Consider the following 206302-nt stretch of genomic DNA (forward strand, 5'->3'; position numbering starts at 1 on the left):
AGACCTGTCCTGGCACAGAAGGACATATGGTCTTATCACAGAAAAGGAAAGAGGTTCAGGGAGTGAGAAGCCAGCTTAAGAGGAGGGTCAGACTGCAAACTACGAAAGAAAACCGAGGCAGAAATGTCCCTCAGCCTCTCAGCAGGGGCCTGGAAAAGCAAACACGCTTGTACACAATCTCCAAACACCTGTCAATCTCGTCTGATTGCCTCATGAACTCCAGCACTCAGACCGCAGTCTCCAGCTAGCTCACGCAACAGCAGAGGGCCCTACGCCTGGGCACTGAGCAGTCTGTGGTCCCTGCTCTGGTTGCCCTGCCAGATCTGGCCGAACTAGACGTTTTCCTCCCTCCCCCCGGTCCCAGAGTGCGGGTGGTGCCTTTGCAACCCAGAGGCCTTCCAGTCCAAGAAGGTTCTGGCGGTCAGCCCCAGTAAAGAACCCTGGGACATGGGGAAAATGAAGGGATCCAAATCAGACCCTGGAAGTGGTGACAGGGGCGCCTCCATGACTGTGCTCTCACAAAGGGCCAGGCTCCGTGTGGAAGTCTTCTGTAGAGGCCCCAGCGGGATCCTGGGACGACCCGGTAGCCCCTGCCCCCCACCTCCCTTCGTCAGAGCCTATCAGTGACGCAGCGTGACCTTGTTCATCCCTTCCCGACTCTGGGCCCGGTTCCCCCTCTTCTAAAGGTGAGGCTCCGGGCTGCTCCGAAGACGCTTTCCCGAGCGGCGCCGGCTGGTGACTGAGTCCAGCCCTCCTGGGACGGGTGGGGAGTGAGCGCCCTGGCGCCCGGGGCCAGCCGCTCGCGCCCGCGTGCGTGCCAGCGCAGACGTCGCACTCCCGTCACCCCTGCGCCCGCAGAGGCTTCCGCGGAGCACCGACTCCACGGACTCGCACGCCAGCGCTCCGCCCGAGGCCGCCTGAACTCAGACTCCGGATTGGGAGGGCCAGGGAGAAACCCCTGTCCCGGGCGAGGCCTGGGGCGGCGCTCTCCCCTGTGGGACTCAACACCGCGGCTTCGGGCCGGGAGCGCAGCATTTGGAGTCGCGGGCGACGCGGGGTGCGCGGGAGCGGCGCTTTCTCAACCGCAGGCGGGCTACTCCCAGAGCCGGGTAAGGCTCTGCCATGGGGTCGCGGGGGCATGGGGGCGGAGCACGAGGCGGAGCCGGCCGGGAGCCCCACCCTGGCCGCGCGGCCGCCCTCCCCTCCCCGCCCCAGCCGGGATGGGGGTGTGGTCCCGAGTGCCCACTGTGGCTTCCCGCTTTGCGACCCGCTCCCTGGCGCGTTCCAACGCCCGCAGCCTGCTTCCTGGGAAAGCTTACGCGGCCCAGTTTCCCGCAGGCTGCCTGGCCGCCGAGAACGTTCTGACCCCTTCGGGGAACGCCCTCGACCACGCGACTCTGGCCGAGGACCGCTCTCAGGACCGTTGCAGCCGCGGAGCAGCGGTGAGTAGCATGCGGGACTACGACGAGGTGACCAGCTTCCTGGGCGAGTGGGGGCCCTTCCAGCGCCTCATCTTCTTCCTGCTCAGCGCCAGCATCATCCCCAACGGCTTCAATGGAATGTCAGTCGTGTTCCTGGCCGCCACCCCGGAGCACCGCTGCCGGGTGCCGGACACGGCGAACCTAAGCCGCGCGTGGCGCAACCACAGTGTCCCGCTGCGGCTGCAGGACGGCCGCGAGGTGCCTCACAGCTGCCGGCGCTACCGGCTCGCGGCGATCGCCAACTTCTCGGCGCTCGGGCTGGAGCCGGGGCGCGATGTGGACCTGGAGCAGCTGGAGCAGGAGGGCTGCGTGGATGGCTGGGAGTTCAGCCAGGACATCTACCTGTCCACCATCGTGACCGAGGTGGGTGTGTGAATGACCCTCCATCTGCTTCAGGCCCCTTGAGACTCCCTGGCAGTCCCTGGATGAGCGATCCCCGCCCCGCGTCAAACCCAAGTGGCGAGCAATTTGGGTTATGCGTCTAACACGTGCGGGCCACCCAGAAGAGCAGGACTTCTGTGAGGCTTATTCAGGATGAGTTCTGTCTAGTATGGAGGGGATGAAGCAGGGACTGTTGTCACCAACTGTCTTTTCCTTTGCGAGTTTTGCAACAGATGAAATTGTTCCCCAAGAGGCCCGTCCCAGGCTGCTCAGAGGTACAGTCTGAGTCAAGTTCCTGCTACCCGCATGAGGAGGGGTGTGTGGATCTCTGCTGAGCCCAAGTGCAGACACGGGGAAGAGCCTTGCTGTCTGGTGGGCCATGGGCAGGTCTGACCTGTTCCCTGGCCACAGACTTCTGAAGCAGCAGGGGGTCTACTGCTCTGCCATCCACCTTTTGGTGAGGCTTGAGGTCCTGTCTTGAGGCTCCAATTTCTCTGAAAAGGAGCAGAAGGCCTCCTGATGCTGACTGGGTGCAGGGGACCATAGAAGCCATAACCTTGGCCCCAATGTACTAATGAAGAGACCAACTCACACAGACCCATTTGAGCATAGGATCCAGTGGTGGACAGGGGTTCCAGCTTATGCCATCAGCCCCTCAGGATCCTTAGTGGTTTGGTGGCAGATTTTCTAAGTTTCAGGAGTCAGGCTACACACATACTTCGTCCCCTATACTTCTTGCTTTGCATCTGGTAAGGGCCATGAGATGTTAGGTCCATCTGAGGAGGGTATACCTAGACTAGTTTTCTGCTGTAGATCAGGCAGGTAGAATCTCCCAGCTTCTGGCCCTTCCCCCACTCTATGTTCCTCCCAAGAAAAACCTGAGTGTGACCCCTGCTAGTCCTTAATTCTCTTCCCTCAGTGTAATGTGGCAATCATCAGAACCACAAGTGGCCTTGTGCTGGACACTAGGCTGTAGACATCTGAGGTTTGGGGCCTGCTCTCAAAGCTCAGATGCCCATGGGGCACAGTGCCATGTTATAGAGAGGGCTAACATCAGCCCTGGTTACTAGTAGAGTTCTGGAGCCTGAATTCAAATTCTGGCTGGCTCGCTGTGTGACCTGGGACAATATATTACCCTCTCTGTAGGGATAACAGGGTGAGGAAATACTCCAAGAAGAAGTGATAAAATTTGACCTGAGTCTGAAAATATGAGTAGACCTTGTCCAAGCAAAGAACATGGCAGATTCTGTGGATGGAATTCCCATAGATCCAGGTAGCTGATGTTCAGGGAATGGCAGGTGTGGCTAGAAATGCCTACAAAGATCATGTCACAGTGGGCATTGTAGGAATGTTGAGGAATTGACTTCATTCTGAGGACAGTGAGGAAATAAGGAAATAATAAAGGTTATAAGCAAGGGGTAGCATGGCCATATTTGGCAGAGGCTCACTCTAGCTGCTGTGAAAAGCAAGACCAGTGAGGAATCCGCAGGAGTTTCCTTGGCAAGAGCCTGGTGGCCAGCTAGGGGTGGTGACTGTATAGTCTGTAGGACCTGTGAAGAGTGGGCTCAGCCTGTGGACCACCTCTGGATCCCCCCAGCATTAGCACCACACCTTCCTTGGGCACTGAGTTGACTGTGATTCTCTGGCATTGATTGCTTAGCTGGGGCTCCTGGTGTGTGCCCATCCCTTGCCCCATAGCCTGTTCCTGGGGCATCTAATAGTGGGGGTCAGCTCCCTCCAACTCAGTTCCTGGAAGTATCATCAGAACTTGAACTGGAGCTGGCCCCAGTAGGCACAGCACCCCCCGACAACTGGTTTGACCTGTCTCTTTTCCCCTCCTTGCTGGTGTCATTCACCTCCGGGGAAGAGTGGGTAGCTGTTGGCCTCCAAGGCCATAGCTCCCCCTGTTGTGCCCTGCTCATAGCATCCTGGGAGCACCTCTGGGGACTCATATCATCACATGCTCACACTCATGCAAAAGGGTTTGCTTTTTTCAGCAGCCTTTCCCTTCCTTGCTGCTTTTTTGGGTTGTGGAGTAAAGTGTGGGTGCTGGTGTTGGGAGGAAGGAGGAGAGAAGCACAAGGGTGAGTAGGGGGAGGTGGCTCTCCCCAAAGAGATGGTGGCCCAAGGAGAAGTTCTGGAGTCAGCCTGGAGGGCCAGTTCTGACCCCACCCCTAGCCACTTGGTTCACTTCAGCAGGTTACATCACCGCTCAAAGCCTCAGTTTCCTTAACTGTAAGAGGGGATACAAGTGTATGAAAACAGGCTCAACATTACTAATCATTAAGGAAATGTAAATCAAAACCACAATGAGATATCACCTCATATCCATTAGGATGACTGCTATTAAAAAAAAATACAGAAAATAACAAGTGTTGGCAAGGATGTGGAGAAATGGGAATCCCTCTGTGTGCTGTTGGTAGGAATGTAAAAAGGTGTAGCCACTATGAAAAACAGTATGGCAGTTCCTCAAAAAATTAAGAGTAGAATTGCCATTGAATCCAGCAATATCACTTACAGGCATAGATACACAAAAATTGAAAGCAGGGTCTCAAAGAAATATTTGTACACTTATGTTCATAGCAACATCATACACAACAGCCAAAAGGTAAAAGCATCCCAAATGTCCATCAGTGGATTAATGGATAAAGAAAATGTGACATATAGATACAATGGAATATTATTCACCCTTAAAAAGGAAGGAAATTCTGACACATTCTACAATACAGATGAACTTTGAGGACATTATACTAAGTGAAATAAACCAGTCACAGAAAGACCCAAAAAATGTGTGATTTTGCTTGTACAAGATATGAAGAGTAGTCAAACTCATAGAAACAGAAAGAAGTAGTTAGTAGGGGGTGCCTGGGTGGCTCAGTTGGTTAAGCGACTGCCTTCGGCTCAGGTCATGATCCTGGAGTCCCGGGATCGAGTCCCACATCGGGCTCCCTGCTCAGCGGGGAGTCTGCTTCTCCCTCTGACCCTCTTCCCTCTCGTGCTCTCCATCTCTCATTCTCTCTCTCAAATAAATAAATAAAATCTTTAAAAAAAAAAGTAGTTAGTAGGGGCTAGGGCGGGGGGGGAACCCTAATAAGTTTTATATCTGACTTCTCATTGGAAACAATGGAGGCCAGAAGGCAGTGGAATAACATATTCAAAATGCTGAAAGATAAAAAGATGTCAACCAAGAATCTTATTTCTCGCAAAATTATCTTTCAAAAATGAAGTAAAGACATTCCCAGATACAAAAACAAACAAACAAAAAACATGGGGAGAAATTTGGGTAGCCGTGCTGCCTTACAAGAAATACTTAAAGAAGTTCTTCAGGAGTTAAATTTTTTTTAAATGCATGACTTAAGCTCTGAAAACTAGAAAACATCTTTGAAAGAAATTAAAGGAGACCTAAATAAATGGAAACGTGTGTCATGTTCTGTTCATGAAGCAGAAGGCATAATATTGTTAAGATGGGAGCACTCCTCAAATTGATCTGTAGATTCAACACAAAAGGGGTTCAGCATCATTAATCATTAGGGAAATGAAAATTGACACCACAATGAGACACTCCTTAACACATGCTGGGATGGTTAAAATTAAAATGACATACAATAACAACTATGGGTAGGAATATGGAGAATTGATACCCTCACTCAGTACTGCTGGGATTACAAAACTGTGCAGCCACTTTCGAAAACAGGGCATTTCTCAAAATTTAGCAGTTCCACTCCTACGGATATACCAAAGAAGAATGAAAACATACATCCATGCAAAATCTTGTACACAAAAGTTCATAGCATCATTATGCGTAAGAGCTAAAAAGTAGAAACAACCCCATTGTCTAGCAACTGATGACTGGCTAAGTACGATGTGGTCCTACCCATACAATGATATATTATTCAACCATAAAAATCAGGGAAGTAGTGATACATGCTAAAACCAGATGAATGAACCTTGGAAACATTATGCTAAGTGAAAGAAGCCAATCACAAAATACTACATGTTGTATATGTTCCCTTCTGTTAAATGTCCAGAATAGGCAAATCCTTAGAGACGGCAAGTATATTAGTGGTTGCCAGGGGCTAGGGGAAGAGAGTGGGAAGGAACTGCTCATAGGTATGGGGTTTCTTTCAGAGGTGCTGAAAATGTTGTAAAATTGGATAGTGCTGATGGTTGCACAACTCTTTGAATATACTGAAAACTACTGAATTGTCCACATTACAAGAGTGAATTTTAGAGCATGTAAATTGTATTTCAATGAAGCTATTATAAACAAAAAGAATAAAAATGCCAGCTTCCCCCTCCCCACTCATCCCCCTGTCCGCCCTACCACCACGGTGGCCAGTCAGTGTCTGCTTGGTCACAACAAAGTTATGAAAAAGAAATTGGAGTGGATGTGTGTTCTATTATTAACTACTCCCTAGTGTTCCCCTGGAAAGAAAAAAAAGTGTAAGATGACACAATAGAAACTTATTTTTCTTAAATAGGCTTCTGCTAACTTTTCCTTCACAATCACCTCTGAAATTAATATCTATTTATAAAAGGTGTTTACACTTTGTGTCAAAAGCTTTTTCAGTTTTTTTGTCTTTGACCAGGAAGTTCTTATTTCTAAGAATTGCTGTTGCCTGGTCAGGTTTAAGTGTAACCTGCTTCCCTTACTTATTCATGCTGTTTGTTCTAAGTCATGGTTTTGCTATGAGGACAAAGGCATGAACTCCGTGGAAAGGGGACTACCATTTCATGAGGCCTGAAATGTGTTAGACGCTGTGTCAAACACTCCACTTATATTTCCTGTCCTGTGCTCACAACCCCAGGAGGGGCTTTTTTTTTTTTTTTAAGATTTTATTTATTTATTTGACAGAGAGAGAGAGAGCACAAGCAGGGGAAACAGCAGGCAGAGGGAGAGGGAGAAGCAGGCTCCCCATGGATCAGGGAGCCCGAAGTGAGGCTCAATCCCAGGACCCCAGGATCATGACCTGAGCCACCATGCCACCCAGGCGCCCCACCCAGGAGGGGGTCTTATTGTCCCATCTTTGAAGATGAAAAAGGAGGCCGATTCAGGTGGATGAGTGCCTAAAGTCACACAGCCAGAAAGTGGCAGAGCCCAAAAGAACCTCTGTTCTTTATTCAACAATAGGCTGCCTTCTGGAGGTCTCAGTTCTAAGGAGATCACAGGGATGATCTTATCGTTATGGTCCTTCGATGGCTTTGGTAAAGACTAAAACTGCTAGACTGGCTACTTGGAGAGTTCAAGGTCGTGGGTGATTTTCAAAGGACAGTATGTGATACCTCGCATTTCCCAAACTCATTTTCCATTACACCTAATCGTTCAGCATTCAGCACTCATGCATCAACAATTTGTGAAGAATCCACCACGCACCTAGCCTTGTGCAAGCATTAGTTATCTAAAATGAGTTCAGGTTTTAGAATTCTGTCCATGTGGAAGACGATGAGGAGGGGGTGCCTCTTTTCCTCTCTAGCCAGAGAGCAAGGGCACAGTGGCCTAGAACAGAGCCCGCTCCGCCCAGGACAGCTGGGCTCATGCATGCACATATGCACACCTGATCTGTCCTGTAAAGTATGCTTGACCTTGAGCTTTGTAGAGATAGCAACCATGTCTGTTTTGTGCCCCACACAGAGTCTGGCCCAGAGCAGGTGCTCAATGATGGTTGAATAAATAAGCATTCCTTTTACCAATCCACTAGAACTTGGGCTGGTTGCTTCACTTCCTCATTTGTGAAATAGGGATAGAGTACCCATTTCACGTGGCAACCTTGAGATCCCATGAGATAATACAAGGCACACAGTAAGCACCCAACATTCTATAGTTATCATTTCTGTTATTACTGCTAAGTGGCATGAGATGCATTCTCTTCTGTGCTGAGGGTGACCTCCCGTCTTCTATTACCTTGTGACCTGGATTTTTGTTTCTTAAAGCGAAGCCGAAGGCCAGGTGGCCCTTGTGCAATTTTTGTTGCACAAAGAGCTCCCTCTGCTGTGTTATGGAATGTTGGTCTAAGACCCTGAGGATAAGACAGACACAGTAACCCTGGGAAGGCATATCCAGTGCTCCCACTCTGCACAGCTTGGGGCCAATTAGTTCCCACAATCCACTCTCCCAGTGTGGGGGGGGGGCGGGGGGATGAGGTTTTAGAAATGTTAGCACTTGATCTGAAAGCACAGCTGCAGAGCAATACCAGCCAGCTCATCACCAGACTGTCCACCACAAGCCTCTGAGCAAGCCACATGCACGGATGTTTTGCGTACATGTGTGTACACGTATATGCAGAGACCCAAGGGACACTTCTGTCTTATAAAAAAGACTGTCTTCTACTGGGTCTACAATGTCATTGTGAGCCACAGGGAGTTCTCTGGGCTCTGGCTAGTGGGGCCCCAAGACACACCCCTCAAATCCCAAGGGGCAGGTCACAGGTAGGGCCTGGCCTTTACTAGAATAACCCCATGGAGGAAAGGGCCCTTCTTCAGGCTGGCAGCTGATTTATCAGACTCCAGTCCCATGAATTACGGCTGGAATTTTGTCTGCCAATCCTGTGTCCTATCCCTAGGCCCTTTGCAGCTTTCCAACAAGATTCTTTGGGCACAGTAATTCCTCAAGAGAGGGCCCAACCTTGGAACCAACCATGGGTAGCCATGCCGTCAGCTGCCTTCCCTTGTTGGGTATGAGCAGGATTTCCAAAACCGGACAGCACCCTACATGGGCCTAGGATAGGTGACTTCACATGGCTATCTCCTGTGCCACATGATGCTGATAGGGGCCTTCTGGGGCCCACTTCAGGGAGGAAGAGGGACATAGAGCTATGGCTGCATAGGCTCCAGCAGGGGAGCGATGGGGAGCTGGCCCACACCTCATCCTTCCCAGCATCCCGCTCCAGAACTTGCCCTGCTCCGTTCTCCAAAGACACCATGCTCGATCCACTACCGGGCCATCTCTATGGGAATGCAAACTGTGCAGCCACACAGGCCCTCACACTTGGTTGTAATGCTCTGCTATTGATGTCCTGAAATTCTTCATAATTTTTGAACGAGGGGTCTTGCATTTTCACATCGCACTGGGCCTGCAAATTAAGTAGCCAGTCTTGCTCACTACCCTTGCCATGTAATCCCTGCCTCCACATCTGACAGTCTTCCTCTTTCCTTTCTGTCTTTAAGTCTTATTTATCCTACTCTAAGGCAAAATCCTGACAGAAGAAAATACTCAAAAAAAACACAAAGGAAAACACATTCTCTTTGAAAGAACTTTTCTGCTTGACTGCAGATGGAATGGTGATAGTGGATTTTAGACACATGGATACCCCTCCCACGTGTGAGATTTTCTCAGCTCTGTCCAGTGCTAAAGGCTGTGGAAAAGGTTTTTCACCCCTAGTCCTAGCATCTTCCTTGTAGCGGATGGTATTTAATAAGCTCATTTGTCTGACTTTTAGAGTTCTTGCCCAAAGCATTATATGGGTAAAGATTGAGTTCTGACGCCTGAGTTGGTACCTAGCAAGCCTATGTACTTGCTATGACTTCAAACAATCACTAGTCTCAGAGCCTCAGTTTACTCTTTTTTTTTTTTAAGATTTATTTATTTATTTGAGAGAGAGAGAACATGAGTGCGGGGGGTAGGGGCAGAGGGAGAGGGAGAGAAAATCCCAAGCAGGCTCCATGCGCAGCACAGAGCCTGATGCAGGGCTCCAGTCCCACAACCCTGAGATCATGACCTGAGCCAAAACGAAGAGTCCAGTGCTCAATCAACTGAGCTGCCCGAGTGCCTGAGCCTCAGTTTACTCATACAAAACAGGCAAAACAACATGTTATGAGGCTTTGGAGTCTCAGTTGCTAACCTCTGTGTGCTGGTGCAGATTCCAAGCTCTTTTCTGACACTTTGGCCAGTGATTTTTGGAAGTGGGTGTGGCCATTAGTTCAGGCGCATGTCCTGTCTATGCCTTCTGACCCATGTGCGGCAGGGCACATGAATCCGGGCATACAGTTTTGGAGGGTTTGTGCCCTTTCTCCCGAAGCCCATTCAGGAACCCCAGTTGAAGCAACTGTACTCCGGGCATGGTCTCAGATGCATCCTGATTGTGTCTGAGGAGCAGAGAGCAGAGTTCCTGGCCGGCTTTGTTTTTCCTCTGCAGAGCTGTGCTTCAGCATTCTGCCTGTAGCCAGCGTGGTGGGTGTCAGGAGAGGCAGCCTCATGAATCTTGTTATTGTCTTTCAGACAGGGGTTTTCTCAAGGACATTATCCTCAACATCATGGCGTGACCCCTTTGTGGAAGGAACTATGCAGGAGAGATTTCTCTCAGGTCCGAGTACTTAGAAAAACTAGCTTCTGCAGAACAGTTTAACACTTTGCATAAAACAGGGATGGTGCGCGCTGAGCTGCTGGAATCCTGGGAGCCTGGCAAGCAGGCAGGCCCCTAGGCAGGACGACTGGTTGTCAGTTTTACCCTTGGCTCACTTATTTTGCGATCCCTCCTCCCCAATGCTGTTTGCCCTCATTCCTTAGCGTTTTGTTTTATACTTTTCTCTGGTCTGTGTCCTTACAAACAGCTCTCTCTGCGAGAGTGAGGTGTGATATGAACATGCGGATTCATTTTTAAATCTATTTCAGGGAAGTTGTGAGGATTAAGGACTGAATTGCTTCATGAATGTCATAGAAGCAGCACCGCACCACTGCTCAGTGCAGGTGGGACTGGGCAGAAGGCAGGGGCTTTTTCCTCTAGACTGGATCATCTCGCTACACACAGCAATCTCCTGATCCGCAGCCCCCAGAATATTTATTGGTACCTGTATATATATTATATATATACATATATAATATATGTATAATATATACCTGCATATATTATATATATATATATATAATGAAAGCTCACTGAACACACTTTGAAATTTTTGCAACCTCCCTTGAGATTTTGCTGACTCTACTTAATTGAAGAGCTGAGAACTGAAGTTTTTGCTGAAGCCCTCATTTTATGGATCCACCAGCAGGGACTTGTTAGGGCCACCACAACCCACAGGCCTTGGGCAACAGGAGGAACCACCCTTCTGGGAAGGCTGGGTGGGAAGGAGTGTGGAGGCAGATAAAGAGTGCTAGAAAGGTCTAGATAGCCCACCCCCGCCACACAGTGGGCCCTGAATTCAGGTCCTAGGCTTGGCCTACGGTATGAATAGAGCAGGGAGAAGAGTTTTTTTCTGGAGACGTCTGCTCAGAAGATACCATCACAGACCACTTGCACTTTTCACCAAGGCAGAGGAAACTTCTATGCCTGGACCAAGTGACTAGGCCTCCTGCCCTGCCCCTGGGGAATTTCAAACACCTTCCCTCCATGCTCGGATGCCTTCTGAAGCAGAAATACTACCTTGGCTCATACTGCTTCACAGCTAAGGGGTCACCAGTCACAGCCATGGCCCCAGCTAGCTTCTCAATATGTGATGCAAGCAGAGAGCTGAGGTATCACTCTCCCTTTCCCTCAGAAGAGGAGGGTGGGTCTCAGGGAGGACAGTGACTTGCCCCAGTAAGTGGCAGAGTGAGGAGCCAACGCCAGGGCTGTGAGGTCTATGCTCTTAGCATCAAGTCAACAGCCTGTCACAGGGAGGAGAGAGCCTGTTCCAGCTGCCATGCGAATACTCCCTCAGCGCTGGCCTGGGGCTGGGTCTCCAGGAGGGCCGGGCTCACACTTCATGTTGTCTTCTCTGGCAGTGGAGTCTAGTGTGTGAGGATGATTGGAAGACGCCCCTCACCTCCTCCCTGTTCTTTGTGGGCGTGCTCCTTGGCTCCTTCGTGTCTGGGCAGCTGTCTGACAGGTAAGGAGGCTGGGAGGGAGAAGAAGTGCAACAGGGACCCTTGTCAATTCACTGCCTATCTTGGGGTTGGACTGAATTGAAGGTATATCTACCCAGAGAAAGAGAGACCCCTCATACCAACAAGTCAATGAAACGAGGAGCCATGATGGCTCATGGTTTCTGTTCCCTCAACCCTTTGCTGGAACCCTCTTTTGTTCAGTTCTCCCAGCCTTGCACTGTCAGGGCTTAGGCAGAGGGTTGGGGGGGAGGCTATGGCCCCACTGGAAACTGGTCCTTATAGCACCAAACCTCTCAAAAGAACATCGCCACTGCCTCCCCATCCTACCCCCTAACTCTTAGATGATGGGGGAATCTGTCCACAAACAGCCATCAGACAGAGTAAGGGCCAGACAGCAAGCACCCACATCGCTGCTGGGGGTTGGGCCCCTGGCCGGACACCAGGGCCACAGAGCTGACCCATGTTGGTTGTGGGCCTCCTAGAATGCAGAGTCTCTAGAAGAGACAGCACCACAACTCCAGGAGAAGCGCCCTTCTGGCCCCCGAATGTTCTAAGGGGACCAGAGCAGAAAGGTGGAAGTGCTAAATAGCAGTGTTAGGAAGCCTTCCCAGAGGAGTGCCTGTCCCTCCTTCCGTTACAAAGTCCCAAGGGACCGCAAGCCCAACAGCCTGAGACTTGATTTTGGAAAATGGGGTAGGAGACTGTTTTGCTCACCCCTGTGCTCCATTCTACCCACTGGTCACTATCAGAAAGTGAAATGAAGTCTTAGGCCAACTGCCATGTCATGGGTACTACATAGAGCTACACTTCCTATAGAGGACTTGCTTGCAATTTTGGTTGCATGTTAGACTCACCTGGGAAAACTGTTTAAATCTACCCAAACTGCATCCCAGAAAATGAGAACCTCAGGAGGTGGGGTGCTGGCCCCAGCATTTTTTGGCACCAGGGGATTTCAAGCGCAGCTAAGGTTGAATACCACTGCCACAGAGGGGATCTTTGTTCTGGACTGACAGAATTCCCATACTGCTGATATTAGATGTCTCTGCAATCTGTACTTACCCATTTTCCAGAAATGTGGTGGCAGCTTCTACCTGTGGCTTGTTCCTAGGAGCAGGTTTCTATAGGGACCTTGCATGAGCTGCTTTGAGCTTTCGAGATATGGGTCCTCTACAGAAATTTTAGAATCTCAAAAAGCACCCCCTGGGCCGATGGACATCTGAGACATCACCAAGGAAGAGCTCAGGAGGATGAGACAGGGAGAAAAATCTGTCACAGCTCTGAAAACAGAATAAAACAAAGTCTACAGTGATGCATGACTCGGGGCTTGCCACATGCCCTGAGTTACAGCTGCTGTGGCCTGCATGTACCGTGTGTTGTGCTATGTTCTACAGGTTTGGCAGGAAGAGCATCCTCTTCGCAACCATGGCTGTGCAGACTGGCTTCAGCTTCCTGCAGATTTTCTCCATCAACTGGGAGATGTTTACCGTATTATTTGTCATCGTTGGCATGGGCCAGATCTCCAACTATGTGGTGGCCTTCATCCTAGGTAGGAATGGTCTCTGACCCTCAGAGCTTCTCCTTCCAACCCTCTGAGAGGCCCAGAAAGAGGGGGCCTCTGAAGAGGGCCTAGGGAGTGCTCTTCACACGGAAGGAAGCACCACAACCCCAGGCTGTGCTTCTAAAACAGGGTCAGCCTTGGATATACCTGTGTCGGGGAGGGGCTGTGACCTCCGGTTCTTTGATCTGGTCACGGGCAAGGCAGTTGCTCACAGGGAGCCCATTCTGTGCTGGGCTCGGAAGTGTGGTGAAGAGAAGCTGGAGCTAATCAGAACCACCCACACAATAACTGAGACACATTTCAGGAGCCCAGGGCTTAGGAAAGGCACAAAGTTGGGGTGTCGGGGGAGGAACCACCTAGATAGCTCTTTGATCTGAGTTGTGAAAGGCTGGGACTTCGGCCCGGACCTGGGCAAGTGTTCCTGGCAGCCGTGCATGGCCCATGGAAGGATTCAGGGCAGCTCGTGTGGCCAGTACACAGGTGGAGGAGGCAGGTGCTGATAGGAGTTCAGTGCCAGGTCCACCATCACCGGGCAGGGCCGGCCTCACCCTGAGTCACAGTGCACCCCAGAGCCTATCAGCTGCATGCAGGACAACGTGCTCTGTTGGTAGGAGTCCTGTCTCCTAGCTGTGACCTTGCTTCTGGAGGATCAGGCAGCATGAAGGGGACGCACAAGTTAAAGGTCATGAGGAGGCCCCCAGGCCCCTCACCAGCGCTTCCTGGGAGGAAATGAGGTGAGCTCCAAGCAGGGGTCACCCACGGGAGCAAGCGTCCCCAGCATGCTCTCTGTCCGTCCCCAGCTGGGGGGATGGGGGAAATGAGGGCCACCTCTGAGACTGCAGACACCAGTTCCCATAATCTCTTGTGTGATGGTATATCCCTGTTGGCTCAGTGCTGGCCTAGTTTGTCCCTATTGTCACAGTGTAATTATTAATAGTGTCCTTTTATTGTCAGTCTAACAATTCTTCCTGTCTCGGAAGTCTAAATCCGTTAAGATGGATTCTGATTGCTTTTAGAATTTGGAATGACTCACTAGCTTTGGAGATGCTGTGTTCTCTTAGCTGAGGAGGTCTGCACTCTCTGTGAGGTTGCCAACATGAGATTGCTCACATTCCACTCCTTTAATCATTTGTGAAGAGCTCCTTGCCAGAGCCAAGGTGTCTGCAGGGGGTGGGGGGAGGGGAGAGCATGCTGAAGCCACAGGGGTGCGGCAGTTAGCACCCTCTTTAGCCGGCCCCAACAGGAAGGTGGCCTCTCTCCTCCCTGCGGGGAAGGAGGGGAGCCAGATGTTCTTAAAGAAGGTCCTTTGTGTAGACGACACAGAGCTTCAGGCCAGTCGTGCGAGAAACTAGGGATTAGAGGAATTTAGGATGGTAACTGCAAACTCCTCATGCCTGATGGCCCCAAGGACACAGGGCTCTTGAGTAGAGCCTATTTGTTCTCATGGGCAAAATCTCCCAGAATCCATCTTCCTAGTGGTAATCCTCTCTAAACCCCAAAAGTCTAATCTGTGGCTCTGCTTGGGACGGACACATACCAACATACAGACACATAGAGACTGAACTGTTTTGAGGAGGCCTGTTCAGGATTCTGCCTGAGGCTGGCAGACCCCTTTAAGGAGGACCTAAAGGACCACTGAAATGGAAGGGCAGAAAATCAGAGAAACCCCATCATTAGGATTGGAAGCCAGAAGAGGTTTGTGCCAGGCATGGCATCCCCCAGGTTCTACGGAATGGCAAGGATTGAACCTTTCCTTTCCAGGGGCACAGGATACTTCTGGGGCCTTGGAACCTCCCGTCTGGGAGGGCCCAACCCAGGCCTCCTGCAGGGAGGTCCTGCGCCGCTGGTGCTGACACTACAACCTGCCCCCCCTGCTCCTCATGCCAAGAAGAATGATAGGGCCAAGGGGAAAGTAAGATCTTGTAAGATCCGTCAGAGCCCAGATTTACAAGCCAGCCGTCAGTGAGCTGGATGCTGGGTGCAACCGGCTCCCCAACGGCCTGGGTCCCGGAGCCTCCCTGGCTGTCGTTTTACTCCACTGTGCTCTAGGAAACTGCTGACTTGTGAGACTCTTTGTGTTGGGTTCTCAGGTTTGGGCATTTAAAAATGTCACTGAAAACCTATCCGTCCCCCCCCCCCCCCCCCGCCCCCCGCTTTGGACTCTGGAGTCAGGGCCTGGGGCGGGACCATAACGTGCGAGCGCTGGGCGGGGCGGGGTGGCGGCCGCAACCTGGGAGCGCTGGGCAGCGCCCGGCTTTTCCGCAGCGCCGCAGCGCTCTCTGGCGTCCCAGGGCCAAAATAGTGAATTCTGGGTTCTGAGTAAAATAAACGAAAGCTTGGGGTCTAGGCCTCTTTTGCCCTCTGGCTCTAGGGAAGGGTTGGCAAGACTCTGTGATAATAATCTCATTTTAAGGGACTTCCCATTAATTCGGGAAGCTGAATTACTCCCATTCTCAAAACGACGCAGAAACGGATCCTTTCCTTGTTCTACTTTTTAAAAATTGTAAAGCTTGCCAGAGGCATAGGAGACAGGAAAAGGGAGGGAAGCAACAGTGCTAGCCAAAGGAACATAAAGTGGATTCACCTGGTAGTGAGGACCCTGCCAAAAAGATGCTGGTTTAGGAGGAAATGACCACTCAGGACCAATGACACTGACCCTGCCTGTACTCCAGCTCCTCCTCACCGTCTCCTACTGTTTCCCAGGAATAGTGCCTCCAAGCTGTCCACCGCCTTCTGGGTAAGATGCCAGGGACCTTTATCCCTTGTAACTACCTACTCAAATTTATTTTGCACAGTTAACTGCCTTCCTGTCTTGACCCATCCACTAATTCAGTATTTTCCTAGTACTACTAACATCAACCTCCTGTACAGTATTTGTGCCAACATGCTGACCTGTTTAAAACTCTGCTTCCTCTGGTGTCTAGATGTGTGCTTCCCTTCTAGAAGTATGTAACTGATGGCATCCTCCTTTATAATTCTGGCTACCAAAAGAAGACTCAGGCAAAATTGAAATTTAACTCTGTCAATCATGCATTCTTTATCTGCCACATATTTTTAAAGTGTTTTTAAATTGAGATACAATTTGCATACCATACTATACACTCTTTTAAAATGTGTAGTTTAGTGGTTATTAGTATATTCACAAAGTTGTACAACCATCAACTCTTTCTAACTGCAGAACATTTCCATCACCTCCCCGAAAACCCGGTACCCGTTAGCAGTGCCTCTCGGTTCTCCTCTTTTCCTAACCCCTGGCAACCACTATGGTTTTATCTATTCTGGACATTTCGGATAAGTGGAAACATGCAAGCTGTGGCCTTTGTGACTGACTTCCTTCGCTTGATGTTTTCAAGGTTGGTCCATGCTATAGTGTGAATCACTACTCCACTGAATGGATTTACTACATCTTCCTCATCCATACATCAGTTGATGGACATCTGGGTTGTGCCCACTTTTTGGCTATCAAAAATAATGCTACTATCAGCATTCGAGGACAGGTGTTTTGTGGATATGTGTTTTCAGGTCTCTTGGATATGTACCTAGGAGTGGAGTTGCTGGGTCATATGGTAATTTTATATTTAACCATTTAAGGAACTGCCAAACTGTTTTTCAAGGGGATAAGTTGCATATTTTTTGTTCTTTCCTCCAAAGCAGGACTTTTGCCTTTCTTTGTACTTTACTTTAATGTTACCGTTATCTTATTGTGTTCAAATTATAAGGTACCTCAGACTTCAAGGGATGAGATGGAATATAAATACATTAAGAGGATGCAGACATTTACTGGCACCCCTTGTTTGCACTGTAGTGTGTGAAGAAAGACATTTTGGGATATATGTAGAGATAGCAAGGGTTGCTTTTAACTAAAATGATCTCTTTAGGTTCATGAGAGGAGAGAGGAAGGCCTGAGTAGGGGAATATCTGTTAATTTGGAGAGTTCTGAGTATTTCCAGGGAGCCAAGAGAGGTTCTACTGTCTTCCATTGGGTCTTTTGGTCAAAAGACTTTGACCTGTCAAAGTCTTGCACTGTACTTTCTTCATTCCTCTGATATTCAGCACATTTCAACTGTTTGACCGGGATAAGAGAATTAGCTCTTCCTGAGCACCTACCAATGCCAGATACTCTACTAGGCTCTTTCCATATGGTATCTCAGTCCTCATCATAAAGACTGCCATGAAGTAGGACTTATCAAAGTCACTTTAGTAGCAAATGAGTGTTGAGGAGCCCAGGCTCTCTGCAGACGCCTTTTTGCCCATGGCCTCTCTACTCAAAACCCGGGGGGCCCTGGATCCTATCCCATAGCCTGGCAACTGTACCATCTTCTTATTTCTTGAGCTGGGGTCTGCTAGGGTCTGCTGCAGGCTTCTGTTGGTCATTCATGGAGGAGCAGATCCTGCCTTCAATGTGGAGTGGATTCAGTGGTTCCTGGGATGATGACCAGAGAAGGGCCTTGATCATTGTGGAAGTGAGCCTAGCCCTCTCTGCGTCACTCCCTCTTGGAGACAGTACTTTGACTGGGGTGGTAGTGACAGGCAATGAGCAAACACTGTTGATCAGGACATGCCGTCCTGCTTAGATGACAGAGTTCACTCCCAAGAGACACTCTGCGGCCCAACCAGACCAAGACCAACTAGGAGCAAAACCCTAGAGGATAAACTAGCCCAGGACAGGCATCCCCAGTCAGCAGAGCCAGAAGTCACTGCTGTCATCTGTTCGGCAGCTGCAGGCCATGGAAGGTTTGCAGGAATCAGGACCCCTCTCCTAGTGTTCCTCAGAGACGGCTGGTCGGCTATCAGTTGGTTCAAGTACCAGCCCAGGAAGGGAACAAGCAAATCCTCACTTCTTGAAAGGAGGGCATGTCCTGACCCATCTCCCATCAGCGTCTCCCTTCGGAATCTCAGTTGAAGGACTTCTTATAAGGCCCAGGTTTTGCCTCCAGGTGATTTTTTTTCTGATGGTATCCATAGTTCAAACAGATCAGGCTTAAATCCTTGCTGCCCCACCTACTACCTATGTGTAAATTGAGGCAATTTGCTTCAACTCTTTAAGTCTCAGCTGATTATGCGTAAAACAGAAGTAATATTCGTTCTTTTTTTTTTTAAGATTTATTTATTTATTTTAGAGGGAGAGAGAGCAAGGGGGAGGAGCAGAGGGAGAGAGAGAAACTCAAGCAGACTCCCTAGTGAGCACAGAGCCCAACATGGGGCTCCATCTCACGACACTGAGATCACGACCTGAGCCGAAAACCAAGAGTAAGACGCTTAGCCGACTGTGCCACCCAGGTGCCCCAGAAGTAATATTAGTTCTTGCATAATTACTGTGAAGCTTCAAAGAGATCATGTATGTAAATACTTAGCTTAGGACCTGGCTCGAAGTGCCCGCTCAGAAACGGATGTTAGCTGGGAAGATGATAATGATGTGTCAGGAGGGGTGGCTGTCTAAAAGTCAGAGGGCAGGAAGTCGTGCTAACAAGGAACTCTTCAGGGTCGTGCCATCCATGTTGCTGCTCCCTGGAAAGGCAGAGGGATAGATTTAAAACTCTCTGTCCCCCATGGGTACTGTGCAAAGTCAGAACAACTCTGTTCTGGCCTGAGACCCAAGCTTAGAGACAGAGGTTATCCAGAAATCCAGTGGTGTCTCTTCTCTCTCTTCTCTTATCAGGGTCATGGAAGCATGGGGGAGCCCCCTTGGCCTCACGACTCTACAAGATTCTCACTTAGTCCTGTACACTTGCTCTTTTCCGCAACCAAATCCTCTGCTGCTTCACTTCTGAAACTCGGCTTAGGAACAAAAGGGCCCCTATTCATTCCCACCCACATCATGATAATGACCGCCAAAGTGTTTAGAAACGTGGCATGGTGAGTCTGCCTGTGGAGTGGTAGGAGGGTCATTACTGAGGTAAGAAAAGATTTGGAACTAACACTCGTGATCCTCAAAGAAGTCAGGCCCTGTCTTTGGAAATTAGTGGAGAGGCTGAAAAGTGCCCTAGGTGGTTAGGCCTATTGCCCCTAGTCTGAAATGAGAGAAGCACACATCATTATTGGCTATTTCTATCAGTCTGGTTTTTAGAAATGGCTGTTCAAGAGAAAACCCCTGAGGCACACCTCTCAGTTATGTTGAGCAAGGAAGAAATGGGCTGGGGATAAAGAACAAGTAGGAGGTGAGAATGGGAAACTAGCCAAATATAACTGACCCATGAACAATGGGGGCTTGGGGCACTGACCACCCTTCACCCACACAGTTGTAATCCACATACAACTTTTGACTCCCCCAGAACTTAACTACTAATATGACCTACTGTTGATCAGAAGCCTTACTGATAATGATGTGGGAAACAAAGGCAGAAAAAAAATTATTAAATTTCCTTACTACCTACAGCCCATTGACAAGTCCTTGAAACAGGCAGAGTGACATTACTCTAGGGACTCAACTGCCTCGATGTTAGTACTTTGCTAAGGGCAAAAGACAATCCTAGCCCGAGTCCCCCCTCCCCCCTGCCCCAGGATCCTGTAAGTCTACTTTAACATTTAAAAATTCCTTTAGAAATTTCCTTTATTGGGCCAGCCGAGAAGACCTGAAGTCCATGGCACTGTGGTGATAAGGAAACTGAGGCACAGACAGTTTAAGTGGCTTGCCCAAGGTCACACAGCTTTTTTTCTTATAAGGCTAATTATTACAAGGCGCATGTCAGTGAATCAGCAAGATCTAGATCCAGACAGTACTACAGTTATGGAAGATGTTACAAATGCTGAAGAAGAACTTATTAAAGAGTGTGAAGAAATGTGGAAAGATATGGAAGAATTTCAGAAAAATCACTCGTTGGAACTGAGACACTCACTGATTCAAATGCTCAGCTGTCATTATTAATTATGCAAGCGAAATGTTTGACTGCTGAACTCAATCAATGGCAGAAAGAAAATCCTGGAATAATTCCACTGAATGAAGAAGTTCTTGTAACGTTAGGAAAGGAAGAGTTCCAAAAACTGAGACATGATCTTGAATTGGTACTCTCTACTATGCAAAGAATGAAAAGCTAAAGGAAGACTTGGAAAGGGAGCAACAGTGGTTAGATGAACAACAACAGATACTGGAATCTCTTAATGTACTACACAATGAATTGAAACGTCAGGTTGTGACATTTTCTGAATCAGGAATCTTTGATGAGCTGAAAACTAAAATGCATGATATAAAAGAATATAAAGAGAAACTCTTGATTACCTTGGGTGAGTTTCTGGAAGATCATTTTCCTCTGCCTGATGGAAATGTGAAAAAGAAAAAGAAAAAGAAAAACATTCAAGAATCAACTGCACAGCTGATAACACTGCATGAAATGTTAGAGATTCTTTTAAATAGATTATTTGATGTTCCACATGATCCATATGTCAAAATTAGTGATTCTTTTTGGCCACCTTATATTGAGCTGCTCCTTCATGATGGAATTGCCTTGAGACATCCAGAAGATCCGACGGGAGTAAGATTAGAAGCCTTCCATCAGTAAAAGGATGGTCTCTTTTTTTCACACAGTACTTAATGAATCTTGTCATTCAAGGATAATAGAAACACTGAGGATTTACTTGGATAAAGAACGTTATTTGCAAATCAAAGTACATAGTCCCTCTTCCTTTTATCCATAAAATGACCTGTACCATCTACTATTCATTTATAAATGGTTCTTTCAATTCATTCAGTGCTTTGGTGTGTTCAGCTGGATGGAAAAGAATGCAAGTAAAAATATTCTAGACTTAATCATTATAAAAGTTTTGATATACCTTCTGCAGTATTCTTTGGAAAATTCTTTGTTAATTTATAATATTGCTTATGTAATTTTTTCTTTTTGAAATTTATGACAGTTTATGCATTTTGAGTTCCATTTGGTGCTTATGTCTTTAAATTTAGGAATTATAATGGAAAGGCCATTTAATTTGCAGGTGGTTTTTAAATTGACAGTATCTGATGTAGATGGAATACATAATTTAAAAGTATGTAGTGGGCGCCTGGGTGGCTCAGTTGGTTAAGCGACTGCCTTCGGCTCAGGTCACGCACAATCCTGGAGTCCCGGGATTGAGTCCCACATCGGACTCCCTGCTCAGCAGGGAGTCTGCTTCTCCCTCTGACCCTCTTCCCTCTCGTGCTCTCTATCTCTCATTCTCTCTCTCTCTCAAATAAATAAATAAAATCTTAAAAAAAAAATTCTTCAAAAAAAATAAAAGTATGTAGTAAATCTGTTCCATGTATACTGCCTTATTTCTAGATTTGTTAAACATTGGAACAGAAACTAATGGATAAAGGTGGCATGAAAACTATATTTTAGTATGTATTATGTACCAAGTGATATTATATATTAAACCATTCTTGATTGTTAGTTATTGTTAACAAAATTGTGTTCATAAAATTTTGTTAATTCTCCATGACCTTTCTGTAAATAAAATTCTCTTATCTAAAAGAAAGAAAGAAAGAAATTTCCTTTATCTCTAAACCCCCCAGGATACGTGTTGGTAATCATCCCTCAAGCATATGGCTCACGGGGGTCTCGTGACTAAGGTTTTATTAGACGGTAATAAATGACCTTTTCCCAACAATAGCTAGCCCCCTCAAGGTCCTGGAAACCTTGCTTCCCACTTCCTTAGAGATTTACACTATCCCTAACCCCCTTGCAACTTGAAAGTATATAATGGGCCGCTCCTCATGATCCTGGTGCAGCTCTTTCTGCCCATGGGTCTTGTCCAAGTGCTTTAATAAAACCACCCTTTTGCACCAAAGACCTCTCAAGAATTCTTTCTTGGCCATCGGCTTCGAACCCTAACGCTCTTTCATACATCAATAACATACACAGTCGATGAACACATATTTTGTATGTTATATGTATTCTATACTGTATTTGTAAAATAAAGTAAGCTAGAGAACGAAAACCATAAGGAAGAGAGACACATTTACAGTACCGTACTGTATTTATTGAAAAAAAATCCTTGCAGATGTGGACCCTGTAGTAATCATACTGCTCCTCTGGAATTAGCCCTTAATTCCTTAGCCTGTGCTAGGGCATACAAATACAACTGAGAAAATATCTCCTGAAAGACAAGGCTGAATGGTCCTTTGAATGCTCTGTTTTGTGTTTCCTGGGCTACTCTTTTGTAGCGGTGGGCGGATCACAAACAAAAAGAGCTGTTGCCATTGGCCAGATCTCTGCCCCGGGGGCAGACGACCAAGAGCGGATTCTGGAAAGGAGCTCTGTGCCAACAGAGGAGCTTGTTCTTGGACGCCCCCATTGCAACCGGGAGCTCTAAGAGGCAGGCATATCTCTAGAAGACTTGGAGCACTGAGCAGAGCAAGAGCCAACAGCCACCTGTGTGTCCTCTTCCAAAACAGGGCCCAACACCAAGCAGTCCTGGGCCTTTGCGGTGTTCTGGGAAAGCTCTGTGAATTTCCCTGGGTGTGCGGCCAACTCGAGAGCCGCCACCTGCTGGGCCAGCAAAATGGCTCCCTCTTTCTTTCCTTGGTCTGAATAGACTGTGTCTGCCTGGGGCTGATCCCTGAGTACAATGTGGCTGCAGGGAATTCAGCCCTGGGTGTCTGCGGAGAGGCGGGGGTAGGGGGCTGCTCTGTGTACCCCCAGAGTCAGCTGGATCCTATTTATCAACTCTCAGGGCTCAAGGGTGGCTAATGGTGTCCTAACACGACTCTGTTAACTCTGAGCTGTCCACTGTTTCCTGAGACCCCGTGTCTGTTTGTTTATAGTGGGCAAATGTGGGAAAGGCTACATGCATCGTGACCCCACAGAGCCCTTCAGAAGACCCCCCCCCCCACGCCACTGTCTCCCAGGGGAGAGTGTCTGCTCTTCACCTTGGGCACTTATTTTGGAAACAGGGCATTCTCAGAAAGATGACCTCTCAGGGCTGGGCATGAGACAGCCATAAAAAGATAAATCTGTGGCTCCTTTAAAATCTCATGAAAACTCATCCTTCTCTAAGGTGACAAGTCTTGGGTCACTTCCCACTTTCCTTCACCCTGATCACGCCTCCTCTGGGCCATAAGGCAAACGCTTTTCCCTTTTCCTCGTAATTGTAGCTCGAACTCCAACTGCCAGGTAATGATGTAAAACGGCAAATATTAAAGTGAGTTAAAATGCTAATACTCCTCCCTTGTTTTGAACAGGAACTGAAATTCTTGGCAAGTCAGTTCGTATTCTATTCTCTACGTTAGGAGTGTGCACATTTTTTGCAGTAGGCTACATGTTGCTGCCGCTGTTTGCTTACTTCATCCGAGACTGGCGGATGCTGCTGCTGGCGCTGACGGTGCCCGGGGTGCTGTGCATCCCGCTGTGGTGGTGAGTGTGGCTCGGTCCCAGACAGCCCCCCTCCGAGGGCCGGCATGCCTGGTGCTGACCCTCGCGCGGGCTGCGTGGTCCCCGTGGAGCTGGCCCTCAAGCCCGGGGCGTGTTGACCTCACTGCGGGTGGGCCTGTGTGCCACGCACAGTCTGATTCTCCACGGTCCCACAGAGCCCCGCTCTCAGGAAACCCGGCCCCACTGAGGCCCCACCCCCCCCCACCCCCACCCCCCCCCCCCCCCGGCCCCGCTCTCCTCCGCCGTTGGTTGTTGACGTTGTTTGTGGACATGGTACCCATGGGTTTTGTTGTTTCCAATTCTGCCCCACCCTGCTCTGTTGACAACTTTCTCTCTCCAGGAAATCTCTTTCTCCTTCTGGATTCAATTCATGTAATTTCCTCAAGCTTCCCTATCACGGGGTGATTAACATCTAGGATGTGCCTGTTTATCTGCTTTGTCTTTTTTTTTTTTTAAGACTTTATTTATTTGTCAGAGAGGGAGAGAGAGAGAGCACAAGCAGGGGGAGCGGCACACAGAGGGAGAAGCAGGCTTCCTGCTAAGCAGGGAGCCCGATGCGGGGGCTCGATCCCAGGACCCTGGGACCATGACCTGAGCCAAAGGCAGACGCTTCATGACTGAGCCACCCAGGCACCCCGAGGGACCCAGATTCTGACCATAACTTAAGTGAGCCACCCAGGCATCCCTCTGCTTTGTCTTGAAGGGCGAGAGAATTCTTTTCATTTAATGAGTTGTTAAGAGAAATGTTCTCTCCTTCCTCAATCCTGCCACCCAATTTTGACATATCAGTGTGGGATTAACCAAGTTTGGAGATACTCGCCCCAGTTTCACCCAATATGATTATGTGGGAAATTTCAGGTGAGAGAAGAGATTAGAATAATGGAATAAGGTCCCAGCTGCACCTTCTTTTTGGATTCCCCATTTCTTTGGTTTTGGTTTTGGTTTCTCCCATATTTAAGCAAGAGGAAAGGGGATTTCTTCTATTGGTGGGTCTCTCTCTCTCTCTCTCTCTTGCTTTTTCTCTCTCATTAATTCTTCTTGATTTGTTTTCATATCAATATCAAATCTCCCAACAGTATAGGTTTTACCGAACTGCTTGATCTCTACCTGCTTACACACAATGAAAGTTTCTTTGACCATTGTTTAAAAACTCATGGTTTAGACTAGCCCTCGTGGTTCCCTGTCCTTTGTACACAGCCTAGGAATTTTCCAGAAGGTCCTTTATCTTGCTGCAACTGTTAGGCAGCCTTAGAGACTGACAGGTAGCACATTTTGTCCTTGTTGGACCAGTTAGCTCGGGTTGGACCACTCCCAGTTACTGTCTTTTTATCATGTCTAAGACTGCTATCATTTTTCAGTGTAAATTCTTGGCATGGATGTGCCTGAGAGGAGAAAGCAATTTTTCCCTCAGTTGCCTGGGATTTGAGAGACAGTGTGTTAAAGGTTAGATAACTGTTCTGATTTGGAGATCTCCTCTGCAACACAGTCTGAAGGTCAGGAAAACTTATGGTAAATGAGGACAGGTCATTAACTACAGAGCTCTGACTCCAAGGAAGCACCCCAGATTTATAAGAGCAGGGCAATTTTCGGGAATGAGAGCCATCATGATCATCATCATAATCACCAACATCAGCTTTGTCACATCTTCTGACCCTCTTTCCATAATTCCCTTGCTGAGTAAATTTATTGTGAAAGGTGTTGGTGACCAGAGTTTCTCTCAAGACACAAGACAAGACTATTCAAAGGTTATTTTCTGCCTCTGCAGATGAATGATGTTAATTAATAATCTGTGATCCCTGGCTCTAGCTGTCATTTTGGACTAAGAGACCAGTACTTCTAAAATATGTCATAAGCAACCTTATTACTGTGTGATTCTATCAGAGGGAGGGAAAGAGAGAAGGAGAATAAAAATAAAAGGGCCCTGACTGACTATAAGAGATTAGTAGGGATTCTAATTTCTAGGGCTTGGACCTTTGCTTCAGGTTCCGATATTACAGCAAGGAACAACCCTGATAGGTCAGCCCCTGTGGTTTCCAGTAAAGACAGACCATCCCATGAGGCTCTGCCTTACCCTGGCCCTAAGGAGAGTTCTTTCTGTTGCCCCCGAGCTGGCTCGTGAGCGCTCCAGGCTGTGGGCACGCTGTACCAGGGACGGGACTGCCCCGGACAGAGGACAGCCCGGAACCAGCACTACAAAGCCGTGTGCTCGTCCTAAAAGTTTAACGACAGTCTTATCATAAAACAAAATCGCTTTCTTACAAACACCTCGTTCTTGAGGGTGGGACTTCCTGAAGCCATGCTCATCAGTGTAGGTGGGCTGGGGTCATGCAGGGTTGGCTTGGGGCTGCTGGGCTCCCTGCTGCCTTCTCAGTGTGTGATAGAGACTCTCCAGCAATGCCCTTCCCCCTGTTCTAGTTGCATTCAATCTACAAAGAAGCTATAGTGTACAACCTCGTTTGGTGCTCCCCTAACTTCTGCAGTGATCAGCTAGACTTGATACTCTGTGCAGCACAAAAGCTGTAGCCGAAGTAGAGATCGCAGCACCCTGAGCATCACGGGCGGCAAATGGGAGTAAACCAGAGCCCTGCAGGTGGTTTGGGGATGTTTTTTATGACTCAAATTCCCTTATAAGGTTTGGCAAGAACGGACCACAAGTATGAACAGGGTACGTGTGTAGGGGCTGGGGAGGGAGCCCATAGACGCAACACAGGGGAAGCTTTGCACTATCTAGCTGACTAAACATTAAGGTCCATGAGGGCCCTTAGAGCCTGTGGGAAGAAAGGTTGGGTATTTCTCAGAACAACCTTGTGGGGGAAAAGCATTGCTCAGAATTAGAAGGGAGTATACGTGTACATAGGCATGAAGTATACAGTGGCTGGGAAGTAGGAGCTCTAATTCTGCACTATAGCAGTAGCCTCTAGCCACACGCACATACTTAGATAAAATAAAACATTCACACCACATTCACATTCATTCACACCAGTTACACAGGCTCAATAGCCACATGCCGTTACCAGCTACGATATTTGGCAACACAGCTACAGCGCAGTGCAGAGCAGTGCAGAAAGCTGCCTTCTTGAACAGTGCGGCTCTACTTACTCAAGATCACGGACCCAACATCATCAGAGTTACCCGAGGGACCAACTAAAGGCACCTTCCAAAATGACATAACCTGGGTTCGTGTTTCAACCCACGCGCTGGTAGGCTGGGGAAGGGAGCTGAGGCTTGACCATTTGATAAGTTGTGTTTTGCTCTGAGGTTAATTGCTGTTGAGGCTTTGGAGGGGCCCGATTAATGATAGGAGGTCTCTGTACCTGCTACGTGTCGTGTATTTTTCTAGGATCACTGAGCACTGACCAATAGGTAAGGAAAGAAAGAGCTGGCAGAAGAATGGCTAAGAGATACTGAGAAATAAAAAGTAGGAAAGAATAGAAAAATATAAATAAATGCAAGTATGAAAAGAAGAAATAAGAATAGAAAAAATAGACAAATTAGGAAAGAATAGAAGTGAACGGTGTGTAATAAAAAAAATTAAGTTTCTAGACATTAAAAAAAAAAAAAGACAACATTATCTCCCAAAGCCTCGTTTGGTTACTCACTGCCCTGGGAATCTGAGAGCCACAGGGACAGCCCACAGAGGGGTGTCCATGTATCCACCTTCTCCTCTGCCCACGAGAAAAGCCCAAAGAGCATGGATGTCTTGGCCACCTTTACCTGGTTAACTTCTGACCATCGTCAGCTGGGACACTAGGAATTCTCTAAGGGATGGACGCACTGAAAAGATACTAGATTGTGTTTCTTTAAGAGCCACAATGGTTATTAAGTTTGAAATCACTTTCTCCCACTGCCTGGTTTACAGCACCCACAGTTAATGTTACCCTTTATGATCTGGTCCTGCCTTCAAGTACAACTGATGATCAGTCAGCCCTGTGATTTGATCAGAACTTTGAAACTTGGACGTGCTTTTATTTATTCCTATTATCAATGGAAATTTTATGAGGCCTCCTTCCTGATTTTTTTTAAATAGACAAACTACAATCTTACAAAATAAAAATTATTTGGGGGCAACTTACACTGAATAGTATTAAACCTCGTTATTGTGAAAAATTATAAACCATGAAAAATTTATTCCAGGTTTATTCCTGAATCGCCCCGGTGGTTGATATCCCAAAGAAGATTTAGAGAGGCTGAAAGTATCATCCAAAAAGCTGCAAAAATGAACAACATAGCTGCCCCAACGGTGATTTTTGATCCTATGGAGGTAAACATTTGCAGATGTGTCCTCTTAAAGTCAGCTATTCATTCTTGACTTAATATAACCCAGCGTGTGCCCACTATGTACCAGGCTCTGTGTGAGTCCTTGAGACACCGTGATGATTAAGTGCTGAGGTAAAGTCCCCCTCAGAGGGCTGCGTCGGAATTAGGTGCAGTCATATATGTAAACTGCTTAGCCTATAGCAAGTGTTGATTAAATACTAGTCCCCCTTGCCTTTGACAAGTTTTATCTGCAACTCTTTATTGGTACTGCGCCATACCACTGGTGCAGTTACATACCAGTGATCTTTGAAGGTCCAGATGAAGTGGAAAAACTGTGGTTGGGGGTATTCCATCCATGGATTTCCCCCACTGTACCCTGAATCAGGCCACAGCTGCTGAGGAAGCTGTGTATGCCTCTAGTCTTGCTGGGTCGTGTCTACAACTTAAAGGCGTGAAGGCACAGGCTCGAGGGGTCATCGCTGAAGGCAGGAGGCCACAAGGGAAAGATGATATCCTGTGGAAGCAGCCCTACTTCCTGACAGTCAGTGAGGACCTCAGTGTCCCTGTCCATGCCCTGTGCTGGGTCCTGGAGAAAGTGAGAAAAGTTAGATACAGTTCCTATGCTTAGGGAACATAGCATGTAGCTAAGAGGGTCGGGAGGATTAGATGTGACATAAATGATGCCGGGGGAGGAAGTGCTAAGTACCCAAGGTGTGGATGCTGTATACCAGCAGAGAAAGGGAACGGACGGACTCTGGGCTGAAGAGGCAGGTCCAAACCGGGGGGTGGGGGCTGAGATGAATGGAGGGGATGGGGGCAGGGCATTCCTGCCTAGGAGAAGGGTAAGGGTCTGCTCAGGATACCCCAAGAAGATGGGGACAGCTGCAGCGACTGTATGCCTGCCCCACACTCAAGTCTGCACAGACTCAAGTCTGGCTCCCCCGGAAAGCAGGACTCTGCGGAGGGTGGTGGGCATTCCTCGGCTCCATCCCTGGCCTTTGGGACCTCTGACAGAAGCAGATATCCTGGCAATAGCTGAAGGATTAATTACAGGGCCATGAACCCAAGCTCTCAGAGGGCTGCCAGGGCAAATATCTCTTAATCCTTTGCTCTTCAGATCAAGAATTCCATTCCCAGCCTTAGATAATTTATTGGACATCAGGAGTGTCCAGTGGACCCTTCTGAATCTCAGGGTGGTGCTGGTTGTTGATTGATGTTTATTGCGTCTGTGATCTGATTCCTGTCTTTCAGGAACTTACAGTTTAGTGGTGGAGATCAGACCTACGTGGTTGAAAGCAGTCATAAAACATAAAAGAGATAGTTATGGGCAAATAAGAGTAAAGTTCAGTGTCAAAACACATGCTTCTGAAAGCACCTCATTTCTTCCTACCATCAGGCACGTGGAGCCTGAGCTGGATGAGCCCGCTGAAGGAAAGGGAGCTTGTGCTCATCTCTGATGCTTACCTCCTGGCAAGGCGGGGCAGTGGAGGGGGGGGTTCCTCTTCAAAGCCCTGGGCCAGCACATACAGCCTGCTCAGAACGACGATGGAGAGTCTACCAGATGTCAGGCACAGTGTTGAGCTTATTTGATGTTCACGCAAGGCATAGCTAATGGGTACTACTCTAGGCCCTTTTTTTCAGGAGAGGAAATCGAAGTACAGAGAAGTTAAGGAATTTGCCCACAATCCCATAGCTAGAAATCTCGCTAGGTCTCTCTGGTGCCAAAGGACGTGCGCTTAACAGCATGTGATTTCTTATCTCATGTTAGAGGCAGTGGACAGAAAAAAATATAGAGTAGGGTCATCTTGGAAAGCTGTCTTGGGCTTCTCTGGCTTTCCTTCTGAAGCACCTTTAGCCTGCTCATGGAGTTTGGTCCAAAGGTATTTTGGTGATCCATACAGTCACAAGTATTGGATACAAGATTATTCTTGTCCTGAGTTTTCTAAAACTGGCTGTTATCAAAATCACCCAGGGGGGAAAAAAATCACCCAAGTAACTTTAAAAATATGGAGTCGTAGGCTTCAGGGCCCCAGGAAGGATTCAGATTCAGCAGGCCCCAGGTGGGACCTGGCGAGCTGCATTTTCATAAGGGCCCCGTGGAAGCACCAAGTGTTAGCGTTGGCCTGAGGCACAGGTCCTATCCATGCATGGCACCACTTCCAGAACCCTCCATGAAGACTTCTAGTTCCCACTAGTTTATTCAGGGGCTTTACTTTGGTTGTGATAAGAGGGTTATGCTGCCAGGGGCATGTTCTGGGGCTGTACACTCCAAATCATGTAGAAGAAGAAAGGTAATATGTCTGTGAGCAGCAAGAGGGAGTGTCTGATTATTCTTAGAAAGAAGGAGGCTCATATCTGGGGAGCACCTGCTATAAAGGCAGGTCCATCAGTCTCATTCCTTCACCGTAGACCCTCCTTCCTAAGCCTCCTATTGCACACACACCATATCCCAAAGAGATTCCACACCTCAGAGCCTTGTAATTTTTTTTTTACAAGTTCCAATAAGCTTGATTATCTAGATTCCTACCACATGGCAAGTTAAATTTAGTGAATTAAAAGTAAAGGAGGGAAACCCATTGACAATAGTAAGAAACTGGCACTAGCCAGATAGTTAGCATATTTTCCTCAATGGTGCAGTCATAGTAATAATTATAGTTAAAACGGGATTGGGCATCTACCATGGTTCAAGTACTATGCTAAGTTTTATATATATATATATATATATACACACACACATATATATATATACACACACACACATATATAACCTCATTTAATTTTCTCAACTCCCAATTATTATACATTTTAACAGAGAAGTAAACTGATGCTCAGAACTCTTACCCAAGGTCCCTCAGTGAACCCAAATCTGTTCTGACACTGAGACAACAACAAGAAAAATACAAAACCGGACATGGACCTGAAGGCATTTGGGGCGTTTGGCCCTGCCCATTCCACGAGTCCTATGGGTCACAGCTCAGTGTGATTCGTGTCACCACAGTGATGACCATGAGTCAAGAAAAGGCTGTTAGCAGTCAGGCTTTATATAAAGAGGCACTGAAGCCAATTCTAAGGCTCTGTCTAAAATGGGCCACAAGTATTTTAAAGTGTTAGAATAAGCATCATATACGTGGATGCCCTTATTCCCCTCCAGTTCCAGACTTCTGAGCATATTCAAGGTGAAGGAGCGTTATATGCATAATAGGTCTTTCCCACATTGCCATGGTTGAAGATACCTCCTCATTACCTCTTAATCTCATGGTTGTTTGCATTATTTTAGCTACAGGAACTAAAACTCCCAAGTCAGCAGAAAGTTTTCATTCTGGACCTGTTCAGGACACGAAATATTGCCACAATAACCATCATGTCCTTGCTGCTCTGGTAAGTAATAAGTGATCTATGAATGTGACACGTAGCACCCAAGTATGCAACCGATTTTCTCTAATTCACAGCAACGTCAGGGTAAGGACTGAGTCTTCCTGAAACAAAATAAAAATTATAGAATTCTAAGTTATTTGGAAATGCCTCCATTCAATTCATGGAACATGGATGGTGAAAAAAAAGTCACAGGGAACAATATTTAAGCCTGCAGTACTGTGGCCCACAGGGAAAGGGTCCCTCCCCTCCTAAAGTAATTGGGATTAATAGTAATAATGTTGCTGGTGGCTGAAACTGAAAGGCTAATGCAACTCCTGCTTCCTGACGCTGTATTAGCAACAGAGCAGTGACATTAGAACAACAATGTTCCTGAAAACATTTTCCGGATATCCTCTGCTTTTTGGTCATGTTAATCATAAGCAAATTTCTGCACAGAGGAGTCTGCAAGATGCAGTCATTTTTATACAGAACAGCTTTGTGGTTCTGTGGAAGTGGACTGTAATGACAGGATATGCAGTGTGTACTCTGTGAGACTTTGAACCACTATGGGACTTTCATTCTCTCCCCTAAAGTGAGTTTTAATAAATCGATTGGAATTCACCAAAAGTGAATCCCACAGTATTGACTATGTGTCCTTGTTTTTCTTTTCGGTAAGAATAAAATCTGGATTTTGTGTACACTGACATGACTGATGGTTTTTCTTCAAATAATAGTTGTAAGGGAATGAGGATGTTCAAACTGTTCAGGAAATACTGAAATATGAAATTAACTAGACCAGAATACTGAAATCTGAAATGAACTAGACCAGGTGTTGTTGAATGTTGGTATAACTAGACTAGTGCTGTCCAGTAGAACTCTCCACAACAATGAAAATATTTTATGTCTGAGTTTTCCATTGTAGTAGCCACTAGCCACATGTAGCTATCAAGGTAAAGTGTGGCTAGTGTGACTAAAGAACTGAATTTTTAGTTTCATTTCATTTAAATTGATTTACTTTTATATAGCCATATGTGACTAGCAGCTACTTATAGGACAGAAAGATGGAGACAATTTCTTGACCATCATGGAATTATGGAGTGGTTCAAGCTATCCTCTTGTCATTTTTGCCTTTTTTCTTTTGTCTTTCAGGATGCTAACCTCAGTGGGTTACTTTGCTCTGTCTCTCAACGCTCCTAATTTACACGGAGATGCCTATCTGAACTGTTTCCTTTCTGCCTTGATCGAAGTTCCAGCTTACATTGTAGCCTGGTTGCTGCTTCGAACCCTGCCTCGGCGTTACATCATAGCCGGAGTACTGTTCTTAGGAGGAGGCGTGCTTCTCTTAATTCAGCTCGTACCTGCAGGTAAGAAGTTAACCAATATTAACAGCTTACCAGAAAAGATCCACACCTTGACTGGACTAATCATTAGTCACTGCACCCTGTTTGTGACGCCCTTACATCATAAGCTCTTCGTAAGTCCACCGGACAAGCGACAGCTAACTACATAATTTCCTGTGTTCGTAACAACTCCCCTGAAATGGGGGTCAGCCTCAGAGCATCAGACATCACTGCCTGGGAGGAAGACTAATGCCATCAGTCATCCCCTTGGTGCTTTCAAACCTCTTCCCTGAGGAGCATTTTCCAGTTTGCAGCACGTAGGACACACCAGTTCCGATATAAGTCAGTGATTTTTAGGGTCTGTAATCCTGAAGTAGTTAAAGAGCACACTGAATACGTTTGCTTCTTTTTTCTCCTTATGCCTAACTTTCTCATATTATTAAAATGTTGACAATAGATCATTGATAACATAGTATTAGACATAGAAACATATATTTCTTTACTAAGAATAAACGGGATAGAGGGCGCCTGGGTGGCTCAGTTGGTTAAGCGACTGCCTTTGGCTCAGGTCATGATCCTGGAGTCCCGGGATCGAGTCCCGCATCGGGCTCCCTGCTCAGCAGGGAGTCTGCTTCTCCCTCTGACCCTCTTCCCTCTCGTGCTCTCTCTCTCTCATTCTCTCTCTCTCTCAAATAAATAAATAAAATCTTTAAAAAAAAAAGAATAAACGGGATAGAAAGGATTGGTCCTTCTCTTTGAAGATTAAACTTAACTATATTAACATGCTAACAATTTACCATGAAACTGTTGTAACAAAAGTGGACAAAGGTCACTGACTGCCTAAATGATCTAGAGTAACAGTTGAGCAAAACAGAAAGCAACCCCCCCCATCTTTACTTGTGTCTGATTATCAAGATATTTGAAGAGAAAGTGTTACTTGGGAATATCTTTCTTCCTTTCTTTCTTTCTTTCTTTCTTTCTTTCTTTCTTTTTAAGAAAGAGAGATGGGGGAAGGAGAAGGGCGGAGGGAAAGGGAGAGAGAGAATCTTAAGCAGGTTCCACACTCAGTGCAGAGCTGGCGTGCAGGGTTTGATCGTATGATCCTGAGATCGTGACCTGAGCTGAAATCAAGAGTCGGAACCTTAACCGACTGAGTCATCCAGGTGCTCCAGGAATACGTTTATATTATAAAAACATTGCTGTGCAGGCAAAAAGGACAATGAAAAAACTGAGTTACAAATTCTTACTTCTAAAAGCACCTCTGTTTACACTGGGTCTCTTTTCCAGATTACAACTTCTTGTCCATTGGTCTGGTGATGTTAGGAAAGTTCGGGATCACCTCTGCTTTCTCCATGCTGTATGTCTTCACTGCAGAGCTTTACCCCACCCTGGTCAGGAACATGGCTGTGGGCGTCACATCCATGGCCTCCAGAGTGGGCAGCATCATTGCTCCCTACTTTGTTTACCTCGGTGAGATGCATCTTGTCAATTTGTTCTTTTTTTTTTAATATAAAGGAATAGATTTTTTCATTGTGAAAAAATGCAAACAGCACAGAAAGTACTGGAAAAATTACAAAGCTTACCTCTTCTCTCCCGGGTCCCCAGACTGCAGCCCTAGAAGTAGCTAATATTAACATTTTGGTGAGTAGCCCTTCAGACATTTTGTTTTGCAAAACATATATATATATACACAATAAAATTAAACACATAAACAAAATTATATATATTGTTTCACAACTTTCTTAACATTGTATCATATATAGCTTTTACCTTCTTTTTAGTTAGTATATATTCTTCCAATGTATGTATATACATAGTTTGTATGTATACATATTTAGGCTCATTGGATGGACATTTAGGCCATTTCCAGGTTTTTGTTATTACACATAACACTGTAATGAACATTCCTCTATCCCCCTAAGACCCTTTGTTCATGTAATTACACACACTTGGATTCATGGATTGTTGGAGCAATTTAAAATTTTCATAGATATTGCCAAACTGGCCTCTAGGTATTGTACTAATTTACAATCCAACTATCAATATATGAGAGTGCCTATTTCTCCATATCCTAACAAGGGGATGATCCAATTTTTTAATCATCGGTAATCTGTTATCTGAAAAATGGATATCATTATTGCTTTCATTTCTAATTCTTTAATTATAAATAAAGTTGAGCATTTTTTTAAGATTTATTTATTTATTTGCGAGACAGAGGGAGCGCAGGAGCGCATGCTCATGTGAGCTGGGGGAGGGATAGAGGGAGAGAATCTTCAAGCAGAAGCCCTGCTGAGCACAGAGTCTGATGCGGGGCTCGATCTCAAAACCCATGAGATCATGACCTGAGCTGAAATCAAGAGTCAGACACTTAACCGACTCAGCCACCCAGGCGCCCCTGATTTGTGAGAGTCCTTTGTAATCGAAAGAAACTAGCCCTTTGCGTATATGTTGTAAATATTTTTCCTAGTTCATCATTTACTTTTGATTTTATGATATTTTAGGAAGTTTTAGTTTTTATATAGTCAGATTTCTCAATCTGGAATAACATCACAGGAGGGCTTCAGTGGGTTGCTCAATGGATGTGGGATCTCACACTCCAAGCCTAAGCCCCCTTAAGGACTCTGCCAGTGAGAGATGCTGATAACGCATCCTTATTCTTCCTAGTCATCCGTTGGTTCAAATACGCTGGTTCTGACTGGTTCAAACACGCACACAAACAAATACTCTATCTAAATCCTCAGCAGAGGTACACCCTAATCTTTGCAGATGAAGTGAAATATTTTCTTATCTTAAACATACTCTGCACGGCTACCCTGAACAAGCCCTAAAAAAACACATTATAATATAGAATGGTGTTGTTTTCCCTTTGTTCTTCCCTCTACTTTCAAGCCACACTCACTTGGTCTAAGGGTGGACCACTGGGTACGGAAGGAATGGAAGAGTCTGAGACAGATCTTTCTGTTCCGCAACAGCTACTCCTATTAGTGACGTAGATGCCTCAGAGAAGCTTCCAGATTAATGTTTTCTGACAAAGAAAATCCTTGGGTGTGCTATTCCTCTGTAATCTCTGTTTGCAGAAAGGAAGCAAAATGAGGCTCTATTATTCTCCTGTCCAAGTGCCTACTTACTAGCGCAGGCAAAAGCAATGGTCACACCAGTCATCATGGCCAGTACCTGTCCCTGCGATATTCTTTTTCTCCTTGATACCTGCTCATCCCCCATCTCTAATTCCACCTTGAGAGGGAAAAGTTGGTAGGTGAAGACTTCCATCAAAGGAACATCTGTCACACATGGTTAAAGAGTGGCTTGGAGAATGCCACCCGGCATGAAAGACCTTATGATAATGCAAAATCACGTAGGGAAATGATTATGGGAATCTCAGAGGTAATGGCTTCTACCAAAAAGAAACTGTGATCCTCTGCATACCTTTTTCCTTCTGACAATGTTCAGGTTTAAAACTGCTCTCAAGGGCGCCTGGGTGGCTCAGTCGGTTGAGCGACTGCCTCCGGCTCAGGTCGTGATCCTGGAGTCCCTGGATCGAGTCCCGCATCGGGCTCCCTGCTCAGTGGGGAGTCTGCTTCTCCCTCTGACCCTCCCCCGTCTCATGCTCTCTCTCTCTCTCATTCTCTCTCTCTCAAATAAATAAATAAAATCTTTAAAAAAAAAAAACTGCTCTCAAATAGTGTTTGCCATGATTACAAAATATGGAGAATCCATATTTTGGGACATCTGGAGAATCCCCGTATCTAACTGGTGTTCTTGTGCCTTCCAGGTGCTTACGACAGAGTTCTGCCCTACATCGTCATGGGTAGCCTGACTGTCTTCATTGGAATCATCACCCTTTTCTTCCCTGAAAGTTTTGGAATGACTCTACCAGAGACCTTAGAGCAGATGCAGAAAGTGAAAGGGTAAGTGGAACTTTAAAAACTGGTAGCAAAATTCCTCAAAATTCCTCAGAATTAACATGCAAGAATAGCCAGGAAATTTCTGAAAAAGCAGAATAGTAAGTAGAGAGTAGCTCTATCAGATAATAAAGCATATTACTAAGCAGAGGTAATTAAAACCGTTATCATAAGGGTGTAGGAATCGAAATCACAGGAATAGAATAGAGTTCAGAATTAAATCCAAGAAACTATGAGAACTCAGTCTATGCTAAAAAGTTGCAATTCAAAATCAGTGAGAAAAATTAGATTATTCAGTAAAGGGTGTTAGAGAATTCAGCTAGCCACGTTGGATAAATAGAAAACTTGCATCCTACTCCAGAATAAATACATCAAGATAAATTGCAAAGTGATTAAAAATGGAGGCCTAAAAATGTAAAATCATAAATGTATCAGAAGAAAAGATACGTTATTTTTGTAACCTCAGAGAAGGCCTTTCTGAGCGTGATATGAAACGCAAAGAGATGTAAAGGAAAAGATTGCTACGTCTGATTATGAAACTTCAGAAATTCTTGGCACAGCAGGTAAGGAGACCATAAATAAAAACAAAGGTCAAAAAGCCAGGGGAGAAAATATTTGCAACACAGAATATACACCTGGGGCTAATACAGCTAATATACATGAAACTCTCAGCAGTCAGTGGGAAAAAGACAGACAACTCAGTAGGAAAACTGGCAAAGGTCATCAACAAGTGGTTAACAGAAAAGGACGTTTCAGTGGCAGGGATATACATGAAAAACAATACTTGTCCACATTAATAAAGAAATATGAAATAAAACAATTTAATCTTTTTTTGGCCTATGAGATTGTATGAGAGTTTTCCCTCCTGATACCCACCACTTCTGACACCAACTTGTGCCTTACAATTTCATTCAATTCCAACACTAACCACCAGAGTTTGCATCAGAATCCGTAAGTTTTAGAGCTTAGTCCCACAAGACTGCCCTCCCTTCAGATGTCAGTGGTAAATATCAGGTCCCCAGGTTATCCACACTTCTATCCAGTGTGGTTTCAAAGTCTGGTGTTTCCACAACCCCCTTCCTCCCACTCAAGTTCAGTAATTTGCCGGAATAACTCACAGAACTCGGATAATACTTTCCTTACCATTTCAGGTTTATTATAAAGGATACATACAAACAGCCAGATGAAGAGAGACAAAGACTGAGGTCCAGAAGGGTCCAGAGTGCAGGAGCTTCTGTCCCTGTGCAGTTGGGGAACGCCACCATCCTCACACGTGGATGTGTTCACCAATTCAGAAGCTCTCTGAACTTCAGTGTTCAGGGGGTTTTATGGAGGTTTTATCACCGAGGCATGATCAATAACTAATCCAACCTCTAGCCCCTCACCCCTCCTTGGAGGTTGGAAGGTGGGGCTGAAAGTTCCAGGCTTCTAATCAACGCCTGATCTTTCTGGTGACCAGCCTCCATCCTGAAACTATCGAGGGGCCCCCCAAGAGTTGCCTCATTAAAATAAAAGACAAGATGATCCCTATCACTCAGGAAATGACAAAGGATTTAGGAGCTCTGAGTCGGGAACCGGGGACAAAAATCGAATATCTTTCTACAGTATCACGGATTGGCAAACAATTAAAGATGAGTGGATTTGTAGGAGAAGTTAAGATTCTATAGTGAAACTGCCTGGCTTCAAATCCCAAATCTAGTGAATGAATTTGGGAAAATTGCTTAATTTTCACTAACCCTCGGGATTCACATCTGGGAATAGTTCATATGGGGAAACAGTTCATACGGCTATCATGAGGTTCTGTAAGATAATGGGTCTTTAGTGCCTGGCCATGAAGAACATAAATCTATATATGAGTGGATGATTCTGATTCCTGACAGAACATATATAGCAAAGTGTGCGCCAAAAGTTGTGTTCTTCTAATGATATGACTATTCCAATATCAACTTTAGCTTGCTGAGAACTTCATGTTTACCACTCCACCCTTTCCTCAGGGAAACTGTAGAATTAGAGAATACAAGCTCTAGACTCCTGAACTATTATTAGAGTTATGTTCATTAACTGGATAAATGTTTTGCAGTGTCAGTCTGGCATTCTGAGGAGGAGAGTCTTGAATATTTAATTTTCTTTAGCACTTACTTTATTTTCAGGTTCGGGTTTAGGAAAAAACCGAGAGATTCAGTAGAGAAGGAAGAAAATCCCAAAGTTCTAATAACTTCATTCTGATAAGATCTCCACCCCATTTGGTGACCTGAAAACCAGCTGCATCAGACTCTACAAGGAAACCAAAGCCTTTCCTGAGGAACTGGACCAAGCCTGATGATGAACACTCAGATGACTCTGCTGTTGAGAAACGCTTGTCATAGAGCACACTCCGGGCCACTCTTCCAGATCATCTCCTTAATTTTAAAAACCATTTCTAGAGAGTCCACCTTCTTAACGAATTCGATGAAATGGGTTCATACGATTTTTTTGAAAATGTGTGGGTCAAGGAACGGTAAATCCATACAAAGATTAACACTCATTTCCAAACATACAAATTCTATTCAAATAAAAAGAATGTCATTGTATTAACACAACTATCAGGTGACAACAGTATGTGTGTGTGTATGTGTGTAAGTGAACCAGCACATTCAAAATTATAGTCGTGTTTGAAGTGAACTCAAATACTGCTGTAACTAAATGATTAGATGAGTATTCCTATCCAGAAAATTTTATACAATCCTTTGAGGGGAACTGATGGCAGATATTAATAGTGTTTTACAAGTGAAATGCCACAGGAGATCAAGTAGCTTGGGTCACATGACCTGCTGGCCTTGAAGAAGGGAACCCAGGCAGTTCCCTGCTACGATTTCAGTGGCTATGACTTAAGGCCTTTTGAAGGGTCCGCATTCGTTGGGATCTTTTTGAGCACGTGTTTAAACTTTGTTTCTTTAGAGCGGCTGAAGAGGTATTTTGCTAGTAAACAGAATCAGGAGAGCCACGAACCAGTTAGGTTGGTAAAGATGGTTTGTATGCCCTGCAGCCAGGAGCTACCGGCCCCCAGGAAGGAGGCTGTCCACGCCAACAATCTGGAGAGACTTTTAAAACAGTTCTTTCCATTAACAGATTCCTTCCTAAGCGTGGTCTGCAGCTGCTGGTCTCTCCAACCAGGGGTGCATCTGGTTTCAGTTCCACGAGTGAGCAGGGGGGAAGAAATAAAGGCCACCGCTGGGGTCATGTGTTATCATAAGCTCAGGAGAGACATGTCAGGTCTCTGTCTCAGCACGTTTTAGGCATGCTGAGATGGCAACAGAGCAGGAGGTTACTCCTGGACACCTGGGCAACATGCTTTCGCTGAAAGTGGCCTCTGACCACAGCACAGTTGTAAGCTCCGGACCCTTCCCTATACCCAGCGCTATACTGTGCGCGTGGAAACAGGTAGCCACTGGTTTTCATAGATACCTGATGGCATCAGCTCCGAAAAACAATTATCCCCAAATGTAAATTTTCACTAACTGTTTTTTAGAGGAAACTTGGATGTAACATTTTTGATAAGTAGTCCTTATTATTTCAAGTTCCTTATCTTGAACTTTTCTAATTAACCCTCAATTTTTTTTCTCTCTATAGCCATCTTTCTAACATATATTTTATATCCTCCTGACGCACTGATGCTACCTTTTGACTGTTACTTTAAAATCCGCCAGAGGGGTGCCTGGGTGGCTCAGTCGATTAAGTGTCTGCCTTCAGCTCAGGTCATGATCCCAGGGTCCTGGGATCGAGTCCCACGTTGGGCTCCCTGCTCAGCGGGGAGCCTGCTTCTCCCCTGCCTGCCACTCCCCCGGCTTGTGCTTGCTCCCTCTCTCTCTCTCAAATAAATAAAATTTAAAAAAAATAATAAAGGGGCGCCTGGGTGGCTCAGTTCGTTGAGCGACTGCCTTCGGCTCGGGTCATGATCTCAAGGTCCTGGGGTGGAGCCTCACATCAGGCTCCCAGCTCAGCAGAAGGCCTGCTTCTCCCTCTCCCACTCCCCCTGCTTGTGTTCGCTGTCTCGCTGTCTCTCTCTCTCTGTCAAATAAATAAAAAAAATCTTCAAAAAATTTTTAAAATATTAAATAAAAATAAATAAATAAAATCCACCAGACTATCCTAGAATAATTTATGTTTTGTCATTGGCGACACAGGTGCATAGCTTCATCCACCCAGTGCTTTTATCTCCCCCATGGATGCAGCCTGTCTGGGTCACCTTTCCATCGACCTTGCTAAGCACTGGGCAGCCCATCCCACAGACAGCAGGTCATGCTGCCTCCCAACAAGCTCTTCTCGAACTTCCTCCCTCCCCCCCACCCGCCCCGTGTTCTTCAGGTTCTTGTTAACCCTCACTGAGCTGGGCTCTTGTCTTGTTGCCCCCACACCCCCCTAAGTTCTGGGATGCAAAATGCTCTTAAAACTTTTTCTAGATATAAAAAGTAAGGATGTGATAATTACCTTTCACTGCTGTTTGTACTGGCATTTTATATTTTAAAATATTAAGAGATGACTTTTTAAAATCTGTTTCTGTAAAGGCAACAAATACACAGATGATTATCTCTTTGGTAGTTCAAAGACCAAGTAGATCAACACATGTCAAAAGAGCATTTGATTAAATTCAAGGTACATTCCTGAGTTTTAAAAACTGCTTTTAAAGTTAGGTCAACAAGGCAACATCCTGCACTCGCTTAAGAATAGCAGTCTCCGGCTGGCAGCCAATCTGACACTGCACGTTCTAGAATCTAGTGTCTTGCATGGATTCTGTTAGCATCTGAACCAGTCCCTCCTCCTAATTCGGCTCCTTCCCTGCCCTGAGTCTATCCTCAGCACAGCCGCCTGGTTATCTAAATGAGACCATGTCACTTTTCCACTCAAAACCTTCCCATAGCCCCCCATCTCAGGTGTGCTTCTTCCCCCTTTCTGGTCCCACAGCATGTGCTTTCACTTACATGAGTTTCATCCCACTTCAGTCAGGTTTTTGAAAGTTAAAGTCTTTACAATAGTCTATGCATAGGATGATCACATGCCCCGGTTTTCCCAGAACAGTCACAGTTTCTATCTATGAGCCTAGGGTGATTATTAATCCCCCCAACGATAACTTTTCACTCTAAAAATGTCCCAATTTGGATGACGAGTTATATACGCTCACCAATTATAGGGTCCTGCTCTGTGTCCCCAAATGTCCTTGCTCAAATGTCACCTGCTTGATAAATACTTACCTGACCACCCAATTTTAAACTGTATCTTGTTCTCTCTGTCCTAAATTCACCTGTCCCTGGTTCATTTTTCTCCATAGTTTTTATTACCCTCTAACATCCCAGCTAACTTACCTCTTCATTTTTTTTTTAACGTCCTTCTTCCTCATGGAGTTTACATTCCATCCCCAGCAGTTAGAAGTGTGTTTGGCACATAGTCGATACTTGATAAATATTTGTTTAAAAATGGATAAATATATTATTATAATCATTATTATAGTTAAATTGGCAAAAGTAATTTTTAGCTTTCAAACAAGAAAACATTGGCCAATAAACATACCAAAAAAGTGTTCTGGGTCACCTGGATGGCTCAATTGGTTAAGTGTCCGACTCTTCTTCTTTTTTTTTTTATTTTAGAGAGAGAGAGTGCCACGCAACTTGGGGGACAGACAGAGGGAGAAAATCTTCAAGCCAACTCCCTGCTGAGCAGGGAGCTTGATGCAGGCTTGATCTTAGGACCCCTGAGATCATGACTTGAGCTGAAAGCAAGAGTCAAAAGCTTAAAGACTGATTGAGCCACCCAGGGGCCCCAAGTGTCCGATTCTTCGTCCCAGCTCAGGTCTTTTTTTTTTTTTTTAATTTTTTATTGTTATGTTAATCACCATACATTACATCATTAGTTCTTGATGTAGTGTTCCATGATTCATTGTTTGTGCATAACACCCAGTTCAGCTCAGGTCTTGATCTCAGGGTCGTAAGTTCAAGCCCCACATTGGGCTCCAAGCTAGGCGTGGAGCCTACTTAAAAAAAAAAAAAAATGTTCTGCTTCACAAGCAATTGAAAAAAATACTAATTGGTGTGACAATGTGGTGCCATTTTCCAATTAACACATTAGCAAAGATTACAAAATGATGGTATTCAGTAATAATGAGATATGATGAGATACATTTTCATATTCTTCTGATGGGATTGTAAATTGGATTATTTTTTCTGGAAAAGAAAATGGCAGTGTTTCCAGGGCCTTAAAACGCTTAGATCTTTTTTCTTTTCTCTTTTCTTTCTTTCTTTCTCTCTTTCTTTCTTTCTTTCTTTCTTTCTTTCTTTCTTTCTTTCTTTCTTTTTTTCTTTCTTTCCTTCTTTCTTTTTTTTAGAGAGAGAGTGTGCACATGCGAGCAGGAGTGGGGATGGGGTAGGAAGGAGGGGTAGAGGGAGAGGAAGAGAGAGATTCTTAAGCAGGCTCCATGCCCAGCACAGAGCCTGATGCAGGGCTCAGTCTCACAACTCTGAGAACATGAGCTGAGCTGAAATCAAGAGTCGGACGCTTAACCGACTGAGTCACTCAGGTGCTCCACAAATAGTCTGATTTAAAAATGGGCCAAAGGAGGGTGCTGGGTGGCTCAGTTGGTTAAGCGGCTGCCTTCAGCTCAGGTCATGATCCCAGGGTCCTGGGATTGAGCCCCGCGTCGGGCTCCCTGCTCAGCCGAGATCCTCCCTCTCCCTCTGCCTGCCGCTCTGCCTGCTTGTGCTTTCTCTCTCTCTGTCAAATAAATAAATAAAATCTTTAATAAATAAATAAAAAATAAATAAATAAAAATGGGCAAAAGATTTGAATAGAAAGTTCTCCAAAGAAGATATACAAATGGCCAGCAAACATATGAAATGATGCTCAACATCACTAATCATTAGAGAAGCTCAAACCAAAACCACGAGACACCACCTCACACCCATTAGGATGGCTGCTCTAAAAAGAGCAGAAAACAAGTGTTGACAAGGATGTGGAGAAATAGGAATACTTATGCACTGTTGGTGGGTATGTGAAATGGTGCAGTCACTATGGAAAACAATATGGAGATTCCTCAAAAAAATTAAAAATAGAATTACAGTATGATTCAGCAGTCCCGCTTCTGGGTATATATCCAAAATAGTTCAAAGCAGTATCTCAAAGAGCTATTTGCACACTCATGTTCATCACAGCATTATTAACAATAGCTAAGAGCTGGAAGCAACCCAAATGTTCATCAACAGACGAATGGATAAAGAAAATGTGGTGTACATGTACAATGCAACATTATGTAGCCTTAAAAAAAAAAAAAAAGAAATCCTGTTGCGTGTTCTAACATGGATGAGCCTCAAGGACACTATGCTAAGTGAAATAAGCCAGTCACCAAAGGACAAACACTGTATGATTCCATTCACTTGAAGTATTTAAGATTAGTGTGGTTAGTGGGTTTCAGTTTTACAAGATGAAGAAGTTCTAGAGATCTGTGCATAGCAATGTGAATACTACTGAATAACATGTCATATTATTAAACTGTACACTTCCAAGTGGTTAAGATGGCAAAATTTAATGTTACATTTTTTTTACCACAATAAAAAAAAGCTGTGTGGAAATAGTTAAATAAATAATAGTGTGCTCTTCTGAAGGAATATTATTCAGCCTTTAAAAATGGTATTTAAGAATTTTTTTTAAGTTTTTTTTTTTTAAGTAATCTCTACAACCAGTTATGGGGCTTGAACTCATGACCTCGAGATCAAGAGTCATATGCTCTCACCGGAGCCAGCCAGGTGCTTCTAACAATTATTTTTGATAACATGATAAAATACTTATGATATAATGCAAGTATTAAAAAACAGTATATAATAGTATTAACTAAATAATGAATGCATGCCTGAATAAACTCTGTTTGAAACATATGAAAAAACAACTAGAAGGAAAGATCTCAAGGTATTAACGGTAGGTATGTTTGGATGGCGGATGATGGATAACTTCTGTTTTAGGTCCTTTTTCGTAGTTTTCCATACTTCACAAATGTTCCCAAAATATATTACTTTTATAATCGTAAAGAAGTTTAAAAAATAAAAACTTTTATTAAGTGTCAACTAAGTGTGGGGTCTCAGGAAGCAAAGCTGAAGAACATGAAGAATGCAAAATTCTTGCTTGCAGCAGGCTCAATGTAACCAGATGATAAATTCCTGTTCGTGTGGCCTCGGCAGCGAGCCCAGTGCCTCGACCTGGGGTTGAGCTCTGTGGAGCTGAAACCCCGGTCAAAGTCATTTTCTCCCATCTAGACCTGGGCATTTTCAGATCTCTCCTCTCTGCTTGAGCACCAGTCACGTCTCCCCTGACTTGGTTTTACCACACTACGCTCACTCTTCTGAAGCAAATTTCCTTATCACAGAGGTTATTTTTAACAGATTATAAGAATGGATTAAACAGATTATAAAAATGGATTATAAAAAATTATGAGGCTTTGCAAAAAAAAATTATGAGGATTTGAACTATTGATGCCGCTATACTGGCACAGAAAAGTCTTAAACCTGAGTTTGAGAACCTTGGCAACTCCTTTAACCAAACACTGCAAATTTGACCCTCCTTGTCGCTCTGATTCTAGCTTCCCTCTGTGCCCCCTGCCCCTGCAGAGCTCACCACCTCACCCTCCCACTGTTGCCTTCCCCACTGCTGCGTTCCACTGCGGACAAATACCTGTCGTCCTTCAAGTCTATCCCTGGGTGCTTTTTCCACATCTCTCCTGGCAGAGCCCAGGCTGCCCCTTGAGCACCCTCACTTCCCTCCTGGTCCCTGTCTCAAATGGAGGCTATTTAATTCCCCCTTCCTGTGAACTTCAGAGCCACGTACATTCTCAGCATTTTCCTAGTTGCCCACTGCCAGTTCCAAACCACAACTCCTTCACCTTCACCTACATGAAATACTTCCTTCAAGCTTTGGGCTGTACTCTTCTGGTTGCTGTTTCCAACAATCTGCCCAGTTGCTTATCCACATTCTATGAGCTGGAACCCAGCCACAGGTATTGATGACTTTTATGCTCAGGAGCGTGAGTAATCCTACACCTCAGTCTCAGAGCACTTGACCTTTACCTGTACTTCAGTTCCTCCTTGCCAACGACACACCCTGGACGCTGTCTACCTCATTCCAGCCCCTTTTGTGTTCCTCACAACCCTTCAGCTCTGACCTAGACACAGTTGGTTCCTTTTCCATCTACTTTATACATTGTGACCCCCTCAATTCACTCGCCCACTACCCTGGTCCTTTTGTTTATTCATCTTGCAAAATCTAAACCCCAAATAAGTCAAACTACATTCCTCTTCACTCTCAATCCAAGCTGCTGCATTAGGATCTAGGAGAGGGGAGATCATTCATGGGCTGGAGGAACATGCGGGTTGAGAAAGGGACAAGCGGGTTGAGGGTCCAGCTGTGGTTGGAAATGTCAGTGTGTAGAGATCCCAATTCACATGGTTGTGTGATTTTCTCCAGGGTCCTGGAGTAGGAATACAATGCATGCATGGTTGGATTTGGGGGTGGCAGTACCAGGGAACAGAATAGAGGAACTGAGATTGACTAAAGCAAAGGACCATAGTATTTAGATTGAAGAGGAAAGGGAATGAAACATGGCAACTTCTGTTGTCCTAGTAAGCTGTGTCCATCTACTGTTGTTTTCTTTATTTGGGATATTTGAGAACCGGGCTCTGTGTTAAGATCCAGAGTGTTCAAAGGAAGAGACTGCAGATCAGCCAAGGTAGCAGAACCTGCCCCATCTCTCTCGGACTTGAATAGTCAAAGAGTGAAAAGTCACGATCAACAGAGTGAAAAGGCAACCATGGAACAGGAGAAAAGATTTGGAAGTCATATATCCAAGGACATGACTGTGTTGATATGAAACCTGAGGAGACTGAAGGCAGTTACTTGGTAGCAGCCAAGGGCTAGATTTCATTTTTTAGCCTAATGAGATGTAACATTAATAATTAAGAGTGTAGGCGTGGAGGTAGACTGAGCAGAGTTCTACTTTGGACCTGCCACATACTAACTATAGCAACCGGGCAAAGTAACTTCTCTTCAGTTTCTTTGTCTGTAAAGTGAGGACAATAAGAATATCTATCTCATAGAGCAGTTGTGAGGATTAAATGATGTCATGGGCTATTGTTACTATCACTATTGTAATAATACAATAGCCGAGAGGATCATGCTTGACCAGGACTAATTTCTACCCTAACCTGGCATCTAGCACAGAAGATTAAGAGCATCAGTAACTTAGATCATCCAAATCTATCTAACTCAGCCAAAGCCTCCTGACATCTTCTTATGGAATCTTACTCCAATATGACAGATAGCCCATCATATCTCAGAAGGAGACCTATATTTTCCCATGTGTCTTTTCTCTTGGGTGATCTCGTCCAGATCTGTGGCTTTAAATACCAACCATATGCAGATAACTCTCTAATTTATATCTCATTCTAACCTCTCCTATGGACTTCATACTTACATATACAACTGTCTCCAAACTTGTACTGAAATATAAGTTAAAAATATTAATATACTTAAATATAAATTCATTTTTATATTTAAAATAAAACTCTTGTACAGGAAACAAAAGAAAAATAGATAAATTGGTCTACAACAAAATTTAATCCTCTTGTGCATAAAAGGACACGATCAACAGAGTGAAAAGGCAACCATGGAATGGGAGAAAAGATTTGGAAGTCATATATCTGATAAGCAGTTAATATCCAGAATATAGAAAGAACTCCTACAACTCAACAACAACAAAAACAAACAGCACAATATAAAAATGGGCAAAAACTTCATAGACATTTCTCCAAAGAAAAGACACAAATGGCCAATAAGCACATAACATGATGCCAAACAACACTAATCATCAAGTAAACACAAATCATAACCACAATAAGATATCATCTTGTACCCATTAGGATGGCTACAACTTTAGAAAAAATAGAAAATAACACGTGTTGGTGAGGATGTGTAAAAACTGACACTTTTGTGTGCCGTTAATGGGAATGTAAAATGCTGCAGTCCCTACAGAAAATAGCATGGCGTTTCCTCAAACAATTAAAAATCACATTGCCATATGATCCACGCAATCCCGCTTCTTGGTATATACGTAATGGAATTGAAATTAGGGACTCGAAGAGATATTTATGTACTCATGTTCATATAACAATATAATTCATGGTGGCCGAAAGATGGAAGCGACCCACGTGTCTATTGACAGATGAATGAAAGAACAAACTGTGGTAGCTACATACAGTGGACTATTAGTCATCCTTAAAAAGAAAGAAAATTCTGGCACATGCTCCGGCACAGGTGAACCTTGAGGATAGTATGCTTAATGAAACAAGCCGGTCACAAAAGGACAAATACTGTATGATTTCAGTTAAATGAGGTACCTGGAGTGGTCCAATTCATAGAGACAGACAGTAGAAGGATGGTTGCTAGGTGCTGGGGGGAGGGTGGATGTGGGCAGTTATTGTTTAATGGGGACAGATTCAGTTTTGCAACATCAAAAGAGTTCTGGAGATGGATGGTGGTGACGGTTGTACAATGCTATGAATATACTTAATGACACTCACCTGCACTCCTAAACATAGTTAGGATGATAAATTTTAGGTCATGTGTATTTTACTACAATAAAAAATTTTTAATTAAAATGAAGTAGAACTCTTAATTTTCTACGCCCCCACCCCACCCAATTTCCTCATTCTAAAAACCGGCACCAAGTTGCTTAGGCTAAAAACCCAGGATTTATCCTTCGTTTCCTTCCCTCTCGCCTATATCCAATAATAAGTCATGTCACCTTTTGCTTCTGAAATATATTTTGAATTCACCCATTCATCTCTTCTACAGATACTGTTGTGCCTCAGGCCGTCATATGCTCTGGTCCGTGATGTTGAAATAGTTTCCTAACCAGTTGCCTTGTTTTCCATTCTTGCCTTCTCCAGTCAATTCGCATAGCAGCCAGAGCGCTCTGTTTAGGGTAGAAATCACACCTTAACCTTTCTCCACTTAAAAGTACTCTGATAGTTTCTCACTGCTCCTAGAAAAAAATTCAATCTCCTTGCCACTGCTTACAGGGCGCTCGAAGATCTGGTGTCCATACGCGCTGGCCTCCCGCCAACATCTGTGACCTTATGTCCCATCACTGTTCACTTTGATCACTGTGTTCCAGTCACGCTGGTCTTCCCTCTGTTGTTCCAACACCCCAAGCATATGCCCTTTCCTTGCAGACTTCCCATTTGCTGCTCTGCTTGGTACACTCTCTTCCCACATCTTCACATGATAGTGATCCCTGGCATCTCAGCTTAGCTATTGCCTTCTCAGAAAAGTATTCATTTACCATCCAGTCAGAGGTAGCCACCCACTGATGGTCACGCTTTATACCACCATCCTCTTTTATCTCTTTTTGGCATTTACCATTATTAGAAATTCATATTTGTTGTCACAAGTTTATCATCCACTTCACCATCCCCCAACTGAAGTGTGAGCCCCATGAGAACAGATACCTTGTTTGTTTCTTCAATTCCCAGAACCCAGAACACTATTGGGCACATAACTTCCTAGTCAAATATTTGCTGACTGAAGGAAGAAGTAAATAACATTAATGACCCAATTTTCCTTCTGTGTCATACACACACACACACACACACACACACACACACACACACACACTTCAGGCCGTTATATATATGAAGCCTTTCGAGAAGGGGTGTCTAGGTAGCTCAGTCAGTTAAGCTTCCTCTTGATTTCAGCTCAGGTCATAATCTCAGGGTTGTGAGATCAAGCCTCAGGTCATCTCTGTGCTGGGTGTGGAGGCTACTTAAGGTTCTCTGACTCCCTCTTCCCCTCCCCCTGCTTGTGGGCTCTCTCTCTCAAAAAAAAGGGGGGAGGGCACCTGGGTGGCTCAGTCGGTTAAGCGTCTGCCTTCAGCTCAGGTCATGATCCCAGGGTCCTGGGATCAAGTCCTGCATCGGGCTCCTTGTTCAGCAGGGAGCCTCCTTCTCCCCTGCCTGCCGTTCCACCTGCTCGTGCTTGCTCTCTGTCTCTCTCTCTCACTCTGTGTCAAATAAATAAATAAAATATAAAAAAAAACTTTTGTGTAAACTGGTATTTCTAACATTAGACATCACCAGTGTCTTTTCTATCTATTCTAGAATGTGGTAACCAGTCTTTAAAATGCAAGCCGCATATTTGACATTTCATTTTATGTAGGTATACCCTGAAGGGAACAAGTTTACATTCCTACTCTGGCCCAAAGTGTAACAAAGTATAATTATTTATATGAAATTTTAAAATTGCCCTGTATTTCTTTAAAACCAAACTGTGGGCCTTCATATGGGAAATTACACTCATTCAAAGTAAAAGTCTGGACATTGAAGTCTTTAAAAAATTGTTACAAGTATTTCATCACATACTTTTCCCAGTCTAAGAATGTTTCTTTTTTTTTTAAATATTTTTATTTATTTATTCATGAGAGACAGAGAGAGAGAGAGAGGCAGAGGGAGAAGCAGGCTCCCAAGGAGCAGGGAGCCCGATGTGGGACTCGATCCCAGGACTCTGGGATCATGACCTGAGCCGAAGGCAGACGCCCAACCATCTGAGCCACCCAGGCGCCCTAAGAATGTTTCAAGGTTCATTCTCTTCATGGTTAGTTATCTATCTGTCCAAGCCAAAATACACAGGGATTAAAAGGCAGGACCATATAGCAGCACAAATGCGATTTCTCTGGCTCTTCTACCTATGCCACCCCAACCTCCTTCAAAGTCAAACTTCTAACCACAGTTGGGCTCATGAATACAGATCATTCTGTCATTATTTTTGAGGTGTGTCTGCAGTGGACAGCTGGAAAATGACACAAAAGTGCTGCATTCCCACTGACGACAGAAGTCCTTCTATGCCAAGTTCAATTGCACCTGTTCTAGTGACCCCAAATGCTGATATATGCGTGGGTACTGACATGCCCCTTGGGATGTTGTCTGATGAGGCACATAGACTGTTCTTCCACTCTTGAGTCACACTCTGATGTTCTGAGGCCAAGGCAAATAAAGTCTCACAGAGATCTCGGCAAAAATAGCTATTTCAGATTTCACTCAAAGTGCCCTTTCCATAAAATTTGTACATGATCTGCAGAATCAGCAGCAGAACCTGGGCAGACCCTCTGAATCATCCTTCACTGTGATGCGGAAGCCTGGACCTCCTCTCTCTTTTCCCAGAGGAGGAGTTCTTTCTTTGGAGGCTTCCCCTTCTCCGGGCAAGTAAGTGCTGACTTCTTCAGCCCACGTAACCCTAAAAATGTCCAAATCCATGGAGAACACATAGTTCCTAAGGTGCTTCTTTAGAGTTAATAATCAAAATCAAAATAATAACTATAGGTAATATTTTTTTCACACTTAACATGGGCTAGGCACAGAGCTAACCACTACCTTCTGGGAAATTGAGGTTTGGAAAGTTTAAAAACTTGTCCAAGCTTACAAGCTAGGACTTGGGGGAGTCAGCAATTGAATGTTGACAGCTATGCCCAGAGGCCATGCTCTTAACCAATACACTGTATTGTCTCTTATCCTATCAGTAATTGTAAGGTTTATAAAATTCTACCCTGTTGAAGAGAAGGTAAAACAAATCGAGGAGCTATAGATATGTATTCTTCCTTATTTTAATTTAACATATTGTTTAATAATCTGTGTATTAGTTATTTATTGCTGCATAACAAACCACTCCAAAATGTAGCTACTTAAAACAACATTTACTACCTCTCTCAATTTCAGAGGGTCAGGAATCTGACTGAGAGCCACTTAGCTGAGTGGTTCTGGTTCAGGGTCTCTCCTGAGGTTGTGGTCCAGCTGTTGGCTGGGGATGTAGTCATCTGAAGACTCAACTGGTGCCTGGCTGGCTTTGTAGTAGAACATGCAACTCTTGATCTCGGGGTTGTGAGTTCAAGACCCACGGTGGGTGTAGAGATTACTTAAAAATAAAATCTTAAAAAAAGAGAAGAGAGAGAGAGACTCAACAGATACTGAAGTTGTCGCTAACAAGCTCCCTCACATGTGGGACAGAGGGCCGCAGTTCCCATTGGTTGTTGACAGTAGCCTTCATTCCTCGTCTCCACCTGGGCCTCTTAAGGGGCTACTTACTACATTACAGCTTGATTGTCCAAAAGAGAAAGAAAGGGAGGAGGGAAGAGTGAAGAAACAAAGAGGAAACACTCAAGATGGAATCTTGTAAAACGTAATCTCTGAAGTGATGAAACATTACTTCTGCTCTTTTCTATTGGTCATGGAGACCAATCCTGGTACAAAGTGGGTGGGGCCGACGCAGGATATGAATATCAGTAGACAGGGATCACTGGGTATCATCTTGGAGACCAGCTGCCATGTCTGCTAGCATTTTAATCCATTTAAACTAGGGTTCTAACCTCGAATCTGCTATCTGCCATGTAAATCAGTTTTACTTTCTATTATTTATAAAATAGGAACATCCTAAACTCAGAATCTTGAATGTTGGAGGGCCTCAAGTAACTGATTCTCTCGGAGTCTAAGTTCAATCTCTCTTTTAAAAGAAGCAATTTCAAGAATAATAATAATAATAACATTCAGATAGTAATCACTGCCCCACCTAGAACTGGGAGACACTGCTCTTTGCTCTTTGGTTTGTGCACACGGACAAGCGGTTTTTGACGAAAGGTTTCTTTTCTTAAGATCTGCAACTTCTCCCATAACCTAATGAATTGTTTTTGAACCCTTTCAGGAGTGTTTTCTGATGTCCAACTGATGTTTCTTAAACTAAGACTTTTTCACATTGTTTGGTCTGGACACAGGTCAGCATTCTTCCCATAGAAGCTTTCGTTTATTTTGAAATATTGAAACAATTTTGAGAATTGATACAAGAAACAAGTTTATTTTCAAGAAGCTTGGTTTTCCTTTTCAGTTAGTTCCAGAAAAGGACTGTTACTTGAGATAAGATTTTAGAAAGGATTAAGTGTATTTCTGAAGGCATAGTCAGCCATCTTCTGAGGGCAGGAATATTGAACAGTAAGTATAAACAAAATGACTAATACCTGTGTTAACATTTTTATCTTAATTTTTTAAAAATTCTATTATATTTTAAGGAAATGTTTATATTTCCCTGCGTAAAACATGCTGGCTTGCCCTTCTTTATTTTTACTTTCAATTTAGAATATTATCACTATTAAATAGTATTTATCCAATAGATCACATTTAAAAATGTACATTTAGCTCTCCATCACTAAACCACTGTTATTACAAAGAGGAATATGCTGCAATGTTCAATTTGGCAGCCCTCATTTTTGAAGGCTTTGTAACAGTGCTGTCCAAGAATATAGCCACTAAAGCTACATGCGGCTACAGAGCACTTAAAATGTGGTTAATACAAACTGAAATGTGCTATAAAATATAAGCTGGATTCTTAAGATTAGTGGAAATGAAAAGGATGTAAGACTAATGATTTTTGACATTAGAATGTAAAATATCTCAATCATTTCTATATTGATTACATGATGAAATGATAATGTTGGATATATTGGATTAAATATATTAACATTAATTTCATCCATTCCTCTTTACTTTCTTAACATATAAGGTTGCCAGATAAAAATACAGGACACCCAGTTACATCTGAATGTCCCGTGTCCCTGCTTATGTTTTAATACTACAAAATTACTCCTTAACTGAAATTTACATTTTAACTGGGTTTTTTATATTTTTATTTGCTAAATCTGGTAACTTTTAATACGACTACTAGAAAAAATTAAATTACAAATGTATTCTCTTGGACAGTGAGGCTTTAGAATTATCTAGTTTTTTTGTTTTGGTTTTGTTTTACCAACTATTGAGTTAACTGTGCAGAAATGCCTAATCTGAGGGAAACATTTAATCCTAGAGTGGATTCGACAATACTCTTGAAGTTACATTTTTACATTTGTTTTAACAAGTTAAAGGCCAACAAATGGGATTTGTCGCTGACCAAAGTATGGAAAGCGCATTTGGATGAGAATTAAAAAATCAATGCTCCCAGCTTCTCCATTGGGGTAGTTAATGGTTCCGGTTTCAAAATAATCCCCGCGACTCTCAAAAGGATGGGTGGTGTCGAGGGCAGCTAATTGGCAGTGAGACTCTGGGCCAGTCAGTCTCTCAGTAAAAAGTTGGCCGGGGGGGGGGGGACGGTATTTTTAATACTTGAGCCTCGCACCCCGCTCTTCCACACGTCCCCTCCCCTGGCTCCGCGCTGGGCCAGCGACCTTGGCCTCAGACGCCGGGGCTCCGAGTCTCGCTGCCTTCCTCAGCCGAGTCAGGGTTACCTGGGCTGCAAGCTGGAGGCTGGGCTCGCTGAGGACCGTCCAGAGCCGGCCAGATCCCGCGCCAGCTGCCCCGCGCGAGCCCCAGGTGCGCTCCGCGGCCCCGGGCCTGCCCCCCTCCACCCGCACAGCCCCGCCCCCCGTCCCCCAGGGCAAGCGCAGCCCAGTCCCAGAGCCCGCCCCGGCCTTGAGCTCTATGTAACGCCGGTCGCTGCGGCGGCGGGAGCTCGTGAGCCTGCTCTAAAGTTAGAAGATATTTCAGCGGTCCTGCGTTCGGTCGCAAGGCGAGGGCCCGGCGCGCACGCGCACGCTCACGCCCCGCCTCTGCCCCCGCCCCCGCGCGGCGCTGCGTCCTTCGACCCCGGGCGGCGCGCCGCGGGCAGCTGGACGCGGCATGCGGGACTACGACGAGGTGACCAGCTTCCTGGGGGAGTGGGGGCCCTTCCAGCGCCTCATCTTCTTCCTGCTCAGCGCCAGCATCATCCCCAACGGCTTCAATGGAATGTCAGTCGTGTTCCTGGCCGCCACCCCGGAGCACCGCTGCCGGGTGCCGGACACGGCGAACCTAAGCCGCGCGTGGCGCAACCACAGTGTCCCGCTGCGGCTGCAGGACGGCCGCGAGGTGCCTCACAGCTGCCGGCGCTACCGGCTCGCGGCGATCGCCAACTTCTCGGCGCTCGGGCTGGAGCCGGGGCGCGATGTGGACCTGGAGCAGCTGGAGCAGGAGGGCTGCGTGGATGGCTGGGAGTTCAGCCAGGACATCTACCTGTCCACCATCGTGACCGAGGTGGGTATCAGTCCCCGCGCCGAGGCCGGGGACCGGAACATGGGGAGGACCTTCGCACTCCACCCCACAAGGTGCACTCTGGATGCTGCCCCTCTCTCCCCCAACACACTACACACCTCAAAGTGGGCGTCCTGCAAGCACCACTTGGCGAAGTGACTTTTAATCAGACCATTCCCCTCATAGCACGGGTGTCCTCCTGGCCACCTTGAAGAGGAAGTCAAAAAGGCCGTCGTGGCCCCTGGTAGCTGCTACTCTACAATTCTGAATATTGTCAAAGACTTTCTAGATGGAGGTGGGAGTGTTGAATGGAGCAGAGCCAGAGCTTGGCCACTGGGCTGTCACAGTTTTTCCTCTAGTTGCTTATGGTTAATTATCAGAATTTTAGGGCGCATGCATCTGAAGAGCCATTCAGGGTGACTTGTTGGCCTGGGATGTTTTAGAGTATTCGAAGGCAGTGTCGTTGGTCAGATTTACTTAAAGCATACAACTTTTTTCATAGGAATTGTGTGTGTGGAGGGGTAGGAACTTCTCATTCCGCAACCCCTTGGATTTTCCTTTTTAGGTGGCTTTGTCTGTCCCCTGGTGACCCTGCAGCCATTGGAGCTAATATGTATGGCTTGTATATGTGCTTTGCATCTTACTCAGATGCTGGAACTCTCACTCTCTGGAGTCTCAGCAGAAATGAGCTAGCAGAACAGTGAAAAGAGTCCTCTACAAGCACCAGAGGTCAGGATCAGAGATTCACAGATTGGGAAAGCTTCCTGGAGGTGGCAGCCTGTCTGAGTCTGGGGTGTTTAGATCTTCAGATGGAAAGACGGGAGCAGCAGGCAACAACCTAGAAGGAGGGAAAGGGCTAACAGGTAGGGCACACAGGTCCTGGCATGGCATCAAACCCTCCTGGAGCCAGGGGTCCTTGAGGCCCCTCTTATGTTTCTTCTGGGGGTGTCACCCTTCAGGGGAATTAATCACTGCTCCGAGACTCATTGTGTGTGTGTGTGTGTGTGTATGTGTGTGTGCGCACACGTGTTCTCTATGTTTGGACTAGCATGTGTGCCTCCTTACTCGCACATACATGTAGTAGGAGTGTGATCTGAGGCCCACTGGGATCTTTCAGCTGGTGACAATGTCCTTAGGCATTGTTTTGCCTCACAAGCAAGTCTGTCACACTCCTGGAAGCCAGTGAGAGTTGCAGAAACAGAGACTGTCCCTCAGGTTGCTGGCAGAGGCCACCAAGGAGAAGTCATACTTCATGACACAGGAGTCCCTGCAAATTCTGCTTCCGGCTGCCCATGGAAGGGGAAGACAGGGAAGTCAGAAGAAGCTCATGGCATCTTTTAGGGTTTTACCCTGACTTCTAGGTTCCCTTGGCTTACCCTAGTCATTTGCTCTTGCTTCACTGCCCCTGTCCTGTCTTGGGCTGAGGCTGGTGGTGGCACTGATGAGCTCCCAAAGGTCGGCTCTAATGGAAGGGTCCTTGAGCAGTGACGACGTAGCTGCTAATGTCAGTCTTTCCTTTTTTGTATTTAGCCTATTTATTTAGCTGTCTTAGCAGTTTCATAAGAGCCGTGTGCCCTTTTACCTACTTATAGATTGTCAGCCTTTGCAAGGAGGCAAGGTTAATACATTACTTAGGCTTTTGTTTTGGGATGCTGGAATGCCTGACTCTTAAGTTCGAGGCTGCTTGTCCCTCCCAGGTGAATGGTCACTGTTGGAAATTACTGCGTTAACATTCTGATTTTCTTTGAACCTGGACCTGGCCCGCTAACCACTGCAGCTAGTCCTGTGTCCGCTGAATGTTTCAAGCCTGCCTTCTGCTCCGGATCATAAATAGAGGTGTTTATAAGTACATTGGTATTGAATTCTTCTTTGTTTTTCAACAGAAGATGAAAACTATAGGTCTCCTGTTTGATTTTTTTTTTCTTTGTTGAAGTAGGTATGTGTAGTACTAAACTTTGTGGTAGTTTTGCATCTCGGCATCTCCCTGACATCATGCCAGATAGAGACGGGGGTACCTAGGGAAATTTTTGTTGAATGTATTAAAGAACAATTTAAGAAATGTTGTCTAAAGTTTGAGAGCTAAAAAGAAGGAAAGGACAGTTTAAATCATAGAAAGGAAACTTGGGGCTGGTCAAAAAGCATAGACTGAAATATTTTAAAGAAAATGTAACCGCCCAGCCCACAAACTGTGGCTTGCCCCTATATGGATCTGCAGCAAGGTGTTGGGATTTGTGGAGAGGAGGTGACACTATGGGGTGAAAGGGAATGTTTTGGGAATAGTTTGGTCGTCCCTGTGCTTCTAGGCTGGCCCTTCCCCAGCCCTTCATTCATGCCTGGAGTACTAGAGAATCAGCCATCCCACCTGGCTCCAATCCCTGAATGCTTCTTGGCCCAGGACTGTCCCCTCCTCTGAAACCTGGGTGATTTCTCAGGCTGCCTGGGCTGCCTGGTTTTAGGTGTCTCCCTAGAAAGATTCTTTTAAAAACTTATAGCTCTTCTGGCACCCATGAGTTGGGGCCCCTTCATCTAAGACTTGGCAGTTGTCTATGTCCCTTGCTTCTCTCCTTTCTCTCCTTCTCTGAAGCCTCCTCCCCCAGCCCATAGCAATATTCTTACTCACTCCTTGTCCTGGAAAGCCTCTTTCTCTGGACTGTCTTTTCTGTCAGTCTTCTCTCATGTACAGATAATCTTGGAAGATAGGAGAGCTCCCACTGTGATTACAAGCCCTCGTGAAGGAACGTGGGAGGCAGGGCTGGGTTGACTCCTTGTGGAAAGACCTGGAGTGTGTGCCTCACTGTTAAGTCTTTGCTGACTGTCTCACTTAAGGGAAACGCAGACCCTTAAGGCCTTGCCGTCAGAGCTCATGGCAAGCCAGAGAAATCACTTGCGGGGTCCCTGAGTCCCCTGTGCACACATGGTCATAGCAGACACATCTGGCCGTGAATATTCAGATGGAGCCCCGCTCTAGCTAGCTGAGAACCAACAGCCTGGGTCAAGGTTCTTAGAGCTGACACAGGGAAGAGGGTGAAGGAACAAAAAAATTAACAAATAAAATCAATCCTAGAGATTGAAGTTCAGGGTTCATCTGAGTTTTGAACAGCCAAGCCTCAGGTCCAAGCCCAAAGGATACTATCGTATTGAAAGTTAAGAGCCCTTTTATTCATCTCTTCCCTCACTCACCTATGTACCAAACAGCCTCTCCTCTGCAGGGCTCTGCCAGGCATTCTAGAGGATATAGCAGCAAATTCTTTGTCTCCTTCCTTGACCACCTTGGGGCAAGGATCTGCCATTAACTGCAGCAGCGGGCAGGACAAAATGTGGGTAGGAAGACATGGCATTCAGTCACAGCTGGTGCTTATCAGGGTGTTCGACCATCGATGCGGTCAGGCCAGGTACATCTCTGGGAAGAGCTTCTGCCCTATGGGCACAGACCCTGTCTTTTTTTCCTTCCAGCCAGTTCACAAGGAAGAACATTTAGTCCCAGGGAACTACATCATCTCTCTCTATCTCGTAACTGAGAAGCAGCTCTAATTAGATAGCGTGTACAAGAGACACAATTCTCTCTCTTCTTGAAAATGTTAACAGTTTTATTGAGGTGTAACTGACATAAAATAAATGGCACAGAAGTGAAGTGTACAATTTGAAAAGCTTTGAGAGAGAGAGAGAGTTCCATGAAATCATCACCACTAGAGAGGCACATTTCTGACCAGGAAGGATGGCAAGTAGAGGTCCCTTGCCAGAGTGGCTCCCAGATTTTTTTCAGGTGTTGCCCACTCTCAAAGCTCACCCAGCTGAGGGGTCACAATGCTAGACTCATGACTTGAATCCTAAACTCATACATTTAGTTCTAACTCTGAGACTTGTTATTATCAGCCAGTACAGCCCATCCCACATAGCGAGTGGAAGCATCAGTGAGCTAGTCTGTAGCTGCTTTAGTCCTGGCTGGGGAGCCAAGAGCTCAGTAAAGGAACACTAGATTCCTTTGCCTATGCAGCAATCCTTGGGTGCATAGTTTGGACTCCATGGGCTTCTCATCCTACCCCAAATCCTGGCCCCACTGCAATCCATTTGGTGGTTGACAGTAAGTGAGTGTCTTGGCTGGGTAGGATCTGGTCTGTGCCTGCACTCATGTTCATTTTTTGAGACCTATTATCTCTCCTGGCCCTAACCACAGGCTCCCTGTGGCCAGTGGGAATGAAGTGTTAACTCACGTTGCTTTCGGAGGGCCCAAAACCAGGTCCTGAGGATTGTTAAGAATCAGCAGTGGTGGGGGCGCCTGAGTGCCTCCGTTGGTTAAGTGTCTCACTCTTGATTTCTACTGAGGTCATGATCTCAGGGTCATGAGACCAAGCCCCACATTGGGCTCTGCACTGGGCATGGAGCCTACTTAAGTTTCACTCCTTCCCTCTCCCTTTGCCCCTCCCTTTCAAAGACAAACAGACAAACAAACAAAAAAAACAATTGTCCATGGTGGATAGAGAGCCCAGTTTGCCCAGAATAAGGACAGGCTGGACCCAGTGGTGGGATTGAGGCTGCCAGCCCTGGAGAGATGCTCTGGGAACCTACCCCAAGATGAGCATGACAGAGACCTTGTCTGCTGCAAAGCATAGTCTGTCCCGGTTTTGGGTAGCACCCAGAATTCCCTACCAGCCTGTACTGGGGGACCTGACGTTGTCAGGGGAGGGGACTGTAGAAGCCCCTGTGGGTTTGTAGTCCGGCTGAGGTACATGAGTCCCCAGCCCTCGTGGGAGTCCCGATGAGAAGCAGCTCTGACCCTTTCTTCAATTTTTCATCTCTGTTCCTACAAAAATTAATGCATGCTGGCTGGAAGTGGGTCTCATCATAGTAGAGTGGTAGCTATAATCTGGCCCCGAAAGCTCTGCCTAACACTCTACCTAACACCAAAGGCCGATACCCCATCACCACGTCCCCCAGCTCTGACTCCCTGGCCACTCCCATCCTGACTATTTATTTATTTATTTATTTATTTGACAGAGAGGGAAAGCACAAGCAGGGGGAGGGGCAGAGGGAGAAGCGGGCTCCCCACTGAGCAAGGAGCCAGACGTGGGGCTCTATCCCAGGACCGTGGGATCATGACCTGAGCTGGAGGCAGACGCTTAACCCACTGAGCCACCCAGGCGCCCATCCCATCCTGACTTTAGCAGCCATGTCTGTATGGGGGCTGCCCTAGGAGCACTCACCCTTCTAGAAGAGAGTTGGTGTCTAGGTGCTAGCACCACCGAGGCTGCAGAGGTTGGAGGGCAGCTGTAGCCTGAGTACTCAGGCATTGGTGCTCCAATATTCTTGCCTCCTGCTAATCTGAACTTTCTCTAGATTTGAATTTGAGATCTCTACCTCTTCCTTGTGGAGATTCTCAGCCCATCCAAGATTTATTCCAGAATGAAGAGTCAGCTATGTGGCTAAGTGATCCTTACCATCAGCTGCGGGGGTTCTTCATGTCCACCCTGGGGACTGCTTCCCACCCCTCTCAGGTGCCCGGAGGCTCTGTGCACACACCACCCAGCAGGGAAGCAGACTTGTTTTTCTCTCTGTCACTGGCCTGAAAGAAATGCTTTCTTGGAAGCCGCACATTCCCCCTGCCTCTGTGACTGGGGAGCCAGCAAGCTCCACAGAGTATAGGCCAGCAGCCTGGCACCAGGCAGGCCAGGGTCTGAATTCTCTGGAGGGCAGCCTTCTTCATGATTACTGAGCACCATCTCTCTGTTCTGGGAAACATTTTTCCGGGAACCACCAAGCTTCTTGTTTTGGCTTTTCTTCCCTTTTTTGGCTCCTTGTTAGGCTGGGGCGACCCAGCGTCTGAATGTTCAGCTGCTTCCCCCTGCCTGCAGACCTCTTTTCATGGGAACTGCACATTGAGAGCTGGAAACTCGAGCAGTTCACCCTGTTCCGACCCCCATCCCTGTTTTATACTTGGGGAAAAAGGCAAAATGGGGGGGAAATCTTGTTTGACGTTGGATAACCAGTTAACAGTGGAGTAGAAGCTAAACCCAGTTTCTTGACTCCTAGTTCAGAGCTCTTGGCTGTAACTGGGCCTAGTGTTGTGGTCACAGCATCAGTGATCCCAGCTGTAAATGTCACCTGAGTGTCCCACGGCTCATTGGCTCAGAGTGGGGGCCCAAACAGAACCGCAAGAACAGATCCAGATGGTGCATCCCAGGCCCTCTGGCCTCAGTCCCTTGCTAGATGCCTGGACTCTTAGAGTCCCAGAGCCCTGCTCTAGAACCATTCCTTGTGCCATTCCTGTCAATGGCCTGAAGCCCACTGAAAGGGTACCCTGCCCCGTCCACAGCCCTGGGCTTCCCCTGGATTCTTAGAAGCAACCATGAAAGGCCTCACCTTCTCTTGGATTGACAGATGGGCACTGTCCTTGCTCCCTACCTATCCTCCCTTCTCCAACTGGTAGCAAAACAATGGAGCTGAAAGCTATGAAAATCAGGATGGGAGGGGGCCCACTCTCCCTGTGAAGGGGGAAGCTTTCTGCTTTGCTGTCCACACAGGCCTTTGCCTGCCTGCATGAGCTCACGTACCCATGCAGTAATGTAAACAGAGCCTGCAGGGATATAGGATATTCTCATTTCATTTTCCAAGAGGCCATAAATTTAAAACATTTAACAAAAGAAGTAAGTGATACGTCTCTTTGCTCCCCTTACAGTGGAACCTGGTGTGTGAGGACGACTGGAAGGCCCCACTCATGGTCTCCTTGTTTTTCGTGGGTGTGCTGGTGGGCTCCTTCATTTCGGGGCAGCTCTCAGACAGGTAAGGTGGGTGTCTCTCTGCTGCAGCTGCAGGGGACTACAGCACCAATCAAGGAGCACGTATGTGCCTGAGTCTTGACTTCAGATGGTAGTGCTCTCTCGGCACAGGGCCTTGTGTTTTAGAAGGAGAGGAAGCGGTGTCTATAGTATAGATTCCATACCAAGTAAAGAGAGCCAACAACCTTTTCTCCCTCATTCTTGCTGAGCAGAACAACCTGAGCTACATGTATCCATAATCCAGTTGACCAGGAAATATGTCATGATTCACTTGTACCAGCCTGTTGGCCTTCCCTAGGTGACTCTTTCATGGGAGAGGTAGACACCACACACACTCAGATGAACTTTGTTGACGATCTTAAGGCATCCCATGAATGGCCACCTCTGTATTCCCCAAACCGTCATTCTCTCTGCATGATGAGAGGAGATCTTACTGGCCAGCAGTTGTGTAATGGGCAGAACTCTTGTGTTCACAGGGCTGGTGCCCCTTAGCTTATAGCTTATAGTACCTACTTGACAGCAAGCAAGACATGTGCTGTTTTGACCTGTAAGCAGGGTATTTATATAATTCCAAGGCTTTTAACTCAAGTTCCTTTCGTGGCTTAAGGAGTTCATCTACTCTTGAAATTATATGCAAAATTTTAGAGATTGTATATGAACATTTTTTTTCTATAGAAAGGTCCATAGTTTCCCTGAAGTTCTCAGAGGGGTCCATTATGTGGTATCTTCCTACCCCAGGGCTCCAGGGTCTGTTGGAGAAGCCCACGGTGAGAAGAGTAGCCTTCACCAAGGTCCTTGGCGTACTGGATCACCCAGCGGAGTCCCAGCATCCTCCTAGCTGGTTGGGGTCTAACAGAGAAGTTCAGGATGAGAATGTCATCCTACTTTAAGAACAAACTTATATTATCCCGGAGCACAAACTCAGGTGATGTCCTGGCATGTTTATAGATTATTGTCTTTACCTGAGAATCCATTCCTCATGAGAAGTATATACATTTCTCACTAGATTTGTGTTTCCCAAGTGTCATCTAGCCATTAGAAAAGTGACAAATTCTTGCAGTCACCAGTGAGCATTTAAGAGTCAAGTAGGCCATGACCGCTGATTGACAATTCTAGACAAGACTGAGCCACGTGCCCTTTCAGGGGAAAGACCTTTGCTTCCTGAGATCCTTAATCTAGCAGCAAGCATCAGTTGATTACTTATATTTATCTAACAAACATATAGCACTTAATATATGCCAGCCACTCTTAATAAGCACTGTACAAATTTAAAGGAAAGAAAAACAAATAATCGCATAATAACCCTATGAAGTAGGAAGTATTATTACTCTCATTTTACAGGTGGGGAAAATGAAACCCAGAGGAGTTAAATGACTTGCATAGTCCCAAAGCCAGCAAGTGGCAGAGGTAGGATTTAGGCCCAAAGAGTCTTGACCCTCTGTTCTCGGGCCATGCTCCCCTAGAACTTGCCTTCTAGCAAGGCAGAATGTATTAAACAACTAATTGAAGGGTATACTTGTCCTTCAGGGTGTATGCAACACAGAGAAGTACAGGATGCTAAGAGAGGGTCTGATGGAGGAGGCCCAGAGAAGGCACCCTGAGAAGGTGAAGTATGTGCTGGGAGTGCAAAGAAGAATAGGAATCAGCCACCAGTAAAGGGGTGGAGAGACAAGCATTGTGGGCAAAAAAAGCTGTACTTAATTAAGCCTCGGCTCACTTTAGAAACTGGAAAAAAGTCCTCTGGAGTGGAGGTGTGGAGAGTGAGAGAGAGGAAGCAGGTGAGGCAGATGGAGGCCCAAGCAGGAGAGCAGGCCGGGCTTAGCTGATGATAGGTAGGAGTTTGTGCTTTAGTCACAGAGCAGTGGGGAGCTATTGAGAGTTTTATAAAGCAGGAGTGTGGTGTAATCAGATTTATATTTTTTTAATGACTATCTGATAACTTTGCAGAGAAAGTATTGAAAGGGAGAAAGAGGGGTTGTGGAGAGACCAATTAAGAGGCTGTCACAATAATTTATGTGGGAAATGATGATGGTTTGGACTAGGCTGACAGTGGTAGAAATGGAGAAGAGAGGTAGGAGATCCAACCAACAGGACTTGGCTGTGGGTTGGATGTGGGAAGTGAGGGAAAATTTCGGGCCTATACAGCCGAGCTGATGACGATGCCCCTCTCTAAGACAAGGAGCTCTGGAAGAAGATCATGTTTGTAGGAGAAGATGCAGAGCTCAGTTTGAATGTATTGAATTTGGGGTGACTATAAGAGTACTAAATGGATGAAGTGAGCCTGCAGTTGGATGTGTGACCCTGGTGTTCCATGAAATGTGTAGGCTGGAGATATACATTTGGGAATTGTCAGCTCCATAGGACCCTCAACAAAGCATCCAGAGCGTGGAAGAGATTGCCCGGAGAGAGTGTAGAATGAGGAGGGGCTGCCCAGGACAGAGCTTTGAGACCTTCCAGTTGGGCTGCTGGGAGATCCCTATCACAGGGTTGAGTGGCAGCTGAAAGAGGAATTTCCTTGATGTGAAAATCAAGGAGGAGGTGCCCCAAGTTCAAAGTTGAAACTCAATGCATTTTTCTGGGTCAGCTCTGTCATGGGTTAGGCAGACCTTTGTGGGCTAGCCTGAGAACCTGATTACCATGAACACGGTGATTGCCTGAGGAAAGTGTTTCATTTCCACAGATCTGATCCTAAGGAAACACTAGAAGCAAAATTAATGAGTATGTTGAGGACCACCTTAGTCTTCTGAAGGACAAGTACAGTGTTTTACAAACCCTCTAGAAATCTCATCAGCAGACTTCTCTTAAGTAGGGCATCTAAGTCAAGGAAATGAAGTAGCTAAAAGTGTGGCTGTTCTGGCTAAGGCCCTCCCTTCATCTCCCAGCATCACCCCACAAGCTTGGCGACACCCCCATGGAAGGCACCGGATTCCATGGGATGGACAGTTTCTGATCTCATTACTTCTAAGTAAGCTGGCTCAAAAACCTAGGCCAAACAAATGACCTCAGCAGAAGATTCATACCTCAACTTGTCTGGGATATCCACAGTCACTTTTCGTTTAGGGCAAAGATCAATAAGCCTGAAATTCAAGAGCAGTGAAAATAATCCTAGGCAGTCACCACATTTTATCTGACCTTACTGAATTACCGTTTCGTGCATGAATTACAAGAGGGGCATAGCCCTGGGAAGAGGTAGACTGGTACTTACTGTTTTTGTAAGCACATGTGTGGTTGACATTTTGTTGACAAACTTTAAAAGTGAGCATTTCTGAGCCCAACCCCAGACTGGGTTGCTAAGGACTGGTGCTATATAAGGATTCACTGGGTCTTTCTTTTTCTTACCATCCATCCCAGGGAGCCCATGGGAAGGGAAGGCGTGGGGAGCGGTCACGCCTATCTCCCTGTAGGAAGGGACCTTCCCTTGGTTGGCGTGTTGGGCACTCTTGTTATAGAATAATGCAGGGAAACTTGGTGTCCTTCTAGACAGGGTTTCTCAACCTTGGCACTGTTGACATTTTAAGCCAGAGAATTCTGTGTTATGGGACACTATCCTGGACATTTTAGGATGTTTAGAACACCTCCAACTTCTACCTACTAGATGCTAGTAGCACCAAAAACAAACAAAAAACCTGTTTCAGGGGAGAGAAGCGTCAGACTCTTTAACGTGGCAACAAGGCCTTTTGCAGGTTGGTCCCCACCCAACCCCTGCAGTCTAATGTTGAACAGCTGACGCCAGTGACGCTGGCTGCTATCTGTGCATGTCTTCATGCCCCCTCCAGCCGCGCTTGTGTGTGTTCTTCCCAGCATTCCCCAACCACTCCTGTGACCTTCCTTGACCATGAAGGCTAACTCAGGGTCCCCGGTTTATATTACCCTGCTTCCTTGTGCCTTTTCTTCATAGCACCTGTCAGAAATTGGTAAATAAAAGGTGTTATCGTATGTAATGTTGGTCCCCTCCACTATATACCCAATATCATCAAAAGCTTTGTCCCTATTGCATACTCCCCCTCCTCAATAATAACTTCTTTGGGCTTTATCTCAGTGTCTGGTCATCAGGGAGACCTTCCCTGAATGCCCACGTCCCCAACCCCTGCTCCCAGGCCAGGGTAGTTTCCTTGGTCGTGTCTCTTGTGAACCTGGGCACCGGTCCTTCAGTGTGCTTCTGTCAGTGTGTGATTGCACGTTCAGTAGTAGGGTTGTTTGATGAGAATATGATTCCTGTCTGTCTTACCACCTGTAGGCTCTAAGCCCCTTGTGGGTAGAAACAAGAGTGTTGGTCTGGGTTTTATAATTCACCTATATCCCTAGTGCCTAGTATATAACTGAGGTTCAAATATACATTCATTGAGTGAAAATGGGTGTCAGCCAGCCCTGGCCACAGTCAGGCGGAACCTGCTAGGCTGAGTGAAGTACATTGACTTGTTTCTCCCTGACTATGACACTATCTTTAAAACAGATGAAACCCACAAAAAAAAACCAACATTTATTTTTTTTTTAAGATTTTTATTTATTTATTTGACAGAGAGAGAGACAGCGAGAGAGGGAACACAGCATAGGGAGTGGGAGAGGGAGAAGAATGCTCCCCACTGAGCAGGGAACCCAACGTGGGGCTCTATCCCAGGACCCCGGGATCATGACCTGAGCCAAAGGCAGATGCTTAATGACTGAGCCACCCAGGTGCCCCAAAAACCAACATTAAAAAAAAATTTTTTTTAATGAACACATACAGAAAACCACACAGAGCAAATGTATGGGTTGATGAATTATTCCAGGGAAATAACCTTGTAATTACCACCAAGTCAAGAAATGGAACCTTGCTGGCCACCAAGGAGCCCTGTGCACATGTCGCATCCCAGGTACCACAGCCTCCCCCTCCCCCGCCGCATAATTAGCCACCAGCCTGGCAGTTACAGTAATCACTTGTGGGGGTTTTGCAGTTTTATTATCCAGATGTATATCCTTAAACACAAGTTTAGTCTTGCCCACTTAAAAATTTTTGATAAGTTTTTGTGGGATTGATGAAGGGATTCTTCCTCCATCCTTTTCTTTGCCAGACATTTTATCTTTTGCACCCAGGGCTGTTCCACTGCAGAATTTCCCAGGCTGGATTTTGCTGATTGCATACTCATGGTGCAGTTCAGCATCTTCCTCCTTTCTCTGCGTTTCCTGCAAATTGGTGGCTGGATCTGGAGACTTCATCAGATCCAGGTTCATACCCCTTAGCAAGACTAGGAATCATGCTAATTCAGTTATTTCCTCATGAAAAGACTGTTAGCAATCACTGAAACATAATGCCTCAACATAATGCCCATTTATTGAGGAATATAAAATGGTGATATTCTAATTTTATCACTTCTTTTTCATTTAATAGTTGGAATACTTTTATAAAATGATATTTTCCCTCATCCATTATTGGTTCCTGTTCAGATACTTTACATGGGAATTTCAGGACAAGTGTTTCTTTCCCTCTGTTTACCAGTCTTCATTTAAAATGACTTGTTTCTCTATCATTCTCCAAAATAAACCAGTTCTTTAAAAAAAAAACCATTATGAATGTATGGATTTAAGTATAGTGGATGCATTTCAGTGCCTTGCAATCATTATCGTAATTCTGGCACTACCATGAGGGCAATCCTAGTGCCTGGGCTGCACATTGATCCTGGGGATGGCGGGGCGGGGGGGCGAGTAACAGGCCCAGGACTGGGGACGGGGACTGTCCATGCCCTGTGCCCTGGTGGCATCATCCATGACCCCTCCCTGGATGGCTCTGGGGAAAGTCCCTCTTGGTAGGGCCCATTTCTGCTGCCTTCTCCCAGCTGGATCTCTGTCACTCTCTTTTCCTTCCCAGGTTTGGTCGGAAGAACGTGCTCTTTGTGACCATGGGCATGCAGACGGGCTTCAGCTTTCTGCAGATCTTCTCGAAGAACTTTGAGATGTTTACTGTGCTGTTTGTCCTTGTGGGCATGGGCCAGATCTCCAACTATGTGGCAGCATTTGTCCTGGGTATGGCCAACAAGTTGGAGTTGAGTACTTGATCCTGTGTTTCACCGTCACCCCACCATCCACTCTCTAGAGACGGCTGTGTGTCCCTCAAGGGGAAGTGGTCATTAGCAACACCAACCAAGGCTATGTGGTGAACCCAGTTTGCCCAGCTTTGAGTCCCCAGGAGCACAACAGCCCGAGTTCCAGATCTTTTCTGGTCTCCTTAGTATTCAGTAGCCATTTTACTAGAATTCACCCAAGATCATCAATGAAAAAACGGGCTGAGGTTGCTAAGGAAAGATAAAGACATGATATGAGGAGCAGGGACCACAAATGGCAGGCTCATCAAGGAAGAAAGCTGCCTCTTCTGCAAAGCATTGTGTCCTCTGAAACTAGCAATAATGAACTGATACGATTGGACTTGAGTCTCAAGACCTTAAGAGTTTTAATTCCAAATACACACTGTGGGGCTTTGGCTTGTTCTCACTCAAGAGTCATCAGTCTCACTGTTTGGTGGAATCTCACTCTAGCTTATTGGTCTTTGGGTTCCTTGGGTTGTATGTTGAAAGGACTATTTCCTTCTCTTCACATCTAATAGAATAATCTTTTTAAAAGAATATTTCCTTGAGCCCACGTGTATGTCCTTCATGATGACTTCCCCTTTCATAAATAATTCCTCACGTGAGGATTACACTTTGAGGCCTCACGTGGCATCTTTAGCATATGGCTTGGGGAAGTGATGAAATTTGCAAGGTGGAACCGTCCCTGGGAAGCCTAAGAGGTCCCAGGGGGGCACCCCCAGCAGGTGTTCGGCCTGCAGCAGGTTCAGAATCCCATCCCTCCCTAGGGCGGGGCTGCTCCCTTTCCTGTATGTTGAGAATCATACAAGAGAAGATGAGTGACGAAATGACCTAAACGAAAGGACTAATATGCCTCCTCCCTTGTTTCGAACAGGAACAGAAATTCTTGGCAAGCCAGTTCGTATTCTGTTCTCCACGTTAGGAGTGTGCATATTTTACGCGTTTGGCTACATGCTGCTGCCGCTGTTTGCTTACTTCATCCGAGATTGGCGGATGCTGCTGCTGGCGCTCACGGCGCCCGGGGTGCTGTGTGTGGCCCTCTGGTGGTGAGTGTCGCCTGCGTCCAGCCGCGCCCACCAGCAGGTGTCTTCTGTTCGGCCTTCACTAGGGGGCAGCAGCAAGCCGCAGAGCCCTACCCGGGCTTCCAGAGCCTGGAAGCAGAAATTCTTTGTAAGTCATTTCGGAACGCTTTCTCCACACTCAGAAGAACCAAAAAGAAAACAGCACGAAATCCGCAGATATCAGCAGACTTGTTCTCAGGCCTCTGCTGGGCGGATCAACGTGCAGGGAGAGGAAGTAGTAGCTGAGAGCTGATGGGGTCTAGCCTGACCTTCAGGAATCTATGGGACAGACAAGACAGCTTAGGCCCTGGTTCTGGCTGTGTGTTCCTGAGGCCCCAGGCCACAGGTGCTGAGAGAAGAGGGAGAGCACTGGAAGTGAGAGTCCTCTGGGTGGCTCCACAGAGGACGCCAGGCTCATGGGCCTCCCAAGATAGAGGAGTTAGGCAAGCAGAGAGGGGGCCTTCCTTACCAAGAGAGGGAACACAGCAGAGAGGCTGAGGTGGGAATCACACCTTGCAGGTGGGGTTGTTGAGATCATGGCTCCCCTCAGAGCTGAGAGCATTTCAGAGCATAGTGGGAGAGGACACAGAACACAGCATGGGGGCGGGGGGCCTGGGTGGCTCAGTCATTAAGCGTCTGCCTTCGGCTCAGGTCATGATCCCAGAGTCCTGGGATCGAGCCCCACGTCCGGCTCCCTGCCCCACAGGAAGCCTGCTTCTCCCTCTCCCACTCCCCCTGCTTGTGTTCCCTCTCTCGCTGTGTCTCTCTCTGTCAAATAAATAAATAAAATCTTAAAAAAAACCCAAAAACACAGCATGGGTCCTGGTCATGACCAAAGGGCAGGGGCCATCTAGTGAGGTAGAAAATAAAGATCCACAAAGTCTCTAAGTCCCAGGGGCTTTGATAAACATAGGTAGGGGGTCTGACAAGTCACTTAGGTGGATCCGGGATCGGGAGTGAGGAAAAACTACAGGCTAAGAGGCCAGTGCAGCAGCTTCTGTGGATGCTGGGGCCAAACAGGAGAGTACAGCGGGGCAAGGGCAAGGCTGGCCTGCACCCGCCACAGAAGCCAGGCATCAGGAGCCTGCTTGTGCCTGTCTCTTCAGTGTCCAGCAGGTGGCACCACCGCTCTTCAGAAATGGAGGTGGCCAGCCTGAAGAGGAATCCCAACCTGGTGTGCAGGCCCCTCTAAATTTTGCGCACTCCAGGGTACTCAGAAGCTCACACTTTGGATCATTAGTGGGTATGGTGTGAACCATCTCTTTGCTTGGTCTGGAAACACCAGACATTCCCAAACCCATGTCTGGTTCTAAAACCCCATTTCCCACCTCCACAGGCTACACCTGGTCTGTTGGGCAGGATGGTCTCAGTGAGATGGCTCCTTGTACTTCCAGGTTCATCCCTGAGTCCCCCCGATGGCTCATCTCTCAGGGACGACTTAAAGAGGCAGAGGTGATCATCCGCAACGCTGCCAAAATGAATGGGATTGTTGCACCCTCAACTATCTTCGAGTCAAGTGAGGTAAGCACTGCAAGGGAGCTGGTGGGAGGGTCTCAGTGACCATGATTTTAGGACAGCACCATGCAGGAGCCCAGCCCTCTCCCTGCCTGAGCCCCAGCTGCCCCTGAGCAGGCCCTGTTAAAATTCACAAGTTGGGGAGAAGGCACCAACTGTCTAAATCTCTTTCACCTTTCCCGTGGGTTTTAAGTTGTCATACTTTACGTATTTTTTTTTTTTAAGATTTTATTTATTTGAGAGAGAAAGAATGAGAGACAGAGAGCATGAGAGGGAGGAGGGTCAGAGGGAGAAGCAGACTCCCTGCCGAGCAGGGAGCCTGATGCGGGACTCGATCCCGGGACTCCAGGATCATGACCTGAACTGAGGCAGTCGCTTAACCGACTGAGCCACCCAGGCACCCTATGTAATGCTTTTCTAGGCAATCTTATTATAGTTAAACAATTAATTTGAATAACACTCTTTCTGAGTAATAGGCCTTTCGTGAAGTTGGCATTGTGGGAAATCACTGTTTCTTATGTCTTATGTAGTTTCTTATCTTAAAGAAATATAGTACGTAAAATATGAAGCAGAAATAGATTTGGAGTTAGAAATGTTCCGTCTCCTTCCACTCACCAATCGTTAATCATTGCATATGCTCTTGGAGCCAGGTCCTTCTTGATATCTGCCCCTTCCCCCACCCCACCCCTCTTGCAAACCCTGTTCTCATGCACCATGAGTAATTTCCTGGCTCTGCCTGATTCCTGGGTCTCGCTTCTCCTTCCTGTTCCCTCTCCCTCCACCCTCTACAGCAGGCAGTTTTTCTTAGTCTCCTGACTACTACCACAGGAGATTAGAAATTGTAATTGCTGGCTGAAGGGCCTTTGGAATGTGTCTCTGATCTGATGGGAAGACAAGGAACCGGCTGTGAGAACGGCCACCAGCCGTTGTACTGAAGTGTGTGTGCAGAAGGAACGTGAGAGACGCTTGGGATTCGGGATGCAGACCCAGGGCTTAGGAGAGGGAGCCCGGTTACTAGAGGCATCAGAGCATCTGTGGCTTGGGCCCTGCTGGCCTCACAGTTAAGTGCTGGCTTGGCAACAGCTCCCACTCAGCATGTCCTGGAAGGGGCTTTAGAGCACAGACATCAGGGTGAGGAGGAGGTAGGGAGGGCTTTTAAGTGTGGTGGCCTTGGTGGCTTTTCAGTGGGGGGTCAGTCTGGGTGAACCCAGAACCCCACTGGCGTCTTTGAGGAAATGAGGCTATTTCAGGGGCTCCATTAAGTCAAAAGTTGACCTCTTGTTGAACTGCTAACTCGAGAAAAACAAACTCCAAAGCTGGGTTTGCTTAAGAAAGCAACATCAGTGTGTTTAGACGTGTGGTTTATTAATGTTCTTGGCTGTGCCAAATTTCATAGGAAGTTACTCTGGGTGAAGCTGAGGTCAATTTTCCTGTTTTTCTATCTGAAATTTTTTTCCTTGGAAGTAGACCAGTAACTACATGGTATGAGGACTCAAAACATTAATTCTTTTAAAATATCAGATCGATAAACTGCACAGCCAGTTTCTCTCTCTGACCCAGAGGGCGGGGAGCCAGCCTTGGGAAGGAATGCTCAGAGGCCTCCCTGGAATGTGGCCACTGATGGAGGCTGGAGGTGGGGCCGAGAGGGAGCTGTTGGCTTGGGCCTCCGTCTTGGCTGCCTCCCCTGAGGGACTGGTCACCTACTTTTCCTCCTTATTCTCGTTCACTAATGGGTCATTGACACGTCCTGGGGAAGCCTTCCCCAGCTCAAGATATACTCACCGTACTTACTCTTCTTTTCAAGAAAGAAACAAAACACTCGGCAACTCGGAGATGCAGGGTTTCGGGTATATTGTTAGGTCCTCGGGTCTCGAGACTCTCCCTCCCATGTCCTTGTTCGTGCAGCTGCAAGACCTGAGTTCCGAGAAGCAGCCGTCCCACAGCATTCTGGATCTGCTTCGAACCCGGAATATCCGAATGGTCACCATCATGTCCATAATTCTGTGGTGCGTAAGTGAGACCTACCTGACGCTTCCAGACAAAGCCTCTGGCAGTGGCTGCCAGGCCTCTCCTTTGCAGATGTGTCTCAGACCAAAACTGAGAGCCTGTGTCATCAAAAAGTAGAAAGGATCTTCCTTACAATGAAAGAAGTAGGCGTAGCATAATCTGAGCTTCATGGAATCTCAGAAAAGGAGTATGAAATCTGTTGGATCTGGGGGAAGCTATGGAGTCTTTGGGGAATCCTTCCAGGTCCTGAGGCAGATCCTTGGTCACTGTGGGCCCTAGTTTGTTTCTGTCCTCTGTTCCTCAGACAGTGACTGAAGAAGACAGGGAGGCCTTTCAGAAGGATCTAAGTGAAGCCATTTTGTCCTTTCCATTACAGAGACTGCTAAGTACTGTCTGGAAATGTGGCAGCAGGATATCCTCCCTCTGGGATGTTCAGAGACTGCCCTGGAGGCAGGGCCATGGCCTAGATGTCCTCCTCAGGCTCCTTCTTATGAGGCATTTTGCCAAGTGTGTCAGGAGGGCACTTATGAGGTACCAGAGAGAGGGGACAGAGCCTAGTGCCTCAGTAGCATTTGCTCAGTGGCCAGACCTGGGGATTCTTACGAGAATACCTGAGCCTGCTGGGTGACAAAAGCAGACTTCATCTCCGAGTCCTTATTACTAGAGTCATCCAGCTTTGGAGCAGCCAGCTCTTTGGCTCACTGGGGGGTACTGTGAGTCACCCATTTCCAAGGAATGGCCCAGGATCCCTCCGGGCAGTGCACCACCCTTGCGTTGCCCTCAGACAGGACCAGTATTCAGCCTGCACCACAGACTGGCAAGCCTGTGATGAGTCACCTATTCTGTGGTTCACCCAGGTGTTCCTCTAGCTCTGGATTCCCCAGGGACTCCTGGACACTCCCTTTCCCCTGATGGTACCAGCTGTGGTTTCAATGTGCAGATAAGCTCAAAGCCTTCTAATTCATAAAGGTGTGGTTTGCCAAAGAGGGTTGGTCATCAGCAGAGAGAGTGCCTGCTAGGGTCAGGGTCCAGGCCTGGGACGCTGGCAAGCATGCAGATGAGAGATGACGTGTCCCCACCATTGGGAGCCCCTCCTCTTCTTCACGAGTACAGTGGGGTTGGGGTCCAGTGCCTCTGTCCAGCCTCCTCCTGGCTGGTTGCCACAGACCGAAGGTCTGCTGGGGTGGTCTTTCTCCAGATGTTTGACCTAATGATTGTTCCTTATTTCACCCCATCCCTCCAGTCCTGTCACACCCCACTCGATACCAGCCTCCGCACTCATTCCCTCCTTCCTTCTGCAGTTGCTGGATTTGGGGAGGGTCAGAGGGTAGGGAAGTAGCTTTTGTAGGTGCTTCAGTTAGGGTTTTTAAAGCCAAAAGGCAGATTGGAAGCTGTTATTGGGCTTGTGGGGCGGTTTTCAACAAAGTAAATCTGTCTGAACAATATAAGCCTTTTTGCTGGGACACTGTATTGGGAATGCTCTGATATTGCTCTGGCCCAGAGTTAACATGGAGTTGGGAGGAAATTCTCTTTTGTCCTAAGAAGACTCGAGGTTAAATCTGCTGTCCTGGTAAGGATAGTTTTGAATTTCCTGCAGTAATTGTATTTTAATAGTTGTTCGGGTTGGGAGGCACAGGGCTGCTGCTTCTCCAGCTTCTCCCTGTGCTCTCTTTCAGGATAACCATATCAGTGGGCTATTTCGGGCTCTCCCTCGACACTCCAAACTTGCATGGGGACATCTACGTGAACTGCTTCCTTTTGGCAGTGGTTGAAGTCCCTGCGTACTTGCTGGCCTGGCTGCTGCTGCAGCACCTGCCCCGGCGCTATTCCATGGCCACGGCCCTCTTCCTGGGCGGCAGCGTTCTCCTCTCTGTGCAGCTGGTGCCCCCAGGTAGGCACGCTGTGCACCTGCGGCCTGGGGCTTTCACGAGCCCCTCATCCTCTACCAGGCCGTCTCCCCCAATTCATAAAGAAAATAAAATCATACTATGACACCTCACTTGCATATCTGCATCCTTCACCCAAAAGAAATATAAATAAATAAAAGAATCGAGAGAGTGTCTCCTGGAACCAGGCACTGGTCATGACCGGGCTTTGGGGGAGTGGTGAGAACAACCTTATAGGGCTGGTGGCTAATGTTACTCTCTGCCCAAATTAATGAGTGTGTACGTGTTTTTTCTCTGCAGGGTAAGAGGGAGGAAAGAGAGCCAAACCCATGGCATTTTAACCTGGACCTATTTTAGTCATTTATATATTCAGCGAGTAGCTCCAGAGTGCCTCTCTGGGCTAGGCACTGTGCTTGGGGCATGAAGTAATGACACAAAGTAAACAAGTCGGGCAGAACCCCAGGCCTTCCTAGAGCTCACACTCTAGTTTAGAAGACAACAGACAAGTATATAAAATGCTTAATATGGTGCAGACTGGGTCACCTTTTATCCTACCAATAAAGGAAGTTTATATAGAGCGGTCACGGACAGTGGCCCAGAAGAGGGGGGAGCAGAAACATAGATGAAATAAGGGGGAAAGCCATGAAAGGTCTCCAAGTAGAACGTTTCAGGCCAAAGAAAACAGCAGAAGCAGAGAGCCTGAGGGGAGGGCATACCCCTGGCGTGTCTGAGGAGGAAGAGGGAGCAGGAAGAGATGAAGGAAGGGAGAAGGGAGGGGCTGGGAACAGTGTGGTTCTCACGGGCCACAGATGGGTGGGAGGTGGCCCTTTTCCACAATTCACAGGACAGCTGGTGGACCCTCCTATTCCATTATGGTGCCCAGAGCTGTCATACACATGGGTTTGGGGGTGATCGTGTGTGGGCCCCTGAGCCTGGCAGCACTGTGCCCAGGAACAGCCCCCGCTGCAGCCTGGCAGGGGAGTCCATCAGGGTACACACAGGTTTACCCCAGAGCAGGGCAGCTCGGAGGATCGTTCCTGGGGTCTGCTGGCCTGTGAATTGTTGAGGTCTGAGTAGAGGGAAACTCCCATTCATCCACAGGTCCTTCATTAATTCCACAGTGCATGCAGAGTGCGGTTCTGGGGTGCCACCCGAACCCTTGACAGGCATGTCTTTGATGACTTGGGGCCTGGAGCAGCTTTACTTGGGCTGTTGAGGGCTCACCTTGGTGGTCTGTAGGCTGAGGAGAAGGATGTGTCCTCACATAGCTGTGGGTCCCAGCCTCCTCTCAGTAATCAACTTGGAGGGACATCTTGGCTACAGCCACTTATCCCACAGTAGGACATCAGAGGAACTGTCCCCCACATCCCAGAAAGGAGAAAGTATGTTTGCTTCGGGCACCCCCTGGTAGCCGCGTAGCGTGAGCTGGTGCCTTTCACTCTCTTCCCTTTTCCTCTCCAGGTTTGTATTACTTGGCCACCGTCCTGGTGATGGTGGGCAAGTTTGGAGTCACTGCTGCCTTTTCCATGGTGTACGTGTACACGGCTGAGCTGTACCCCACCGTGGTGAGAAACATGGGCGTGGGGGTCAGCTCCACCGCATCCCGCCTGGGCAGCATCCTGTCTCCCTACTTCGTTTACCTCGGTGAGTGCTGGGGGCTGAGGGCACGTGGGAGGGTGGGGTGCAAGCACTGCAGGCCCTTACCGTGAGCCATGGGGGGCCGTGAACAGCAAAGCCGGCACCCACAGCAAACGGGATCCATCCAGGACTGGATCTGTGCCTGGAGAGGCAGGTGTCCAGGCACACTGTGGAGGATGCACTCACTTGTATGTGGAAAACAACTTACAGACTAGCTGGGAATGGATGAGATGAGCAAGCAGAGGGTTGTGTTTCTGTCTTAGCCATCCCAGGCCTTCCATCAGAGGATTTGGTTTCTTTACCCTAAGAAACTGCACGGTGGTATCGGGAGCCCATGTACTTAATTGGAGAAATTTCCTCTTGGAATCAGAGTATAAAAGGAACATGGAAGGAAAGATGGCCATTCAAGAGGTCTGATGGGTTGAGGATTATTGTCATTTGGAGCACTTTGGTTTTATACTGTGTATAAATCTACCTTGTGCCATTTTTTTTGAAGATTGTATTTATTTATTTACTTATTAGAGAGTGAGAAAGGGTGAGAGTGCAAAGCAGGGGGAGTGGCAGGGAGAGGGAGAAGCAGACTCCCCACTGAGCAGGGAGCCCAATGTGGGGCTCGATCCCAGGACCCTGAGATCATGACCTGAGCTGAAGGCAGTTGCTTAACAGACTGAGCCACCCAGGCGCCCCTGCCTTGTGCCATTTTTATTCTTACTTGAAATTGTTTCCTCATGGCAGCTGCTGTTTCTGCCATGTCCCTTGCCAGCACATCTTTGGGGTGGGTTGGCAGCCACCTTGAAAGTACTCAGAACGTGTTGTGAACATATTACATGGATCTGACAAGCAGAAACACCATATCTGGCCTAAAGGCAAATCGAGCAAGTTGTGACCCAGCTGGAGAGGTGGAGGAGTTATTCCTGTCCCTGGATGAGAACCTTGAGTTCCGTGGAAACCCAGCATTGGGAAATAGGAATAGTAATCACGGCTCAGCCCCATCCCCCCGGTCTGCACCCCTTCGCTGCACCGTGAGGTGCCGCTGGACCTCTGGGCACTTCTGTGCCAGGTCTGTTCTGAGACCTGTCCCGGTGCCAGAGTCCAGTCTGGCAGCTCGGACTGTGGGAGAGGCTGAGGCCTAGGAGGCACGCGGTCTCTTTAAAAGAGTCCTGGGAGCACGGAGGGAGGGAGGGAGACCAAGTCTGACCGCATCCCTGGCGGGGTGGTTCTGTCTGCTTTGCCATAGGTGCCTACGACCGCTTCCTGCCCTACATTCTCATGGGGAGTCTGACCATCCTGACAGCCATTCTCACCTTGTTCCTCCCAGAGAGCTTCGGCACTCCCCTCCCGGACACCATTGACCAGATGCTGAGGGTCAAAGGGTAAGGTCGCTCTGGGTCGCGTTGTTGATGCACGGGGTCCGGGCCTGCCTGAGGATTCCCCACAAACTCACAGACATAGGTCAGGAATGGCAAGGTGCTTACAGACTGTCCCATCTGGTCTGACGCAGGCCACCGTGTCAGGGTGAACCTCTCAACCACTACACCAGCTCTCAGGCAGGAGAGACCAGGAGAAGCCGTTCAGAATCTGCTCCAAGATGTTTTTTCCCCTTAATGAGATAACCTCAGGTCTGGGTTTTGTTTGTCTGTTTAGAGACTGGTAGACATCTTTTTATTTTTTTTAAAGATTTTATTTATTTATTTGAGAGAGAGAAAGCACGAGAGGGAAGAGGGTCAGAGGGAGAAGCAGACTCCCCGCTGAGCAGGGAGCCTGATGCGGGACTCGATCCCGGGACTCCAGGATCATGACCTGAGCCGAAGGCAGTCGTTTAACCAACTGAGCCACCCAGGCGCCCTTTTTTTTTTTTTTTTTAAAGATTTTATTTATTTATTTGAGAGAGAGAAAGCACGAGAGGGAAGAGGGTCAGAGGGAGAAGCAGACTCCCCGCTGAGCAGGGAGCCCGTGAGACTGGTAGACATCTTTTTAAAGATTTGTTACTAACATTGGTTTTGCTTGTTTTTATAGAATAAAATACAGGCAAACTCCAGGCCACACAAGGATATTAAAAGACGGCGAAGAAAGCTCCACAGTCCTTAAAAGCACAGCCTTATAACACAACCTCCAGTGGGTGAGGTGAGGAGGGAAGACTGTCCTGTCAGAAGCACTTGTGTAGACACTGAGTCCTTCAGCGGGGGTGGGGGGGTGGGGGTCTCTGCTGTTCATCATGTTGCCCCTTTGTCTGACTTGCTTCTGGCTGGACAGCCGGACTCGGGCCACCTGTACTCCTGGCACACAGCCTTCCCTCCAGACCAACAACGGGAGATACGCCCTGACGTACGGACTTGGTGGATGGTGGATGGGCGCTTCCTAAGAAGTTAACTGTTCACCAGGACCTGTGAGGCCTGGAAGAATAGGAGAGGCACCTGCTAAACTTACATGTTAATTTCAGACCTCCTGAGAAGACTGGAGGTCTCAGCTCCCTGCCTAACCTTCTCCCCGTTTCCCTCTCATGGTGCACTTTAGAGGAAAAGACAGAATCGCACAGGGAGTTTGATTTCTCACACTTTCTTAGTCACAGGGCACATTAACTGGGATTGTTGCTTCCCCAGGCAGGAGAGCACAGATCTGCGGAAACCTAAAGGTAATTACTGTGGAGGGAACCGAGCAGGTTCAGAACAAGGGCAAGTGCACTGATTTGTGAGCACTTAGACCACTCAGTGTGAATACTGGGTAGACTTGTTTACATCTGATCCAAGCACTGGGCTTGTTCAGGCCCATACAGATGCATCACCGAGTCTCCTCTTCTCGTTTTCTACCGTGGTGTAAATCCCATCGTCTAGCTACTGTGGTTTCTGATGTATGGCTTAAAGGAAGTCTGTCAGTGAGAAAGAGAGACAAGCAAACTCATCTCTTCTTTCAAAACTATAATGTAGAATTTATTGTGTTTTGTTTGTTTGTTGTTGTGTCTTTTTCTGCTTAAGTTATTTGCCCTTCAGAATAAATTTAGGAAGGGCTGGTTTCCAGCCTCCTGGTCTGTGTCTTTGTGTTTTTGTGTTTTTCAACCCAGGATCCCTCTGGCGAAGGTGTGCAGTTGCTGTTCGTGCAAGGCCTTATCAGCCTTAGCCACTAGCACCTTCTCTGAGTGCCAACAATGCCGTCATTGTCTGTGCTTCTTTTGTGATACCTAATCATGGGAAAAAATTACAGAGAAGAAAGTCAAATTGTGTTCACAGTCTTTCAGCGTTGCTCACTTCAGTCGTGTCACATTGGGAGATATTTTGTGTTCGGTGTAACTGTCTTTTATGATTATGTTACCATGGTACTCCTAAAGCATATGCCTCACCAGGATAAAAACCGTATTTTGTGAAAGCTCCTGAAGTGCCTTGGGAAATGAAGATGTTTTAATAAATAAAATGATTTTTTAAATAATAGCAACTGCCTACCACCTTTATTTCCACAATTTGGTGAGTCAGGCCACACCATCACCTGACTTTGGTCTATGTCAGCTTGGGCTAATTTTAGCCGTGATTGGTGCTTAGTGCCTAAGGCTCAGATTTAATCCCTGTGTACTAGAAACCTTCACTCTGTGAATCGACTATGGACAGAGCCAGCCTTCTTACACGAGTGTCTTAGCCTGGGTTCCCCCGAAAGCAGGGCCTCAGGCCAGCGCTTCCGTGCGGGTAGGTAGTATATTTGGGAACAGGGTTCCAGGGAGCAGGAATAAGGATGTGCGGAGGGACAAGGAGAGAGGGAGACCCAACCCAAGGATGCGCTATCAGTGCTATGGGCACTGCTCCAGCCAGCCAGAACCTCCGAGGAGCCTTAGGAAATGTATCTCAAAACTGATCTGCCTCATGGGTAAAAGGGGGAAGCATTTATATGTTGCCCCCCCCTTCCCCATCCATCAAAGGCAGCCCCACAGGAGTCCATTCTCCACTTTTCCAGGTTGCCCCTGTGTGAGTTCTGAGCCAGGTCTTCCCTCTGGGTAGAAAGCAGGAGGTGCTCTATCGCAGACCTGAGGCGAGGCACTGTCAGGTTGCACATCAGGGAACATGGTCAAAGCTTGTGTGAACTGGGTCACTGCAGCCGTGGCTGGAGTAAGTGGTGGGACTGGGAAGACTGTGGTTTGGACACAGTCCACAATAGATGTATATATGAAATGTGCCACAGGGCGATTTGAGCTAGAACGTACAGATGGACCCGGGTAAAAAGCTCCAGTGTTGGACAGGTAAGTCAAAAGGCCTGTTGCATAATATAACACGCAGCGTCAAACTCAGGTGGGAAGGAAGGAAGCTCATCTTCTGTAACCCTGTTGGCTTCTCCACTCTCCTCAAACCTGGTTCTGTGCCAGGTTCCTGATTAACTGCCTTCACGGTGACTCCAGAATATAAATTACCATCCTGCCTGCCCTTTCTCCTGTTGCACGAATGAACAGTTTGAGTTTTCTCTCTTATTCTCAGTGCTACTGATGCCAATCATTTGTGGCCTTCTGGGGGCCCAAATCATAATTACCTGAATGCTGAGAGCTCTTCTTTTGGCAAGGCAATAGCCCATGTCACTGCTTCTGGGGCTGAGCCAAGTACCTGAAAACCCATGCCCTCTGTCTGGACCTGCTGGGTCTGTTTCTATCAGAGCCATGGCTTTGGGAAGACTAGCCAAGTTATCCTGACCAGGGATCTCCTCTCAGGGCGAGAGGGGTGCATAACCTGTAGTCAGAGGGGTCACTTGTGCTCAGTTGATACCCATCAGAATTAGAAACCAGGCTACCCACAGAAATACAAAGGGCAAAGCAAATGAAATGAAGGAACAATTCAGATTTAAAAAATATTCAGTGTTCTGCCACAGATAGAGATGAAAGCAAGAGTATACCCTATGATCTTTTCCTTTTCCTGGCAACTAGTTCCTCTCTCCCTCAGAGTTCCCTGAACATTCTCATGAATTCCAGAAGGGCTGGTGTTTGCCAAAGAGAATTATTCTACTTAACACCTAGTTTAAGTGATGGTGAATGAGTTGGGCGGTGGGCCCTGTTTTCTGTCAAGTAGTAAGTCGCCCAACAAATCTTTCCCCTGGGTGTTTTATCATCTAATTGCTTTTCCTAAAGGGCTTTTAGGCTAACAGAGGCTGGACGCAGCACATTAGCAATACCTTATGTTGTGTGTGCCATTGCTATACAACTAACTTGGAAAAATACAGGCCTATCTTGTTTCATTGCACTTCAATTTGTTGTGCTTTTTACTAATTGAAGGTTCAAGATGTTAGTGGAGGAAGTCATGGAGGATGTGGTGCAAAGAGCAAGAGAACTAGAATTAGGCGTGGAACCCAAAGGTGTGACTCAATTGCTCCCAAATCGTGGTAGAACTTGAATGGATGAGGAGCTGCTTCCTGTGGATGAGTAGACAACGTGGTATCTCGAGACGGAAGCTACACCTGGTGGAGAGGCTGTGACAATTGTTGAAATGACAACAAAAGGATTTAGAATACAATTTAAACTTAGTTGATTAAGCAGCAGCAGGGTTTGAGAGGATTGACTCCAATTTCAAAAGAAGTTCTGTGGGTGAGATGATATCAAATAGCATCACATGCTACAGAGAGAGCGTATGGGAAGGAGGAGGCATTCAATGTGGCAGACTTCACTGTTGTCCTATTTTAAGAAATTGCCAGTCCCCCAGCCTACGGCAACCTCCCCACTGATCAACATCTGTCATCAACAGCAAAAAGATCGCCACTGGCTGAAAGCTCAAAGGATGTTTAGCATTTTTTAGTGACAGAGTATTTTTAAATTAGGGTGTATACGTTTGTTTTTTCACATATAATTCTATTGCACACTTAATAGACTATAGTGTAAACATAACTATTTTTTAAAGATTTTATTTATTTATTTGACAGAGAGAGATAAAGAGAGAGCACAAGCAGGGGGAGTGGCAGGTAGAGGGAGAAGCAGACTCCCTGCCGAGCAGGGAGCCCGATGTGGGGCTCGATCCCAGCCGATGACCTGAGCCAAAGGCAGATGCTTAACCAACTGAGGCACCCAGGTGCCCTTAAACATAAATTTTACATGCACCAAGAAACCAAAAAGTTCATTTGACTTGCTTTTTTTTGTGATATTTGCTTTATTGCAGGGGTCTGGACCGAACCTGCAGTATCTCCAATGTATGCCTATTCCCCTGTTCGCTCGTTTGATCCTTATACAAATCCTATGAGATCGATAAACGATGCCCAGGATGACAAAGTCAGAGGTTCCTCAGCAGAAGGCACATGTCTTCCTGGAGTCTCAGATGGACCCACCCTGGAAGGTCTCACCTTGGGAGGAAGGGGCTTAACTCAAGAACGGTTGTGCAAGAAGTTGCCAGAGACACTGGAACATCATCTTTCTGATGGGCCAGCCAGGGGGCAGCAGTCAGGCACCTGACGAGTTTTTACCTCAGAAGAAGTCTCACAGGAGAAACTCTTCTCATGACTGTGTAGAGGTGTGGGCATAGACGGTACACATCAAGGACACGGTGCTAAGTGCATGCAGGAGTATGAGTATTTCACAGAGCCAGGCTCCTGAGGAGATCTGAAATATTTAATTATCATGTAACCTTCGATCCGTTTTGAAAATTCCAAATGTCCTCATAGAACGACGCTCCCTTATACCAATCAAATGAGTATTAAAAACGTACAAACCTATAAAATGTTTTCACCAACATTAATCAAACAAGCAAGCAGCATGATGTAAAACATACACTTTAAAAATTGGTGAGGGGCGCCTGGGTGGCTCAGTTGTTAAGCATCTGCCTTCAGCTCAGGTCATCTGGGATCAAGTCCCGCATCAGGCTTCTTGCTCGGCAGGGAGTCTGTTTCTCCCTCTACCTGCCGCTCACCCTGCTTGTGCTCATGCTCTCTCTCTCTTTCTCTCTCTCTCTCTCCCTCTTTCTCTCTGTCAAATAAATAAAATCTTGAAAAAATTAAAAATAAAAATTGGTGAAAGAGAAGATTCTAACACTGTATTTAGAACATTCTATGTACATTCGAGCAATGTAATACAACCTAATAACCCCTAAACTCCTTAGCCATAATAAAAAGTCATCAACATCTGGAACAATCTCCCCAATACTCCCAAATCTGGGTGACAGCAGACTAGATGAAGGTCTCTATTTACTTCCCTCTTCAAAGATTTTTGGAAACTACTATAGAAAATAAATACATGAAATGGAGAAAATGGACAATGGGGCTAATCACTGAAAGAAGCGAGATCTGTCCTATAAGAAATGTTCGAGAGAGTCCTTCAGGAGTCCTTTCAGTCCTGAAATGAAAGGATACTAGACAGCAACCCAACTCCACATAAAGGAATAAAGCACATGGATAAAGGGAACAACCTAAATAAATATAAAAGAGAATTAATGAAAGTGAGGAAATTTCTGCCAACTTTACAGAAATAATAAGGATCATAAGAGAACACTATAAACAATTGTGTGCCGACAAATTAGACAACCTAGAAGAACTAGACAAACTCCTAGAAACACAATTACCAAAACTGACTCAGGAAGAAACAGAAAGTCAGAACAGACTTAAGTAGAGAGATTGAATTAATAATCAAAAACCTCCCAAAAAAGAAAAGCCCAGAACCAGATGAGTACACTGGTGAATTCTACCAAACATTTAAAGAAGAATTAATACCAGTCCGTCTAAATTCTTTACGGAAATAAAAGAGGAGGAAACACTTCCTGACTCATTCTGTGAGGCCAGCATTACCCTGAGACCAAATCCAGACAAAGACATCAAAAGGGAACCATAGATCAATATCCCTTATGAACATAGATGTGAAATATTCCATAAAATACTAGCAACCCAAATCCAGCAGCATACTAAGAGGATTATATGTTGTGACCTAGCAGGATTTATCCCAGGAACACAAATGTAGTTCAGTTTGAAAATATTAATAATGTAATACAACACATGAATGAGTTTAAATAAAGATTCTATCAATTGATGCAGAAAATCATTTGATAATATTCAACACACTCTCATGATAAAAAACATTGAGTGAACTAGAAATAGAAGGGAACTTCCTCAACATGATAAATGACATCTATGAAAACACCACAGCTAACATTATAATCAATGTTGAAACTGAAACTCACTCCCTAAGATCAGTAACAAGACAAGGAGACCACTTGCCACTTCTGGGACTATGCTGGAAGTTCTGGCCATAGCAATTAGGCAAGAAAAAGAAATAAAAGGTATCCAAGTTGAGAATTAAGAAGTAAAGCTACAGTAATCAAAACAGTACAGTACTGGCAGAATGACAGATAAAAAGATCAATGAAAGAGAATAGAGTCCAGAAGTAAACGTTCACAGATATGGTCAAAGAAGGTGATTTTCAAAAATGGTGCCAAGACCATTCAAGGGGAAACGACAGTCTTTTCATCAAATGAGGCTTGGAAAACTGGATGTCCACATGCAAAATAATGAAGTTGGACCCTTATACCATATGCAAAAATTAACTCAAAATAGATAAAAAACTAAACATAAGAGCTAAAATCCTAATACTTTTTAGAAGAAAACAGAAGGGAGAAAGTTTCATTGGATTTAGCAGTCATTTCTTGGATATGACACCAAAAGCACAAGCAAAAAAAGAAAAAAAATGGACTTCATCAAAATTTAAAACTTTTATTATATGTCAATTATATCTCAATAAAGCTGGGGGAAAATGAAAAACTTTTGTGCATCAAAGGACACTATTGAGAGTGAAGAGGTAACCCAGAGAATGGGAGAAATCATATATCTACTAAGGTGTTAATATCCAAAATATATAAAGAATTCCTACAGCCCAACAATGTAAAAAAAAAAACGGGCAAAGGACTTAAGTAGACTCTCTAGTAGCTCTATAACTTTAGGCAAGTCACTTAATCTTTCTGAGACTCAGTTTCCTCATCTATAAAATAAATCACATATCTCACTGGGGTATTAAAGATTTTATTTTTTAAGTAATCTCTACACCCAGAGTGGAGCTCAAACACACAACCCCAAGATCAAGAGTCACACACTCCACTGACTGAGCCAGCCAGGCACCCTTCAATGGGGTTTTAAAAGGATTAAGTTAGCATGTAAAGTCCTTAACAGTACTAAATTCGTGTTGACAATAATATTGCTATCCCTCCGGACCTCCCTAGGGCAATTATTAACTCTACAAATAATTACTCCTTATTATGTTCTGTTTGGTTCCAACAGGGAAATTATAGCTACCTTTGGGAGAAATCTTTTTACTCATTCATCCCTTAATGAAAGCCAGAGCCCTCAGGAAAACGTCCTTCATGATGCCCACACATGCTCCTTTCTCTTTTTAGTCCAAGCAGGCTAATGGGATCTAGACTTCTTGTAAACTCACCTACTGTCAGCCTCCACACTTCACAGGGAGATGGGTATGGGCTGTCTGGGGTCTGCAACTAGTGAAAGAAATGTTGTTTGACTTATGAGAGAGGTCAGTATTCAAATAGTCGTCAGGATATGTGTCCAAGCCTGATTTAGGAGGATGAACCACTGCTGGACTTGAACATATCTGCCCTCTCAGGGGTGATTCACCTGGACAGGCTCCTGGGGACTGCAATCTTCATGACAGGGCCATCCTCTGCCAGCCTCTCAAAGGACACCTTGCTCAGGTAGACACACATCAAAGCAAGAGTGCCTTTTAGAGTACTAGCTTCTTTCCACCACAGAAAGACAGATTTCCATCTGTGTTGCCAGATATGTAAGTCTTTTCCTTTAGGAACGCTTATGAGAGACTACTCCTTTTCACAGGAAACCAAGGCCACCCAAAGCAAAATTACTTTTCTTTGTTCAAGAACAATTGCTCACTCATTTTCTATTTGTTTACTTTTTCTTCCTCCTTAAGAAAGTTAAAGGATATTTTTGCTATTGGTAGGTTGTGTTTTTCTAGAGGCAAAGAGTTTTAGTTTTGAGTTCTAAACTGAGGTTTGGAGATTGTCCATGGAACAAACACTTTACAAAGAAGACCAGGCCCTAGCTCACACAGAGGACATAGTTGATAGTTTAGCAGTAAAGCACAAACACATCTTACGAGCGGGAAAGTGGACATGAGATTCCCTGCCCACCTGACGCCTCACCCAAAATGTGTAGAATCAAAGCCCTGCAAAGTGTGATCCTCTCCCAAAATTCTCCAGCTCACTGAAGGGCAGTACTGTGTCAGTTCGGGTCCTCTTTGAGCACATGCCAAGACGGAATTCAACATGCAAGAGCTTCTTGAGGAAAATGCTCATGAAGGGTAAAGGGGAGAAGGAGCTAGAATAGGCAGAGAGAGACTCAGATCATAATGCATGTCTGTCCCCTCTGGAAAGGGAGAGGGAAGGGAAGAGAACTGGGCAGGAAGAGCTTCAGACTGCAGATTAGTTCTGAGAAATTGTTGACCACACTGATGGGAAGCTCCACAGTACTGATTGCCTATTAGACGAGTCCCAGCTGAGGCAGAAATAGCCTGGCTCTGGTACCCCCACCGAGTTCATTCATTGTCTGGGAGCAGCCAGAGAGTGCACAGCCTTGTCCGTATGCTGCAGCAAATCGAAAGGGGCAGCAGCTGGTGGCTCTCAGCTCTGTTCTCTGTAGAAGATTCTCTTGAAGAGTGATCTGAGTTGCTATACGTCTGCCACAATCGTTCATCCAATTATGCAATCTGGGAGTCATGCCTGATATCTTCTTTTCCCTTATCTTTAAGACCCAGTCTACTGGCAAGATCCTAACCATTTCACCTCCTAAATATCTCTCACATCTGTCTGTTTTTCTTATCTCCTCCACCACTACCACCATCATCTTTCTCCTAACTGATGACCATCTTTCCATCTATTCACCACACAACATGTAGGAGCAGCTTTTTTATCTTTAAAAAAAATTTTTTTTAAAGATTTTGTTTTTAAGTTATTTCTACACCTGATGTGGGTCTCAAACTTATCACTCTGAGATCAAGAGTCACAGGCTCTACTGACTGAGCCAGCCAGGTGCCCCAGAGCCATCTTTTTTAAAACACAAGTCAGATCTGCTTAAACAACATCAGAGCTCATAGGATAAGGATCTAAGTCCTTACCACGACCTTCAAGGCTCTGCCTGTTGTGACCTTTGCCTTATTCTCCAGCCTTCTGTGGACTTGGGTTGTCCTTACTCTCTCTGCTCCATTGACCCTCTGAGCATCAGGTAGATAATGGTTCAAATCTAGCCCCCTTCCAGTTCCCCCCAAATGCTCCAAGTTCTTTGCTGCCTCAGGACCCTTGCACATATTGTTCCCTCTACCAATTATCTCTTCTCTAATCCCAAGCCCTTCTACCCAGTTAACTAACCCTCATTCCTTAGCTACCAATTCAAATATCATTTCTTCAGGGAAGGCTTCTCTGACCCTCACACAATTTTGAATCGTTTGTAATTTCATCTTATAGTGAATTAAATGCACTCTGTAGCATTTAGGATGATATTCTGTATTTGACTAATTATCTGATTGACTACCTTACTATACAATGTGTTTCCTGATGGTAGAGACTATGTCCATTTTTGCTCATTACTGCATCTCAAGCATTAGCAGAGTGGCTGCATTTTGTAGTTGCAACAAAATATTTGTTGAATAAAGGAAGTATCTGAAAGGGGTATTTGATATATTTTTTTCCTTTTTATTTGAGTCACACTCCAAGTGTTTTCTTTTCTAACCAGTGAATTGTAGTTCTATTTATATTGTTCTCCAGCAGCATGATCTACCGCCCGCCCCCCACCCGTCTACTCCCACCCTTCGCCCATGGTAAAATCTGTGAGCTCTGGCCTTGGACTTGGGATTTTTTGAGCCTTCCTTGACAAGCACAAGATTTTATTCTAGAGTTAGAAGGTCAGGGAGGTAGGAAGGAAAAGAAAGTGAGTTGCCTCCAAAGAGTTGGGATACAAAGTTGATCTTTGAAAGTTAAATTAGAAATCAAACCAATCAGAGCAAAGATATACAACATGCCTCCTTAAAGAGCAATAAGGACCCCAGGACCTACAAGGCCCAATGGTACTGTTACTCAGTAAGTTCTGGCTCTATCTAAAAAAGAAATCTGTTCATCTGAGGAGGGACAGCCCTGGTACATTAATAAGGAGAACCTAGGTAACAGAGAGTGTCCACCAGCCACCAGCCCCAGGAGAAGGGTTGGCCAGGACAGCAGTAATGAGTGCCCAATCCTCCCAGCAACTTGTTTGACCTCTGGTGTGGAGGAAGATGCACCAAGCTTCCCAAGGCTGATATCGGTAAACATTTAAGTCCGATAAATCACTCTTCTGATTCTGGCTTGGAGCTCGTCAAGCCACCTTCTGACAATTAGGTTCCAAATTGTACAGTTTTAAGAAGTGAGTGCACTCACGAGCCAACCTCAAGAGTCTCATGTTCCTGACCGTTTTGCTTCTAACAGTAATGGTTAAGCTCCAGGTTTGGGTATCAGACAGCCTTCATTTGAACCCTGACTCTACCATTTACATACTGAACATACTAACCTTGGGAATTCCCTTTATCTTTTTTTACCCCAACTGAAAAAAAGATCACAACATACCGCATGATAACAGGGAGAATTAAAGGAAGCAATGCATGTAACGTACTTAGCATAGAGTTTAGCAAATAGTGAATGAAATCAGTAAGTTCGCCTTCTGATTTTATACAATGTGGATTTTTAATCAACACTGGAACATTGAAAAGATGGAATTTCGGGTCCCATGGGTCAAAGACCAAATCTGGACTATGGGAAATCACCAAGATGATAGACTACAGGCTAGCCTTTTACCTCCTGGCACCTCTCGGGTTACACGGGTTAACGTCTATAAAAGGTAACCAAGACGTGGCTTTAAAATCTTGCATCTCTACCTCTCTTTTCCTAACTCTCATCTCCCACACATACTTTTTATGCAGAAACAGATTTTCAAATTTACCTCTACTTTGCTCTCATGGAATTAAGAATGATTGTCCTATCACAAGGAAGAGCTAGCTCCAAGGCTTCCCTTGATAATTTTTTTGTTTTGTTTTGTTTTGTTTTTCCTTCATGCTGCAGACCAAAAGCGTCATCTCCCGGAGGGGGAGACATGGGCCCTGGTCACCATTTGGCCTGCCCCACTTCCGCAGGTGCTCTGAGGGAACACTACAATTACACTTAGCCACAACACCAGTCACAGATCAAGGCTTCCATCACGCAGGGAACGTGTCTGAATTTCAAACAGGCAAACCAAAGTGACACTGCCAGATTAGACAGTTACTTTTGTTTTTCTGTTCCAGTTATCAGACTGTTCTATGACAAAAGTGAACAAACACACACATGGCAAATTGGTTTGGAGTATGGAGTCTTATCGGTGTTTTCCAAGTAGAAATGCTTCCTTACAGAAGTATTTTCAGATCTCAGTGACTGATGCTGGGCAGAGCTGTGGGGTGTTTCCTGAAACTTCAGGTGTAGCAGCGCTCTAATTAACAGAACTGGTCCAGTGGCGTCATCACAGGGGCTAATCGTCAGGTGAGGTGTGAGGGGCCTTCCAAAAAGACTGCAGTGCCTCCTCGGTCCTTCTAAATCAAGAGAACACAGCCTAAACTTTGAAAACTATCTTATTATCATGGGGATCTCCAATTTTATCAACTGACATTAGAGAATGTCTGTCAGGCATCCAGAAAAACAATGACTTGGTTGCTGCCCTCAAAGAACGCACCTAGAGCTTAACAGAAAATGCCAAGTATTTTCTCCCTCATATCGTTTCATTTAATTCCTACAACCTTGAGGTAGGTATGGTTACCATCCTCGTCCTACCAGCAAAGAAACTAAGGCTAAGGGATTCCGCCCCAAATCACACAGCCACTAAGTGACAGGCCCGGGCTCACTAAATCCTCGGGTATTGATGGGCATCAATTAGAGCAGGGAGTCCAAATCCTAAGCTTGCTGTTCACTCTTTCTTATCAAATGACAAGTCCCCCATTTCATTGATACCACTGACTTTTTGATTTCTCCGCGGACCCAGTTTGAAGAGCCTGGTACCTCATGGTCGCGACCAGGCTGTTGGAAGCCACGGGGCCGCCAGCTCGGCAGAGGGTCCAGGGCACATGCCTGGGCCTGGGGGACCGGCCGACCCCTGGGGATCTGCGAACGAAACCTGCCCCAGCTGGCTCAGCGCCCCAACCCGGGACCCCTCAGAGGCTCGTTCCGGGCCGCCCAGGCCAGACCAGTCTCCTGAGGCCAGCAACCCACGAAGCGCTGCCGGCACGTCCGCCGTCAGCCCCGAGGCCTGAGCAGGCGCTGACTAAGGGGCTGGCGGAGGAAGCGGCCCCCACGGGCCGAGGCGCGCTGCGGGGCCGAACGAGGGCGCGCTGCGGGGCCGGAACGAGGGCGCGCTGCGGGGCCTCTCCCCTTGCGGCGGGGGCTGCCCGCCCTCCTGCCCGGCACCGGCCCGGGGCCCCGCGCCGCGGAGGTGTGTGCACCGGGCTCGCTGGCGGCCCCTCGAGTGCACGGGGCTCCGGCCAGCCGCCCGCGTGCAGGCCCGAGGCCCGAGCCCCCGCCTCTGGCTGCCAGCCCGCGCTCCGCATTCACCGCGCTCGGCCCGGGCCCGCCTCTCGGCCGTTTTCGCTTTCGCTTTCCTGCCGCCCTCGTTGAGGAAAATGAAAGTGACCGTGGCCGTGGCCCGGGCCCGCGCAGCAGCCGTCGAAGAGAGGGGCGAGGAGAGCGGCGGCGGTCGGCGTGGAGCCTGCGAGCTGGGGCCGCCGCCCGCACCAGAGGAGGTAAGCGCGGCCCCTCGACGGCCGCCTCGCGAGCTCCGCCTTGCGGACCGGGCGGGCGGGACGCCAGGAGGCCCCGTGACGCGGAGCCGGCCGGGCTGGGGGCTCCTGCTGCGGGACTGGGGGGGGGAGGGGCGCTGGGACCCGGCACCGCGGGGGCCTGCACGGCCCGGCTGAAGAGCCGGGGGAGCTCAGACTAGCGCGCCAAGGGCCTGGCAGCCTGGGGCCGAGGTCGCGCGGCGGCAAGGCCGGTCGTGCACCGGTCCCATCCCACGTTTCCTTTTGGTACGACACCACCGGTCCCCCACCCCCGACCGGCTTTCAGTCAAAATCAAAGTGGGAGAACGTATGGAAAATGCTGAGCAGAGTGCCTCCCCTGAGCTCGGCTGGGAGGAACTCATCATTTGCCCCTGCTTACCTTTTAGACTCCTCTTCTTCCCCATTTTGGCTCCACGCCTCGTGTAGTTTGCCTTCCTACGTTTTACAGATAGGGTACACTTGGGCGACCCTGGGGTGCCTTCCAAGCGTTCCCTGAACTGGCAAGCTTGCAGCCCGCCTCTCTTGGCCACAGGCATGGACATGAGCTAGTCCAGGATGTCGCCCCCTCCCCGAGGCCCTGCCCATGAGAAGACAGGGGCTTACTCCGTAGAGACTCCAACCCCCCGGGGCTGGCGAAAACCATCAGGAATGGGTGCGCTCGGGGGACCGCGTCCTTCCCAGACCAGGAAACTTCCAGTCGGCTGCATCTGCCCGCAGAAGGGTGAAACATAAGTGCTCTGGTCTTGGCCGTTGGTCACATATACATTAATTCGATCGTGGTATCGAGAATTGGGCTCCCCTCGGCTGTGGAGCCAACCCCTGGCAAGGAAAAAAAAATCTCCATCTCTCTCTCTTTTATATCTATAGCTACACACACACAAGTTACCCGCATGGCCAGTGGCGTGGGGTGAGCATACAGGGTAGAAGGCACTAAGTGTTGGAAGTAAAGGGACTAATCTGCAGGCACTTGACTTCCATTTGAGTGATGACACTCTTTGTAGCCAATACCAAGAACCCCCTTTTAATCAACTTTTGTCTCAATAAAAATGAATTCAGCCTAATCACACGGATCTGATCGTGCGGCCCATTACTGAAACAAAACTCCATTGATCTTAACTTTGGAAAATTGCCATCTGAATTTGACAAACGATGACGTAAGATCCTATTTTTTAAAACACGGAGTCCCTCCTCTGCCCTGCTTCCAGGGCTGTGTTGAGTATTCATTGCTTTTAGAAAATACTGCCTTTACCATGAGCCAGAAAAATCAGAGTCTTTGATTCAATGAGCTCTTCCTTCTCCGCTGAATTCCCTAATGTCCTCTTCGCTCTTCCTCCTCTTAACTAAATTTGAACCGTAGTGGATGGTTCTCTCCTCTTGCTCTCCTAGCTTCAGTCTGCAGGGCGAAGAAGAGGTGGCATAGTGGAGACACCCTGCCCTGCATTTCTACCACCCTGTGTTCTTGCTTCCATGTTCCAGAAAACGTAAGACCAAGCAAGCCCCTGCCTTTCCCCCCTACCTTCTTGGCTCCATAGCTTTATGATTCATTGACTTAGCCGCCAGCATGTGATGGACTTTCTTATATTTTTCACTAAAAAGTAATGCATGGGACTTTGTGTGTTTTCCTTAGTATCTGAGGTCTACCAAATTTAATTGCTCACACACTTTAGTTCATGGCACACTAATCCTTGCTCCATCTAGAGTCTCTCATGTTATTTCATGTTGTTATTTCCTCCCTTTATACTCCAGTTCTCGGTCAGCACCCTCCTCCCCGTGCACACACGAACACGCCTCCATGCTGTTGTATTTGTTCTTCCGAACTCCCTTTCCTTTTATCTTCTTAGAGCATGTGTATCTTTGAAACCTATGTCATGTTTTGCTTTTGATGCACTTATCTAAATAAATACTTTCAGGCTAAGGGCGCCTGGGTGGCTCAGTCGGTTAAGGTTAGATGTCCGCCTTTCGCTTAGGTCATGATCTCAGGGTGCTTGGTTGGGGCCCCGCATCAGTCTCCATGCTCCACGGGGAGCCTGTTTCTCCCTCTCCCTCTGCCTGCCACTCCCCCTGCTCCTGCTCTCTCTCTCTCACAAATAAACAAAAAAAATAGCAGCGCCTGAGTAGCTCAGTCAGTTGAGCATCTGCCTTTGGCTCAGGTCATGATCTCAGGGTCCTGGGAGTCAAGCCCTGCTCAGCAGGGAGTCTGCTTCCCTCTCTCCCTCTGCCCCTAATCCCGCTCATGCTCTCTCACGCTCTCTCTCTCGAATAAATAAACAAAATTTTCAAAAAAAGAAAAAACTTTCATGCTATAAATCTCTTACTATTTCTTTTCCTCCCTACATTATGTTTTTGAGTCAAACCATATTGCTATATGTGAGTCTGATTTATTACTCCTGGCTGTTTCATAGTTTTGTATGGAAAGTATACACCACAAGTACTTAACCAGCCTCCTGGGAATAGACATGAGGTGGCCTGTGACTCCTTGCTTGCACAAACAGTGCTGCACCAAACATCCTTCTGGGTGTCTCCCTGTGTCTTGTGCAAGAATTTTTTTTGAGATAGGTATGAGATTACTGGTTCTAGGATACTTGCGGGATGTCTTTTACTAAAAACTGCTACTTTGTGCTGCAGAATGACTTCTTCAGTTTCCTCCCACTAGGCGTGCATCAAGGGTCCCTTTTCCAACATCTACTGGAACTTACTGTTAGCTTATTTATGAATTTCGGTCCAAACTGGTAGGTTAAAGCAGTACTCCATTTCTGTTTTAATTGAGCATCTCATCATATTGTTTTGCCATTGGTGAACTGCTCACCCATCTATCCATCTAATCTGCCCCTCTTTTCTTTCAGATTTCTGATATTTTTCTATATGTGGTTTGCATTTTGTTCCTTATTGGCAACCTTACATGTTAAAATGTTAGTTCTGTGTCAGATGTGAATGTTTTAAGTCTTCCCCTAATCTTGTCACCTGTCTGTTAACCTCATTTATGGTCTCCTTTTTATTATTACTAATAACTTTATTATTAAAGTAAGTAAATATAACTAAATTAAATAAATATAACTAAAGTAAATAAAAATAACTAAATTTATATACCATAAAATTCACCCATTTAAATTATACAATTCAGTGGTTTGTAGTCTATTTCCGGAGTGTGCAACTATCGCCATAATCTAATTTTAGAATATTTTTATTACTCCATTAGCAGTCACTCTCCACTTTTCCCTCAATATGCCCCTCCCCTGCCCTGGGCAAATACTAATCTACTTCCTGTCTCTGCATTTGCCTGCTTCTGGACATCTCATACAAATGGGATGATACAGTATGTGTTTGTTGTGCCTGGTTTCTTTCACTTAGCATAGTGTTTTGTAGGTTTATCCACATTACAGCATATATCAGTAGTTTGTTCCTTGTTAATGCCCGATAATATTCTATCACGTGGGTATACCACATTTTGTTTATCCATTCGTCAGTTGATGCACGTTTAGGTTGTTTCTACTTTTCGGCCATTATGAATAATGCTTCTGTGTACATTCATGTACAACTTCTGAGTGAACATATATTTTCATTTCTCTGGGATATATACCTAGAAGTGGAATGACTGGATCATATAGTATCTCGATGTTTAAACTTTTGAGGAACTCCCAAACTGTTTTCCAAAGCAGCTGCGACATTTTCCAGTCTTACCAGCCGTGCATGATGGTTTCATTTTCTTCCTGTCCTCACCGTGGCGTGTTGCCAGTCATTTGGGTTAGAGCCATCCCACCCTAGCAGGTACAAAGTTGTAGCACATGGTGGTTTTGATTCGCACGTCCCTGATGGTTAATGATGTTGAACATATTTTCATGTGCTTATTAGCCATTTGTGTATCTTCTCTAGAGAAATATCTATCCAGAACTATTTTTTTAAATTGTTGTCTTTTATTATTGAATTGTAATGGTTCTTTATATATATTTATATATATAAATTTATGTATATATTTAGATGTCCTTTTATTAGATATATGAGTTGCAAATAGTTTCCCCTTCTCTGTGACTTGTATTTTCACTTTCTTAATGGTGTTCTTTGAGGCAAAAATTTTTTCAATTTTGTTGACGTCCAACTGGTCAATCTTCTGTCTTACCTCTTGTGTTTTTGGTGTCATATCTAACAAATCCTTGCCTAACTCAGGGTTATGGAGAGTCACTCTTATGTTTTCATCTAAGAGATTTGTAGCTTACATTAGGTCTATGGTCTACTTTTTTTTTAAACATAAATCTTTAAATTTTCTGTAGTCATATCCATCATTTTTCTCCTTTTAGCTTATGCTATTTGCATCTTATTTAAGAAATCCTCACCTACCTGAAGATCATAATTTTTTTCTATATTTTCTCCTACTAACTTTATCTTTTCTTCTTCTCCCTTTACATCTTTAATCCAACTGGATTTTGTTTTTATTATGGCTTTGTAATATGTCTTAATATCTACCTTTTTTTTCAAACCTGTTCTTATCTTTTCATGGATTTGTTCTTCGATAAACATTTTTAAATCTGTCTGTAAAGTTCACAGAAGTCTTCGTGAAGTTTTGATTGGAAATTAATTAAAATCATAGGTTGATCTGGGAGGAATTGATACCTTTTAATGTCAAATCATCTCACCCCTGAATATGGTCTGTTCTCTCCATTCACTCATGTTTTCACTCAGATGTACTTTAATAGAGTTTTTCAGATTTTCTTTTTTTAAAGATTTTATTTATTTATTTGAGAGAGAGAGAACGAGAGATAGAGAGCATGAGAGGGAAGAGGGTCAGAGGGAGAAGCAGACTCCCTGCTGAGCAGGGAGCCCGATGTGGGACTCGATCCCGGGACTCCAGGATCACGACCTGAGCCGAAGGCAGTCGCTTAACCAACTGAGCCACCCAGGCGCCCCGAGTTTTTCAGATTTTCTCCACAAGTGTCTTGCATTTTTTATTAAGATAATTCCTAGCTTCAATAATATTACTAATATGTGGTTTCTTATTTTGTCACATTGTTGCTGGTTAGACTGTTACATATCTCCTCTCTCTCGCTGATTGGTTACTGTTGGGAGGAGAAATGCAATCAGTTGTTTTTAGGTTGGTTTCATTTCTAACTACCTTTTTGAACTCCTATTAATTCTAATGGTTTTTCTGTGGATTTTTCTGAGAGTTCTATGTGAAATAATTGTACCAGTTGCAAACACTGACATTTGTCTCTTTCCTTCTAATTTTATACTTTGTTTTACTTTTTATTATTTCTAGTAGTGGCTACTTTTTCTATAATTCTGTTACATGGTGGTGGGAATAGCTGCATCCTTGTCTTGTTCCATTCCTTAAAGAGAATATAGTGTTCTGTTAAGTATGATGTTAGCTATAGGTTTGTAGATGATAGTCTTTGTTAAGGAAAGGAAGGCCTTTTCCTTAGGATCTTAGGTACCAAGGAAGATAGATAAAATCCATGCATTACTTCCTAATGAAAAAAATTTGTAAGAAAGTGTATCACATGTGGTGGCTAAACCAATTAATAATCAAGCTGTGAAGAAAAGACAGTGGTGGGGAAGACAGGGGCTTGGTCTCTTAATCCTGCTTCTTTAAGACCTAGGTTTTGTGTTTTTTATTTTTGTTTCTGTTTTTAAGACGAATTAGTATTGAACTTTGTCAAATGCTCTCTCTGTACCTGCTGTTTCCCCCATCCCAATTTGCCTTGTATTATTAGGGTGTATAATCTTAGCTGTTGTAACATCCCAACATTTCAGTGGCTTACACAAGGAATGCTACGTATTTATCACTCTTGACACAGTCCAGGGATGTTGGTGAGATAGCACTTACTTAGTTGTTCAGGAACCCAGGCTCTTTCTCACCAGTTGCTTCCCCATCTCCTTGGACCTAGGTCCTTCATCGGATTCTCCATGATGGCCAGAGATGACACAGATCACTGCTCCTCAGATTCCATAGATAGGGACTAGTCACATTATCCCACCTATTGTAAGGTGGCTGGAAGTTTTGTGGTTTTCTTTTTTTTTTTAATTTTATTTATTTATTTGAGAGAGAGAGTGAGTGAGAGAGAGAACATGAGTGGGGGGAGGAGCAGAGGGAGAGGGAGAAGCAGACTCCTCACTGAGCAGGGAGCCTGATGTGGGGCTCAGTCCCGAGACTCCGGGATCATGACCTGAGCTGAAGGCAGGCAGACACATGACCGACTGAGCCACCCAGGTGCCCATGGTGGCTGGGAAGTTTAATGGCATTCCCAGGAGGAAAAAGAGAACAGAGAGATGGTGGGCAGTAGTAACTTCTTCCATAATCCATTAATGTAGTGAATTACCTTGAGAGGTCTGCTGACTTTGAATCATTATTTATTACTTTATCATGACATAGTCTTAATACTTTTTTGGATTTGATTAGATAATATTTTATTTAGGTGTTTGGCATCCATATTTAGAAGTTAAACTGGCCTGTATTTTTCTTTTTTTAGACAGTCCATATTCCAAATTTCAAAATTATTGTAACTTTAGGTTGGGCAATGTTTCCTCTTTTTTTATTTTCTAAAGTAACACATTTAAGTAAAGATTGTCTGTTCCTTGGAAGTTAGTAGAATGCTCTTGTAAAACCTTCTGGAACTGAGACTTTATGGGGAAGAAGTGTCTTAAATTACTTTAAATGGCTGTTCACGTTTGCTATCATTTTTGTGCCAATTTTGGCAATTTTTCTAGAAATTTATTGATTTCTTATGTGTTTTCAAAATGTATTGTCATATGGTTATTTATAGTTATATAGTTATTTATAGTTATATAGAATAATATCATATTATTCTTTTATAAGTTTTTAAATGTTGGCTATATTTGTCATTTCCTCTTTTTCTTCTTTAGTCTTTTCTTTCCATCTTCTGTCAGTCATTCTTGTTCAGTCTCCCTGTGTTCAAAGAAATAACTCGATCATCATGAGCACTGAGTAATGAATGATGTATACAATTATTGAATCACTATATTGTATACCTGAAACTAATATAATGGTGTATATTAACTATACTGGAATTAAAATAAAAAACTTAAAATGAAATTAAAAAAACTTAATTTTAAAATAAATTAAAATTAAAATTAAAAAAATTCAAAGAAATACTTTGGGTTTTGTTAATCACCTTTGTTTTTAGTCCTCTATGTCTTCTGTTTCAGTGATTCTGCCCTTATACTTATTATTTCATTTCTTCTTGTTTCTTTGGTTACACACTATTTGTAAAAGTTTCAAACAATGTAGACACTTGTAAAGTGAGATAGGAAAGCCCACTCCTGTCTCTTATAATCTCACTCTTTATAGGCAACCACCATTACCAAATTGGTGTTTTCCTGGACCCTTTTCTCTGCTTTTGCTTTTGCCTACAACTTTTTTAAACTATGTAAGTCATGGATCTCTTTCTCTGGCATACACACACATCCATTAAAATGGCCTATCATAATTTATTTATCTGTTTTCCACTGATGGGCAATTAGGTTGAAAGTCTTATTTTTTTTAATAGTGGAATTTAATTGATTCATATTTATTTTGATCACTGATAAGTGTGGCCTTATTTCTGGCACCTTGTTTTGCCAAATACTGATCATGAGTTCTTCCTTTTCTTTTTTTCTTATGACTTCTTCTGTATTAATCAAGGTGTCTATTTCCATTCCTTCCTTCCTTCTTTTTATTTAGTGACTTGGAATTCTATATCTTATGAGGAGCCCTCTTAAATTTCTTAAACATTTCCTATAAATACCAAAAATTAATCAGAATCTCTAACATCCTCCCAAACATAAGGAACTTTTTTTAAGATTTTATTTATTTATTTGAGAGAGAGAGAGCAAACACAAGCCAGAGGAGGGGCAGAGGGAGAGGGAGAAACAGACTCCCTGTCGAACAGGTAGCCAGATGCGGGACTCAATCCAAGGACCCCAGGATCATGACCCGAGCTGAAGGCAGACGGTTAACTGACTGAGCCACCCAGGCACCCCAAGAAGCTTTTTAGTATGTTTTTAATTCTCTTCTCTCCCACTTTCCCTCATAGGCACATACACACATAAGTGTCTGCCTAGGAATTATAATCTGGAAGTTTCCTATTGTTATTAATTCTTCATGCTTCAAAATACACTTTTGTTTTTCTACTTAGAAATCTTTTGTTAACAATTGCATTAATCCATAACCTATTTGTGCAGTTGCCTACCATACCAGGATAGGAAAGCTCACACATACGCTTCTTTTAGAGTTTTCATTGACTTTCTGAATATTTATAGTGATTGGTGTGTCATGAGTAATGCTTCCTGGCTTCCTTATTTCTCACAAGTCTACTTTGGAATCCATGCAGTTCTGATCCTCATTTGACCTGTGCTGGCACAGAAACATTCTGAAGTATTTGCAAGTGCTAGTCACTTCCTCGTGTTTTACTGAGTTTACTTTAGCTTGGTTAAACCAAGAGCAATATCAGTTTGTGTAAACTTACCACTAACTGAAGGTTCATGTAATCGCCCTGCCCCAGGGTCAGAGACTGGCTAAAGAAATATGAAAATCGCTTTGAAAATTCAGCTGCTGAATATCTTATGCTGAAAAGCTTAACATTTTAACATTTACTTTATAATACTTAACTATTTGAGGGTGAAGTAAAATCGGTACTCTCAGGAAACTATGGTAAAACTAGGATGTGTTTATCAAAAGCTTTTTTTTTTTACTTTATTTTTTTAAGATTTTATTAAAAAAAATTTTTTTAAGATTTATTTATTAGAGAGAGAGAGAGAGCAAGTACACCTGAGCAGGGAGAAGGGCAGAGAGAGAGGGAGAGAAATCCTCAAGCAGACTCCCCACTGAGCACGGATCCAGACACACGGCTCAATCCCAGGACCTGAGCCAAAATCAAGAGCCCAAAGCTTAACTGACTGAGCCACCCATGCGCCCTTAAAGATTTTATTTTTGAGTAATCTCTACAACCAGCGTGGGGCTCAAACTCACAACCCCGAGATCAAGAGTCTCAGGCTCTTCTGACTGAGCCAGCCAGGGCTCCCTATCAAAAGCTTTTTAAAGCTTTTTATCTCAAAAATTCTACTTCCAGGACTATATCTTAAGACATGTTTCCAGGCTCCTGGATGGTTTCAGCTCGGGTCATGATCCCAGGGTCCTGGAATGGAGCCCCGTGTTATGCTCCCTGCTCAGCAAGGAGTCTGCTGCTCTCTCTCTCTCCCCCTGCCGCTGCCCTGCCCCCCGGCTTGGGCTCGATTCTTCTCTCAAATAGATAAATAAAATCTTTAAAAAAAAAAAAGACATTTTTTCTATGCGAAGTGACTTTAAGTGATGCAGGGTAGAACACATCTGTGGCATTGTCTAACACTGATTCACATAGTGAGAAAGTCATTCCTGTCAATTCCCTTTCAGTCTTCTGATCAAAGGAAGGAGAAAGCTGTCAGTTTGGAGCTGGTATGCCTTTAACACCTCTCTACACCTTTCCAATCTCCCTTTTGATATAAAAGAATGAGCAAAGGAATAGCCATATCTTAATTCCATTTTTACAGCATTGTTTTGTTTTCCATTGTATTTGTCTTTATGATTGCCTTTCTTTATTACATAAGATGCTTGTTTTCCATTTATAATAGTAAACAAAGTTTGCTTTTAAGACTCATTTATTTCGGGGCTCCTGGGTGGCTCAGGTGGTTAGGCGTCTGCCTTTGGCTCAGGTCATGATCCCAGGGTCCTGGGATGGAGCCCCACATCGGGCTCCCTGCTCAGCGGGAAGCCTGCTTCTCCCTCCCCCACTCCCCCTGCTTGTGTTCCCTCTCTCGCTGTGTCTCTCTGTCAAATAAATAAATAAAATCTAAAAAAAAAAAAAGACTCATTTATTTAAGGACAGAAATGAATTGGTTTAAAGAGAAAGGCTAAGTATAGGACAGATGGTATTTAATTATGGTGAAATAGTTATGGTGATGTATGGATAACTGAAATGTGTGGAACATGACCCTAAGAATTATCAGAGCTTCAGATACAGATTTTAAATGGGGGTGGCATTCTTATATATAAAGCTGTTCCTCTCAGTGAGACTTCTGCTATCAGAAAGTTAGAAACCACTCGGGTGTCCAGCAATAGGGCATTGGTTAAATGAATTTGATATCTTCCTATGATACGGTACTGTCAGCTATTAAAGAAGTATATTTAATGACATGGAAAATTATAAACTGTTAGGTAAAACAAAACTGGTTGCAAAAGAAAAATATATACAGTATCCCATTATTGTTAAAAAGAAACTATATATATAAATATATTTGTTATATATAAGACTATGTATATATTTGTTTTATATATATGTGTGCGTATATATATATACACACACACTAAAATTATTGGAAAAAGGAGTAGAAAAAATAATTCCAAATAAGTTATGTCTGGATGGTTGGACTACAGATTTTTGTGTTTTCCTTTAATAAACATCTATCACTTTGTTACCAGAAAAACAATGTATACATATATCTATATATATATATTTTTTACATATATCTATTTTTTAATTAAGCTGTTCCAACTCTAACAGGACTGCTTGGCATTTCGCCATCTGTAGGCGATCTTGAGTCCTTACAAGCTCCTGGAATCCAGTTAGATCCCCATAGCCTGCTGCAGAGCCAAAGGGGAATAATGCCCTCAAGACTTCCTTGTCACCTCTCAGTACACTCCAAGATACTTGGTCTTGGTGGGTGTATATCTATACTTTTGGAGTAAAACAGAGGAGTATATACAAAACTGTTTGAAATCATTTTTATTGCCTTTTCTTCTCAACAGTCTTATTAGGCAGGCTCGCATCAGGAACCCTCTTTTTTCAATGGGTTTGGATCATTAAGTAGGAGTAGAGTGGCTGATGAAAGGGGGTCTCCTAGTTTCTCATTTATTCTTTTCCTGTAATTTCCACATTATTCTACTGGCCATAAATTTTTTTTTTTTGCTTCTTCAATTTTTATTTGGAAATAATTTCAAACTTACAGAAAAGTGGCAAAAATAAAAATAAGAAAAAGAATATCCAGTAGTAAAAAGAACAGTTAAAAAGCAAAAGTAGTAAAAAGAATCTTTACCCAGATTCACCTATTAACATTTTACCCCATTTGCTTTATTTATATCTGTATATACAAATATTTATATTTTTCTAATTTCAATATATAAAGTATATACTCCCAACATATAATACATACTTCATGTATTTAAATTAGAAATATATATATATATATATATTTCCTGCACCATTTTGGCCATGAAATTTCTATATGTGAGATATAATCATGGTTCTTCATCACCTGGGTTGGAGGTACATATATTTAAATTTGGATTCCTTCTTTCCAGGATTACAGAATCTCTGTTGGGCAGAAAAAAAAAAGTTCACTGGAAGGCCTAATGCTTGGCAGAAACAATTGCTACCTTTTGCCTTCTAGAAATGCCTAGGATGTTGCTTCTTAGAGCTGGTTCCTGGAAACCCCTGGATTCCATTGTGGGAATGGTGTAGGCAGGTCCCTCTTGAGTGGCTAAATGCTGTCTCTTTCAGAGAAAGGTCTTACAGCCCTGGTGCAAGCTTCCTTCTTTTACAAGGGTGCTGGGCTCTGCCCAGGGCCGGTTAACCAGGTCCTGAGCCTAACAGAAGCCTGTTGTGGCATTCCAGTAACATTTGCCAGGTTGTAGCAAGACCTTTGACTAGCCAACTGCCCGCCGCCCCCCCCCCCCGCCCCACCCGGGGTCCTTCAACTCCTCTCCACCCCCACTGCCACCATTGTTGTGATTCAGGCTGTCACATCTCTTGCCTGGATAACACAGTGACCTTTGACTGGTAACTACCTCCCCTTACCTCTTGCCTGTCTTTTTCGCAGAAGCCAATGTGTGTTAGTTTCCTCTTGCTGCTGTAACAAATTACCACAAACCTAGCGGCTTGAAACAACACAAATTTATTATTTTACAGGGGCGCCTGGGTGGCTCAGTCGGTTAAGCGTCTGCCTTTGGCTAAGGTCATGATCCCAGGGTTCTGGGATCGAGCCCCATGTCGGGCTCCCTGCTCAGCGGGGAGTCTGCTTCTCCCTCTCCCTCTGCCTCTCCTCCCCTAAGTATGCTCACGCACTCTCTCTCTCTGTCAAATAAATTAATAAAATATTTTTTTAAAATTATTATTTTACAGCTCTGAAGGTCAGAGTCCTAAAATCAAAGTTTTAACAGGGCTGTGTTCCTACTGGAGGTTCTGGAGGAAACTCATTTCATTGCCTCTTCCAGCTGCTTGAGGCTTCCTGTGGTCCTTGGCTCATGGCCCCTTCCTCTGTCTTTAAAACCAGCAGGTCTTTCTCACGCCTGCCTGCTCTGCTGCTCCTCTTCTGTAGTCAAATCTCCTCTGCCTCCCTCTTCTAAGGACACTTGTGATTACATTGAGCCCACCTGGAGAATCCAGGATTATCTTCCCATCTCAAGATCCATAATTTAATTACATTCTGCAACATGCCTTTCGCCATGTTAGGGAACATACAACTTCCAGGGATCCAGACATCAGCGTCTGTGGCGGGGCCGTTAGTCAGCCTACCCCACAGTGTAGTCTTTTAGAAACACACACATCCAACCACATTCTTCTTCTGCCTAAAATTCTCATGCGGTGCTCCAGGCCTCGGAGGATGAGGGCCTCTCGGGCCTGGGGGAGCCGTACAAGTGCTGCTCACACCCCTTCTCCACCTCCCCCTACCTCGTCTCTCTCTCCTTGGCCTCTGGCTTGCTGTCCGTGATCCAGCCTTTGTGCATGGTATGCTTCTTACCAAGGATGTTTCTCCTCCCCACACTCCATTCCAGGCCTTCCTGAGGCTCCAGACAAGGTCGGGCCTCCCTAGGCTGCGCTCATAGTGACCTCCTGTGTCATTCTGCTCTCACACTTCCCTGGGTTGTTATACCTTGGCATTTATTAAAGTGATCATTTGATTCATATATGCTTCTCCTATGTGAGTAAGTACCCCATACAGGCCGGGACCATGTCTGGTTTTTGCCCACTGCTGTATCCCAGCACAGTGTCTGGCTTGCGGTAGATGGTTAGTAAGTACGTGGGGATAAATGAATAAGGGAATGAATATTAACAGCATGGTCATCACCCTCTGTCCCCTTTACACTGTTGCTGCTTCGGCCCAGCATTTATTGCCTCTTCTCTTGTCACCTCCCTCCACCAGAACGGAAGCCCACAAGAGGAGGGACTTCATCTTTTGGGTGCATGCCAGCTCCCAGAGCAGTGTCTGGTCCATAACAGGGACTTGAAAAAGGGAGGCTGCATGATATGCAGGATGCTCAGAACGTCTCACAGAGTTTTTATGTCTGACCCGTCTTTGAAATTGGCTATTATCAAGTTCTTCATTTTAATTATTCATGCTAACTCAAATAATCAGGCAAATCAGCAGAGACCTTTAAAATGTTCAATTTTTTGGTGAAGATTAAATGAGTTAATAAGTGTGAATCATTTAGAGCAGTGTCTGGCACACGGTGAGCCCTGTGTGAGTTTGCCGGTTGTGGCTAAGAGATGCTCAAGTCCTTGATAGTCTAGAATTTTTACTGACTATGTCTGTCGCAACCCTGTGGTGGAATCACAAACACAGAACTGAGCGGGTTCCCCTGGCTGTTGCACCTGGATGGACCCAGCTGTTGCAGTTGCCTGGCGCTGAAGGTGGGTGATCCTGTCCGTCACTTTGTGCTTTTCCTCGTTTTGCCTGCAGGTGGCAGCACGCCCTGGACTTCTCTACCCGGCAAAGCAGTCCCCAGGCTGGACCGCAGAGAAACAAGAAAATGGATTCCCGGCTGCAGTCGGCAACGTGAGCATTTGTGGAAGGATTGTTTACATTCTATTTCGATCCCATTTGCCCTCAACAGACAATAATTCTAAGTTGCATATTTGGGAAGAAGCGTACTTTCTGTCCGTGAAGCTAAGGGCAGTGCACCACTTCTTGGCATTGTAATGAGAAGTCTAGGAAAGACCCTCCCTGATTTTCAGCACCTGCTTCCTTCGACGATGTTTTGTCCTTCCTTGCAACCCCTTTAGGGCTCTGCCTGACAGGGACTCTGTGACATCTTCCTTCAGTGTCACTAACTTTATTTGTAGGGAGCTTGATGAACCCTCTCTTTCATCCTCCCCGTATTCCAGCTTTGCCCCGAGTGTCTGTGTGTCGGGCGCTGTGCTGTGCCGTTTCCTACCTCATTCAGTCCCCACAAAAACCTGGCCAAATAGGGAATATTACTCCTTTGTTACAAATGTGGAACCAAAGCTCAGAGGTTACATTATGTACAGAGCTCAGATGCAGCAAGGCAGGGTGGCAGCCCAAGGTCTCTGGAACTCTTGCCTCTTATCAGAAAATGAGGCTGGCCACCTATGGGTAGAAGATGAATCATATTTGTTCTTGTAGACCTGAAAAAGGAACAAAGCAAAACTAATGGAAAACAAAATTATAATCCCTAAATAACCTCCCTCTCTAAATTTACCCTCTTAACTTCACATCCTATTTTTCTTTCTGATTTCTTTTAACCTGAATTGTTGGCTCACTAGTAAAATTTGCCTTTGTTGCCCTTTGCGCTATGCAAATCCTTATGTGCATTATTCTGTGTACCACTCGATGCAAGGTAGTTTTGTGGTTCATCTGGAGGACCTGTAACCTCCATAAGTTGGTGGAGTTTGAAAGTGGCAAAGTCTGATGGGTCTTCTGTGCCCAGGAGGTTGGGCGACCCATCTGAGGCTCCACACACTGACATCCGCGAGCGCCCCTCAAGCAGGACTCTGTCTCAGCTTAGCTCTGATGACTGGTGCAACCTAAATCTTCAGTGCTGTCACAATCAGCTATTTTACAAACCCGGGTGCTCTTAAGTGCCTGCCGATATCTGAACATTTTAAAATGCTACAGGTAAAACTGTGGTCGGTGAAAGAAAAGTTGTCCTTTGTCCCCGGGGGGGTGCCTTCCTGAGCGCTACTTTGGGGCCCTTCATTTCCAGCCACTCAGGACAAATAGCCTGGGACACATTCACTGTGGATGTTTCAAACTGATAGATTTACACAACAGTCACTAATTTGTGACTATGAGATACTTTTTCCTTGTCTTTTTTTTTTTTAAATAACTTTATTGGGCTATAATTCTCATACCATACAGTTTGTCCATTTAAAATGTATGATTGAATGGCTTTTGATATATTCACAGAGTTGCATGTCCATCACCAGAGTTAATTTTAGAACATTTTCCTTACCCCAAAAGAAACTCTGCACCCCTGGATGGTCACCCACCTCTACTCTGCCTGTTTCCCCCAGCCCTCCCCCGACAACGGCTCATCTACTTCCCGTCTCTGTAGATTTCCTATACTGGGCATTATGGAGATAGCGCCACACCACCCTGTGGTCTTCTGTGCCTGGCTTTTTCCACTTTGCACGATGTTTTCAAGGTTCGTCCATATAACAGCACGTGTCAGTACTCCATTCCTTTTCTTTTTTTTTTAAAGATATTATTTATTTGACAGAGAGAGACACAGTGAGAGAGAGAACACAAGCAGGGGGAGTGGGAGAGGGAGAAGCAGACTCGCCACCGAGCAGGGAGCCTGATGTGGGGCTCGATCCCAGGACCCTGAGATTATGACTTGAGCCGAAGGCAGACGCCTAACCGACTGAGCTACCCAGGCACCCCTCCATTCCTTTTCATTGCCAGATAATATTCCACTGTGTGGTTATACCACTTTTGTTTATTCATTCATCATTTGATGGATGTTCGGGGTTGTTTCCAGTTTGGGCTATTGTGAACAATGCCGTGAATATTTTGGAGTGCAGGTTTCTGTGTGGGCCATGATTGTGTTTTGTGACTCTGTAAGATGTAATGAGCAAGTCCATTTTCTAAGCATCTGAGAGAGGAATAAGAACCACGCTGATGTTGTTTGAAAAGTGGGGGCAGTTGGGGGGGACAGTTGCTTTGTGTAGACGTAGATTTGCACTCAGAGATTAACTGTATGAGACAAGGTTAAAACCAAAAGGTATTTAGATCTAATTCTTCTCACTTGAGTTTTCTAAGTTCTATGTTTTGCTATTCTTTGTTTAAAAAAAAAAAAAGACAGGAAAGAAATATGCGTTGGTCCCGCGGTCTCACTTGAAATAACGTGGAATTCATTTGGGTGGGAGGTGGCACGAGGACTTTTTTTCCGGGTGCATTTGGCAGCTGGGAGGTTGAGTTGGAGGCAGGGGCCAGAGAGAGGAACAAGGCGGGAGGAGAATGTGGGGTGTTGTGGGCCACCCATCCGCCCTTGGTTCAGCTTCCTGGTGGCCCACCCTCATGGCCACGGGGCCCTGACGGTCAAACTTAGTGTGGCTCTTGCTTGTTATCTGGGTGACGTGCTTCACGGCTGAGTACCTGTGGGTCTAGTTTCACTCTGCTTCTGACTCACAGAGCTCTGGTGTTGGGCTGTTGGTTTTTAGTAAAAGCAGGTGTTAGGAAGAATATGTTGAAGGACAAATCAAGCCCTTAAGGGACTCTGATAAATGCAGTACTAAAAACATTTCCGGGCTGTTTGTTGTTGTGTGTGTCTATGTGTGTGTTTTTAACACCACTTAACAGTTTTCAGTTTAACTGTGTTTTCCTTCCTGAAATCTTGAAGTGAGGCTAGTCCTTGTGATTTATTCTATGCATTTTTTTTAGGGAGTCCCTCCCCTTCTTACGTCTGGGTTGGAGTTAGAGACCTTTTATTTTTTCTTTTCACACTGACCAAGCATGCAGGAACAGGAGTGATTCGAGTTTGCCTCCAATTTAACTTACTTCTTTATCTTTATTTTCCTTCCCTTGTGACATGAGGGAGTATGGGGGTGGGGCGTTTTAACTGAATTCTGACTTTCGGTGAGTCAGCAGGAATTTTTATGTATTATTTAATTCCTGATGGGAGACACATAAGAGAAGAAACAGGCACCCTTCTGATTTGAGAATCAAAACTTCTGTTTACGTGCAATCTCGACGCCACCAAGTGCCCAGTTGTGAGCACCCAGGAAAGCCCAAGCCAGGGAAGGCTTTGTGAGGTGGCCCCAGAGCCTTAGTAAACAGGAGAGAGAAGGTGGGTGGTAGTTGCAGGCACACATGAAGGGAACAGGAGCATCAGGAGGAATCCAGGGGGGTCATGATTGGGTAGGTCGGGTTGACAGGATTTGTGTGGTGGTTGGATTTTATTATCAAGCCAAGTGGTTTGGCTTTAATACCATAAAGATTAGGAAGTGAAAGGGCACCTGGCTGGCCCAGTTGGTAGAGCCTGCAACTCTCTTCATCTCAGGGCTGTGAGTTTGAGTCCCACGTTGGGTGTAGAGACGACTTAAAAAATAAAATCTTAAAAAAAAAAAAAAGAATAGGCAGTAGAGACTTTTGAACAGGAACACAAGCTTACTGTTATTTCCATTTTACACCTGAGAAAACCAGTGCTTTTCAAATATTTTCAAATAATTCTCCAAGACCCCATGGCCGGTGGAGGTTGGATCCCGCCGACCCCAGAGTATATATAGGTGTGCCCTGGCCTGAGTCTGGGGAGCGCCAGGGCTTCAGCCAGCTCCACCCTGCATGGCCCTGTGAGTCTGGAGTGACTGCATCTGTTTGTGAGCGGGCCTCCCTGGGCGGAACCGGTTAGGAGCAGAAGGGGGACTTTGAGTAAGTCACTTCCCAGCCTCTCCGAAGCCCTGGGAAAGCAGCGAGGCAGGCACTCCGCCAGGCCTCCCCCCTCGGCACAGCAACAGTCCAGGTAGTTCCCAGAGCTGCAGAGACCTGCGGGGCGTGTTTGGGAGCTGTAGGTCCCGGGGCAAGTCTCTCCTCCCCAGTGGGAGCCGCAGGGCTGAGGTGATCCGGGCAGGCTGAGGGCACAGCTGCAGCCCCAGTGCACGTTGCCTTTTGTCAAGGCCCTGATGCTCCAGTGCTCTTGGTTTGTACCGAAGTTTCCCAGCCGTTCCTTCTCTCACGCCTCCAGAGAGTATTCGGCAAATAGTTAAGCCCCTGACACGTCCAGCTGAACTCATGGCTACGAACAGAACAACCCAAGGCCCTGGAGCCCCCTTGCTTGACCCTTCTGGCCTCACCTGTAGACTTTGGCTAGGCATAGCATTCCGGTCCAAAGGGAGGGAGGGAGGAAAGAAAACAAGTTGTTGAGGGTCTCTCCCTTCTTGGTGGTCTCTGATTCTATGGACAGATTCCACAGAACATTCTTAAAGGGATTAGGAATATCCCTTAAATCATGTCCAGGCGTTTGTGATCTATGTTTGTATTATGCAACCCCCGTCCTACCCCATGCCTTTTTATTTGTTTTCAAAACACTTTTACTTCTGTCCTTGATCTTTATAAAGTAACTCTGTATGTCACAGTGGACATGGTACCGAGACCCAGGTCCACCTTTACTAACCACGGACTATAGGCATGTTCCCTAAATTCCCTGTTCCTCCACAGTTTCCTTGTCTGAAAGTGGGTATGAAAACTGTACTTACCTCCAAGGGCACTCTGAGGATAAATGTGACAATGTTTCTAGCACAGGGCGGGACTCAAGAGTAAAACCTCAGTGAATGGTGGTTACAATTATGATTATATGTAATTATTCCCATTTAACAGGAAGGAAAGCCTTAGACAAGGGAAGTTAAGTGACTTGCTTAAGGTCATGTGGAGAGTTAGAGGCAAAGCTGGAAATAGGCGCCAGGGCTCCTGGTGTCCCTGGCTAGTGCTCTCTCTCTCCCTGGGATTTGTTTTGGTCTCAGGAGAAAATGTTAGTACACATGGACAGTTCTGGCTGAGCCTAATCGTCTGGTAGCTGGTTCTGGCTCTTGTAGCGGATTGCAAGACAGGGCTTCCTCAGCACACAGCACTCTTGATTCTGGGTATTAGGAGCCCCTCAGGGAGGGGCACCTGTGGGACTAGCGGACAGGGAGCCTCCCTCTTTGTTTTCTGAGAAGCAAAGGGGCCTTGAAGGCAGTGGCCTTCCAGTGCTCCCCTGTTTCCCCCTTGCCTGGTGTGGCCAGATGCTACAGATCCCCCTGAGGCTTCACAGAGACCCAGCCTGGCCTGAAGTGGGCACTGGGACGGGCATGCAGGGAGCAGGTTGGTACTCTAGAATTCTCTATCCCTGAGCAGAGCTGGGCCCTTACTACTGTGGGAGGACTCTTACTTAGGCTTAGGCCTAGGAACCGGGTAAGGGTGGAGTCTCTTTAAAACCCTTTGGAAAAAGAAACCTGACTTTTGCCGTATGGGGCAGGGGTGGCAGACGCCCTTTGCAGCTGCCCCGGTCACCCTGTCACCAGAAGACTCTTCCCAGTGGTCTTAGGGACACAGTGGTGGCCCCTGCTCCTGGTGAAGGAGAGTTAAGGACTGCCCAGATGGGTTTTCCCAGGAAATGGATAGCCCTTCGAATTTCGCTTCAGGCGGTCTAGCACAGTGGAGAAGTCCACAGTCAGTCAGGCGTGGATTTGAATCCCAGCTCTGCTTCTGTGTGTGTGGGGGTGGGTGGGTGGGGCATGCTTGGAAAGTTATGCAGCCTCTTCGGCTCTCAGTTTCTACATCTGTAAAATGGGAATGAGAATACCTACCTCACGCGAATGCAGTATGAAATAAATAAAGTAACCTATGCACGTGCTTGGCCTGTGAGGGCTCTCATTCTTGTCATTATTACTAAAGCCATCACTGGGCCCCACTGGTATGCAGGTGGAAACAGCTTTCACATGTGGCTCAGCCTCATGGAGCCTGGGCCTCTGCCATGACTCGGGCACCTCAAGTGAGCCAAGGTGCTCAAACCTCTCTGTGCTCAATGGTTTATTTGCAGCCGTTTCTGTTATCCTACAGGTCATTCACTTTCTGCTGATGTGTAATGCCATGTCATCGTTCACCGTTTCTTTTCTGTTTAGTTTGGAGTTTTTGAAAGGAAAAAAGTAGTTATACAGTTAAAATGTATTGAGGGTTTACTCTAATAAAGTTTTACTCATATGATCTTTAACTCACGTAAAAGTAAATGAAGAAACAGAGGTCAAATGACGGGCAAGGCTGCACTGTTTTCAGGCAGCAGACCCCCGCTTCACAGGCCGATCCCAGAGCCCACACGCGGCCCCCGCCCCACCTCCCTAAACAGGGGAGCTCAGGTGCTCTGGCCCATTCCCCAGCCCCTCTCTGGACTGAGCTGTGTGCCCCAGAGGGGGACATCTGCCCTACCTTAGAAACTTCTCTGGGGATGCTGCAGATCCTCCTTTGGTAGCCGTTTCAGGGTCTTTAGGGACAGTGACTTCTTCCTCATTCCCTTGGCAGTGTCCCTTTCAGGCCATCCATCCATCCTCAAGAGTCGGTAGGGCCTCACTTGGACAGTGTGTCCAGCGCCTGGGGTGGACAGGCAGACAGCGAAGTTGACGTTCCAGTGCATGTGGACGGTGGGCCTTCTGCCGCTGTGACTGTGGGATGTGGCATCCAGGGCCGATGTAGCCAGACAACCCCCCCTGCCTTCCCCCCAGCTCGCCTGCCAGGCCGCGGCGGGCTCCTTCCTTACGGGTCTGTGTCTGCTCGGCTCTGGGTGCAGAGAAGTGGCCTAGGGGCCACCTGGATCGCTGGAGGAGCTGAGTGGCTGTAGCCAGCCTGGCCTGCAGTCCCTGGGGTGACTGGGGTGTTGGGTGAGGGTGGATCTGCTCCAATCACAGCAGCCACTGAGCGGCTGTTGAGGGACCTTGAGGCCTGAGAACAAACATAGCCCCTGGAGGTGCCTTCATACAATGAGCATTTATTGAGCACCCACTGTGCACCTCAGGAAACCGTGTGAAAGAGCCTCACATGTGAGTTGGTCTGGAGCTGCCGCCAGCCCAGCGGGCAGGGCCGCCGGCAGCCACCAGGGAGCTCCACTGTTCTCAGAAGGATCCGCGGCTGACGGAGGGGCCAGGTTGGCTGAGTTGCTGTTTATCTGAGCAGCTTCCATGACAACCAGGAGATAAATACCTGAGGTCAAGAAAAGCCTGGAGCAAGATTAGGTGTCTGGGTAGGGTGGGGCGTGTACTGTGATTTGGAGACCCTGATGTGACCAGAATGTTCCAGGTGGCCTGTTAAACATGCCTAATTAGTTTTTTAGTTAGTTAATTAATGCCCCACCCACTTCCAGAGAAGTTTCAAAGTGGCTGCATTCACCAGGTGCCTTAGAGGGAAGGTGTCCGAAGTTTGCTGTCAGTGAAACGTTGGGGTTTAGGCCCTAAGTGGGTCGTTTACCTGCTGCCAGTTCAGCGCCATACTCCCAGGTCTGGCTCCCTGAGAAGCACAGCCTTTGCAGCTTCTGTAATCACCTCCAGGTCCCTTTGCAACGAGTGGCTCAGACACCTTCCTGCCTTGAGGCAAATCATGTGACTTAAGAGAAGCAAATCTGACCTCAATTACCAGGTGCAAATATCAGTCACTGGGAGTAACCAGGAGGCCAGCGTCCCTGGTTGTTCAGCCTCTGGCGTTAAATATTAAGAGTGCACTGTTGAGGGTGTGATAAAGGCTGTCTGTAACAGTTTATGATTTCCAGTAAACCCGAGGGCTTCAAGGAAGGGCGGGGGGCAGGTGAGAGACTCCAGCCTGGCCCTCAGCTGAGCCGGCAGAGCCGTTCCTGCAGGAATGGGAGGGGCAGGAGCAAGGCTACAGCTTCTCCCGGCTCGCCCTGCTCCACCGCAGAGCCCCAGAGCAGAGCCCAGGCACGCGCTGCAGGGCCGGTTTCTGCACCCAGCCCGGCAGCTCTGTGCGTTCTCCGGCGCCTATAGGGGGGAAGGAAGACGTCTGTCAGCAGCCACGGTGCCTGCTTCCTGTTGGGTGCTGGGCTAGCTGCGGAGCCTTGGACGCAGTCCTCTGTCCGTCTGGGTGGTGGGCCCCTGGGGAAGCATTTCCAGCACCTGGGACCTGCCGGGGCTGGGCTGAGATTCCTCAGCATCTGGCCACGAGGAAGCTGGAGGCAGGCAGCATACCCCGCGTGGGCCTAGGAAGGGACCTGAGGTCCCCCTCCCACCTTCCAGTGCCACGAGGGAGGTCCCTGAATTTCTCTCAAGCGTCTAATCCAACAGCAGGGATAGAGGGCCTACAGCAAATTAAATCAGGATACAGTAACAGTAGCTCACATTCATTTAACAAACATTTAATGAACGCTTGGCTGTGTGGCATACACTGTGCTAGATGCTGGGCGTAAAACCATGAACAGCCATCCCCGCTCAAATGGAGCTGACAGTCTAGTGGTGAAGACTGGAAATAATTAAACACATAAATAAAATGTTCGCGGTAGCGATAAGTGGTGTGTAGCAAATTAAAATGCACTAATGTGTAATCAAGTGACCAAGTGGCTACTTGGGATAGGGTGGTCGTGGCATTTTAGAGAATACCTGAAAAAGGAGAGAGGACAGAGGAGGTGAGCAGTCATAAGGTTACCTGTCCTGATTGCTGTTGGGGCAGGAGAGCCAGGGTGACAGCAGGAGACAAGGATGTTCTAGAATACATAGCTGAGTTGACTCGATGCTTTGGGACTCGTAACATTTCTTATTTTCTGAATTCCTGCCCTACACATCGGGCAGTGTCCCTGTGTGCCAGGCCATCTCCTGGACATAGTGAGAGCAAGATGGACACGTCAGCGTCCCAAGAGAGTGGGGGAAGAGCTGTGGATGAGAGAACCAAGGAGGGCCTTCCCAATCCCTGTGGGCCTGGAGGGAAGAAGACACCGCATGTGAGGCTCCCTGGAGGAGGTGACGTCTGAGGGGTCCTGGAGTCTGAGGTTAGCCAGGAGGAGAGAGCTGGTCCGCTCCAGGCAGAGGGAGTGACCTGTTTGAAGGCCCGGAGGGGAGGGTAGGCAGATGTGAGGAGAATGCTCCGGAGCCTCTACCACACATTAGAGAGTGGCTTGTGGAGTGAAGACAGGTTTCGAGGGGGCCAAGTGATTGGCAGCAGGCAAAGGCTTGAGGAAAGGGCGGCTGAGGTTCACGAGCTCAGACCACTCTCCGGGCCTCCCTTCCCGCCAGAAGCCATCCCATGGGAGGAGAGGATCGGCTCCCTCTGTAGCCATTCACCAAATCAGAACAGAGGAGTCACCTGAAGCAGCCACCCAGGTGGGAGCAGGCAAGTGTATGCACATCGAGGTGAACCCATTGGACTGCTGGGGACTTTGGAGGGAAGGGAGCACTGAGAGAAAATCTGTTCATCTGAAAGTAGGAATGAAATTTTGAGTTTAGGGCAGGAAGGCCTTTGCGAGTCTTATTAGGCTTTCTGACGAGTCTCACTAGGCTGTAAGATTGCAAAGACTGTTATCGTATCCCAGTAAATGCAAATGTGATCATAAAGTAGATAATGCTGTGTTTATTCTAGCCTGATGGGAAACACTGGGCTTTCTCTCCTCCTTTCCCACCTTCTGCCCTGCTTTTGTTTCCCTCTCTCATTTCTAGCCCCCAGAGCCCCTGGGAATCTTTTTTACACACTCATTACTCCCTCAAAACCCTCCAACATAGATAACCACACTTGATTCTTGGGAACTCATCTCAACCTGTTGAAAACCAGGAAGTAAGCAGTAAGTAAAAAAAGGTAGCCAGAAAGAGAATGAGAGGGAGAGAGAGACCAAAGTCCAAAATTAATCAGTATTTAGTGAGGATTTGTGGACTTACTATGTTCAAGCACTGTGCTAAGGTCATCACATTCTCTGTTTCATTCAGTGTTCCCCAAACCTCTTCCATTTGCCCCATCAGATCTGCCCTCCACTCTCTCCCCCTGCTCTGTGCCCTGGGAAGCTGCCCTGTCTGCAGTGCATCACCATATACCTTGTCTCCGGCTTTGGGCTTTGACTGATGGGGACCACCGGCAGAAAATCGGTGGATACAGGAAAATTAGGTCAAGATTTTATTCCCCTGGGTCCACATCAGGCCATTACAGTCCAACTGCATCCTCCACGGGAGCCCACAGCTCCTGCCTGGCACGCATCCTGATGGCTGCCTCCTCTGGGCTCCGTTACCGCTTCCCTTCCTTCACCCCTTCAGGCTGGAAGTAGCAACAGCTCCCCACTGTTGCTAACCCTAAAGTGCCCCTCTATCCCTTGTTGGTTTCCTTAAACCCTTCCAGTGTGAGTAGGCCCTCTGTTTCCTATAGGATCCTGACAGTAGGATAGGCTTTATGAGGTAAGCGCTGTATTCACCCCATTGTAAGACAAGGAACGCAAGGCTCAGAGAAGGTTAATAATTTGTCCAAGGGCATACAGGGTAAACCCAGGTGTTCCTGATACTATGTTCCTGATGTGACTAAGCATGTGTCTGTTTAGTCATTACTTCCCAGGTACTGGAGACCGTCTCCCCAGACTCCACTAAATATCTGTTTGTTCTTTTATTTTTTTTTTCCTGATCCACCACCATTTAAAAAGAACAAAAATTCGAAGTGGGTGCTAAAGGCAGGCTTTCTAGTAAATAATGAGAAGGACCTGGTGACCATCTGCAATGGAGAAAGGCCTAGTAACGATTAAAAATAGGCCTAAGAACTTCAGAAGCCTTCAGACTCCACCCTGGCCTGGTCTTCTGTGTGTTCTGAGGGATGGCGGCATTGACATTGACGAGGCTCTGGAGCCGGAAGTAAAGTTCCGAATTTGCCAAAAGAGTGAACTTGGGGTTGCCTAATTCTGCCTGACACTGGTTTTCATTTTAGTGGTCAATTTTCATGCTTAGTTTGTAACACCCCAAGCATAGGGCAGAGGTTCTTTTTAGTTCTGAAACTGCTGATTCAGTTTGCATGAGGATATTACTTTTTAAGGAACTTTCAAAAACACCTAAAATTTAATTGTAGTTTAGTTAGAGAATCCCTGGGTGAAGAATTTTCTCCACTTCCTAGCATTTACAGAGCCTGACATCACTTGGGTTGGAGGGAGACTCTGGGGAGGAGGGCCAGGAGCCATTCAGTAGGTAGCAGGGCCTTTATTCTGGGTCTCTGTCCACGGGCAGCTGTATGGGAGTTGTTATGAGGACATCACATCCTGGCGGTCCCCATCGATGGCTTGTCTAGCCAGTCCGTCAAGATCATAGCTGGACGAAACCATAAGAGGGCTGCTTTATGTTTATTTGATTATTAGTAAGGTCGACCCTTTAAAAATCTTTTACATTTGTATTTATTTTGGTAATTCTGTTCACATGTATGCTAGAACTTGCTAGTTGCTTTCCAACATACATTCTCCCCTTCTTTCTTAGTAACAAACCGAATTTTCAGCTGAGCCCTTTGCCAGCCAACTAAAAGATGATGTGTCCCGGGCTTCCTTGCTGCCAGGTATGGCCATGTTACTGAGTTCTGGCCAGTGAGATGTAAGTGAAAATATCATCTGGGACTTCCAGGAAGTCGCCTGAAAAGGAGAGGGGTACCCTTCTATTCATTCTGCCTTTCTCCAGCCCACTTTCTTAAATGAGGGCACAATGACTAGAGCTCAAGCAACCAACATGGACCGTGAGAACTGTGCCCTAGGGATGGAGCAGAATGAGCTAGAAGAAGCATATGTCCCTAATGACTCCTGGAGCCACCATACCAGCCCTGGACTGACACCTCTGGATTTCCTTTCTTTCTTTCTTTCTTTTCTTTCTTTCTTTCTTTCTTTCTTTCTTTCTTTCTTTCTTTCTTTCTTTCTTTCTTTCTTTCTTTCTTTTTTTTGTTAATGTGAGAGAGAAATACACTTCCATCTTATTTAAGCAAGTGTTGTCTGTTATATGTAACTGAACTAAATTCTAACTAATACAAAATGCTCTATTTCTCTGCTGGAGCATGTTTTTTTTCATTACTGATCTGTATCTTTATATAGGAAGGATATTTTCTCTGTAAATGTAGTGATTATTCTCCCCATTTTTGCTTGCCTTTTGAGTTTGTGTATGAGTTTTGTTTTTAAAGCATAGTTTTTTTAAGGCTAAAATCTCTAGAGTTTTAAAATGCTATTGCTCTCATATTTGAAGTCTTTCTCCATTCAGATCAGATAAATATCCTCCAATGTTTTTCTAGAGATTTTTTTTTTAATGATTCACTGTTTATACTTAACATTTCATCCATTGGTGAGTGCTGTTGGTCAGTTTTGAATCTCTTGTAGGTCGTGAGTTTCTAGCCCCAAGTAGTCTCCTGAGCTGTAGGACAGGAACCAGTGTTACCTCTCGCGTCCACCATCTGTCCCGGCCTGAGCCTCCTGAAGGCCAGCACACTAAGCACACACACTCCCTCCTGTGCCTTCTCTCACTCTGGGCTGCTTCTGGGACTTCGGTCTTCACCATCCTATGTTCAGCTCTATTCCAGCTCATCTCAAATTCTTATTTACCTAGACCAGGCCATTGACAGATTTCCTAACTATCCCACTTTTTAAAATTATTTTTTCTCTGGAAAGGCCATATGAAGAATTTTTATATCTTTTTCTAAGTAGACGTGGAGCTTTTTTAATTAAAATTTTTTTCTGATAGGAGAAATGAAACATGTGCATCATCTAGAAAATCAGAAAATATGGAAAAGCCCCCAAACAAAATAAAAATAAAAGCCAGAAACTCTCTATTACTGCTACTTTATAAAAACACAAAACATAGCCTTGTATGATGACAGATGGTAGCTACACTTGTGGTGAGCCTAGCGTAACATAGAGTTATTGAATTACTGTGTTGTATCCCTGAAACTAACGTAATACTCTTTGTCGACTCTACTCCAGTTAAAAAAAAATGCATCGAGTAAAAAGTGAAATCCCTACCACCTCAAGAAGTAACCTCTATCAACAGTTGGAAGTATCTCTTTCCAGGCTTATTTATACAAACAAATGTAAAAGATACATATGTGCACAGTCTTGTTCATGAAAATTCCATCATGCTGTATACTTGTTCAGCAGCTGGCTTTTTATTTTTTTTATTTATTTTTTTAAAGATTTTATTTATTTATTTATTCATTTGAGAGAGCGAGAATGAGAGAGAGAGAGAGAACACGAGAAGGGGAGGGTCAGAGGGAGAAGCAGACTCCCCGCCGAGCAGGGAGCCCGATGCGGGACTCGATCGTGGGACTCCAGGATCATGACCTGAGCCGAAGGCAGTCGCTCAACCAACTGAGCCACCAGGTGCCCCCAGCAGCTGGCTTTTTAAAATAGCAATATACTGGGCGCCTGGGTGGCTCAGTTGGTTGAGCGACTGCCTTCGGCTCAGGTCATGATCCTGGAGTCCCACGATCGAGTCCCGCATCGGGCTCCCTGCTCGGCGGGGAGTCTGCTTCTCCCTCTGACCCTCCCCTTCTCGTGTTCTCTCTCTCTCTCTCATTCTCGCTCTCTCAAAATAAATAAATAAGTCTTAAAAAAAAATAAAATAGCAATACACTGTGTACCTCTTTCTCAGATAGGACAGAGAGACCTACTGCCTACATTCCAAAGGCTGCATGGGATTATTTCACTGCATGGACGCACCATTATTTCCTCTTTCCTCTCCTCTCCTGTGATGAACATGGAGGTTTCCAATGTTGTGTAACTAACCGTATGTCAGGCCGCTATAAACATCCTCATCCTTATATTTTTATGCATCTGTGCCACTGTTCCTATAGGATTTCTAAAATCGAGACTGTTGAGTAAGAGGGTACCTACATAGTAAATGACACAGGCCACCAAAACCTTGTACCAATAAATGCAGTGCCCGTTGAAATGGCTCTTTCACCACCCCTCTTGCACCCCTCTGGTTGGCTCCTCGCCCTGCTGCTGGATTACTTTTGTGAAATTCCGATCTGCTCCCACCCTCTGCTGTTGAAGAAGCCTCGATGGCTCCTCACTGCCGGACAAGATGGAGGCCAGATGCTGAGCATTCATCCAGGGACCTCCTCAGTCAGTTTGGGTCCTCCGGGAGGCACATGCCCAGATGGAATTTGGGGTGCAGGAGACTCATGGGGGTGCCACCTGTGAAAGATAAAGGGAAGGGGGTAGGGGGAGGCAGGCAGACTGCGGTAGAGGTCTAAGTCCTGAGACGCGGGGAGGAAGGTCCTCCGACCATGGTGCAGCGTGGAGAATGTCTCCGCCAGCCCAGGGGGGAGCTCCAGCGCAAAGATTGCTCACTAGAGGAATCACACTCTGGGTAGAAATAAGCCCTAGCACCCCTGCCATCATCTGCCACTGGCTGGGGGTTTCCCAGGAGAAAAAGTGGCCTTGACCTGAATGGTTTGGCAGATCGTGAAGTTGCAAGCTGTCTCTCTGGGCAGCAGCTTCTCTGAATGGCACTTGTCTGTGTCTGTCATGAACCACAGCCTGCCTTTTCTTTTCTGCTCCCAGACCCCATGCTCTGGCACCACCGGCCTGACTACCTACCATACCCCACACAGCCAACTGTCCGTAACCCCCCAACCCCCGCCCCAACCCTGACCTTTGCTCACCCAGTTCTTTCTGCCTGATATGCCACTCCTCCCCAGTCATTCCAGTCTAAATTCTAATGTGTTGTCAAAGCCCAACTTAAATGTCACCCCTCTGGTCACCTTCCTTCGTCTCACCATGCAGAATTAATTGTTCCTTGGACCTGTGGTGCTATTTGTAGGTTAATACGTCCCAGACTTGGAGTATTCTTAGCTACTCTTTTCTCAGAATCTTGTCCCCTCAAACCTCAAAACATAGCACAGCAAATGTTGACTGAGGCATTCACCTGCCCCTCTCATGGCACCTCGAGGCTATGGACCTCCACCTCCTGGAAGGTTTGGAAGCACACGGTCAGTGGTCCATAAATGTTGAATTTACTGGGCCTCATATGGGCAGGGCAAGGTGGGCAGATGGTCTTGGTGAGAGGGTGGGGTGTTTACTGTCGTTGGGCATCTTGGTACCAAATCAGAGTTTCAAAACTAGAGCACATCTTCCTCTGTTCATATATTCCTCCATGATTTGGAAAGACCCCAAATTTTTTAAGTCATCATTTTATTGCCTCTGGTCAACAGATGGGAACTTTTGGGGGGGGCTTCCCTCTTTCAACCACATTTTTAGGAGTTGGGATTTTGCATTTCTTCATCACTCAATTCTCCTTATGGGTGTAAGAAGAACCATTATAAGACCTGGGATGAAATCTCCAGGTCAGATGAATAATCATTGTTTGATTGGGTGTTTGTGGAGTGGAGGGAGCTGGAAGGGATGGAAAGATTTTTTCCTCTTCTTCTTTCCCACATCCACCAATTAAACAACTCCTCTGGGAGGGGACCTGTGGGAAATGGCTGAGGGTCCCTGGAGCAGGCGTAGTTGGGCCAACATCAGAGGTTGGTGAGGATGAGGGTGAGTGGAGAGAACAGAGGAGGAAACGCTGGCCCAGACTCTCTACCCCTCTTTAGATGTCCTTTGGCTGCTGTCCCTCAGCTGTGGAGGGTGGCCACACCCTCCATTCTCCCCGCAGGGGACACCCTAGGGTTTTCTTATCAAAGTGAGGGCCATGTGCCTCTGCCTTCTCCAGTACCGCACTCAGTGCAAGTATCAGTGAGGAGATTCTAGGCTGAGGCCTTGGCTATAGGTGCTGATTGGGCAGTGGTTAGGAATTCTTAGAGCTTTGTAAGTGTTAGGAAGCCTGTTGTAAGCCCAAGGTTCTTATCTCTGGGTTCACAGGCTTATCTTCGGGGGTTGTTGGGCCTACCCTCTCTCCTCAAATGGTATCAAATTGTACATTTGGTGGAGGCAGAGTTCTCATCAAATTCTTTTTTTTACCAGTAAAGTCCATGATCCAAACCACTTCTTTAATCCAAAGATTAGTCTTTCTAATTAAGAAAAAAAAAAAAGGGATGTTTTCCTACGAGAAGCAGATTCTAGTTGGATGGTGGGCACTGAGTAATGGAGACATCAGGGTGATTCTAGAAATCCTTATACTGTGATTGTCTCCCCAGGAGCTTTGCATCCCCTTCATAATCAGAATGTGTGGTTTGGGGACCGTATGGATTCAGTTGGCATGGATCCGAGCTGAACCCCTGAGAGTGGAACCGAGTAGTCTGATGCCCACCTCGAAGGAGGGCGACCCAGAGACAGCAGACCCTGTGGGTGTGTCGAGGGGGGGAAAGAGAGCCGTGTTGACCCTGGTAAGTATGGAATATCCGTGAGAAGAGACTGTTCCCAGGCTTTTTAAATGAATTCCAGCATCGTCGTTCTTACACCCCTACAAACCCGAGTTCTGGGCAGATTCTGGTCTCTGGGGTGACAGTTCCAATGTTCCCAGAAACTGTCAGGAGTGTTTGGGGCACAGACCAGGAAGGAAAAAGAAACCAGAAAAGGGCAAAAGTACATGAAAAGAGACTTTGCAAAGTAGAACAAAATATTTAACTGGGTTATGAAAGCACAGAACTTGAACGTGACAGCCTCTCTGGTTTTGACAGCCCCTCTCCTCGATTTTTTTAAGTCCTGGCCACAGTTACAAACAGGGAGCCCTATCTGTTGAGACTTCCTGGGGGTTACGTAAACAGTTTTGATGGTTCTATATTTTTTTTAAACAACAAGTTTCTGAAAACACTGAAAAAACTCCCACTTATTTAACAGTCTGATGTCTGAGCCAGCCCTGGGAGTCCCTGGGATACCTTACAGAATCACTTCCTCCTGACTGTAGTGGGGGCAGGGCCCCGGCGAGGTCAGAAAGCTCAGTGAGAGACGGAGGAACAAGAGCTGGATCTTCAGATTGTTCCTTGTAAGGGCAGCTGTGACTTGTCACCAGCGGAGAGTGGGGACGCAGGATGCAGCAGACATGGGGCTTCTGGGGCCGTGGTCCTTGCAGGAGGGAGAGTATGCTCCAGGCATGCCTTGCCCACTTGAGATCTGGTATGAGGGCAGAAGCATGGTTCCTGGGCCCCTAAGTCAGGGTGGGATTCTTCTCTTGCTTGTCACGGTCTTAGCAGCCTCAGTGGCCTTGAAGGTTTCCGAGACCTGAGGGGCTGGGCTCCATCTGAGAAACGCTTATGTCTTTTTTTTTTTTTTTTTTTTTTAAGATTTTATTTATTTATTTATTCGAGACAGAGAGAATGAGAAAGACAGCGAGCACATGAGACGGGGGACGGTCAGAGGGAGAAGCAGACTCCCTGCCGAGCGGGGAGCCCGATGCAGGACTCGATCCCGGGACTCCAGGATCATGACCCGAGCCGAAGGCAGTCGCTTAACCAACTGAGCCACCCAGGCGCCCCCGCTTATGTCTTTTGACACATCCTCGTCACCAACTCCTATTCGCCCTCCAGTAGCCTCTGAAAAGTATCTAGAGAGAAAAACTGGTTTTATGCACTAATGGTAGTGGCGTAAAGGAAGCCAGAAGGTCCTCCTGCCTCAATGTCCTCCTCCCCCCACTCAGATTTCAACTGTATCTCAAGTTTGCCATTAGAAATGTATTTTCAGTTAAGTATTCTCCTTCCCCAGGTGTTATTTTGGAAATGCAGTTAGTTGAAGATGCATAACTCATCAATGCAAATTAACTTTATCAAATTGATGCATTCTATTTAAAGAGGGCCAGTGGTTCTAAGCCTTACTGAAGCCCCGCAACCCTTCCAGAATCAGAGGAAATAGATGGACAGACATCCAGAATTTTACACCCTATGTGTGGATTTCAAGGACCCTTTTATTGACCCTACCCTCGACCTCTGAGTTCTGTGAGAAATGGTAAATGGGAAGAGGTGGTGGGGAAAGGTGGGGAACAGGCTCAAACAAGGAACCTGGGCACTGCTAGAGATCACTTGTGGTTTTCCCCGAAGCTAGTAATGTGAGCATGTTAGAAATGAATGTCTGTCACCCAGCTGTGGTCACCGCCCTGCCCTAGAGAGGAGGTGTGCTTCCGTCAGCTCATGATGTTGGGGACTTGTACACCATGTCTCTGAGCTCCCCAGGCCATGTGCAGTATATCTCCATTAAGCTGGATGGGGAGAAAGATGCCCCAGGAATCCTAGAACTGGCTTTCTGCTGGAGGAGACAGAAGGAGGCTTGTGTCCATCTGTTGGGTTGGGGTCCTCTTGGCAAGGGGACAGGGGCCACCAGCCTTCTACTACCACCCTCTAGCAGAAGAAGTGGGGGCTTGATCCCTCCAGACTACATATTAGAACCCTGAGTCTGAGGTCTGTTTTATTTTCTTTGGGGAAGTCAATTTTACAAGTCAGCTTGTGATTCCCTGGGTATTGTTCTGTTCAAACTGGGGGAAACATGGGGAAAGTTTTTGGATCCAGACTTCATTCGAAAGCATCACCGGGGATTTTGGAAGTGATACAGCATAGTGAAACAAGCCTAGTGATCATTTGTCGTCCCGTGCTTGTTATGTGAAGCTCCTTCTGCCTGTGGTGACTCAGGGAGGGGAGAATTTCCCCTTCTTGAGCCAGCTGGACGAGTGTCAACACTTCTGTCTTTGCAGGCTCTGGCACAGAGGAGGAGGAGCAGGACCTGGGTTAGGGGGAGCCCGCAGGGTTTGGGGGGCTGAGCCCAGTCGAACACACATGAAAAGAGGGGGTCCTTCTCTTGAGTCAGTCAGAGGCTCCCTCCCCCCCCCGCCCCCGCCCAGAGCCATCCTCAGCCCCTGGCACAGCACCCTGTCCGAACTGGACACCAGCTGGTGTGTGCTGAACTGATCAGAGACTCACCTCTCACCTCCATCCCGTCCCAGAACAAAGCCCAGGCTTTGCACGTCACACTCAAGCAGGCACACCCTCATGAGCAGAGCCAGTGTTTTTCTCCACACTCACTGTCAGGCTTTCTCCATTTCTTGTGTTTTTTCTAGTATTAGTGATTTTTGTCATTATTTCTGGATTTACTAATATTAAAACAAAGACTTCTTAAATAGGATCCAAAAAAACCCAACTAGATGAACACATAGATAAATTGACCTTTCATGAACTTCTCTTCGTCAAAAGTTACCACTGAAAGAGTGAAAAGGCAAATCACAGGCTATTTTCAGTAATGTCCCTGACAGGGGCCTTCTATTTAGAATGTACAAAGAACTCCTGCAGGTCAATAAGAAAAAAGACAAAATAGGCAAACGTCTTTTTTTAAAATGTATTTATTTGAGAGAGAAAGAGAGAGAGAGAGAAAGCGCCCACAAGAGCGGGGGAGGGGCAGAGGGAGAGAACCTCGAGCCGGCTCCGGCTGATCTCACCACCCATGAGATCACGACCTGAGCCAAAACCAAGATTCGGTCATTCAACCAACTGAGCACCCAGGTGTCCCCAAAATAGGCAAAAGTCTTGATCAGCAAGCAACATCTTAAAAGTGGACATCTATATAGCCAATAAGCAAATTAAAACTTACAAGATATACACTCACCCAAAGGACTAAGACTCAAAAGATTGATAATCCCAAATACTGCCAAACCCTCATGCGCTCCTGGCAGAAGTGCCAATTGGTATAATCACCTTGGAAAAATGTTTAGCAGTAACCAACTAAAGCTAAGATTACACCCATTTCATAGGCCATGGATTCCATTCTGGTATATGCTCAAGAGGAATGAGTGCATATGTCCACCCATGTTTGTAGTATTTTTATTCACAGAAGTCCCAAACTGGAAACAGCCCAAATGTCCACTCGTAATAGAATGGATAAATAAATTGCGTCATATCTGTGCCGTGGAATACACCACGCAAATTATACAATTCTCTGCTCCTGGAGGATGGGACCACACCTCTCACCTGGGAACCCCCAGGGCCTGGCACAGCCTCTGCCTCATACGCAGGCCCTCAGCTGATGTTTGTGGATGGTGAGCGAAGGGAGGCCCTTACTGCTGAAGGTGCCTTCAGAGCAACGTGGGTGTCTGCGTTAGCCTGGAATCCATCTGGGAGGCTGCTAGCAAACGCTCATGGCTCCACCGAACAACGAAGCAGAACTTGCTGTGCCGTGAAGAGGAGCAGAAATGAAGCCTTGTCACCAGAATGGGGAGGGGAGAGGGGGAGGGGCTGTGTGTTCTGGGAAGAGACACTCACAGGTGCACAGGAGGGCTTCCTGAAAGGGACAGTATGGTGCTGGGAGGACAGCAGGCGGAAGAGGCCTGAGAAGGGCAGCCCAGGCTGAGGGAGCCGCACAGCCAGGTGGTTCCTGAGCCTTAGAGCGTGGCCGAATTGCCTGGAGGCCTTCTGAAAACACAGATGGCTGGGCCCCACCCCAGAGGTTCTGACTGAGCAGGTGTGGGGTAGGGCCTGAGAGTTTGCATTTCTAACAAGTCCCGGGTGATGTTGATGCTCCTGGTCTAGAAGCCCCACTTTGAGAACCACTGGCTTAAGCCAAAGCCAGCTAGTCCACCCAGTTGCATCTCACCTGAGCCGTGGTGCGAGGTAAGCCAACCACAAGATGAGGGGGAGGGGTGTGGACTGGTGAAGTGGACCGTGACCTGGAGGCTGTCTGAGGAATTTAGATATAATTCTACAGACTTAATTTAAGGCTGCACGGATGGACATGAGTAATGACTGTTCTCTGGGATGTCCCCACCCCGTGATCTTAGTACCCTCAGCCTGAAGATTAAAGCTATACAGATATGCAGGTGATAAATGCGTACTGCTTTTGGCCTTGTAGAGATAAGCTCCGCACGAACCACATCTACGGAGGGAGACTCCATTTACACTGGTGGGCAAACAAGGATTTTAAAAAGGCATCATTTTATTTTCAATTTTTTCTAAATGTAATTTTTTAAATTTAATTCCAGGATAATTAACATACAGTATCATGTCAGTTTCAGGTGTACAATATAGCAATTCAACAATTCCAACAAGTGCGCTCCTTAACCCCATCACTTATGTCACCCATCCCCCCACCCACCTCCCCTCTGGTCACCATCAGTTTGTTCTCGAAGTTAAGAGTCTGTTTCTTGGTCTGTTTCTCTCTCTCTCTCTCTTTAAAGATTTTATTTATTTATTTGAGAGAGTGAGAGAGAGACAGATCACGAGCAGGAGGGAGGGGTAGAGGGAGAAGCGGACTCCCCACTGAGCAGGGAGCCCAACCCGGGACTCAATCCCAGGACCCTGGGATCCTGATCTGAGCCGAAGGCAGACGCTTAACCAACTGAGCCACCCAGGCGCCCATGTTTCTCTCTCTCTTTTTGTTTTTCCTTTGCTCATTCGTTTTGTTTCTTAAATTCCACATATGAGTGAAATCATATGGTAATTTTCTCTGGTCTATTTCACTTAGCATTATACTGTCTAGCTCCATCCATGATGCTGCAAATGGCAGATTTCATTCTTTTTTATGGCTGAATAATATTCCATGGTGTGTGTGTGTGTGTGTGTGTGTGTGTGTGTGTGTGTGTGTGTGTGTGTGTGTGTGTGTGTGTGTATACCACATCTTCTTTATCCATTCATCTTTCCATGGGCACTTGGGCAGCTTCTAAAATTCGGCTCTTGTCAATGATGCTGCTATAAACATAGAGGTGCATGTATTCCTTCGAATTAGTGTTTTGGTATTTTGGGGGTAAATACTCACTAGTGCGATTACTGGATCATAGGATAATTCTATTTTTAACTTTTGGAAGAATCACAGTGGCTGCACCCGTTTGCATTCCCACCAACACCACAGGAGGGTTCCCCTTTCTCCACATCCTCACCAACACTTGTTTCTTGTGTTGTTGATTTTAGTCATTCTGACGGGTGTGAGATGGTATCTCATTGTAGTTTTGATTTGCATTTCCCTGATGATGAGTGATGTTAAGCATCTTTTCAGGTGTCTCTTGGCCATCTGGATGTAAAAAGGTGTCATTTTAAATGTGCAAAATCAAGATTATATGTAGCCATGCAGTACATGCATGCTGAGGGGATGGCAGGTGGAGAAAGAAACTGCTCATCTGACTATTCAGGCAAATGCAGCAGTTTTACTCTCAACATTAAGAGATAATTGTTCTAGATTTTTCTTTCTCATGGCCCTCAACCCTCCCAGGTTCCCAGGTACAAAGGTGTTCCACCGCACACCCAGTCCATTTCTTTTTTTTTTTTTTAAAGATTTTATTTATTTATTTGAGAGAGAGAATGAGATAGAGAGCATGAGAGGGGAGAGGGTCAGAGGGAGAAGCAGACTCTCCGCTAAGCAGGGAGCCCGATGCAGGACTCGATCCCGGGACTCCAGGATCATGACCTGAGCTGAAGGCAGTCGCTTAACCAACTGAGCCACCCAGGCGCCCCAGTCTATTTCTATCACCAGAGAGACACGTGGATCCTGGAGGTTTCTCCCAAAAGGTCTCTCTTTGGCTGAAGAAGGAAGAGATAGTCACTTGGGTGGGGCTTGGGGGAGGGAGATCGACTCTGGGGGAAGGAGGTTGACTCTGAGTGCCTCAGGTGAAGAGTCCCTGACCCTCCCCAGTATTGTCCTGGTCAGGACGCCAGACCAGCAGGACAGGCCCTTTCCTGGATGACCCAGGTACAAAAAGCAGATGCCATCTGTCGTCCTGGGTACTGGCTTCCAGTAAAGTACACTGAGTACCAACTCTCTGCCAAGAAATCTCCTGGGTGTGAGAGACAGAGATGAATCAGCCATAGACCTGCCCTCCAGAAACACACAATTTACTAGCAGGGAGGGAGACAGAGGCCATTCCTGGTCATTAAAAACCCTTCTTCCCAGGGGTGCCTGGGTGGCCCAGTCAGTTAAGCATTTGCCTTCAGCTTAGGTCATGATCTTGGGATCTTGGGATTGAGCCCCATGTCCAGCTCCCTGCTCAGCGGGGACCCTGCTTCTCCCTCTGCCCCTCCCCCCCCCATGTGGCTTACACTCTCTGTCTCTCAATAAATAAATAAATAAATCTTTAATAATAATAATAAATAATAAATAAATAATAAATAAACAAAATCTTTAAAAACCCTCCTTCCTGGTCTTTTGTTCCCTCCCTTCACATCCCTGGTCTAGGTCTAGCTGCCTTCTCACCCTCACTCGCCAGCACTGGAAGCTGGGGGCTGTCACAATTCAGCAGGATCCTGGGGTCACAGAGATGAGTAAATCAAGATGCTTTTGGTTTGGTGGGGAGCCTTTCCTGCCCCATACCTGGGGATAGGGCAGTTCTGAGCAGGTGCCCTCCAACCACTCCCTGTGATGCTTGGGCCATGACCATCATGGGGAAACCCAAGTCCCCTTGCTGGCTGGGCTCCACATTGACAAAGGGAGCCCAGGGACCTCTGCTTTGCATCGATCTGCCCCAGACCAGTCAAATTGCAGGTCTCTGGGGATTACAGCTGCTGCATACATGATTATCCACAGGAAGATGAACCGGGGCGCAGGTGACTGTCAGTGCCCTGCTGACTTCCTAAAGACCTCCTTTTTCTTGAAATCCTGCCTCCCTTTTCCCTCAGAGACAGGGAAACTGGCTTGCTTCCTCCTCACCCTACGCCCCCTCCCCCAATGCCATTTGCAAGAGAATCACCTACAAGAGAGCAGGGACCCAGAAATCAGAAGCAGATTTAGATATTGCTCTGCGACTCCCTTGGTATGTGACTAGGGCAAAGCACCTAACCTTTCTGAACCTCAGCTTCCTTTATCTGTAGAATGCTGATAATGACCTTGCTTACTTCATAGTGTTGTTTGGAGGCACAGAGGATACAGAAGCAAAATTCTTGTCCTTAAACTGCCTTGAAGCCTAACAAGGGAGGTGGACAAGCACACACACTGTATGATCTGTACCAGACAGGAGGCTTGTTTGGGGCACAAACAGTGAGCAGAGTGGAGGCAAACTAGTTCTATCTAATAATGGGAAGCTGTAGAGCTGCCATGGGGTTTGGAGCATGGAAGCAACTTTCCAGGGCTTTGGACTGGTGCTTGTTGAACACCAGACACTATCTATGTTAAATATTTTACCCATGTTTTCTTTAGTCCTCACAACGAGCCTATGAGATAGGTTTAATCATCCCCATTTTATAGATAAGCAAATTGAGGGTTAGAAAGGATCATGCATTGCCTTGGCATAGTATTAATTGAGCATCTACTACATGCTAAGTGTTGCAGATATAACAGTACACAGGACAGACCGAAGTTCCCTGCTTCTGGAGCTTGCATTCCATAGGTGAATTTACTTGCCCAAAATGAGACTGGAATGTGCCAGAGCTGGGACTCAAACCCAGGTCTGGTGGCCTCCTGGGCTTGTGCTTTTCCCACCTCACCCCAGAACTCCCTGCTCCCCAGGACACTCCTCTCATGTGGGGCACAGACTGCCCCTGCCAGCCCTTCTGGGGAATTCGGGGATTCTAGAGCAAGGCTGCGTCAGAGATAGGAGAGGAGCTGCTATTTCTATTAGAACCCTCTGTGTCCCAAGCCCTCCCTGGCAGCCCTGCTGCCCAAAAGGCTGAGTGCCTGACCACTTGGATATTTTCCCCAGGGAGGGATGGAAAGGGGGAGCTTCCCCAGGGGGATTTCAAGGGAAGATGGAGGTACTCTTTATGCTCCTGTCAGAGGGAGACACCCTCTTCCTGGCTCAGGTGGGGAATCCCTTTGGATTTCACTGGGTTTAAGAGAGGGGCCTATTGTTTTCCTATTGTTTAGGTCCTCAAGGGAGGAAAACTCAGGACCAGGGTGTATCTAAGGATAAAATCAGCCTCTGGCATCTGAGTGAACTCTGGCTCCTTTGGTACAAGGCTCAGCTCTGCCCTTCCTCTGTCCTCAGCTTCAGGTTGCTTCTTGATGCCATGAGACCCAAGACACTCCCACTGGCCAGCGACGGTTTCCTCGACCCCAAGAAAACAATCAGGGATTTGCAAACCTACCCCACTAAGAAAAAAAGATGCAGGATTGTTTATTATTGCATTTACTCCTAGTGGTAGTCCCTTGGAAACAATCTAAGTGGCCAATGTTTGGGGATTAAATAAAGTATGGTAAAAGTATGCATTCAGTAGAATACTGTGCAGTCATTAAAATCATCACGTGGAAGAAAATTAAATGGCATCAGAAGAGTGCTTATGATAGGTTCAGTCAAAATTCATGACTAAAACAGTGTACACAGAACAGAATGGACGACCCAATCTCGTTTTTTTTAAGGATTTATTTATTTATTTGAGAGAGAACGAGAGCGCACGGAGTAGGGGAGGGGCAGGGGGAGAGAAGCAGACTCCACACTGAGGGCAGAGCCCCAATTGATTCCAACCCCACTGACGCTGGATCTTGACCCTGAGATCATGACCTGAGCTGAAATCAAAAGTCGACGCTCAACTGACTGAGCCACCCAGGCACCCCAAGTCGATCTCATTTTTAAAAACTCTGTATGCATAGAAAAATGTCTGCAAGGATGCGTACCAAGTGTGAGCAGTAGTCGCCTCTGGGTAGTAGAATTGTAAATGATTTCTTTTCCTCCTCTTTTCTTTTTTTTTTTAAAGATTTTATTTATTTATTTGAGAGAGAGAATGAGAGATAGAGAGCACGAGAGGGAAGAGGGTCAGAGGGAGAAGCAGACTCCCCGCTGAGCAGGGAGCCCGATGCGGGACGCGATGACCTGAGCCAAAGGCAGTCGCTTAACCAACTGAGCCACCCAGGCGCCCTCCTCCTCTTTTCAATATTTTCCAATTCCTTCAGTGAAAATGCATGTTTTTTTGTAATCACGGAGAGAAAATCCCACAGGATATATTAAAGAGAGAAGAGGAAGAGAATGTGTCCTTTTGGCACTGTACGTAGATGACCACAGGCCCTGGCCAGCTCTGGGAGACTTGGAAGCCTGAGAGTGGTGGGGCAGGGGCCAGCGTGCCAAGAACTAGCCAGGCACCGGCTCCCAGACAGCCCACCTGACCCCACGGCCTGGCCGAAGGAGGCCCCTCCCACACTGCTCTCCCCCTCCCCACCCCATCTCCTCGTCTTCGCTTCGTTTGTCAGCATCTGTCTCTCGGCCATCACTTCCTCCACGAGGCAGGCTCCATTGCCTATCCTGTTCCCTCTGACTTCCCATCAGGAGAAGGGGCCCGAGTGAGGTCTTGGTCTGCAAGCAGCAGAGGACATACTCAGCAGCCCCAAGCTCTGGGCATTGATCCTAAAGCGACAGGGGCCAGTGAGAAAATGGGAACTCCTTCATGGGAGTCTAGAAACAGGCAGATAGCTGGCTCACAGGGCCAGCTGGCTGAAGCTCAGCAACCTGCAGACCCCGGTCCGGCTTGGTAACCACGGCTGCCACTGATACGGGCTGTGGAGATGCCAGCTTGGTGCGCCACGTTTTATACAGTAGGGAAGCAGGTAGAAGCAGTTAATCTGATCATCCCTTCCCGCTTCGCTCCCAGGGCTCACTCTGCCACCAGGCTGATGACTTCAGCTCTTCTCTTTTGAACCTGTTGCAGTCAGGTTGTCATCCCAACCCTTCCACTGAATCTGCCCTTGACCAAGATCACCTGGGACTCTAAGATTCCAAATTCGATGATTAATCCTGTGTCCTCACACGACTTGACCTATCACAGTGGATTGCTCCATCCTCCTTGAAACCCTTTCTCCTGGTTTCCCTCCTGTTGTACTTGCTACTCCTTCTCAGTCTCCTTTACTGTCTCTCAGTCCTTCGGCAGTTTCCCTATTGACAGTCACCCCCTTGGTGACCTCATCCCTTGTCATTGCTTTAGAGAGCTACATGCTGAGCACTTGCAAATCTTCATGTCTAGCCTGGACCTCTCCCCTGAACTCATATATCCACCTGCCTACAGGCCTCTCCAGTTGAGTGTCTAAAAGGCATCTCCTACTTAACATGTCCAAAACTAAGTTCCTTATCTTCCCCCCAAACATGCTCCATCAGCATGGAGATAATGCAAGCCAGATAGTGGCAGTTCTAGTCTCCTATTGGCTCAAGCCAAAAATCTCAGAGTCCTATTTGAATTCTTTATTTCAAATCCACTTCTAATCTATCAGCGAATCCTGTTGGCTCTACTTTCTAGAATCTGACCATATATCAATACCTCCATGCTGCCTCTCTAGTCCAAGCCACCGTCATCTCTTGCCAGAATTTCTGCAGTAGCCTCCTAACTGGTTCTACCTGTGCTCCCCAATTTATTCTCAACAAAGCATCCTGAGTGATATTGGGTTTTTTTTTTTTAAGAGGCAGGGGAGGGGCAAAGGGAGAGGGAGAGAGAGAATCTGAAGCAAGCTCCATGCCCAGCGTGGAGCCTGACGCAGGGATGGACCTCATGACACTGAGATCATGACCTGAGCCAAAATCAAGAGTCAGATGCTTAACCAACTGAGCCACCCAGGCGCCCACAGAGTGATATTGTTAAGATGTGAGTCACAGCATATCACTTTTCTGTGTAAAACTCTCCAGTGGCTTCCATCTGAGTCAAAGCTCAAGTTCATACAAGGATCTTCCTTTGGTGCCATGCATGCTCGGAACCTCACTGCCTCTCTCACCCCCTCCCCTCTCTTACCTCCCCTTCACTCACTCTGCTCCGGCCACACCACCATCCCCAATGCTCTTTACCACATCAGGCAGCCTCTCTCACCTCTGGGACTTTGCACATGCCGTTCCCTCCACCTGGAAAGTTTCTTCCCCATTAAATGTCAGGGTTCACGCCCTCATTTCTTTCAGGTCTTTGTTCATAATTCACTTTCCCTGGCCATACTATTTAGAATTTCGGTACCCCTGCCCACCTGCTCCAACACTCCCTTCCCCCCTCTCCTGTTTGTTTCTTTCTCCAGAACACTTTCCTCTTCTGACTCCTATATATTGTATGTTTTTCTTTCTCTGGTTGTTGGTCTCCCCTTGTAGAATGCAAGCTCCATGAGGGCAGGGTTTTTGTCTCTTTAGTCTACTGCTGTATCTCCAGAGCCTGTGGACAGTGCCTGGCATGTAGTTGGTGCTCGGCAAATACCTGATGAATGGGCTCTATGACTCAAAATACACGAAAGGATGATTTACTGTTTATAAAAGACCTTGAGACATGGTGGAAAGAGCCCTGGGGTTACTGCCAGCATAGGAGCATGAATAGACCGAGTGAGAAAGAAATGCCGCCAGTGGAGAATGTCCGTGTGTGGAAGTCACGGTGCCCGCGTCTGATGTGGGCCAGCATGCCACCAGCTCACACCTCGGTGGCTTCTGCAGAGCTCACCACAGATGAGAGGGGCCCCACTTAACTTCCATCCAGGCCTTTTTTTTGCCCCAAGGCCTGCCCTCAGGGCTCTGTCTCAGTCACTTACTTTCCTTTTCTTCTCCAGGTGCCAGAATTTACAGCCTGTTGGAGGGAGACAGCATCAAGGTAAGAGAACAATAAGACTGTGTCTAGTTTGGGACTTCCCAACTTACAAGGCCTTCAAAAGTATTCAAGGAAGACCAGGGTATTGAAAGGGTTGGCACCTGGATGAAGTGAACGTTTGGGGGGACTCGTCTTGACTTCCTGGCTAGAGTGTGGGTACTAGGACAGTGAGGACAGCTCAGTACTCAGCAGTGGATCATCAGCAGTGGCTGCAAGGTCTTTAGACCCAAGAAGACTGTGCTTCCTTTGGGAAAACAGGGCAACCTCCCCCAAGCCAGTTGGCTGTGCCCATAGCCTGGCCCTCCTGCTCTGCGTTCCTGACTTCCCTCCAGGCCTCTCTCCGTCACCCCTTGCTCTTCTGCTAGACCTGCTGAAGTCAGGGTGTCCTGGGCATTTTTTCTTTTTTAAAGCAAGGATGGTTTGGATCTAGATATAGAGAAATACAGGATGTTTCCTGCATAGGGATTCTCTGATTCTGTGTTAAATCACCGTCCAAATTTTGAAGAGTGAAAACACTCAGTAAATAATGGATGTGGGGAATTGTGTAGCTATGTGTGCTGCTGATGTAATTTGAAAAGAGACAGTGTTAAAAATGTGTCCAGCCTTGGACCAAGCAATTCCACTTTCTGGAATTTATCCTAGGAAAAAAATCACAGTTGTGCAAAGATGTGTGTACAAAGATAATTTGTCACTGCATTGTTTTATAATACAAAAAAGAAAGAAAGAAAAGGAAGGAAGGAAGGAAAGAAAAGAAAAGAGAAAAAAGAAAAGAAAAGAAACAGTGGAAAAGCCCAAGAAAAAGGAATTGGTCCTTTAAAATCTGGCACATCCACACGAGGACGTGTCATACAGCAGAATGACCTAGGTGTATACTTACAGGCAAGAAAGATGTTTGCATAGATTGCTAAGTTAAAAAAAAAAAAGGAAAAAGAAATGTAGAAAGCTCAGCAAACATGCAAAGCAAGTAGCTTGGGACTCAGGCTGGAGGGTTGAAATCCAGGTCAGTCTCTTAACCCGTGTGAGAGCTCAGGCAAGTGGGATCTCCCTAAGCTCCTACTTCTTTCCAGTAAAATGGGCACAATAACACAAGTCTCAGAGAGTTGCGAGAATTGGTAGGCGTTAACACATCTAAAGGCCTGGGCACAGGGTCCTGCCTGTGTTGAGTGCTCAGCAGATGGGTACCCAGATGAGGTGCGAACCAGTAGTATTTCTACTTGTGTATAAGCCTGGACACGTTCTAGAAATTCATAGTCAAGTAGTGGTTTTATTTGGCTGGTAGAATGGTGGGTGATTTTCAAAATTTTCCTATTTTTCTACAAGGAATACATGTTACTTATTTTAATCATGATGTAATTTTTAAAAGGAAGTAACAATTGAAAAGGTTAAAAGAAAAAAAAAAAACCTGCCAGGCATTTGGCAGGCAAACCAGCTGTGCAGCCCCCAGGGGAGGGGGAATGGGGGGGCAGGAAGGAGGGGAAGAGGAAGGGCAGGGGGTGAAGGAAAGAACTGGAAGGTAAGGCTCAAGCCCCTACAGGCATGTTCCCCACTCTGGCCCCTCCTGGGGAGCTCCTGGCAGGAGACATGGTGACTCAAAGCCCATCTGTCCCGTGAGATGAGGATGAGTGTGTGCGGCCCCCTCTGGCAGCTGAGCACATCAGCAGAGGGGCCCTGGGCCTTCAGAAACCCAACATCTTGTCCAGGCCCAGAGTAGGAGAGGCAGGAAGTCCTAGTGAATCCCTCAGTTCCTCAAAGGATGACCAGCTACTCTCTTCTTTGGCTCCTTGGCGGGATCCACACTCAAGAGCAGGGTCTCCCAAGCCAATACAGCCAGCTGGGAAAGGGAGCCAGTGATCGGTGACCACCCTGGGGTTGCTCTGCCGGCTCCGGCCCCGCCCCACGCGCCAACTGCCTCCCCTGGCCAATGAGGTCGGGAGAAACTCCCCCATGTTAACAGGGTGCCAATTTATTCAGCATTCTTGGGGCATGGTCATCCATGCAAGTGACTTCTCCAAATAATCAAACTTAATCCCATTGCATGGCAATTTTTAACTGTACTCATTTTAAATTAATTTCTGTTTTATCACATTGATCAAAATAATGCATGCATATGGTTTCTATATCAACAGTACAGAGAGGCTGGTAATAAAAACCCCCTCCCTTAGCTTCCTCGGTCCCGTTCTCTCTGGAGGTAGCCTCTTCCTTCAACTCTTTCATTAGTTTCTATTTCTGTTTATATTGTTATTTCTTGATTTACCAATTTTAGACATCTGTTGACGTCTTGGGGGAGACAAGAATTGAGCTTTCCTACACAGCCACTTCCAGTTCTCCCCGCCATCTCCCAGTAAGAATATAACCCAGTAGTGAATGTAGAGGTATTCTCCACTGCTGAGCTAAGTAGTGTGTTGTGTGTCCTTGAGTTCTGGAGGAAAAAAATTTTGCATCTTTGATAATTTTCTCCCCTTTATTTTACCTGTTGGACCTACTGGATTTACTCGCTCTGATTTTCTTGTATTGTCTCTATTTCCCTACCCTTTGCCCTTGGGCCTCCTTTCTTGGGCAACTTGACTTGACTCTTTCCTCCAACCCTGCTGCTGATGTTGTTTTAATTTCAGCTTTCATAGTTTTAATATACAATTACTCATTCTTGTCTTCCATGCCTTTTTTCATAGGATCGTGTTCTTGTTTTATCGATATACTCTTGCCCTCTTATCTTTCTGAAGAGGCATTGTTTATTTTTCTTCTATTTGTTTTGTTGTAATATTCTTCTATTCTCTTTATTATCTTTGTTTCCACCTAGGTGCCTTTTGCATGTTTGTTTTCTCTCTTTCATGTTGGAGGCTTTTCTCAAATGTCAAATATCCTGGCTGTCTGTCGATACTTATGAATGAAGCAATAAAAACCTGAATTAAACTGTATGTTTGGGGACAACATATAAGCTGGGGTTTGCTACAGGGAGCAAGCCAGTCTTTTTGTTAACAAGCCTCTAAATGTCAGACTCTGTTCTCTAGAGCTAGGTTTCTCAACCTTGGTGCTATTGATATTTTAGTACAAATAATTCCTTGTTGTCAGGGGCTCTTGTGCATGGTAGAATGCTTAGCAGCATCACTGAACCTCCAGATGCCTTTCCTAGACTTGTGATAACCAAAAATGTCTATAAACATTGCCAAATGTACCCTGGGGGGCAAGATCACCCCATTGAGAACCACTACTTAAGCCATTCCCCTTCTCAAGAGAAGCATTCTGGCTTCTTGTTCCCATTACTTATTACTGCATAACAAACCACCCCAGAACTTAGCAGCATAAACAACAGCCATTTTATTATTCTACAAGTTAGGAATTCAGAAAAGGCACAGCTCCACAATGTCTGAAGCCCAGGTTGGGGTGGCCGAAATGACCAAAGGCTCAAGTGGCTGGGATTTGGACCAGCTGGAGCTGAAGGATGCACTTCCTAGACGGTTCTTCACTTGGCAGGGCTAGCAGGAAGCCGGGGCTCAGCTGGGACTGGTGACCGGAGAGATGGCACACGGCGTCTCTAGCATCCAGCCCGGTAGTTGGATCTCTGATGTGGTAGCTCAGAGCTCCAGTGTGAATGCTCCAGTCAGCAATATGGGCCCTGCATGGTCTTTTATGGCCTGGTCTTGGAAGTCACATGGCATCACTTACCACTGTAGTCACAAGGCCCACCCACGGTCAGGGAAGGAGAGCGACACCCACTTCTCAGTGGAAGATGTGTCAAAAAATTTGCAGCCATGTTTTAAATTCCCCACACGCCAGAACAGGGTGATATATGCCTGGGGCAGGGTGGGGGGTGAGGCATGGAGACCTTGAAGCTCACTGTTCAGTCTTCAGACTTTGCCCTTGTCCCCCATTTGCATCCTTGCATTCATCCGCCGTCTCTTCTGCCTCCATCTCTCCTGTTCAGGATCTTTAGTCTTGTGCTGCGTGGGGCAGAGCATGGGGTGGGTTCGAGAAGGATTTCCCTGATTCCTTACCCCACTGCCTCCTATGCCTGACCCCCACCCTCATAATCCCCAATTTCCCCGAGGTCTGAGCTCCAGCAGGGTCCCGGGGGTGAAGGGGCTGGCCTCCTGTCACCATCCCCGTACGCAGGCCCTAGGAGACTAGCTTCCTCCATGGCAGCCATCATTCCTCCATCTGCTTTCCATCTTCCTGGAGTCTACTCAAATCTCATCCACCCGTGTCTCCTTCACCATTCTCTTTGCTCTTGAGGGTTGATACCGTTTTCTTTCTTTTTTAATTTGCTATTTATTTATTTTTTAAGTTTTTATTTAAATTCCAGTCAGGTAATATATGGTGTGATATTAGTTTCAGGTGTAGAATAGAGTGACTCAACACTTCCATAAGTCACTCCGTACTCATCACAAGTGCCCTCCTTAATCCCCATCACCTGTTTCACCCCTCTCCCCCGTATACCATTTTATTTCCTGACTGGCATTTTAGTGGCACTTCAGGAGAGAAAGAAGACGGGGACATGTGAGTAACCTGATGTCTTTAACTGGAAGCCCTGTTGTGCTTCTTTCGGAAGGAGGCACATCTCTCAAGTGCGTTATAATCTTCCCTGCCCAGTTAAAGCTCTGTTAAGTAGTGCAGCAGATGCATCTAACCCTTTGCTGGTAATTCAGCGTCATCTTCATGAGTGCACATGTTTACCTTGGAATTAGGAAGCTAATTAGAGCAATTTGTCCCTCCATGATGGGGACTGGGATCACTGTGCTAAAACCCCATAAGCCTTTCCTCATGGTCATCTCTGTCTCGGGCTGCCTCTCGTCCCATTCGTTTGTGGTGAGGGCGCCACATGACAGCACATTAACTTCCAATCTACTCCTCCTGAGTGACTAAACCAAACGAGTGTGCAGGGTATCCCTGTCACTGCCCTGTCCCCACCCATTTCCTACCCTTCCTCACTCCTTCCCGCATTTGCATCAACCAGGCTCCATGGCGTCTTGCTTCCAGTTGGGCTTCACCAATGGAAGACCCCTGCAGGAGATTAGAGAATAATGGTGGGGTGCTTTAGGGTGCTTTATCCCCCTAGTTCCCTCTCTTGCTACGCCTCGGGTCAGCAGGGTCTGTGTTCTTCACCCTGAAGCCACAACCCCTACAGCAGCCCTCTGCTCCAGCCCTGCGTAGCTTCCTCTAACCTCTCCCTTGCCCCCCTCCCGTCAGGTTGGGGGTAACAGCTCCACCACGTTGCTGGCTCTAGAGGGCTTCTCTTCCCCTTATCCTTTCCCTTAGTGTTGCTCACCTGGTACACAGTCCTTCCTTAAGCTCTCCTCGGTTACCTGTGCAGCATGCGTCTGTTTCCCACTGGGACTCTGACAGTACAGAAACTTTTTCTCATTTGCATCTAAAACAAGAATAGTCCCTGAGAGAAATCCTCCCAGTTCTTTGTATGAGCTTTGTGACGTCTCTGGACTACACAGGGGCTTTTAAAAATTCACTTTTGAGTTTTTAACTATAATGCATGATAGAAGGTACTGGATTAGTGACTTCTCCATGTGGGGGAATGTTACTTACTGGAGTGTTTTGAGGAGGAAATAAGCCTGTCAATAGAAGGAAACCAGGAGAGAGAGTATATAATGACTTTCAGAAATCATATGACTGACCAGAAAACATCCACAGTTTCAGAAAATGAAGAAATACCTTCCTGAACAACAGATCCTTCTTGGGTCTTTAAGGTGAAGTGTAGGTTTGGGGGACATCCAGGCCATGTCTGGGTGGGATTCCCCTAGATCTGACATTAGGAGTCCCTTAGGTCAAACCCACGAAGCCTGTGTGTTTCCAGCTCAGTGGCCTCCTTGATGCTTTTGCTCTGAGGAGTATCGTGTGCTTGTTCCCTGGGTGAGGATAACTTGGAGCCTAGAGAGGCCCACAACCTAGGCCCCGATCACATCTCACACGCAGGAGGAGCGCCCAAAGCCCAGCCGTCCTTCAGCCACCTCCGAGATCAGCCTGCACGACTCCCCTGCGGGGAACACACTCTTGCCTCCTCACTCTCCCAGCCTACTCGGGCCTCAGTTTTGGTTTAATTTGTGCAGCCCTTTGAAGCACGCATACCTCTAGGGAAAAAGTAGAATCAGGTACTCTTCCTGGCTCTCTGGCTGGCAGGGTGAGCCGCCTGGTGTTTCACAGAGGAGGGAGGTGAGAAGGCACATAGGCGCCGAGGCCCCAGCCGGGGACCGCATGGACACAGCCCTGGGCACAGTGTCCCACGGGCCACCCCGGCAGAGCCACGAACCCTCAGGGTTCGTGGGCAGGGCAGGGAGGAAAGGCCTGGGGCATCACCCCCATTACCCAGGGGGGGAGACGAGAGCCAGAGAAGTGGAGAGTGACAGCTTCGGTGGAGAGACACTCCTGTCTTTACACCCTGGCTTCCTTATTCACGCTTCTTTCACTCCTTGGGATTTTTTTTTTTTTTTTTTTTTTTAGTTTGGGGAATGGGGACTAGACAGTTGAAGACAGATTTGTTTCTAACCTGGCTACCTTCCAGTGATGTAGCCTTTATCAGCTTAGCTTGTCCTCTTCCAGCCCACGCCACTCTGTGTCCCTCGGCCAAGGGAGCTCAGCCGAGGCCCCCCAGCATCCCACCCTGCAGAGGTGCAAGAGGCCTCAGGCCCCTTCCTGTTCACTCCTGCTCTGCAGACACGATGACGTGAGGCAGACATGTAGGGACATGGACACAAGGGGCAGCCCATGGCTGGATAGTGGAGGGCCCTGGAGGGCTGGGGGAAGCTTCTGAGGGAAGCAGAGTCCTACCCACAGCAGCAGGTTCATGGTCCGTGCACATGGGGGATGAGGCCCGGGAGGGCAGAGCTCCTGTGTAGTGTGTAAACCCGTGTCTTGTCTTTTCCTGTCCAAGCTGCCTATTGCTGGCCAGTGCATGCCGGCGGTGGCCATTGCTGGGGTGGCTGCCTCTAACCACAAAGAGAGGAAGGAACATTCTCAGCCTGGGCACTTGAACCCAGCACATTGCCATCCTCAGGAAGATGTTGCAAGTTCCTAATCTGGACCCAGAGGCCAGGGAGTTTAGGTGTCATCTGGAACCCAGAGTTGACTGTTACCCACAAACACAGACATCCGTGGGGCCTACAACACCCTTTCCCCAATTGTCACATCCTCAGCAGTGCCTCTGGCCTGGGTAGTATCCTGGGGAAGCCCAGCTGCCACCTCCCTGTAAATGGCCCCACGGCAGCTGTGCCAACAAGCCACTTGTCTGGGGTGGGGCTGGGGTCCGCCTTGCCATCATTTCACACCATTACAGACTGATGCAACCAACTTTCATCAGACGCTGCCAGGGAAGAAGCACATTACAACAGCGTGCGGCTGCACTTCCTCCGCCCATGCACGAGGCTTGCTCACCTCAGCCAAGATGGACCTCTTCCCGCCCTGGTATCTCACCCCACCAGGCTGCAAAGTGCCTTTTGCAGCGGATCAAAGCAGATCGCCTCCTCCCAAGAAATTAAACCAGTGGCTTTCAATCCTGGCGGGGCACTGCCGTCATCAAGGATATTAAAAAGATATTGATACCTGGGCCTCACTCTCACCCCAAAGATCCCAACTGAATTGATCTGGGTCAAAAAACAAAAACAAAAACCTAAGTGTGTATTAAAGGATCACATACATGCAACACTACCACCACCACAAACCCGAGGTGTAAATCTCAGTGAATTTTCACTCAGTGAACCCCGGGTTACCCGAAGTAACCAGCGTCCAGGTCAAGAAGCGGAACATCACCAACGTCCCCTGGTGCCCTGAAGGGTAACCACCATTCCCACTTCTAAAGGTAGAAATGAGTCTTGCCTGCTTTCAAGCTTTATATTCTATAAAGGGAATCATATGGTATTTGGGGTTTTGTGTCTGGATTCTTCCACTCGACATTGTATGTGTGAGATTCACGCAGGCTATTGCTTTTGCTGTAGTCCGTTCATTCTAATTGCTATAGAGTACTCCACCGTATGGATGTCACTGTTGCAGGGTATTTGGGTATTTGGGTTTTTGGGGAGCGGTTGGGGTGGTTATGACTACTACTGTGATGAGCATTCCCGTGGTGTCTTTCGGAGCACATTTCTATGCATGTCCATTGGGTGCATACTGAGAAGTGGGATTGCCAAGGCAGGTGTGGATGTGAATGCGTTCAACTTTCGTACCTTATGTCAAATGATCTCCCAAAGTGGCCGTACCCATCTGCACCCCTCCAGCAACGTGCGAGAGTGCTGGTTGCTTCACGTCTTTGCCAGCGATTGGTATTTGACATCCTTTTCACTTTAGCCATTCTGGTGGGTGTGTAATGGGTTGGCAGTGTGGTTTTAATTTGCATTTCCCTGATGACTAATACAGTTGAGCACCTTTTCATATGTTTCTTAGCCATTTAGATCCCCTCTTTGCAAAGTGCCTGTTGAAGTATTTGGACACGAGTATTTTTAAGAAGCTCCTTAGGTGGTTCTTATGTGCAGCCAAGGTTGAAAACCATTGAACTAAACCACAAGTTAGTATCTGCTGCTCTGTTGCTCAACGTCCTGCCCTTGAACTCGGAGTATTTTGGATCTGAGGGAACCTCACGGACCTGGGGAAAGGTAGCCTCCACTCCCCACACCAAGATGGGCCTACCTAGAAGAAGCCAGAGATTGGAGCTGGAGTTTAGGCAGTTGCAACTCTGGGAACGTAGCCTCCCCTTCCAAAGGGCCCGGAGAGGGCCTGTGGTGCCCACATGTGCCACAGACATTTCCTGACCACAAAAATGATCCCTTGCTGATCCCCTCAGAGCCCTAGGCAATCATGTGGAGGAAGTGGAGGGGCCATATGCCAGGTACTTCCCAGTTTCTAGGCCAGCATGAACAGGACACAGCTCATGTGGGGGTTGTGGTCAGCCCGGGGACAGTGGAACATGTGTGACAGGGGCCTGGGTGGGGCTTAGAGAGGCCTGCCATCTGTGGCCTTTCTCCTGGGTTGAAAGGGCAGCCAGTGAGGCTCTCCCACGTGGGTCCAAGCCTGGCCAGGTCTTGAGTTCTGCACATTTGCACAGAGGCCCCCGTTGTTGTTTCTCTCACCTGTAATGGTCTCCTCTGTCCTCTGCTCCCCACCGTGGGGGCCCTGCTCTGGGACCTTCCCTGGCTACCCCACCCCTACAGGCCCCCTCACCCTGCTGAGCTCGTGCAGCACTTAGAGTGAGACCATGCAGTGGGGCTTCTGTTTGTACACTGCTCTGTACTGGGTCCAGGCTGTGTCATCAGGTTCATCTCGTCCCCCACCCTGGACTGCCCTCTCACCCCGGGGACTGCTGAGCACCTGTCTCTGCTCCCCAACAGTGGGTAGAATGGCATTTGGTAACTCAGTGACAACAACCTCCAACTTGAAAAGGAAGATGCAGTAAAAATACAGACCACACACCAAGTCAGCATTTTCCTTCCCTCAGACCAGAGCTGTGCAGGTGTCAAGCAGAGCAGCCCTTTGTGGGCTCCCTGTTGGCACATGTGCCCCACATCTGGTAGGTGAGGAGCTCTATGCAGTGAGTCCAGAGTGGGACCACCATCAGGGGACTACGATGCTGGTGCCTGGCTGGGTGTGCAGAAAGGCCCCTTAGGCAGAGGGGCTCCCAACACCCTGATGGAATTCACCATGGCGTCCAGGGCTTGGGAAGCAGGGGGACAACCTTGTCAGTGCCTGTCCATGTGCTCTTTGAAGAGAGCAAGGTCCACCTTCTGTTGACTAAAGTCGTCTAGCGGTGTGACGTGAGATGGAGGCACCTGGGCAAAGTTGACTTTTGGGAGACTGGTAAGCACGGAACCAGCTCTGTGCTCCCCGTTGTGCCATGTTCCATGGATTCAGGCCCATCTTGGAAATTGCTCTGGACATAGAACCTCTCGTGTCTGGTGGTCTAAGTACAGATGTCGGTGTTCTCTTGATTGGCACAAATGGTAGTCTGCACCAAGCAGCGACCAGAGTGCTATCTGAAGCCTGGGATGGTAATGGGGATAACCCCCTCTAGCAGTGCAAGGGTTCCAGTTGCTTCACATCCTTGCCAACAACTGGCATGTTCTGTCTTTGGCCCTCTGAGTCTCATAAAAAGAGAGACCCCTCTACTTCCCCTGAGTGTGCATCCCAGCCTCTCCCCTTTCACCAGGGCCCCCTCCCAGCAGTCTCGCCCTTCGTTCTTTCAAACCTGGGTCTTCACACTCTCCTCCACTGGCTGCCATGGTGCAGCATTTGACGTGCTGCCACCACCATTGTCTGTGTCATGCTTCCCCCCGCCCCTTCCGCATGCAGTCCGCCATGCTGTCTGCCTCTCCCAGCCGAGACTCTGGAAGGAGATAGCGCCTCTCTTCTCCTCCTCCTCAGGACTTACTCAGCAGGTATTCATTTTACCCCTTCCTGTGCTGGGCTTCACACACAAGACCCCCTGGCCCTGCTCTCACGAAGCTTCCAGCTGAGGAGGGAAGACAAAGTATTAACAAGGCCTTATTAATGGCGGTGGGGATAAGTGCTGCCATAGCCCGGCAGCACAGGCCACATTCCTCTCTGCACCTGCAAATGTCCGCGTGTCCTTCGAGGCCTCAAGCCCACATGTCACCACATCTGTGCCCCCCACCCAACCCTGCATCGCCCAACAGGGTAGCCCTTTCGGCCCAGAACAGCCTTGGTTACAACTGCTCTGCGCAGAGGATGAAATCCAAGGGCAGAACCCAGATCCCACTCCCCTCAGAGTCCCCTGCCCAGCACAGAGCCCAGAGCGCTCATCGCAGGTGCTTAGCTGGTGAGTGTAAACTCTCGCCAAGACTGAGCCGAAGTGTGTGAATGTCTCCGCGGGCTGAGAATCATTGCTTGCTTGCTTTTTTCTTTCTTTCTTTTTTTTTTTAAATAGACTTTTGTTTCTTTTTATCAGGATGAAAGTAATTTGGATTAGGTCATAACAATGTGAATTTACGTAAGAATACCGAACGATAGGCTTACGAACGGTTGAGATGGTAAAATTTATGTTATGTGTATTTTACCACACTTTAAAAGAACACAAAGAACGCAAAGAATAAATACAGACAAGGGGAATAAGAGAGAAAGGTCCATATTATCAAGAAATAAAGGACAAAGGCTTTGATTCAGGATTTGATTCAGACAGAATTAGATTAAAAAATAAGTAATTTGGATTAGGGAAGTGCACATCAAAACCATAATGAGATATGACTTCACACCCTTTAGGATGGCTATTATCAAAAAAATATAAAATAACAAGTATGGGCAAGGATGTGGAGAAATTAGAACTCAGTGCATTGCTGGTGGGAATGTAAAATGGTGTAGTTGCTGTGGAAAACGGTATGGTGTTTCCTGAAAAAAAAATTAAACATAGAGGGCGCCTGGGTGAGTCCGCTGGTTGTGTCTGCCTTCGGCTCAGTCATGATCCCAGAGTTCCGGGATCTAGCCCCACAATCCGACCTACCGGCTCCCTGCTCAGCGGGGAGCCTGCTTCTCCCTCTGCCTGCCACTCCCCCTGCTTGTGCTGTCTCATTCACTCTTTCTCTCTCTCTCTCAAATAAATAAATAAATTATTTTTAAAAAATTAAACATAGAATTACCATATGATCCAGCAATTCCAATTCTAGAAATATACCCAAAGAATTGAAAGCAGGAACTCAGAGGTATTTTTATACTCATGTTCATATAAGCATTATTCACAATAGCCAAAAAGGGAAAACAATCCAAATGTCCGTTGACAGATGACTGGATAAACAAAATGTAGTATATACACAAAATGGAATATTATTTAGTCTTAAGAAGGAATGAAATTCTCTCACATGGTACAGCATGGATAAACCTTGAAAACATCATGCGGTAAGAAGTGAAATAAGCCGGACACAAAAGGACAAATATTGTATTGCCTCTCAATTATAGGAAGTAGCTAGAGGGGTCAAATGCGTAGAAATAGAGAGTAAAATGGTGGCCGTCAGTGCCTGGTAGTCGGAGGGGAAGAGGGAATTAGTTTGATGAGTTTGGTGTTTATGTTGAGGACGACAGAAAAATATTGGAGCTGAATGGTAGTGACAACTGCATGACAATGTGAATGTACTTATCTCCATTAAATTGCACACTTAACACTGGTTGAAATGGGGGCACCTGGCTGGCTTAGTTGGAGAAGCATGTGACTTAATCTCAGGATCATGAGTTCAAGCCCCACCGTGGGTGTAGAGATTATTTGAATAAATAAAACTTTTTATTTATTTATTCATTCATTCATTCATTCATGTTAGAGATTTTATTTATTTATTTGACAGAGAGAGAGACAGTGAGAGCAGGAACATAAGCAGGGGGAGTGGGAGAGGGAGAAGCAGGCTCCCTGCCGAGCAGGGAGCCCGATGCAGGGCTCGATCCCAGGACCCTGGGATCATGACCTGAGCCGAAGGCAGACGCTTGACAACTGAGCCACCCGGGTGCCCCTAAATAAAACTTTTTAAAAAATGGTTAAAATGGTAAATTTTATGTTGTGTATGTTTTACCACATTAAAAAGAAAGTAATTTGGGTGTATTATGAACATTTTAGAAACTGTTGGTAAGGGGCGCTTGGGTGGCTCAGTTGTCGGGCGTCTGCCTTCATCTCAGGTCATGATCCCAGTGTCCTGGGATCGAGCTCCGCATCGGGCTCCCTGCTCCTTGGAGAGCTTGCTTCTCCTTCTCCCACTCCCCCTGCTGTGTTCCCTCTCTCGCTGTGTCTCTCCCTGTCAAATAAATAAATAAAACCTTAAAAAAAAAAAAAAAACTGCTGGTAAGCACAAGCGGAAAAAATTTAAATCGTACCAGCTAGAGATAGCTACTGTTAAAATTGAGGTGTGTGCCTTTCTATTCCTCTCTTTCCTCTCTCTCTCTCTCTCAAAAAAAAAAAAAAATGTGTGTGTATATCTATCTATCTTTGGAGACCACATTCCACCCCTGGGAAGTCTCTTCCTCACATGCATCTCTCAGCTGTTCCCATTGATGCTGCTTCCTCCCTTTGTGCTACCCAGGACAAGTCTATTCCTGTTCTGGTCATCAGTTCTTGGAATAATTTCTCACACCTGATTTCACCACCCCCTGCACCTCCAGGGTGACACTTCTTTGAAAATGCCCATTTCCTCTGTGTTCCTGAAAACATGGTACCGGAGTGGGACCATGTGTTGGGAGGGGTCGGAGAGAACGGCAAGTGCCTCTCCCCCCTTCTCAGCTTCCACACACTTGTTGCGAGTCCTGCGGAAGCCACCGGCTGCTGAAGCCCTGAGTCTGCTGGTCCGGGCTGCACTTGCACAGGGCCCCGTGCTCTGCCTTGTTGTCCTGGCTTCTTGGACCTGAGGCTGGGCCTCACATTATCCCTGTTGATTCTAGCCTGTAGATCTGACTTCGGCAGCCTGCCAGGAGCCTGTGACCTCGTGCCCCAAAGAGCACATCCTCCCTCTCGACTGTGAGGAGCTGCAAGAGGAGTGAGGGCCCCACAGCCTCGGGCCCCGGCTGGGCCCTGTGGAGGAGCAGCTGCTTCCTCTCTTCCTCCCACGAGAAGTGGGCCTCCTGCTCCAACCCAGGCGCCACGGTGCCCTGCGGAGCTCTAAGTGCGCAGGGAAGGACGGAGCTAGCGGCAAGAGGGGCTCCCTCCACCATGTGGGCTAGTGGGCGGGTCACGGTGGCTGCGCAGCTTCTCCTGCCATCGGCCTGGCCCCAGAGCTGTCACATCCTAGGGATGTGCCCCCAAGCCCCCACATTTGGGCCCAACGGCAGCCTCCTTCCCTACCTTTGCCACCTGGTCTAGGAGCCAGGGCTTGGCCAGCTTCATGAGCAGTGAAAAATGAAGCAAGAGGCCCCAGCCACTCAGGTGACTGAAGTTCATGTCTGTACCCCCTGATTAGAGATGGCGACTTCATTGCCTCCAAATGCAGCCCCAGACATAAGACCCTTCTTTCTTCGCTTTGAGGCTTCCACGGAAGGGTTTATTTAAGGTTTCGGCCAGGATCTTTACAGCCCAGTTCTGAGATTATCTTTTTATTGCAACTTTGATTAATGATTGATCAAAAACTGATACTAGAAACACTGAAGAACAAATTTGCCCTAGAGATTAGGAAAGGTCTACATCTGCCAGGCTTGGAGAGTTCACCACCTGCTCCCTCCAAGGTCAAGCCAGGGCAAGGGTATATTAGAAGGCCCACCTCACATGCAGTCACACACACACACGCACACACACACACTCAGGGAGGAAAAAAAAAACCCAGATATGTGTCCTTACAGCCTTTTTGGAATTAAATAGGCTATAAATTACAAATAAATGGAGCAAAGGACAGAACGGAAGAACCTAAAGGCTCTTAATAGAATTTTTCTTGCTTGCTTGGTTTCTATTAATGCCTATTACAAATTAGCATCTTAAAGAGGAATTTGGAATGTGGGGAAGAGAGGAGCTTGTGTGAAGACCATAAGCTGGGCTTCCTATAGGCCTCTAGTCCTAGAAAACGGACGTCCGAAATGTGTTCAACAGCAGCTAGGGAAGGGGAGGCCACCCCCAGGAGGAGCCTTCGAGAGGGAATGGGCTGCACTTCAGCTGTGCTCCTACCTCAGAGACTGGGGAGCCAGGAATCTGAATTTTAACAACCTCCAGTATAGGGGTTTCAGCCAGTCCCCGCCCCCTGGCAGCCCCAGGGAGTAGGTGCTGGTAGGAACACGTTTCTTGCCCCCCCCCGCCCCCCCCCCAGCTCCCCTGTGGTGTCCTGGGGCGTGGAGAGTGGAAACTGGAAAATGAAACTGGAAATCACAGCCTCGCCACCCCGAGTGCTGGGGTTTCTTTTCCACAGGGAGAGTCCCCGATGGGGGAGAAGCATGTTTAGCCAAGGCAACGAGGGTGTTCCGGAAGCAGCCTGGCAGTGGGCAAGTAGCGCACACAGCCTTGGCCGCCTGCGGGCTGGGCGGCACCCGCGCAGGGAGGGCTGCGGCCGGTGTCACCAGCTTCCTCGGGAGCGGGCAGGTTGGCCTCAGCCCTTCTAGGGTTTCCTTGCTAGGAAAAGGTAATTTCACGATTTATGTTGAAAACCTCTGTTCAGAGGTGCTTTAGGAAGGACCCTGGCTCTTGGTTAATCTGAAAATGTTTCATTCCGAAACCGTTTCTCGGAATGACACATGTCCTACCAGCAGCTTCTTGCCCCCGCGGCTTCCTTCAGCCCCATGGCCTGCCAGGGCTTGCCCACATGCACAACACAGGACCCCGACGAGGAACGGAGCTGAGGACCAGAGATGCAGAACCTAGGGCCCCTCCCTCCCGTCTCCCCCAGCCCTAGAAGCAGACACTGGCCAAACTGTGACGACACCATGAGAGGCTTTCATGGCAGCAGGTTTCCTCAAGGAGGGCTGTGGGGTGGGGGCCAAGGACCACTCCACACCACCCCTCCTTTCCTCCACTCCGCTCGCCTCAGGGGATGGCTGCCCTAACCCCCAGCCGCACACACTCCTTCTTTGATTAAGACCGTCGGTGGCTCAGTCATTAAGCGTCTGCCTTCGGCTCAGGTCATGATCCCAGGGTCCTGGGATCCAGTCCCGCATGGGGCTCCTTGCTTAGTGGGGAGCCTGTTTCTCTCTCTCCCTCTGCCCCCCGCCCCCCCCCCCGCTCTCTGTGCTCTCCGTCGCTATCTTTGTCTCTCTCTCTCTCAAATAAAAAAATAAATAAAATCTTAAAAAAAAAAAAAAGACCCTGAGGTTGTGCCCTCTCCTAGAGCCCTGTGCTCCTCAGGTGTCTTTGCCACTGTTTGCCCAATGTCTGTCTCCCTATAGGGAACTGAACTCTGCCAGGCCTGGAATTTGGTCTGCATCGCTCACTGTTGTGTCCCCAGTGCCTGGAATAGTGCCTGACACATTGGAGGTGCACAAGGTGTGCTCGATGCATGAGGGCAGCTTGAAGAGCCCAAGAAAAGGACAACACTCCAGGAAAGGGTCTGCACCGGCGTCCCTCAGTGTCCAGACCCCACCCCAGCCCCTCAGGGTGCCATCAGTTGAGGATGCTGTGAACAGATGCCCCAGCTCTGCTGCCCATGGTTCCCGGACCCCAGTCAGTGGAATGCGTTGGCCGTCCCGGTGTGTGCAGGAGGTTTCTGGGCGCTGCGGGCAGGGGCATCCCCTATGGCACCTCCTCCAAAGGGCCTGGCAGATGGACTTACATAGCCTCTTCCAGATAGGCCGGGATACTTGGCTCCCTGGGCTACCCAGCAAAGAAAGGCCACCTTTAGTCTGGGCATCAGGAGGTGGGGGTGGGGGCAGATGCTGGATGCCAGTGGACAGCCCTCGGGGAGTAGATGTGGATAGGGCAAGCAGCTCTGACTTCAGGTCACACACCCTTTCAGTCTTCTCGGCCTCACTTTCTCACCTGTAAATGGGATCTGGTTCTTGTGCGTGGGCTTTGAAAAGCAATACAACAGAAGATAATAGGGCAGACTTTGGAACTGAACTCTCTGGGATAGAAGCCCAGCTCTGTCCTTCACAGGCTATGTGAGCTTGAGCCAGTTACCGAATCCCTCTTTGCCTTTATCCCCTCGCCTATAAAGTGGGAACAAGGTTAGTGGATCCTATGAGTTACGTCATGTTCCTGAAACATGGTGAGGCCTCAGTCATCGCTAACTATTATTATCTTAGCCAGGCTTATGAGGATCCAACCAGATGGCATATGTGAGCACAGGTCCTCTCGACTCAAAGGTGCTGTACAAACAGGAGGAAAGAGTATTGTTTTGGAAATATTGAAGGCACAGCTTCTCTCCCACATTTGTCTGGGGTGGGGCAACAGTTTCCCTTATTTAATGTTAGACTAGAGATGCACAAAAGGGAGGTGAAAAACAGAAACCGCCGACCGTTTGAGCTGTAGGCTGCACCAGAGCAGTGTGGCCGGTGCAGATGGTGAGGGCCCGGGCAGGCCCACTTCCTCCCTGCGTGCCCTGGGCCTTCCTCATACCAGACGCTTCCCAGAGCTGCAGGAAGTGGGGCCAGGAACTCTTCAGGGTGTGTGCAGGGAGGCCTGGGCAGAGGGGTTGGCAGCCACCAGGGTGAGAACAGAAAACTTCGAGGTCCTGGCTGGGTCCTGGGGCCCCTGGGGCCATGGCCCCTGGCCTCTCTCTGCTCCACATGGGTTTGTAGCAGACGCGTCTCTCTCGACCTCTTCTCTCGACCGCTTTGTAAGCGGTCGAACAAGAGGCGTCCAACCCGTGAGAGGCAGGCTAGAGAGGAGAGCCGAATCTTTTCTCAAAGGAAATGCATTTGTGGTTTGGAGACGTTCATTTCACATCTGTGGTTGGCGTTTCCCAGGGTTCTAAGAGGTGAATGCAGGGTCAGCCCCAAGTCACCAAATAAGGTTCACCAGTGACCTTAGCAACAGGCTTTGCTGCCCATTGGCTGCCACGGGCCGCCGCCTGCCAGTGCAGATTCCCGGAGGCCAGCCCCGAAGCTGGGCCGAAGCTTCCACATGCCCCAGGGAGCCAGATGCTGCCTGTCAGGAATCGGTGCCCTTTGAAGCAACCACAGGTAGGGGGAAAGCTCCGGGCAAAGGTGCCTTGGTGCCTGGGTGTCTGCGTTTCAGAGTCCAGCCCGCCAGCACGGCCGTTCGCACACAGCCCCGGGTCAGCTCCCGCAGCTGGCTGGCCTGATCCCCGCTTGCGAGGATGAGCTGTTCCCTCCCGCTCCTGTGCCCACTGTCAGTCTCGGGAACTCCACAGGTCCCATTTCATAGTCCTGCATGTGTCTCCTTTGTGCCAGCACTCTGCTAAGCTCCCTCTTCACATCGTCACTTCACCCAGGAGCCCAGTGAGTCCAGTTAGCACCCTTTTACAGATGGGGGGAAACTAAGACCAAAGGAAGCCAGCTGACTGGCCCCAGACTGCATCAGTAAGTAGGGAAGCCACGAGTTAAGCCCAGTTTAAACAGGCCTGTGTCGCCACTCAGTGTCTCTGTGCCTCAGGGCCTTCATCTGTGACATGGGCGTGACTGTGTGGACCTCTCGGTGTTGGTGCACAGTGAAGGCTGCGTGCAGTGACTTACGTGCAGGAAACTAGGGCAAAGTGCACTTTGTTTGGCAGTCCACCTTGGCACCAGTGGGCTTGGCGCCTGCGAAGGCCGCTGCAAAGGCAGCTTGCATGTCTCTCTCCCACGGAGTGTGCTGCGGAAACACTGAGGTTTGTGAACCGGACTTCTCTGTGGCCCTCGTATTTGGTTTCCACTTCCTCATTCTCAGCCACCTCCCACCCCCACCCAACTGCATCACTGAGGTAGGGAGGCCGGAGCCAAGCCTGCTGCCAAGGGTCCCCGGCCTGTGGGTGCCGGAGGGCACAGGGTGGCTGGCGGGGCTGAAGGGGACAAGATACGGAGGACGGAAGGTGGGCTGATCAAGCCGCAAGGGCAGGCATACCTCATTTCCTCTACCCCAGACAATGCTGGGGTGTGACAGCACTATTTCCCTGAGAAGCATTTTCAGAATTAAAAAGTACATCTGGTGATCTGGTAAAGAAGAAGATACACATACCCTGTAACCCAGCAGCTCCACTCCTCAGACTCTGCTCTGACCAAACTCTTAACCCACCCTGTGCACGAGAATGTCCACGCGACACCAGGAAGGGTCCAAATGCCCATCAGCATCTGAGAATGCACAGAACTTGTGCAACATTCCTGCAGTGAAAATGAATGAGCCACAGCGACTTGCAAAGCTGTAGTATTGGATAATAATACTGTAATAATGAATAACTCTCATCAACATAAGATTGAGTAAAACACACAACAGAACGCATCCAGTATAATTCCTTTCAGGAAAAGTTTAACAGCTGGCAAAGACGGACTGTATTGTTTAAGGATACATGCGGAAGAGGTAAAACTATTAAAAACCACAGAAATTACTGTCACAAAAGTCAACGTAAACTTGACCACAGGGGAGGGTGGGGGTTGTGAGGAGGAGGGGCCCACGAGGGTCTTGAGAAGGGAGTTGGCATCGTTTCATCCCCTGACCTGGTGGCGGTTATACAAATATTTGCTTTATATTTTATAATTGTTAAACTGAACATATTAAAAACACTGAACATACGTGTTGTGCATTTTTCTGCATGATTATTGATTCTCGACGAGAAATAAAGGTATATGTCTGTCCATTCCAGCCCTGAACCGTGCAGTGAGTGGAGGCTGTACCTGCGGGAGCCTCTCTTGGATCAGCTCCTCAAGAGGGCCACACTGGCTGCTGAGTTGTAACTCTTACTGCAGACTGAGGGGTCTTGGCGGGAGTGGACGATAAAGACTGGTAGGCAGGGTAGGATTGGAGGACATCCTTTGACAGGTCACTACCGCTGGGGAAGGTCAACCAGGGGTTCCTGACTCTGTCGCCTTAGGGGCTGGCATTTCCTAAGGTTGTCACTTGTTTTATTCACCCTTATTTTTCTAGACTGGAATAGGCCAGGGATGACAGTCAATAAATGTTTGCTGTGTCAGCAAGTATGTAGAGTATACACCGTGGAAAGTAAAGCCTCCTCGGGTCCCAGAGAGGCAGCCCACCAGGCCCCCTGCTTCTCCGATCCATCCGCAGATCAGCCCAGGCAGCTAGAGCAGGCCTCCTCGGGGGGCGCGCGGGGCTGATGCCCACGGGCCGCGAGCTCGTCCGGTGTTACAGACGACCCTCCTCTGTCTTTCCAAGCTAAATATCACCAGTTTCTACCGCTGTTTGTCTTCTAGCCCTCAGCATTCTAGTTGTCCAGCCTGGAGAGGCAAAGAGTATCGAGATGTAGTCTGAACATGGATGCAAATGGACAATTTGGGTTTGTGAGCTTTGGCAGTCGCTGTGGTCAAGCTGTGATGGAATGGGCCTCTGACATGGTAGAAAGGGTTAGGGTTGCTGCTCATCACTTTTCTTTCTGTGGTGTTCTCATGGCCTTTACGTAGACACTTTTGTGAGCTTGTACCCCGTGCCGTATGGTCCTTGTCACCAGTGTTGTATTTTCCCTCAACTCACCTGGAGTCTCCCTGAGAGCTGGCTTGTGGTAGGCACTCCATAGATATTAGCTCATATTATTTATTTTGTTGTTTTATTCTTTGAATGAACAGTCGTGGATTCGATGTCATTTATTGAGCATGTACTATGTGTTAGGCATCGCTGGGTGCCGGAATATCACAGTGGACAGAATAGGCCCACTCTGGGAAGACTTGGTTATCGAATGATGAACCCTGGTGTAGCTCACTGTGGTCAACACTGCTACCACCAGACATTCACTGGGTGCCCTCTGTGTGTTCAACTCACAGCCCCCTCCCCCCAGTGCATGAAGGTGGGAGTTGTTGTGGAGGACACCACGGGTGGAGGGGAGGAGCAGTGAGCTTGAAGTGAACTGACTAGAGGTCAAGTCCTAGCTCTGCCACACATGGACCATGTGACCATGGGTGAGTTCACTGGGCCGCTCTGAGTTTCAGTTATATTATCTTTGACACCCGTCAGAGGCCAGGGAGAGATAGGGTCCCCACACTGCACAACTCCAGGGGGTGCTGTTCTCATTTTCATCTCTGCTGTGGCTGTTGGCCAGGGATTAAATGAGAACACAGTGGCTGTGTGGGCTGAAATTAAGGGCCAACAAATGGGAGCTGTTGTTATGCACGAATCAGGGAAGCAGGGGTCACTGCGGGCCAGCAGGCTGCACAGGGCTCACCAGGCTTTGTTCTTCAAGGAAGGGCAGGGCTCTGAGAAGTGCAGCCTGCGAGGTAGGCACATGCCAACAGGCAGGGACTCCCAGGGCGAATCTGGGAGAGGCAGATTGCTGAGGGAGGTGGTTTCTACCTCAAGGCCTGAGGAAGGAATTCTCTAGGCCCAGGGAAGCCCCTGGAAGCTGGGCAGGGAGCAGGGGTGGGCGAGGGGAAGGTGATGTCTCTTCATTATTGGGTTGCACAGGACCCTTCAGAGCATCCTGTCCAGCCTCTTGTTTCACCAGGCGCTCGGGCCCTGGCAGGGGAAGTCCTGAGTCTCCAGGGTGCCACGGCAGGGATCTGGGCCGACTCCCACCCGTGCAGAACCAGGTTCATCCCTGGCTTGTGGCCCTATAAAAGGTAGTCCTGGCATTTTTGATATAAATGTATATCACCCTTTACATAAATGTAAAGGGTTTTTCTGACTGAAAGTAATTATAAGTCATTATAGAGCACTTTTAAGTTACAGAAATAGTAAATAAATAAATACAATCACCTATAATCCCACCACCCAAACACAGTCACCATTAGTATTCTGACCCGTTCCTGCTAGTAGGTAGTCCACATAAAATTATACGTTATATATTCATTAAATTGGAATTGTATTGTGTATAATTTCATGGTCTCCTTTTTCCCTATTAAAGATGTGAGTGTTTTTATGAGAAGGAGGGACTGTTTTTAACATAAAAGAAACTCTAGAAAATTTTTTTCCTTTGGGAAGAAAAAAAAAAAAAGCACAAAGCCATCGTCCGTGGTGGTCGGGAGGACACCGTGCTGGCTGTGGAGTGTGGCTACGTCTCATGTCTGCCGGAGGCTCCGAGGCAGGGGCTCCGACAGAGACAAGTGTTGCTGTTTTCTCCAGGCCGGGCCGCATGCAGCCTGTGGGCAAAGCAGAGCAGAGCGGATGAGTGTGCCTTCCCTTCCGTCCCCAACACAAGATGTGTGATTACCCACTCCATCCAGAGGCACATGTGGTTTATCGCTATTGTTTATTAATAAAAAACGGCGTCTCCGTCGGTGCAGCATGTTTTCTCTTGTGTTACCACCCCCTGTGAGGCAGGTAAGAGGGAAGCTGTTACACCCATTGTATAGATGAAGAAACGGAGGCTACGGGAGGTCTCATCTGAGGCCACGCAGCTAGTAAGCGGCAGAGTGGGGACTTGATGCAGATCTGGCTGACTTCCAAGTGAGTGATTTTTCCCTCGAAACTTTTTTCCTTCTGGTCCTAGCTTTTTCTGAGCTCAGTTGGATTCCCTGAATGAAGCCAAAGGCTGAGAGTGCTGTCAGTGTAATGGGCGCATGGAGAGGACAGAACCCCACGCTGGGGGGACAGCTCAGAGCCAGCGCCGCCGGAGAGCAGGGGAGTGGGTTCAAGGAAGCAGCTGTTTGCTGGAGACACGTCCTGCAGAGCCACTCTTCTTGACCCCCCCAGGCCACGGAGGCCCGTTCTCTGCCCAGCGCTCTAGAGTCCCAGTGACTCCCAGAACGGAATAGGGTCTTCCACAGGGAGACTCGGGGGCTCTGTGAGACTGACTCCAGGGACGTGGGGCGGCTGCCTCCCTCAGCTGGTTTCCCCTATTGCTGCCGTCACAAAGTACCATAAACTAAGTGGCTTAAAACAACACAAATTACAGTTCTATAGGTCAGAAGTCCAAAACTGGTCTCACTGGACTAAACTCGCAGTGTCAGCCGGGCTCCATGCCTTTCCCAGAGGCTCTAGTAGAGAATCTGTTTCCCTGCCCCTTCCAACCTTCAGAGGCCACCTGCAGTCCTTGGCTTGTGGCCCCTTCCCCCATCTTCAAAGCCAGCAATGGCTTTCACATAATGCCGCCTCTCTGCTTCTGCTTCTCATCCCTCCTTCTTCCCCACTTAAGGACCCTCACGTGACTACGCTGGATCCATCCAGATAATCCAGGGTAATCTCTTTAAGTAGCTGTTTACAACCTTATTGCTACCTGCAACCTTAATTCCCTGTTGCCATTGAGATAACATATTCACAGATTACACGCATTAGGATGTGGACATCTTGATTCCACCGTGGACCATAATTCTGCCTACTCCTCTGGGTCTCCAAGGACCTCATCTTTAGGCATAGACAGCCAGACCACAATCAGGATGTGCCCACCTGTGTCAGAGAGGTCCTTTCTGCCCAGGTCCACTCCCGCCTGCCTGCTTCTCACTCAGTTCAACCTGTCCTGGACTCCTATGTTCCCAGCCTTAGGTAGAGAGAAGCGAGGCAGGCAACACGCACAGGTTTGGACACGGAGAAGGAGGATACGAGGCCAGGTGCACCAGGGCAATGGGAAGCCCCAGGGGGCTGAGCACTTCCCACCCAGAGACGCTGAACTTTCTAAGAACCGGGGCCAGAGCCTGGCCTGTGAGGTCTCAGACCCTGAGGTCTAAGGGCGGCTCTCGGACAGGAGGGGTAGCTGGCCAAGTATTGGAGCCCCTCCACCTCTGCATCCGGGATGCTCTGGACAGCCAGAGTTCACCTGGCTATCTTCCCTCAGGGGATGATGCCTGTCTGACCTTACTCATTCCCTTTCCCCTCTCCTTCCCTGGGCCTCAGGCTGGACCACTTGGAGGGGGGTGCCCAGAGGGAACCTCTGTACCAGAGCTGCTTGGTGAACGCCTGCGGGTTCTGAGACCCAACGGGATGGCCGGTGGGCAGTGCACAGAGGGGCTGGGCAAGGCCTTTGACTCTCCAAGTACAGTGACCACCTCGCCCCAGTTTACCCAGGACTTTCTCAGTGGTAGCACTGAAAATCCCTCGCCTCTGTCCTGAGCAAACTGTGACTGTTGGTTACCCTACGTCCAAGGCCCTTTGTACCTCCTAATCTACTCTAGATTACCTCTGCTGCCTGGACAGCCGGCTCTTTGGACTCTTAGATGCCAAGCTCGGCACAATGTGTGGGCGTGGAGAGACCTGTGGGCTGAGGAGGGACCCCAGGCCAGTGCTGGGCAGTCTCGACTCCTGCTCGCAGCGCTGCCAGTGGACATGTCACACGCATAGAGTTCATGCCTGTGTCTACATAGGACGGAGCTTCTAGATACCTGCATGGGGGGCACGAGCAATTGTGCTTGCGCCTGAGCCTCTCAAACTGTAAAAGTCTGATTACCTGGGTCGGGTATTGCAGGTGGTTTTCATGAATGTGTCTCTTCACTCATCTGTGTTTCTTTTTCTGTACAATTAAACTTTTTACTTGTGTACATTGTTAACGAAAGAAAGTAATGAATGACTGCCTTCACATCTCCAGCAGTCCTGCTGAGGGACGTGGGCGGGACGCACTGCACCTAGCGGGACACAGCAGCCCTTGTGCTGGGGCCTGTGGCCCTGGCCGCTGGTTGGTCACGGTCCGCGGCTCTACTGCAGGGGTAGAGCTACCTGCCGACTGTCCTCCCTGCCCGTCAGCCTGCCCCCCTGCACTCCAGAGTCCAGCCTGGCTTGTCCCGCAAGGGAGGGCTCAGAGAAGCCAGGTGGGCAGATGGACAGAGCAGGTAAGCAGATGCTGACCCAGGGTTTTCCAGGAGATGCTCTCGAGGGCCAGTCCTGCCTCAGCCCTGTGAGACTACAGACGAGATGAGCTGCTTGCTTCTGGGGAGCTTCCAGTCTGGTCGGAGAGATTGGGTTCCCCACAGACCACAAGGGGAATGGCAGACAGGAAGGGGACAGGCACTGGATGGTGAGGCTTTGCTCATGGGGGCCATCAGATAAGGGCGGGCCCCCCGGGGTCACCTTGTACATGTCTTAGGATGGCCAGAGACCAAAAATGGGGTCCTACTGAGTGACCTGGGGCAGCCCCCACCCCCAATAGGGGTAGATGGTCTCCGGAGCCAAGAACTCTGGCTGCTGGCCAACTAATGACAGCAGGGTGGTGATGAATGGTCACCAGCCTTGGAAAGTTTGGCACCCCTTCAGGCCCTCCTCTCTGCCCTGCCCTGCCCCCCGTGTATTTGGGAGTGCCAGGCTCCATACCTAGAAGCACAGCCCTCACCTCTGGCTCTCCTCCCCAACCTGGAAAGCCCAGCAGGAGCATTTGGAGGGGAGCTCTGGGTCCCCGGCAGAGGCAGTTACCCTTCACCTCCCACAGGCAAGGTCAACAGTGCCCACCGAAGTCCACCATCACCCTGGTGTGGCTAAATGACACGACTTCTAGATTGTTCTTAGTTTTAGGACAGCGACTGCTATTCTGGTCTAATAATTCCCTCCCTCTCCCTGCCTGATCTCCCAACCCCAACTCTGTATCCGTACGACTCCCTCTATTCCATGAAGTCAAATTTCTCAGAAAAGCCTGGCACAAAATCCCCACCACCCACATCCCAGGACTCCTATGGCCTCGGCCACCTCCCTTGCTCCTGAACTAAGATCCCAGGCATATCTCTTCACCTCTCTTCACAAAGATGTGGCTGAGTATTTGTAATTGCTGTGGAAGAACTCACTGCGCCTGCCCTAATGCTGGGCCGATTCAGCATTGACAGCGTGAGTGGGAAGTGGCAGGGCAGAAACAGAGAAGGACACCCAGGCCAGGCCAGGGCGTTTGTCCAGAAATGGAAGTGAGGACCCCACCATCTGGGCTGGGGTCGGGAGGGTGGGGAAGGGCTTTGCCTGAAGGAAGCCTGCAAGTGAGTCTGAGAGCCCCCCGATGTAGGGTGGCAACCAGCCAGTTGCCAGGGGTGCTGGACTTTCTCAGGGACCGAGAAGCCAGGTGAGACTCAGGACAGCCATAGCGTGACCCCAGGCCCATGGCTGGGAAGTGAGGATACACCTGGGAGTTCAGATTTCTGAGCACCCCAGGCAGGACCTAGCAGAGGGTCTGGTTTCAAGCAGGAGAACAGGAGAGGTCTCGTTGCCTTGCTTCCACAGAAGTGCAGCGGAAACATCCTCTTTGATCCCTAGAGCAGCTGAGATAAGGCCTAGCAGGCCAGAGTCCCCTGCAGTTGGAAGCAGGTTCACAAACACGCTGGGGTGGCTCTGTTACAGGCCTGTCTGTGTCCCATCCCCCTGGGGCCCCACCCCTTGAAACCGCAGGTGGCCTCCAGGGCATAGGTAAGGCATCCCTCCCTTGAGGACCAGGCCAAACCCCACCCCACTGGGGCCCAGGGGCCTGGAGCAGCAGAGCCATGTTGCCTAGGAAGAGGAGGAGCAGGGGAGCTGAAGGCAGGGGCGAAGTCTCACGGTGTCCAGAGCGGATGTGGCTTTTGTTGCCTTCCCTCCGTGTCCCCACATGCTCTCTTGACATGAAGTGCTAGTGCCCCGCCCCAGGCAGACTCTCCCGAACGTCCTTCCCAGGCCTCAGTTTCCTCCTCTGCTGACAATCTGATACTGTGGGACGCGTCTGGGCTCTGGGCACAGACGGGTGTGGATTGGAATCCAGGCTCCATGGTTTTTAGCTGAGTCCTCAGGGGCAAGCGCCCTGTACCAACTGAGCTTTGCTCACCTGGTCCACAAACAAGGTGCTGTGGTGGGTAGTGCGTGTGGGGGGTTTGGCACAGCCCCTGCTGCAGAGTGAGCACCTGAGACCTTGGTTGTCATTACCTAGCCAGACTTTGAGGTTCTTCCCAGTTCTTCCCTTTTGTGAGTTTGTGGAACTGGAGGAGGGATGGCGGGCTGGATGTCTGCTTCTCCTGTTGTACTCAGTCCCTGTGTCCTTGCCTCATGACCTCTCGCATCTCCCCAACTGAAATTAAACTGTTAGCATAGACTTCCTAGGCCTGCCTCCCCACTGAGCCTACGGAAGTGGGGGCTGCTTCTACAATTCCCTACCCCCCAGAATATCAGCAGGAATGGTTTTCTTGGGAGCTGCCTGGAGCTAGGAAAACCACAAGGCCAGCCAGCTATGCCCTTGCACTGCCTTAGACTTGGCCTCACAAGAGATCCCTGGCGGGCAAAGACAAACGTCACTCTGCCCAGTAGGTTTAATCCCGGCAAAGGTAGCACACCAGTTCCCTGTTCTCCTGCCCTTGTGACCACTGGCATAAGTGGGGAGAGGTCAGTGCCAGGGTCCGATGACTTTCATGCATCCTCACCATGGAGGGTTAGTCGTGTCTAAGTTAAGTGAGGGCATTACATCTGAAAGAGACAAAGGCTCCATGGGTGTTTCCACAGGGCTGCTGAGGAAATCTGTACCCTGCAAACATGACAACTTGGGAATCTGTGCAAATGGTGTGAAAGAAGACCAAATGGTCCCAGAGGATGACAGCCTGGGGCATGACCCAACCCCACCAACCATTGGGATTCACTTCCAGAGGAAAGGACTCCACCTCTAACCAGGCCCAGGACTTTTTCTTGTCTTTGGCAGTTCCTGCCTAAAACTTCCAGAGACCTGAGGAAGCTCTTTATCTTGCGCACAGCCCACTGACAGATGTTGAAGACTGATATATCAAGAAGGGATGGTTTGCATCTGTCTTCCCTGAAGATTTTCTGCCACCATGACCCTCTCTATGGGCAGCTGACATATTAGCCTCTCTCTTTCTTCCTATTGTCAAGGGAGCTAAATGAGTAAACCAGCCCAATCAAAGTGACACGTTGGAGTAAGGCAACGAAATGTCTATGACTAACCAGAAATGCCCCCAAATGTCCATAAATTTAGCAGGAGTTCTAGGTGGTATGACCAAGCCCCAATTTTTTTTCCTTTAAATTTTTTAATGTTATGTTAATCACCATACATTGCATCATTTGTTTCTGACGTAGGGTTCCATGATTCATTGTTTGTGTATAACACCCAGTGCTCCACGCAGAATGTGCCCTCTTTAATACCCATCACCAGGCTAACCCATCCCCCCACCCCCCTCCCCTCTAGAACCCTCAGTTTGTTTCTCGGAGTCCATTGTCTCTCATGGTTCGTCTCCCCCTCCGATTTCCCCCCCTTCATTCTTCCCCTCCTGCTATCTTCTTCTTCTTTTTTTTTTCTTAACATATATTGCATTATTTGTTTCAGAGGTACAGATCTGTGATTCAACAGTCTTACACAATTCACAGCTAGCACATACCCTCCCCAGTGTCTATCACCCAGCCACCCCATCCCTCCCACCCCCCACCAATTTGCCACTTTACCCCAATGGAAAGTGGTCCTTAATGACGATGTTATCACAACTCCAACAAAACAAATCTTTCATTGACTTCCTAGCTTCCTTAGCCAAGAGTTTCCACCATTAGCGCTTAGACTGAAACTCTTGGGAATGAGCCACAAAAGCATTGGCAGACCCCAAGAATGACCTTAAACTATTATGCCCAAATTTGGCTCCCATTATACTGATGTTGGTCTGTTCGGCCACTGACTGGCTAATGAGTTAGTGTCAGCTGCCGTCACAGTTACTGTCTCCCCTTCAGGCCTGGGCCGAGGTCCATGGCAGGGTGTGATGGGACAGCTCGGAAGGTCTGGTTCTATCCCACACTGCTTCTCCAGGCCTGGTCCCCAGAACCCAGCTCCCTTGTGATGGGGAGTGGGTAGAGTTTGGGAGTTCCTCCCTAGACATTTCAAGGAGTTGGCCCCAACTGTTTAGGACTCCTGGGATAAGAAGAGCTAGAAGAGGTCGGGACTCCGCCTTAGCTTTGGAGACTGGAAGCTGATGGATGGAATTTCTCTCCCATTTTGATAGCTTTTAAGTGATGAGCTAACTTCACATATTAGAGCTTGCAAGATTGCCACAGCTACCTGGGACTTCAGCATACCCGCTGCGTACTGTCAGGGGTTAGGCTGAAGGACAAGAGGAGAGCGGAAAAGTCAGAAGCAGTCCCTCCCATCCCTCCTCAGTCCACTGTACCTGGTTTCATGCCACATTCGGACATCCTTAGCTAGAGAAGCCACCCGCTTAAAGACCTTGCCAAGCCCCCATGTAGAAGCCACAGAAGGCTAGCCACCTTAATCCAATTCTCCTCAGTAAGGGCTGGGCCTTGGAGGAGCTGGGAAAGGTCATCTCATCCATCCCTGTACCCCAGGTGAGGCTACCCTTGAAAAATCCAGGTGGACCTTTTAATGGGCAGGGCTTGAGATTGGGGTCTTTCCGGGCATCCACAAGCAAAAGGCCCAGCTCGCAAGAGGCCACCTGCTACTCACAGGACATGTCCAAAATCAGGCAACAAAACTTCCTGAGCTTGGCAGGATATGGCAGACTGATCCTTGCCCATTTTCTAGTTTTTTCATCATTTTCTCTCTCAGCCTTCCCATCCCCACCAGGGGCCCACACATCCTTTCAGAGGGCTGGGCCCAGGGAGGGGATCTAAGTCAAAGCGGTGTCTGGGACTAAAACTGGGGAGAAGTGTCCACAGGGCTTGGCTTCCCTGAGTAACCCCCTTACTGCCACGAGCTCACTGCCTAGATGATGCTAGGGCTATCAGCTGATTCCCCTGGGCCGGCCTGACTACTGCAGGCTACTGTTTATGCCTGAGGGCCAGGGGCGGGGAGTGGGGGAGACATGAACTCTCAACCTCAGTCGTTCCTTTGGCTTAGGCCTTATCTGAAGAGGGCATTGTCATAGGGTGGCCGTTCCCAACCTGAGGGTTTCAAAACACCCTTCTGATCAAATATACTCCCTCACAGAGATTTGGTGTGCCTCAGCTCAGCCAGAGCCCTGAAGAGAAATGGAGGAAGGAAACCTGCTCCATATGAGGTCATCCAAGGTTTCCCTAACACTTTTGTGCATAGACCTGTTGTATAGTACCCAGCAGGGCTTGTATTCAGCACCAATGTAGTTGGCCATCAAAACAGCAAAATACTCTTGGATGGGCAGGTAAATAGGCCCGAGTCCATCCCTAGTGTCCTCCAGCCACCCCAACCTCTGCCTCTCAGATCTGTCCCCCATCCAGTATCTACCTATACGGTCCAGTATGGTAGCCACTGACCACATGGGGGTATTTGCATTTAACGAATTAAAAATTCAGCTCCTCCATTGCACTGGCCACATTTCAAGTGCTCAGTTGGCACATGTGACTTTGCCCCTGCCTTCTATAGTGGACAGTACAGAGAGAGGACATGTCCATCACTGCAGAAACTGGACAGGTCATGCCCAGCACAGCAGGCCTCAGGAACCAGTTTGGGGCTGATGTCTGTGGTGATTGCCCATGACCGTGCTGTACCAAGTGTTAACTTTCCGAAGTAGCATCTGAGTACATTTGGATTTGGGTTTAGCAGGACTTTCTGTTTATGGCATGTTACTCAGAACTCAAAACCTAACACTCCACAGGCCTCAGAGCCCCAGTTCAACTCAAAGCCTGGTTATAAAGCCCAGGGCAAGTGACTGCATCTGTATGAGCATGTCTCTGTGCTAGGATTGTCCCTTCTTCCTGTCATCTTCTCTGTGAACATAACTACAAGGCTTCTGCAATAGGTGCATGTCACTGTGCACCCCTCAGTCAAGTTCAGGCAGGACGCCCAGAAGGAGTCCATCAAAATGTCTCTATCAAAAGTAAAACCATCTGCAGTTTCTCTCTAAATAAAAGGCCACACCCTTTATAAACAATTAACTTTTTATAAAAAGACAAATGTACATATTTACACACACATGTACATATGTGGTCATACATGACTTAGTGGTTAGATGGCATTTCCAATTTTAAAAATCACACCAAGACGCTCACACTTCCCTCCCAGGGCCTGCTGAGGGCTGCCGGGGCCTGCCTGAGCAGGCAGGTGGGCGCAGGGCAAGGCACGATATAAATAAATGCAAAGGCTGAGAGCTTGGGGGGGACATTAGTGTACACCTCTGATCAGAAAAGTGGCAAGGTCCACCAGAAAAAGTGCCATGTTTTTTCCCAAGCCCCTCAGCCCGAGCAGGGCGGAGCTCCTCTGAGGCTGAGGGAGCACTGTCCTGCAGGGCCCCGTTTTCCTTCACATTTCGCTGGCTTTGGAACAGGCCCCAGGGCTCAGCTGGGAAGGGGGGGGGTTCCTTTGGGAACAGGATTCACTTAGTGCAATAGTCTCTTAGTGCAGAGCCGGCCCTGGGGTCGGCGCTGTGCTTTTCTGAGGTCACTGGTCTGTTCCCTTGGGCCACCTCAGTGACAGCGAGACCCTCTCGGCAGCTGGGCTTAGAGGGAAAAGCCGGAGGCTGACTCCTCTCTGAGACCTCCACCTGACACGTCCATCTCAGAACCCCATCTTCCCAGGAGGCAGGGCCAGCTTTACCCCGCAAGATGAGCCCACACCCTGGCCTGACAGACCCCAAGAGGTCACGGTCCTAAGGAGGGAGGCCCCATCCCTGCTCAGCAATGGAGTCATACTCTGCCATGTTAAGCAGCCCACAGGAGTCCTGTTTCTTCACATCACAGCTACCATGATGCCAGGTCCTGCTCGCCTAGGGGAGTAAAAGGGGGCCGGGGCCCAGCTATGGCGCACAAGGAATGGCCTGGATGGAGGGCAGCCTGACTGGGGGCAACAGGCTGTCCAGCCAGCTGGTGTCCATGTTCTTCAGATCTGAAGATATCAGTCCAATATACCCTAGAAGATGTGAAGAAGGTTGTATGAGGATGGAGGGTGAAGGCAGGTGTGTTCTCCCGCCCCCTCAGCCCTATCCCGGCAAGCCACAGTCACAGCCGCCTTTGCTGCCCACCCCCCGCCGCCACATTAAGCCCCCTCATCTTTAGGCAAACCTGAGTACTTGGGAGCAGCACCTGGTTCGCAAGCTGTCTGTACCAAGAAGGTTTAAGAAAGATGCTTTGCCTCTGCTGCTCCCTGGCCCAGTCCCTCAGCCCTTTCCCACCCCCTGCAAGGTTCTCCCTTGTCGGAGAAATCCTATGGCTCCGGGAACTTCCTACCTCCAGGGCTGTCAACTTCTGGCTCCTCCTTGCAGCTGAAGTCTCCGTAGAGAGAGGCAGGCTGAGCCCCGGGTTCATTGAGCAGGTACCCCTTCCCATCCACGTTTGTCGGCTGCCACCCTGTCTGCTCCAAGAGCTGCGGACAGAGGAGGAAGGAAGCCATCAGCTTACTTCCAGTGCAGACTCATCCTCTGGCCCTGCCTTCAGTAAGCCAACGCTTCCCTGCCAGCCTCATACCCTTGGCCCCTTGCACATTCTCAGATGGATGCAGATGCGGAATGCAGTCACGACGGGGGCCTGGGGAGGGAGGCTCTGCCCTGGACTCCCACTCCCACACCTACCCTCCAAGACTTTCCCCCTCAGCGGGGGCAGGACAGACTGACTGGGAATGTGGCTTAATGCAACGGTTAGCATCATGAGTCAAGATGTCTAGAAAAGCTCAAGATAAAGAGCTGCGGCTAGGTCTCAAGTTTTCTATGCTGATGAAACAGAGCCTGTGTACAACTACATCAGAAACGTTTCTATACTCACTTTTAAAAGTGAAGCAGGAAAAAAAGAAAAAGGAAAAAAAAACCTGGAGAATAATTTGCTTAAAAAATAAAAAAAGGGGAAAAAAAAAACCGTCAGATTACAGATCCCAAAGGCTGAATATGAACACCTGATGTGCACTCCCTAACCAGCCCTAACCAGCGGGGCAGCAGGCCTGGGCCATGCTGGGGCAGAGGGCGCAGGCCAGGAACCCGGGCAAGGCTGGCGGCTGACTCGGCACCGTTTCGGGCCCTGGGGCTTTGCTCCGGGACAGCCGGTCAGAGAGCAGCCCTCGCTCCTGCCCCCACTTCCATGGTGTCTCTCCCAGCAGCCGAGGAGGGCACCGTGCGTGCGGCATCCGGCGGACCCGCAAGCAGCCTGGTCATAGGAGCAGCTGCCCATGCCCCCTGACTGTCGGCTCTGAGTGGATCTCTCTCTCCTAAGCAGCACCCACTTCGAAAGAGTGTCCAGGGAGGAACGGGCTTTACCTTCATGATGTCCTCCGTTAACTTCCCTTCTTCGTCCTCATCCGTCGTGGCTGTGGGTGGGGGAGAGCAGAGAGGTTGGCTCGGCCCTGCAGCTCCTGCACTACCGGCACCCCGGCCCTTCACGCGTGCACACCCACGGCCTCGCAGCAGACAACTGCTGGCCCCGGCGAGGCCAGAACAGGACACGGTGCTGGTGACTCGGCCTCCCGAACCCTCGAGCCACACCTCTTCCCACCACCCCCCTGCTTCCTTCCTCACCCCCGGAGCCTGCGTTTGCAGAGGAGCCAGGAAAACGAGCAGTCTTAGAGCAAAGTGCAGCCCCTGGCCCCTAACCTCTTTTCTCCGGCACAACACAGTCAGCTCCATCAGCGCCCGGCGGAGCTCTGAGCCTCTTGGCTCCCTCAGGAAACCCCTCCCAGGCCCCGAAAGCACATACCTTCCGAAGTGGAGGGCATGGGTGACACCTGGAAGTTGTACAGGTCACTGGTGCTATCGGGCACAATTTCCACTGGGATGCGCCAGTCAGGGAGAGTACTAGTAACAGCACACGGGGACAGTGCTGAAGGACAGCAGGAACCACAGGTCAGAACCGCGGGCTTCCTTGGTTTGCAGGACACCCAGCCGCCCCGGCCCTGCTGCCTGCTCCAACGGGCCACCGTCCGCAAGCACAGGGCCCCCCTCCTAGACCCAAGAGGAGGAGCCGTCCCCGTGACCTGTGTGCTCTCCTGCCAGACCCGGCCCACCTCACCTGGAGTTAGGTCCTGCTCAGCCTCCAACTCCTGTCCTAGATAGCCCTGTGCGGTGTAGCTGCTGTGGTCATCGGGCAGGGTGGAGCTGCTGAGTCCATCGGAGAAGGTATCGGGACTGGAGTCACCGCATGACTGCAGCAGGAGAAAGGAGCTTAGGCCCACACTTGCTGTGGCACTTCTTCTCCTGCCCACCCGGGCTCCCAGGTGACCAAAGACTAGCAGCTCAAGACCACACTCACCTTCCTCTTGGCCTTGCTCTTAGCATCTCGGCTGGACTTGGACTTCCTCTCTGTGAGGCAGACAGACTGTCAGTCTTGGGACAGGCACACCAGCCCCAGCTGCCCTTCTTACTTCCTCCCTCCTTCCCTCCCTCCCTCGGAGTTTCCCAAGGACCCAGAGCCCTTGGATACCTTTCCTCTGGTTCTTGGTGAGGGGCGGGAGCATCCGGTACACCCGCACAGCTGAGCTGCCTTTGTTCCTGCTCTGGTCCTTCACTTCCTCAATGTCTGGCAGGGAGTTCATGGCACAGCGGAAGTTGGCCTTCCATGTCTTGGGATCTGGCTCCTTTTCCCCTGCTTTGTATCGGCCTAGTGGGCAAAAGAGGCAAGACGACTGTCAGGGCCATGGGTGGGGATCCTCAGCTGCCCCCTGGCCTGGGAGGACAAAGGCAAGAGTAGCCCTGAGCTCTCGTGCTGCCAGAGACCCACACTGGCCAAACCACTGCCATTCCTGGGTGACCCTCTGCCGGCCCCGGGGCTTCTCAAATGCCCGGGCTTGGCTCGAGACACATCCAGCAGGCCTTTCTGAAGGGCCCAGCCAGAAGCACTAGAGGGCCCATATGTCCTAAAGTGCTGCATTGGTGCTAGACCATGACCAGTCTCCCTGCTTGGGCTGTCAGTAGCCAGAGAGCAAGTAGGGGCTAGGGTTTATCTGATAATTTCCAAACACAAAAGTGGACAAAGAGTAGGCATCAAAGAACAGTTACTGATAGGTGTGCTGACTGATCTGAGATGGACCAAGAGCCCCAACCCTCAAGGATAAAAGGAGGCTGCTAACCAGATGGGCCTTGGGCCAGGACCTTGGTGAACATCAAGAAAATGAAAGGCCTGGGTCTCTTTCAGTATCCAAGCTCACAAGTGCTCTTGCCAGGGGGAGCTTTCACCCAGCCAGCAACTCCCTGAAATCATACTTTCTAAGATACTGACTCCACAAGTTCCTTTAAGAACTTGCTGAAATGATGGGCCTTTCCCCCAGAAATACAAGTCTGCTCCCTGCTCACCCCCAAATTCTGTACACGGTCTCAGGGAACTCAGAAACCCCAATGAAGAACCTCTGTATTAACAGAAGTGACTCCCCTTGTCTCCTCCCTGGCCCCTCCAGGGCTAGAGACCAGGGCACACACCTGTGTGAATGGCCCAGCTTCGGAACAGACAGGCATCCTTGTTGATGTCCCAGCCATGCTTGGCAGCATGCTTCCATGGAATCTGGAAGATCATCTCCTCCTGGATGGCGCACACACACACACACACACACACACACACACAAGGCTGTGTCAGCTCAGAGGCCACAGGCTTTTTGCATGAGTCTGCCCAGCCCCCCAGGTCTGGGAAAAGGCTGACTTCCCCTTTTCACCCTGACATCTGGCTTGGGTTGACCCATCCTAAGAATGGCTTAAACAGACTACTCTATCGCTCTCGATCTCTCAGAAGGGGCTCCGGGTTCTGAGGAGCTAGGGCAACATCAGCTCAGCAAAGACCTCCCTCTGCCCGTTACAGATGTGCTGGGACCCATAGAGGGCACCCTGGGATGCTCTCTGGCTTTCAGCACCAACAAGCAGGTAAGAACTCCATCCATTCTACGGGGCTGCTTAGGACACCTGGGGCCGCTGGCTCCTACACGGGGGCTCCTGGCCATATACCTGAGGGAGCCCCGGGCCAGCCTTGGATGCTGACTACCTGTGTGACGCCTGCACTGTCACTATACCTCCTGGTCCCTCACTGGTTTCTGTGAAATAAGAAATCACAGTGACACATATAAAGACTAAGTCTCACTGTTACTATTATTGGCGGTTAACACTCTGGATCTTTGAGTCTGACTGTTCAGGTTCAAATCTTGGCTTTCTCACTTCTTGTGTGATCTCACTGCCACCCTCTCAGTGCCTCAGTTTCCTTATCAGAAAATGGAGATATTAACAGGATCTACTTCATAGGGCTACTGTGAGCATTCAATGACACAGCGTAAGTAACAGACTTAGCACAGTGTCACCCTCGCTCGTAGGGAGTGTACAGTAAGCATGAGCTATCGTTACGGCTATTATTATTACTTCCAAGTCTGCAGGGTCTGTGTTGCCCTTTGTGCACCAGCATGAGGTTTCCTGGGCCTGGGCCAACAGTGCGAGGTTAACTCTTGGGTCCCTTGCTGAACCAGCCATTCTTCTTGCCGGTAGTGCCCAGTTCCCTGTCTCCTGTCTGACTGGAACCCTGTAGGATGCTGTGTGTTTGGATGGGTCTCCCTCAGAAGAGATCAGAACCCTGGCTCTGCAGAAGCTCGGAGGGTTCTGCTGCTAGAAACGGTCAGTGCCCTCAGGAGAGTGCCCTGTCCATGCGGAAGAAGGCAGGCAGAAGTTGGCCAAGTGTGGTCCAAGGTTGGGCCCTGCATACTCCCTGCATGCAGGACCCACTGGGAAACCCATCTGCCTCCTCCCCATCACTTCCCTTTTTGAGCTGCATCTGAAGCTTTGGTCCCCCAAAGAACATGTGTTAAAATCGTGGCAGAAAAACCCATAAGGTTACACTCACTTTATTGATCCAGATCAGCCCTGGGATTTGGTTGGAATTAATCTGCATCTCTAGCCAGGGTCTCATGCGCATCCGAGTGATGGGCATGTTGGCTGTAAAGAGAAAACAGAGGCTCCTGTTTGGAGTCTGTAGGGCAGCCCCTTAGGCACTAACTGCCAGCCACCCCTCACCACCCCGACCTCCCCTCCCCCTGCCAAGGTCATTCAGTTACTTTCCTCTGCCTTCCACCAGGTACCAAGTACTACAATCATGGGGGAAGGGGCTTTTACTGTTACAAAACTGCCCTCCAAATATTTTCATCATCTCGGGCAAAAACACTTAAGCCCCTTCCCCCACACTCCTCTAAACACTCTTGGGAGGAAACAGGCATGCAAGTGATAGTTTCAGGATTTATGTGCAGGAAAAACAGATAAAATACACAGATATCTTAATACCAGAACTTTCCTCCCCAAATTCAAATCTTTTGGGAAGGGAGAGGCTTCTTTTGGTTGATGCCAATAAATTCCCGTACTTGAGTTGCTGCCACTACCACGAGCTGTGCACCTTCCCCAGTAGCAAGCAGTCACCCTGCACTGTACCCGTCACCCCCCACCCCCCATCTATTCTACGCCGCTCCCAGACAAGGTACCCCTCCCGGCCTGGCTCCCCTCCTCCGCGAAGTAGCCGAAGGAACACCTGTGGCGCCTCTTCCCGTAGCCCCAGCAGGTCCGCCAGCCATCCCCGGCAGCAAGTCCCAGCCCCCCAACACCTGCGCATACAGCCTGAAACCTAAGGCCTGGGCGCGGAGCTGGGATCGCCGAAAGCCCTCGCGGGGAGCACGGGGCGCCCACGCGCGGACGTACACTCGAGTCCCCGGCACCGCTCACGGATGCGCGCGACAAACCCACCGAGCCACCCAGAGGCCCGGGTGGCTCCGCGCACAGAGATCTGCGACAGCGGCCGGGCGCCGGCAACCTCGGCTCGTGGGCGGTCCACGCCGCGCGGCCCGCCCTCCCCGCGCTGCCGCTCCTCCAGCGCCCTCCCGAGCCCGCGCGGGGGCCCAGGCAACGCCGCGCGCCCGCGACTCTCCCCGCTGGGGTGAGTCGGCCCCCACTTCCTGGTGCCCCGCGCGCCTTTGTTCGACGCCACCGGTCCCCCCCGCGGCGAAGGCGGGCTCACCTCCGCAGCGGGCGCGATGCAGCGGCGGCGCCCGAACGTCCCGGCGCGGCTGGGGCAGCGGTGTCGGCGCTGGGAGCGCAATTCCGGGAGGCAGCGGCGGGAAGGCAGAGGATGCCCGGGTCGAGGGGCCGTTGGGCACGGCTGGCCTTGGCTTGGCACGGCTCCCGCTGGCCTCTGCTCGGCCCGGCTTGGGCGCACGTCCTGCCTCGACGAAGGAGTGGCGCGCTCTGCCGGGGCAGCGGCGCCGGCGAGAAATCTAAACACTTAGCGGGATTCCCCCAACCCAGGCCCGGCCCCGCCTCCTAAAGAGCCGCGAGGGCGCCTATTGGTCGGTGCCGCCCCATCATTTCGGGGAAATCAGGCTGTTGTAGAGCTAGCGGCGAAGGGGAAGTACAGGGCGGCTGCTCCTCCCCACCCCCTCCGGCCCGGCGCCGCCGCCCTGGGGCGACCGCGGGCCCGCCCCGTCCGCTCCCACTCCACCCCCGCACCAGCTAGCCTGGGAGAAAGCTGTCCTGGAAAGCCGAACGCCCCCGGCCCGCAGTTACTCCCCTCACTCCGCATTCTCCCAGCCTGCTCGGTCCTGTGGCCATCTTCTCACCCTCCTCTCCGGGGATGCGTGTCTTCTGAGCGCAGGTGAGGAGGTCACCCGGGCACCTGCCGTCCGCTTCAGAGTGAACATACCGGGATTGATTCTCCGTAAACTAGCCTGGTTCCTCAAGCCTGCTAATGGAGTGCCGAAAAGGAAGGGTCTGGGCCCTCATACTCCCCGCCCCCGCCTTGTTGAGGGGTGATCTACCTCTGGGCACTCACCTGCCTTGGGGAAGTAAGGGAAAGCCTACTGTGCCTGGGGTGCCGCCTGGGGCTGCCGGAGGAGAGGAAATCCCGGTCTGGCCTCTGTTGGTGCACCTGACATGGGACTGGGAACCTCAGTCTCCTCAGCTATAAAATAAGAAGCCCTATCTTGCTGGTTTACAGCGACAGAGAAATGATGTCCGTAAAGCACCGTGCCGCACCTGGGGACAGAGATGCTGCGCGGTTTTCGAGGTCCCTGCCCAGAGCCTAACAATGACCGTGAAGCACTTCCCCCTCTTCTGGGTCTACATCCTTTGGGATTGCCATACAGCTGATCTTAGGGCAAGAGAGTATTTCAGAGAAGCCCCGACTGCTGAGTTGGGGTAGGACTTGGGTAGCCTTGTTCCTCCTAGCACTCCTGCCTTAGGCCACCTCCACAGCCTCACAGGGCCCTTGCCTGGGAGCGCCTTAGTAGCAGCATTGGTGTTGCCTGGGGTCTTCAGCGCTGGGCCCAGAGAGTTTCTGGGCAGCAAGGGGGAGGTTGCTTAGGGATGGCCAAGGCCATGGATGTGGCCAAAGAGTTGTGGAACCCAGGTCCCGGTCTCTTGGGAAGGGCAGCTACTTAACCCCCTGTGCTTTAACGTAGACCTTGCCCCACTTGTGCTCCTAGAGACCGGGCTGAGTGTTCATTTTCCATTCAGAACTCTGGCCCAGCAGGTTCCTTCCTTCACCTTCCCCAAAGCTGCTGACTCAGAAGTAAATTGCTCCTCCAGGCGGGGCTGGTCGTGTCATTCCCCTCAACCCAGCTCTCCCTTCACAGCCTCAGCACCCAGTTGCAATGGTGCAGGCTATAAATAGACACACTGATGCAGCATTCCACCTGTCAGTCACTCCGCTGCCTCCCTCCCACGGAGGAAATGGATGGGTTAATCCAATTCTGGTGCACCAGAATCTGATGCTGGGACTAACTCGAAGCTTGGTTCCCAAGAGACCTACAAGAATGGGTCAGAGCTGTCTGCCAGAGAGTGGTGGGTGCAGTTGCTTAGAGAGGCAAAGAGGCAGGAGGAACTGCGAGGAAGGAGCCTCGCTGGCTGTTAAGAAAAATGGAAGGTGCTGAAGCCCAGGAAGGGGGAGAAGGGTTGGGGTGCTTTAAATGGCAGATGGAGTGGGAACCCACTATGGAAATCAAGACCTTCGGAGCGAGAAGAGCAGAAAGCAAGTGGCTCCTGAGTTGTGAAGTCTGTTCTCTGTGCAGCAAATGGATGCTGGTCCTGTCTCAATAGCCACTGGAAAATTCAAAATGAGATCAGGGAAAGGAAGGTTGCATCTCATGCGGTCTCAGAAATTGACCAAAATGACCCTTTAAAGGCAATAGGAGCCTGTAAAAAGTGCCTTAAAACAAGAACTTTATTTTAATTCACAGATAATCATCTGTATCTGTATATCTTTCCATGTCATGAAGTGTACTTGTACAATATAATTGATAATGGTATATATTATTCTCTAATAAGGATAAATAAAAACTTACCAATTAATCTCCTATTGTAGGACATTTAGGTTATTTCCGTATTTTCCTAATACAGACAACACTGTGTAGCTAAATCTTACCCATATCAATTTTTTTGCTTAGGAGAAATTCCCCAATGTTAGAATTTACTGATGAAATTGCCATTTAGACCTTTGAAGGGGTGTTTGACTTTTTTTTTTTTTTTAAGTCTAGGGATTCTTATTTTATCTTGAAGCCTGTAAGAATCTGCTTATCATGACTGGGGGTGCTACACTACCAATCAGTGAAATAAAACTATGCCCTGGTTAAGTACTTCAAATTTTTGTTGTAATAGCTCTTGAATCCATTTTAAAATGTATCACACATTCCCTATGATGCTAAGCAAAACAGAGCCTCCCCTAGGTTTTTCTTGGTAATTCAGGGCCAGCCCTCTAGTCCTCTCTGACTCAAAATACTCATCTTCTGTCATTCCAGCCATCCCCTGGGGACAAGTAGCCTCCAAACACAAGCTCTGGTGGCCTCCTGGACCCTCCACTACAACCCTATCCACAGATTCAACATAGACACAAGCAGAACTCTTGGCCTCCCCTTTCTACACGGCCCCTACCAGCCTTCTCTCATCCTAATTCCAGCTCCTTCCCAGCTGAAGTCTTTCCTATCCTCCTATCTTTGCCTCACCTGGTCCTCCAGGTCTTCCCTGCATCCTCATGTTTTCACATACCAGAACCAGACTGTTACTGCCACAGCCTACCCTCCGGCCTGCCCCCATCCCTGGCAGGCTGGTCCCTCTAGGCACCTCTGCACTGGGATGATCGGCCTAACTCTGTTGATCTCCTAAACATTCAGGTCCACCAGGGGCTTCTGAGTTTCCCCAGATTCCTTAAGCCCCACATTCAAGTCGCTGCTCAATCTTATTCCAGGGGTCCTATTGCAACCTGATCTCCCCCACCTCCCTTACCCTTGGCAGGAACTAGAGGGCAGTGGAAAGAATACAGGATTTGGGTCTGAAAGCATGGGTTCGTGTGTTTTTGCCACTTGCTATGTGGCCCTAGGCAAGTTACCATCCCTCTCTGGGCCTCTGTGTTCTCTGTAAAAAAGAGATAGTCTGCCCATCTCTCCTAATTATTATGAAGATGAAATTAGACTATCAGACTTTCTAAATGGTAAAACATGAGCAAAATGACATGTATTAACAGTAGTACAGGGTGGCTCAGGCATTAAGCGTCTGCCTTCGGCTCAGGTCGTGATCCCGGGGTCCTGGGATCGAGCCCCGCATCGGGCTCCCTGCTCCGCGGGAAGCCTGCTTCTCCCTCTCCCACTCCTCCTGCTTGTGTTCCCTCTCTCGCTGTGTCTCTCTGTCAAATAAATAAATAAAATCTTAAAAAAAAACAAACAACAGTAGTGCATAAACCTCTCACTACATTTCTGTTCTCTGAACACACTGTTTTTCCCTTCATGTCTTTGCTCCTTCCATTTGCTCCTCATCCCTATCTTCCTCTGGTGTTTGGCAACACTCACCCCCCCCCTCAATCCCATTCTCCCCCTTCCTCTTCCCACCCGACACACTTCAGTGTCAGTCTCCATTTTAAGGCCCAGAGGAAATGCCTGGTCCTCTAGGAAGTACCCCCAAAGCTGCCAAACCAAATTCCTTCCCTTCCTCAGAAACCCCTGGCACTTAACTTTCATGCTGCCTTTTCTGCACTTATCACCTGGGTGGTGACCTTCTAGAGAACAAAGTCTGCATTTTTCTGCAAGAGACCTACCTGAGTAGGTTCCTCACACCTGCAGGTGGAGTTAGCTGAGGTTAGCTCTGGTCTCACTCACAGCACACCTCCCATCTATACCATTACTTAATAAGGGTAATTTTCTCTGTATTAGGCCCTGGAGTTTTCTAGGCTGGCAGAGCCTCCTTTGAGGTGATTTCTATAATAGGGATGCAGGGGGCAGGGTCACCTCTATAGGAGCCTCTTCCCTGATGAGCAATCCAGCCCGTAGCTCCCTCCCTTAGGCTCTGAGAACACAATGTTCACCCTCTGGGGAGGTGGGGCTCCAGTTAGTTCTGAGGTGCAGAACTCAGCCATGCTTTCACCAGGTTTCTTAGAGTAGGGGAGCCCTGGGCCCCTATGGGGCCGGCTACCCAGAGAGAAAGCCATGGTCCCCAAAGCAGAGGAACCCACAGCATGCCTTCTAGCCTTCCAGGTGGGAAGGGAGGGCTTTCTGGGAGATGTTCAAAAGCCCTTCCAACCACCATCTCTAAACCTGGAGGCAGGCAGTCCTAAACTGTGAAGTGCCGAGCACAAGTCAGGCATAAAATCATCAGAAAGCATCCAAAAGCTTGAAGAATCCAGCCGTCATCACTCTGCCTGAAAGTCATTCCTTAATTCATTCAACAAATACGAATCGCACTCCTGCTCGGGGTCAGTTCCGGGTTTGGCTCAAGACTAGCCCCTCCCCTCTCACAACTCTGGCAAAAATGCTGTATGACACAGCAGAATAAGCGTTGTGCTCTTACAAAAATCCTAAACACAGAGTGGGAGCCTGCAGCTGACTGCAGCTAGGGGGTCCTGAGGTGGAAGAGTGGGCCAGGAATCGCTCCAGCGCTGTGGACTGTTCCGGAACCTCGCAGGGGGAGCAGGTGTCAGTGTGGGCTGCCGCTGATGCCCTGTGCAGTTTCATTTCTTATAAACACTGGGTTGGAAGGAAAGAGGCCTCAGCTCTCCATCCGCCCTGTGCGGCCAGGGGCCGGGGGCGGAGGGTGCTCTGGGGCCAGGCCTGGCGGCCACGTCCCACAGTGACTCTGCATGGAAGCAGCATCCTCCCCGCCCCCCACGCGAATGGGTCCTGCAGTACCGCCTGCGCCCACTATCGTTCGCCCAGAGCGTCCCTGGCAGAATTCTAGGCTTTCCTGGGGGCAGCAGCACCCCTACTTCGCCCTGGGGAACCCGAGTCCTGATCTGGAGTCCCTCGCCTCCAGGTGACCCACGCTTGCGGTGCCCCAACCTGTTCTGAGTGTGTGTGTGTGTGTGTGTGTGTGTGTGTGTGTGTAGGGGAGGGGGCACAAGCCTTTCAGGCTAACTTCCACATTCCTGCTCGGCCCCGGCTGGGGGTGAGTCCGGGTAAGCGGCCGCTTCCTGGAAAGGGAGGGAGGGCGGAGAAAAGCAAAGCCTCCCAGCCGTGCCGCCCGGGTGGCTGCCTGGGACCGCCCCTCCCCCCCCCCCAGCTGGCTGCCCTGCCCGTGCCGGGCCGCTCACCTGCCCGCAGCCCAGGGCACTTCCTTCTCCACCCCCTGCCGGCCTCCCGCTGCGGGCTACGCGTTTTCAGCCAGCTCCGCAGCGCGGGGCTGTGTGAGCTCGGGCAAGCTGCTGAACTCTTCTCTGGCCGTTATCACCGCCCCCCCTTCCGCGTGACGAAGCTAGCAACACTCGGGGTGCAGAGCTCTTTGTAAATGCCCCTGCCCTTCCTTCTCGCCCCCCGCCCCAGGTGGCGGGCACCTCTAGCCTGCTGCCCGGGAAGGCCGCGTTGCGACCCCCCCCCCCCAACCTCCCCGCCCCGGGGCACTCGGCAGTCCGCCGCAGCCCCGGCGACTCGCGCTGGACTCGAAGTTCTCCCGTGGGAGGCGTGCGGGTGCTGAGCCGCTGGGCGGCCGCCGCCAGCCGGGGTCCGCAGGTGGGGGAGGGGCGGGCCCGGCCGCCCAGTCGGGATCGGCCCACCCGCGCGCGCCCCAGCCCCCACGCGGGCTACTGCGGGGCCGCGCCGGAGGGGCGGGGCCTGGGTTTCGGTTTCTTGCAAACGCGGCGACCACAGGGAAAGCGAGGAGTTTCCGGGAACCGCGCCGGGAGCGCTGAGGTTCGTGCTGCAGCGGGGGACGGGCGACCGTCCAGTGTCGCGGGCCAGTTGCCCTCTGGAAGTTCCAAGAGGAGCTGGGGAAAACCGGCCCCGGAAAAGCCCCACCTGAATGCACCTGCCCCAGCCCCCACCCAGAGGGGGCGGTGTGGGAGTGTGTGAGGGGGCTGTGCACGCAGGGCAGGAGGGGGCTGTGCACGGACGGGCAGGTGGAGTCTGAGGAATCCGGAGGCCCCTCAAATGGCTGAGCTCCCCAGTTGTACCGCTCAGTGTATGTCGCCTCTCGTTTTATTGTCTTCATAGCTCTTATCATCGCTGAAATCATCCTCTCTATGTACTTAATTTATTTATTGGAGGATTCCTCCCATATGACTTGGAGCCCCTGGAGGGTGCAGCCCTGCCCTGCCTAGGGCCTAGAACAGGGTTAACCGCAAGGAGGGTCTTCGTGTTTATTGAATGAGTGAAGAAATGGAGTGAGAAGCATCTAGGGCGGGCCTTGTGGCCCTCTGACCTGCTTCCAGGAGACCTCTGGACCCTGCTCTCCTGGCTCCCTACCCCATTCAGGTCCTGATGTCCCCAGCTAATGAAGACCCCTGCTCTGTAGGAGAGGCCTAAGCCTCTTTGTGGGGGAGTCCCCTGGAGCTCCCTGAGAACTGCCCTCCAGATGGGGTGGTTGGGCAGTGAGCAGACAACTATAGTCATCACAGAGGAATGCTGGCTGTGGGGGTCGGCCACTTCCTTCCCTCCCCAGGGCTTGCAACTCAGGCCAGGGATGATTGTGGGTTGGGCCTGGATCTCAGCCAGGAAGGATGGGAGTTTGGAATGGTGAGACGGAGTCCTGGACCTGGACCCTCCCTGGCCTCTTCAGACCAAAGCAATGCCTGGAGTCTGGGTGGGCAGGGTCACCTAAATTCTTGCTCTTGAGACCCCAAGTCTGTGACGGCGGTCCCCTTTCGGATAGCCTGAAGACCATGACTCTTGGAAAGACAAACAAGTGGAGCTCTCTCAGTCCAAAAGAGCTGGGGGTGGGGCAGGTGGCACGGGGCCACTTGGAAGCAGCCAGCCAACCAGTGGCGGGGCGGGCAGATAGACCCTCTAGCATCCCTTGTCCAGGCCATCACTCACTTCTCCTGGCCCAGGCTAAGGGTGGCTGTCCTGGGAGAGAGCCAGGGAAACTCCAAATGCTGCAAGAGTCGAGCTTGTGCTCTGAGCACAGCCCCTGGTGACCTGGTGACTCATCCTGGGAATCCCATCTCCAGGGGCTGCCCTAGGAATAAGGCTTAGGACAGAGAGGGGGTGCCCCTAAGGGGACCGGCGACCATGATAGCAGTTGAGTGAAGCCCCAGACCAATAGGTTATTGTCCCCTCCTTCTCTTTCCCCCTGCCTAGTCCAAATAGAATTTTTGAGGCAGGGAGCCAAACCCTCATCCTTGCCAATAAAATTGGACGTGGAGAGGACCTGGTTTTCAGAGTGTCTGTGTTGGGCTCCATTCGAGGTCACATTTAAGAAACAGTAGGTGTGCCTCAAGCTAGAAGATGACAGAAATGTGTCTTTGTAGTTTGTACACAGCAAGTGCTGAGTTACAGGTATATTCATATAAGGAAAGCAGGGATGAGGCAAGGTGTGTGGCCCGGTGGGTGCCCTCTCTTGTTCACTGCTGTAGCCCCGGGATCCGGCCTTGGCTGAGCACAGCAGGTGCCCTGTGAACCAGTGTGGCGTGGATGGGCAATGGATGGACGGATGGATGGATGATGTATTCAGACCGTCTCAGCAGCGTGCACACTTCCCCTGAGGTGGTCTTGGCAACAAGACAATTTCTACAGAAAGTCTTGGATGGCCCAAAGGGAGGAAGGATGGAGGGATGTGGCTTCCCTGAGCAGCACTGGGGCCCTTTCTGTCTGGTCCTGTCCTTCCAAGGAGACCTTTGCTCCCTTTGCCATTGTCCTGTTTGCCTGTGTGCCCTCTAAGCCCTGCAGAAAGTCTGGGAGTACGGTGACAAGGGCCAGCCAGACACAGAACAAGAGGAAGGGGCTGCTAAAAGCAGGTGGGTGCTCTTTCCTCTCTTAGAAGGTAGGTCCACAGGGCGCCTGGGTGACTCAGTTGGTTTAGTGTCCACCTCTTCATTTCAGCTCACGTCACGATCGTGGACTGAGCCCTGCAGTCGGGCTCTGAGCACTTAGCGTGGAATCTGCTTGTCCTCCCTCTGCTCCTCACCCCGCTTGTGCACATACTCTCTGTCTCTAAAATAAATAAATAAAATCTTTAAAAGAAGGTAGGTCCACGAAGGAGCTCAATTTAGGTAGAACGTCATTCATGTGGGAGAGGTTCCAGTGCTTTCTCTGAATGCATGTGTCCTCAGGAAAGCGTGTGTTGACTGACCAACCAGCTGACCTGTAGAAGGAGTGAAGAGTCAGCAGAGACCCACCCACCTGGATGGTCCAGGAGGAAGCATGACAGTCTGCTGTCCAGTTTGGCCCATGACAAACCACAGTGAGTGTGTCAGACATCCAACATGAAATGTTGCTCTGGAAGTATTTGAGAGGCCTGGGTCCATACTGGGGGGCAAAATGGACCAGCCTGTGCTGGGAGAAGGAGCTCTGGGCACCCCAGGAAACAGAAGCCATTCTTCCTTCCTGGAGACGGCTTTCCACAGGGGCTGGAGGGCACATGTAGTACCTTGCTTGTGGTGGAACAGTAACCCCAGAAAGCTGAAGACTTAGGGGTATCTGAAAGTCATGGAATGTTGCTCAGTCCTCTGCCTGTGCTGGCCTTGTGGGGGACTTAGAGGTGAGCGGCCGTGGTCCCCACCACTAACCTGGCTGTTCTCCTAAGGGCAGAGAATGCAAATGTTAACAGAGCAAGCTCCCCTGCACCCAGCACACTCCTCACAAACAGTGGGTGCTTAATAAGTGCACTGCTGATTGCAGAATGACAGATGTGTGTAATACCTGGAGTATTAGACAAAGGGGCAGAGAGGCTGGGGTATTGAGATGGGAGCGGTTGATCTCCGCAGGGTCAGACAGCTGCTCTGAGGAGGTGGCATTCATGAGGGCCTTGAAGGATGAGTCACAGTTTAATAGGCCAGCCATGGGAGAGGGCATTCCAGGATGCCGGAACAGCCCAAGGAAAAGCTTGGAGGCCCAGAAGTGCAGGACAGATCCTGCTTGCAGTATGGCTTTGTGTGGCTGCCCCAGGCCCTGAGGCTGGACCAGCCCAGGCGGCCACACTGCGAAGAAACACAAAGGTCATACTCAATAGTCCGGATTTTGTCTGGGCAGACAGGGGCTCATCAGGGTAGGACCTGTGGTTCCTCTCCTTCTAGAGAACCAGGGTCTGTCATCAGATGTTTGTTGAAGTAAATTCGAGGGCAGGCCCTGTGAGGGTGACTGGGAGTGACCGATGCTTTAGAAGACTTCGCGTGGCTGCCGTGAAGGATGAAGCGTGGGCACACCAGGGCAATTCGGGTGTGGCAAACGAAACGTGGGGAGGCAGCCACTCTCAGGAGCCAACTCTATACTTGCATCACCGTGAGACTGAGTGCCTCCTGACCTTTGGCACGCTAGGCACCTACCTGCTCCCTTCTAGTCTGGGAGCCGGCTGTGACTGGAGGCAGGGCAGTGGACAAGAGGCAGCTCAGTTGATCCGGGTGGATTAGGTCTATGGCCATAGACGACTGAGAGAAGTGGGCCTACTTGAGAGCAGGATCAGACGACAGGATTTGGGGATGGCCACGATGTGGAACGGGTTTCCTTCTTCTCCTTCTTCTCCTTCTCCTCCTCCTCCTCCTCCTCCTCCTCCTTTTTTTAAGATTTTACTTATTTATTTGAGAGAGCGAGAGAGCACGAGCACGGGTTGGGACCGAGGCAGAGGGAGAAGCAGACTCCCCGCTGAGCAGGGAGCCCGATGTGGGGGCTCCATCCCAGGACCCGGGGATCATGACCTGAGCCAAAAGTAGACACTTAACTGACTGAGCCCCCCACGTGCCCCGAAGCAGGACCCTTCTGATGCCCCTCCATAATTCCCCATTCTGGGAAAAGAATAGAGAGGCCCCCACTCTGCTAACACAGTTTGTATGCCTGTATTTGGGGCCAAGGCCAGACTCTGGGCCTTGCCTTTGTCTAGATTATGAGTTTGGGGAGCTGAAGGTGTTGAGCTGAAAAGAGTAGGGCAGGAGGTTGAAAATGTCCCAGCCTGCCCCAGGAATGCCCAGTCACCATTGCCCATAGCTAGAACCTGAAAGAGTACATCCAAGACTCCTGGGTCCTGCCCTTTGCACCCTGGGTGTGCGGGCGCAACACGCAGGGGAGGCTGGATAGGGGTGCCTCCACTGCTGGATGGGTGTGTCTATCAAACCATCATCCTTCTCTTGTCCAGCAGGACCAGAGTCCGCCCTGAGGGCCACCTGTGTTCCCAGGGGATTAGTGAGTGGTTCCACTCCCCTAAGTCCTCGCCCCCTGGGAGCTCTGACCCTGTGGCAGCAGTGCCCCCTGCTGGCTAACAGGGAGACTCTCCCTTCTGCTTTTGGAAAAGAGGGTGGAGGGGTCCCGGGGAGAAAAAAAGGTGAAGGGTCAGTGCAGGTTTAAAAAGGGCGGGGTCAGGAATTGAGGACGGACTTTGGCTAGGGCAGATAGGCAGGTGCCACCTGGTAAACAAAGCCCCTGCTTCCTGGTCAGTTGCCTTTGAGCGGGTGCCAGAGAGCAGGGACCCAAGCAAAGGCAGAGATGGCATTTTCTAAGATGCCTACTGAAGGAGGCCAGAAAGCAAGGGCCCTGTCATGTATCCACCCTCCCCCCCGCCCCCACCCTGGCATCATGGACCAGGAAGGCCCGTGTCCTGTACTGAGCACATGTCTCCCCAGGGGGACCCTGGCAGCCCCTCAGACTCCCCCAGAACAAACGCTCTGGGCCCCACAGAGGATTTGTCCTGGGACTGAGGGCCCCGCAATAGGCCTGTGAGAGGGCAGTGCCCTGGGCTCTCTAAAAAGAGGAAGAGTCATCATCCCCTGACAGAGTTCCTGCCTCAACTATCCAGTCCAGGCTGGAATGAAGGTGACGCATCAACAGAACAAAATCAGAGAGAGCCCGCGAGCAGCTGCTTGGTTCCTCTGATTCAGCCTCCTCTGGACTCACTCCCTCCTGAACGCCAGGCTGGGGCCTCAGGACATAGAGACCAGGTTGGAGTGCAGGGTGACATGTCCAGTTGACAGAGGAGTGAGAGGACCCTGTGCAGCCTCTGAGCTGGGAAGTCCACAAACAGGGCCACACTGGCCACTTCCCAGAAGTTTCTGCCACACACAAAAAAAAGAGGGTGGCTTTCCCCAGTGAGCCCTGCCCACCCATGGCCCTGGCATCTGGAGTCCCCACCTCAGATAAGCAGCTTATGGGAATTTGTTTACGTCATGACTCTTGGTTGCATAGAAGTCTGAGGCTTCTTCACCTGACTCCTGGGAGTCCAGGCAGGGGTCTTGACTCCAGGGAAACTTCTCTCCCAGGCCAAGACAGGGTAGGTGTCTGCTGTTCTCTTGGGATTCAGACAGGGCCCAGTGCTCAAGAAAGCTGCTCCTCACTGAGCCCCAGGAGTGGCCTTAGCAGCCGTCTTGATTCACCAGAACAGTGTCAGCTCTTCACAGAGTCTCCTCAGACCACTCACCTACCAGGCTCTCAGGGAGGGGTGAGAAGAAACTGGAACCACCCATGCTCCCCTAGATGCCACGCTCAGCCACCAGGCCTGGTGCCTATGGCCCGAGGGAGGGTGGGAGCAAAGAGCTGTCACTGGTTCATGGGACGGCTGACCCACCAGCCTAAGGATGGTGGGATGGGAAAATCAAGTTGCAGACACCAGGAAGACAGGAGAAGGGTAACAACAGATGAAGTTAGAGTCTAATTTCGTTGATAAGCAGGCCTTGTGGAAGCTTTCAGGCTGTGCCTGCCACTGCAACATTGCTTCATGAGCATCCTGTGTGGGCCTAACAGCCCCCGCAACCAAGGTAAGGCTGGTCCTGGGTGGGAGCCCACGCCAGAGCCGGAAACATGGCAACTCTGTCACAAAGTTCCCAAAATACTTCTAGAGGAATTGATCTTCTCTTTTAGGCTTCTCTGCAAACTTTCTCTTGTCATTTTCCTGCATGTGTATCTTTCCTCTCCCTCTGCTCAGGGATGCTTTTTGACCGTTGGTGCCATGGCGATGGGTTACTTGACAAATTCAGACAGCAAACATTTGCAATATGGCCAGCTGTCAGGTACAGAGGTAGATGCCATGGTGCAGACATTCAATGAGAATTTATTGACCCTACGGGACGTGCTAGGCACGGGTCTAGACACTAGGGATATAGAAGCAAACAAGACAAAGTTTCTGCTATCATGAAACTCATATTCTAGTGAAAGCAGGCTAACAGTGGGGAAAATATCATATGGTGATAACTATTCTGCAGAGAAATAAAATAGTATGGTGTCACAGAGATTATGGAGGTAGGTACTTTAGATTTGGTGTTCAAGGAATGTCTGTCTAAAGCAGTGACACGTCCTTTTAAAGATTTATTTATTTCAGAGAGAGAGAGAATGAGCGCAGGAGGAGGAGGGGCAGAGGGAGAGGGAGAATCCCAAGCAGACTCCATGCCGAGTGTGGAGCCCCAGGCGGGGCTCAATCCCATGACCATGAGATCACGACCTGACCCGAAATCAAGGGTCGGACGCTTGACCAACTGCACTACCCGGGCACCCCTAACGCAATGACATTTTAACTTTGTAAATGATGGAAGGGGTAGCAATGCGCAGAAGAGGGCAAAGAGCCCTCGAGGCAGAGGGAGGAGCTGATGTGAAGGCCTGGGGATAAGCACAAGCTCAGTGTTTCGGGGGAAAACATCACTGTGGCTGCAGCATGATGGGTAAGGAGGACAATGATAGAAGAGGGAAACGGTAAGATCAACAGGGGTCAGATGATGTGGGCCATCTTGGGCCCGCTGTCAGGGCCTTGGGCTTACTGCGAAAGGTATGGAGGGCCTTTGAAGGATGTGGTACATGGGGGGGAAAAGGATCCAATGTCCTTTTTAAATGCTCACTAGCTGCTGTTTGCAGACTGGACTATTGTCCAGTCTAAGTCTTTCTACAAGTGGAAGCAAGACCCTAGGGCAGGGCAGAGTCGGGGGGATGATCCAGGAGACATCAACCAGGGTGGTGGCGGCATCAGTAGAAAGAACAGGGGACGGAACCCAGGCAGAGTTCGGAGGGGAAGCCAAACAGAGCGGAAGGAAATGTGGTGGCTACAGAATGGGAGAAAATATTTGCAAATTATATATTGAACATATATCCGAAAATGGGCTTACGTATAGAATGTAGTAGTCACCTCTTATCTGCAGTTTCGCTTTCTGTGTTTTCAGGTACCTGCGGTCTAGTGTGGTCCAGAAGCAGATGGTCCTCCTGATATATCGTCAGAAGGTCAGTGGTAGCCTAAAGCTACATTACAGTGCCTCTATCATTCACCTCACTTTATCTTATCACATAGGCATTTTATTATCTCATATCATCACAGGAAGAAAAATGATGTATAATTGTGGTATAGTAATATATATGCAATATAAAATATAGATAATACAACAGATAATATATATTGCAGAAAAAGAGATACATTATAGGGTAGTGCATTTTTTTTCCTTCAAATTTTTATTTAAATTCTAGTTAGTTAACATACAGTGCAATATTGGTTTTGGGAGTAGAAGTCAGACTCATCATTTACGTACAACACCAGTGCTCATCATAACGAGTGCCCTCCTTAACACCCATCACCCATCTAGCCCATCCCCCACCCACCTCTCTCCATCAACCCTCAGTTTGTTCTCTGTCATTAAGAGTCACTTATGGCTTGTTTCCCTCTCTCCTTCTTTTTCTTTTTCCCCTTCCCATATGTTCATCTGTTTTGTTTCTTAAATTCCATGTATGAGTGAGATCATATGGTATTTGTCTTTCTCTGACTGACTTATTTCGCTTAGCATAACACCGTCTAGCTCCATTTCACTATTTGCAGATGACATGATACTCTTTGTGGAAAACCTGAAAGACCACCAAAAAATTGCTAGAACTAATACATGAATTCAGCAAAGTTGCAGGATATAAAATCAACATACAAAAATCTGTTGCATTTCCATACATCAATAATGAAGCAGCTGAAAAAGAAATCAAGGAATCGATCCCATTTACAGCTGCACCAAAAACTGTAAAATAGCTAGGAATAAACCTAACCAAGGAGGTAAAAGATCTGTACTCTGAAAACTATAGAACACTTACGAAGAGAATTGAAGAAGATACCAAGAAAAGGGAAAACATTCCATGCTCAAGGATTGGAAGAACAAACATTGTTAAAATGTCTATGCTACCCAAGGCAATGTACACATTCAAGGCAATCCCTATCAAAATACCACCAGCATTTTTCACAGAGCTAGGACAAACAATCCTAAAATTTGTATGGAACCACAAAAGACCCTGAATAGCCAAAGCAGCCTTGAAAAAGAAAAGCTGGAGGCATCACAATTCCAGACTTCAAGCTATATGACAAAGCTATATCATCAAGACAGTATGGTATTGGCACAAAAGCAGACACATAGACCAATGGAACAGAACAGAAAACCCAGAAATTGACCCACAACTTTATGGTTAACTAATCTTTGACAAAGCAGGAAAGAATACCCAATGAAAAAAGACAGTCTCTTCAAACAGTGGTGCTGGGAAAACTGGGCGGCAACATGCAGAAGAATGAAACTGGACCACTTTCTTACACCATATACAAAAGTAAATTCAAAATGGGTAAAAGACCGGGTGCCTGGGTGGCTCAGATGGTTAAGCGTCTGCCTTCGGCTCAGGTCATGATCCCAGGGTGCTGGGATCGAGTCCCGCATCGGGCTCCCTGCTCCTTGGGAGCCTGCTTCTCCCTCTGCTTCTCTCTTTCTCTCTCACCCTCTCTCTCTCTCCTCCTCTGTCTCTCATGAATAAATAAATAAAATCTTTAAAAAAAAAAAAAGGATAAAAGACCTAAGTATGAGATAGGAAACCATCAAAATCCTATAGGAGAACACAGGCAGCAACCTCTCTGAGCTCAGCTATAGCAATTTCTTTCTAGACACGTTGCTGGAAGCAAGGAAACAAAAGTAAAAATGAACTGTTGGGACTTCATCAAGATAAAAAGCTTCTGCACAGCAAAGCAAACAATCAACAAAACTAAAAGGCAGCCTGCGGAGTGGGAAAAGATATTTGCAAATGACATATCTGATAAAGGTTAGTATCCAAAATCTATAAAGAACTTATGAAACTCAATACCCAAAAAACAAATAATCCCGTGTAGGGTAACAAATTTAAATTGCTTCAAATTTATCATCAGAAGGAGAGAAGGAAGTCTCATAGTGGAGACCAGAGGAAGAGGAATCATATCTTTTTTTTTTTTTTAAAGATTTTATTTATTTGAGAGAGAGAGAATGAGAGAGAGCACATGAGAGGGGTTAGGGTCAGAGCAAGAAGCAGACTTCCCGCTGAGCAGGGAGCCCGATGCGGGACTCGATCCAGGGACTCCAGGATCATGACCTGAGCCGAAGGCAGTCGCTCAACCAACTGAGCCACCCAGGCGCCCGAGGAATCATATCTTTAAAGTGCTGGAGGAGAAAAACTATAGACCCACAGTTCTATAGCCAATAAAAATATCCTTCAGGAGTGAAGGTGAAATAAAGACATTCTCAGATGGAGGAAGACAAGGAGAATTCCTTGACAGTTGACCTGTTCAAAAATAATTGCTAAAAGAAGTTCTTCAGGCAGAAGGGAAATGGTACCAGAAGTTAACTTGAAATATCAGGAATGAAGGAAGATCAATAGAAATGGTAAAATCTGAGTTAATTTAATATTCTATTATTTATTATTTGACATGCCCTTGGGTTCTTAAAATATGTTTTATGGTTGAAAAAATAACGTTTTTGGTGTTTTCAGTATATGTTTATCTAATAATGAAACTATAATGTAAAGAAAGGAGAGTAAAGGACCCTGTATGGTGGTAAGGTTTTACATTCCACTTAAAATGATAAAATGCGGGGCGCCTGGGTGGCTCAGTGGTTAAGCGTCTGCCTTCGGCTCAGGTCATGATCCCAGGGTCCTGGGATCGAGCCCCACATCGGGCTCCCTGCTCCGCAGGAAGCCTGCTTCTCCCTCTCCCTCTGCCTCTCCCCCTGCTTGTGTTCCCTCTCTCGCTGTGTCGCTCTCTATCAAATAAATAAAATCTTTTTAAAAAAATGATAAAGTGCCTATCCTAAGCAGATCTGAAAAGGTAAATAATTATATTATAATCTGTAGAGCAACCACTTAAAAAAAGATAGTTATAAACACAATAGAAATAAGTTAGTCAGAGAAAGACAAAGATGCATTTAAATGGAATACTAAAAAAAATGTTCAAATAACCCAAACATGCAGAAAAGAGGAAATGGAGGGAGGGTGAACAAAGAAACAAATAATAAAATAGTAGACATAAGTTCAGTTACATCAATAATTATGTAAAATGTAAATGGTCTAGGAGTACCGTCAGCAAAAAATGGGCAAGTTGGGAATTCCAAAAGCCCATCCCTACACAAAAGCAGGAAATACAGTGGCAAAAACTGTCAGAATCAGCTTTATTATAACTCTAGAAACTAATTAAAAGTTTATAGCAACACTAGGGAAATGTTTAATCAAGGGGAAAAAAACCCTACCTGAATCTTGGTAAAACTTTGTGATGTTTTAACCACCCATGCCCCATTCCCCTTTCTCCAGTTTGGTGAGAGCCTTGAAGACAACAGCTTGCATTCCCAGTATAGGTTCTTAGTACAAAAGGGAGCAGAATGGGCCTATTCTCAAGGAATTGTGGTTGTTTTGACCTGTCCTTTCAAGTACACGGAACTTCCTCAAGGATAGATCATGTGATAGGACACAAGACAAGTCTTAGCAAATTCAAGAAGATTGAAGTCATACCAAGGATCTTTTCTGACCTCAATGGTGTGACACCAGAAATCAACAATGGAAGGAAAGCTGGAAAATCTACACAAATATGTAAAAGCCAAATAACACACTTCTGAATAACCAGTGGGCCAAAGAAGAAATCAAAAGGGAAGTCCAAGAATATCTCAAAGCAAATGAAAATAGAAACACAACTTACCAAAACCTATGGCATGCTGTAAAAGCAGTTCTTTCTTTTTCTTTCTTTCTTTCTTTCTTTCTTTCTTTCTTTCTTTCTTTCTTTCTTTCTTTCTTTCTTTCTTTCTTTCTTTCTTTTTCTTTCTTTCTTTCTTTCTTTCTTTCTTTCTTTCTTTCTTTCTTTCTTTCTTTTTCTTTCTTTTTTCTTTCTTTCTTTTTCTTTCTTTCCTTTCCTTTCCTTTCCTTTCCTTTTCTTTTCTTTTCTTTTCTTTTCTTTTCTTTTCTTTTTTTTAGAGATTTATTTATTTGTTTTAGAGAGGTGGGGAGAGGCAGGGGGAGGGAATCACAAGCAGACTCCCGGCTGAGTGTGGACCTTAATGCAGGGCTGATCCCATGACCCTGAGACCATGATCTGAGCTGAAACCAAGAGTCGATGCTCAATGGATTGAGCCACCAAGGGGCCCCATTGTTAAAGCAGCTCTGAGAAGGCAGTATAGAGCCTTAAATGCACATATAAAGAAATTAGAAAGATCACAAAGATTAAAAAGATAGAAATTTAAAAACCTTCACACCTCCAGGAACTAGAAAAAGAAAAGCAAACTAAGCCCAACGTTAGTAGAAGAAAGGAAATAATAAAGGTCAGTGTGGAAATAAATGAAATAGAGACCAGAAGAACAACAGGCAGTAATCAACAAAACAAAAAGCTGGTTTTATGAAAAGATAAACACAAGGGACAAACCCCTAGCAAGACTGAGAAAAAAGTAGAGAAGACTTAAATACATAAAATCAGAAATGAAAGAGAAATAATAAGTGACACCACAGAAATACAGGGCATCATAAGAGACTATTTTGAACAGTTATATGCCAACAAATTAGATAACCGAGAAGAAATGGGTAATTTCCTAGAATCATACAACCTATCAAGACTGAGCCAGAAAGAAATAGCAAGTCTGAACAAACCGGTAGTGAGTGAGGGGGTTGAATCAGTAATCAAAAACAAACCTTCCAACACAGAGAACGCCAGGACCAGATGGCTTCATGGGCAAATTCTACCAAACATTTAAGGAAAAATTAATGCCAATCCTCAAACTTTTCCAAAAAAATTAAAGAGGAGGGACACTCCCAAACTCATCCTATGAGGCCATCGTTACCCTGATACCAAACCCAGATAAGGACACTGCGAGAAAGGAAAACTGTACCCCTGATGAAAATAGATGTAAAAATTCTCAATGAAATATTAGAAAACTGAATTTAAGAATTCATTAAAAGGATTATACACCTTGACCAAGGTGGGATTTATCCCTGAGATGCAAGGATGGCCCAACATACACACACCAATAAATGTGATACACCACATTAATAGAATGAAAGATAAAAATCATATGATCAAATCAATAGATGCAGAAAAGGTGTTTGACTAAATGCAACATGCTTTCATGATGAAAACTCTCAATAGATTGTTGGGTACATAGGAGGAACACACCTAAACATAATAAGGCCATATATGACAAGACCATGATACTTAACAGGGAAAAATGGAAAGCTTTCCCTCTAACGTCAGAATAAGCAAGAGTGTCCACTCTCACCACTCTTGTTAAATATGGTACTGGAAGTCCTAGCTAAAATAATCAGGCAAGACAAAGAAATAAAAGGGATCCAAGTAGGAAAGAAAGACATAAAATTATTACTGTTTGTTGATGATACGATTTCATATATTGAAAAATCCAAAAAACTTGACAGAAAAACTTTTGGATCTAATCAATGAATTCAGTAAAGTTGCAGGATATAAAATCAATACACAGAAGTCAGTTGCTTTTCTATATACTGAAACATTTGAAAAAAATAAATAGTATCAAAAACAATAAAATAGGAACAAGTTAACAAAGGATGTGAAATATCTGTATAATAGGGGCACCTGGGTGGCTCAGTCAGTTAAGCCTCTGCCTTCGGCTCAGGTCATGATCCCAGGTTTCTGGGATCAAGCCCCTGTTGGGCTCCCTGCTCAGTGGGGAGCCTGCTTCTCCCTCTCCCGCTCCCCCTGCTTGAGCACTCTCTCTCTCTGTCAAATAAGTAAAATCTTAAAAAAAAAAAAAAAAAGATCGGTATAACAAAAGACACAAGACTTTGCTGAAAGAAATCAGAGAAGACACAAACAAAGGCATCCCGTGTTCACAGATGGAAGACTGAATATTGTTAAAATGTCCATGCTACCCAAAGCCATCTATAGATTCAGTGCAATCCCTATCAAAATTCCAAGGGCATTTTCACAAAAGTAGAAAAACAATCCTAAAATTTATATGGAACCACAAAATATCCCAAGTAGACAAAGCAATCATGAGAAAGAAGAACAAAATTCTCCTAAGTGGAGGCATCACATTTCCTGATTTCCAACTATACTGCAAGTCTACAGTAATGAAAACAGGATAGTATTGGCATAAAAATAAACACATGGATCAACAGAACAGAATAGAAAGCCCAGAATTAAACACCTACATCTGCAGTCACCTAATATTTGATAAGGGAGCCAGGAACATCCAGTGGGGAAAGGATAGTCTCTTCAACAAATGGTAATGATAAACTGGATAACCGCATGCAGAAAAATGAAACTGGATTCCTACCTAACACCACTCACAGAAATTAACTCAACGTGCATCAAAGACTCAAACATAGGACATGAAGCCATAAAACTAGAAGAAAGCATAGGAAACAATCTCCTCAACATTGGCCTTCGCCATGTTTCTTTGGATATGACACCAAAAGCAAAAGCAACAAAAGAAAAAATAAAAGGTGGGACCACATCAAACTTAAATCTTCTGCACAGCAAGAGAAACAATCAACAAAATGACAAGGCATCCTACAGGATGGGAGAAAATTTTTGCATACTACATATTGCATAAGGGGTTAATATCCAAAATTTATTAAAGAACTCATAGAATTCAATAATAACAAAAACTCCAATTAAAAACAGGCAGAGGAACTAGATAGACATTTCCCCGAAGATGACATTTAAATGGCCAACAGGTACATGAAAAGGTGTTCAACATCACTAATCATCTGGGAAATGCAAATAAGAATCATGACGAGATATCACCTGGCACCTGTCAAAGTCATGATCCTCAAGAAGACAAGAGAACAAGTGTTGGGGAAGACATAGAGAAAAGGGAACCCTTGTTTGTTGGTGGGATTTTAAACTGGCTCGACTGCGATTGAGAACAATATGGAGGTTCCTCAAAAAATTAAAAATAGAACTACCATGTGATCCAGCAATCCCACTTCTGCATATACATCCAAAGGGAATAAATACAGGATATCCAAAAGATATCTGCAACCCCATGTTCATCGCAGCATTATTCACAGTAGCCAGGATACAGAAACAACCTAAGTGTCTGTCAACAGTTGAATGGATAAAGAAGATGTAGCGTATATATACAATGGAGTCCTATTCAGCCATGAGAAAAAAAAAGGAAATACTGCCATTTGCAACAACATGGGTGGACCTTGAGGACATCATGCTAAGTAAGTCAGAGAAAAACAAATACTGTATGGCATCTCTTACATGTGGAATCCAAAAAAACTGAAATTGTAAAAGCAGAGAGTGACATGGTGGTTACCAGGGGTTGGAGCATGGGGGAAATGGGAGAGGTATTGTTTAAGTTACAAATTTGCAGCTAGTACATAAATAAGTCCTGGAGACGTATTATACAGTACAGTGGTTATAAATACCAAAACTGTATTACAAACATTAATAGATAGAAGTGCTGGCTAATGCTGTTACAACAATCATATTGCAATATAAATGTATCAAACTTATATATACACCTTAAATGTACACAATGTTGTATTTCAAATATAACTCAATAAAAAATATAAAATAATAAAAATAAAAACTTACTCTACTGTTACAATAATCAAAACGGTGTGGTACTGCTACACACACATACATATCAGAATTGAGAGTATCACAATAAACACTTACATTCATAGTCAATTCATTCTGTCTTTTTTTTAAAGGATTTATTTATTTATTTGAGAGAAAGAGAGAGAGTGGGGGTGGAGGGGCAAAGGGAGAGGGAGTCTCAAGCACACCTGTCTGAGAGTCTAAGCTTGCAGCCCGACTCGGGGTTCGATCTCATGATCCTGAGATCAGGACCTGAAACAAAACCAAGAGTCGGATGTCTAACCACCTGCACCTCACAGGCACCCCAGTAGTTGATTCATTTTCAGTCAAGGTGCCAAGGTAATTCAGTTGTATTTTCTACAAATGGTGTTGGGACAATTAAATATCCTTGTGCAAAATGAAGAATTTATACACTTGCCTCACATCACACACAAAAATTAACTCAAAATGGATAAAAGATCTACATGTAAGGGCTAAAGCTATAAAATGTTTAGAAGCAAACATAGAGGAATATCGTTGTTACCTTGGATTAAGCAAAGATTTCTTAGTTATGACCCCAAAAGCACAATCCATAAATGAAAAGTTAACAAACTAGGCTTCAAAATGTAAAACTGCTTTTCAGAAGAGACATCATCAAGAAAATGGACAGTCAAGCCAGAGACTTCAAAGTATTTGTAAAGCCTGTATTGAATAGGGACATGTGGGTGGCTCAGGTTAAGCGTCTGCCTTCGGCTTGGGTCATGATCTCAGGGTCCTGGGACTGAGCCCCGCATTGGGCTCCCCGCTCAGCGGGGAGTCTGCTTCTCCCTCTCCCTTTGCCCCTTCCCCTGCTCGTGCTCTCTCTCTCAAATAAATAAATAAAATATTTTTTAATCCTATATTGGATAAAGGATATATCTAAAATATATAAAGAACTCAGAAGGCTGAAAACAGAAAACAAAGAAATGAGAAACAAGAGAATAAACAGAGAACAAAAAGTGAAATGGTAGACCTAAGCCATAATATATCAATAATTACACCAAATGCAAATGTTTTGACATCATTAGCCATTAGGCAAGTGCAAATGAAAACTACGATGAGATACCACTCCATGTCTAGGAGAATGGTTAAACTAGAAAATAGTGGCAAAACCAAGTGCTGGTGGGGAGATAAAGCAGTTCAATTCTCGTACACAGCAGATAAACATACAAAATGATACACCACTTTGGAAAATAATTTGGCAGTCTCTTATAGTCAAACATCCACTTACTATAGGACGCAGCAACCCTGCTCCTAGGTATTTATCCTAGAGAAATGAAGATGTATGTTAAACGAATACTTATAGCAGCTCTGTTGAATTGTCAAATACTGAAAGCAACTCAAATATTCAATGAGTGAATGAATAAACAGACTCATACATCCATGCAATGAAAACTACTCAGAAAAAAAAAAAGTAAGGAACACAACACAATTTGAATGAATTTCTAAGTCATTATGCTGAGTAAAAGCAGCCAGTCTCAAAAAGCTACCTACTGCCTGATTCCATTAATCCAACACTCTCAGAAAGACAAAACTATGTTGATGGAGATTAGATCAGTAGCCTCCGGAGGCCCAAGGGATAGCACCAGAGAGTTTTTATTCTGTATCTGGATTGTGGTGGTGGTTACACAAACCTAAAATCATGGAACTGTTTACCCAAGTTGTTATTTTCACTGTATGTTAATTTAAAAATAAAATAGGTCACACAAGGAATACGCTATTGATGCATGGCAACAGTATGGGTAAATCTCGAAATAATTCTACTGAGTCAAAGAAACCAGGCCGAGTATGATCCCATTTTTATAAAATTCTAGAAAATGCAAAATGATCTATAGTGACAGAAAACCAATCTGTGATTGCCTGAGGGTGAGGAGGTGAGGAAGGCTGATTGATCTGTTCACTTTCTTGATCGTGGTGATGGTTTCACGGATGCATACATATTCCAAACTTAATAAATTGTACACCTTGGGTCCAGTTTCTCCTATGTTAATTATATCTCATAAAGTTGCCCTCGAGGAACACAGGATCCAGTGACAAAAAATGGGCAGTTTTGTAACCCAGACTTATATGAATGGTAGCTGTGGGGTCCAAAGCTGGAACTCCCTTCACCCCACTGAGAAAGCCTCCTATGGCTGGTTACCGTTAGCACTGTTTAACTTTTGTAGGCACAACCGGCATGACCGAAAACACACAGCCAGCTCATGATAAGGCTGAGCATTTGAAGAAACTTTCCGCTCTCTTCCCAGTGCTCTCCCGGCACTGAATCTTTTGTCCTCATGGTGTATCCCAACCTACCATTCACAAACTGTGTGACCTTGAGCAAGTTCCTTGGCCTCTCTAATCCTCACTGTTCTGAGCATCGATGAAACACGGATAATAAAAGTGCCCCACCTGGCAGGGTTGGTGTGAGGACTGAATGACATCAAGGCTATAAAATAACATGTCCCCATCTGACAGAGGATACCTCTGGGAGGATTTTTGTCTTATATCATACATATAGATATGTATTACATCATGCATGTAACACTTTTGATGCTGAAAAGAGAGCGAGAAAGACCGGCAACTCTGGGTCAGGACACTACAATCCTAAGTAAGGCTGGGTACCTTCCCATCCCACTTACTTCCTGGGCCCAAGAGAGAGCCCCATTCCAGTTCACGGACGGGGCCATGAGAGACTCAAAGAGCTCATTGATGGCAGAGCTGGGACTCCTGACTCCTACCTAGCCCAGTGCTCCGACAACAAGAGCAGAGATTTGGGACCAAGGCCAGAGAGGAACCAGAGAAATTGTCACATGGGGGCTGGAAGTGGGAGAATAGAGGAGGTAGTTGATTGGGAAGCTGTTTGCAGACTCATAGCCTGCTGCGGTCTGGGAGCAGGGTGAGAAGGCAGAAGGGAATGAACGAGTCACACTGATTACACTTATTCATTCCTCCATCTGATATTTGTGCATTGCCAGCACCATGCTAGGATCTGAGGGATGAGTAAGAGGGCCCCTCGCCCCGGCGCTAATGCTGATATAGGCCTGAGGAACGAGGTGATTAAAAGTGACATTTCGGCACAATTCTAATTCTGTCATGCATTTGGTCCCAAAACATTGGACAGAGTCACCCTCATCCCCTGGGTTTGTTCTTGCCACCCACTGGGAAAATGTTTAGCGTGGGGAGGAAGAAGCTGTGAGGCACTGAGTGGTCAAGAGAAGGACTTGAGACCAAAGATGGGTGCTCTCTAGGTCCTCCACACTTTCCAAGCTCAGAGTCCCACCTCACTTCTCTCCTTGACTGGACTCAGCCCACTCCCGAGAGTCAACTGGGTAGACACCCAGAAATTAACGGCTCCTTTGCGGAAGACAGAACTCATTCCGAAGACTTGGCTCTGGCCTCAGCTGGTGGATGGGCTGGCTGCCGGGAGGATGAGTTTGGGAAGCCTGGTGATTTGGACTCCGACGTCCGACAGTCAGTTCTTAACTTCTGTCAGCCACCAGAGGGCGGTGTTGGGGCACGTCAAAGCCCCAGAAAACTCTGCCTCTGCCAGGGGACAGTCAACAGAGCTTAACTTCCTTCAGCCAGGCTTCATTTGTTTTTCTGATGTGTTTTAAGCACCGTGAACTCAAAGAGCCACTGTGGGTACAAGGGCTTCAATGGCAGCCTTGCAGCCAGTTCCAGAATTCCGCGTTAGTAGGAATCCTTGGGGAAATACCTGGAACAGCCGATAGAGGGGGGTGGAGAGCTGAGATCGTGGGTCCCTCGGTGAACAATGAACTGAGGTCGCAAAAGGGCTCCCGAAATTGCTCTGTAGTAGAATTGAACTGGAATTGGGTGAGGAGGAAGGAGGACCTGGCAAGATGGCACAAGGTTGGAGTGAAGAGGAAAATCCCCCACAGTGGGGTGGTCGCAAGACTTCATGCTTCTGCCGCAGAGAGATCGGTGTAGCCGGTCAGCTTTGCTGTGTGGCCAGGACTCCACAGAAAGGGCTGCGTTCTGCATTCTGTGCAGAATAGGAGCAGCTCTGGTAGAACGTCAGGATGAACCACACAGCGGGAGCAGGGACCCAGCAGTGGTCATGCAAACCCAAGGCCCTTGGGGATGTGCAGCCACCTTGGCAAAGGCTTTGGACTCGCTCGTGGGCAAAGATGAGCTTGAACCTGCTCATTCAGGTCTCAGGAGCTTAGGAGAGCCCAGCTTGCATCTGTGTTATGCGAGAGGGCTCCAGGGCCATGACGTGAAAGGTGTGGGGAAAGGAATCAGGGAGCCCAGGTCCAGGGAGCCCCTACCACCTGCAGAGAGAACAGAATTCGAAGAGGACTTTCCCTGCAGAAAGTGGAACTCGGGTATGGATCCTAAGGGAACAGAAGGAGCTGCAGGGGTGAGAGAAGACAGATCAGGCGTCCACTACTAGCCCTGCGTGTCGGGGTCCTGTCTCCTCCAGCTGGTCCCACACCACCGCATATCACACACGGACCCAAATCTAAGCCACCAACCCCTAGAGCAGTAGCCTCCTAACTTATTTCCCTGATTAAACATGAAAACCTCATCTCTTTCCCACATAGAGGCAAGAGTTCTTTTAAGAACTGAAGTCAGATAATGACCCTCCTCTGCTTTAAACGGTCAGCGACTTCCCATTACTACGAGAAATGTAGAGTCCTCTCTATGGGCAGCATGGGCCATCCCTTCCCTCCCTAGCCTCATCTCCTGCCACACAACCGCTGTGTTCCAGCCATCTCTGTCTTCCTACTGTTCCTCAACCGCACCAACTTCATTCCCACTTTGGGACTTTTGCCCTTCTGTTTAGCTGTCTCTTCCTCCCAGACTTTCACATATATGGCTTCTTTTTATCAGTTAGCTCTCAAATGTCACCTTCTCAGGCCTTCCCTGACATGTCAGGTTGCTCCCCAGCCCCTGCCCAATCTCCCTCTATCACACGAGTCCCTAGCCCTCATCACTATCTGAAATGGCCTTTGCTTATCATCCAGTGACTCCTTCTCCACTATGATATAAACACCTTGAGGGCACTGTCAACTTCAACTACTCATCTTTAGTGCCTGGCACCTAGAGGTGCCCAGGAAGTGATTTTTGAAAGAATAAGCGTTCCATCAACTCTCTTTGGTAGGTTTGGTGATCACTTCCAAGGTGAGTTTAATTCTCCTAAAGTGTAGGCAGTAGAAGCAGAATTTGAACTCAGGCAGCCTGAATTTTGTGCTAATGCTTCGACCTCAACCTTTGTTGTTTCCCAGATAGCACTGACCACAGTCTATAGTTGTTTTGCTTGTTTGTTGTCCAGCCCCTCTACTGGTTTCACGCTGCTAGACTAGGACTGCGCCCTGCCCCCTGCAGTGTTGCCAACGCTTAGAACAGCCCCTAGCACACTGTAGGTGCTCGGTGTTTGCTGGGCGAGTGGATAAACACCAAGCGAACAGACAAGTGAGGGATGGATGTGAGGAATAGGAGCGTGCCAGTGGCGGGGGACTTTCCGGGGCCCTAGCAGGAGTCTGGTGCCCAGAGCCCAGCAGTGCCTGGGCAGAGGGACCCGCTAAGAAGTTGCCTCTTGCTGTTGCAGAAGGCATCTTTCGGGGCGGATGGTGGTGGCCTTGCTTGCTCTTATAGCGAGGCAGGGTCACCTGTTCTGCGGATCTTCGAACTTGGGGTCATTCCCGGACGCGGGGCCTGTGTTTGGCCTTGCTCCTGACGGTAGCCGAGAGTCCCACCTGTCCACTGGGGTGATACCAGGGCTCTGGGGTGGATCTGTGGAAACAGCTTCTTTCCCACTCGTTACGTTATGTCAGCACCTTTTCAGCTTCTGAGAAACAGGAAGCACCATGATGTGTGGTGGGGTTTGAAAGGATGATAAGAGACATAATCACATTTCTTTGGTTTGGGCATGGACGACTGAGGTTCCTGTTTGCTCTGACACGAACATATTACCTTTTCCCTTTAGCCAGAATTCTGGAGGATAAGGACTGTGTGGGAAATACGTTTTATAGGGGAGAAGAACAAGGGGATGAGAGCTTTTAAAATTATTGTTATGAAACATCATACATACAAAAAATGTACAGTTAAAACATAACAAAATTTTAAAAATCCATGTGTCCACCACCCCATCCCTGAGAAGGTGACCCTCCCATAATGTCCCACTCCCTCCCCACACCAGAGGTAGCCACTATCTTGATTTCTGTGGTTAATCATTTCTTTGCTATTCTTTATGGTTTTATCACATATGTAAATATCCTTAAATTATATATGATTTTATTTTATCCATTTTTTTTAAAGATTTTGTTTATTTATCTGACAGAGAGAGACACAACGAGAGAGGGAACACAAGCAGGGGGAGTGGGAGAGGGAGAAGCAGGCTCACCACAGAGCAGGGAGCCCGATGCGGGGCTCGATCCCAGGACCCTGGGACCATGACCTGAGCCGAAGGCAGACGCTTAACGACTGAGCCACCCGGGCGCCCTATTTTACCCATTTTTGACTTATTTTTTTAAAAAAAGATTTATTTGTTTATTTTAGAGAGAGAGAGGGAGAGAGCGTAGGGGGAGGGGCAAAGGGAGAGGAAGAGTGAGTCTCAAGCAGACTGCACTCTGCGAGGAGCCCGACCTGGGGCTCAGTCACAACCCTGAGATCAGGACCTGAGCTGAAACCAAGAGTCAGACGCTTAACCCACCAAGCCAGCCAGGCGCCCCATTTTTTACCTTTTTATAAATGGAATCTTGTTGGATATATTTAGGACTTGCTTTTACTCTTCGACAAAATGTTTTCAGACTCACCCATGTTAACCCAAATAGCTGTACATTCTTTTGCTTTACTGCAACCCACAGTGAATGACAAAACAGGAATTTGTCTATTTTATACTGACGGGTATTTCTTTTTCTTTTTTTTTTCTTTTCAGCTTTAGCTATTAAAAACAGCGATGCTAAAAGGATGTTAGGTAAATACTAAGGAAATCTGAATAAGGTGTAGACTTTAATTAACAATAACGTATCAGTATTGGTTCATTAATGTGACAAACGTACCATCCAATTGTAAGATGCTCATAGTAGGGGAAATTGCATGGGAGTATATGGGAACTCTGCACTCTTCATCATTTTTCTGTAAATCTAAAATTATTTTAAAATTAAAAATTCTGGGGGCATCTGGGTGGCTCAGTCGGTTGGGCATCTGCCTTTGGCTCAGGTCATGATCCCGGGGTCCTGGGACTGAGCCCCGCATCGAGCTCCCTGTTTGGCGAGAAGCCTGCTTCTCCCTCTCCCACTCCCCCTGCTTGTGCTCTCTCACTCTCGCTCTCTCTCAACATAAGTAAATAAATAAATAAAATCTTTAAAAATAAATAAATAAAATAAAAAATTTGATGGGGTACCTGACTGGCTCAGTCAGTAGAGTGTCCAACTCTTGATCTTGGGGTCGTGAGTTCAAGCTCCATGTTGGATGTAGAGATTACTTAAAAATTTAATTTAATTTAATTTAATTTAAAAATTTGTTAAAGAAGGACACGTATGTGGCTCAGTTGGTTAAGCGTCTGCCTTCGGCTCAGGACATGAGCTCAGGGTCCTGGGATCGAGCCCCGAGCCAGGCTCCCTGCTCAGGGGGGCGTCTCCTTCTCCCTTTGCCTCTCCCCGGCGTGAGCGCGCGCTCTCTGTCTCTCTCTCTCTCTCAAATAAATAAAATCTTTTTTTAAAAAAAAGAAAAAAGAAAACCCAATGCTGTTATGAACATACTTTCTTAAATCTCCTAATGTCCATGTGCAAGAATTTCTTTAGAATGTCTACCAGATTGAAATTCTGGGTCATAGAGTACACGTGTCTTCAATGTTCTTAGCTCTGCATTTCAAGAGTACCAGTTTTTACTGTTCCACACACAATGTATAAGAATTCCTTTTACTTCACATCCTGGACAAGACTTGTAATAGCTTGACTTTTTAAATTTTTGCCAGTCTGGTGGGTGTGAGATGCTATCTCATTGTGGTTTAATTTTGTATTTCCCTGACTACTAATAAGGTTGAACATCTCTTTATGTTTATTGACCATCTGTGCTTCCTGTTCTGAGAATATGCTTACTCATGCCATTTACCTTTTTTTTTTTTTTCTGGTGGGTTATTTATCTTTTTCTTATTGAGCACTTATCTTTTTCTTATTAAGAGGACTTGTTACTCATTCTGAGAACGAATCCTTTGTCATCTATACATAACACAAATATATGTCCTAGCTTATAACTTGTCTTTTCTTTTACTCAGTAAATTTGTTGAATGTTGAGTGTATATATCTTTTCCTTAAGGATCTGTGCTTTGGGGGTTTTATTTATGAAATACTTCCATTCACTCTTGTTTGCTCCTTTAGATCCACTTCTTTGGCCTTTTCTGTGTTCTGGGGGCAGATTTGTCTGGACTACATTAATGACTTCTTTGCTTCTGGGCTCCCCGTTGGGTTTGGCCATGAGGAGCCCTGGCAGGCAAACTAAGGGTGGGAGCTAAGTGAAGTCAACGTGTTTGTCCCCCCAGCTCTGTCCTTGTGAGGCTGCTGCAGATTAACTGTGTCCTTGATTGAAGACCCCAGCTCCTACTGGTGGCCCTTTCCCCATAGCCCTCTGTCTCTTGGAGTTTCACCAACTATCCCTCTCCTCTTTCAGCTAGGATTGCCTTTTCCCTCCTGGTTTCCCTACATCCTGTTCTCACTGTTATAATGGCCCCGTTATTAAATAAAATTTCCTTAAATTACCCAGTTTCCTAGAAGTATTCCAGCTGTCTCCTGATAGATATGCTCACCCCAAGGTCATATTTTTATTTCATTTTATTTATTTATTCACTTATTTATGTATTTATTTTTATTTTTTTTAAAGATTTTATTTATTTGACAGAGAGAGACACAGCGAGAGAGGGAACCCAAGCAGGGGGAGTGGGAGAGGGAGAAGCAGGCCTCCCGCTGAGCGGGGAGCCCAACACGGGGCTCGATCCCAGGGCCCTGGGATCATGACCTGAGCCGAAGGCAGACGCTTAACGACTGAGCCACCCAGGCGCCCTATGTATTTATTTTTAAAGTAGGCTCCACACCCAGTGTGAGGTTTGAACTCATGACCCCAAGACCAAGAGTCACACACTCTACCAACTGAGCCAGCCAGGCACCCTTCTTTTTTTTTTTAAGATTTATTTATTTATTTGAGAGAGAGAACACGCATGAGCGGGGGGAGGGGCAGAGGGAGAGGGAGAGAAAGAGAGAGAGAAGCAGACTCCCCACTGAACATGGATCCCAACGTGGGGTTCCATCTCATAACCCCAAGATCATGACCTGAGCTGAAATCAAGGGCTGGACACCCAACCAAGTGAGCCACCCAGGCACCCCACCCCATCTTTAAAAAAAATTTTTAGTTATTTACTGGTCTCTCTCTCTCCTCTGTGATTTCTCGCCCTTGGCACTGCTGACATTTTATACAGGATAATTCTTTGCTGCAGGCGCTGTCCTGTGTAATGTTGGATGTTAGTAGAATCCCTGGCCTCTGCCCATGAGGTCATGACAGTAGCCTCTTTTTTCTCTCCAGCTGTGACAACCCGAAATTGCCAAATGTTCTCCCAGGGGGGAAATCGCTCTTTGCTAAGAACCACTGCTCTACCTTGTATCAAGATCTTGCTGACCTAATTATTGAAGTTTGGTATCTCATGGGGCAAGATCTCCCGCTTTGATCTCCTTCTTTCAGATTGTGTTGATTATTCTTGGACCCTCATTCTTCCATGTACATTTTAGAATCAGCTTTATAAGTAGCATGAAAAAAATTGTCGGGATTTTGATAGGATTCGTATTGAATTTATAGATCAGGTTCCAAATGATGGTATTGACTTTTTGTATCCATGGTCATGGTGGGTCTCTGTGTTTGTTAAGGTCCTTTTAAAATTATTTCAATAAAGTTTTAAATCAACTTTCAATAAAGTTTTTCACATTTTGTTAGATTTACTCTTTGGCACCTTATATTTTTCTAAGTGTTATAAATGATATCTTCTTTAAGAGTATATTTCTGTTTGTTAGTGATGTGTAACAATGTAATTGATTCTGTATATTGATCAATCAGTTTGATAAACTCTTACTACTTATAATCATTTACTACCCCTACATTCTTTTGGGTTTTATTTTGTCATTTTGCATCATCTGCATATATATATATATATATATGTAGATATTTGTGTCTGTACGTGAATTTTGTTTCTTCTGTACATGAATTTTGTTTCTCCCATTACAATCCTCATATTTATTAGTACTATTTATAATCTTGCTGCAAAGGCCAGTACTTGCAGTCACAGTTTTTAAACAAAATGGAGTTAACATTATCCAGGACCACCAGTAGCCCATATAAAGCTTCTATGCAAATTGGAAAAAGCCTTCTTCCTCAATACCCTTTACTTCCATCTGGTAGGAAATGATCATGATACATATTCAAATCCACAATGTCTATGATGTAAGATGTTCTCCCTGGGGTTGTGCAGTGCACATGGAGTGGTCCTGCACATTCTTGCATTGGTTCCTGCTTTTATTGATTGATTGATTGATTGATTGATTGGGTGGGGAGGGGCAGAGGGAGAGGACGAGAGAGAATCTCAAGTAGGCTCCACGGCAGGGCTTGATCCCACAACCTCAAGAGTTGCCACTTAGCCGACTGAGCCACCCAGGCACCCCTGCATTGTTCCTGCTTTTAAAGGGATATTTTTAATGTATCACCATGGAGCACAGTATTTGCTGTAAACTTACCAGATTAAAGAAATTCCCTCTTATTTTAACTTTGCTAAAAGTAGTTATAATAAATGGATATTAAATTTCAGTAATGTTTTTTGTGCATTGATATGTGATTTATCTCTTTAATTGTTTAATGCGGTAAATTATGTTAATAGGTTTTCTAATTTTGAATCTTGACTTCCTAGATTAAGTTCAATTTAGTTATGTAATATCTTTTTATACATTCTGGATTTGGATCGATAAAGTTTTCTTTACAATTTTTATGTGCATGTTCATGAGTGGCTATAGCATCATAATTTTCTTTTGTTGTGATGTCCCCCTCTGATTTTACTAATATATATTAGCTTTTCAAAATGAGCTGGAAGATATTATGTTTTGTTTATTTTCTGTATGAGTTTATATATGTTTCGAATTATATGTGACTTGAAAGTTTGGTTGGACTCACTGATAAAACTGTCTAGCCTTTGTGTATTCTTTGTGGGAATATTTTATTTATTTATTTATTTTTAAAGATTTTATTTATTTATTCATGAGAGACAAGAGAGAGAGAGGCAGAAGGAGAAGCAGGCCCCCCCCCCACGGAGCAGGGAGCCCGATGCAGGACTCGACCCCAGGACACCAGGATCATGACCTGAGCTGAAGGCAGATGCTTAACTGACTGAGCCACCCAGGCACCTGGGAATATTTTAAATGATTAATTAAATTACTGTAATGGTTATAGAACCCTTTGTATTCTTGCATCAGTTTTTGGAATTTATATTTGTATGGGGCACATGTTTGTGTGCCTTCTCAGATTTCCTCCACTTCCTCCTTTCTCTCTCTTGGGTCAGCACCCCACTCACACCAAGTCACCCCTATGCTTCCAGGCACAGGTGAAATGCCCCACTGTGTGGAACGAAGGCTGGCTTCCAAGTGGCTGCCACTGACCCAATAATGCAACAGAGGAGAATTTGACCAATGGAGTGTGGCAGACAAAAGGGAGCCTGGCATATGAATGTCCTTCTCCTTTGGCCTTTCTCTGTGCTGTTCTGTCTTCTTCTTTCAGCACTCCTGCAGAAATTCCCTGGCACAAGCACACATACCTGCAGAGAGATTTGCTATGCTTGCTCACACCTTGGTATGAAGCTGTGCCCAGTACACTAAAGTATCACACCATACTGCTGCGTGTCTTTCTTGCCTCACCTCCCTTTTTCCCTCAACCTAACCAATATAGGCTTATAGCTCCCAAAGTAAATGTTGACGCTTGAATGCTTGCCTCAGGGTCTGCTTTCTGAGGATACCCCGGCTATGGACAGTTGGTATCAGATGGAACAAACCCTTGGAATGAAATCTTGAAGTTCAATTGCTCACCTCTCTAAAATAATAGGAACCTATTGCTGGTGCTAAGCCGTTTGAGAGTAACTTCTGGCATGCAGTGGCTTTGGAGTTTTTTTAAGCTTTTAACTGGTTAATTTGGGTGAAGGCCAGATGGAGAGCAAGGCAATGGAAGATGAAGTGGCTGAAACATACGGGAGCTATGTTAATTGCAAGGATTGCAATTAACTGCAATTGCGGAGCACAATGGCTCTTCTGACAGCCCCGGAGACCTTACCAAAGAAGAGCAATAGGCTCAGAGCAATCTAATTCCAATTTAAGGTATGCTCTGAATGCTAGCTGACTTCCATGGCAACTTTAAAAGAGACCCCTGGCGCGCCTGGCTGGCTCAGTCAGAAGAGCATGTGACTCCGATCTTCGGGTCGAGTTCGAGCCCCACACTGGGTGTAGAGATTACTTAAATAAATAAAACTTAAAAAAAATGGAGATCCTTATCTCCTGCAGCCATAGACTGAGCTGAGAATTAGGCTCAGGGTCTGATTATTTGCAGGTCTTTGTAGAGCTTCAAAGGAGTATAGTTGTGTAACTTTGGCACTCTTCTATGGCAAAGTTGTGGCCCTTATAGCAAGAGTGTGGGATCATGAGATCTGGGATAGGAACACGTGGGTGAGAAAACCAACTTGAAACCCCAAGTTCTGAGTTCTCCTTAACTGGCAGAAGCAGGCCTTTCCCCCTTGCCAAAGTGGACTAGCTCCTCCTTGCTTGGAGACAGAAAAATTATTTCTCTTGACACAGGTGCTTCCCAAGATGACATTTATTCTCTTCACACTCCCCACCGTCTGCAGGCTGGTGATCAGAATTAGAGCTCAGAATAATTCGTGTCAGGGTGCCTGGGTGGCTCAGTCATTAAGCATCTGCCTTCGGCTCAGGTCATGATCCCGGGGTCCTGGGATCGAGCCCCACATCGGGCTCCCTGCTCCGCGGGAAGCCTGCTTCTCCCTCTCCCACTCCCCCTGCTTGTGTTCCCTCTCTCGCTGTGTCTCTCTCTGTCAAATAAATAAATAAAATCTTTAAAAAATAATAATTTGTGTCAATTAGGGCCCAATCAGAAGACAGAAGCTAGGCCAGCTATTGTAATAGAGAGAATTGAATATAAATAATTGTTAAGCAGATATTGGATAACTGGAGAGACAGAAAGGGAACAATAAGGTATTATGAAGGTGGTGATTTGTGGGAAGCTGCTACCGCCCCAATGGCTGGAGATCAAAGGGAAGAGGTTAGAATTATTAAAACGTACAACCTTAGGGAAGGGAACTCCTGGACCTGAAGGTCCAAGCTCTGTGGAAGGGGCAGGACTCTGTGGCTGGTGGTGTTTCTGAGCTCAGAAAAGGGGCCGATGGGAATGGGATCCAGATCTCTGGGGGGAAGGTGCTGGTTTAGTCGTACTGAGATCTTGGGAGGGGGGGATGAAGTATGCTAAGGTTGTTTGAATGAATGTTGGTAAAACTGCAAACTGTAACCAATTGCTGCTACTGGAATGAACGGCTGCTGCCAGGGTAACACTAAGATTAGGATTAGGAATATACAAGACAGGAATAGGAGGCAAAAACAAGGAATAGTAAGCACACAGGAAGGAGCAGGTCCCTTCTTCCTCTAGCCTCCTACTCTAGCGCCCCCTATTGACAGATCCTAACAGAGAATCAGCTGGCAAAGCAGAAATTGGTTTGCAGGATCCCAGTTCTAGCAGAGTATGGAAGGTGTGTTTGAAGCTGAGAGGCATTAGCTTCCCAGCTGACATTCAGGAGAGAGGGAGTGCGGGTGCTTACAGGTATGTACTGTCAGAATCCAAAGCCAAGTGGATCTTGTTAGTCCAGAAGAATATAGAGTTGAGTAGATAGAGTTGAATTCATTGCTGGGCCGGCGGGCGGGGGGCGGGGGGCGGCTACTCACTGTGATGCAGGATTTAATGTTTTGGCAAGAACACCCAGCGCTGATCCTAACAGTTTGCTGGAATGGCTCTTTGAAGCCTGGCTTGGTGGTGATCTACAGAATACGAAATGGAGATGCCAGAACATTCTTTCCATAGTGTTGAAGAAGAGGGCAGATAGCTCAGGAAGTAGGAATGCTAGATAGATGTATTGTGTATGGTCTGAGTACCCACTATCTGACTATGTTCTCTGGAGGGCACAGAGAACACTCCTTTTACTAACACAGCACAAGATGCACTAGTGAGGAGAAACAGGCATCGTTGCAAAGCTTGGTAGTAGAAGTTCTCCATAAGCTGGGTTGGAGATGGGGGATGCTACCATTGACATGGGCTCCCTAATATCACTGGGCAAGATGGAATCCCTAGAATGGCAGAGGCCAGGTTGGAAGCACTTAACCATCAGAAACAAAGTGGTCATATGGTCATAATTACTGCAGTGAGCAGTCAGGCTATATAAAGTCCTTTCGACCCTTGGATTTATAGTGATGGCTAATACAGTAAAGCATTTCAAGAGGCAAGAGAGATGGATGATCAATCAGCATGCTATTCAATATATAGGTAGATACAATCAAGAGCTTATGGGTTGAGGTGTGCAAGAGCCACCACAATGGAAAATCAGACCCTTCATCCATTTCCCACATCTCAGTACGCATTCATTAAATGGGAGGGACCTACAATCCTACTTCATGGAGTAAACCTTCTTTCTTCAATCCTTTACCAAAGAGACCTAGAACCATTCATCAGAATAACCATGCACTGGTAAAGGACATACTCAGACTTTTCTCTTTTTAAAAACATATTTTATTTATTTATTTGAGACAGAGAGCAGGCACATGCATGTGTGACGGGGGTGGGGGAGGAGGGACAGAGGGGGAGGGAGAGAATCTCCAGCAGATTCCACACTGAGCACAGAGCCAGACGTAGATCCAGGGTGGGGCTAAGAAATCTATATTCTTGGGTTTTTTTGTGTGTGGTTTATTTTTTTTTAAGATTTTATTTACTTATTTGGCAGAGAGAGAGAGCACAAGCAGGGGGAGCAGCAGAGAGAGAGGGAGAAGCAGGCTCTCCGCTGAGCAGGGAGCCCAACGGGGGCTCGATCTCAGGACCCTGGGATCAAGACCTGAGCCGAAGGCAGACGCTTAACAGACTGAGCCACCCAGGCGCCACATGGTGGTAAAATATTTAAAATACTACTTCCTGACCACGAAATCACTAATATGGCTGCTTTGTTTATATAACACACTACATGTCTCCCTGGTTGACCTTCAGAACCTTTATAGCTATCTCCTGTGAACCTCGATATGCTGCCAATTATATGTGGAAAGAAAGTAAAGACTTTCTCTTTTGAGCTCCCCACCACCACTTTACTCAAAAATGCATCGACTTTGGGGGACAGTATAATATTCTTCCTACATAGATATTGGTGGAAAAGCATTGTGTTGAAGGACACACATTCTATGAAGAAATGTTCCATGTGGAAAACATTCTGTAGGGACTGTGAGTCTCATTCTTCCCAGAATAGTCCCACGAATGTTCACACCTCCATGCCTCTGCCCACACTGCCTCTGTACATCCATCTTTTCCCAAGCAGGGAAAATGTAACTTTCCTGTCTTCATTCATCCCTCTCTCTTGGCTCTCACAGTCCAGCTCAAATGCTGCCTCCTCTCTCTTTCCCTGCCT

The 206302-nt window shown here is 47.5% G+C and overlaps 4 protein-coding genes, 2 long non-coding RNA genes and 1 pseudogene across 7 annotated transcripts; 6 read left to right on the forward strand and 1 right to left on the reverse strand.

The window, feature by feature from the left end:
- Positions 1-1287: 1287 nt before the first annotated feature.
- On the forward strand, positions 1288-39013 carry SLC22A4 (solute carrier family 22 member 4). Its single transcript, XM_028103424.2, has 10 exons — positions 1288-1844; positions 11563-11666; positions 13056-13210; positions 23373-23544; positions 27697-27823; positions 31097-31197; positions 32323-32537; positions 33801-33983; positions 36286-36421; positions 38566-39013. Exons 1-10 carry the CDS (start codon positions 1452-1454, stop codon positions 38639-38641), a joined length of 1662 nt encoding a protein of 553 aa, XP_027959225.1. The 5' UTR covers positions 1288-1451; the 3' UTR covers positions 38642-39013.
- Positions 20001-20718, forward strand: LOC114209384 (centromere protein K-like; annotated as a pseudogene).
- A 15100-nt stretch (positions 39014-54113) lies between the features above and the next one.
- On the forward strand, positions 54114-82337 carry SLC22A5 (solute carrier family 22 member 5). 2 transcript variants are annotated; one of them, XM_028103656.2, is made up of 11 exons: positions 54114-54525; positions 61196-61299; positions 67141-67295; positions 68229-68400; positions 69810-69936; positions 71836-71936; positions 73614-73828; positions 75285-75467; positions 76699-76834; positions 77478-77585; positions 81572-82337. In XM_028103656.2, exons 1-10 carry the CDS (start codon positions 54133-54135, stop codon positions 77563-77565), a joined length of 1674 nt encoding a protein of 557 aa, XP_027959457.1. In that variant the 5' UTR covers positions 54114-54132; the 3' UTR covers positions 77566-77585; positions 81572-82337. The 2 variants fall into 2 exon arrangements, with proteins under 2 accessions (XP_027959457.1, XP_027959459.1); XM_028103658.1 differs by lacking the exon at positions 81572-82337 and adding an exon at positions 77715-78883.
- A 7130-nt stretch (positions 82338-89467) lies between these two features.
- LOC114209408 (uncharacterized) lies at positions 89468-153965 on the forward strand. Its single transcript, XM_028103446.2, has 6 exons — positions 89468-89894; positions 89948-90201; positions 103936-104031; positions 120031-120219; positions 132221-132261; positions 153812-153965. The coding sequence occupies exons 1-6, from the start codon at positions 89468-89470 to the stop codon at positions 153855-153857; spliced, it is 1053 nt and encodes a 350-aa protein (XP_027959247.2). The 3' UTR covers positions 153858-153965.
- Positions 153966-162397: 8432 nt separating this feature from the next.
- Positions 162398-169661, reverse strand: IRF1 (interferon regulatory factor 1). The gene is made up of 10 exons (XM_028103481.2): positions 169421-169661; positions 168263-168354; positions 166867-166966; positions 165875-166051; positions 165704-165753; positions 165464-165596; positions 165152-165274; positions 164716-164765; positions 163700-163835; positions 162398-163382 (listed from the first exon to the last, which is right to left on the reverse strand). Exons 2-10 carry the CDS (start codon positions 168347-168349, stop codon positions 163270-163272), a joined length of 969 nt encoding a protein of 322 aa, XP_027959282.1. The 5' UTR covers positions 168350-168354; positions 169421-169661; the 3' UTR covers positions 162398-163269.
- On the forward strand, positions 169416-171747 carry LOC114209437 (uncharacterized). The gene is made up of 2 exons (XR_003609351.2): positions 169416-170053; positions 170396-171747. It is a non-coding gene; the product is annotated as an uncharacterized LOC114209437 (long non-coding RNA).
- Positions 171748-174571: 2824 nt separating this feature from the next.
- LOC114209633 (uncharacterized) lies at positions 174572-183035 on the forward strand. Its single transcript, XR_003609370.2, has 3 exons — positions 174572-174693; positions 177923-178053; positions 182939-183035. It is a non-coding gene; the product is annotated as an uncharacterized LOC114209633 (long non-coding RNA).
- Positions 183036-206302: the final 23267 nt, after the last annotated feature.

Source organism: Eumetopias jubatus, unplaced genomic scaffold (genome assembly GCF_037043125.1).
Source record: "Eumetopias jubatus isolate StellerSeaLion01/CBP00866 unplaced genomic scaffold, mEumJub1_p1.0 scaffold_5, whole genome shotgun sequence".
NCBI classification, from domain to species: domain Eukaryota; kingdom Metazoa; phylum Chordata; class Mammalia; order Carnivora; family Otariidae; genus Eumetopias; species Eumetopias jubatus.

Bases quoted from the DNA above. Each gene is read 5' to 3' on its own strand.
- IRF1 (XM_028103481.2), bottom strand. From the start codon at position 168,349: ATGCCCATCACTCGGATGCGCATGAGACCCTGGCTAGAGATGCAGATT. The intron at 166,967-168,262 runs GTGAGTGTAACC...TGCGCCATCCAG, and splicing joins GGCTGATCTGGATCAATAAA to GAGGAGATGATCTTCCAGAT. The intron at 163,836-164,715 runs GTAAAGCCCGTT...CTCTGTCCGCAG, and splicing joins TAACGGAGGACATCATGAAG to CTCTTGGAGCAGACAGGGTG.
- LOC114209408 (XM_028103446.2), top strand. From the start codon at position 89,468: ATGGTCGCGACCAGGCTGTTGGAAGCCACGGGGCCGCCAGCTCGGCAG. The intron at 90,202-103,935 runs GTAAGCGCGGCC...TTTTGCCTGCAG, and splicing joins CGCCGCCCGCACCAGAGGAG to GTGGCAGCACGCCCTGGACT. The intron at 132,262-153,811 runs GTAAGAGAACAA...TGTTTTCTCCAG, and splicing joins TGGAGGGAGACAGCATCAAG to GCCGGGCCGCATGCAGCCTG.
- SLC22A4 (XM_028103424.2), top strand. From the start codon at position 1,452: ATGCGGGACTACGACGAGGTGACCAGCTTCCTGGGCGAGTGGGGGCCC. The intron at 27,824-31,096 runs GTAAACATTTGC...GCATTATTTTAG, and splicing joins TGATTTTTGATCCTATGGAG to CTACAGGAACTAAAACTCCC. The intron at 31,198-32,322 runs GTAAGTAATAAG...TTTGTCTTTCAG, and splicing joins ATCATGTCCTTGCTGCTCTG to GATGCTAACCTCAGTGGGTT.
- SLC22A5 (XM_028103656.2), top strand. From the start codon at position 54,133: ATGCGGGACTACGACGAGGTGACCAGCTTCCTGGGGGAGTGGGGGCCC. The intron at 61,300-67,140 runs GTAAGGTGGGTG...TTTCCTTCCCAG, and splicing joins TCGGGGCAGCTCTCAGACAG to GTTTGGTCGGAAGAACGTGC. The intron at 67,296-68,228 runs GTATGGCCAACA...TGTTTCGAACAG, and splicing joins TGTGGCAGCATTTGTCCTGG to GAACAGAAATTCTTGGCAAG.